The following is a 288,358-nucleotide window of genomic DNA, read 5'->3' as shown; positions in this document are numbered from 1 at the left end:
GCATGCTTTGTAGGGAGTGCAAGATGAGTGGATGAGTGTTCAGGAAGGGCTGGGTATTAAAGCAATGCCCTTCATTATGCCCAGTGACATATGCCTCCCATCTACACCTCTTCCTGCAGACTCTCTGATGCCAATGCCCAACTGGCCCTCTGAAATCTCTACTTTTGTCATTTATGCATAAGTAGCCACAGCCCCTACTGAATGCCTGTGGGATCAAGTCCAAACTTCTCAGCCCGGCCTTCAAAGACTTCTTCCCCAGCTTCCACCTCATCTTGCCAGCTTCGTCTCTCATAAACACACAATTTGAGGCTGTTGCACTTATCATCCTGGACTTTTTACTGTTATTCCCTTATGCCAATCTATTCTTGCATTTTAGAAGAAGAAAGTAATTAACACAGTAGGCACTCAATTTTCACTGGACACATGGATAATAATAATGAAAAGAATAGATAAGCTTTGTATTTGACTTTAAGAGAATATATGAATATCCCTATAAAAATATCATATGTAGTTGAAAGAATGGGTTCAATTTAACATTGACTGAGCAGCTACCTGGTGCCAGTTACTGTACTAGACAGAATATGAATCAAAAATAGGACGTCAGGTATTGTGGCAGGCTGGGCTGGAAGATGCTTCATTTTGGTGTCTCACATAATTTCCCATGCATGAAACCATCTTCTGGTCCCGTGGGTTTGGCTAGGTCTACTTGTTCATACAAAACACAGATGCCAAGACACACACCATTGCACATGGACACCTAAATGAACACAGTTAATGTAGCATAAATACTCAACAGGGGTATGCAGATTCCATGTGGCCTGTCCTACAGGCAGGATTACAACTCCTCAAAGCTTTGACTCTGTTACCCTTCACAGGTTACTGGGCAGGATGCAATGAAACACACGATTGCTGTTTGTTTGCCTCGATTCCTTGGCCGTTGGCCCCCCACTCCCTCATGGCCATCGGGCTGTGTTCCTCTCAGCTCAGACCCCTCCCTTTGTCCTCCTTCCTAATTCCTTCCCCCAGGTCTCTAACATTTTCATCCTGTCACCCCCAACAGTCCAGGTTAGGAAGGAGCTAGGGTTGGCATTCACAGCACTGGTTTCTACCGGGCAGCACTAGTTCCAGGTGAGTAGCTGTCAGGTACTGTCTGGGTACTGTGCATGGGGCAGCCCAACCTTTGGTAATTTGAGGAGGCGGCAAGAATGAACTACAGTTGGCTGGCCTTTGATGCAGCAACTCTCCACTTGCTAGGGAGCGCCAGTGTGAGGGTTTGGGGAGAGAAGGCTGCAGCTCCAGCACCCCTCCCAGGAGTGGTTCTGTGGAGTGCCACACATGGTAACCCTCCACCACTATGAAGCGAAGGGTCAAGACTGCTGCCTTAAGCAAGCTGGGGAACTGAGATGCCTGGCATGGAGCCAGACTCCAGGGTGAACTTGGGCCTATCAGTTAACCTCTCTGAGCTTCTATTGTGTCATCTGTAAAGTTAAAATAATTACTTCACAAGGCTGCTGTGAGGAAGTGCAGGTGAAAACCAGAGCTCAGCACTTGGCACCCAACTGATGCTCAAAAGTGTTTGTTTATACCTTTCATAATCCTTGCCCTGCCCACATCATGGGATTGTTGGAAGGATCAAAAAAGTGCTTTGTGAACTGCAAGATATATACAAATGCGAAGTACTGAAATGTTAGAACAGGGGTCTGCAAGTTTTTTCTATGAAAAACCAGATAGTAACTATTTTAGGCTTTGTGGGCCATATATTCTGTTGCGACTACCGAATTCTGCCAGTGTAGCAGGAAAGCAGCCATAGATAATAGGTACATAAACAGGAGTGACTGCACCAGTAAAACTTGATGTACAAACACAGGAAGCATGCCTGCATTAGTCTATGGGCCATAGTCTGCCGACCCCTGTGTTAGAAGTTGGGAGTAGGGCACCACAGTCCTTGAGGCAAAGTGATGAGACTTGCTCTTCGCCTCTCTTTTGCAGCTCCCTGTGGGATGTTTGGTGTGAATGTACTGGGAACTCCAATCCTCATGAGCCCCATGTCTCAGCAGGAAACTTGTAACTGAGAAAAGAGTATAAGAGTTGCCTCCTACCCACTTGCCAGCATCTTGTGAGTCTACAGAGCTGACCTGGAAAGGACTCGACCAGGGTCAAATAGTTCAGTCACTGGCCAAGGCAGGAACCACATGGGATGACACAGCCAAATGCCCACAGAGCAAGGCGGGTAATAAAAATGACTGACGGCTCTGGGTGCAGCCCCAGTCTATCTTTTATTTTCCCACTTTTAATTGAGGTATGTGGAAAAGTATTCCTCTGCCATAAGAAAACAGCAGTGTAAACACGATAATAAATAGCAAGTAATACTGAAAGGCAGAGAGTAATAGAGAGTGGTGAAGACTGAGGTGAATGGGACAGATGTCAAGGGCCATGGGGAGCTGCTACCCAACTCCCGCTGAATGCTGCCAGCTGGGAATTAGGGACAAATGTTAACCTACCTTCCACTTTTGAAGACAAACTGTAAACTCAGATTTTCTTGCAAAATATCTTGATGGTCTTAAATATTGGATCAATTCAAACAAACAAACATTATACAGGCCAAAGAAAACAGATCTAGAACATCTAGGGAGATCATGTTATACATCAAAGCCTCCAGACCCCTAGAAACAAAAGCTTCAAGGCCTGTTCTGGAGAATGCAGGGTTGTGCAAGTAAACATTTCTTGGGGAAAAGCCTGGGAATTTTCTATATCTAGGGTGTCTTAAACTCAGCACCGATAATTCTTTGTTGTGGGGGACTGTCCTGTGCATTGTAGGGTGTTCAGCAGTATCCCAGGCCTCTACCCACTAATGCCAGTAGCAACTCCCTCCCCAAGACAACCAAAAGTGTCTCTAGACATTGCCTAATGTCCCCTGAGGGGCAAAATCCCCTGAGTTGAGAACCACTGGGTTAACCCTTCCAGGGACAGAAGCAGGAGGCCATGAGAGGACAGCCTTGAGATGCAGCGGCCAAGTGATTGCACTTCAGCAGCCGATTAGTGGGCAAATGCTTTTAAATTAGCAAATTTTAATTTAGACCTAAATCTCCATTACTGCCCAAGGCTTGAGGAAAATTGGCGACCATTTAAAATTACTAATTGAAGCCTCTGGGGAGTCAGTGGAGGGTGAAAAGCAGAAATGATCAGGATAATGAAGCAGGCTGGAAGATCAGGGTGGAGGGGCAAGGAAGGTGGGGCAACAGCTGGCGACAGACTGACGAGGAGCTGCGGCTGGCAGGGAACCAGGAGACCTGTCAGGGATCCCGGCTGCCATGCCCTGGAAACTGCTTGGCAGCAGCAGCAACAGCAAAGGACCTGAGGGGAGGTGAGTATCCAGGGCTTTGAAGGTAATCCCAGTGGCCTGGAGCTGGAGCTCAACCCATTTCTATGGGGAACCTGCTGTGGCAGGGACAGAGGCAGGAGAACAAGCCCTCAAATAGGGAGGCCAGTGAGCATTTTCCTGAAGTATTAAAGCACTTTGGTGCTGTGCTTTACAAAACTGTTTGAGTGGATGAATCAATTCTTCTCTCATTAGACTCAGAAAACCTCAGAAAAAAATAACTGCACATTTCTCCTCAGACTGATGGCTAAAGATCTAAATGTCTTCAGAGTTCAGCTCCGTCTTCAGGCACTGGAGGCCTGAAAAACATGGAGGAAGAAATGCAGGGATTTGAGAGAGAGATTCTTCTGGTGGAGGTGGTGAGGGGCCTGAAGGCGGTGGCAGGAGCGTCTTGGAGAAGGAGGGTGGGGCTGAGGAGGCCCCTCTGGAAGAAAAAGTAAGGGCTGAGGGAAGTCAATAGTCAGTCAGGCGGGGACACTGGGGGCTCTGGATGTCAGGCAGGAGTTGGAGGAGGACATCCTGTTAGGAGGAGCTGTGGTCTCAAGCTTCCTCTTAGTTTTAAACTTAAGTGAACCCCCAGTAAATCAAGGTTTCTGTATTTTAGTTTGTTGCATGGATCTTAAAGTCAAAAGGATACAGCTGAAGCCAGAAACATCCCTGAGGTCCTGGCTGCTGGCCACCAAGGGCCTCCCGGGGAGAGGGGAAGTGGGGACTAGTCTCAGGCCTGGCCGTGTTCTGGGGCCTCTGCTGCCTGCAGTCGGGGGTAGAGGAAAGCCCACCTTCTAGCCCTCTAATCAAGCAGGGCAGTAACCAGCAGTCCCACTTTTGGATTAAAAAAATGGAGACATGGAGAAGTAGTGACTCACTCAAGGCCACCCAGCCGGGAAGTTGCAGGCCAAGGTAGGCACCCAGGGCTCTCACTCTTAGTTCAGGGTCCTTTACACATTCCACATTGCTGGTTTTAAGAAAGAAGGGCCTGTGGATGCAGAGTTAAATGAGATGAGAAAGCCTGAGTTCAGGATTACCTGTGGGGAGTGGTTTGGACTGTACTGGGGTCTCCCTGGTTTGCCTGGTACACTTTAGCAAGAGGACACAAGCACTGCTCTGAATGTGAACTGACAAGCCCTGCACCCACCACCCACCCACCTCAGCCTCCACCACACACTCACTGACCTTATTTCCCTTTGACAAGGCACGCATGGTCTTCAATAATGCAGGCCCCCACCTAACACAGAAGAGGCCTGTCACCCAAAAATAACTTGAAAAGCAGACAGAGGCAAGTAGATAAGCATTCAAAATCATTTATTTATAGCACAGAACACAAAGCCGTCAAAGAGACTTCAGGCAAGCGACAGCCACAGCACCCTTTGCAGGGCAGCTGAGGGAAAATGTGTCTCCAGATCTGGCCTGCCCAGGGTGGGTATGCTGTGAAGTGGAGGATGGAGCGAAGTATAAGGATGAGGAGGGGAGAGAAGGAGCAAACACCAAGACCTCAGCCAAGTAGTAGATTCGAGAGCCTCAGCAGGAGGTTTCTGGGAAATGCAGAGATCCCCATCACTGGGGGGTTTATGCAGAAGCTGGGACCCCATAGGCTGTGTTGGTAGAATTTCTGCATGGGTTTGGAGGTTTGGGAAGATCAGTACTTTGTAACTCTGGTTATAGCTGAGAAAGACAACTTTTTGCTGGCTCATGCTCCATTCCTTCTGGGGAAAATGGCACCTGTGGCTCTGCAACCCTCGGGTCCATGGCGCGGAAGTCAGTCTACATTCTAGATCAGACACTGCACTGACAACCTGTAAGTCCCCTTTCGACTCTGAGAATCTGCAATTCTGGAATGTTCTAGCTTAGTGCCACAGTCTTTAGAAAAGAAACATCAAAAAATTGTGTCACATAGACAATTATTTCTGAGGAACAAAAGGGACGAGAATCTAGAGAATTTCAGACTTATAGAACAGAATTATTTCTGCAGAAATTTCAATAATAAAGGTGCTTGTATAGCTCTATGTGTGTATTTTGTTATTGAAAGCCAAAAATACACACTGACCAAAACTGACAACATAAAACTTAAATGTCACTGAATCCTGAACAAAACATACATCCAGACCCAAGTCAACAAGATTCTATCTAGACCATCAAAGGAAATGGCAGCCTGGCTCCAGCCACAGATGGTCAGCAGATGCTTGCCAGGCCATGGACTGGCCAGCCACTGAGGCAGAACAGCTCTACGATTCTGCACCATTCACCACCAATTTCTCCCCTCACTTAAGATGCCACTAGTCATGTTGCTCCTGAGGGCAACTGAGGTAAAACCAATAGTGGCCTGTGAAAGGAAATTGTAATCCCTCATTGATCAATTATGTGACATGTAATTCAACCCATGAAAACTTGCAGTGGGAGAGCCAGAACTCTGCAAGGGTGAGCACTAAATTTTTGCCTTGGCCTGCCTGCAGCAAGTCTATGTCAAGGATTCTCTGTATGCCAGGAAATCAGCGGGAGTAAAACAGACTTTCTCTCAAGGAATTGAAATCTCCTTGGGGAAGAAAGATGATTAGGTTACTCCTTTTTCCCTGCATTAAAAAAATAAATTTATTTTGAAATAACTTCTAACTTACTGCAAAGTTGTAGGTATGTAGGTAGAGTGCCATATCCCATCACCCAGATTCCCTCATTGTTATTAGCTCTCTGCATTTGCTTTATGCATGTGTGTGTGTGCTGATTTATTTACCTGTGTTTATCTATACCCATTACTACCAGTCATTTTCTAAACCATTTGAAACAGCTGTAGACATGACGTCCTATCACTCCTAAATACCCCAATGTGTGTTTCCTCCAAACAAGGACCTTCTCCACATAACCACCACACAACCCCACCAATCAGAAAGTCAACACGGGTACAATACCACCACTCAATCCTCAGACTCCATTCAGCAATGGCTCTTTCCTTTTGGGTCCAGGATGCTTTCAAGGAGCATGTGTTGCATGTGGTTTTCATGTGTCTTTAGTTTCCTCTATCTGGAAGAGTTCTTTCATGTCCTCAGCTACTTTCAAGAGGACAGGTCTTACATTCTCTAGGATGTCCCCTAGCATAGGCAGTCTCATGTTTCATCTTGGCAGAGTCAGGCAGGATTTCCTGGCAGGAATATTGCAGAAGTGACACCATGCTCCTCTCAGTGTGTCACCCTGGGAGCACGCGATGTTGACCTGTGTCAACATCAGTTGACTCCCTAGTCATGTCATCAAGTTTTCCATCTTAAAGTTACCACTTTCCTTTTATAATTTGTTAGTATTACATATAATGCCAATATCCTATTCCTCATCTAACCTTTACCCACCAGCCTTCGCCTCCATCAATGACTGGTCAAATATCACTGTGGTGGTTGCCAAATGGTAATATTTGATTTCCATGATTTCATACTCATTTATTTGACATTATACTTTAAAAAGCTTTTTCTTCTCATTTATTTATTTATTCTATCAGTGTGGACTTATGGAGTCCTATTTTGTTCAATAGCGATGTTTTGATGCTTAAATTATCCCAGATTTAGCCAGTGAGAACCCCTTCAAGGTAGCTCCTGTGTCCTTTTGATGTGTCCCGATCACTCCTTCAGCATCTTCGCTTTCTGGCACAAAAGATACTCCAGAATCATCCTGTACTTATCCTGTCCCAGCCTGGAATCAATTGTTTCTCTAAGAGGTATTAGTTCCTTTCAGTGGTGGATGGTACTGAGCAACCATGATCGGAACATGTGGTATGCTCTTTGTGTTGTGATGTCATTGCTTCCAGCCCTGTGCAGCAGTCAGAGCTAGGAAACACATGTATGTGTATATGAACACACATACAAACATTTGTACTATTTGTATATTTGTGTATAGAAACCACAAGTTCATACTAAGTCCTCCAATTCCAATCCAACTCTTTAGGGTTCTTTCTAGCCTCTCCTCTTTTCATGTTTGTTAGTACCATTTCCCAAAATGGGAAATCTGGTTCTCATTATTCTTAATATACATACTTATTTGTTCAATCTATTTACTTATTAGCTAATGTAGCCCATCTCCCACACATGCAGGCCATCTCCTCTACCTGCTTCCTGCACCCACCCTACATCCTTCGATGCCAGATGGAACTGTCCATATGCCTTTTCATGGCTCCCCTCTTTTCGTTCCCCACCCATAGCACTGTGTGACAGGACTGCTGCTGGCTGTTTTGTGCTGAGAAGGGAAAGGACAATGGGGAAGGAAGGGAAGATGAGAAGGGTTGATCATGCCTTTAAACCTGCTTAGTACTTGAGCTTGAAAAGCCTTGTAAATTTTACTGTTATTATAACATCCTTTTGTATACATCACCTACCACATTTTATAGATGAGGAAGCAAAAACAAATCTCAAAGATTAAATAACTTACCCCAAATTACACAAATTGTAGGTGACTGAACCCGAACTAAAACCAGGAACTCTGATTTCTTAAAAAAAATTCAACTTTTATTTTAGATTCAGAGGGTACATGTGCAGATTGTTACATGGGTATATTGTGTGATGCTGAGGGTTGGGGTACAACCCTACGTAGTGAGCATAGTGCCCAATAGCTAGTTTTTTAACCCTTGCTCCCCACCTCTCTTCCTCCTGTAGTAGTCCTCAGTGCTCATTAAGGAACTCTGATTTCTAACGCAGAATTCATTCCACCATGTAATGGAAGAGGCGATGACACACAGCATGCTTCCTCCCAAGTCCTAGAGCATGTGGCATAAATTTGTATCTGTCACCTCTTCCACAATACAGATTGTCTATTTCATTGATTTGGCTTTTTGCCAATATGATATGGCAAAGTTGATGAGATGTCACTCCCATGATTACATAGTTTTGTTATAGAGGACTCTGTCTTAGCAGGCTGGAGAGAGAGAGTCTCCTGCTGGCCTGAGGGAAGGAAGCCACCTCGATGTGAGGGTCTGTGAGAGGCCACATGGCAGGGAGCTGCAGGCAGCCTCTAGGAACTGCGAGCAGGCCCTTAATAACAGCCAGCAAGAAAATGGGGACTTCAGTCTCATCTGCAAGGAACTGAAATCTGCCACATGAGCTTGGAAGAGGACCCCAAGCTTCCCAGAGGAGTACAGACCAGCTAGTACCTCAATTGCAGCCTTGTGAGTCCCTGAGCAGAAAACTCATGTAATCGATGCCTGATTCCACACCCACAGAAACTGAACTAATAAATATATGTTGTTTTAGGTTGCTCAGTTTGTTACACAGCAATAAAAAGTGAATATACTCACTACTTCTCACTGGATGTTAATGATAAGATACAATTATGTATTTTATGGTTTCAGTGATGAAATTATGTGGATTTATGCATACTTTGGTGTGTAAACTTGTTCCAAATGTATCTGCTAGGTGAGAATATTAATTTATTTGACTAGCTGTGTCAACATCACTGTCAGGGAAAAATCACTAGACTTTACAGTCTAATCACTCAACAGTGCTTATCATATGCACCCCATGTATTGGAAAGGTAGTATATACAGTAGTTTAGAGCACAAATTGTGGAATCAGACAGCATGGGTTCAAATCCCAGCTTAGCTACTTTTTGCTTATGTTCTGGTTATCTATTTCCATATAGAAAACCACCCTAAAACCTAATAACATCAAAGAACAGCTAGTTTATTTTCTTAAAATTGTATGGGTCAGAATTGAGTAGGGTTCAGCTTGGAGTTTATTCTGTTCTAGGAGGTGTCAGGTGGGGTCATTCAGGCAGCTCAGCTCCTCCACGTGGCATCTCTGTTTGTGTGTTGTAAGCCTGGGCTTCCTAGGGGCATGGAGGTCAGAATTCTAACATGGTAGCTGGCTTCTACCATGGAATGCTCCTAGAGGTCAGAAGTAAAAGCTACAGTTCTCTTAAAGCAGCCTGGCCTTAAAGATTACATAGCATCCCTTGCATCTCATTCTATTGATCAAAGCCAGTCACAGGATTTGAGGGAGGTTGGAGTGCAGGGGCAGATAGGCCCTACCTTTCCATAGGGTGAGTGGCAAAGAATTTGTAGCTATCTTTCACTACAGCTTGGTTAAGCAAAATTTTTTTTTACCATTTTAAAGAAATAATAATAGTAGCTATCTCATAAAGTTGTGATGATTAAATGACTTAATATATGCAATGTGCCTATTATAGTACCTGGACATAGTAACTGCTTTGTAAGTGCTTGTTATTATTACTAGATTTAAACAAAAATGTTATTTCCCATTCTGGAATGTCAGCTTCTGGAGAGCAGATGCTGTACTTCACACATCTTCATCTCTCACAACCTTGCTTGGCCTGGCACTTTGGATATGTTAGCTTAAACCATATGAAATTGGCCAATGTTTGACCATTTTTGGCATGCAAAGATGATTATTTCATATGGTTCAACCTGATAGTAATAGTACGTGCTCAATAAATGTTTATTGAATGAATGATAAGGACTTTGTATTTATTTGAAATTTTTACTTCGGCCGTTGAGTCAGCCAATTCCATCCTGAATCTTTCTCTTGGAAGCCAGCCTTATACTGCCTCCTTAAAGTTTCCTCTTGGGTGTGTCTAATAGGCATCTCAAGCTCAATGTGTCCAAAACATAACTCTTACCTCCAGTGCCCATGCCTAATCCCTTTCTAACCCAATCTTCCCCATCTCAATAAATGGCCTCACTATTAAGGTTAAAAAAAAATTGTATTTCTTGATTTTCCCCTTTTTCTCACAGCCAGTTCACAAGCAAGCCATGTTGGGCTTCTTTCAAAGGATATCTCCAATCTGCCACTATCACTTGCACGCTGTTCCAAAGCTCCATTGTCTCTCACCTCATTTTCCTATTGCTCCCCTGATTTCAATCTTCCGCCCCACATCCTAAAGTCTACTCCATACTCAGAACCCCAAGGGATTATTTAAAAATGAAAATCAAATCATGGCCCTTCTCTCCCATGACCTGGCCCTGACCACCTCTCTGGCCTCATCTGCTACACTCTGCCTGCCATGCACTCCTCTCTTACCACACCAGCTTCTGCTAGTCTCTAACCTGCCAAGCCCATTCCCTCCACAGGCTTGACTACCTGCGCTCTTCCCCCAGATATTGTCATGGCTAATCCCTTGCCTCATGCAAGTCTCTGCTCAGCTCTGAGCTTCTCCGAGAGTGCCCCTCACCCCAAAGCCTCCCTAGCTAGAGAGGAAGAGGAAGGAGACTGGTGACTGGTTCATCACCTACAGGGCAGTGGCCAGCACAGGGCCTGGCAGACAGCAGACACTCAATACATAGCTAATGAACGAATTAATAAAGTGCAAATTCAAGAGAGACATAGGAAGTGAAGGTAAAGGAAAAAGGAGAAATAGGGGAAGCATTTCAAAGGTATCAATATATGATTTCCAAAAGTGATGTATTTTTTAACAAAGAAAACATAGAACCAGTAAGTCCTGTGGCGGTACAGAGTGGGGTGCTGTTAGGAAGCTTTGTGGCTGAAATGGCATTTGAGATGGTCCCTAAAGGGTTGGGCAGGGTTTCTGTAGCCAGGAAAGGGCAGGTAAGAGATTAGCAGGTGTGAGGGCATCCCAGAGCTTTTCTGCATGGCTGGAGCACAGTGTGCCCAGTGTTAACTGGGACAGGAAGGCATCCCAGGGCACCAGCTAGGAAGAGGCAGGCTTTGCTCTTTGGTCAGTGAGACCCTCTGAAGAATTATAAAGTAAAAAGAAATTAGTATTCATTGAGGGCCTCCTGAGAAGCAGGCACCAAGCTAGGCAATCTCACATTTGATAGCCATCTCCTTGTATTATTTTGAGAAAGAAAATGACCCAGAATCACTTAAAATAGTGTTTGAGGGAAGCAGTGTGCAGGACTGATTGGGAGGGAGAGGCTTGTGGAAGGGAGGCAAGAAGTGATGCGGGTCCTACTGGGGTGGCAAAGGAAAGTAGATTGAAAGGACATTGCAAAGGAAAAGGAGGCATTTCATAGACACGATTGTTTATATTAGCACATCATATGTGCATGTGTATATGTATACATGTATAGAAAGCTCTAAAATTAAAAATAAAAATTTTTCTTCTTTCTACTAGTTCCTCTACCCACAGGTAGTGGTGGTTAACCCTTTCTTATGACTCTGTGAAGGAATGTTGATATTGCTAGATGATAACCTTTAAGTGTTGTGCTCTCTAAATCTCATGTTGAAATATAATCCCCAATGTCTGAGGTGAGGCCTGGCGGGAGGTATTTGGGCCATAAGGGTGGATCCCACATGTTTTGGTGCCGTCGTTGCTACAGTGAGTTCTCGTGAAATCTGGTTGTTTAAAATGTGTGGCATCACCCTGCCTTGCTGTCTCACTCTGGCTGTCACCATGTCATGCACCTGCTCCAACTTTGCTTTCTGCGGTGAGTAAAAGCTCCCTGAGGCCTCCCCAGAAGCTGAGCAGATGCGTGGTGCCATGCTTCCTGTATAGCCAGCAGAACTGTGAGCCAATTAAACCTATTTTCTTTATAAATTACCTAGTCTCGAGTATTTCTTTATAGCAATGCAAGAACAGCCTCACACACTAGGACTTGATGACAGAGAAGCAGGTCGGGTGAGGAAGGGTGAGAGATGCCTCTGAAGTTTCCATCTTGGGTGACTTGGAGAAGGCAATGCCAATATGTGAGAGTCAGTGAAACAATGGACTCTGCATTGCTCATCCTTCTTTCCTTTCACCTATGTAAAGCCACCCTGACCAGGAAAAGGCCAACAACCTAATCTTGCGCCACCTCCACACTCTGTGTATCCTGAATCGGGATGGCTTTGAATCTACAGATGGGACAAAGACCTTGAAGTGCACACACTGCCTTGGAGGACAAGCCCAACTCTCCTGCTTTCTGGATTCCCTGTCAGGTGGCAGCAAGACAGCTGCTGTTGAACAAAAGAATAGCAAGAATGTGAACAACTATGACTTACTTTACCAGGAACTTCTGCCTAAAGAACATCTACGATCATCTCTGCCTGCCTGCAAACATCCCCCAGCCCATCAGCCATAGCCTCACAAATTATATTTATACACAACACACATGCACACATGTATACACACATATTTTGTGTATAAATAGTGTCAGTCAGGGTTTTCCAGAGAAAAAGAACCAATATGGTGTGTGGGGGGTGTGTATGTGTATATAAAGGTTTAGTATACAAACCTTTGGCTCACGTGATTATGGAGACTGAGACGTCTGCAGTTGGCAAGCTGGAGGCCCAGGAGAGCTGATGTATAGTTCCAGGCTAAGTCCAAAGGCCTGAGAACCAGGAAAGCTGATGTAAGATCCAGTATGAAAGCCAGCAGGCTTCAGACCAAGAAGAGCCAGTATTTCAGCTTGCGTCTGAATGTGGGAAAAGACCAATATCCCAACTCAAGCTGTTAGGCAGGAGAAATTCCCTCTTACTCAGGAAAGGGTCAGCCTTTTTGTCCTATTCAGATCTTTGAGGGATTAGATGAGGGCTGCCCACATTAGGGAGGACAACCTGCTTTACTCAGTCTGCTAATCCAAATGTTCATCTCAACCCAAAACTCCCTCATGGACACACCCACAATAATGTTTGACCAAATATCTGGGCACCTCGAGGCCCTGTCAAGTTGACACATAAAATTAAATACACACACACACAGATTGTGTGTGTGTGTATATATAAACGTAAGTTGACACATAAAATTATATATAGTCACTGAATATATATATTCAAGTTGACATATAAAATTATATATATACACATATATTCTCTAATATATATTCATATACATGTGTCATTTTTTTTCACTTGGAGTCTGGCCCATAGAGAGGAAGAGGAAGAAATCAAACATTTGATTTCTTATCAATTCAGCCTGAAACTTTAGTCCTATCTTAGGAAAATACTCCCTTGTAAATGCTGGTAGAATAGCTTATGTTCAGCATGATTTCAAACCTGTATCTTTAAGTTTTGTTTTATTGAGGAATTTATCCTCATCAGGGATCTTAGCACTTTGAATGGCATTTGCTCAGTTAAGTGTTGTCTTTCAATCCCTGATAGCTATGAGAGATGCTCAGGAGAACTGGAGTCCTAGGGTGGTCTCTTTGTACAGCATTAGCAATTGCTCCACTTCGCTATCATGATCCCTTCTGTCCAGAGGGACAGCTCAGGGGTGTGGGCAGCATCATTCATTTGACATATATTTGTGGAGCACATACTATGTGTCAAACATTGTTCTAGGCACTAATGGCATAGAAATGAACAACACAAGGTCTCTGCCTTCATGAAGCTTGTATTCTAACCAGGATAGAAGTGGGGAGACAAACAATAGCCACATAAAACAATAAACATGTATGTTTCAAGTAGCAATAGACATTTTATAGAGAAGTGAAGGATTGTGTAGGGAATAGAAAACAATGGCAGGGTGAGGGGAAGCTGATTTTGATAGGGTAATCAGGCAGATTGCTCTCTGTCTCATAAAAAGACAACTGAAGGAAATGGCCAAGAAAGCCATGAACTCACCCAGGGTGAGAGATTGCCCGGCAGAAGGAACAGCAAATGCAAAGGCCTGGGGCAGGGAATGCAGGACATGTCCAAAGATCATCAAGGAGGCCCATGTGACTACAGTGAAGAAGTGAGATCAGAGAAGTGATGGAGGGTCAGATGTGTAGAACCTTGTTAGCCAGGGTTACAAACTAGGATTCTACTCTGCATAAGATGGGAAGGCACTGGAGAGTTTTGAGTATAGCCTAGTCATGATATGATTTTTGTTTTAAAAGGATTGCTATGTTGAGGGTAGACTGTATGGTGGCAAGAGTAAAAGCAGGAAGACCAGGTAGGTAAGAGGCTATTGCAATGATTCCGGTAGATAGGAGGGAGGTTTGGAGCGGGAGTAGCAGTGGAAGGGGTAAGAAGTCAGTGGAGTTCTGGTGAACCAGTTCTCTGGAAAAGAAATTAAAAATAAAAACAAAAGCCCTGATTTGTAGCACCTGCCAATTTCTGTGGTGTAAATAGTCCCACCACAGCTGACTTCGAGTACTTATAGTTTAACAGCCAGATTGCAAGTTTCATGAATATTTAGCAATCAGTGCTTAGCACACCACTGTAGGAAGTGGTTGGGTGAGGACATATTTGGATAGTAGAGAGCACAGAATTGTTCATGGATTCCATACGGATTGTGAAAGAAAGGAAGGAGTCCAGGTTGGCTCCAGGATTTTTGGTTTAAGCAGATGGAAGGATCAGGCTCTCTTGATGGAGATGGAGAAGAATACAAGACAATCAGGTTTGAGTAGAAGCACCAGGAGTTCTGTTTTGGACATGCTACGTTTGAGATGCCAGTTACATATCCAAGTGGAGATGTCTGGCAGACACAGTTGAGGGGAGAAATCTGGGTAGCATATGAAGGGAAGTATATTACCTCTTCCCAAAAGGGCTCCCCTTGCCTGGTTTCAGCAGACCGGATTTATTTCCACAGTGTCTACTGCCACAGGAAAACTTTTCGGAGTTTTGGCTTCCAGCTAGGGCTGAGGTTTCTTTAGTGAACCACCCAGGAGAAGACAATAAATGCAGTAAACACCTCAGTGCAGTGAGTGCCCAGCCAGGGCTATATGCTATATAAATAAGACTCAGGCTCTGCCATCAAGAAGTTAGTGTGCATGTGAGGAGATAAAAGAGAAGAATACGGATATTCTGTAAAAAGGTCTAGGTTTTGCTGAAACTACTCAAATCCACCCTCTGGGTCTGGGTCTAGTTACGGAGCATCTAGCCCTGGCTGGGCACTCACTGAACTGAGTCATTTACTGAATTTGCTGTCTTTCCCAGGTGGTTCACTGTAGAAAACATATCTCTAGCTGCCAAAACTCCCAATACATCTCCTGTGCAGGTAGACACTGTGGAAAGAAATCCACTTTCAATTCTTTGTACTACTAGAGGGCAAGGAGAGAGGGAAGCTGATGCATCCAGCTGGACTAAAACTAAGCCTCAAAGGAGGCATCTGCTCAGGGGAAATGGAGAGGCAGAGGACATCTCAGCCTGTCGGGTCTGCAGAAGCAAAGAACACCAGGGTTGCTGGGGAATATGCATGCCCAGGGATTATGATTATGACAATGATCATAATAACAACATGTATTAAGCATTTAAAATGTCCCAAGCATGTGACTGTCTAAATGCTTTACACTTTTTAAGCCATTTAGTCTTCATAATAACCCTAAAAGGTAGATATTGTTTTTCTGTTTTACAGATGAGAAAACCGAGGTACTCTGGTACCACAGTGAGTAAGTAATGGGGAGAGAATTCTAACCCAGGCAGCTGGACTCCATGGCCCTCACTCTTGGCCGGTAGGTAAAATGGAAACTAGAGGTGGGCCTGGCTGGGACACCAAATTTGGCTGCGCTCCACTGGGCAAGGGTTGGGGATGCGGAGAGCAGAGGAGGCTGCCCAGGGGCCCCAGAGAGTTCCCTCAAGGAGTTCCATCTTCCTGATTCTTCTAAGACAAATGAGGACACACACTGGCCATATGCTCCCTGACAGTGAGAAGGCTGCCCACACCAATGATATTGGGTCCATTCTGTGACTTTGAGCCTCTGAATAGTCATTTTTAATAACCACCCATTTTTTTAAAAGAAGAAATGAATTGCTCAGTTTTATTCTCCGTTTTTGGATAACATACAGAAGCCACTTAGAATGTAATATTAACACTGTACATCAATGTCATCCCGCTCTAAGTGGCGCATGTCACATCTCAGCCATCTGCAAGCTCTAATGTTAGACGAGCAGGGTTTCTCTTGACAGCAGAAGCTGAAAAATTCAGTGGGAAACCCTTTTCTTTTCAACTCAGCACTGCTGCAGGACGATGAGTCTCAAGGCCATCTATTTGTAGAAATATAAGAGATCTGTCCCAACCCCTGTCACCCTATGTGGCTACAAACCCTAGTCTGGCAACTTGCCAAAGACCTGTTAGGTGTCTCTGCTAATCTCCTGGACATGCCAATGCCCTCAAAATTCCCATCTTTAAAAGACAAAGGAGCCGGGCGCGGTGGCTCACGCTTGTAATCCCAGCACTTTGGGAGGCCGAGGCGGGCGGATCACGAGGTCAGGAGATCGAGACCACGGTGAAACCCCGTCTCTACTAAAAATACAAAAAATTAGCCGGGCGTGGTGGCGGGCGCCTGTAGTCCCAGCTACTCGGAGAGGCTGAGGCAGGAGAATGGCGTGAACCCGGGAGGCGGAGCTTGCAGTGAGCCGAGATTGCGCCACTGCACTCCAGCCTGGGCGACAGAGCGAGACTCCGTCTCAAAAAAAAAAAAAAATAAAATAAAATAAAATAAAATAAAAGACAAAGGAGTGGTTCAAGGGACCTTAAGGCAAACTTACGCCTCAAGCCAAGCAGCCATATTGCCCTGACCATGCCAAGCACTGGTTGTTGTTATTCTCTCTTCTCCCTTGCTCCTCTCCTTTCCTCCCCCTGTTCCTCCATCTTCTCTGTGCCTGCATCTCAGGCCCACCTCCCCTGTATGTCTAGCTCTTTCTTTGCGGCAACTCACTTCCCACTCTCCCCTCACTTTTCTTTCTGTCTCAGGCACTGCACTTCCTGGCCTGGAACCGTTTCTAATCTCTTCTGTTATTAATCTTTCCTTGACTTGTAATTTACATGCAGTAAACTACACAAATCTCAGTGGACAGCTCCACGCATTTTGATATGTACACACCCATGCAACCACCACCGGATCAAATACAGCACACCTCCAGCACATCAGAAGTCTCTCTTGGGCCCCTTTTCTCTCTGAATCGGTCATCACTGTCCTGATTTTTACCTTTCCTTGCATTTTATCTGATGGTATTATGCAGGAGATCATTACTAGCTCCCTGGCCATGGCACTGCTGAAAGGAGGAAACTTTCAGGAGAGAGGCCTGATAGGGGTCTGGCTTACCCTGCCTGGTCCCCTTCCCTGGAGGCCTTCAGTGCAGAGACATTTTGTGCCTGGGGTTACCCTGGCTCACACTGTCCTGGCTCCTGCAGTGTCTCTGGAAGGGTGAGCAGCATTCCTGAGCCTCCAGATGCCCATCCCGGTCCTCCATGGGCTGGGGCCTGCTCCAAGGGAGCTTCTGTTACATTCTTGGCAAAGCTCTCACTGATCCCTGCTCACTGGATGCCTCAGCTTCCCTTCTATGTGACCATACATGTTAGGTGTGAAAAATAATCCAAAAGATCTTCCTGTTTATTATTTAAAATCAGGAATTTAAGACCTATAGAATGGCTCAGCTGGGACTAGAATTCATGCCTGTTGACTCTATCCTGTGCTCTTTCTACCATAGCATTCTACCTCTGTGGCCTTGTCACCTTGTTTTTTAGGCAGTTCTGCTTAAGCCCCATCCCCTCTTTGGACCTTTCTGCTGATCTCCAGAGTACATTTTCCATTGGGGCCAGCATAGCTGTCGTAGGCCCTACCCTGCGGTAGACAAATATCCCTAACCAAACATTTACTTCCCCTTCCCATCACTGAAACCTGGAATTCCTTTAACTGGGATCATGCTCTTTACCCCATAGTGAGAGAGCAGGGTCTGATGCAAGCATCCCTGGAAAAGGAAACACAGGAACTTTATTTGCAAATGATGGCCTTTGATTCATTTTTTCCCTGGTAAAAAATTGTAAGGCTTACTAGTTGTTGACACCAAATCTCTACGTGGTGTAGGTCTGAACAGGGAAAGTAGAGGTAAACATCGTGAAAGGGGGAAGACCCATAGGAGCATCCACTGAGAACCCCTCCAAACTCCACGATTCTGCCCAGTGAGCCCTCTTCCTCCACCTCCTGCAGATCCAGATGGGCAGCGCTATTGTCCTAAAGACCTGTAGACACACTGTGGCGGTCAGGCATCTGGGGACTGGGAGAGAGAGCACAGAGCTGCCCTGCACTCGGTACCCTCTCCTCCCCTCTGTCCTCTGGGATCTCCTACCCCAAGGAGGAAGATGATCTCAGCCACCCAGGAGCTTCTAAGAGGGAGTGAGATCCCTCACACAAGACTGAGTAACTTCAGGCCATGTAGTCATGAGAGTTTTACATGCAGGTGCACACAGCACAGATCAGCAGCTCCAAGCACTCAGGTTAATTAGCCCACATGTGCTCAAGCATGTGCGGGAGCCACAGGATAAGAAAGGCCTGAAGGGGAGAGTTCATCTTGCCGTCATTGATACCCAAGTCAGGGGCCAAGCTGGCAAGTTGGAGGCTAATCCAGCACCTGCTCTCACAGACAGAGCCACCAGGGGAATAACTCCATCTTCAGTCCCAGTGTGGCAGCCTGGGATGAGATCGGGGTGACCCCATTCCCCTGGTCTCTGTAGTGGCCTGTCTATCCCCATCCCACCCTCCCTTCTCTGTCTGGCTCTTCCTGCCCAATGGAATCCCTGGTGGGGGCTCTGTCTACTCCAGCATGCACTCAAACACTTCATGCAGACACCTGCTGGGTCACCACTTGTCCCCACTAGCTCTTGAGACAAACTCAGTGGGAACACAGGGTGAAATTCTCCAAGTGCCTTTTGTTACCCCAGATCCTATGGCAAAAAAAAGTGGTGGAACTGAGACTCAACTCTCCACTTCTGATTGTAGTCCAAGGATGGGGCAGTGGGGGTCTTAGTGAGCCATCAGAAGTGGGTGAGGAACACTTTGAAACTAGGGTTTTGGGGGCCCTTCAAATGCCCTCCTGTGAGGCAGAATGAGTTTAGTTCCTCAAGGCCAGGAACCCAGCTAAGTACATTGTTTTCTCATTGGCTCCCTTTGGCCTCTCTGAGTTGAATATCCTAGCAGGTTTTGAGAGGCTTGTGTGGAAATCTATTTAGCTGGAGAGGGCTGTGAGGAGAGGGGTTTGAGGGACAGTGACAGCAACTTAGAGAGAGTAAGTCGCTGCTGTAGGGAGAAGAAATTTGTGGAATGAGTACAGAGATGATAAAAGGGGTGTCTGTGAAGTTTTGGCATTTGATGTGCAAGTTAATCTCTGTCTCCCCATTCAACCTTCAGGGGAAAAAGACAGTGCTCATTGATGTTTGGGATTTGTGTATGTGGAGTGTGTGTGGCCGTGTGTGGTTGTAATGCAACTCTTACTGAGTCTGGCTGCATGTGGCGGTTACCCAGGAGCTTCCATCTGATATGGATATTGGGCTATGAGTAAGCAAGGTGGTCCGGGCAGGTCCAGGGACATGAAAGTTGCCATGTGAGCCTGACAGCATAGCCTGACTTCTGCCACAGTCCTGCCCCAGGCTCAGCCTCTTCTCTCATCCTATCCAGGCTGCTGAGAAGTCACCTGCCTGTGATCTCACCCCTTGGGACATCATTTGACACACTCCTCTGGAGGTTCCAAGGTGAGGTGAGGCCTGGAGAGTAACCAGAAAGATGTTCAGAGGCACTTGCCAGTACAGATTTAAAGAGAGAGGCCAGGCATGCCACAGAGATGAGAAAGGAGGAAGGTGGCCAGGAGCTTCTGCCCCAGGCTTTTCTGATTTCTCATCAGCTTTGAAGGGGGGAGGAAGAAAAGAGGATTTTCTCCTCCCTCTTTTGCTCAATAAGCACTGCAACTACTCAGAGCTTGGGTATAATCCTTATTGCCTCCATATGCCGGGGGAGAGAGAGAGAGAGAAAGGAGAATTTCCTGGAGCTGGGGCCCTAACTCTCCCCTCGGAGCTGAGGGCCTGGGGCTTATCCCTCCCTGCTGATCTTCCCCTAAGCTATGGATAACACGCTGCAGGGCTCTGAGTTAGAGAAAGAAGCGGGAGTCAGACCAAAGGCCAGGCCTGAGGGGCAGTGAGTTGGAGGGAAGCCAGGTCCTGTTTGTCTTCTGTACCTTGGCCAGAGGCCAGAGATGAGGCTAATGGAGATGGGGACTTGAAAGAAAGCCCTGGAGCCAAGAGATTCTAACAATTACTGAAAAAGGAAACCAGGGTTTTAATTATCCCCCCAAATTGGGGGTTTCTTCGTACTTTTACATCTATTCTTTGCCTCAGAATTTTTTTAAAAAAAGTTTTGACAAAATGCAGAAGTAAGCAAAAGTTCTGTAGAAACTGGAAGGATCTCTAACACTGGGTGAAGAGAGCTGCCTTGCTCAAGGTCATGCCCCTCTGAGAGTGGCCCCATCCAATGACTGAAGGAGACAGGGTGTAAAAGCTCAGTCATTTCAAGCCAACATAGGATGTTTTATCTCGAGTTTCCTGTGGGGTCTGCCAAGGCTGCCGTCGGTGCTGCATGGAAGACTGTCCTCCCCCTGCCTATTCCCGTGTCTTCCCCCTCCCTTGGCCCGGGTGTTGACTCTAGGATCCTCTTCAACACACAACCTACCAGCTAAACTCCAGCTCAGAACTGGCTTCCCAGAGAGCCTAACTGGCCACATCACATACTCAGAATTTCTAATAAGTGCAAGGAAGGAAATTAAACAAGGCCCTGTGATAGAGAGAAACTGCAGAGGGAACAGAGTAGGGATGAGGGTCTTCTCTAAGTAGAATAGCTGTGACATTTGGGTTGATCCCAGAGAAGGAACTGGTCCTGTGACAAACTAGAGCAAAAGTTTTCCAGGCAGAGAAAACAATGAAGAGACTCCAGGATATAAAAGGGCCTGACACACTCATGGTATTCCTCTCTGTGTGAATGGAGAGGGAGGTGCATCAGAGAAGGCCCTATGGTGGAGAGGAACTTTGAGTAGAGGCTTGGATATGCATTGGTTGTTTCCAGGCATAAGAGTGGGAGTTGGGAAGAGGAAATCCTAGCCCAAGAGGACAGCAGACACAAAGACTTGGAGGTAAGAAAGGAATCCACTGTGGCTGGAAGGTGAGGTTCAACTGTGGGAATGCAAGGAAATGGAGGTGGAAAAATAAGCTGGAGCCAGAATTCATAGCTACTAACTCTGTGTGTGTATGTGCATGTGTGTGCACACATGTTAAATGTTCTGAGAAGAAAATAAAGAGAGTGTTGTGAGAAGATCGCATGGGAGCCCATTTGGAGGATCCAACAGGAGCCAATGAATGCTAGATGAGGACAATGGCATGGGGCATAAAAAGGAAACCAACTTGAAAAATATTTTACAGAACTCAAATACAAGGTGGCTGATTGGGGCAGAAGGGAGATGTAGAAAATGAGCATGGGTTTTTCTGGCTTGGGTAACATAGGTTTGGGTTTTTCTGGTTTGGGGGCCTGATGATGCCATGGTAGAAGACACAGCAAGGGGAGCAGATTTGTATGGTAGATGGAAGGAAGAGATGAGTTTTTGTTGTGGGAATGCATCCATGTGGTGTTGGTTGGAGGGGGATTCTGCACAGAAGGGAGGGCCAGAGATAAAGACCTGATGCTTGTTCATTCATTAGGGATCCTTGAGGCCATGAAGGAAGGTGCAGCATGAGCTGAAAAGGGAGAAGATTACACAGACCTAGGGCAAGAACAAGAGGCACTAGCAAAGAAGCACTGATGAAGGGCCGTCGGGAGTTAGGCGAGGGAAGTCCGGGGAGAAAAGCAGAAAAGGGAGGTATAACGAGTCACACTCAGCAGCTACAGAGAGGGAGGCAGAGTAGAAACAGGAAAGAAGCCACATTGGTGGCAGCAAATAAGAAGTCTGGTGACCTTGACTTAAGTGGCTACAAGACAGTATGCTCAGGAAAGGAGAGGTAGAGCGAGATGGCAAATGATTGAGGGTTAAACGAAAGGTAAAAAGTAGAAGTGATAAGATAAATTATTCTCTGAATAACATTCATTGAGTAGTTCTTATGTGTTAGGCTCTTTTTACCCGGATAAATTAATCCACTTAACCCTCCCAGTGAGTCTGCAAAATGGGTGGTATTTTCATCATCACCATTTTTTCCAGCTGAGGAAACAAGTTCAGAGAGGTTAGGAAACTTGTCACTAATTACGTTGTAGAGCTGAGCCCTGATTCCTGTTCTCTGACTATCAATCTTGTGCTCTTTCCACCCTCCCATGCTGCCCTCCATTTTAAAACAAAAGGAGAGGAAGAAGATGAGTTGGTGGTTTGGGAGGGAAGCAGGGTCAAAAGATGGTGCTTTGATGTTTAGGATTGAAATGTTTAACATGTTCATAGACTTTTGGAAGGAAGCCAGAGGAGTAGTGATAAGAGAAAAGGGAACTATTACCAATGGATCCAAAGGCATAAGGGAATGGAATCAAGTGTGGAAGAGGGCCAGGGCCCATCCCCTGATAAGTGGACAGGGAGAATGAGTGAGTTAGTGAGTGGACAAATATTCTTTGAGACCAAAGGATTGAAGCTGGGGTACATTTGAGTTTGATAGTCTCAGCCTCATTGGTGAGATGGAGGTGAGGTCATTTGCTGAGACTGAAGAAGCAAATGTGATTTTTTGGAACAGAAAACTTAAGCTATCTAGAGTAGCTTAAGTACAAGTGGGGATTTATTGGGAGGGAAACAAGTTCCATCTCTACTTCTCTTTGTGCACCTGCCTCTCTCTAGCTTTCTCTGCTTCTCTGCAGTTGTTTAGCTCCAGGATCCAACATGAACTATTTGGACCCTCTGTGGCACTAAATTTCCTAAATTTCAGGAGATGGAATCTCATTGGTTCTCAGCTTGAGACAGGCAACAGCTGTGGTCTAATCAGATATGGTCAGGTTTGGGGGTGTCCTAAATCCAAGAAGAATGCTGGGCTCAAGGCAGTGGAGGGTGTAAGTGGCAATAAAGGCCAAAAGCAAGAGTAGAAGGAGTGTTGAAAAGAATGTCAAGGTCTAAAGCTGCCACAATGCTCGGTGTCAGAGTACTGCCAAGCAGCCCAGAGCCAGCTGCAGTTGGAAAACTTTAATTCATAAGAAAGCTTGTCAGCATGGATGTGAGATTTTTTCCTAGCAACTTCAAAAAATTGTGAACAGAAGTGGAAAAATCTTGACCCTTCCACTGTCCCATGATTAGAGGAGATTAGGGAGGTTATGAGCGGAAAGATGAGGGCAAGGAAATTGGTGTTGGTGACAGTGTAGCTGGAGGGGCCAATCTATCCGGGCTGAATAGGGAATGCTGAGAGATGGATGGCTGGAGAAATAGAGAGTGGTCAGTGTCTGACATCAAGGGGAGGGTGAAGAACAAGTCTGGGGGAGACAGGGAGAAGAAAAGAAGTCAACTGGGTTTTGCTTTCCATAAGGATCACTAAGGAATTTTCAGGCAGTCTTCACTCTCCATAGTGACCCTTCACTCTAGACATGAGACCAATTTGCTGGGCTTTCCTTCCCTCCTTTGAGAAGCATAATTGACATACAACTTGGACCTAATAAAGGCTTCCTCCAGGCCCTGATAACTGTGTAGCACCAGGAGAGAGAAACAAGATCATTATCATTTTGTAACACCCTCAGAAGCGTGGAGATAATCCATCACCCAGAGAGATATACCATCTCCTCTGCCTTCATTGCATCAAGAGGAGTTTTGCACATTTTCTCGTTTAATGTCCCTACTGCCTTGGAGAAGACAATCTCTAAGACAAGGGCCCTGGCTTTCTCCACTTGGCTGACATTGACTTTCCAATTCTGACCCTTAGACCATGTGAGGCTAGTGCATAGAAAGTACTCTCTGTTGAGGGAAAGCCTCTTAAAGCACAGTGAGGGGAGAGGCCTGAATTGGGCTTCTCTGTCATTCCTCGCTCTCCTTTGAGAAGCCGGCCCTACCTTCAGCAGAAGTAGGACTTGGGAATTGACAGGACAGGCAGGCATGACTAGTGCTGGAACCCCATTCTCCAGGGATTTTGGAGACAGAAAAGGGTCTGGATTCTCTCGTAGTAGATTCTAAGTTCCCTGAGGGCGGGGTCTATGTCTGACACATTCACCTCTATATCCTTAGCAGCCGGCTGGCACCTTTCCAGAGCAGTGGTTAATGTGATTATTTAACAAATGAATGAAGCATGACACCCTGAGTTATGAGGCAGTTCAGACAGATCTGTCTGGATGTGGGTGAATAGACTGAAGGGCCTGTGATCTCCCCACTTGATCTCTAACTCAATCCATGAAAATGGTGAGAGCTCCTTTGTGGAGACCTAGCTCCCTCCTCCTACACTAGCAGAAAGGAAGCCTGGCACCACTTAAGTCAGGTAATGGCACTGAGGAGGAAGCCCTATCAAGGCAGGATGGGGCCTCTTCCTCCTGACTTTCAGCCTGGGGAATTATTCCATAATTAAGGGGAAAAATGATGAATGCAGAGACAGGGAAGTCCCCATACTTTATCCTTATTACCATTGAATTAACAGCATAACACATTATGTTTTATTATAACTTCATAATAATTACAGTTATTACTGAACTCATGTATATGGAAAAGACAGAACTCTCATCACTGTATTAATTCTGGAAGCCCTTCAAAGGGATTTATTGACCAATAAGTGAATTCCAACCACTTGGCATGAAACAGAAGCCTTTCCCAACACAGAACTCTATTAGCTATTACGAAACACAAATAGCTCACTTCACTTGAGACCATACTGCTTCTATTTTTCTCCTCCTCCAGGACGTCTGCCCTGATTTAAAGGGTTTATTCTCCTAGCATGTATCAAATGTCACAAATGTCAGTCCAAATGTTGAGATAAATCTTTTTCATTTGCACAGGGCTTTATAATTTTCCAAGCGTAATTAAAAATATGACCTTTCTGTTTGAAAGGTCAAACAGAAAACTATTTTGAAAACAGAGATATATGGGCATCAGGGGCATCAAGAGACTTTGTCCTTGGTGTATGTGTGTGTGAGTGTGTGTGTGTGCGTGTGTGTGTGTGTGTTTTGGGGGAGGGTCACAAACGTAATGTAAATGGCCAGACCCTTTTAAAGAAATGACAAGTGCTTGGCAATGATCACATGCAGTCAAGGGAAGCCTGCCTGTGGGTACCTGCTGGTCAGGGCTCTAGAAATGAGAGACAAAGGAGGGGCAGAGGCTGAGGCGGGGGAAAGTCTAATGTTTAGCTCAAAGGAAAGAGGACTTTGGAGAATTGAGATAACGATCAACTCTGGACTTGTGATAATTGAGATAGCCATCAACTCTGTGCCAAGTGAGATGGGTGGAAGTTGGCAGACAGAGCTGGGATCTAGGGGTAATAAATCAGTGGCAGGTTTAGTTTATCCCAAGACACAACTTTCCGGTGGGAAGACCAGTCCAGCTGCCAACAGGTCAGCCTCAGTGGTGTTGGGCTTCTTGAAGTTTGGGAGACTGGTTAATCGGTTTATTCAACCAGTACTCACCTCGTTATCATTATATGCAAGTAGTGTGGACAACACTGCCCTTGGAGAACTCACAGGCAAGTTGGGACGCTGGACAATAAAAAATTAAATGTACCATTACATTCTCCAAAGTTGTGAAATGGTCTATAGAAGAAGAAAAAAAGGAGAGCATGAGAATAAAGGGAGGAGGGATGGAAGCAAAGAGAAAAGAGGAAAAGAGAGTCTGGTGTAGATTAAGGAGGTAGGGATAAATGACTGGCATTTCTGTTTTATCAGTCTCCCCACTTGATCTCTAATTCAATCCATGAAAATAGTAGGAGCTTCTTTGCTGAGGCCTGCCCCCCTCCTCCTACCATAGCAGAATGGAAGCCTGACACCACTTAAACCAGGTAATGGCACTGAAGGGGAAGCCCTATCAAGCCCTATCACTTTATGGTGAGTGTCTGTTAGTGCTGGGAATGTTCAGATATCTCATTCTGTCCTCCAGAACTGAACAGAGGTGTTATTTCCCTCTGTTCTTATGGATGAAGAAACCAAGATTCAGTGAGGTTAGGTGGGTTATGCAAAGTCATTAAGTCAATACACATTTTTGAATGCCCACTTCATAAGTGACCACGCTGGGAACGGAGCCCATTCTGGTAAGTGGAAGCAGGTGGAGACAGTGCAGGAGGACTATGGAGGACAGTTCTCTGCTGGGTGGAGTTCAGGCCTCATGGCCATTGAAGTTCCATCAGCCCTAAGATCATGCATATCCTCCTATGCATATACCTGAGTCAGCACCATAGGTCCCAGATGCGGGATCCCAATGGGAGAGAATTTTAAGGTAAAGAACACCTATCACTTTTCCAAAGCATGGATTCCCTCTGCAACACCTTTTTGGGGGCAGTCGTGCAGCCTGCGTATGAGCATCTTCGTGTGGCCTGTGTAAGAGCATCTTCAGTGATGGGGTTCACGGTCTCCATGGGAGCTTACATTAACTGGACAGCTCTGACGGTGGGGAATGCCCTTCCTTATGTCAGACCCGACTCTGTCTCCTCTTGGAACACACCCACCTGCTGCAGCACTCTTCCACATGGGCTCCCTTTCCATAGGGCTTTAAATCCAAAGCCTTCTGGATTTAAAAGAATGCCTGGACTTTCTTGGTAAAATTTCAAGCCTCCTAAGTCCCTTTCTTGTTTACTATTCTGCTACTCAAAGGTAGAGAAAGAGGAGAACCCCTTACCTCACCCCATGTAGGCATCTACTATTCTCCAGAAAGGGATCATGGAGCTATGTCCTCTCTTCAGAACCCAGTGGGCCAGATAGTCCTAGCACCAAGCATCTCCCCCAGGAATGTCTGGTTCCCCACAAAAACTGTTCCCATTGCTACCATGTCCACTGTGGCTGCTGGGATTCATGGTTCTGTTAGAAGAACCTTCCTATCTCAGTCTTTTCATCACTGGGCTCTAAGAAATTAGCAGGCAACTCCTGCAAGGATTCTAGACCTATCCCAAGACTATGCATAGATAAGGCTGAAAGTTGATGCCTGTGTTGCAAGGCCAGAGTGTCATTCATGCATTGGGAGGTGCTCAGATGTGATGACCTCCAGGCTTCTTACAGTTCTAGAAGTCTGCGAATCATTCCCCTAAGGCACTGGGAAACAACCCGAGTGCCTGGCCCCTGGACGGAGACCTAGATCTCATTCAACTTGTCTGCAAAACCTTAATCAAATGGCACCAACTTTTATGAAAGAGCTGGTCATTGTAATGGCAGTAGATGCTCCAAAAAGCTCTTGCCACCTGGGTACTAGTGATGTTGTTTGATAGGGGCTTTGTTGTTGTGATGGTTAATTTTATGTGTGGACTTGACTGGGCTATGGGGTGCCCACGTATTTGGTTAAACACTGTTCTGGGTGTGTCTGTGAGGGTATTCCTGGATGAGATTAACCTTTGAATAGGCAGTTTGCCCTCCTCAATGTGGGTGGGCCTCATTTGATCCATTGAAGGTCTGCATAAAATAAAAAGGAGAAGTAAAGGAAAATTCCCTTTTTTGACTGTTTTAGAGCTGGGGTATTGTTCTTCTTTGGCACTCAGACTGGAACTTATGCCATCCACTCTCCTGGTACTCTAGCCTTTGGACTTGGACCAGAACTACACCACCAGCTCTCCTGGGTGTCCAGCCTGCAGATGGCAGATTGTGGGATTTCTCAGCCTCCATAATCATGTGAGCCAATTCCTGATAATAAATCTCTTTATATTTATTAAACAGACCTCTGTTGGTTCTGTTTATCTGGGGGAGCCTGACTAATGCAGTTGTGCTGCTGGTAGAATAAGGGTGTTTGGAAATGAGGGAGAGGTGACAGTAGTAATAATTACTAACTGTCTATAATATGTGTGCCAAACACCTGACTAAACATTTCGCAGAAGTTACTTTATTCACAGAGAGCCCAAGCAAGGTCTTCAGCATACTGGTCTTGTTTGTTTCTTAATCTGGATGCTGGTCAGAGAAGTGTGTTCATTTTACCAAAATTCATTCAACTGAATACTTGAGATGAGACATTTCTCTATATATTATCTCAACAACAATAAAAAATTTTGGAAAAATTATGTAACCCTCACAACCATTTACAATGCAGGTGCTGCAATCCTTATTCTGCAAATGATGACATTGAGGCATAGAAAGGTTAAGGAACTTGTCCAAAGCCACACAGCTAGGAATGGCAGTGCTAGGCCTGCCATTGAAATCTATCTGGCTTCAAAGCTGGTGCTGTCTCCATACCCTACACTGCTCCCCCAGACTGAGATGCAGGAGGGGTGATTACTCAGGCACTCCCTCATGCTCAACTCCCCCAAGCCACACTTTAACACTACACACACACAAAGTCAATCCTAAACCAGAGGGCCAGGCTAGAGAGAGTGGCAGAGGGAGGGCTGGGTGGCTACCAAGACCAATAAATACAACCCTATTCTCAAAGAAGCTTCCAGTCTGATGGGGAGGCAGGCATGGCACAATAACACAAGACTGTGCTTGCAGGGCATGGGGACAGTGCCAAGCACCAGCTAGGCATGAAATCCATCAGCCTCTGAGTTTGGGGTACGTGAAGAAGAACTGCTTTCAAAGCTCTCTGGTGGAGGGGGCCAGATCTGGGGCTCGGTCTCTTAACTCCTTTCTGCTCAGGGCTGCTGCTGAGGTGGCCAATGGGCTCTGGATCCCTGATGGCATTGCAGGGTGGTATGACTGGATTAATTAGGTTTTATTAATAGCCAAGCACTTCATGAATTATAATTAAGCAAATGTGCATCTGGTGGTAGTGGTGGCTGAGGGTGGGAAGCAGTGATTCTGGGAGGCTCTGAAGCACTATTAAGTATGAATACCGTGGCATGGGATATAGCAAGAACCCAGTCCAGGTGCCTTGTTAAACAGCCTGCCCAAGTGCTCTGATGTCTGAGATCTTGATTTATTCAATAAACATGCTTTGACCCTGCTAGGTATTGGGTGAGCACCAATACTTTCTGAGTGAGACACGATTGTGGGTGTGGGGCCAGGGGGTAGAACTGGCCAAGTGTTCAGCTCTCTCAAAAAGCAAGGAGGTGATAAGGGTGCAGTGGGGTAGGGACACAAGCCTGGGGGAGCACTCACGTATGAGTACTGCTTCTTGAAGTAATGAATCTCACCCTGCCCCAGCTCTCTCTCTCTCTCTCTCTTTCTCTCTCTTTCTCTCTCTCATTATTTGGCCTTTGGATGTCTTGGAGTCAGGGCAGCCTGATCTCTGGGGACTAAAACAGCTAAGCAAGAAGTCTTTTGTACCAAGGGGCTATAAGGGCTACACTGGCAGGCAGCCAAGGAGGCAAGAGCCCCGCACACAGTGCAGCCCAGGAGATGAAAAAGCCAGGTCGCTCGGCAGAGAGAGGGGCCTGGAACCGAGTGTTTAGACAGGAGAAGGCATGTTTAGCTTGTGGAAAAACAGAGTGCAGAATGATAAAGTGGACCATGGAAAAAGAGGTCTGAACAATGAAATCTCCCACTGTTACTTGCAGCCCTGACAGCATGACAGATGCAGAGGATAAATTTTCATCTGGCCTTTTCTAAACCCATCCTGATTTTCCATTTGGCCACAGAGAAATATCCCAGCATCACTTTTTGCCTTTTGGAATTTTAGGATGTGTTGAATTTACCTCCATTCTGCCTCAGAAATACATTTTTCTGTGTACTCTGCAACACAGCCTGCAAAATGAGGCTGATTATGGAATGCTCTAGGCATCTGCCATCCTGGGCCTCGTTAATGTTACCCCTTCATCCTGAAATGCCCTTTCACCTTTCCAGGGATTAAACCTGTTTCACTTACTAAAGTTTACTTTAGGTCCCTTGGAAAAGCTGTCTTCAAAATCACCAGTCAGGTTGAGCTACAGAGTTTCCTCTACTTTCCTGGGCTGTAAAGGGAAAAGCCCAGAGTCAGAGGCGTGGATTCAAGTCCCAATTCGGGTCTCCTTGGGCAGCAAGTCACATAATGGCTCTCAACCTTGGTTTTCTTATCTATAAAATGGGGAAGATGATAGCACCTTCCTCACAGGGTTGTGAAGATTAAATGAGATGAGGCTTGTGAAATGCTTTATAAATGGTAAAGTACATGTCCACATAAGAGCCTACATAGCACTTTGTGCTTTGTGTTAGTAGATTGCTTGACTGTCTCTTTGATTGGTGCTCATTACTTGTTAGTCAAATGGATAAAGGAATGAACAAGGCAGAAGATTAAGATGAATGCTTTTTTTTTTTTTTTTTTGAGAGACAGGGTCTTGCTGTATTGCCCAGGCTGGAGTGCAGTGGCATGATCATGACTCACTGAAGGCTCAATCTCCCAGGATCAAGCATTTCTCCCACCTCAGCCTCCCAGTACTACTGGTGCATGCCACCACACCCAGCTAATTCATTTATTTATTGTTTTATAGAGACAGGGTCTCACTAGGTTGCCTAGGCTGGTCTTAAACTCCTGGGCTCAAGCAACTCTCCCTGCTCGGCCTCCCGAAGTGCTGGGATTACAGGTCTAAGGCTCTGTGCCTGGCCATGAGTGCTTCAAGTTAGCTGGCTGTGCCTGTGGTTTGTTTCCACAGGATCTCGGGGGCCTATGTCTCAGCCAAGTAGTCAACCCAGGCAGAGAGAGAGAGTGACATGAAATATTTGGGGTGGCAGGAATTGTGTGCCAACCTCAAAGGCCCGTGTGTGTTAATTAGTATAATTAATGATGGCACCAACTGGCTCATTACCTGCGGGAATTAATGGGGATCATTTTTCTCCCTAGAGCAGCCATTCTGTGTGCTGGGGGCTGTCAGGGAGATGGGGAGATACCAAATGTTCTCTGCCCCAGGGATGGATTCCTGAGCTTCTGTCTAGATCTGCCTGCTCTCCAGAGGTTTTCCCCGTCTCCCCCTTTGGCATTCCCCTACCCAGGGCTTTTGCCACCATTCTGAAGCCCAGCTTCACTTTATATCAAAATAAACTATTGATATCTAAGCCTAAATGCATATAGGGATTTAAAAAGATAACAGCTGCGGGATTTCTATCTTTCCCCTAATCTTTTCTCCCTCCCCAGCCATCACCAGGCCACACTGACCTCATCTTCAGCCTGGGTCAGTCATATCCATACAATATTCTGGGAGCTCTTAGAGACCCATCTTAAGAGGAGCTGGTCTCTTGCCACTAAGGCCGATTTAGGGATAAGTTAGAGGCAAAGCAATCAAGTTCAGTGACGTCAGATCCCACTCTGAGACACGTGGGCTGTGTCTTCCTCTCCAGCATCCAATGCCTCTGTTCCAAGTACTTCTCCCTTTCAGCTGTTAAGAATTACCTGCTACAGCTGCGTCTGAATTATACCTTCCTTATGTGGGAGCAAAAACAGAGTGGCTGGACCCGTCTCCCTTCTAAGAAGACCAGAACACATATTCAAGGCAAAAGAAAATACCGCAGAGAATCCCTTGGCCCCTAGAGCTCACAGCTGTGTGCAGTCGTTTGTAGGAAGATACTGAAACTCTTGACCTCTTCAAGGGAATGTGATGGGCAGATAGGAGCCCATGTTGGGAGTCAGGCAGCATCCCATAAATCATCCTACAAAAGTACTCAACTGGCCCCACACATTTCTAGCAATAAATGGTCGGCCACCCAGAAAGGAATGCCTACCACAGCGTTCTACCCAAAAGTGATAATGATAAAATGATGGAACAGACTTTCAGGCACATTTCAGGTTCAGGTTCACATTTACAGCCCAAGAAGTTTGTACATATGGATGAGTCACTGTAGCTACATTTTTGAGTGTGTATGTTGGGTTTACATATAAATGTGTGTTTGTGTGATATAAATGTGTGCTTTTCCTGCTTTGGTGACTGTTTTGGTTTACGACTCTGTTGTGTACATCAGGGTATCTCTGTACAGAGGCTGATGGCCTCTAGGAATGTGTATGAACCTATGGGTATTGCATATCTTTCTGTGTTGGTGGCTGCATTTGTCTTGTTGTGGGTACATGTGTGTGGCTTTCTGTCTGCTCTCTGAGTGTGAGTGACTAATGAAAACAGTGAAGACAAAACATCTAATGAGACAAGACTAAATCCTCTATTTTCCTTTAAGTGGATCTTAGAGTTCAAGAGACTGAACACTGACTGGATTCATCCACTCTACTCCACAGGGCCATAACCCTGGAATGGTATATGCAAATAGTATTGTAATGGCGAAAGTAACCAAGGAGTACATTTGTGTGCGCCTGTGATGGGTGTGGGAAGGGTACCCCATGGTGTTTATTAGAGCAGAACTTGTCTCTGTGGACCATTTCATGCATGAGCAGCACCAACAACAGAGAGCCTGGGGCCTGCGTGGTCCAGAGCAGCTCTGGGAGAAGGCAGAGGCACAGGGTGCTTGCGTGTGTGTGTGTGTGTGTGTGCGTGCATGTGTGTGTGTGCATGATCAAGGCCAACACATTGCCCAGCTCTGGGTCCACCATTTGCTGTGTGTTCTGTGGTGTTCCAGGAGGCGTCATGCACACTGAATACAGTGTGAATGTGCCCCGTGGATTTGTGCAACACAGAGGCCTTGGGCAGCATGGTAGACACGGGGTTCCTTCTCACCATATCCCTATTCCCAGTCCTTCCATCTCAACCAGACAGGCTCCTGCCCTGAGACAGTGTTGCTACCCCCAGGCCCCTTCTCATGACAGCTCCCTGATCTGAGGCTGTACAGAAGAAAGCCCAGGGACTCATTTCCAGAGGCCCAGCTCCCCAGAGTGTGGAAGCACAGCCAGAAACCAAGTCTTCTTTCCCTGGAAGGCTGCAGTGACTTGTAAGAAGAAAGGTTCTTACTGAAAGAAATCAGATGAAAAGGATGGGGAAGAAGGCAAAAAAAAATTTTTTAACTGAGTTTTGCTTAGGAAAGGTTAGCCCCAGGAATCCACTTCCTCAGCAGCATGAGTGCTCCATGACCTTCTCCAGATCAATAGGACACTGATCGCCTCATAAAATCACATTGAGGCAGCAGGGGCCAGGGTGGGGGCTGCGGGAGGGATGCTGCCTAGCACCAGCACTGAGCCCCCTGAGGGCAGGACTCTCGGCAGAGCCCCATGCTGCCAACCTGCCCCTGCCCAAGCCCTCCTGTCACCTCTTAGGAGCCCAAAGCAACCCGGTTCTCATTTTCAGGCTCTACGGCTCCGTGGATAGCTGTCCTTGCTTATGACTGTGAGTTGGGAGCACCCTTTCTGAAGCAGCCTGGGCCCCTTGGTCAGGCCACCCACCACAGTCTTCCAAGGCTCAGGCCACTGCTGAGTAGAGTGTGAGTGACACAGGTAGTCCCCAGGAAGGACCGGAATTCCAGACAGAGAAATGTGGCATTTACCATTGGTCAGTAGAGCCACTTGCAAATTATTTTTCAGTAAATGGTATAGGTGCAGTTGAGGGAAAGAGAAGCTGAGAATCCTCTGTGCACATGCTTGGCCTGCACATGAGCATCTGCTCAATCCCTTGCACGATCAGAGGATGCACAACTTTGACATCTTTAGCCAGCCCTAGCCATAAAGTGCAGCACAAATAGTCCACAGGCTTGGGGGGTGTGGGAGCAGGAAAGGGGGACAGTGACACTTTCAAAGACTGGAAGATGCTATTAACATGTCAGTCCAATTATGGTAATGTGCTGGGGTAATTGGCCCTCCAAGGGCTCAGGGGATGCACATGAGTACAGTAATTGTGGGTTCACTTTGCTCTGCGTTCTTTACCCTGCTTTGGTGACTAATTATTAGTATTGAGCAAATGGATATTGTCATCTTCAAAGCAGGTGCAACTGTGGCTCAGGCATTGGAGCTGGGGCCAGCTAAAGGTCAGCTTCTGCTTGGGGATAATTAATTTGTCTTTTATGGATCTGAAATGCACTCCAAGCTTGTGTCTTCTTTTTTGCTCCCAAACAAACAAACCAAACGGAAGGAGAATATACCTTACAGTTTATTTCAGTGCCCTTTCCATTAAAAGGCCAGAATCGACAAATAGGGGCAAAATGACTGGAGGAGGTCATTTGTGAACCTCTGTTTTCTTTAGGAAAAGAGCCATAAATTGATTCCCTGCCAGGATCCCCATGAACAGAAAAACCAAATAGTCTGAAATGATAGTCAACGGGTAAGTATAGTCTATAAATTCTTTGACATTCTACTTATTTGCTTGTTACCACTTACAGATTGGACACTAGGACACTCTGTTCCCAAAAGCATTTTGGAATTCAAAAATGAAGGAGAATAACAATAGTGCATAGCTATTGAATAACTACTGGGTCAGATACTACGCTCATGTACATAAAATGCTTACTTTGTCTAATCCTCACCGCAGCCCTAGGAAATAGGTGCTATTATTATCCCCATTTTATAGCTGAGAATCTGAGGCTCAAAGAATGTAAAAATGTTGCTCAAAGCTGAAGTAACAGAGCTACATTTAATCCCTAGTCTGTCTGATGCCTAACAAAATCCCTTTATTTAGTGAGGTGCTATGCTTATCTCTCTGGAATGCAAAGGCAACATTCACTAACTTTCCTTTATGGAGGACCAAAAGCCCAGGCATTTTTTTTTTTTTTTTTATCAGAGCATTCTAGGGTAACTCAGGAGGCCAAAGTTTGAATTAAGCATTATTCCATGGGTGTGATGCATGATGGAATTTTATCAGAGACAAAACAGAAATCAGCATAGATGAAGAAATAGGAAAGGCAATGGTCCCATCCTGAGTCCTGCCTCTTTATTGAGTCTCCTCAACAACTCTGGCACATGAAGCCCTTTCCCTATCCCAGCTGCTTTCTACCCTGTAGGGTCCTGGCTCTTAGATTCCCACTCATTCTCATGAATTGTCTTGGAAACTCTAATCTTTTCATATTCATGTATTTCTCTAACAAGGATCCAAATGCATTTAGGTCACAGAACTGACCACATGTGCTTTTGCTGCTCCTGGGGTATCTGGCTCTGCCCTGGGGATATAGGAGGTGCCCAATAAGTCCTGATTGAATCAAATTGGGGGAGGAGGGTAGATAAGGCTCCTCCTCTGATAGTTGGGTTGACAAAGGAAGACCTTTTGTTTCATGTTGGCTTGGCAAATACAGGATAATTTAAGAGATAGGTGTGACCTTCTCACACGTATACATTTTGAATTCAGAAGAGTGTATGGAAGTTTCTTATGATCCACCTGCATTGCAAAATGGAATTCGATCATATGGTATCATTCTAAGGAGTGGCTGGCAAGGTGAAAGAAGTGAATGTATAGGAGGGAGTAGATGCTTCAGGAGTTCAGATTTGTGTCCAAGCCTTGCTGTTATGGCAGGGCAACAAAATTTTGTTCGGTGGTTTTGCTGCAGCCTACATATTGATGCAGCCAAATGAATTCTCCTCTTTGCAACCTGACCTCCTTCTTACTGTGAAATGATCTCATTTCAAGGCTAACCACAAGAGGTTTGGCTGGGCACCCGGCATGCCGTGTGCCTGGCATTTGCAAATCTTCATGCAAAGTGCAAAGTTTTTTTTAAAAGACAGTAAATAATCCTGTCCAGAGAAATCTTGGAAAGGTCTGCTCCCAGCCACGAAGTGGAAAAAAAAAAAAAAGGCAATTGCTCTCCCCACCCTCACAACCATTATCTGCCGCTCTTCTCAAATGCTAAGGCTTAAGTCGCTTTTAATTTTAGATCAGGAACAATCTGATTTGGGGCCAAGGTCTTTTTTCACTGTCCTTCAAAATGTATTAAGCTGTGGTGTTTTTCCACATCCAGCCTGCTCTGTTTCAGTTTCTTTAGTGCCGAAAGCTGAGGCTCCATGAAGAATTTGACCTATGGCCAGGATGCAGTGAGACTGCACTCTGCAAAGAGCATCACCCTCCTGCCTACAGTGGGAAGCCCAGCAACTATACGAGGAAGAGAGAGAGAAAGAGAGATGGTTCATTGTCTGCCCAGTGTTGGGGGGTACTCCTCATTTGCTTGGTAGAGTGTGGTGATGCCTACATGACTGGTCAGGCAAATGACCAGAGACTAAGAGAGTAGGCAGAGTTCCCAGAAGCTCAGGCCACTACTGCCCACTTCCTAACAGCATACTCCCTCTGTGCCCCTGTCTAACACAGAAAAGAGAAGGTCTCCTTGCAAACCAGGTTGTCCCTTGGTCAGTGCCACCTTGCTCTCAGTCTTCTGTGCCACCAGTGGACCCTGAGCATGCAGGTCATTCTTCCCAAGCAGAGGGACAGGGCATGGGATAGACGCTGATGCCTGGACTTCACATTCAGTTCTGTGGACAGAAACTCAGCTGCCCACACCGGCCTTGGTTGGTGAAGCCTTAGCTCTGTCTCCTGGGGGTGTTCTGCTCCCAGCATGAACCTCCACCCAGGATGAGATGTGCAGACATGGTGGAGGCTGAGACGCAAAAGACCCCATTTCCCTAAGCTGACTCTATCTTACTGTAGACATCAACATTGAATCTACTTGGCAGGACATCAAGCCTCTCATTTTGTTCCTTTGAAGTCTTCCACACCTCAGTAGACAGATCTGATTCTAGACCTCGGCCCATTCCAGAGTTCCTCAACTGCAGTTCCTAGAGCAGGTCCCAAGATATGACCAGGTAGTCCTGTTCAACATGGCCTAGACACCATCTTGAACTCTCAAACTGGATGGAGTCTTGTGGATAACAGAATTGACTCCTGAGCAAGATGCCAAATTTCTTTAACCCTGGTACTCCCCATTGGGATATGCTTTCTCTAGGCCTCTGACAAGAGGAATGTGTGGTGGAGGGTGGGAGAAATGTGAGGAAAGGAGAACGAGCTAACAGCGATAGGTTGAAAATGGGAAGAGTTTAACTCTAAGGCACTGCTGGGCCCTTTGGGATCCCAGGCTCTGAAGAGCCTGGGAAAGTGACAAAATATTTATATACATATATTTTTTCCTTCCTTTGGCCATAGCCTTTCTTGGGAACACTTGACAAGGTTGTTGGTGAACAAGCATATCCAGTGTGCAGCCAGACAGGCTGGTAAGGTGCTAAGGAGAACAGCAGCAGCAGCAGCTAATGGGATGGCCTCCTTCTTCAGAGGAAGCAGTACCTCTCTGGCATCTCTGCCTGGTGCCATGCTGCCTGAAGTAAGAAGAATCAGCTTCTGGAAAAGAGATGAGTGTCTCTGAGTTGCACTAATGAAATGCCCTGAATGCTCGTTGGGTGGGGATGCAGGAGTGACTCAGAACGGGATTGGTCCATGCAAAAGACTTGGTTTCCTAAAAATCTGAGCATATTTGGGCTTGATTCAATGTAACTGGGTCTTTGGAAGGACCTCAGTAACTTGCCCTGTTTCAAAGGGATGATTTAAGATTCAAACCACAGGGGACCCTTGCTCCAGTCCTCACTGCATGCCCCACAGCCCTGACACCATGGAGATATTGTTGGGAGTGACACAAGGGTGATATTCCTCAGTCCTGATCTTCATTTGAACTGACATGCCATCCCACATATGCCCCTTCCTCTTTTCCTTCATCAAATTTCATTAGAATCAACACAGAGTTGTGGAAAGGGCATGGGGACCAAAAAAAAAAAAAAAAAAGATGTGGAAAATTATCTCCACTCTATCCCCAAATAGCTGACTGCAGGTAATTTGCTCTTTTCTGCTGGATTGGATCTGTTTATGTTTTATGGTTCTGCGCTTTCAAGACTTTATGCCTAAATCTTGATACCTGGCTCAATGTTCTACTTTCCAAATATGTCTTCTCTGTCTAGAGCTTTGGTTGGGACACCTTAAATCCTAGTGTGGTTTTAGGGACCAAATCTGAAGTTTCCTGAGATTCGTCCTAAAGAGTCTTTGGGCTCTTCTCTCCTCCTAGGTTTTAACCCTCCTCTTCTTTTCTTCTTGTGTATGGGCTTCCAACGTCTCCATGATAAACTCTTTGCACTCTCTACCTTTTGGCTTTCTCCAAAGGAAAATGTTTCTTTCATTCATTCAACAAATATTTACAGGGTGCCTTTGATGCAATAGGCCCATGTAGCAGTCTGCTGTTGCTGCATCAATGCTACATAAGAAAGAACCCCCAGGCGGCTGGGCGCGGTGGCTCACGCCTGTAATCTCAGCACTTTGGGAGGCTGAGGCGGGCGGATCACGAGGTCAGGAGATCAAGACCATCCTAGCTAACACGGTGAAACCCCATCTCCACTAAAAATAGAAAAAATTAGCTGGGCGTGGTGGGAGGTGCCTGTAGTCCCAGCTACCCAGGAGGCTGAGGCAGGAGAATGGCGTGAACCTGGGAGGCGTAACTTGCAGTGAGCCGAGATTGTGCCACTGTACTCCAGCCTGGGCAACAGAGCAAGACTCTGTCTCAAAAAAAAAAAAAAAAAAAAAAAAGCAAGAAACAACCCCCAAATATCAGTGACTATCAACAACAAGTATTTGTTTTTCTTGCTCACAGAGCTACAGGTTGGCTGGGATAGCTCTTCCTCAGGACTCAGGATTGGGTTCAGGTCTGCTTCTCAGGTCTTCATTTCAGGTCACAGGAAGAAGAAACAGCTATGTAGGGAAGCTCTTCTTATGGTGGGGAGAAATATCTTCAAGAAATCAAGCCAAACCATGCGAGCATGTTTAAAGCCTTTGGTCAGATGTAGTTTACTTCTACTAACATACCATTAGACAAAGCAAGTCACAGGGCCAAGCTGAAAGTCAATGAGACAGGGAAGAATTCTCCACTTACAGTTAAGCAGTGCAAGCATAGGAAAAGAAGGAAGAATTATGTACAAATAATACGATGTAAAATATAAAAATATAAATATAAAACAGTTTCTACTTTCATAAAAGTCACAGTCTAATATAAGTGACAGATATTAAACATGCAACAAGAAAATTAATATATAATAAACTGGGATAAATTTTGTTTTGTTTTGTTTTGTTTTGAGACAGAGTCTTGCTCTGTCACCCAGGCTGGAGTGTCGCTTGGCTCACTGCAACCTCTGCCTCCCAGGTTGAAGCGATTCTCCTGCCTTAGCCTCCCAAGTAGCTGGGATTACAGGTGACTGCCACAGCGCCCAGCTAATTTTCGTATTTTTAGTAGAGACAACGTTTTGCCATGTTGGCCAGGCTGGTCTTGAACTCCTGGCCTTGTGATCCACCCATCTTGGCCTCCCAAAGTGCTAGGATTACAGGCATGAACCACCGCGCCTGGCCCAATGAATGTTAAACAAAAAACGCATAACCTGAGGGACCTACATGTAGATTGGTGGACTGAGAAGTCCTCTGTGAGGTAGCACCATTGAAGCTGAGACCTGAAGCGCAAAATGGACTCAAGTAAGCCCATAGAGGACAAAGAGTTTTCCAGCCAGTGGGAATGGCTTGTGCAATGTTCCTGGGGAAGTGATGATCTTGACGGTTGAAGAACTGGAACAAGATCCAGTGTAACTAGAGAATGTAGTTAAGGGAGGACAAAGTAGTATGAATGAGATTGAAGATGCCTGCAGGTGCCAGATCATGCAGGGTCCTGGACTGTTACTGCTCTCTCTCGGACCTACCAACTATTGCTCTTCCATTTATTCAGTGATGCTTAAAGCACGCACACACACACACACACACACACACACACACTCCTCCTTAAAGCTTCCTTAGGTTGATCAATGTGTCAAAGTCATTTTGTATTTCAACGAACAAAAGCAAAAACAAAACAAAAAACCCTTTAGTCTATGTGTTGCAGGGGGTTGTGCTGGGCCAGGATTCAGAAAGTCTGGAGAACTATAAAGTTTCACCTGGTTGAGAATCACTTGCAAAACCAGAAAGTAGCATTTCACAGCTTAGAAAGGATTAACAGTCACAGCTTAGCACGGACTATCTGTTAAGTGAATTCCTGCATCTATGGGGAGCTGGTAGAGGCTCCCGTCCTAAACAAAGGAGGATTGTAGGAGTCTCCATGCTGAGAGTCATCATTCAGGGCAAGAGAAGCAGGCCTGGTAAAGTTATGAGAAGGTAAATTTCTGGATACAGCTTTAAGTTGGCCCTCAAATCTTCCCTGGCACAAGGAGACGTTTTGGAATAATGAAAATCTTCTATATCTTTATTAATTAGGGTGGTGTTATACATACAGGTTTGTCATTTGTCAAGACTCATCAAACTATACACTTAAAATGAATACCTTTTATTGTATGCAAATTATACCTTAATAAAGTTGATTTTAAGGATAAGAAATCAAATCAAATCAAATAATAAATAGACAAGAAAACAAAGTAAAAACTTGATGCTGGCCTACCTCCATGTTTTCTGCAAAGATTACAGTAAATTTTAAAAAGGAAAAGCTTTCAATGTGCTCTTAAATATTAGAGCACAAATAGCTTTCTCTACTCTGGGACTCTTTTAACACGAAAATGAAAGGGGGAGGGAGGTGCTCTCTCCCACCTTGCCAGAGAGCACTGGGCCACCCTGAGACCCTGAGAACTCAAGGATGTTAGTGGTATAGTACCTGGGTGGGGGTCAGGAACACCACACAGGATTGGTGGCTGTGCCTGGTAGATGATATAGGACCTTCTAGGGGAACAGAGACCCCACCCGGCAGAAGTGAGAGACACCCAGCCATTTGGAGAAGATGTGGCAGCAAGGGTGGGCAGCGGTCCAGTGGAGCCCAGGAGAAATGGCAGCATGTATGGCAGGGCTGTATGCAGAAACACACAAATATGGACATACAATGCCTGCCACAAGTGCAAACCACAGATGTAACTTTAAATTTTCTAGTAGCCACATTTGAAAAGGCAAAACAAACAAAAAACTAAATTCAGTATCCAAAATATTATCAAGTCAATATGTAATCCATATGAAAAAGATAGTACTGAGACACTACTTTTTTGTACTGCCTTTGAAATCCAGTGAGCATTTTATACTATCGCATGTCTCAATGTAGATCAGCTGCATGTCAATGGCCCAGTAGCCCCACGTGATCTTCTTCTGGACAGCACAGCTCTATGGGCATAGCAGCAGCCACGTGACCAATTTTATTGTATGCAAGGGCTCTCGCCACCCCACTCCACTTAAGGAAAAGTCTACAACTCAGGGTTTCCAGCCATACCAGGAAGTAGGGAGTCCACAGGGGCCAGGGCCTTGGGTGGGCAGGCAGAGATAAGAGTCTGAGAAATAAGAGCTATTGCCATGAATGAGAGCCATAGGCTAAAAAGGCTTGGAAAGCTCAGATTACATGTGTATTTTAAAAGTCTAGCTCCAATGTAAGCTTCAGTGCTCTGTTAACAATGAGCATCACAGAAAAACATCAATTGCATCTTGTCAACCCTCTTACCCTTTGCGCTTCTATTTACCTACAGTGTTCATGCTACATTGCAGGACCCCATTTTCATTCAAGCCACCTATAATTCTTTCTTAGTTTATCTTGTTTATTCCATCCCATCCTAAACGAACTGGCAGAGTAGAATATTTTAAAGCTTAATTTCTGCAATTTGTATTACAAAAACAGTTGGCTTATTGGATAAGTGTTTCAAACTACACTTACCCTCCTTCCTCCTTTTAACTCCCTCTTCTCCTTTTAGTCCCCTCCCCCTTTACTTTGTCCTGATTGACAAGTTTCACCCGGCTGAGAATCATTTGCAAAACCAGAAAGTAGCATTTCACAGCTTAGAGGGGATTAAAACAGTCACAGCTTAGCAGTTACTATCTGTTAAGTGAGTTCATACATCTACAAAGCTTAAAACCGTGCCTGGCACAAAGTAAGTGCTCAAAAAGTGTCAACTACTACTAGGACCAAGTAATTGAACAATATCATTCAACAGGTATTTCCTGGGTACCTGCTCTGTGCCAGGCACTGTCCTAGTGTTGGGGAACAAAAGGGAACAAAATGGATCCCTACCCTCAGAGAGTTAACATCACAGCTGGGAAGATAGACAAGCAACAGTAAACATCACAAATATGTAGATTTTATTGAATGCTAGAAGGTGGTAAGTCCAGTGGAAAAAAATATAGAGCAGCTTAAGGGGATTGAGAGTACAAGGTGGAGAGGCAGTGTGACTGGAGCAAAGGCTTGAAGGAGGTGAGGGGGGTTATCAGGTGGAACAGCCAATAGAATAGTAGAATAGCTTTAGGGCTCGGGTGTCTGGTGTGCTGAAGAATCTTGTTTTTGTCCATTTGAACTGTGAGAATAAAATGCCATAGGCTGGGTGACTCATAAACAACAAAAATTTATTTCTCATGGTTCCAGAGGCTGGGAAGTCCAAGATCACAGTCCTGGCAGATCGTGTATCTGGTGAGGGCCCACCTCCTGGTTCATAGATGGCCATCTGTTTGCTGTGTCCTGACATGGTGGAAGGTGCAAAGGAGCTCTCTGGGGCCTCTTTTCTACAGGCCCTCTAATCTCATCACCACCCAGGGCCCTCATGACTAATCAACTCCCCAAAGCCCCACCCCCAAATACCACCACACTGGGGATTAGGTTTCAACATATGAATTTGGGAGTAAACATTCTGCTTGTAGCAAATAGCAAAGGGGCTGATATGGAGAGAGCACAGAGGGTGAAGACTAGGAAAGTAATGACTAATAGAAAAGGAAACCAAAGAATTAACAAAGAGAACAGAGTGGGGGTAAATGATAGTTTACGGGGGCCCTCAGGCTGGTGTAAAGACTTCAGCTTTCACTCTGAGGAATGGGGACACATTACAGGGCTTAGGGCTGAGGAGGGACAGGACCAGATTTCCATTTTAAGTAGATTGGGTTAGTTGCTTTACTGAGAATAGACTGTGGAAGGTGGAGACAAGGATGGAGCAGGAGACCAGTGAGGAGGCTATTGTGATTCAGGCAGGAGATGAGGTGGCTTGGCCCAGGAAGCCAGCACTGGAGTGGTGAGAAGTGATATCACTGACTTGTAATCAACTGGCCATGTCTGTATGTCCCTATCAGCTGGAACTGCCCATCAGGCAAGTGATGATGTTTCTTACCTCTTTATGCCATCCTCAGTAAGAAATATTGGTCACTTAGTTTTGTATCTAAACCAAGTTTGAGATGCAGCTATAAGGAAGTGTCATGGAGAAAACGTATGGGTTGTATTCAAATTACCAGCAAATTTCAAGCAAAACCAAATATATCTATAGTGGAAGTGTTAATGAAGCAGGTGGAAACTTTGGAGAAAAGGAAATCTCAGGTTCAGGAGCATTAGAAGGGAATGCAGGGAGGGAGGAAGAGAGATAGAGAGGGAGAGGGAGAGAGAGAGAGACAGAGAGGGAGGGAGAGACAGAGACACGGACCAAGATCAGAGGACGTGGCTCAGCTGTGAGAAATAATCTGTCCACACCTGAGAGAGGCTTAAGTCAGAAAGTTGTGTGGAAATGGCAATCTTGGGCCTGGTCTGGAATTGCAAAGCTGAGAAATAAGGAGTCGGGGTGAGCTAAAAGAAATCTTTTACTCAAGCCTAAGGGAAAGAAATCAGGTTAGATTGAAATCCATATTTAAGGGTTAATAATGGAAATAAATTGTACTTAGATGACATTTTTAAAGTTTACTTTTTAAGATAGTCTCTTATTTTTTAATGTTATTGTCGAGCTTTTTTTTAAAAAAAGTTTTATTTCAGGGGAAGAAGAAAAAGAAGCATGATCATCACATAGTGGAAAACACATGTGTTGGCCTCAGGGTTCCTGGATATTTAGCTTTATTCTTATTAATTATTTGGGCAAGTCATTTCAGCTCTCTGAGCCTCAGTTTTCTTTTCTGTGAAATGAAAGCACAAGGTTTAATGGTCTCTTCTGGCTCTAAAATCGTGTGGGTTTTTAACGGAGAGAAAAATGCACTCATTTCCCTCTTAGTTAATACCCCTTGTGGGCTGCCGGCCAGTGCGAAACTCAAGGTCAAGGGTAAGAGTAAAGCCTTCCTAACCTATCAATGCATCCTGACTGAAGGCAAACAGGGGGTCTCTTGAGAGCTGGATTTACAAGCTGAACCCATCACGTGACAACAGGCAGCTCACTCAGAGCGGGTGGAGGTCCAACACAGACCCTGGCTCCTCTTACAACTCTGGGGGAACCTGGCCTTGGCTCATCCCTGGAATGGTGTCTGCCTCTCCTTAGCTGTTTGTGAGGGTCTGCCCTCTGACACCTTGTCTTCAGGCTTTAACTGAACATTTAAATTCCTATATTCTCTCAACTGTCAACTGCTCCTAACTGAGCACACACACGTGCCAAGCCATGCGCTGTGTGCCAGGGACCCAGCTGTGAACAAAGATCCTCACAGCCTAAAAGGAAATACAGACATTAAACAACATCTATGAGTGATTTATTACAAAATCCTGAGCATGCAAAGTGCTATGCGAAGAAATACCCAGAACTACAGAAGCACTTACTATTGCTAATTTAGTACCCCAGGCTAAAAAAGCAATTTAAACTGACCCCTCAAGGATGAGCTGGAGTTAGATGAAGAGAGGGAAGAATATGCTGGAATGAGGAAATAGCTTTGAAGAGGTGACAGAGGACCCCTCTCTGGGACTTTCCTCCTATCGTGCCACCATGTTTACCAAGGTTCCAGATGGCAGCTAAGATTTAGAGGGATAATGGTACTCATTCATTTGTTCATTCAATCATAGCCATTATTATGTACTTACTATATGCTGGGATATAGCAGTGAAGAAGCAGAACAAACCCTCCTAAATAATTCTGCCCTAACGAAACTTATATTCTAGTGGAGAAGGCAGACAAATGTATAATAAAATATGATGATATTAATATAGAAAAAGCAGGAAATGGATAAAGAAATTGTCAGTTCTGGGGGTGGGGAAACAACATTATGTGAGGTGGTCAGGGAAGGCCTTATAGTGAAAAGCCTAAAAGAGTTGGGGTGGGTGGGGAGCCTTGTCATACCCAGGGGAAGAGCATTCCCTGCAGAGGGAACAGCAATTGCAAGGGCTGTGAGGCAGGAGTCTGTCCAGCCAATTTGAGGAAAGGCAAGGAGACCAGCACAGTCAGGAACAAAGTGAGCAGAGGGTTGGGGGGTGAGGCCAAGGGGGCTACGTGACCAAGTTTTCTGTGACTTTAGAGGGCATTTAAGGATTTGGGCTTTTCCTTGAATGAGGAGTTTGAGCAGGAGTGACATGATATGACACATAATTTCAGAGGATCACTCTGAGTGGCTGTTGAGAAAAGACTGTAGGGATTGAGGCAAGGGTGGACCAAGGAAGCCCATGTCAGAGACTGGTGATGTGGACTAGGATAGCAGGGACTGAAGTAATGAGAAGTGTTGGATTCTGGGTATATTTTAAAGGAAGAGCCAATAAGATTGGTTGATGGATTGGATATGGGATATGAAAGAAAGAGGAATCAAAGGGAACACCAAGATTTTTGGCTTGAGTATCTGGAAAAATGAAGTTGCTACTTATGACGTGGGAAAGGCTATAGGAGGAGTCGGTTTAGACGGAGAAATCAGAGCGGCTATCACTGGGACATGTTAAATCTGAGCTCTCCATTAGACATCCAATAGAGACAGGCAATAAGAGTTCAGGGAAGAGGTCTAGAAGGAGATAAAAACAACATAGGAGTTGTCAGATATTTAGAGCCGCAAGACTAGATGAGATTATCTACAGAGTGAGGGTAGATGGGAGAAGAGAGAGGTCCCTGGAGCCCTACAGCACTGAGGAAGAACTTGCAAAGGAAAACTTCAAAAGCAGCCATGATCAAAGCTACCTTGAGTGGGCCAAACTTTGTTCTTTACCAGCTCTTTCCACCCACCCCATGCTAGCCTCTTCAGCATCCGATGCCTGACACACACACACACACAAACACATAAACCCAAGTCAATTTCCTGGTTCTGAAACCGTCCCTATAAACTTATAAAATTATTCAAGGAAAAAGTGGGTATGGTGGGGGGAACAAAAATAAACCAAACTTGCAGCACATTCAGCACTGATCATTAGGTCAGCTTGCTTACTGACCTGCTTGCTCAGAGTTGTTTGCCTACTGTCCTAAAATCATGTAGACCCTGTTACAAGATTGCAGTTCCCCTTAACTGCTCTACTGACACCAGCTGGTCTGAAGGACCCCAGTGGTGCCAGATGATGTGGAAGACCCCACTGACATCAGCTGGTCTGAAGAACCCCACTGATGCCAGCTGAAGGACTCCACAAGAAGCTGGGTCATCAAAGAAAGCATTTTCCATGTTCTGATGATTTCATCCCCCCTGCTCCGATCATTCAAAAACCCCAATTTTCCAGCCCCTGACTCTTCATGATCCTCTTACAGACCCCAGCCCAGAACTCAGGGAGATGGATATGAGGGTCTCCTCCCATCTCCTTGCTCCACATCATGCAATGATTAAATCCTTTCTCTGCTTCAAACCCTGCTGTCTCAGTGCAATTGGTCTATTTCTGTGCAGTAAGCATATGAATCTGCTGGTCCTGTAACATTTCCTTTGTGTTCTATGCCCCTGCAAAGAACTGCAAGAATGTGAAGCACCATCCCCAACCATGGTGCATGAGGGGCAGGCTTGGACAGGGGCAGGAAAGCTATCTTACTGGAGATTGGCACCCTGAAATGTTATTTTCATATTCCTTTCCTATTGTTAATTCTAAGGATCACTGATCACACTGCTATGCCCATGGAAGAATTATGGAGAAGAGATCTCCTATGTACATTCATAAGAATGTGAACTTTAAAAATAGTGTTTGATTTTGAATACCAGGGATATTATGGAGCTCTCACACCAAAGAATGAGTCATCTCATCTAACCCTCTTCCTCTGGGGACATCTGAGCCAGTTTCAGGTGGCCAGGTTGCTGTATATTCTGTTCCTGGGATCTCGAAGAGGAGTTGGGCAGGAAGCCTTAGTGGCCTGACCATGTGCCATGTGCCAGCTATTGGCCATAGCCATAAACATCTTTACTCTCATGAAGTTCTTCCTCATCTTTCAACTAAAGTTCCCTTGCTGTGGGTTAAGTTCAATCTCTCTTGCGTTCTCCTCTTTGGGCCTGTTGAATGGTGATTGGCCACTCAGTCATTCTGTCTCCTGACAATCTGGTGGGGCACCATACTAGATATTACCTGCTCTCCTGTGTCCCATTGTCCTCAGGTCCCAGTAGCACATGAAGTGAACAAATTAAAGGGCTACTGGCAATTTTGTCCTCAGTGGTCTGACTTGCTGATATGGTGAGGAGCACCCAGTGTAAAAGCCAATGGAACCATTGCTTGAGAGAGCTGGCGAGAACTGGGAAGGGGAATGGGCCCGGCCCCTCTGTGAGAAACCAAAAATATATGTGCCTCTCCACCAGGGGGTGGAGAGGCCAAATTAATACAATCTACTGTTAGATGAAAGTCAGACAGAACAAAAATGAGCAGCCAGGGAACCCAGATGCCAGCAGCATCCCTTCATTCTGATGTTCCATTAGAACCCCTGTTTTATATAACCACTGTATGCCTATAAAGCAAGGGATTTGGGAAGCAAAGAACAGCTGACGGAGGTGTCAATAAGCCAATTTGTGGCTTGTTAGAGTGTTACACTTGTTTATCGGCATTTAACGAGACAAGACATTGATGTTAACACAGTGGGAGAGAAGCTGTCTGGACCAATAGTATCCCTTGCTGAAAATTAATTTAAACTCTCTTTTCTTTGTGCCAGAAATGGTAGAGCTAATTCATTATCAAAGTGTTGAAATGCCATTGAAAATGAGTTAGGGTAATAGAGAAGAGTCATCAGCAGCTGAAAAAAATCCCAATTTAGCTTTCTTTTGGTAACCTCTAGTAAATGAGACATCATGAAATAATATGCTTTATGGCAGGGAACAAAACAACAAGCGCTTATTTAATTGGGGGATGGGGAAGGCTGCAGGGCTGGGAAAGGAGTTTCATGCATGTATTTTTGGAAAACTGTGAGTTGCTGTCGCCACAGCCCCATTCGCAGCCACTCTGCATGGATGGAAACTCAGCAGTCTGTGTTTTGGACCTCTGTTGGCTTGAAGAGTCCAGGGTTGTGGCAAGGCCAAGTTCTTTTACTGAGCTTCTGTGAAATCTCTGTTCAGATCATTTACAAGATCTCGGCTCCATGTGATGGTCTGCGGTTGAAGTTGTGCACAGCATTATTCATCCCGTTGGTTCACGCTTCTCATTCAGCAATAACATGGGTCACATGACCCGAATTGGAGCAGCTTTTGTTTCTCGCTCCTTGTCGTGTACATCTTTGGCCACTTTATTTTCCTGGGGAAATTTCAGACATGAAAACTACAACTCATCAGGACCTAACCACTATGAGATTGAAGTAATCATTTGGCTCACTACAAACTCTTTGTCTTTCCATTCTGTCTGTGCCCACATTTGAACCAGCGCAGGAAAGATGGAGAGGGAGTCATGAGGCCAAGTTACTCTGGGTTGGCTGGGTCCTTCTTCTGAAGATACCCCCTCATCTCATCCATCCCAAGCAGAAGAGGTATGGAGGGGGAGACCTCTGCAAGAGCTTCAAGGGAGAAAGCAAAATTCTGACATCTTTCTGAGTTCTGCAGACTTGTCATTAGGCCAATTTCCTCACCCCCTCTATTCATGCCCCTTGCCCTGTGACTCTGCAGTTCTTCCCATAAATGAGTGGTCGCTTTCCCTCTCCTTAGCTTTGTCACTGGCCACTTACGTCGCAGTGTGACAGTTCTGAGCCTAGGTTTTAAGAGGCATTGTATGCTCTTGCTCATTTCAAGTGCTTCTGACATCCCCATTGGTCCCAGAGGGAGAATGAGAGATACACGGTACTGAGCTATATCCCAACTGTCCAGCCAAGTCTGGCTGAGACCAGCTGACTGCAGATGACCCACACCTGTGAGCTAAATAAATAATTACTCTTGTACAGTGCCAAGATCTGGGGTGCTCTGTTACACAGCAATAGCAAATCATAATGCCCCATTCAAAGCAGAAAAGAGAGTCTTATGTACATGAAGAACAATCCTTTGGAGGGAAAGACTGACCTCTACTTAGGCAATTATCTAAAATTAAGAGAGTCAGGGCATATTTCCAGCCTGAATGCCCTTCTTAGAGTGAACTGTGCCACCGCACTGTCACCAAGGCCCCCTCTCTGCCTCTGCTCCCTCTCTGGGCAAATAGGGAAACGCCATAGTTTCACCTGAAGAAGCTCCCTTTCTAGAGTTCAAGTACCTGTTTCTCTCATCCTCTCACCATCTCAAAAGGAGGGGAAAAAAACCCTGTATCTGTTAAGGACCCATTCCAAACAATTGTTTTGGAATCTTCCTTAGACTCTTTATCCCATTCATGATAGGAAGATAGGATTGATAGTTCCAGGATTCAAGGGCCAAACACATAGGAGAGTCTTTGCTCAGGGACTGCCATGTGCCCAGAGAGCCTGTCCTTCCATGCCTTCCAGCCCACTGACAGAGCCGAGAGCTCAGGACAGTATAAAAGGGTGTAATACGGTTTTGTCAAAGCCTTCATAATATGAGCACAGGTCTGGCAGCTTGAATGTGAGCTGTTTGGGGATAAAAACCTAGATTATTTATTTTTCTGCTCATGAAAGGCTAGAGATTGATACGTTTCCACTAAGCCTGGTTGGTATATAGCACAGAACCTCCTTTTTTCCTGCTGTTTATATAAATGGACTCACCTTGCCCAGGCTCTCTGCTACAAATGTGTGATTAAACGATTATAATGGTGATGGAAATAGTAATCACGTCTGTTTTCAGATAGAGCCGTCCCTCCAGGGGCCCAAAGTGGCTGTGCTCTTATTCATACCTATAAGGAAAGGGAACTTAGCAGGCACTTTCATAGATGGGCCCATAGGGCCCCACAAAGAGTAGGATCTTACTTCAGGATACGCAGCCCACTGGCTTCCAGCTTTGATGGGATGGAGGTGGAGAGTGGCTGCTGAAACAGAGTTTAGAGGCTACAGACAGCCAGACCACCAGATCACCCAGACTAGAATTGGAGCGTTATCCATCGTGGTGGGTGAGTAGCATAGGGGCAAACCTAGAAGCAATGGGAGGCGGCCAGCCCACCAAGCAAAGATATTTATTTGGATAACACAGCATGGGAGCTAGACAGACATCCTAACTGGTGGTCAGCATCAGGGAGGTCCAGTAGTTGGTGTCTAGTAATTGAAAAGGGCACAGAAAAGGGGATCTAGAAACAAGCAGTGTACAGTGGTTCCAGGTGGAGGTTCTGGAATCAGCATCAGGATAGGGTCAAGGGCAGGACGGAACTCCTACGGAGGGAGGACTCAGAACAGCAAGGCAGGACCCAGGCTCAGAGGAGCAAGGGTGTGAGGCAGATTATCATGGATGTCCAGCCCGATCACTAGAGCCAGGCAGAAATCCTACTCAGCTGACTCAGAGGCCAGAGCAGGCCCAGCAGACAGATCAATTGGTGCTGAGTCACCAAAACCACTCACTAGACTCATTCTTTGGAAATAAAAGTCTGGCTCCAGCACCCAGGGAAAGGCTTATTATGCTGCTGGGAGGACAGTGAAGGAGGTGGGAGGAGCACCACAAAAGCCATTTAAGTGTAGTCTTCTGGAGGTCATCGGGATTTTGGATTGCTCCCAAACAGAATTTTGCCTTATGGAAAAACAAAACTCCAACTAACTTCAACTAGTCACGTATCACGATAAAAGTCCAGGCTTCTAGCCCAGACTGCACCACTGCCTCACCATGGGACTTAGGCTGAGTAGCCTCCCTTGGCCCTGCCCCAGTTTCCCCACCTCCCTAACTCCCTCCTTCACATCATTGTTATGAAGAACACATGAAATAACACATGAAATCACTTTGAAAAAATATAACAGTAAGGTGTTTTCGGTATTAATATTTACGTGACATATGCATCATCTTCTCTCAAAATTGAATTTCCCAAGGCTGATTTGCCAGTTTGAGGGCTGTCTCTAGTCCTTTTACTCCTTTTCCCTGATCCCCCACTCTTGGCCATTTCCTTGTCCATTATCTCCTAGCAGAGGCTTCAGTGATTTTAGAAGAGATAGAGCCATAACATGTGAGAGAACTGCTGGGGCTGGGAAGCTAGGGAATCTGGTCAACCTTTTCATTTCTGTAGTGAGGCCTTATCACACATGAGAGACATTACCTGACAAACGTCAAACTGCTAGTTAATACAGAGCCAGAAAGCAGTGTCTGGCATACAGTGGGAACTCATAATACGGCAGCCTCTCTTATTATCATTACAACTATACCAAGCTTTCACAAAGCAATTTATTTTGCTACTTATTAATAACTTTGATAGAAGGTTGGTATTGGAAATAGAGTTGAACAAGAGGCAAGTCGTAATTAATGTTACAAAGGGCATTTTTAGATTATCCAATGTCACCTTCAATGCCTCCTCCTCCAGGAAGCCAAAGCTGATCAGGATCCTTTCCCATGTTCTCATTATATCTCCTTGTATCTCAGCCTTATCCCACCATGCTAAACTGAAATTACTTCTTTTTTTTTTGCTTCTCTCCCCTTCTAGACTTGAGATTGCTTGAGGGTAGGTACTGTGGTTTTCTCCAAGTTGAATCCACAGTGCTTAATGTTTAATATATGAAACTGTAGATTGTATTAGAGTTCAGCAATCTGTAAGATATATCTTAGATGTTCCCATTTCTTTTTTTTTTTTTTTGAGATGGAGTCTCACTCTGTCACCCAGTCTGGAGTGTAGTGGTGCGATCTCGGCTCATTGCATCCTCCCCCTCCAGGTTCACGCCATTCTCCTGCCTCAGCCTCCCAAGTAGCTGGGACTACAGGCACCTGCCACCATGCCCGGCTAATTTTTTGTATTTTTAGTAGAGACGGTGTTTCACCATGTTAGCCAGGATGGTCTCGATCTCCTGACCTTGTGATCCACCCACCTCAGCCTCCCAGAGTGCTGGGATTACAGGCACGAGCCACCGCGCCTGGCCTAGATGTTCCCATTTCTTTGAGCTCATGGGCCCAGAGAGCCCTAGAGCTCAACAAACCTTAGTTATCATCCCAGTTGCTTTATGTATAATCCATACAACTTTAATCAAGTCACTTACCCTCTTCAAGCTCCAGTTTTGTTATAACTAAAAAAAGGCAGCTATTTATGAAAGGCAATTTGTCAATAACTATCACATTTACAAATGAATAAAGTCTTTGTCCAAACAATCCCTGTTATAGAAATTTATCTTCACATACACTCCTATATATCCTACAAGTATACTTACCCACAGGTTATTCATTACAGTTTTATTTGTAAAGGTTAACAATTGGAAACAGCTTAAATTGGTTAAAGAAACTAATTTCTATAATATAATACTATGCAGCCACCAAAAAGAATGATGTAAGCCTACATATACTGATATAGAATAAGCTCCAAAGTATAATATTAAATGAAAAAAATGCAAGGTGCATGACAGTGTGTAAAGCAAGCTTTCAATTCATGGAGAGGGGAGAGAGAATATATGTGTGTATTTGCTTATATATACATAAAATATCTCTGGAAGGTTACTCAAGGAACTGGTGACATTTAGTGGAACCATGTGAATAGGAATATATTTTCAAAGAAAAGGAAAGAAAGAGAGAAAGAAAGAAAAAAGAAGAAAGAAAGAAAGAAAGAAAGAAAGAAAGAAAGAAAGAAAGAAAGAAAGAAAGAGAAAGAAAGGAAAAAAGGTCCCAAGCTACTCATTCATCTGTTGAGAACCATGTGGGATGACCCCTATGAAGGCACACTGTCCATGTCAGGATGTGATACCAGTGTGGGGACCGGCACAGCTCTCAGACCTTGGTTTACCTATTGCCTCTGAATTACATAACTTTTTTCCAGTCAAGATTCTGTCCTGATCACTCATAGAGGATTCATAGCACAACCATCCGGCAACATGTAGATAAAATATTTCCACTCTCCATTATGAGAAATCTCTTGTGAGGCGTCGAAGGAAGGAGAGCTCTCCCTAAAAGAGTACAGGGGTTGACTCTTGAAGGGGCCTTATTATGCCAGGGTCTGAGGTCAGCTGCCTGCAGCACTCTCCCTCCTTGTCTCATAGTGAACAAGCTGATGTGGGCTTTCCAGCTTCAGCACGTATACAGGTTGTGGCAACTTTCCTAGGGAGAACCTAGGAAAAGTCCCTGTAGCTAGCAGTTTCCTTTGTCTCCTTTATCCCCTTGATGGTTATCTTTCTAAGGTTTCATTGCTTTTAGAGTTACAAGGGAGATTCAACCCTAAAGGAAGAAAACTGTGAGCTACTGACCAGAAAATCAGGCCTAGTCATGTTTCTAATAACTATGTGACTCAATATGAAGGAGATTGAAAAGAACCACTGACTCAAAATCCCTTTCCCACACATGCCTGAAATCACACCATTAGCCACTTACGTGTAAAGCCTTTTCATCATAGGTCCTCTCTTTAGATTTTCCTGGGAAGGGTAATGTCTTTGAAAGAATTAGCTTAAATGAATACTCATTCATTCAATGATTACTGCATGTTTATTTATGCCACTCTACCAAGTACCTGGACATATGGGTAAATAAGATAATCATTGACTTTAATAATAAATATCATGACAATAATAATAATGACGATGATGACGACGATGATGATAGCTAACACTTTCTGAATGTTTATTATGTGACTGGCACTCTTCCAATCTCTTTACATGTGTTTGCACTGAATTCTTATAATAAATATGAGGAAGATAATGTTATCTCCATTTGTTAGATGAGGAAACTGAGGCACAGAAAAGTTAAGTAGCTTGTCTAGGGTTCCATACCAGGTAAGTAGCTAAGCTGGTATGTGAACTTTTAATCTAACAGATATTTTTCCAGGAAGGGGCCGTAGCTAGGAGTTGAAGGCCTGGGTTCTTTCTCCCTGAGTCATGGAGGGAAGGGAGGTGATCCAGAGTGAGATGACAGATGGTCCTCAAGCCCAGGTCCTGTCCTGGTGATGTTGGGAAGACCTCAAGCTGCATACAGATTTGAGGAGACCAGAGGAAGATTAATCAAGTGACAAGGAAATTGCATGGAAACCAGCCAGGATGAATGGTATGCCCAGTAAACAGAAGAAGCAAACCTAGGGAAAGAGCCTGGGCTGAGTTACGATCCTTAGGGCTGCAAAATCAAGCACATTTTACCCAAAAGCAGCATAAGGCTTGGGATCCAGGCAGCCCAGTAACCAAGCAAAATGGGAGAAATAAATCTGCCTGGCAGCAGTGTGAAAAGTTGAGCTTTAGTAAGGAAGGATATAGTGACCTAAAGGATCTGGCTACATAAGGAGTCTGCCAAATTGGGGTGAGACAGTAATGGTCTGCAATTCCTAAACCATATTTCAACGTCAAGCTCAGCCAAGTTGAAAGGAATTGAGAATCTGCTTTGGGCCTGGCTGAATGTCCCCAAGCTCATCCTAAGTGGCTTGGAGTTGGATTGACTGAGCCACTTAGGATCAGGCCAGAGACTAAGCCTGACACATTAAATTTAGGTTTGTCAGGGGGCACTTAGCTGGTCTCCCTCCCTTCTCATGAAAGTTCTGGATATGCCACTGAGAGGGGGAGATTGTTCCTTCCTAAAGTGCTCCCTGGGACATGGAATTGAGCCCTGAATAATAACTTTATTCTTTTTCTAAGTTTCCCTGCCAGTTCTCCCTGGCTGAAATGGAAGCTGTGTGCTTGCAAGCCAGTCTCCCTCTTTTTGGGCTGGATCTTCTAGGAACTAGGAGATTGAGACAATGGAGGTAGGGAGAAGCCGGTGGGGAAGGGGGTGCTAAAATGGACTCACCTGTCACAGAGTCACATTCAGAACCTGGTCTGCAGCACTCGTTTGGGGGCTGGAAATGGAGGGGGAAGAGATGAGCTTTAGCCTATTCTAGAAGAAAACGAAGCCTGTTTTTTTTCCTCCCTGATTAGCATTTTTATTGCGTCCCTCCTATTTGCTCTGCCTGCTCATAATTAAATACTGCCCATGGTGTCTCATCTATCTTGGTAATGTTCTCTTGGACACCGATGAATTGGATTTTCTTTATGGACTCGCTCCACTGAGAGAAAATAAGACTCAAGTTCTGCATCTCCCCCCTGACAGGGTGGCTCAGTCTCAAGAGGGTGTTTGGCACTGAGGTCAGGAGCCTCCTCACAGCACTCTCAAAGTGCCTGATCTGGAGTCTTGGAAAGAAAACGAAAAAAGTACCGGGTCTTCTTGTCCACAGAGCAACCCCAGTGAGAGATGACCCAGGATATGAGGCAGCTGCCTCTGTTCTGCTTGGGAAGGCCTGAGGCCCAGAGCCTGGCAATAATCCTAGAAGGTTAGAAGAGAGGGGCTGGGGAGAGGGATGAGGAATGAGGTGCTCTAGAAGGGAGACTCTAGGCTTTCATCCAGGACTCCAAACAGAACCGTGGGGCTGTTTGTAATCCTCGTACTCCCATCTGCCAGACTCACCATTGATCTCTTTACACAACCCAAAATCATAGACCCATAGTCATGGCTGCGGCAGTGCCCCTCAGGTCATCCCTCCTCTATGTCATCATGTTCCCTCAGTATCCACTCTATTTCCAAGGAACTGCCTTACACTCTCCATCTTTTTCTCCACCTCTGCTCTTAAACCAAAGCCTAGCATCTCCTCTCATCCTGTCCAACTTGGGCCACAATAAAGGGTGGATGAAGTGAAATTTGAACCTTCTCAAGTGCAGGTTTATCACTTTACAGGTTCACAAGATGCTTCCCTAGACCAGCAGCATCAACTTGCATTTGGGAACCTGTTAGAAATGTAAATTCTAGCCCAGCTGGTGGCTCATGCCTGGCCTGTAATCCCAGCACTTTAGGAGGCAGAGGTGGGGGGATTCCCTGAGTCCCGGAAGTAAAGGTTGCAGTGAGTCAGGATCCACGACTGTTCCAGTCTGGGGGACAGAGGGAGACTCTATAAAAGGAAAAAAGAATAGAAAGAAAGAAAGAGAAAGAAAGAGAAAGAAAGAGAGAGAAAAGAAAGAAGAAAGAAAAAGAAAGAAAATAAAGAAAGAAAGAGAAAGAAAAAGAAAGAGAAAGAAAGAAGAAAGAAAGAAAGGAAGAAAGAAAGAGAAAGAAAGAAAGAAAGAAAGAAAGGATGAAAGAAAGAAAGAAAGAAAGAAAGAAAGAAAGAAAGAAAGAAAGAAAGAAAGAAAGAAAGAAAGAAAGAAGGTGAATTCCTGGGTTCTACTCCAACCTAATGAATTAGAGACTCTGGGGGTGGGGCCCAGCCACCTGTGTTGTAATAAGGCCTCCAGTCATTGTGATGCATTTTCACATTTGACAGCCACTGCACTAGCCCGACTTTACACAACTCCCTCAGCAGAATCTTCCCTGAAGCCCACACCATATGTATACTACTAACTATTTCCCACCAACCACTGACTCCAGGCCACTCCCCTGCTTCCTAAAAGAAACTAATTGCCCTGCCTCTGACCACTTTCCAAGAAGCTATGCTTGCCTCCTCTCACATCCCTCCTCTGCACCTTCTTCCTGGGCAATGTCATCTTTTCTCACAACTTCAGCTGTCACCTCTAGGCTGATGATTCTCACATGTGCATTTCTAATGAGCAACTCTCTCCCAAGTTCTAGAAATACACTTCTTTCTGCCTATCGGGCACTTGACCTTGAATACACCAGCCACCTCACTCACCTGTCCCAAACAGAACTCCCCCACACCGACGTTCCAGGTTCCTCATTTTAGTTCATTCCCCACCTTGACTCTGCACAGAGATTTCTCTGACTGAGACTTGCAAACACACGATCACCTATAATCTACTATAACCTTCTTATCCCCACTCCCTTATCATCCAAGCAAAGTGGTGGTGATCAGGGAAAGGGAATGTCATTCCTACACACCCCTCAGGCAGCTCTTTGACATGGGCTTCCATCCTTGTCATTTGTCTTATGTGTCAAAACTTTTCCTGCATTAGAATAGTGGAGAAAATGAGTATTATTTGCACCTCAGGTCCCATCTAGGGATGGTCCTATTCCACTGCAGCTTAGTTTCTAGGATCTCTGATTCCTCTCCACATGCTCAGCAGCCCTGAGCTGTGTGAGGAATCTCCCTCCAGCAGAGAAAGGATGAAAGGGAGATGTCCCACAGTCCCTAATCTTCCTGTCAGGGTCTGACCCTGGCTGGCCATTCTCCTGAAATCTCAGAGTGGTAGCCACACAGATGTGCTGTCAGGGGACATTCCCTGTGGCTCTGGATCTTGAGCTGCCCCCAGAGAGACCCCTGTCCAGGCAAGCAGCCTAGAATACAGTCAGCCTTCAGTAAGTGTTTGTTGAATGAGTAACAAAAAGCTGAAGAATGGAAGAGGTTCTCAGAGTACGTTGTGTCAGTCCCTGCCTTTCCAGCCCATCTAACTCCAATGCGTCTATGCAGAAAGGAGCTAAGGCAGCGAAGAGGAAGATGGAGAGAGACTCACAAAAAACATTTCTTTGTGATTTTCTCTTCTGTTTGCCTCTGAGGACCTCTGGATCAGGAAAAACATGTAGGCTTCCCAGGGCAGCAATCCCTTATCCTTCTTGCCCTCCATCCTGGGCCTGTGCCCTTCCAGGCTATGGGCAGAAAGAAGTAGACAGAGTAGCTTGGAGACAACTTTAAGTGAATTCAATTACCATAGCAACCAAAACCACCAGAATGGAGATTAGGCTCCAAACAGCAGCAATCCTGGCACCCAGGAGAGGCAGCAATCTGAAGGCCATTGCTGCGAGGCCAAGGGGAAAGGGGCACCCAGCTCATCTGCCCAGCATTCTCCAGCTCACTTGTACTTTCTGGACTCTGCAGAGCTCTAACCTAGCAAGGAGCAGACATCCATCCCTGCCTGGAGCTGGAGAGCCTGGAGGGGTATGGGGGTCAGAGCAAGAGCAAATGCTGGCCTCTTATTTCCTAGTGTGCCCTTCTATGGAAGGTCAGGGTACTGGTTTGCCTTCTGCACCTCCCTGCAGCATAATATTTAAGAATAGCAGCTCTGGAATCACATTGTTTCGTCTCACATCCCAGCTCTGCTATCTGATCTTGAGCCAATTGCTGAACTTATCTGCACCTCTGTTTTTTCATCTGATAAATGGCAATGATAGTACCTGCTTCAGAGAAGCGTTGTAAGGATTATGAAATAAGAACCAAGAAAAAGGCTTAGAACACTGCGTGGCACATAGTAAATGTCAGGCAAGAGTTTCTGTCACGGTCATTGCTGTTATTGATTTCATAATGACGATGATTCCAGTCTCCAGCCCCTCCTGGCCCTTGTCTATTGCCCTGCTTATGAGCACCACCTTTGTCAAGTTGAGGTGCCCAGCCCGAGGCAGGCAAAGATGATTCTTGGGAGGCTAATAAATTGGTTCATAGTGGTCAGTCCCTGTCCTGCTCCTGAAGCCAATAAGAAGCCAGAGGACTGCACAGGCCACCTGACAAACAACCGAAGGTTTCGCTATCTGTGGGGCTTCATCTGGGCCCACCAACTGTGGTCAGCCTGGGGAATCTCTGTAAGAACCAAACCCCAGACAGCTGGTGTTCTCATTTACCTACCCATTTCTCTCGAAAGATGTTAAACAAGTCTTTGATCATTTTAGTCCAAAAGAGCTGTTGCCTTCCCTGAGGGTGGAACCCTTATCTGTAAAGTGGGGATAAATATAAGGGCCAATTTCAGAAAAATAATTGACCTGTTCATGTAGAACTGAGGGTGAATGTAGGCATCACCTTTACAGCCCTCGTCTCATGTGTTTTCAGGCTTTATTTCCCAATGGCATGTGAGTGTCCAGAGAGCAAAGATGCCGCCCTTCATTTAAGTGAAGAACTTGAGATCATGGCTAGGGAAGGTATATTCTAGTCCATCTTCAGGGGTTGTGCTCCTTCCTCAAACAGTTTTTGAGCACCAGTGATGGACCAGAACTTGTGCCACTGCTGGGGATGCCAAGATTGACAAGACTTCAGGAGTTTGCCTTGGCAGTGAAGAAAGACCTCAGGGAAACACAATACAAAGTGTTATTTGATGGGGGGGAGAGTGTGGAGAGGACACTTAGGGCAGGACAATTAACCTCACATGGGGTAGTGGGGCTGGGCATCAGAGAGGCCAGGCATCTGGGTTGGTGTGGAAGGAAGAAAACAATTTTGCCCAGTGGAGAATTTGGAGGAAAGACTCTGCAGGCAGAGAGAACAGCAGGTGCAAAGAGGAAGTGGGGCAGGCCTGGTGTGTCTGGGGGAAGGTGAGAAGTTTAAGGATGATAAAGCGTATGCACATGCGCATATGCATGCTTGAGTGTATCTGTGTGCACATGTGTGCTGATTGGGGGACATGAAGGGGGTGGGAAGAAGAATGATGGGGGATGAGACCCAAGAGTTAATCTCTCCTCTTATATCTCAACTGTGATCAGCAGTTCTATAATCCTTTAGCTTCTGTGGCCTGCTATCCTGGGATTTGCTCAGCCTTATTTTGAAAATTTATCCCTCTATAACCAAAGGAGTTATTGAGTTTGTTTCAGGTGAACCCAGCGTGTTTCTGAAGATCTGCATTGTTCTCAGGCTTTGAATGTCCCCAGCTGACAGGTCTCTCCAGTCCAGCATAAACAGCTCTGGCTGGAAAAGACCCTGAGAGAGAACTATGACCACCTTCCTTCCTGGAAGGACTGCATCTACACCCCCAGCAGCTCTGCTTTGCATTCCTGTGTCCCAGATTAGCACGGTCATTTGTCCAGGCAGCACAGCCTGAACTGGGACCTTCTTGTGCTGCTCCACATCCAGCCAGAGTCCTGATCATTTTTACTGCAAACATATTTCTCTCATGTTCCCTCTTGTCCATCCCCAGTACCACTGCCCTAGTTGAAGCCCTCCTTATCTCTCTCCTGGAATGCTGCAATAGCCTGCTAATTGGTCCCCCTGCTTCCCATCTGGCCCTCCTCAAATCCATCCTCCACATGGCCGGGCCAGAGTGGTTTTTTCAAACAAGATCTGACTGCCTTATGCATCTTCCTGAAGCCCTTGGGTGGCGCCTCATGGCCTGCAGAATAGGGTCCAACTCCTAAGCTTGCCACACGAGAGCTCTATGGGCTGCTTCCCCCGCTTTGGCCCTGAAGTGCCCTCCCTCTGGTTTCACACTCCAGGCACATGCTTTGATGTTTCATGCCCTGGTGTCTTTGCCCTGCCTGGTGGTCACATCATTCCCCCACTCATTTGGCAGATTCCTGCCTTCTTTCCAGGCTCAGCTCAGATGTCATCTCCTCCAGAGCATCTTCTCTGACAGCTTGGCTGGACCAAATGTCTCCTCCCTGTGCTTCCCTAGAGTCCACACACACCCCTATCACACATACTAGCTCTGCCACTACTGCAGCTGTGTGACGCATGCCTCCAGTTCTTCATCTGAAAATGGAATCATAGCTCTATCTCATGGGATCATTTTGAGAATTTGTAAATCTAGCTTCTAGTTACCCCTCAGGCTTCACTGACCCCAGATGAGGTTTTAGTAAGCCTAACCGTCAGTGCAGAATGCAGATTCACTGTCTGTCTTTCTCTTTAAACATGAGCTGTACTCCAAGAAGGCAAGGTCAGTGTCTATCTTGCTCACCACCATATGCCCGGCACAGCAATTGCATATTCAACATTTGTGTGTAAATGAATGAATTGTTTAAGAAGTGTTTATTGAACTAACATTAGTGGATAAAGACCTATCAGTTCAAATAAAATGTTTATTGAATGCCAGGTTGCCAGGTTCCCCTGTTAATATGTAGGTGGGGCAGAGGAATACAGATAAGACAAGGCACACTGACAGCAAAGCATGGCCAAAACAGCATCTTGAGTTGGGAGTTGCATTCAACTCAGTAGCACTTGCATAGAGTGAAATGAGGAGTAAAAGGAATCTTCTAGAGAAAAACAGTAAGTCACTCTCTCTCCTGACCCTCATCACCATCCCACTGATGCAAGCAGTGCTGTAATTCACTAAGAAGGCTGTTGTGTTTCCTTTTCTGTCCATGTCAGGAATCTGGAGCAAAGAAGGAACCTGCTAACGTTGAACCTGTATTTGCAAAATTGACTCAGGCATTAGTTAAGAAGTCATTAGCTTACCACTTCAGAGATTCTAGTCTGTCTCAGTGGGAACAAAGCCCCATGGAGCTATCAGGAAGGGTATTCACTCTGTCATCAACAAAGAGGTTAGAATTTTCTAACTTCTTTAAGCACGTGGCTGTTTTTTTGTTGTTTTTTTCACACCGAGGCTGGCTGTCTCCATTCTTTAAGACTCTGGGCATGATTTAACACATACACTTAAAAAATGGAAGAACAGCTTCTTAAATTTTCAGTAAATGTATTGTTCAATAGATTTGATTTACTAGTTATGAGCCATGGAAGAGCCACTATGGCGATTTATTGTCATGTTGTCTCAGGCATTGGAGTCACTGCTTCTATCTGCTCCAATCCTATAAAAGTAATCCAATGAAGTGAAGACCCACAGAGCTTCTTGGCACCAGCTTGGATTGTGACTGCCACACCCTATTCTGTATATCAGGGCCCCCTTTCAGACGATGGGATGATGGCAAGTAGGAGGGGGAGTGGGGCATGGCCCATGGATTTAGTAGCACTTGTTTCACAGTGGCTGGTTGGGGTCAAGGAGCAGAGATTTCTGGGCATTACAGCTTGTGAGAGATTTACAGGGCTCCACTTGCCTCCCTGGTGACTCTGCAGAGGAATTAAGTCGATGGGAAATATGTGTGTGTGTGTGTGTGTGTATCTGTGTTTGTGTGTGTGTCTGTGTTTGTGTGTGTGTCTGTGTTGAAAGGAGGGAGGGACTGAGACTCATGATTTAGATGGATTGAGAAGGGTCATCCTCTTGAGAAAAACCTCCACAAAATAGTCTCTGCTTTTGATACCTGAACTGAAAACATCTGCTGTTCCCTAAACATGGCTGGGAAGTGTGGTAAGTTCTATAGCGGGAAAGGGGGTGGGAGTGGGGAAGAAGTATTTCCAAGCTAAGCCCTACATGTAGGAGTTAGCTAAACAGACATGGGGAAGGATAGAGTCCTTGCAGAAGGAACAGCCTGAGCAAACACTCAGGGGTAAAAGCAAACCTGTGAGTTTGGAGAACTGCAGCACTTTCAACATGGCAGGAACACCAGGTTCAAGGGGCCCAGGAGTAGAAAGTGGAAAAGCAGAAGTAATCAATGATTCAGTAACAACAGGAGACATGTTGAGATATGTTTACTCAATTCTGAGGGCAGTGAGAATTATAGAAGGATTTCAACTAATGGGCAACATTGTTGGATATGTGTTTTGAAAAATCACTCTGGCTGCTGTGTGAAATATCCCTAATCCAGGCCAGGAAGCGCAGCCCTGTCAGACACCAGTCTCTTGGCATCTAATGCTCAGCATCTACACAGTTGCTGGGTAGGGAATGATGTGTGGACCCTCCTCTCAGGACTGTCTGGAGAACAGGGTCAGACAGAGCTCCTTCTGTTTAAGGAAGTCATATCCAAATTATGTTACCAGTGAGTATAGGAGGGCCATAAGATGATTGCCTGAGAGTTAACTAGGAAAGGCAAGAACAAAGATCCAAGGTTCAGGTCAGGGGAGAGAGAGAGACATTTATGTCTATGACAATCTGATTGCTGGCTATGGTACCCTCTGCCCTCTCGTGAGCAGCATCCCCAGCTTCTTCCAGCTTTTCTGCAGGGGTCTGGGGAGGGGTGCATTGTGAATGAAGGTCTATCTAAGACAGCATTATCCAACAGCACTTTCCATGACGACAGAAATGTTCTCTGTCTGCACATTCCAATGTGGTAGCCATTAGCTACATAAGACTACTGCACACTTGAAATGTGAGCCTGCAATTAAGAAACTGAATTTTTAACTTTATTTTAATTAATTTAAACTTTAATTTAAACAGCCCCATGTGGCTAGTGGCTATCATATTAGCACAAATCTAAGATGCGAGATCTCCTTGAAGACAGTCCTATCACATGCTGAGCATGTAGGTGATTCTTATAAGCAATTCTTATTTGTTGTGCCTGGAGGCAGTGTGGTTTAGGGGAAGACATTGAACACTGGCATAGTCAGATTGAGGGTTTAAATCCCATCTATGCCACTGTATTGGTCAGTGTAGGCTTTACTACTTGAACATACATCACCCACATTTCAGCAGTTTCACATAATAAAAATTTATTTATTTACTTATTTTGCGTATTTCACAGTTCAAAGAAGGTTGGGAGGGATCTCTACTTCACACAGTCACCCAGGGACCAAAGTTCCTTCCTTCTTGTGGCTCTGTCCTCTTCTAAGCCCTTGAAATTTTTTCCATTCAGCCAGTGGATGGAGAAAGAAAGAACACGCTAAATAGCCCTAGATGTTTTTTATGGGACTGGCCTATATTACTTAGGCTAGAACTTAGTGAGATGGCCAAACCTAACTGCAAGAGAACCTGGGAAAGTAATCTAACTATCTACAGAAAAGAGGAACTGAAGTTGATTAGCATCTAGTCTGTCTCTGCCACAAGTAACTACTAGCTGTGTGACCTTAGGTCTTAGTTTTCTTATCTGTAAAATGGAACTAACATGAGAATTGGTGAAAGCTGAATGAAGTAAAGTATGTGGAAAATGATGAATCCAGTTGGGATTCATGACCATGACTCTTTTCTCTGAGCTTGGACCTCATCACAGCTATTGAGCATCATCCCTGCTGACAAAAAAAAAAAAAAAAAAAAAAAAAAAGCTTGCACATAGTGGCACCTCTACCAGACATTTTATGGGTTCCTTTTTCTACCCAAGGAAAAGGACAAACTTTGGACAGCATTCAGTAAACCCTCAAGCTTGCCTAACCCAGAGACCACTCCTGGGCATAGATGCAGGTACTGGCCAAATGTTCTTAGCATCATGGAGGGAGGGTAGAATGACTTCCCTTCTAGAGAGATGGATTTTGTTGCCATAACAAAGGTGCAGTCACAGAAATATTTACAGATGAAATTATATTTGGAATTTGTTTCAAAATTATGGTGGGGGAGTGTGTGAGTAGGGTACAGATGAAAAATGATTGGCCATGAGTTGGTAACTTTCAAAGCTAAATGACAAGTTCATGGGTGTATATTATACAATTCTTTTATCTTTTGTATATGTTTGAAATTTTCCATGATAACAAATTTAGTTATTTCCCCTTTTTCTTTCTTTACCTCGCAGTCTCAGCGCAAAGGACACAATAAAGAATTCTGTAAGAGCCATGAGGACTCATCTTTAATGAGGATTTTGCAGAGAAGTCCAGAAGCCTCTTATGATTTCGCAACGTGGGGACAATAGCTGGACTGTCTTTCTTTACTTGTTGATTCACCAAAGCAATTAACGACTTTTCAGCTGAGTCTCCTACAAACCCAGTGAGGTGAAAACACCCAACTCTAGCCTTGAGCTCTGAAGAAAAAGATGCACTTGAGTACAAGTGTCATAGATGTGCAATGCTGGAAAGACCTTGGTGCTCATGAGCTGTGTCTGTTTACCAAGAAGAGGTTGGTACATAAAATTAGTGCCTAAATTTCCCTATTACAACACTTTTGCAAAAGCTGGAGACTTGATTTTCCAGCTGCAGAATTCAAACACGACCACCTTGTTGCTTATAATGCATCAATGGTACCAGTTTTATGAATGGGCAGGACTCTGTGGAATTGGAAAGAGTCTCCTGGGACCCCAGACTTTCCCCATTACTTTGATGAATGCTTGAAGTACCATCCACCCTATTTCACTGCCTTGGCTTAAGGCTCTGACCTACTAAAATGTGAAGACTGTATCTCTGGATGAGATGGTCACTTACATATCAGTTCAAATAATTTTATCAGTTCTTGCTAATGAGGAGGAAATGGAGAGAAATGGGCTTAAGCTCAAGGCTGCAGAAATGGGGTTGCACAGAATGGAGAGAGGAGCCAGTGGGGTGAGGGGAGTGTCTAGGGACAAACTTCTGTGATTTCGCACATTTACCAAGGTTCAGTAGAAACAATAATTACATAGAAAGAACTCAGGTGATCTGTCTAAACTACACAATACTGCTTGTAAAGCTGTACCCAGGATTTAAAAGAGCTAGTTTCAGACACATGTAGACTCAGTAACAATATTATAACAGCCAACATTTTTATTATTGTATATGAAACATATTGTATGCATTATCTAGCTCAGTCCTCATGAAACTTATGAGTTGATGCCATCATTATAACCCATTTTGCTAGGTGAGGGAACTGAGCATCAGAGAAGAAAAGTGGTTTGCCCAAATTCACACAGCTGGTGAATGACAGAGCCAAGACTTGAAGCCAGGTCTATCCAGAGCTCATGTTCTCACCACTAAGCCTCCACTGTCTGAGATCTGCGATGTGCTTTTCATGCAAGTTTATACTTAAAGTTCAGCAGCCTTTGGTCTTGGCATCTTCCTGAGCGAAGCCATAGTTTGGCTAATACATTTTTGACAGGTCCCCATTTTGGTTTTTTTGGTGAGCCGTCAGCTTCCAGCAATCAGGAACATTTTCAACGGACCATGCCCTGGCTGTGCCCAAGGAGGTGACATTCTGGATATGTGATTGACATTCTGCCAGAAAGGAAAGAAAAGAGTTCTCTGAAAACCAATCTGGTTCAAGAAAAGAACACTGGCAAGGTCTCTGCAGGCAGCATCGACTGAGGCTCACTTTGTGAGACTTTCCTTTCCTCCCCACTGGAGGAGGGGGGCTTTGGGGCTCTTTTCATGTAGGATAAGCTGAAAATCGAACACCCTCATTCTTTCTTTCTGTCCTCATGCTAGTGCTTAAGATCAATCAGATAAGACCTGGAGACCAACCAGCTGACAAATTAATCGCATATTCCCAGTTACATACAATCAAGGGAGCCATGTAAATTAAAGTTAAAATAAATTATTAATGCAAATGTATTGAACTTCTGCAATGTCCCAAGCACTGAGCTAGGATTCAGAAATGGCTGACAATGGTCCTTGCCTTAAACAGCTTGAAGTCCAGAGAGGGATACCACCATGCAGAAAACAAGGCCATACAGGTCATAAGAACCATATTTGAGGTATGCAGGAAGGACCGTGAAAATCCAAAGTGGGGAATGATTAGTTCATCCTGGGATGTGGGGGAGGACTTTACCAACACTTACGTGACTTTTGTCTTGGGTATTTAAGGTTTGAGGCTGAGTGGAAGTTTGCTAGGAAGACAAAGGAAATAGGAAGTGGTGGAAGGCATTTCTGGAAGAGGGTGCAGCATGTACAAAGGCATGAAGATATGAGATTTTGCAGGTAATGAAGAAAAGATCTACATGCTAGAATGAAAGATGTGAGTAAGTAGAAGAAGGTAAGGTTGGAAAGAAAGTAGAGGATATACCATGATAGGAACAGGGTTTTTTAGGGGAAACGATTGCAGAAAGATTAAGGCTGCTGGTGAGATGAAGCATAGAGGTGCCTATGTACAAAGATGGAGATGCACAGTGGATCATTACTGGGAACAGAAGAGTGCAGGAAGAAATCATAAGCATCTGAGTGAACTTGAAACCATGGGCTTGCATAAACTCTCCAGGGAAAAGGGCAGAGAGAGAAGCAAAGAAGGCCAAGGACGGAGACCTGGGAAACATCAGCACACAAGCAAAATAAACCACCAGCAGAAAACAAGTCATTGCACCTAAGAGTTATATCCCCAGCCTCCACTCACCCTTCTCCAGACTTTCTAGCAAGAAACTAAACAAATGATTAGGATTTTCCCAACTCCCAGTACCTGTCTCCCCTTCTCACATTTGCTTTCCTCCTTCTCTTCCCTCCTCTTCCTTCCCTAGCATCCCCCTCCAAGGGAGGTATTGATGAGCAGAAAACCCTCCACCTGGACTTTGCTCCCCCCAGGAGCTGCCTTGGTTGGAGCAGGAGTCAGGGTGGCAGAAGGTCCACTGGAAGGGCTGACTTTCGGAAGCTCCACTGGACCCCAGCAAGTTGGATGGCTTCTCATTTGCCTAACTGGTTTAAGCATATTGATCAATGAGATGACCATCTAGGCCACTACTGGCCTCCAAAATGGAGTTAGTGCTGCAGGAAGCAAGAGTTCTCCACCCTCAGAAAGGGACTAGAAGCATCTGACAGTTGTGAGCATTCAGCCATTGGGGCCACCAATGTTGGACAGTGCCTCCTGGCCTGGAAGCTGGACAACCTAGGCTGATACCCGGCAGCCAAAGCCCTGGCCTTCTGAGACTGGGGCAAAGCTCCTCAGCATTTACACCACCACCTCCTACCCCACCTTGGGAAATTAGAGAAAGCCAAGCCACCCCCAAGCTTTGGAATTTCTCAGGCAGACATCACCCTGAAGAAAAATAGGGTACATCCCCACCCTGGACATACTGAGCCTCCACCCCCGTATTAGTCCAGGTTTATTTGGCTTATGGTTTCTGCAGGCTGTACAAACATGGCACTAGCATCTGCTTCTGGTGAGGTCTCAGGAAGCTTTTATTCATGGCGGGTGGGAAGGGGAGGCAGATGTGTCACATGGCAAGAGAGAGCAAGAGAGAGAGGAGGGAGGTGCCAGACACATTCTAACAACCAGCTCTCACATGAATTAATAGAGCAGGAACTCACTCATTACCATGGGGAGGGCACCAAGACATGCATGAGGGATATGCCCCCATAACGCGAACACCTCCCACTAGGCCCACCTCCAACACTGGGGATTGCATTTTAACATGAGATTTGGAGGGGGCAAATATTCAAACTATGTCAACCCTACACCTAACTTATGGAGGCCAAACACAGGAGAGGTCAAGAGTGTCCTCTTAGGGTAGCCCTCTATCTGACTGAGGAGGACAGTCTACTTTCAGAAGCGGGGAAACCAAGGATCCTGGGATAGCTGCTAAAGGGAGAGGTCAGAGCTCCAATCTAGCTATGCAGCCTCACATCCTTCTGGAGTGTCCCTCTCCACCAGCTGCCTTCAGGTTCTCTATCAATAAAATGATGGTAATATCTACAGTGCAGGGTTATGGAAAATCTAGTAAGGAGCCCAACATATGGTGGCTCCTCAACTTACAGCTGATATGCTAAGCCGAGCATTTGCAACGTTGCTTCCATCCCTTGGACAGCCTCCTGTCCTTCACAGCTCCTCTTCCTGCCAGCAGCTTCCTGCGGGCCCATCTTCTTTCTTTACATGCTCATGAACCGAGGTGAAATAAACTCTAATAGCAACTGAATAAAAGCTCACATGCCCAGCTGTGGGAATAAGGGATGGAAGACAATGGCAGTATGAAAGTAAGAGTACCCCAAACCCAAGCGGAGCCTTGGGGAGAATGAGGTGCCACCCTCCTGAGTTTCTCGCTGGAGCTCACTTTCACAAGGCCTTGCTTTCAGTGGTTAAATAAGGGAGGCTGGGACCACATGGATAGTGAGGGTCCCGGAACTTACTCTTCAGATTAAATCGGCCCCAATAAATGTCCCATGGGCTTCTGACATGGTCAAGCCCCTTCCTCATCTCTATCCCTAGACTCTTCCTCTATTCCTTCATCAGAAATCTCCCTTTTCTGGGACTTACAGAATTAACTATCTCAGCAAGGTGAACTTGACTCCCTGTGGGCTGTGGCCTGCCATTTTTATTGTTACATGCATGGGTAGGTGAGTGGCTATATGTGTCTCTGTGTACAATCCGGCAGTTCTATCTTCCTCCTCAGACAGATTTCTTTGCACCTCCTGCCTGCACCACTCCTACCCTGAACAACAACAATCAACAATTATATTGTACTTCCCATGTTCCAGGCACGATTCTAAGCACTTTATCTGTGTTACTTCATTTAATTTTCACAACCCTATAAAGTAGATAGTATTATTTATTGCCATTTGGGAGAGGAAGAAATCATGGCACAGAGGGATTAAGTACCTTCCACATGATCACACAGCTAATTACCAGCAGAGGCACGTTCAAACCCAGGCAGTCTCACCTCAAAGTCTGTACTTTTTACTTCTAAGGTACATAGCACCCTAAATGTAGAAAGGCTGTAACCCTCAGAGGTACAGCCCACCCCCAAAATTCTTGCCCCAGCATGGGGCAGATTGCTAAAATGGGACAGCTATAAGCAGTGAGGGTGGGAGTGACCCTTAAAGACATTCTGAGGCATATGAGGCATAGCTTCAAAGAGACAGCCTGAACAGAGCAGCCCTGGGAAACAGCCACGCAGACACACTAGCCTGGCACGTCAGCAAAGAAGCAGCCGACTTTGAGGCTCCCTATTACCCTCACAGTCCACATGGTGACAAGCTTTGCAAATACTGGCCAGAGCCACGGGACTAAAGAATCCTCATGTGTGCACAGCTTGGAAAGGACACACACAGAGAGAAAGAATAGTCATCCATAGGAGCACCGTCTTTAAATAGAAAAGATAGCCTGAAATACACCCTGAGCTCGCGGGTGCTCACACACAGACACACACACGGCCAGGGCCAGAGGAGTGACTGAACAAATGCCTCAGCTGTGCTGGTGGCAACGGGAGGAAATCTAGTGCCCTGGCAGCTCCTGACTTTCAGTTCCTATTTAAAATGTCTGAATTGGGAGCATCGACAAGCTCCCAAATTAGCTTTTTAAATAGAAGCTGAGAGTTAAAGGAAAAGCGGCCGTGTCATGGGGGAAAAGCAAGTGAAAATCCCGGCCAGGCCAGGACCAGAGGCAGAGGGGGAAGGTGAGGACAGGCAGTGCTGGAAAGATGCAATAGATGACTGGGACTTGTGGGAGGGACAGCGTCTCCTGGGCAGTAGGACTACTCCAGCTGCCCGAGTCAAGGGGCCTCCTTTCTCCCCATCGCTTGCTCTCATTTTGCAGATCACCTGGTTGTAGGAAGGGCTGGTAAACAAAACCCACACTGGCCTAGACTAGAAATCCCAGTCTTTCCTATTTTCCCTAGATGGTTAAGACAGAAAGGAGAGAATAGTCTACAGCTACCACTCTTAAGCAATGAGTTACAAGCTTATGAGGAATGAGGGGGCAGGTGTCTGGACCAGTGTCTGGTCTTCAAACGGAGCTTACGAGTCTCAGGAGGCCACAACTGTCCCATTAGTTGACTTTCTGAGGAGAAATGATGTGCCCAACTGTCTCCTGAAGCCTCCAAACATTGAGGCAGACTCAACCCCTGAGCTGCCTCCAAGATGCTAAACAACAGTGAGAATGTACAGGAGTTCAAACCTGGGCAGAAATAAAATATGGGTTTCACTTTCCCGAATTGAACATGGGATGGAGGACTGAAGGAAACTGCCCCTGCCTCCTGAGTAGTGACCACCCAGGACCTGAGGCACTTTCTCCCAGGGGTCAGAGCAACTGTGGAGTGCAGTTGCCAGAAAATTAGCCCTTCCCCAGAGGGAAGGGAGGAGGGAGATGGGAGCAGCGCCAGGGCCTTCCCTGAATTCTTCCCCTGTCTGCCAGGGAGTGGCAGTGTTGTTAATCATTATTACTGTATGCAAATCCCACACAGCTCCGGGACTCCTGGCAAACGCTAATGGAGCCCACGCCCACCTGCTGAAGGGCTAATTGTGTACCTTTCAAACTGACAGACTGAAGGGGACTCCGGAAAAAGTGAGAGTGAGTGAATGAGGGACTCCAAGGTGCCAGGGGCCCACAAGGGCCCAGACCACAATTACCGACTTCCACTCCTTCATCTGGAAGAGGGCTAGGGGTTCTCACAAGCCAGAAGCCCCGTTCCGGATTCAGCAAGGTCCTTTTCCAGCCCTGGGTCTACAATTGTCCTAGCGTCTAGAACACCCTCGCAGTCTAGAACACTCCAGCGGTCACAATGCACTTTGCATTTCTCTGCCTCGGCACCCACCTCTCCACACCCAGAAATGTGATGTCTCAAGCCAAACGTTCCCCGTCCCTGCTGGGGCACGGAGCTGCCTCGCTTCTGGAGCGCCAGGCCGAGATCCAGGATTCCGGGCACCTAGGCTGGAGACACCGGGAAAGCCAGAGCCGCGGGTCCGCCCAGCGGCTGGGACTGTGCCCTTTGCGCGCCGCCGCCCTGAGGGTGGGAATCTGGGCCGGACACCTGGCCCTGTGGGCACATGCTGACCTTCCCACTCCCCATCCTGGGTCGACGAGGCACGGAGCAGTGGTGACCCACCGGCTTCAGGGAGGGACTGAGGGGCTGGGCGGGCTCCAGTTGTAAGGGGACCGGCTCGGGTGAGAGTTCACGCTCCCAAGTCCAGACTCCCGGTCTGGGTAGTGGGTAGACGTGGCGGGAGAGGAGGGCGAATCTCGACCTTCCGATGGTGCCTTCGCCCTTCGAGAGGAGAGCGGCTCATACGTGGGGTTAGAGGCAGTGTGTCCCCCGGGTACCTCTTCAGCCTCTGCCCTCAGAGCTGAGAGCCGGGGACCAGCCGCAAAGCTTGCGCGGTAGGGGGCCCCACCTTGCCAGGTTGCCGGGCTTGGTCTCAAGCAGGTGCTGCTGCCCTGTGGACAGTCAGCGAGAAATAGACACACAGCTAGGTGCACACATACCCCACGCGTGCACACGCCGGCCCTCCCTGCCACCTCTCCGTGGGTCCCCAGCCACACACGCCCCCGAACTTACGCCCACGCCGTACTCCCTGCTCCTCCCCCACCCCCAAACCCAGCTCACCTTGCCACGCTCACCCCCCGTGCCCACCCTCGCTGGCACACGCGCTCACACCCGCGTCGGTACACTCCGCCACCTCCAGGCACACCCTAGGATTCCTCCACTCGCCCGGGGAGACGCACTAGGCTCTGCCTCGTCTCCCCACCCCCCCGCTCACGCGCGCGCCCCTCTCCACACACACAGACACACACACACACGCACTCACACTCATACACACCCTCGCGCGCGGAGTCACTCCCCCTTGCACGCCCTCGCCCTGGGCACCCTCCCGCGGCGAGACTCCGGGTCCTCCTCCTCTCTCCCTCCGCTGCCTGGCGGCTCGGCGCTCTCCGGCCCGGCCTCGGGCCGCTGGGCCCGCGGGGATCGGAAGGGAGCCGAGGGCGCAGCCTTGCCGCCTCCCCCGGACTCTCCTCTCCTCCCCGCCCCGCCTGCGCCGCGCCCCCACCACCTCCCCCCTCGGGAAAGGGACCTCGGGAGAGGCAGCCCGTGGCCGGCCGGGCTCCGCTCGGCGCGGCGCCGGCAGCGGCGGGGGCAGGGAGCGAGCGAGGGAGCCCGCGAGCCCGAGAGCGGAGCGGCGAGGCGGGGAGGGGACGCGCTGCCGAGCCGGGGCTGGAGCGGCGGAGGCTGCGGCAGCGGCGGCGGCGGCAGTGGCGGCGGCAGTGGCGGCGGGGGAGGGAGGGCCCCACGGACGGACGGACGCACGAACCGACCGAGCGAGGGAGGCAGCGAGCGAGACTTCGCTGGCGAGGAGGAGCCGCGCGAGCGGCGGCTGCTGGGCGCTTCCCCGCGCTGCTGGGCGCTCGGCGCCTCCGCGGCCCCGGCTCCCGGCCGCAGCTTCCTCGCGCGCAGGGCGCCGGGCGCGGGGCCCGGGCTGGCTTCGCGGAAGGTAAGAGGGACGCGACCGAGCCTTCTGGAGCCAGGAAGTGCGAGGAGTGCTGCTCCCACGCCTGTTGCTCTGGCTGCCCACGCCGCACCCTCCCACTCCCGCGCCCGGGTGGGTGGGCGCTGGGGCGCCGGAAGGATTGGGGGTGGGGCCCGTGCCGTGGGGGAGAAGGCAGCCGGCCCGGGGGCGTCGGTTCCCTCGGGCTGTGGAGCCACCTCCGGGCAGCCAGGAGCGGGGGTTCGGGGGTGGGGTGTGAACCTCTGCCCTCTTTCCATTGGCCTGTCTTCCCTCGGCGGGTGCCAGAGACAGGTGGCGAAAGCTTGCTCCGTCCCCGCTCTTGGTGAGGGGAAAAGGAGAGAAATGGCTGAAAGTGGAAACCCGGAGCGGTTTGGGGCGCTTCGCAAAGTTCTCCAGCCTGGCGAGCCGGCGGTGTGTCTACCAGAGGCTGGGGGCCAGTCCATCTGGTCCTGCCCGACGCCCCTTCCACCCCGCGAGCTCTGGGAAAGGTCTCTACGTGACGCCAAGGGCCGTCGCGGCCCCGGGGAGAGGGATCGAAAGACTCACTCTGCGAGGTGTTTACACTGGAGGTGGGGGACGGGAAGGGACTGGGCAAAGTTACCTGGACTCAACTAAATTCCTGGGCTTGCTTAGTGTTGACATTTGAATAGGATCCAAGATGTTCTGCTTTTATCCCGGGCAGCCCTGGTATGTCAGCAACAGGCTGAGGTTCCAGACCTGAAATCGCACTGCAAGAAAAAGGGTCCGTATTTCTTAAGAGAGAGCGTCTGAACTTTCTCGGGGTCCTAGGCACAATGCGATCTTTTTGTAAGACCAGGCATGCGTTGCTGTATTTTGCATGAATGTACGTGATGGTTAAATGTATGCCTTGTTTACCTTACTTCGAGGGAGCATGTATGTTTACCGTCTGTAGAAAGGGCTCCTGGGTGTCCACGAATTCGATACAAAGCATGTGTACATTTCCCCATGTGGACCTGTTGGCACACAGGAAGGGAACTGTTGTGTTTATTTTTTCCTCGTCTCCACTTGAATGCAACAAAATGCAAGTATACAAGGGACCCCCCAGAGAAAGAGGTTAGTAGCTTGTTCCCTTTTGCTCTTGAGGAGGCTGGAGAAAAAGAGTTCAGGAAAGTGCCCTGGCTAGCCTAGGAGTGGCACTGTTGGAGAAGAGGATCTGTGCGTGTGTCCCAAGCCTGTCCCCCAAGGATCCCCAGCTTGGTTCACCTTGTCAGTTTCATGCTTTGCCTACCAAAATCCTGTGAACACAGGAGAAGCCCTCTGGGTCATGGGTACCTTCCTCTGCCCCCACACCAGCCCCATTCTGAGCTAGGGGATGTGATGTGAGATTGTGGAAAGTAAGTTTCCAGAGGCTCTCCACTGAGGTCATTGAAGGACAGACCTTGGTGACATGACTGTTTTTTGCTGCCTTATGCCTGTACTCAGCTAGGTGTCAAACCCCAGGACAAGCTGTCTGGTCACTCCACCCCCTTTTGGCCTTTTACCTCCAAAATAGAAGCTGTTTAATGAAGTAACTGACTTTTTACAGCAGGGGAAAATGTTTCCCTTTGCCAGGATTTGTCACCTTTTTCATTTCAGAGCTTACCTGTCTTGAATGTCTCTTTTCCAGCCTCCCCCCCCACCCCCTATCTTTCCCACTGTCAAACTCTTCTGCCAAAAACAAAAATAGCTTCAGATTTTTCATTTGTAAGGCGTCCACGTCCTAGTAAAACCTTGGCATTTGAGGCATGTGCAGTGCCATTGGCTGGAAATGGGGCCGCACTGTTGTGCCTGTTGCAGGAATTCATACCCAGGCCAGCTCCGGAAGGTGTTGGCTCCTGTCAGGGGGTGAACGCTGCTGTATGAGCCATGGAGAAGGCCTACTTGAGTGGGTCATTCCTGCAGGGTTGTGGGGTGGGTATGGCCAGTGTGGCCTTAGGTATAGTATCTGGTGGGACACTTGTCCTCCCCTTTCACCTCCCAACCCCCACACACAGAGAAAGTAACAATGGGGTAATTGCTCCTTTTTTGGTATGTTTTACCAGGGGGACAGGGGCTGAGCCTCTGGAGACAGCCTGGTGCTTGCTTGGCCTTCTTTAGGAAGATTGCCCTGGATTCACGCATGGGGTAAACATTTGGCCTTGGGACCAGAAGCTTTTATGGTCCCAAGATAGGGAGGGGTTAATTTTTCCTTCCCCTGAGCTCTCAATTATTCATCTGAAAGCAGTTTGTAAAGCACTGGTGGTCCTTGGAGATTGGCTTAGGGTAGAGAGGAGAAGGTGATGGGACTCAGCTTGGCAGGGGCAGGTACCTGGCATTAAAGCTTGGGAATCAGGGTAGAGCAGGACTAGGAGAATGAAAGGGGAAGGGCATCACCCTTTCAGGGGGCAGAACTGTGTGTCTGGCCACACAGGGTTCCACAGGGTGCCTCTGATTCAGTTATCTCTTACTTTTTGCCTCTTGAACCCCCTCAAGATTCTGCCTTTCTGAGCTTTATCCTGGGATAAAACAGGATGTTAATGGTCAAAGGTCCAGGGCTCAGAGTCTGGGAGCTTGGTCTCCTTTACCCTCTAGGAAGGTGGCCAGGGTTCTGTGGGTGCACTAGGCCTTGGATTGCCCCTGATTTCCAAGTGACACAGGTTGTGTGCCCTGTGCTGAACACCAGCCTCAGCAGGAATTCCCAGAACTCCCTTTGCTACCTTGAGGCTCAGGCTAACTCCATCCTCACAGCAATAAGCCCAGATGCTCTACTTCCTTCTTTGCATGGGTGATTGTCATTAAGAGGTCTCAATGAGACCTAAGCTATTGACTTGATGTCCTGGATCCAGTGGAATCAGGGATCATTTGAGCCAAAGGGTCTTTTGTCACGTTCCTGTCCAATTCTTCTCATTTTACAGAGGAGGACTCTGAGGCCCAGAGGGTGATCATGGCTTGCTTTCACAAATTGAGGATGGGATTGAAACTGGAATTGCAAGGCCTCATGAGCCCTTGCTCATTGCTGCCTGGGGAAGACAGGGAAAGGAATCTCTGCATCTTGCTGTCTTCTGTTGGGAACATCAGTATTGGGCAACACCTAGATCAGGAAAGCCATTTGGCAGTGAGGTGATCAATGGTCTATTTGAAAATTGTCAGCTACCATATACACAGAACTTAGCCACTTTGAAAGAGACTTCTGAGCTTCCTTCTCCTTACCTGTAACCTTTGGGCAGAAAAGGCTTTATCATAGGATTTTAGTGGGAATAAATTAAATGTTGTATGTAAAAGTGTCTCAGACAGTGTCCAGAGCATTGTCAGTGTTCAATAAATGTTAACCAACTCTGAATTGGAATCACCTGTGAACACAGTTGAACTTGTGGGCTTGCTTCTCAAACATCCCTAGCCCCTTAGAAATAAATCCTAGCTAAGTGCATGCTGAGGAACTACTAAGTCTCCTAATCCTAAACAAAGTATAGTTAGAAGGGTAAATTTCTCCCAGAAAGAAATACAGTGCAGGATGTGTTCCTGACTCTTCTATCAGTAGCATGTGGATTACCCACTGCCATGCATGAACGACCTCCATTCTTTCCTCAGTTCCTCAGTTCCAGTAATCAGGAGCTCATCAGGCCTATGCTGTTTTTCTGTTCTCTGAGCAGTGACACTTACGGGAAATGTCATTGTCATTCCTATTATCTTCTGCAGCATCTGACTCAACCTCCCTTTATTAGGGAGAGAAGGGACCTGTGACAATTTCCTTTAGCATGCAGATGGGGAAACTGAGGCAGAGATTGGCTTCTGTAGAAAACTCGACTGAGTGAGTCAGAGGCAGATACTTGAATTGGATTCTTCTGCTTCAGATCTGTCTTCAGATTTTACTCTGTTTGGAGAGAGAACGCTCACCCTTGGCAACCCCTGAAATATATTAGCAAGGCATAGAGTAAAGTTGATGGGAAAAAAAAAATGGCACATATAAAACCAGGGGTCCCAGCTCGAGCACTACTGATGCAGTGCACTGTGCTGCCTCCTAGGTTGTGATACAAAAGTGGAGGCATCTCGGCCTTTGCCCGAAAGAGCTTAGTGTTGGATAGGGAAAGTTGGGGAGTGGTCTGGCTGTACTCTTGAACTCCACATTGAGACTGCCTGGGTTTAATGGCGCTGCCTACTTTTTACATACTTTAGACAATTATTACAACTCCTTATGCTTCATCTTTCTTTTGTAGGCAAAACATGGCCTACAGTGGTGTCTACCCCTCAGGGTTGTTGGTGGGATCTCTTGAAATGCTCCATGTAAGCATGTGGTACTGTGCCTGGCACACCGTCAGCCCTCAGCAGATTTCCTGAGGTGGAATCCCTATTCTGCCGCTTTGGGTTTGTCAGACTGCTACATCTCAGTAAGCTTTAGCTTTCCTTATCTATGAAATGGGGGACACAGCAGACTCTTCTTCCTAGGGTTGCTGTGAGGGTTAAATGAGATAATCCATGGAAGACAGTTAGTGTAATGCCTTGCATAGCATAAGTGCTCAATTGTTGGTCATTATTGTTGATAAGATATATATAAAGTGTGTGTAATCCTAGCTGCAGGGTGATAGGTGCTAGGGAAGAGGGCAAACAACGAGTCAAGAGCCCAAAGGAAGAAGAGAATCTCATAGTGAGGAGAGGAGGAAGCATCGCAGAGAGGGTGATGAATAGGTAGGATTCTAATAGGAGGGGTCCAGGGGAAGGATATTCTCATGAGAGGGAGAAGTGGTCCAGAGGCACACCTCCCCAGGATCTGTCCATGAGCAGGTCTTGGTCTTATTGCTGGAGACTAGGACAGGTGCCTGGGCCATTGGGCTGGAGTATGAAGCTAGAATCTATTTGTGGGAATGCTGGAATGCCAGGCCAAGGAGTTTGGACTTTATTTTGCAGGTTGTGGGGTAAAGTACAATCAGAACCTTGCTTTAGGGAGATAACACTGTGCAGAATGGATTTCAGGGGAATAGGAGAAACCGGGTGGGGTGTGAGAGTGAGAGACAAGAAGGCCCGTGGGAAGGAGGCCAGAGGGAGTTTCGGCCTTCATGAGGGCAGTAAGAGCTATTGCCTATTATTTGGCAACTCTTTAGAGAAAGATGGTCAAGGCGACAGCCCTGCGGTTAGGGACGTCATGAAGAAAAGGCAAACAGTAGCTTTTTACAAGGAGGCAGGTTCTGTTTAAACCTGTCCACTTCAGAGGCATCTGAGCAGAAAAGTCCAGTGGCAGCTCAGGAGTTTGAGGGAGGTAGAGATCTGAAAAACCTCAAAGAGTTGCGAGTCAGGAGAAGGTGAAGCAGGTTTATAGGGAGAGATGAAGATCAACTCCCATTACAAGTCTTCATGTAACAGAAAAAAATTTCCAAGACTCACCTCTTCCTCGTTTATTTAAACATAGAATCACAGCAGCTGAATTCCAGAGGGCCCAAATAATTCTGAGTTAGGATTTGTTCTGTGTGATCAGTTTAGGATTAGTGGAGATGAGTGTGTCAACCCCAGACAATTTCCAATTTCTTTTACGTGTGTTTCCGTGTCACCACATGCCTTCCCACAGATGGTATACATTTGGGGACTGCAGAGTGATTTCACTATCATCTTTAAAAAACCAGATTTGGGAAGGTAAATCTGCTTCCCAAAGCCAAATATAATTCTCCATGCCATTGCTCCCTCTGTCCACACAGGTAATGGGGAAGTGCTTATGCAGTGTGGTTTAGAGAGGTGAAGGGACAGGGTGGCCTGGCTGTGGAAAAATCTCTGAGGGTGGAGTGGGGACCAGGTGAGAGAGGCTGGCATGGGAAGGAGTGTTGTTATATAACCTGAGGGAGCTATGGATGGTGGGCAGATGGAGACGGGAGGAGAGGAATCTAGGGACGGCAGTGAGCGCTGATCAGCTTCCTCTGGGGAGGGAAAGAGACGATGCATGGAAGTCAGGTGAACCAAGAAGCCAAGACACCTTTCACAGAGCAGGGAAAGAGACCCTGCCCGGCCTCACAACCTTTCCCACGTCTTTCCATCATGGCTCTGAGGGTCTGAGGGGAAAAATTTGATACTAGGTTGCTAGGGCAAGGAGTAGGGGCTGAGTGTCCCGCAGAGTAGCACTTTGCCAGGGAGAGCCTTCTCCATGGGAGTTGGGGACAGAACCTCACCAATCCTGGTGGTCACCTGCCATCTCAGAGAATTTTCTGGACTTGGGCAGCCCCAGCCTTCTCCTCACTAGGGAGGAGTAGAAAGACTTGTTTACCTGATCTCCCTCATCTACACCCCATTCCTGATTACCCCAGTGGGTGAAAGAGTGAAATAAAAATTAGCATGTTTATCCCACTTTTAAATTCATTTAATGAGAACTCATTTACCCTCTCCCAGTTTAAATCGGTAATAACGCCATAACCTTTCAGAGCTGATTATTACCCACGTCTTGCCGGATCTTCCTGCTAAAGAGGCCTTCCCTCCAAATGCTCTTGAGCCCTCTTGGAACTTGAGGATTTGTCAGGCAGTCAGCAACATCTGGCGATCCCACCCTGCCGAGCTCCAGGAGCTAGGTGTTCTCCCAGTGTCTGGATGGCAAAGAATCAAGTCCCCTCTCTGTGGTGGGGATTTCAGTTTTATGAATCTGCCCTGGAGATTTTGGCCGTTTCACTCACCAGTGATCCTTTCCTGTGTCCCATTTCTTACCTGCCAGTCAATATGGACTCACCCCTTCTCTCTCTCCCCTCCTGTCTCCCAGGGTTTGCTGAACTAACTCCAAGCTGGTGTGCCTAGCGTCCACTCGGCTGCCGGCCCAAGAGCTGGAGTCACCATGGCGGCCGGAGTTGCGGCCTGGCTGCCTTTTGCCCGGGCTGCGGCCATCGGGTGGATGCCGGTGGCCAACTGCCCCATGCCCCTGGCCCCGGCCGACAAGAACAAGCGGCAGGATGAGCTGATCGTCCTCAACGTTAGTGGGCGGAGGTTCCAGACCTGGAGGACCACGCTGGAGCGTTACCCGGACACCCTGCTGGGCAGCACGGAGAAGGAGTTCTTCTTCAACGAGGACACCAAGGAGTACTTCTTCGACCGGGACCCCGAGGTGTTCCGCTGCGTGCTCAACTTCTACCGCACGGGGAAGCTGCACTACCCGCGCTACGAGTGCATCTCTGCCTACGACGATGAGCTAGCTTTCTACGGCATCCTCCCGGAGATCATCGGGGACTGCTGCTATGAGGAGTACAAGGACCGCAAGAGGGAGAACGCCGAGCGGCTCATGGACGACAACGACTCGGAGAACAACCAGGAGTCCATGCCCTCGCTCAGCTTCCGCCAGACCATGTGGCGGGCCTTCGAGAACCCCCACACCAGCACGCTGGCCCTGGTCTTCTACTACGTGACTGGCTTCTTCATCGCCGTCTCGGTCATCACCAACGTGGTGGAGACGGTGCCATGCGGCACGGTCCCGGGCAGCAAGGAGCTGCCGTGCGGGGAGCGCTACTCGGTGGCCTTCTTCTGCCTGGACACGGCGTGCGTCATGATCTTCACCGTGGAGTACCTCCTGCGGCTCTTCGCGGCGCCCAGCCGCTACCGCTTCATCCGCAGCGTCATGAGCATCATCGATGTGGTGGCCATCATGCCCTACTACATCGGCCTGGTCATGACCAACAACGAGGACGTGTCCGGCGCCTTCGTCACGCTCCGGGTCTTCCGCGTCTTCAGGATCTTCAAGTTTTCCCGCCACTCCCAGGGCCTGCGGATCCTGGGCTACACACTGAAGAGCTGTGCCTCCGAACTGGGCTTTCTCCTCTTCTCCCTCACCATGGCCATCATCATCTTTGCCACTGTGATGTTTTATGCCGAGAAGGGCTCCTCGGCCAGCAAGTTCACAAGCATCCCTGCCTCGTTTTGGTACACCATTGTCACCATGACCACACTGGGGTAAGTCAGCGCTGGTGGATGAAACCAGGACGGAGGTTGGAGGGCAGCCGGATGGCCTCTGAAACCTTGGATGGTGTCACCATGGGGAGAGGAGGAGGGAGTCCCTTACCCAAGTGTTGGGGGCAGGGGAAGTTGCTGTATCCCAAGGGGAAAGCCCATGAGTGATCTGTTTGGGGGTGGTAGCTTGCTGGGAATTGAGTTTTCTTTTTGAGATGGGGGCATGTGTTTTATAAAGCTAAGAAAATTAAGTCACCAGTTCTTTTTTCAGCCATGCCTTGTGTGCGTGTGAAGTCTCGGGATGAGGTGATGTCTGCATTCATATATGCACCTGCCCATATAGGGGCTGCATGGGGAGAAGGTCAGGGCAGTGGTTGGGAAGGGAGGGGACCGTTGAGAAGTTCGGAGGGTTCAGATGTCCATTACCAGAAGACACCAAGAGCACTCTTTTTTGGATCCTTTCTGCGTTTTTTCTTTGTAGTATATTTTGCAGGCCATTTTCCCATCTGTTGTGCTTTTCTCCTGTGCTGCCACAGACACTCAAGGGTTCAGTAGCTCTGAGCAAACTTTCTCTAAGTGACTCTGAAGCTGGATTTTCCGCAAAGTGAGGCACCTGGTTTATTCTTTCTTTCTAAAGCAGTATCAGTCTTCCTTTCTTAGTCTGAGTCAGTGATTAAATGACCTGGGTGACTGTGAGATGGTCTGAATGGATCATGTGGTCAGACACAGAAGCAGCAATATCATCAGAAGGAGGGACAGGTGCTCGGTGAGGTCACGGTAATTCCGTCTCGCCGAGGTCCCCTCTCCAGCTGAGGTCACAGAAATGTATTCATGATGCTGGGATGTGAAGCTTCCCATCAGAGGAAGGGGGCTCAGGAAGGAGATTACAATCTTCACCCTAATAGGATTAGAGCCAATAAAGGTGGCTTTATGGAAACATAGATTTCTTAGGAGTTTCTGCCTCAGCTATTAGAAACCATGGAGCCTAATGCAAAATCTCTCCACAATTCGTATACTGGGTCATATTTGCTTAGGCTAGGAAGCATTATATTGCTGATGGAGAATTCATGAAGCTTTTTATTTTGTCTTTGACGATTCGGTTGGTGGTGTCCTGGTGATTTGATTTTTTTTTTTTCCTGGCCGAAACCCGGAGGCGGTAGTGTCGGTTTTTCCATAGTGCTGCGTATGCTTATTGGGAATGACTGAGCAGGTGACGAGACCTTTTAAAATGATTACATCTGTCATTCTGCCACACACGAGAGGGAGGGAGTAGCAAGGGGAAGAGCAAGGGTGTCACCATCCATTTGCGAAGGCCACATTTGATTGGGGCATTCCCTTTACTTCTCATCTGTCTGACAGAACCACCCTGCCCCTTCCTCCCACTCCAACCCCCGCCCCCCTCCCCCAGCAACACACACATACACACACTCTTCAAATGGCTGCTCACCCAGGGTGGATAAGAATGTTTGGTCATTTGACCTTGTTTCTCTTGTCTCAGGTGGCAGATGTGGGCTTTTTGGCACAGTGGGGTATTTTGGGGATAAAATGGGCTGGAGAGCTTATGCTGTCAAGAGGTCGTCTTTATCCCTTTTAGGCTGACTTTAGCTATCCCTTCACTTTCCTGAAGGGGACCTCACCCATGGCCGGACATCTCACTTCCACTTCTAGTCAAGCTCCTGATGTGGCTCTGACTGCCCAGTGCCCTCAGATGCCCCTTGATGGGACTCATGACACCAGAGAGATCCTTCAGGATAGCCATGTGGAGGAAAACAGGCATGCTGATAGCCACCTGCTCATTACTTTTTATTAGTAGTATAACAGCATATTATTGTCTACTATATGTCGGCAGTGTACTAAGAACTTTGCATATATTATCTATTTAAGTTTTTACAACAGCGCTGCAAGGCTGGAAAAAATTCTATACCCTATAAAGATGCAGGAGCTGAGGCTCAGAGAGATTGTATAAACTTCCATAGACATGTAGCTGATAAGGAGCAGAACTAATTTTCAAATACCAATCTGGCTGCTCCAATGCCCTTTCTCCTTTCACCCTACTACTCATTCCCATGCCATCAGGGCCCTTAGGTAGAAATCAGACCTTCACAGTTATTACTTTTTTGTTATGGCCTCAGGGTGTGATATTCTATTCTAGTCATATTGCCAGTCAAGAAAGCATCAGCCCAATGAGTACTATATGCCAGGCACTGTACCAGACACACAGAGATTTTAAAAATAAAACATTTCCTTCTGATAAGTTTAGATACTGCCTTGGAAATTAATGGTGATTAATCCATGTTTTAATGTTCTAGGGAAACTGCTGACTTCTTTTGTCATTCACCCTGTAGATGAAGGGGCAAGTCCAGCATCAAGGTGGACTATCTTGGTCTCATTTGTACTTTCTTGGGAGGGAACTGATAGATTCTGCTGGAGGGTGAAAGGAAAGGTGCCCGCATTAGGGAGAAGCATGCTTTTCCTGAATGTGGATCTGGTGAGCTCCCTCACCCCACATCTGACAATGAACAAGTTTGTTTTACCTTCCCCATGCATTTAAATGTCTAGCTTCTGGGAGGAGAACCAAATGGGCAAGAAAGAAAACCTTTAGTAGTGTCTTCCTTAAACTCAGATAAGTAATGAGAAAGCAACCTTTTTCTTTCCCTCTATCCTGGCTAGTGTAGGTCATTGCTGGGTCAGGCTACTTTGACTTTGACCTGAGTTGGCAGTTGACACCATTACCAAGCTCGTTGCTTGATTATACATAGCAAGCACTTGGCAAGATGCTTTTTAGTAGATGAGCCAGTGTGAATGGAGTGTCTCTTCCATTTGCTTGACCTGATACTATTCTCAGTCCCTTCTAGACCTACTTGTCCTCTCTAGAAGGTAGATCTAAGATTTCAGCCTGTACAGCCTGCAGCCCCCTCAGATATGTGTATTCTGCCCCAGCCTTGGACCCCCAGGAGGGAGGAGAGCAGCCTTTACTTGGTGTCTGATCTATTCCCTGGGCTGCCCTGCAGTACTGTGGAGATCTTCTTGTCTTTACTGGAGGTTCCACTGACTTGACCCTGGAAACTTTTCCCTCTTCCATGGCTAGTTTCTGTCCTGACCACATTCATGGTCAGTTGTAATCTTGTTCAACCATTCCAGAAAGCCCATCTTTTTCTTTACACTGGCATTTGAGTCCCAAGTGGCCATGGAATACCAAGGACCAATATCTTGCCATCATTCAGTTGCTTCCAACAGCTCCCAGCAGACATCTACCTCTTCCTTTCTCCAGACACTCCCTTCCCTGGTCCTTCCCTGAGTTCCTATTTCCAGTCTGGAGAGGGAATGTCTCCAGCTCTTCTGCAGAGCAGGGCCGACTGATGCACGGAGAGCTCATATGCAGAGTAAAGGCATTCACTCTTCCTGCTCTGGTTGCCCTCTCTGCCTGCTTTCCCAGCACCTCGTTGATGAGTTATTCAGGTGTCCTCCAGGGAGGGATCTCCTGGAACCAATTATTACCATTTAGTTAATATCTCAGAATACCTTAAGCACGCAAGAACAATAACAGCCCAGCTGCTGTCAGGGCTTGAGGATGGCTTTTCTATGCAGCCTCCTGCACTACTGGGGAAGACCCTTTACGCTCTGCCCACGTTTCCCTTGAGCCCCCTGACAGCTGAGTTCCCAAATGCTCCATTTGAGGTTTAATTTCCATCCTCATAATTGATGCTATAAATAAAATAAATCCTCAATTATCTCAGTTAACAGAGGGAAGGGATAACATAGAACTCCCAATATTAAATAAGACCAACCTAACTACTTTGAGAATGTATTATGTGATGTAAACTCTCTCAAAGCAGATTTCCCTTCTTAACTTCATTTGACTTTGTTTGGCATCATGATTGTCCCAGACAGTCCATGGGGGAAGCTCAGTAGGGTCTGGGAAGGAGGAGAGCATGTGGGAGGAAAGCCTTGCAAGCAAGCATCCACAAGGACCATGGGAGGCCAGCTCCCGGCCTGGTTTGGATGAGGCTGCTCTTGGCTATCCTAGGGAAGGGTCCCGAGCAGTGTCCGATCCTGACGAGATGGCTCACTGCTACTGGTTATCTCAGTTATGTAATTGAGACCGGCAGCCTATCTGTCACCCCATGCTCTGAGATGAGAGAACATTTGACAGTGTCCAAAAATCACTTTAATGAAAACAGAATTGATTTTTACTTCTTCCAAGCAGGAAGCCACCTCCAGGTGATTTGCATTTCACTTTAAAACATAATCCTGGAAGGGGCCTGCCTGAGGTTCCAAGAGGCAAGGAGACTAAGCCTGGGAGATCAATACAGGCACACCACAGAATGGGGTACTTGATAAGCCTCCCCACAGTGCCAGAAGTGGAGCTAGTCTGAGATCTGCTTTTGTTAACCCTTAAATACCTGAAATTTTATCTGCACCTTTATCTACTGCCTCCGGAGCCCATCAATGCTCCTCTCAATGCCCAAGCACCTTGGCCCCAGGACACTGGCTAATAGTGTCCACCTACTTGGGGGTGGGCCTCTGCCTAGGGGACTTGGATCTTAGGACACCTATTGGGAACAAACGACCTCAAAGCCTTTTCTTTGTTGACATTTCTCTGTTGACATTTCTTTGTTGACAGTTCTCTGGTGCTGAAATTCTTAAGAGAGGGTGCAGAACTGCATCTCAACAAGGAATCTTTCATTCGTTCAACATTTATTGAGTGCTTCCTACACTCCAGGCAGCATGGCAGGCTCTGAGAATACACAGGCACTATGATTGCACATCAGCCAATGTAAGGCTCAGGCAACATGAATTGCATGAGACCCCGTTCTCTTCCTTTGAACTTGAGCACTCTTTCTGGTGCTCCAGAGACTACCCTTCACTCTGCTTCTGTGTCTGGCTGATACACATCATCCTTCAAACTCAGCCCCATGTCACCTCCAGGAGCTGGGTACACTTCTCTTGCCTCCTCTTGTAGCCCTTTCATTACTCTGTTTTGTCATTGCCACATTTTGTTAACTTCAGCTGTTTATGTGTCTTTCTGCCAGGATGTGAGCTCTCTGTTCCAGGGATCATGCATGATTCATGCCTTACACAGAGCTTGGTATATAGTGTGTCTCAATAAGTATTTGTTCACTCAAACAGGTTCATTTGTTTACACAGCTTTAGTTTTCTCATTTGATAACCATCTTCTGGCGATATGAGAACCGATGAATGTGCTATCCAAATGTTAGCTATCTAGTCATGTCAGACATGATATTTGTGGACAGAGTGGAGATAGGGAGGCCAGGTAGGGCATTCTGTGGTTCTGATTTTAGGCTTAGCAGGGTTGGGGCTTTCTTGCAAGGTAAGTTGGCATCCAACTCTTGGCTACTTGGCTATGCTTTTTCCTGCAGACTCTGGAGCCAGGGATGAGGAGAAGGGGAGCCATAGTTAAGCCCCTCTACCCGTGATGTTTTTCTCCATTCAGTTATTTATTCAACAAATGTTTATTGAGCACCTACTAGACACTGGGAATACAGCAGAGAAGAAAATAGTCTCTGATCTTGTGGAGCTTACTTTCTAGTGGACAGCACCCAACAGCAAATAAATAAATACATTTTATCAGGTTGCAGAGGAAATTAAAGCCTGATATGACAAATATGGAGTGCTGAGTGTGGGGGGCTGGGCAGAGCAAGGGATAGTTGCTATTTCATGTTAGGAGGTCAAGAAGGGCCTCTCAGATATTTGAGCAGAGACATGAAGGAATGAGGATAGCTTGGGGAACAGCATTCCAGGCAGAGGGAATAGCAAATGCAAAGTCCAACAGGCAAAGTCCAATAGGCAGGAGGGGCCTTGGTGTGCTGTTCTTGAAAAAGTGAGAAGGTCCAAATGGTCAGGATGCAAGAGCAGGAGACAGGAGAGTACCAGGAGATGAGCCCAGAGAGGTAACAGGGGAAGCAGCTCATGTAGGGTCCTCATGACCATCACAAGGACTTTGTCTTTGCTCTGTTTGGCATGGGAAGTCACTGGAGGGTTTTGAGCCACTGATACGTTTTTAAAGGATTTCTCTGGCTGCCAGATAGTAAATACCTTGTAAGAGAGAAGCTAACACAATAATCCAGGCAAGAAATCAAGGTGGCTGGGACTGAGGGTGGTGGCAGTGGAAATGGGAGAAGTGAGCAACTCTGCATATATTTGAATGTAGAGGCACCAGGAAGCTTTCTCAGGAAGTGCTTGTTGGTCCTGCTCCCACCAAGCTTCACCAGCTCCCACAACAGGGGACTGGCTCAGAAGACACAGTCCTAAAGATCTTCTCTACCCCTGGGAGAAGCATTTCACAAGAGGAAACCTCAAGGCCTCGCAGGATGGCTCCAAGGCCAGGGGCAGCCGAGACCCCAGAATGTAGCAAACCAGCCAGAGCACCTGAGTTGTAGCATCAGCATCTCAGAGTAGGCCTGATGCTGACAGTAAGCAGGCAGCGTCTGTATCTGGGTGGAACTTTCCTTTCAACCTGGGCAACATTTACTGAGCACCTGGCAAGTGGCTGGGCACAGTGCTCCCTGCCATGAGGAAGACAGTGTTGACACAGACATGAAAACAGAGAGGCCACTCTAAAACTCAGCAGCTATGATAGCTGCAGCAGAGGAAGCCAGAGGGCTTCAGGCTGCAGAGAAGGGAAAGATTAATTCACACCAGTAGGATTTGAGCCTTTTGGGTGCTTCACACCGGGAGCATCACATTGAATTTGTCTTCTGATTCAGCAATTCAAATTGCTGCAATTTTTGGAAAGGGATTTCTAGGCTGGTGCCCATTTCACAGATCTTTTCTGGAATCCCTCAAAATCAATCCCAATCTCTCTCTGTATCTCTCTGTTTGGTTTTGTTTGGGTTTCCCTCTTTAAACACACCCATTAAACACAACCGGGATTCCTCCTGAGGAGCAGCAATTATTCTGCCTCAAGATAGTATAAATAAAAGGCAGCATTTCCATCTTCGGGAGGAGGGAAATGCCCCTCAGTAATTGCATGAGTATTTTTGTTTCCCCCACCCAGGAGGGAGCTCCTGTCCCAGGCCATTGCAGGGCTTTTGTCCATGCTCCATTGTAGCTGGGAGCTCTTTCCCATCAGGGAGAGGAGCAGAGACTTTTAGCTCTGAGTCTCCTCACCTCCCACGCGCTGTCCTCAGGCAGGTGGCTCTGCACACAACCAACCACTTCCAGGAAGCTGATACTCTACCAAATACTCATACCTTAAATGTTCATCCTCTAGTGATGTCCAAGTTTTTTTTTTTTTTTAATCTGGGAAACAGGGACCAGGCCCCCAGAAATTTCTTTGGAAGAAGTGCACAGTATTGACCTCAAACCAACTTCTAGTGACAAGCAGGAAGGAGTTCCCACAATGCTTTTGGGTATCCAAAGTTTTCTGCCAGAAGTCTCAGCTGCCACAGCCTCCAGAACAAGTTCAGACTCCAGCCTCTGTCCAGCCTGCTTTTCTCCGGCCCGAACACAGGTATCTTCTCCCCACTCCTACCTCCCTCCAACTAGCTCAATGCAAATGATGGGTGTATGGGAAGATGGGGACTGGAGAGGGAAGATAGCTGAGCCTTTGCTGACCATGACTGGATGGAGGAAGATTGCATTTAGCTCATGTAATCTTATTCTGGGTGTCAGGACTCGAATGAGTGTCATTAAACTGAATCAGAAAAATCGTTTTAATATAAGTGCCACCTCATACACAAGCTAGTTGATGGAGAGATGGATGAGGCTGGGGACGCCTCCTTTGTAATGTGATGCTGTAAAATCCCATCACCCTCATTATTTCCCACTGAGCCGATGCATCATAATACCCATGAGTGGCAGAACAGCTTGAATTTAATATACAGAAAGTCCAATCAAACAATAAATGGATGGAACTATATAAAGAAACCATTTTCTGGGAGGCTGGCTCCATTCTCTGGGATTCAGCTCCCTGACACATGAAATGTGCATCAATTTTCCCCGACTAATGCAGCTGCCGAATCTACCACATGTGATATTTGTTTGCTTCAGAAGTGGAAAAGGGGAACTTCCTCCCTACATTATCTAGCTATCATTGCAAAATTGCAAATCACATTTTCTTTGATTTGCACCCAGTGATTTCCAGTGGCACAGCCAGCAACTTCCAATCCCAACAGTACTGGAAACATAGCCCTCCCTCTATCCCAGAACCTTATAAGTCCCAGTAGAACTTTGTTATCTTCTTTATATGAAAACACCAGAGTGGGCTGTTTAGGAGACTGGGAAATCTCTACCCTTTGCAGTCATCCAAAAGAAATGGCCAAACCATGGGGCCCTGCTGACACACTCCAAGTGCCTATGATGTTCTAACTGTCCAGAGCCTTGCCTTCGAGGTTGTACAAAGTAAATGTTTCGCTCTGAACTGGATTTCTCCCAGTGGCATAGTCCTCCATCTTTCCTTCCATCCCTATTTCCCACCAGTTATTGAAAGACTGTAAATGCAAATATCAACTGATCAGCCAAACAATTAAAACGGCAAATCAGCGCTTAAAAACTAAACAATGCATGTCAAAGACTGATGGAAATAATGTTTTTATGATTCTGATGTGGGAGTTTTTCCAGTGCTATTTTTCCACTGGCGTGGATAACCGAGAGTTAACCATAATTACAGGCTTATAGCTGCTGAGGAGTATCATTAGTTTATTTTTACTTCTTTCTGGACACGCATACTTAAGCAGAAAAGAAAACTAAGAGAATTAAACTAAACGATATCAAAACCATGGACGGCACAAATCTTGATTCAATTCAACAAACATTATTCAACATCCAGTTGAATTTGCAAGGCATATTAGTAGGCATTTTGGGGGATATAGAAATAAAGAAAACACGAGGCTTGTCCCTAAGAAGTTGTCAATATAGTAGGGAATTGGAGTATGTCTATGAGAGTGTACAAGAGAGAATGGGGCATGTGCTGAAAAGATCAGGAGTACAGAATAAATGCTTAATAAGCATTTGTTGATGAATGAACAATTGGCTTCATGGTAAAGAGATTTTAGCTAGACCAACAATGGTGAATAGGATTTTGATATGTGGAAATGGGAAATACTAATAAATTGCAAAAGGGCTTGATGTTTGGGAAGCTTAACTAATATGCTGGTCTGCTAGTGTTTAAGATATACAAATAGGAAAATAGCTAGAGATAAGCAGTAACAAAAGATTTGATAGAGATGCAGAGAGCCTAAAATATTAGGCTAAAGAATTCATTTGATAGGCATTAGGGAACCACTAAAGGTAGTCCAGTGTGTATTGATTAGGAAGATTTATTTGGCAGCTGTCTTCTGGATGAATGTGGAAGGGAGCCCTTGGACACAGGAAAGTCAGCCAGAAGATTAAGCCAGGTGAGAGGTAAAGAAGGCTTGACTAAGACAGTTGCAGTGAAACAGAAGAGAAAGGACTGGAATGAAACGACACCCAGGAAGATAAGTCAAAAGAACTCTGGAATTATAAGACTGGATGAGTAGAGGTATGGAGTTGGCATGAGTAGAGGTATGGAGGTTGGAGTTCCTTAGAGAAGGAACAGGTTGTCAGGAGGTCAAGAGGGAAGACAGAGCCAGTGAGCTTGGCTTTGGACCTGTAGTGTTTGCAGTTAACCCTGTATGTCCTTGAGGTGGTTGGCAGACAGGTGGAAAGATGGGTCTGGAGCTTAGCAGGGAGAGAGAGGATAAACAGGCCATTTCCAAAATCATCAGCTGAAGCAGAAAAAATAGATGAGATTGGCCAGGGAAAGATGAAGGGAGGGAAGAGAAGAGGGCATGGGGAGCATTTCCTGCCTCGTGCCCTACTTCTCTGTCACCTGCCCCCAGTAGGAATTTTGGTGCTGTCTGTGAACAGCTTTGCTGAAGCTTGGATTCAGTCTCTCATCTTCACCTGTGGAAATTCCCTTTTATACTGTGTTTCTGCTGAAGCCAAAAGGTCACATTGGGTTTCTGCGTAAAACAAGGGTTTTCATTTGTTTGTTTTATGCTTTTTTTTTTTTGCCTCTGCAATGATTATTAAACAAACAGTACCCACCCAAGAAAGCAGAATTTATGTGCTTTGCTAAAATAATAATAATAATAAAGGGACCTTTACATTGGCATGTAGATAGCACATGATGTCTAAATGGCCACAGACCAAGGACCATTTCTCCTTGTCCAAGGGTGATGCTGCTTCAGAATGGTACTGCCTTCGTGGGTGACACTGTCCTGGTTCTTGCAGTGCCAAGCTCTTGGCAGAACTTCCAGACACTTAAGACACCACTTCTCTCATTTACTCCTTCCTTTCCCTTGGAGAAAAATTCAGATGCACCCGCTGGTATCACTGGGAGCATTCTGTGACCTGCCCCCTCTAGGAGACATCTGTCTTGGGCCCTTGGTAAGAAACTAGGGGAAGTGATGGTTCACTAATTCAGCAAACATGCATGGAGCTGACACTATGAAGATGACTCAGTCCTAGTTGATATGAGGGGCTGCAAAGAGAGAAAGGGGTGGGGACTAAATCCCTTGAGGTGGATGTTGGGTTCCCATTCTACATATGAGAAGATTATGAGAGATTAAAACATTGTGCCCAAGCTCCCACATGGTAGTAGCATTACTGGGTTCAGACTGAGGTCCTTTGACTTCATTAGAGTCCACTGGCTTCATTAGGAGCTTTAGTCCAGTAAGAGAAATGCCTGTGTTCACAGGGCTATACATTTCTGGGCTCAACAATGTCAGAGGCATGAGTCAAGGACAGGAATGTGTGAGAAGATGGAGGAGGCAAGGATCAGGGAAGGCTTCTTGGAGGAGGTGGCATTTCAGCTGGCCCTTAAAAGATCATTTTGGTGGAAAAATTAAATACATTAATTCATTTGATTGTTTATTCAACAAATGTTGTGGGTCTACCATGCAACAGGCATCATGCTGGAGGCCAAAGACGTATCTGTGAACAGAACAGGCAAATTATCTGAAGCAGACCTTTTAGTAAGAGCAGCACATGATCAACAAATGAATGTTTAAAATGAGAAGGATTGGAAGGCTGAGGTGAGTGATCACCTGAGGTCAGAAATTCGAGACCATCCTGGCTGACATGATAAAACCCTGTCTCTACTAAAAATACAAAAATTAGCTTGGAGTGGTGATGGGTGCCTGTAATCCCAGCTACTCGGCAGGCTGAGGCAGGAGAATCTCTTGAACCCAGGAGGCGGAAGTTGTAGCGAGCCGAGATCGCGCCATTGCACTCCAGCCTGGGCGACAAGAGTGAAACTCCATCTCCAAAAAAAAAAAAAGAGAGACAGAGAAGGAAAGATTGGAATAAAAGCTATGAAAAAAAAGAGAGAAAGCTGGTAAGAGGAGAGACAGTGAAGGCCATTAGCTTGCATGTGGAGTGAGCCGAGGGGTCACAGCAGGAGAGTGCACAGGGGCAGCCATCCAGCATCCCCCCAGGAAAGTGTCATCCACAGTTGGTTTCGAGATGGAGAGAGGCTGCCCCACAACAGAGATGACGATTTAATAGCTGTGTTTGAGTCTCTTTAGGGTTGTTAGCCAGAAGGTAGAGAAACAGCTGTTTGCCACTCCACTGAAGATTGAATGAGTAGAAATAGGTTCTCCCTGACATGTGAGATGACTGTCATTATCCCTAACAACAACGACAGCAATAATAACAGCTAATACTATTGAGCCTTTATAATGTTATTAATTATTTTTACATATTTTGCTCTCCCGATAACCATATGAGAGCAGTATTACTATTATCTGTGTTTTGTAGCTGAGGAAGCCTGCTCAGAACCTACCACTGAGCAGTGGAGAATCTGGGATTCAGACTGGCACTGAGCTGACCAGTGCCTGCTCTCGCCTATCATTTTCCACCAGGATTGCCACTGGAGGCATTTGGGAGCCTGAAATGCCTTCCCTGGAAGGTGGAGAAATCTCCTTCCACAGCCTCTGACTTGAGCATAGGAGAGGAAAATACATGCGCCCCCAATGTCCTACCACACCAGGACCAAAGACTCTTGGGCTCTGTTGGCACAGGTTCTGAGGGTGAAGGGTGGACACAGAATGGATGAAGAATGGACAAAGGGAAGGTCAGAGTCAAGGGAGACGAGGTCAGTAGGCACACGAGGGTGGGCATGGAGGCTTGTGTGGCCAACAGGGACATGGACACCCGCGGCAGGCAGGCAGTGGTTCACCAGCAGGGGAAGCACATACTGGCGAAAGGAAAGGAAAACAAAAAAGAAGGAAATGGGAAACTTTCATGTATTATAAACTTCATGTTTTTGCCCCTCCAAAGGAAAAAAAAAAGCCTGAGAGGGAAAACTGTAAATATGCATACTATGTAAATATCTTTTATAATAACTTTTAAAATCTCATCCCGTCTCCTGCTCTTGAGAGAGTCTGGTTCCAGGGAGCCTTGTTGCTAGTGTCCTGGACTGGGAGTTGGTGACGTCCCTACTCACTCCACAGTGGCTTTGGGTATCACTCAGCCTTTCAGCCGGTCCCCTCCTAGTCCACTAGAGAGATCACAGCCCAGCCAGCAGAGAGCTGGAAGCCAGTTCCCACATTTCTGGGGACCAGGTGGGGGAGCCTGTCAGAAGCCCGTGACAGAGAACAGGTTCCCCCATCTGCCATATGCCCCTCTGCAGTAGGTCCTGGCATTGACCTGCAGACACTTATGGTTCCAGGAGATAACGGAGATGGGGCTGGGGGTGGGGGAGGAAGATCCTCCTGGAGATGTCACCCCTGGGTGTAACAGGACAGGCATTGCCTCACAGCCTTCCTGAGGAACCCCCAGTCACCAGATATGGATCTTTCTTCATAAGTTGTGATCCTTACTTTCTCCTCTGCTGGCTCTTCTGACGTTGTAGCTGTTGGCCTCATTCTTTTTCATGCCATTTTTGCACAAGAAAGATGAAGATCAATACAGCTTATGTGACCCTAGATTTTTTTTCTTTTTTCCCTTCTTCCGTGGCCCATTTCTCTTCTGCCTGCAAAAATTGCTTTGAGTTCCTGAGATTTTTGTACCTGAGGACTCATGCCCCCTGCCTTCTGAGCCAAGTCCCCCTTCTCTCCTTTCTTTCCTCACTGCAGCAGAAGCTTGTCTCAAGCAAGCAAAATTGTGTTGTGTGGATTAATAAAAAAATTCTGCAGCCCAGCTGGCATGCTCAGAATTTGGGCAGGGCTTACAGAGAGATTATGAAGCATTATGCCCACCTCCCTCCTTCTCACCCCCACGCATTGTGTGTGTCTTTCTGAATATTTCCATGTAAGGTCAGCTTCTCATCCGAGGAGCAGAGGCTGCTGTGTCCCTGCTCTGAGTTAAGTGCTTTATGCCTGAGCTGGACCACATAGGTTGCCCGAATCCTTTGGCTAGAGTAGGGCTCTGTAGGACCCTGGCAAGACCACTGGATTGGGAGTCAGGAGATGTGGGTGTGGGGCCAGCTTTGGCAAGCCGTGTGACCTAGGGCAGGTCACTTCCTCTCTCTAGTCCTCAGTATCCTCTTCTGAATGGTGAGGGGGTTGGATTGAATGAATTCTCACCTACTAGCTAGCTACAGAAGGCTTAAATCTCTCACTTTTCCAAAGTAAACTGGTCATTAGCCCAGTAGCCTGGATAATCCTTACCCTGGAGAACCAGCCCCTAAGAAGGTAGCGCACTGGGGTCCTTCTATTCCCATTTCTTCTCCTCCAAAGAAGAAGTTAAAGGGTCCTTGACTAAAGCAGCCATCAGAAATGCAAGTCTGCAGAGAGGCCTGGGAGGCCCTGCCTGCAGACTCCCCCAGAGTGCGTGAATAGGGTACTTGACGGTGAGCTGGCAGGACGCAGATCAAGGTCAACAGCCTCGCCCACACAGGGCTGAGGTGCCGTGCTTGGAGAGAGCAGGGAACCGTGAATTCAGCTCCCTGGATGCCTCTCGTTGGGCCAGGAGAGGGAAAAGCATAAGACATTAACCCTGGGACAAAGAGGCGTTTTAAAGGATGAGCTCAGACACACACTTAAGCCCCACAAATCCTAGATTTAGGGTCTAGTTTGCCATTTCCTTTGGAGCTGGGCTGTCTTCAGCATCCTCCCCAGCAGAGGGCAACAGGTCTGCCTGAATATTTCCAGGGATGGGGAGTTTACCCCCCGGCTTTTTTTTTTTTTTTTTTTTTTGAGATGGAATCTCACTCTCATCTCCCAAGCTGAAGTGCAATGGCGCGGTCTCGGCTCACTGCAACCTCTGCCTCCCGGGCTCAAGCGATTCTCCTGCCTCAGCCTCCCAAGTAGCTGGGATAACAGGCATGCGCTACCATGGCTAAATTTTTTTGTATTTTTAGTAGGGACGGGGTTTCTCCATGTTGGCCAGCTGGTCTCAAACTCCTGATCTCAGGTGATCCGCCCGCCTTGGCCTCCCAAAGTGCTGGGATTACAGGCATGAGCAACTATGCCCCATGAGTTTACCCTTTTTGATGCAGTTCATTCCATTGGTAGAGAGAGTCAGTGATCACCAACCTCCTCTTTGTGTTGAATTCAAATCTACTTTCTCTATACCTCAGAAAGACAAGAGCTTTGAGAACCTGGAAGGTTCTGTTATGAAGTAGTTCTGGAAGACAGGTATAACTCAGATCATGGAAGTCATTAGGGGACTCTGTGTCAAGAGGATCCGTGATACATCTGTCCTGGCACAGACTTAGGGTGACCCAGGCCCAGCCCTGGAAGAGTGAAGTCCGTCGGTGAGTGGAAGCTTCCCCGGTGAGCCACCACTCAGGGACCTCACTAGGCCCTCTGGGATAAACAGCCAAGGACCTTTGCAGCGTGAATGGGTGGATTATGGGGGTAAGCAGAGCTCTCACCCCTTCTTCTGTCTCCTGCCACCCCAGCCCTACTGATACCTCCACTAGTGGCTGGTTTCCTACATTCCCACTCCCATCACCAACTTGTTTTTCTTCCCCTATTATCCTGTTGGTCTGTAAATGGCCCTTTCCTTCTCCACCCCCATTATTTTATTACGAGTTCCCTGCAAAATGCAGGGGAATCTATATATTGCTGTTAGCATCCGTGTGGGCAGCATGGCTTACATTACCTTGAGTTATTTGAATGAAACCAACCATTAAATGATCACGGAGGGCTGAGGAGAGGGTAAGTGTGTGGGCTGTCTCCAGGATGCGAGCATCTTCTTGGCTTTCCTTCCAGTGTGCAGAGGGGATAAGGACTGGGGGGCCAGCAGCAGGGTGGTGCCAAGGAAGGCCAGCTTGGTGGGGTGGGCCAGGTGAGTGAGTCTTGTAGGGAGGTCCCAGTCACCACGAACTGAAAGCCTCCTAAACAAGCCCTGCTTGCATTGGCAGCCCTTGCTCCCCAAAGCCGGGGCAATTGTCCTGGAACCCAGCTCCCAGCAGAGTGCCTGGCACACAGAGGGGCTCAGTGGACGTATACTGGTCCATTGCTGCCTTGTCATGGTCCTGCTGGCTCACTTCAGACAGGGAGAGGCACCTGCACATGTGTGGATCAAACATACTGAAGGATAAAACTTCAAAACAAGCAGGAGTCAAGTGCAAGGTTTGTGCATTTCATGAAATGACATGAGGGAGGGTGTACCCAAATTTGAAATGGCATATGTAATTTGGGGACATTTCCTATCCAGGTAGGGGCTGCAAGGGGATCAATCAGTCTGTTCCACTTAGAGAAATCACAGAAGATCTAGAACTTATAGGAGGGTATAAATCACTTGAGAAAGCTGGTTGGGAGAGCTGGAAAGGGCAAGTACTCTGGGCAAAAAGTGGAAGTTGGAGGAGAGACTCAGAGCCTGGCACCATGCTCCTGGCGTGTGTGTGTGTGTGTGTGTGTGTGTGTGTGTGTGGTTTTGCTGGCCATAAGAGGTCGGGGAGGGAGGAGGGAGTTCTCAGGGTAACCTGGGCCATTGTTGACTTAGGGAACTTTAGGATCCTGCCCTCTTCCTGCCACCCAGAGTCCCTCCATTCTTGGAAGATTACCTCTTCAGAGGTGACCCTTCTCTCACACCAGAAGCAGCATTCTGATCCAGAGCTGGATCTTCTGGTCCTTAGATGAACCTCTGACCGAACCTCCACACCCCTTTTACTCAGAAAGCAACTCTGTGCCTGGAGAATCCAGAGAGAATTGCTGGGGGATGTTTCCTGAGCCAGAGAGATTCAGCAGTCCTTGGACTTGCAGTCCTGTTTACAAAAAAAATGAGTGTTTGGGGGCGGTTTGGGGGGGTGCAGCAAAGCTTTTGACTGCAGATGCTGTTTCGAATCTGCTGTTGCCCATTTCCTTTATCTGCTCAACAAACATTCCTGGCGTGCTGACCATGTGTTCAGGCCCTTTATGGTGATGAACAGCTTGCCAGGTGTGGCCACTATGCACAGAAAATGAACCAGATGAACTGGAAGACAGGCTCATTGGCAGAGTTAAAGATTGCGCACATCGGGAAATGGGGAGAAAGGTGAGGGAAGCAGCCCTCCAGTGCCCCAGCTCACAGGATCCCTCTCTCATCATTGCTTAGTCCCTCCCTGGTGGGTAGGACAATATCCCCTCCTTTTCCCGACTTTGCAAAGGAAGTAGTTTTGTTCTCCATTCTATTCTTGTGTCTACCTCCTAGTAACACCTAGAATTTCAAAAATATAAACTTTGATTCTGCTCTGAGAGGAGCCCCTCTGAGTTAGTGCTGCCTTTCCTGCTCCAAGTGTGCTGGTGTTTTCACTTAGAGCTGTGTTTCCCATTGTGGTCACCTGGCTGTGTCTTTGACCTTGCTCCTCTGGGGCTGGCTAGGCTGCTTGAGGCAGGAGGTTACTGACCAGGGCTCTGCTGCCCCCACCCTCAGGAGCTGTGGGGGCCGGGGGTGGGAGGGAATCTGTATCAGTCTGCTGCCTGTAACCCCTTCTAACCCACCTGTGTACTGCAGCCCACAGGTTGGGAGGCTGTACTTTAGCATCCCAGGCTTCAGCCTACCCAGGAGTCACCCCTCCCCACCTACTGCTCTCAGGGTCCCAGCTGGGCCATCCTCAGTGAAAAATCTGCTTTGACCAGAGCAGTGTGTCAAGCCAGGCAAGAAATTCAAGTCCCAGAGCCCAGTATTGTGGCCCAGGAAGACTGTTGGCCCCTTTCCCCTCCCTGCCTGGCCCTGGCTGGGAGCCTGGGCAGCCATAATGGCATGTAAGTGCCTGTTTCCCTCCTTCTGCCGAATCACAATAGAGTTACAATCAGAAAGCAATTCAGAGACCCTGACTGGTGGGTAGGATTAAGGATTGGGATAAAGGATGACTTCTCTTCTTCTTTCTTGTGGAGGACTAATTCCCTCTGAATCCTGAGATGGTGCCTCAAGGAAAGCCGTAAGATGATTCTGAGAGAAGCTGAGGTTTTGCTTAGGCAGGAAGCCTTTCAAAAAAGAAGTCATTGTGTGCATGTTGGTGTGGTGATGGAGAGGCATTGCAGCCTGCCTAGGCGTTTCTGTCCCCAGAAGGCCATGTAGCTATAAGGTCCGCTATTACCTTCTTTGTGTCTAGCAATGCTCGCTGTCAGGAAGTCTCTCCTGAGGTCTGACTTTGTCCCTCATGACGGTAGGCTCAGTTCACTTCCTCACATCAGCCCTCACTGGAACTAGAGATCTGCTAGTCAGCCCCCTTCCTCCATGTAAAAACTCTTCGACAATTGGGACTTTGGCAGGACTGTCTGTTAGGGTAATAATGACAGGAAAATCCTCATACAGTGGACCAGGTCATGTTCTCAGTGTTCTGTGTTTAATCCCATTTCACAGCAGCCCTTATCAAGCAGGCATTACTATCATCCCCACTTTACAGGTGAGAAAACTGAGGAACAGAGAGATTAAGTAACTTGTCGAAGGTCACGTAAGTACTGAATGACAGAAGGGTTTCACCCTGAGGCATTCTGGCTCTAGGACCCCCTTAACCACTGCCTTCAGCTGACTCTCTCAGGTTCACAATATTCTCCTTAGGACCTATTTTCTAGTTCCTTCTTCAATTCCTTTGTGGGGCTCTCAATCAGTTAGCTTTTACTGTATAACAATCCACCCCCCAAAATCTAGTGGCTTAAATCATAAACATTTATTATATCTCATGATTCTGTGTGGTGGGGGGTTGAGTTGTCTGGGCAGTTCTCGGTCTGGTCTGGCTCAGCTGATCTCCCTGGTCATTGGAGACCCAGCTGGGGATGGGTAGTCTAGGATGGCCTCACTCACATATCTGGTGGCCCGCTCAAGATCACCTGGGGCAACAAAGAGAGGTGACGTGACTGTTGTCTCATATCATCCAGCAGGCTATCCCAGATCCTTCAAATGGTGGTGGTCACAGGGTTCCCAAGAGCTGCACGACAAGCTAAGCCCTCATACACAAGCTCTGTTCAAGCCTCTGCTTGTGTCACAGTTGTTAATGTCCCAATGGCCAAAGGAAGTTGCATGGCCAAACCCAGATTAAAAGAGTAGATAAATAGATTCTACCTTTCAATAAGAGGAGGAGCAGCAACATCACATTGCACAGTGGTATAAATACAAAGGGATGAGAAGAGTTGGTGGCCATTTTCACAACCAACCTTAGGGTCCTAACCATGAACGATGTGGACTGAATTTCATAGTGAGAAATACAAAGAAGGTCTGGACAGGCAGGGCATCCACATAGGCTTTAGCCTGATCCAAAGTCCAAGTTGTTTCTACTGAGTTAGTGAAGCCCATGCAAAGGCAGGGGCTCTAAGTCCCTAAGAGTGGGAATGTAATGGCGTGATGTCGCTGTTTTGGTTGGGGTTGGGAAAGGCAGTGAATGGACAGAGAATGGATTTTCTTCTCTGGTGCACTAACTTTCTCCTATCCCTAGGCCTTCTGCAGCTCCCCTAGGCCAAAGGGGAAGAAGCCACAGACGTGTTCATTCCTAAGATCATGATTGCAGTCTCAGCAGCACCCTGTGCTGCCCAGGCAGGTCAGACCCTCTCAAAGAAGACCCCTCCTGGAGAGTGTGGGTTAATAAGAGCATGTGTTCCAAAGGCAGGCAGATCTGGGTTCCATCTGCAGCTCTGCCGCTTACTTACAATGTGATCAAACAGAAACCCACCTGTGAACCTCACTTTCTTTTTCTGGCAAATGAGGATTGCTGTGATGATTAAAAATAATGACGTTTATAACGTACCTAGACCAGGGCCTGGCACATGTGCGTGCCCAGTCTTAGCCATCACTGGGGCTTGGATGAGCTCTCCTGCCCTCACGCTTGGGTGGCAATGGCCAGATGAACAGAGCTGTCACTGGTAAATAACTCTTGGCTCACCCAGGAATACCAGATGGCGTGCCAGCAACTCAAGCCAGAGAAACTCGGGGCAGAAGCTGCAGGGAGAACAGAAGTGGGACTGTAGCTGCCTAAAGGCTTGGTTCTGTGGGCATCACTTACTTGGGGTGGAGGGATGTAGTTGAGCCCCCTTGTCTTAGACATGAGAAAGCTGAGGCGATAGCCCCAGTATTAGCTAGGCAGCAACTGTGGTCACATCACTGGAACCCAGATCACTTTATTTCCTGGTGGATGCTCTTCCCTTCATGCCATGAAACCTTCAAATGCCCCCCTCTGGCCTCCCTTAAAATACCCAGTTCCCTAGGTCAGTGTCCTACTGGATCCCCATCCTGCTCCCATCCCACGATGCACACCCTCAGCATAGGGAAAGGGAAGAGGAGGGATTCAAACAGTAGGTGGGAAGTTCCCTAGCTTGGAACTGCCTGGAGGGAACGAGGAAACAATTATTTATCAGGGATGAGTTGGTCAGGAAATTGGACATATTCAACAAAGACCAGGAAACATTGTGCCAGCCGGGTCTGATGGGGTGACAGAGCTGCTTATAGCACAATGGCCTCACTGGCGCCGATATTTGCTTTCTGAGGAACAGCTGAGGACACACACTGCATATGTGATGAGTGCAGGTGGACAGGGCCCTCTGTGGCCAGCCAGAATCCTGGCCGCCAGCCCCTGGCTGCTAAGCCAGGGAGGAGCAAACTAGGCTGGGCTGTAGCCCAGGTCCCTGGACAGAGCTTCGCCCCTGTGCTGCACCACTCTTCTCTGGGACAAGAGCACAGAGTCGAGGCTATGCCTATCTAGGCCCTCTCCTCATGGCTCTGGCAGGGACATGGCAAGGCACCACCAAGAGAGGTCTTCCCTAGAGTGGAAAGCTGGCATTTGGATGGGGTTTCCCAGTCACTCACTCACCTCCCCAACTGCCATGGCCCCAGGCCCCCCTCAGTCTCCTGGTGAAGAATTAAAACCGTGAGGGCTGGTGGGAAGCACTCTGGAAACAGCTTGTTCTGTTCTCTCCCCTCATCCCTGAGGACTTAAGCTCATTCCTATCCTAATAGAGAAGGGGTTGGAGAGAAAGTGTTCCCCCCATCCCAGCTGACGGTTTACACTGTTTACACTTCAGTCAAGCCTCCTTCCCTGTCTCAGCCTGTATGGTTAACATGGGATTTCTCCCCCTACCCCACCTCTGGCCCAAGTTTTCCCCAGTATCTTCCAGTTTTTTTGTACCTGACCACTTTCTGGGCTAGGGGAGGGAGCTGGAGAGGTCCTCTTGCGCTCTTGGGAACTGTCCGTGCCTGACCACTGCTGTGGGGAAGGGAGAAAGGGGTACCAGCCCTGGCTGGTCTTTAGCTCATATAGTTCCCCACCCATTGGTGTGCCCTGTTTCTCTGTTTGGAGGGATGTGCTAAATGGGGCTTTATCAAGCATGCTGAGGATCAGCATCCTTCAAAAGAAAGGATCTTTGGCTTTTTGATATTTACTGGGGGCCCAGATTCCAAGCCCTAGATAGCTGGTCAGACCCTGAAGCATTTACGTGGGGTCTGCTCTGAAGTCAGCTTGGGCAGAGGAAACAGATCCCAGCATTGGGTATGGAGGGCCTTGGTCCAAGGTGGGAAAGGGCTGTGTATTAGTCCATTCTCATGCTGCTAATAAAGACATACCCAAGACAAGAAAAGAGGTTTAATGGACTCACAGTTCTGAATGGCTGGGGAGGCCTCAGGAAACTTACAATCATGGCGGAAGGGGAAGCAAACACTTTTTTTTTTTTTCCACATGGCAGCAGGAGAGAGAAGAATGAGCGCTGAGCAAAGGGGGAAGCCCCTTGTAAAACCATCATATCTAGTGAGAACTTACTCACTATCACGAGAATAGCATGGGGGAAACCACCCCCATGATTCAATTACCTTCCACCAGGTCCCTCTCACAACATATGGGGATGACGGGAACTATAATTCAAGATGAGATTTGGGTGGTGACACGGCCAAACCATATCAGGCTGTGAGACCATTTAACTGTGAACTGTTTTTTGCACCTCCAGCCTCTGAGGAAGAGGCTCGCTACTAGAGTTCTACCATTTACCTACAGTGTGTCACAGAGCATCTAGCAGGGACAAAGAAGTTGCTTCTGGTCATTGCCCACAGCTACTGGTGTCTTGGGTTTACTGCCATCCCCAGCAGGGGGCAGGAAGAGAATATAGACCTTACTGCCCTCGCTGGCCCTAGGAAGACTTCAAGAGCCAAGTTAAAGCGTCTATACTTTAGTTCACAGGAGCCCCTGGAAGCTTCCAACCCTGGTGACCTTTAGGAAGGAGAGAGACCCTCCCTGATGAGGGCAGGAAGTGGTGGATGGGGCGAGCCTCCTGGGGCAAGGGAAGTAACAGACAACCCAGAGGGGCGGGAAGGGAGGACTGTTTGCCTCAGAGTGCTTGAGGTGGAATGTTTAAATACTGGGGGATAGCCTCTGTTTACTTCTGTGTTTATAGTTGTCTTTCCATCCTGAAAACAAACCATCCTGGAGTAATTATAGCAAAGAAAGCTGAGGGTTTGTGGGGGGATTAGAGGGAGCTAGTGAACATGAGAAAGCACTTATGGAAGCATGGGCCAGGCTGTCCACCACCGACCGCATCCCTTTGATACACAGAAGCAGTAACTGTGCATGTAACACATTCTCTATTTAAGCAAGTGGACAGAGTCCAGCTCTTGGAATTTCAGAACAATTACTCTGCCTGTTATGCAGTCTGGCTGGCTCTGTGAGTGTGTGTGCGAGAGGGTGTTTCCCTTCTCCTATATGGATCTGTCATTGGGTGATAAAAAAGAACATGATGAGTGTCATTCTAAAGCAATTACAAGCAAGATGCATAATGGCAGAGCTGGAGAACATGGCATATGGCCTCCAGCAGCCTCTGTGTAAAAACTAATCGAGAGATTTTGTTCCCCCACCACCATCCTCAAAAACCAGTCCAGGCTTCACGTTGAGGAAGAGAAGACAATAAAAACCCTCCACAACCCTGCAGGTGGATGCTGGACACTGTGGGGTGGAGATCAAAGGGCTATAGTGCAGTGTTGTCTGCCAGGACAGATGCCAGACAGAGGGGGCCTGCCAGCTCCAGAGGGGTAGAATAAAGGGGAGCAACAAAAGCATCCCCAGAAATCCAAGGCTTAAGCAGCACAATCCGGGAGAAATTTGGGAAGCTATGGGGAGTACGAAGAGTGGAGGTAAAATGGCGATGTGTTTTATTTCACCAATTTCGATTCTACTTAATTTTCCTGTTTCTAGCCGCTTCCTGCTCCCTAGTTCCCTGGCAGCCCCTCTGCTCTGGTCATACATCAGAGAACTAAGTGAAGCTCACAGGGCCTCCATTCTGCTTTGTTTGTCAGTGACCAACTTTTCCTACTCTTCCCAGGGAATGACTCTGCTTCTGAGCACTGCGAATGGACCTGAGGCTCTTTTCTACCTTGGCTTCAGCTCAGGGTCCTGCAGGGTTTGGGGGAGCTTTTCTGGAGCAGATTAGCCATGGAACCCCAGCGGGGACAAGAACAGCCTGGTCAGGTTGGATGCTCTTTACACAAGTTGGATTAGGATCCTTACTATCACACACTCAGGATGAAAAGAAAATACCTCTCTGTCCTACTGCACCCCATGGTGTGTATGTATGCCAGGTGGTTTGGGGACAGCCTGTCTCCAGGCTGCTAGGTCACTGGGCAGGGTCCCTAGGGCTCAGGGTCCTTATCCATGTCTCCTGGAAAAGTACTAGTGATTCCTACTACACCCTGAGTTGCAGGACAGTGGAGAATAGAAAGTCAGCTCTGCCCAGGATCTCCCCAAGTTTCACCTCAATTGGGAGTCCTTCCCCCCTCTTTTTACCCCACCGACATGCCCTGGCAGAGTTTAACAAACTTATTTTTTAAAGGGACAGAGAGTCGATATTTTGGGTTTTGTGGGTCATATATTCTCAGCTATTCAACACTGCTGTTGTAGCACAAAAGCAGCCATAGACAGTAGGTAAATGAGGGGGCATGGCTGTGTTCCAATTTTATTGATAAAAACAAGAGATGGGACAGATCTGGCCCACAGCCATGGTTTGCCATAAAAAGTGGAGGGCAGGAGCCTGACACCAGGTCCAGCCCTTTGCAGATGCCCTCCTTTTGGAGCCCAAGTGCTTTAAGATGAAAACAGAGCCTGGGCTCTTCTATGCTCTCTTCCTGGCATATGTGTATATATCTCTCTTTTTTTTTTAACTTAAAATCATATCATTGTGGAATTTGGAACAGAAAAGAACCTTAAAGGTCATTTTGTTTCACCTACTCATTTGACAGATGAGGAAAACTAAGGAATAGAGGTTAAGCTGCATTCTCAGGACCATCCCTCATTGGTAGCAGAAGTGGGATCATATGAAGCCTGGTAACTTAAGGGCAGACCCTTCCTCTCTGCCACACTGCCTTGTTCCCAGCCAATCACGTTCCTCGGGTGGGGCCGGATGAAACAGAACCAGGTACCAAGAAATCACAGAGTGGACTGAGTAGCAGCACTCTGTGTGTGCCTAGTGGCTGTTGGGGCCTCCTTAGTGGGAGTTGGAGAGCAGTCCTGGAGAAAGAATCTTGTGGCTTTCTGGGAAGTGACTCTGAAAGGCATCTAGAGGGGAGACAGTGTTCTACCTGGTGCTTTTCCACCAGTATAAAAATGTGTTGGTCAGAGGGATCATAATTAATGTGTTTTGTTTGAGATGTTTTCCTCCCCTTATTGTGACCCTGGGTCTTGTAGGCCCCAGGCCCTTCTTCTCATTGTCTTAAACATAGCACTGAGTACAGCATAACAAGATTGGTTCCACTTTTGTTAAGGAAGAGAAAGAGGCACGGACAACCCTAGTTGTGAGTTAGTTTCTTCTCCAGAGACCTTTAAACAAGATCGTCACTTGTCCAGGCCTCAGTTTCCCTACTGGTATAATAAGGAGGTGTCCAGGTGCTGTAGGGAGGGATAGGGCTATTGTCCTCATTTGCAGAGAGAGGGAAAGACTCAAGTCCTGAAGCAGCCCAAGAGAGACAGTGTCCCAGCTTCTTGAGGTCTGTGCCTGATTTTCCCTGGGGAAGGCAAGTACCTTCTTGAGCCAACCCTAGAAGGAGCTGTGGAAGTAGGGGAGGGCTGGGAAAATGAGCTGAACTCAAGCCTGGTGTTCAGCTGCACCTGCCCTTGAAATTAGGAATGCCGCACATCAGAAAAAGAAAAGTGGGACTCGAGAGCCCAGGCCCGGCTTGGAAAGGCTCCCAGAGGGTGCTGAGCTCACAGCCCAGACCCTCCAATCAATAGGGCATGGCTATTTATAGCATCAGCCTGAGAGAAACTTAATTATGATCAAAAGGAGCTATTTAATACCATGCTTGCAGAAGACGCAACCTCTTGTCAGTGGAAATTAATCAGCTGCTGCCATGGGCTCTTGCCCCCTCAGGCTCCGGAACTGGGGAGGCGACTGGCGGGAGCACTGATGACGTTGGTGCCCTCACAAAGTCATCCAACATGCAGTGGTCTCCCCAGGGCTCCAGATGCACAGGGGTCAGGGAGGCAAAGTGAGAGTGAGGGGGATTCACGGTTCAGCTCAAGTGCAGTCTCCCCGCAAAGCAGTCCCCGAGGACTCCAGCTCACAAGCAACTCCCTCCTCTCCTAACTCCTCTAGTGTCTGCAATCTGTCCAATGCTGGTTGGGACTGGGCATGCCCCTTCCTCACTTTAAGCTTCAGTTTCCTCATCTGTAAATTAAAGATAATAAAAACACATTCCTCATAGGGTGATTACAAGGATTAAAATGAGTCAGTTATCACATGGTACCTCACTTGGAACTGTGCCTGGCATGTGGCAAGCACTCCATAAGTGCTAGTTGCTGTTACTGCCACTACAACTACTGCTTATTAGTTCCCTCTGCCTCCTCAGCCAGATCGTTTGTTTCTCAAAGGCAGAAATGGCGTTCTCATGCTTAAGGTGGCCCCACTTCGTGCCTAGTCCAGTGCTGGTCATGTAGGGTGTTGAATGCATGTTGGCTGTTTCGTCCATATGATTCAAAAACTAAAGGAATTCATTCTTCCATTGAGTCATTCATAATTTATTCTAAAAAACCTTTATTGGACCCTCATGTATCAGGCCTTATACCAGACATTGAAGATATGAAAATCATTAAGCACCAGTGAACCTTGTGTCAAGCTGTTCACTGCCTAGTGAGGGCCCAGCAAGGGAGACGCACATGTAAACAGATCATTACAATGCAGCGTGACACAAAAACAGAAATGTGGCCCCCATCCAGCAGAAGCACAGAGGAGGGGATGATTTACCCTCCCAGGGACACCATGAGAGGCTTCTTGAAGCAGATGGTTTTTGTTGTTGCTGTCGTTGTTGTTGAGACAGGGTCTTGCTCTGTTGCCCAGGCTGGAGTGCAGTGATGCAGTCATGGCTCACTGCAGCCCCAACCTCCTGGGCTCTAGCAGTCCTCTCGCCCCAGCCTCCTAAGTAGCAGGGAATACAGGCATGTGCCACCACACTTGGCTAATTTTTTAATTTTTTATTTTCTGGAGACAGGGTCTTGCTGTGTTGCCCAGGCTGCTCTCCAACTCCTAGGCTTAAGCGATTCTCGTGCCTTGGCTTCCCGAAGTGGTGAGATTACAGGCCACTGTTCCGGGCAGGTATATAGGGTTGGACATGAAACATAACTACAAGAGATGAAGGAAGTAGAGAAATAGAGGCAGAGGGAAGAGTATGTGCAAAGAAAGGCCTGGAGTTGGGAAACTCAAAAGTATTCAAATCATTTGTGAAAATCTTGGCCAGATCCTAAGGACAACAATAAGGCAGACAGCTCCATCTAGGTTGACATAAAAGGCAAAACTGAGGGCATTAGCAGTGAGCGAGGAGGGGGACCTATGTCACAAATCATATTCTATATAAGTGCATTGGTTCAAAAACACAGACCAGTTTCCTCCCTAGAGAAACCAAAGGAAATGCCCCGAATCATGGATTTAGGTTAGAGTCCCAGAGGAGAAAGATGGAAATCTGAATGAAGGCTGCTGGAGGAGAAGTCTAGGTCTCCATCTTGCAATGGACATTGGAGGTTAAAGAGGTTCTCACTCCTACGTTGACTAGTCTTGTAAGAAATTGTACAGCAGAGTGATGACAGCATGGGCCCTAGAGGCAGACACCAGCCAGAATCCCACTGGCAGTTGGGAGAATGAAACAAGCACAACTCTTTGGTATAATCAGAAAGCAACTTTACTTTCAGCTCCCACTGTTGCTGCAAGTTTATTGGGTTGAGGCAATTCTGCACCCCAGATGAAATCTGGGTCAAGTCCCATGACTTTTCAGGTCACTTTTAGATAACACAAATGGTCTCAGTTCTGTATGTTCAGTTTAATAATCATAACTTTAAACTTAAGAGTTGGGTGTCTCCTATCCCCTGGCTCTGCCTGCCACAGATGGAAATGGGGTGGGGTGGGGGGCACTTAGCTCCTCGTCCCTTTCCTCTGTGTCATTAAGGGTCCCAACAGGAAGCAGATGGCTCACAAAAACTGGACAGTTGAGGTGAGGTTCATAAAAGGACTATTTACAAAGGTGTTGGCATGGTTTGGGATAGCAGAGAATTCCACAGTCTGCAGGTGCAAGGGGAAGGAGAAGTTACTAGAACTAAGAGAAGGGAGCTCTATGGGCCATCTGAGGGGCCTTCCATCTTCGGGAGAGGGACACAGCAACCCACAGTGACCTGGCAGGGAGGGGCGGAGAGTACACTCCCCCCCACCCCCCACCCTGGCTTGTTAGCCCATGGTGCCTCCCTCTGGAGAGCAGGGAGCCTGCTGATGATGTCCATAGCAGTCGGCCTCCCAGGGTTGGGGGCTAGGAAAGGGTAGAGAGTGGATCTGCAGCAGGAGGGAAAACGCCCTCAGTGAGCCTCCTCCTCCTCCTAGATTGCTAACCAAAGCGTCCCTGGGTTGGAACTGAGGCAGGCAGGAGAGGAGAGCAGGGCATGGAAATTCTCACGAGTGACAGTGTCATGAACTGCTCCCGTGCTCTCTGGGCCCGGAATATATGTAAAGCTGGCTCCTCCTCCCTTGAGGGACACTTTCAGAGTTCTTTGGAGAACTTTGCCCCACATAATCATGAGGAAGCCTACACAGCTCCTTGGATGCATGTGACGCCCTCTCCCTGAGTGAGCACTCAACTCCCTTCTCAGTTGGGCAGGTTCTCCGCTTCAGTCTTCTAGGCAGGCCGTTTTCCAGGCGTAGTCCAAACCAGGTTCATAAGAAACACTTTGCCTGGAAATGTGCAAGTAACCTGTGAAGCCATCCAAGCTGCCTGTGCACACATCACCTTCCCTTTAGATTATGTAAGCATGAATCAACACTGGTTTTCTGTGTCTCCCAAATGCAGAGAGCCCATATAAAACTCTCTGAGAGGTTTTCTTAATGCCCCTCACTCTTGGCTCGACCTGAAAGGAGAAGCACTCACAGCACACCAGTAACTCTCTTCAGTGGTCCTCTTCCAATCTCCAACAAGCTTTTTATTGTTCTCTCCAACCTCATTGATGGACCGGATGGGTGGACAGCTGGGATCCTGTGTGGTAGCCTTGCACTTCACTGGAGAATGTGGTAGCTATTCATGTACAGCCTCATCTGAAACTGAGATTAATGAAGTCCAGCATCTAGTTATGCCAGCTTTGTGACATTTATTAGGTTGGTTCTCCTCTCTCTGCTGTGGTTCCCTCATCTGTACACTGGGGATAATGGTACCTCATCTGATTTTGTGAGGATTTAGTGAAATTGTTCATATAAAGCATTTAGAATAATGCCCAGAATATAGTAAGTGCTCAATAAAATGTTGTTTATATTATTTTCCGTTTTATCTAATTGAGAATTGGCTTGAGGGAAGGTCTTCTGCAAGAGGAAGAGCTGAGAAGAGGGAACCAGAGACACCCCCCGCCTCCATCCCGTTGTCTCTCCCTCCCCTTGCTAGCTTTTCAAGCCTAATGGGAGTGGTTGGGAAGCACTGGGCCTGTGTATGTCAAGAAAGAGGCAAGCATGGGAGTTTTGGGTTCTCTCATATTTCGCCGTAAGCATGACCTGGGGAAGTCCATCCTTCGGCATCTCCCTCTGGGAAGGAGTGAGCTTCCTCCTTGCCCTAGATGTGTGAATGGGAGAAGCCAAGAGGGATGTTCCCTCTTTTTCCAGCTACCTCGGTTGTAAGGGGAGAAGGAAGGCAGGGAAATGGCAGCCAAGCCCCAGAAACTTCTTACCCGTATTGGGCTGCCAGAAGCTGCAAGCGCTGTTGCAAGATGGTGACACATGAGCTGGGACAAAATGAATCACTCTGTCAAAGTTGCCCCGGGCCCCAAAATTCCCCCGCACCAGCTTCAGAGTTTCCTTTTCATCTTCCTAGACCCTACATGGGAGAGTGTGAGGCAGAAGGAGGGTGTGCCTGTGTGGAAGAGGCTTCCAGGTCAGCCCTGCCCTGCAAGGGTGTGGTAGGGAGTGGGGCAAAGACTCTTTTGAAAGCAAAAACTCCCAGACATGCAGCAAGCAGCCACCTCCTAAGAGGCTGCAGGAGTGGCTTTCCCTAGTCCAGGCTGAAAGCAGCTCTTGGCTAATGCGACTCCTGACCCCCTGAGGCTGACTCCCAGAGACTTTTGATAGTAGCTGTGTCCTGTTAATGGACCAAACCACATTCCCAGAAGATTCCACCATCCCAGGCTTGGATGCAGGTGTGCCCTGGCTGATTGCAGCCATAGCTTGGCAGCATTTTATCAATGACTTCAGTGAGGACGTTTATGCCTCCTGGCTTTCATGCTGTTCCTGGACCCTGAAACATTCTCTTCTCCTACCAAATCCCTGCTGTCTTTCTGTAGGGACTGCTCTTAAATGATTTTTCGTAGACCTTCTGCTGTTGCTTCTCCGTCTTTCCACACTATCACCTTGGATGTTCCTTTGGAACTTCTCCCTAGGTCTCAGTTCAAATTTCACCTCCTCAAATGACCTCTTCCCAGACTGCTCTATTTAAAATAGCCAAACTCCAACCCAGCTTCTTCTTAGCGCTTATTCCTTCCTGGCATGATTTTGTATCTTTTTGGTTATTGTCTGTCCCTCCTTACTTTAGAATGTGAACTCCACAAGGGCAGGGAACTGTTTTGTTCTCTATTGTATCTTAACATGTTGGCCAGTACTTGGCACATAGAAGGTGCTCAGTAAGTGTTTGTTGAATGAATGAATGAGTACCCTGCTCTTCATCCCTTAGTTGTTCCCACACTTAAGGTGGTCAACACAGATGCCATCTTCACTCCACCCATCCAACCCCTCTCGTACATATATCTACTCTCCTCCTGATTATAAGCAGCTCCCAATTCTAAAGAAGGTGGGGGCTTGTAGACTGTGTCATCCATAAAAACTGATGAACAGGAGGGGGCAGCCAGAACTGAGGTATGGGCAAGGTGGTGCAGGGGAAAGTGTGTGGACCATGGACTCACACTGATCTGATTTGAATCCTGTCTAGGCCACTTACCAGCTGTGATTAGATGTATGCAAATATTCTGGCATAGTACCTGTACATAGTAGGTGCTCAATAAATGCAGGCTGTTGTTACTATAGGTCTTTTTTTTTTTTTTTTTTTTGCTCTTGTTTCCCAGGCTGGAGTGCAATGGCATGATCTTGGCTCACCGCAACCTCCACCTCTCAGATTCAAGCAGTTCTCCTGCCTCAGCCTCCCGAGTAGCTGGGATTACAGGCATGCACCACCACACCCAGCTAATTTTGTATTTTTAGTAGAGACAGGGTTTCACCATGTTAGCCAGGCTAGTTTTGAACTCCTGACCTCAGGTGATCCCACCACCTTGGCCTCCCAAAGTGCTGAGATTACAGGCATAAGCCACCATGCCCAGCCTACTATTTCTTTACTAAGCTGCAATAACTGGACAAAACATCTATCACAGGGCATCCTGCCTCCAGGCCAGAAACTTGGGGTCCTCTTTGTCACTTAGTCTCTGGCAAACCCACAGCTCTCTGCCATAAAACCTTGTCACCTCTCCCTTCAAAGGCCTTAAGGAAGGGCTCTTCCTTAGCCAGTGCCCCGGCTAGGCCCTCCTACTTTCCTGCCTGGGATTTCTGCCCTCCTGCCCTCACACACTCTCTTAAGACTTCCTTCATCTGCCTGCCTTTCAAGGCCCTCTCCATTCAGTCCCACTCTTATTTCTCATTCCTGTGCTCCAGCAGGACATGCCTCCATTCAATAATTAATCTATTCAACAATTTTTAAAGCACCTGCTGGGCACCAGGCACAGTGCTGCGGGCTGGATCGAGGGGAGAGCACGGTCAGATGCCGGTCCTCAGTGAGTGAGGGGGATACAGTCTTGCACTTGATCCGATCCGGGGCAGGGCAAAAGTGCTACCACAAGGACAGGCAGAAGGTGGTGTTGTCAAACAGTGGGTTACCAGCCCATTAGTGGGTCACAAAATTAATTTAGTGGGTCACAACCAGTATTTTCAAAAAAATTAAATAGAGCAGAGTAGAAATATCACAGAATGCATCACACTCATAAGGGGAAATGTTTAAAAAACTTTTGGCCAGGCACAGTGGCTCATACCTGTAATCCCAGCACTTTGGGAGGCTGAGGCAGGTGGATCACCTGAGGTGAGGAGTTTGAGACCAGCCTGGCCAACATGGTGAAGCCCTGTCTCTACTGAAAATACAAAAATGAGCCAGGTATGGTGGCATGCGCCTGTAATCCCAGCTACTTGGGAGGCTGAGGCAGAAGAACTGCTTGAACCCGGGAGGCGAAGGTTGCAGTGAGCTGAGATCGGGCCACTGCACTCCAGCCTGAGCGACAGAGTGAGGCTCTGTCTCAAAAACAAAACAAAACAAAAACTTTTGTTTTCATTCTATATATTGAGTGTGTGTATGTGTGTTTATGTGTGTGATGTAAAATATATTTCTTATTTTGAGTCACAGTAAAAATATTTAGAAAACACCCATCCTTGGGAATCAAGAAAAGCTTCTTGGAAGGAATCACATGGTAAACCTGAAATATTAATGAAAGTTCATCAACCAGAAGGGTACAAAGATAGGAGCCTGTTCTAGGCAGGAGGAATCAACTAAAAATACGAGGGTGGGAGGGGGAAGAGGGGAGAGAGAGAAAAGCAATGAAACAAAAACAGAAAATTCATTTTCTAATTGTCCCACAAATAAAATAAGTATACTCCTGCTTCCTGGCCTTCTGTAGTGTTTGTCCTCTCCCTCTCTACCCCCTCACCTTTTCCTTACCCTTCCAAATCTGACGGTTTACCTTTCCCAGCCCAACTGGGAGGCTCTTGCCCGCAGGGCTCTTCTCTGGCTTTCCTGTTCTCTCTGGCTGTCTTCTGAGTGGCCCCAGTGCCAGCAGCCAGCCCTAGGTTGCTCTTTTTCCTGCACGTCCATGGGGTTTTAGAATTTGAAGTGCATTTTCACCTGCAGTCTCCTTTGAGTGTCCTGATAGCCACATTAGCAGGACATGCCGTATTATCTCCACTTTACAAAAGAGAAACCAAGGCACCCGGAGATCCACCAAAGGCCCAGGCTCACCTTGCTGTGAGTGACACAGTCAGAACCATCACCCTACTTTCTATTCCCAGACAAAAGCATTTTATTTCCATTTAGTTGGACCTGCACATGTGATACTCACACCAGCCCTTCAGCCCGATTGCAAGCCCCTGTGGGACGAAGGCCGCGTGTCATGCTTCTACACCTCCCACAAGCCTAGACACTCAGAGTGAGGCTCAGAAAGGCCCGTTGTGGTTTTCTGCCCATGCTGGAATATGGCATTGGCCCCTAAAGAAAGGATCTTCGTGATAGCCAGCCCTTCTATTGTTTATGTTCTTCTCCGTTTGGACTTGCCCTCTCTTCTCTGCCTGCTGCTTGCTGCTGCTCCTTCTCTCACCTTCCAGAAGCCCTTCCCTTCTCGCCTGTCCCTCCCTCATCTTCCCCACTTCCCTGTCCTTCCCTCTCCTGCTGTGCATGGTTGTCTGCTCACAGCTGTGATAAGAGGATCTTGCCCAGCCCTCCTGGTAGCGAGGAGGGCTAGACTGGGCCAGCTCCCCAGAGGGGAGCAGCGGGTCTGCTTGCAGCAGAGGGAAAAGGCCCTGGCCACAGGCTTCCAGCTAATTGGTCTGAGGGTTTTTAAGGCTCTCTGGGGAAGTGACCTGTGCAGCTGGGATAGGAACTCTCTCCAACCCAGGGGGGAAAAGTGGGAGAACACAAGAAAGAAGAAAGAGAAAGTAGAAGGCAGAACAGCCCTATGCTGTGGGGAAGGGAAGAAATAAATTCTATCCTTAAGTGTGGGCCAGAGTCCTGAGCACCTCCCTGGCACCTCCCAGGGCTGCCGCCTCCCTACGCCACCTCAGGAGGCTGGCTCTCTGCCCTGTGAATCACAGGCTCTGTGGGGAGTGATCTATTTGCTGCTAAGCACTTGTCTGTGGCTGCTTTTCCAGGAGCTGGAGTCATTTACAGATGGGAACAGCACTCATCTCTGGCAGGGGAGCCCATGGCCAGCACCAGCCCTGTGGCTTGAAATAGATCTTTCTGTAGAGGCAGAGCAGAGAGGGAGGCCACACACAGGATAGGGGCATGGTGGGGCCCATTTGCCCTGTGGGCATGATAGGGCAGCCTCCCCAAAGCACACAGATAGGACTTTCCTTGGCCATCCTTGTACCCCAGGGTACACTAGGAACTCACTAGGTGTTCATGGAAGGAATGAGTGGTGGCTGAACAGGGCTCCTCGGAGGTGAGGCCTGTACAACCTGTCCCTCCTCACTTCCCCCTGACTGCTTACCTGACCCTCCTCACATATATACACACATAGTCCCCACTGGAGAAGTGTCATCGTACCCAAGACAAGGGTTACAAAGCCAAACATAGTAATACAAACAAATAAACAAAAAACTAATCGAACAACAATTATCATCCCAGCCCAAGATTTCACAGGTCCCTCTGACAATTCTTAAACAGCTGGTCTACCAATATAGGTTATTTGTTAGCCATTATGAGAATACCTGGAGTTCTTCCAAACCTCAGCATCCCTCTTGGAAGCCCCAGACAGATGAAGAAAAGTCCCCACAATGAATATGCCTTCTTGTTTTAGCTGTTTTGATTGACCATTCGCCTGACAGAGTTATTGCTTCAAGAACACATGGTCTCATGTGTTGAAAACTGGGGTTTGAGTCCTAGTCTCACCAATTACTAGCTGTGTGATTTAGGGCAAGTAATTTAACCTCTCCAAGTCTGAATTTCTTCCTCTATGAGATGGGAATAACACAAATACAATTTTCACATCACTAAAGTGAAAATTAATTGAGATAATGTTTGAGAAAGTACATTATAAATTTTAAAGTGCTGTAGAAATGTTCTGTTTATGTATCGCCCCATTTATGTAAGCTCCATGAGGGCAAGAACCTTGTTTTTCTCACTGTTATATCCCTAGCACCTGGAATGGTGCCAGGCACATGGTAATCATTCACATGTTGAGTAAATTAATAAATGAATGACTGGTTATCCAGAACACAGGAATTGGGCAAAATTACCTAACCTAGAATATAGCCTAATTACTTTCTGTGGAGAAAGGGACTAGTCCTGCCATCAGAAACAATTAATAAAATGGTACCAGTCTATCAATGATTACTTTGAATGTAAATAGATTAAATTCTCTAATCGAATGGCATAGAGTTGCTGAATGGCTTAAAAAAAAACAAGACCCACCTCTATGCAGCCTACAAGAGACTCACTTCACCTTAAAGGATACTCAGACTGGAAGTGAAAGGATAGAAAAAGATATTCCATGCAAACAAGAACCAAAAGAGAGCAGAAAAAGGGACTAGTCCTGAGTCTGCCATTGTATCTGCAGAGCCTTAGAGTTCCTGATCCATGCAGTCCTTCCTTATGCATTTGTTATTGATTGGCTGATTCACTGGTTGAACAGCTATCTCCTTGGCCCTTGCCTACCCAGTGGGGCCCCCATATGTGGTGTGGAAACTAAGACCAGCTCTGGCAAGATATGGATAAACCCCCTGCAAACCTGAAGAGCAACACAACCTTCAGACTTCTCACTTTTCAGTATTTAATAATAATCTGCAAGTCTCTGGGGGAGTATTAAAAGGAGAATGTGGTGTTCTCAGTCCAATGAGGTTAGAAAATAAGGAAACAGGCATGCACTAAGCCACAGGGGTCTGGAGACTTGGGAGTGATCCTGGCAGGCCCTGGGGCTGGAGGCTTTGAATGGTCATCAAGAAAGGCCGGCTGCCCTTCCCAGTGCCAAGGAGGGCATGAAGGACTCAGACAACATTGCTCCCATCTTGTCTACTCAACAACTGCCACATGGAGCACTGACTATGCTCTCAGCCCTTTGCTCAGCACATGGTCTATGAAAAACAGCGGCTCAGTGTTTTCTTCCATTTCTGAATGGAATGCCTTTCCCCTTGCCCACGACTTGAACACCAACTCAGACCAGGAATTATGGAGCCTCTCCTGGCCTTCCCCAAACTCTTTCCCCTGACCCTCCCTATGCACACAGGACATTATGAGTCACCTCCTGCTTTGTGTGTCCACTGCACTCTGAGCATGGGCCCACCACAGCCTTGATGACACTTTGTTACTCTTACATAGAACAGCTGAGCTGACAATTTATTGCCAGTAACAGCTACCATTTATCAAGTACCTACTATGTGCCAAGCACTGGGTCGAGTGCGATACATTATTATGTCCACACTTAATCCTCACAACACCTAGTGATGTCGGTAGTGTTCTCCCCTTTTCTCAGATGAGGAGCTAAAGCTTGTCTGAGGTCACAGGGCTAGTAAGTGACACGGTGGAGCCAGGACTAGAGCGCAGTCCATCTGACGCCAAAGCCCATACTCCTTGCACCACTCATACAGCATGGAGAGAGGCTGCGGGGCCAGTGCACCAGGACCTCAGAGGGCCGTAATTGGTGTGGGCATCAGACACCAAAGGAAGGCAAGTTCTTAGTAAACATCACCCCGCAACACTGGTGACAGCCCAGGACCCTACTCAAGGTTCTTGTTTGGCAGAAAACCCAGCTGCTGGGGACTTTTGAGCACAGAAGCTGAGGCAAGAGCCCTGGAACTTCAGGGCTCTGAGAAGGTGATGAAGGGGCAAGGCTGAGACCTGGCCAAAGCCTGAAGCAGTCATTTCCACACAAATGGCTGTCCCGGGCCAGTGAGAGCAGCTGCCAAGCTCCTCCCTGAGCCTCAGTGCATTCATCTGTGGAATGGGCAGTGACAGTGCCTGCTTCGTGGGATTGTTGTGAGGGTTATTGGGGGTAGGCCATAGATGTAAATCTCGCAGTACAGTTTCTGAAACTGGCAGTGCTCCGTTAGTGGGAGATAGCCATAGAAGGGCCCATGGGATTTGCCCTTGACGTTGAAGGCTACACCATGCATTCCAAACTTCTATACTAATCCAGTGTGAATTTGTCTTACATGAAACCCCTCCTGTGCCTGCCGAGCCACACGAAGTTGCCACCTGGGGTTGTGCCAGTGTACCTCGAACAAGGGCACCAGAGGCAAGTGGTGGCGTTCTGCTCAACAAATCATCTGCCCTGCAGGAGGAGGGGTGCTCTGGGGCTGCCTTTGCTCCTTCTCGCTGACTTCTGCTCTCCACAGGTGTCCAGTGTGTCCGTGGGTGGGGCTGTGTGGTTCAGGACTTAGCCCCACCACCTCCCCTCTACCACTTGACTTCCTTCCTCAAATATCTGTTGAGGACCTACTATGTATTGGGCACAGCTCTGGCAGTGAGGGCCCTGCCCCATCATCATGGGGCTCATGGTTGAGTGACAGAGGCAGGCAGACAATTGGCAGCACAGCACCATGTGTGCCAAGGCTGAGTGGCGATAAAGACAGGGAGTTCATGCTCACTGCATCGCCTGGTTCAACCTGGGCCTCCGGTAATGGTAATGGCTGAAATGCCCATATTTGTTTTCATTTCCCTCCCCTTGGAGTGTAATCACCCCCAGGGAATATATTCACATGTTCAAAAAAGAACATTTACTGAGTTCCTTGTATGTGCCAGGCACTGCGGGAGACACACAAAGACCAGTGAGCCAACATCAGGGCAATAGAGGGCAGTGGGGAGATGACACGTGAGCAGATCCATTACGGGGCAGCATGCACATGCCCCCACACAGCCTGCTGGGAGGCCCCAGGGTCTAGGCAGCATGCCCAGGAGGGGCAGCTGGGGCTCACCCTGTGCCCAGGGCATGGCTGGCCGGGCTTCACCTCGAAAAGGTCTACTGGGGGAAACGACAGAGGGAGCCTTGGGCCAGACGGAGCCTCCAGAGGGAGTCTCCTTGGGAAGGGGCTCCTTGGGGGTCCTACTAAGCTGCTGTCCTACTGTTGCAATCAAGGGCACCATTTGGCTTTGTAATTGTATCTTAACCTTTCATTTATCGGAGTGGAATGACAATGGCAGGTGTGTAAGCCAGCTCTGAGCGGGCTTCTTGTGGCCTGCGCCTCACTCCTTCCTCTCCCCTCAGCTGGGCCTCCCTATGGGTCTCCACAAGGGACAGAGGGACAGAGGGGCCTGGGCTTCCCTCTGCCTCCCCTGCAATCCACCCCTTCTCACCCCCTTACAGAGGCAGCCACTTGATTGGATTTTTAATGTAGTTTTCCCCTCCTCTTTTATATTTACATAATATTAAGTCTAATAAATAGTTGTCAAGAAGATGGATGAGGGTGCTGTCTTTATGCTTTCCTGACAGATTTAGTCCTTTATAAAACTCGCCAAAGCAGAGGCTTTTCTGCAGCTGATAAAAGGTAATCACTGTGCGGCCCCGGCTGGGTTTAGCTTGGAGTAATTGGAAAGAAAATGAAACTTGAAGCAGTTTCTGGATTTGGGTCCTGGCCATGCCACTCCTGGGCTGAGTGAACTTCCTCAGCATCAGTTTCTTCCTCTGTAAAATGGGGTAAATACTGCCTGTCCTGCCTGCTTCATGGGGCAGAAGGACTGTGACAAAGCACTTTGTAAAGGCAATGCATCATCTGAGTGCAGTGAACACATCTGGATGGCCTCCTGTTCTCACTAGCCTCTTCCCGTCCAGGCTCGGGACTGTCCAGGTGATGCACAAGAGGCATGACCCAGCAACACGCTGTGCAAATAGAACCCTTCTTCTAGGAGAAAGGGCAATGGCTAGCCCAGCCCCTGAGGAAACATCAGGAGACTTAGGTTCTAGCCTCAGGTCTGCTTCTGCCTTACTGTGTGACTTTGGACAAGTCACTCACCCTCTCTGGACCACAGCCCCCTCCCCTGTAAGATGAGCGGATTCCATGAGCCAGTGTCTAAGTTTCCTCCAGCTTGAACTGCCTCTAGTCCAATGGGCAGGGGAGAGTGAAACAGTGCTCTGAGGAGATGCTGGGGCTGCAGGCTGGGTGAGTCTGGGCATGGTGCGCTCCACGGAGAAGGAGCTGAGTGGAAATAGGTGGGGGCCAGGGCCCCTCTGCCCTATTTGCAGCTGCTCTTCTTAGCCAGGATTCAGCCAGGGTCCTCTGGCTGCATCTGAACGCATACTGGGGTGTAGCTTTTATTACTTCCTTCTCCATTAAAATACCACCCCGCCCCGTCCATCCAGCCTGAGATGCAGCCTCCCCACACTTAACACTCACTTCACTCCTGGGTGTCCCCTTCTACCAGACAGCTTGCCCTTTCCTGCTCACAGCTCGCCCTTTCCTGCTCACAGCTCACCTCTGCTAGAAGTCATCCCCACCAGCGCCTCCTCCTGTCTTCTCCGCATTCCCTCCAGCACAGCATTCATGGGTTTTAGCTTCGGTTCAAAACATTTCCACTTTTGTGTCAGAAAGAAGGCCGGGAAGTCCAAGTTCTGCACTTCCTAGCTGACCTTGAGAAAGCCATTTAAATGGAGCCAGAGCCTCATTTCCTCATCTAGAAAATGGAAATGCTATAGTACTTTCCTGACTTAAAATGGAATCTCCACCCCCTTTCCTGCTTTATTTTCTCCGTAACACATCTCACCCTGTGTCTTGGTTTGGGTTCCCCTGAAAACAGAGCCAGGACCAAGACTTGGGGTGGCAATCCCAGGTGGCAGGCATGAGACAGGAAGGTGGAAAAGCCAGCGACGGGTGTAGTGAGTTGGTTATCCGAAGGGCAGGAGGGGCTTGGCCCACAGGCCTCAGAGACCTGTAGGAACTGTGGGGACAGTGCCTGGAACATTTGACTTTTGTCCCCACTGGCTGTTCCCTTGGCTCAGCAAAGCAGAGCAACCCTGAGGTGCCTGCTTGGCATGGTCTCGGGCATCCCACCACCCCTGCACTCAGTGACATGGGCAAGAGCTATGGCACAGCGCCCCAGTCAGCCACCCCATTTGATTCTCTACTAGATGTTTTTCCTATTTGTTTTACCATCTGTCTTGCTCCCCCACCACACAAAAATATAAGCCCCACAGGGATGGGGGATTGTGGCTATTCACTACTGTGCCTAGAACTGCTCCTGGTATATTGCAGATACTCCATAAGTATGTGTTTGAATGAATAGATGAGCAGATTAAAAGGAATAATGCACATACAATTTTTAGTACAGGACCTGGCTCGTAGTACATGCCCAATGAACATGTGCTATTTCCATTATTGAATTATGTGGACGTGGCTTGTGCCCACCAGGGTTCAGGTGGGCAAAAGGGCAGAGGTATTTTTCTCTTATATTCCAAGTCCCTGGAGCAGGATAAGCTGACAGATTGCAGGAGCCTGTGAAAAGCAGCAGCCCCGTGCAAGGCAAGGTGATCTGATGATTATTGGCAGCAGATCAAGGCTCTGGTTCCCTGACCCCCCACCATCCACATGGCCTCTGATGGGCTGACTGATGGGGCCTCTTGCGCCCCCCCGCCCTTGGGAACACTTGTCCTTGCTAATTGTATGTCAAAGAAAAGCTGTTTCCATGTCAAAGGCAGTTTCTGTTCTTCTGTCAGAAATTCAAAGACCATATTTCAGTTGCAAGTGGGTAGACAGTATGCCTAGAGGTTCCCCTTCCCAGGGTCAGAGCTGCAGGGTCCCCCTCTTTGGCTCACTGAGGCTTGGGGCTGAAGGAGCAGCCCTGCCTCTGGCTGCCTGTCATCTGCTGGGGATTACGATGCTATTTGTTCTAATTCTTGTTGACATTTCATTTCACACACTATTAAATGAACCTCTCCAGAAGGGATGGGAGAGAAGTTTGCTTTAGTGAGAGAGGAAAAGTAGTGTACTCGAGGGTAAAAAAAGGCCCTGATTTATTTCTGTGATAAAAACCCCAGTAGATATGGAGATAAGCCCCCCAGCCCTGGGGAGCTGGACGGAGGATTTGGGCTCTTCCAGATTATATATCCCTGAAGACCTATTCAGCCCTGCTGCTTGCAGAGAGACTGGGGCAAGACTGGGGCAGCTGGGGAGGTGGGTGGGGGGGCCTGAAAGGGGGTCCCACCAGCAGAAGGCACCAGATTACCTCCTCACAAAGAGATAGAGAGCCAACACCCTTCCATAATGTTGGCTTTTCTGGGTGCCCAGCAGTGAGAAGTAGAAAATGTGTCTGGGTTTTTTTGCTGTGAAGTTGGTCACCAGCTCTGCAGAGGCCCTGCTCTGATTTTTAACGCTGACATAGCAGCAGCTGCCACTCATCTGAGATAAGTTTGTCAGAGCAGGACAGTCTTCCTTTCTTCTTCTCCTCCTGCCTCGCTGCTTTGCTTTGAGAAGTATTTATTAAACATCTACTTTGTGCCAGGCTCTGTTTTGGGAGCAAAGAACAGCAGTAAACAAGGCAAACACAGTCCTTGCTCTCATGATACTTACACAAAGAAGAGAACCATGAGGGATTCAGTTACCACAAGTGTTCAAAACCTTGGTTGTACATTGGAAACACCAGGGTGTGTGTAGGGTGGAAGGTGGAGGGGGAGAGATTAAAGAATGTGAATGCCTGGGTCTCCACACCAGAGGCTCTGATGTCATCGGTGAGGGGTGCAGTGGACGCTTGGCACTTTTTACTTCTCCCCAGATGATTATCATGTGCAACAAGTTGGAGAACGATTGCATGACAATGTGGTAAACGGTATGAAGGAGGATTCAAAACTGCGTTGAGACAATAAATCACCTTGTGGGAGGCTACAGTAACCAAAACAGCATGGTACTGGTACCAAAACAGATACGTAGACCAATGGAACAGAGCAGAGGCCTCAGAGAGAATGCCACACATCTACAACTATCTGATCTTTGACAAACCTGACAAAAACAAGCAATTGGGAAAGAATTCCCTCTTTAATAAATGGTGTTGGGAAAACAGGCTAGCCATACGCAGAAAACTGAAACGGGACCCCTTCCTTACACCTTATACAAAAATTAACTCAACATGGATTAAAGACTTGAACGTAAGACCTAAAAGCATAAAAACCTTAGAAGAAAACCTAGGCAGTACCATTCAGGACATAGGCATGGGCAAGGACTTCATGACCAAAGCACCAAAAGCAATGGCAACAAAAGCCAGAATTGACAAATGGGATCTAATTAAACTAAAGAGCTTCGGCACAGCAAAAGAAACTATCATCAGAAAGAATAGGCAACCTACAGAATGGGAGACAATTTTGCAATCTATCCATCTGACAAAGGGCTAATATCTAGAATCTGCAAGGAACTTAAATACTTAAATTTACAAAAAAAAAAAAAAAAAAAAACAACGCCATCAAAAAGTAGGCGAAGGATATAAAGAGACGCTTCTCAAAAGAAGATATTTATTCGGCCAACAAACATATGAAAAAAAGCTCATCATCATCACTGGGCATTAGAGAAATGCAAATCAAAACCACAATGAGACACCATCTCATGCCAGTTAGAATGGCCATCACTAAAAAGTCAGGAAACAACAGATGCTGGAGAGGATGTGGGGATGTGGAGAAATAGGAACGCTTTTACACTGTTGGTGGGAGTGTAAATTAGTTCAACCATTGTGGAAGACAGTGTGGTGATTCCTCAAGGATCTAGAACCAGGAATACCATTTGACCCAGCAATTCCATTACTGGGTATATACCAAAAGGATTATAAATCATTCTACTATAAAGACACATGCACACATATGTTTATTGCGGCACTATTCACAATAGCAAACACTTGGAACCAACCCAAATGCCCATCAATAATAGACTGGGTAAAGAAAATGTGGCACATATACACCATGGAGTACTATGCAGCCATAAAAAAGGATGAGTTCATATCCTTTGCAGGGACATGGATGAAGCTGGAAACCATCATTCTCAGCAAACACAGGAACAGAAAACCAAACACAGAATGTTCTTACTCATAAGTGGGAGTTGAACAATGAGAACATATGGGCACAGGAAGGGGAACATCACACACTGGGGCCTGTTGGGGGGTGGGGGACTACAGAAGGGATAGCATTAGGAGAAATACCTAATGTAGATGACGGGTTGGTGGGTGCAGCAAACCACCATGGCACGTGTATACCTATGTAACAAACCTGCACGTTCTGCACATGTATCCCAAAACTTAAAGTATAATAAAAAAATTAAAAATAAATAAATCACCTTGTGGGGCCTGAGGGTTTGGAGGATTCCTTGAGGAAGTCATGTTTGGCCTGAGATCCAGGACAGAGCTTCTCAAATGTTAATGCGTCTACCACAGACCTTCTGAGGATCTTGCTAAGTGCAGATTCAGATTCAGACGGTCTGAGTGAGGCCTGTGATTCTTCTAATAAGTTCCCTGGTGATGCCAGTTCTGCTGGTCTGGGAACCACACATTGAGCAGCCAGAATCTAAAGAATGATTAGGAATGACCTAGGCAGTTGGGGTATAAGTACAGCATTGGAGCTGCAGGAGTCCCCTGTTTAGCCCTTCCTTCCTTCGTGTGAGGTCCTAGCTTGCCTCCCTCCTCTGCTCAGGACCCAGTGATGCCTTCTTTCACTTTAAGTAAAAGCCAGAGTCCTTGCTGTGGCTGGCACATCCCTGCTCCCTCTCTGGGATTATTGACATTACTCTCTCCCTTGCTCTGTGCAGTCCTGGTGGCCTCCCTGCTGTTCTTCTCTTTAGCCAAGCACGTTCCTGCCTCAGGGCCTTTGCAGTTGCTGCTTCCTCTCCCTGGACCCTCTTCCTCAGATAACGTTTACTTCTTTCAAGTTTCCATTCAATGTCCACTGATGGTAGAGGCATTCTTTTCACACCCTAGATAAAATTTGCATCCCCACTGCCGCTGTCTCTATCCCCTTCCCCCATGTTATTCTTCATAGCACTTATCACCATCTGACATGGTTTTTCTTATTGGTGATCTAGCTCCCCAGCTCTCCAAGAAAGCAGGGATTTCACTGCTTTATTTCTTATTATGTTCTGACACTAGCCTGGCACATAGACGGTGCTTAGTAAACATTTGTTAAGTATATGACTAAGGGTAGGTTTCATGTTCATACATGAACTAGAATAGTGTCTGGCAGGAAATAGACATTCAGTGAAGGTTGAATATGAGAATGAATTGGCAAATGAACAAACATACTCTAGACTCAGCTCAGACCTCGGCCAGAGGCAGGTCACTTCCCCTCCCTGGTCCTGGATGTCACTGTCTGTAAAATGGAAGGCTGGGTTTGATGATTTCCAGGGTTTCTTCCATCGCTAACAGTCAATGATTCTGTTTTTATGAGGGCTTAAGTCAGTGAGGACACCTGTTTGCCTGCAGTGAAATAGCCTTCTGGGGAGAAGTGAGCTGAAATGGTGAGAAGTCAGGTTGAGATCAAACTAGAGGTGGCTTTGAAGGCTGGGCTTCAGACTTCACCTTCCTTCCAAAGGCAACAAGGGGCCACTGAAGGTTGAGTGGGAGAGTGGCATGATCAATGTGGTACTTTAGAAAAGCTAACCGAGCAGGACAGACTGGGTGGAGGAGCAGGGCGATTATGCCTCTGGCCAGCATCTCCATCCAGCTCCTCGGCCCAGAATGTGCGTTCAGGCCTGCCCAGGAAATGGAGGGAGAGGCTGGTAGACCCATTTCTAGGCCAAGAATTCCAGCTAAGGGCCTGTCCCCTTCTCCTTGGCCATTCCTGGGAATGGAGACTGAGTGGCCAGGAAGTTCCTGGACTTTACACCCTGGCCTCATCCCTCTTATGGCTACACTGTTTTATGCCTGCCTGTCTTACGCTTCACTGTAATAGACTTGTTACAATGAGCCAGAAAGGTTCTGAAAGGCATGAGCCCCAGTGTGGAGCAGTCCGCTGGCTTGTCCGGGGCATCTGCTTGAATCTCATTTCTACAGCAGACATTCTTTTCATCCTGTGCTACAACCAGCAGGCTCTGTGGGCCAGGCCTCCACCCACCTTCCCCCAGGGAGTCTGATGACCCGGGGCATGGCTGGTGGAATGGAAAAGCGCCTGGGGCTGGTCAGTCTACAGCAGGGTCAGCATGAATCCTAATGCTGCCTGTGGAGGGGTTGCCTGGGGTGGCCAGAGAGGTCACTGTGTCTGTTTCCAGGAAGAGAATGCTTGGAACCTCTGGGAACTCAGACTCCAGCTCACCAAGTCCATGATGGACTCATGCTTTCCCTCTCCTCCCCTCCCCCAAAACCTGCTCCTCTCCCTTGTTCCTCATCTCAGGAAATGGCCCATTGCCTCTCTAGGATGTCAGCCCAGCTTGGGACTTACCCAGACAACTACCTCTCCCCACACCCAGATCCATCAACGTCTGCCTACTGTTTGTACCTTTTAAATGTTTATGCATTCTCTCCTGAGACCCTTATCATTGATCAGGCAAAATTATTCCACTAGCCTTGCAACTGGCCTCCCAGTCTCTAGTCTCACCGCCATCCAACCATCTCATGATGAGTTGCAAGGATCGTTCATTAGCCATTCATTCAACAAACATTGAGTGGCTCATATGTACCAGAAACTGTGCTAGGCACTGGAGATGCAGTGAACAGGAAAGCCCACAGTGTCTAGATGGAGAGACAGTGCCCCCAAATCACTTGGATAATGATAAAATTCCAATTGGATTTAGAAGCACTGTGGTAGAAAGGAAGGAGGCCTGAGAGTGCTTCGCAGAGGGAGCAGGGACTTTTCCCTGAGTAGTTAGGATAGGACTTTAGTGGCCTCTCACCCACACAGTGAAGCCAAGATCCTTGGCAGGGTGGCTATGGCCTTCTCTTCTTTTCTGACTGCTGCTTCCCACACCAGCCTCAACTCTTGCCTGTCCCGCCACATGCCTTGGTGATACCAAGCAACCCTGTCCACCCTCCATTTCCTGGTGCCCAGCACCCTTGGCTCTTACTGTTCCCTCTACCTAGAATGCCATTTCCACCTTCCTCTCTGGTTACTATGCCTTTATCCTTTAAGACTCAGACCCTCTTCCAGGAAGCCCACCTGGTCCTCTGTTTCTGCACTGTGATCAAACCTACTTTGTCATATTTTTTTATCTGTTCTAGGGTCTGCTTGCTCCACTAGGCCCTTATTGCTCCCTGGGGAGCCCTCTGCTCACCAATGCTAGCACGTTGCAGGGACTTGGTAAATATTATTAAGCTAAAAATGTCTGAGCTGGGACTGGCCTCACCAGTGGTAGATTGCAAACTCCCCACGGACACAGCCAGTCTTCAAACTTGGGCTCTCTCCATCTCTTTACTGAAATACAAGCAGTATTATTGAAATACATACAGGAGCAGTCTGTGCATGCAATGTGACTGTGTGTAATCAGCAAATTCATGGGAACTACAAAAAGCACAATTTATCAGGATGTTTCCATGTTTTCTGCATGAATTATACAGAGCAGGTTTGTGCTATGAGTTTTGCTATTTTTATAAACCAGTCTTGCAGAGTTTATTTTCCTTTAGCACATTTGTTGGGATAATTACATAGGGGGCATGTGTGTATGTGTATATAATTGAAAAGTGGATTGGGGGTGTTCTGTGCTCCCTATGAGTTGGAATGAGGTCGGGATTCCAGGAGGATGCTCTTGAACTCTCTGGATCTGCAGTCAGGGTTATAGGACCCTTGGCCCCTCGGTCCCTCTTCCACAAATGTGAACAGGGTAAGTTTGCCCCTCAATCTGCAGGAGAGACAGGCCTGTTCTGGTGCCAAAATTAGAGGAGCTAATGCAGGTAAGGACTTAGTACAGCTTCTGGAACACTTGAGTGTTCAGCAAAAGATAGAGGCCGTCACTATCTCCATCATTATCATTATTATTGTTGCCATTTTAATTATTTAATATTTCATTATTAATCATTGCCCAGTGTATCACCAAAATACTAAAGGTTTGCATCTCCCAGGGGAAAAAGGACATGTTTTTCCTCTCTGGGCAATTATAACCAAATAAGGATATTAAAAGGATTTTATTTATGTAGCTCTCTCTCCACGTAAATGAGTAAAAACAGGCAAGTCAATTTTCTGGGACTAAGGGAAGCAGGTGGTTGCACAAATAATCCACAAGCCAAGAGAGTGGGCCCTAAAATCAATTCAGAAAGCTCCCTGCCATCAAGCCAGGGAGCATGACATAGGTGGGGCTGGACCAGCTTGAAAGAGTTTGGTTGATGAGGTATCCAAAAGACTTTTTTATAAGGTTGTTGAACATATAAAAGGGTCCCAATGGCAGGGACTCTATGAATGATATTTCAATAAAATTCATCCTTGGGAATTTGAGAATCTACTGAAAACCTTAAGACTTGTGTTTATGGACATACCCCATGTTCAAGTATGCCATATAGATAGATGGATTTGGCTTTAAGTTGGTGACCTCCAGTGATTACTCAGTTTAGAGTCAAGAAGCAAAGGTGACATCCATCAGTCAACTGATCTAGATAAACAAATCAGAAGAATAGCTAATAGTTGTTGAGTGCAAACCACATGCCAGGCATTAATGTAAGTGCTCTATATGTATTAACTTGTTTAATCATCACAGCAGTCTCACATGACTTAGATACTATTAGTATCTCCATTTTATGGGTGAGGAAACTGAGGTATAGTAGTTTATAGCACTTGCCCAAATTCACCGAACTGCTAGATGACCAAACCAGGATACAGACCCAGACTCCAGAGGCTGTGCATACAACTGCCCCATTATTTGCTTCACTGCCTGCACTGTCCACACACAGATTCAGAGTATGCACACACATGCACAAACATACCAAACATGCATGCACACACTCACATGCCTACTTGGTGGCAGATTTACACTCCTTTTTCTAAGAATGATAATGGCTTTTCCAGAACACACACAAGTCTGGCGGGGCCTGGGCTGGGATTAATTTACAAATTCCCCATGGATTAATTTAGACAACCGCCTTCACCTGGGCCATGTCTGGGGCTGAGGTGCTTGCTGTGGCCAGCATCTCCTAGCTCTGGTTTCTCTGATCCTATTGGTCATCAGCTTCCCTGATTCCTTAGCAAGCAAGAGTTTTTCAGAGATGTGAAAACTGCTTGGGCTGAGCCCCACGTCTGATGAGTCTGTGCCTTTGACTCAGATGTCTTATCATGAGGCCAGAGATGGAATGGGCTGGGGGCTGGGGTGTCTGGGGTGTCTGAAGGATGGGAGGGAGTCTGCTCTCTTGGGCAGGCCTTTCAGCTGAAGCCTCCACCCCCACCCTGCCTCCCACCTCCCACTTTTACAGGTGAGGAGACAGCAACCTGGAGACTTGGAGTGACTTACCCAGAGCCACACGGGGAGAAGCTCGGCTGCCACAAACTGACCTGCTGAGCCCCCGCACCACCTTCCCCAGGGCCTTTGGGAGGGGGAGAGTAAGCACTTAGCTAGTGGGATGGGTCCAGGAGTTGTCATTTTTTCTCCTTCAATTTTCTTCTGTCAACAGATGCTTGATCTGTGCATCCTGCCTATAGCACGGTATCTAGGTTGGGGGAGGGTTGGGATTGTCTTTAAAGTCTTGGGCAGTGTAGACAGATCAAGTACTTTAATCCAGATTACTGAAGTGCTTTTGTGCCATGACTGATAAACAAGTGCAAATTGATTAAGTACAGACAGTGTAGGGAAATGTGGAGGAGATGTCTAGTGAAAGTCACTAGAATTCTGTGGGTTTAATCATGGAAAGCTTCCTGGAGGAGGAGATTTAAGATGAGGATCAGGAAAACCCATCAGCTTTGAAAGGTGAAGCTTGGCCTCCCTGCCTCCTTTCCCACATGCATGCCACTCTTGATTTGGTCCTGCTTCCTGGATGCCTCTCCAGCTCCATTTAGAGCCCCTTTAGAGGCCCCTCTTCAGAGCAGCCTCCCCTGATGTCTTATGAGACGCTGCTATAATTTCATGAATGCTCTTCTGCGAGGATTCAGACTAAGGCTTCCTGAGGCTCCTAACAGGACGCTCACGTGGAATGGTAGGGGTAAGTTTTTCTCTGGACTCTGCCCCCTACCCCGACCTCCTTTATAAGCTAACACTCACAAAGTACTTACTAAGTGACTGGGGCTGTGCTAAGCAGTTTCTGTGCTTCATATGCCTCGCACAGTGACTGGTGAGTTGTTGGTACTTGTATTAATCCAACCTCAGGCTGCTATGAAGAAATACCGGAGACTGGGTAATTTATAAAGAAAAGAGGCTTAATTGACTCACAGTTCCACATGACCGGGGAGGCCTCAGGAAACTTACAATCATGGCAGAAGTCACCTCTTGACAGGGTGGTAGGAGAGAGAATGCGTGCCAATAGGGGAAATGCCAGATGCTTATAAGACTATCAGATCTCGTGAGAACTCACTATCACGAGAGCAGCATGGGGGAAACTGCCCCCATGATCTGATTACTTCCACCTGGTCCCACCCTTGACACATGGGGATTATGGGGATTACAATTTAAGATGAGATTTTGGGTGGAGGCACAGCCAAACCATATCAGTACTTTATAAATGTTTGCTGATGAATGAAAGTCAAGCAGCTAATAAATGGCTGGGCCTGGACTGGAACCCAGTGCTCTGAGACCCCAGAGCAATGCATACCACCATATCACATCACACTCTGTTCTTTTTAAATCTCCAGGCCACCTGTTGGCAAACTTTTAGGCTAAAATGCAATTTCTAGTGGGTACTTCCTGCAGGGCCAGCTTTGGGGTAGATGGGCGGAATCAGGAGCACAGAGTTGTTGCAAAACAAGAAACCAACATGCTATAGTATGTGTGAACTTTGAGGACAGTGCTGGGTGAAATAAATGAGTCACAAAAGGACAAACTCTGTATGACTCCATTTATATGAGGTATCTAGAGTAGTCAGATTCTTAGAGTCAGAAAGTAGAATGGTGGCTTCCAGGAGCTAAGTGCAGAGGAATAGGGAGTTAATGTTTAATGGGTACAGAGTTTCAGTGGAGGAAGATGAAAAAGTTCTGAAGATGGATAGTGGTGATGGCTGCACTGCAGTGTGAATGCACTTAATGCCACTGCATTATAAGCTTAAAAAATGGTAAAAACAAACCAACAAAACCCAAGAGACCCAGCCCTGAGCACAAGTGAAGAGGGTGGAGCTGGTCAAGAGCTGGCCCTTGTGGGAGGCAGAATAAAGCCCCCAGTGGTGCCCAAACTCTCATCCCCTGCACCTGCGGATATGTTACCTTTTCTGACATAGGGGAATTAAGGCAGCAGGTGGTATTAAGGTTGCTAGTCAGCTGACCTTAAGAAAGGGAGAGTTTCCTGGGTTATCCAGGTGGGCCCAGTGTAATCACGAGGGTCTTTAAGGTGGAAGAGGGAGGCAAGAGGAGAGGTCAGAGTGATGCAATCTGAGAAGGACTCAGCCTGCTGCAGCTGGCTTTGAAGGTGGAGGACAGGGGCCACAAGCCAAGGGCTAGCCCAGGGAGGCCCATTGCAGACCTATTATCTCCAGAACTGTATACACTGGTGGTGCTGAAGACACTACGTTTACATTTGTGAGAGCTGCAATGGGAAACTAATAGTCTCGGAGCAGGGGCATTTGCCACCATGGTGAGCCCGCCACTGGAAAGTTCCATGTCAGTCTGGCCCATTCCTAATCTTAAGGGATGTCCTAGTAGGAAAAGGGAGCTATTATCTCATGGGACAGAAGACGAGTCTCTGCAACTGCCCAAAACATCAAACCCTACAATAATGATAATCATGCTAACAAGCACTTAGCAGCATTATGTGCCGATGCTGCCCTAAGCCCTCGTTTTGTGCTGACTTACAAGCTCCCCATAACGGCTATGTGAGGTAGTTACTGTCTTACTCCACTTTACAGATGAGGAAACGGGAACCCAGAGAGGTTAAGCAACTTATTCAAAATCACACGCAGCTTGTAAATGATACACTAGGATTTGAACCCAGGCTCTAGAATCTTTGCTTTCAGCGACTACACTGGGAAAGTGATGGGCTCTCCTTTCTGTGGGACCTTTTCCTTGGGGAAGACAGAGTCTGCCCTCAGGGGGAACTCTACAGGTTTTTTTAGGGGGTGGGTGGGAGACTCCTTCCACATCCTGTTGGTTTCATTTGTTTATTTTGGGTGTATGAAGGCCATGTGAAACGTTACTGAGCTTTTAAGAATCAAAACAGTACAAGAAGGTATTATCAGAAGTGTCCCACCCTCCTCATCTCTTCTCCCAGTTCCCATTCCTCCTTCCTTTTCACCTCTTTCCCACCTATCTCTTGTAGATAGCCAGTCTCTTAAGTTTCTGGTTTATCTTTCCTCCATTCTTTTGCACAGATGAGCAAGATGCCTGTGTGCTTTCATACATCCCTCTCCTTCTCATACGAGGCAGAGTATACTGTAGATACTCTTCTGTGCTTTCCTTTGTAACCTAACTTGTTCAGGAGACAATGTGCTGGATGTGCTGTGGATCAGCTTCCTTCATCACAAAGACAGGGGTGTTGTGGGATGGGGCTGGATAAAGAACCCGCCTCTCCCCAGCACACACTTTGGTTTAAAACAGAATGACCTTGTAGCATCACAACCTTTTTCACCTGCAGAACTGAGCTACCTGGGTGTGTGCCCTGCAGTGGCCTCCCTTCCTGGCATTTCCAGCAGGTCACCGTTAAGTCTCACTGTATCTTTGCCATCCTTATAATGAAGATAGAAACCAGAATCTCCATGTTGCTGGAGGAGAAACTGAGACTCAGAGGGGCTTTTAAGTCATTTACTCAATTACATGATGATTCAGCACAGAGTTAAGCCAAGATTCCTTTTTTTTTTTTTTTCTACACTTGGGTGCAGCCAGTGGTGCTTTATGGAGATGGTTACTGAGAAGGGGGGTTAGGGAGTGGAAACTAGCCAAGAATCAAGGACCAGAGGCAGGCAAGTACCCTGGGGCCAGGTGGACAGGAGCCAGAAGCCCCTTGCCCAGGTCCAGGGGCTGGCTGGCTTCTTGGTCCACTGCTCAGACACTGATTCGGTTATCCGTCCAACCAGCATTCATTGAGGAACACCTTGTGCCTTCCTGCAGAGAGAACCTGAATGAATGTTTTCCCATCCACGGATGAAGACGCCAGTTCTGGTGTCACGTTAAACGGCGAAGGCCGTCTGCCTTTGGGTGTGCTAGAGTTCAGCACTCTGTGCAGTATATGAGACCCCCTTTTGGGATTCCCTCCGGCCCCAGGATTTATCAACTACTAACACAGGGATGTCCTCCTGTTCCTTGTCACCTCAGTTTTCAAGCCAATTTTCTGTGACTTTCAACACAACTTACTGCTTAGAAAAAAAAAAAAACAAAAACCGAAACAGTGAATTGCATCAAATCACCTCGCTTTGTCCCGCATTCCAGCAGCCCTTCTAAATCTGCCTACCTAATTAGCTTCTTCTCCTAACCCAAAATATGATTAAATCTGTATTAAAAATATCTGTGCAGAGTAGGCTCAGACACACCTGAGCATTTTCTAAATTTAGCAAAGGACAATGGGCCCTGGGTTACTTTAATTGGGTGCAGGATTGCTGCAGGAATACATTTTAATTTGGATTTCCAGAGCGTTTCACTGTCTCCTGCCTTTAAATTGCGTAGCAAAGGAAGGGGGAGCATGGTGGGGCCCGTTCATAACTGCCATCCCTCCCAACTTATCTGGGAGCTGAATGAACAATGTGCGTCTGCTGGGGGAGGGGAAAGGCAGCCAAAGGGTGTTCCTGTGCACTCAGCTCTGCGGCTCCAGCAGCACTGCTTTGACAGGTAGAAAGACACAAGCAGGATGGGAGAGGCAGTCGTGGGATCCCTGCAGCGTCCTCTTCACTCAGTTTTTTCTGGGAGCCCCCAGTAGTTCCCTCCACTTTCTGGTACTATGGGAGAAGGTGCTCACTCAGAGGTGAGAAGCAACTGTGTAGTTGGGACAAGAACTTAAAAAAGGAACAGTTTCAATTAGTAGGTGCATCTCCAGGTTTTCTGTCAGTTCCTTTGCTGAAAGATGAAACAGTGCCACTCGATAGTGCCACTGATGATAATGATGTCCCCCCAGGAGATGCCAAGGCAGGCTTCTTACAAGAAGGCTTGAATGACTTCCCTGATTGTACCTACCACCCTCCATGGCTGGGGAAGCAGGAGGCTGGGAGTCCCAGCATCTGGAAACCACTTGGCTAAAGTCAGCCAGTGGTGCTCAATAGAGAATAGTTTGCTGAGCAGTGGGGGTTGTGGGGGGCACAACGCAGCAACCGAGGAGGTGACCTGGTGCCCAGGTACCAGAGGTGGGACAAGGCAGGCAAGGTCTGGGGGTGGGCTGGCTGGTGTGAGAATACCTGGTTTCTCCTTAGGGTTCTCAGTTCCCTGTTGGAATTATTACACCAGGTGCTTGCAACTGATTTCCAATTTGTGAAGCAAAACAAATTTGCAGTAATCAGAAAAATCCCCAGGAAAGACTGTTCAGGTTTTAATGCAGCTGCCAGAGCCGTTTGGATTCCAAGTTTGCAGGAGGCTCTATTAACCTTGATGCCATCACAGGCTTGTTATCTCATCTGTGAAACAGTCATGTCTGCGGAGCAGATATTTCCTCCCTGATCCCAGGCTGTGTGGCCTTTTCATCCCGAACACTGGAAGGCAGGGGCAGGAGGTGGGATTCTGTCACACCCCACAGTGACACTGCTCCCAGGAAGGGCTGTGTAGGGAGTGGCGTGAGGTCTATGTGGCAAGGTCCTGGGACCAGGACCCTGAGGTCACCTGTGAGCTAGACTGCCTCCCTTTCTGAAAACTCAGGAGTTGCCTTCACAGCAGCTTCTTCATTCCTGGCTGCCCCTGCCACTGTTCACTCAGTTTTGGGGCTCCCTGCTCGTGTGTTGTGCCCAGAGAGTGAAAGTTCATCTTAACCTCAACATGTGCAAATGCAGTCAGGGGTGAATTTGTCTCCACACCAATTGCATGGTGCCGTCTGAAGCCACTTAGGAGTGGGCTCCACAGCCAGGCCTCACCCCTGGTCTTTGCTTGAACTTCATTCCTGCTGCTTTCCACTGAGATGGAACAGCAGGCATGGGCCATGATCTGTGTTTTTTGTGCGAAGGTAGGAAGGGACTTGGAGATCTTTAAAAGCAGGTATCCCATCAGCTGAGACTCTGAGAGGCTGAGCTTCCCAGGGAGTAGGTGAGCCTCACTCCAGGGCCCGTTCACTTTCTAGTGCACCATGACCTCTATGCCACTCATTCATTTAACAAGTATTTATTGAGCTCCTATGCGACAGACACTATTCTAATCATTTGGTGGTACAGCAGTGAACAAAGTAGAATAAAATTCCTACCCTCATGAAACTTATATTCTAATGGGAGTTAATAATCTAGAGATATGTTAGCTAGAAAAAAAAAAAAATCAGTGGTAGTAAGGGCGCTATGGAGAAAACTAGAGCAGGGCTAGAGCATGGAGAGTGGCAGGGGCCTGGTAGGTCCAGGCAGTGGGTAGGCCCTGGGAGAGGTGAGCAGTGACCTCAAAGAGCTGAGGGAGTGAGCCACTCCTGTGTCTGGGAGGAGGAACATTCCAGACATGGGGAGCAGACAGGCCAGCAGGAGCAGGCCTGGGATACCTGACGAGTGCTGTGAAGAGGGAAGAGGAGTGGTCCCTGGTTTGGCCTCACTCTCCTGCTGTCATGTTTACAACACCACTGTGATTTCTGGCCCACTTTTCTGATGAGTGCTTGTCCCCTAGGGCAGGGCTGTTCTTTGTATCTCTGGTGCCTAGCACAGTGCCCAGCATGGAGTGAGGACTCAGTGAATGCTTGTTGGATGAATGGAAGAGGAAGGAGGAAAGAGGGAGGAAGAGAAGGCAAAGAGAAGAAAGAGAGAAATGGATATAAGCATTGTCACTCATATTTCGTCCTGGAAAGTCCGCCCCAGGGTTCTGTCCCTCTGCACACGTGGGAAGTAGTGACTTGCCCTTTCACCTGTAATGTGGTCAGCTACACAGGAGGACATGGGCTGTCAATCACATTCTCCATCGTGTTCTCTAACTCAGTGGCTTATAGCCAGAAAGAGGGAGGCATGCCCATTCAGGAAGGGATCTCCAAAAGTGGATGAGAAAATGATGTGCCCTCCTCCACCTATGGGTGTGAACACTGAGGCCTAGATACTAGGCCTTGGAGTGAGAACAGAGTCTGCAGGCTTCTGTGGTAAGGGGGAGCCCTGCTCCTCACAGCCTCCTCAGCCTGTGGGCACCCCATAGCCCCCACTGGAGGGCAGCCCCATCTCGTTGGTCCTAAATCTGTTGGCTCTAAATCTGTGCTCTGACATTCCCAGCTGTGTGACTCAGGGCCCATATTTAATGTCTCTGGGCCTCAGAGTCCTTAGCTAGCAAGTGGGGAGATAATGGTGGTTCCTACCTCACAGAAGTATTGTGAGGATTAAGTGGAAAAATAGACATAAAGCACTTAGCACCATAATCAGTCCCTAGTAAGTACTCAGTTAATGCTCGCAGTTGCCTTTTGAGGGAAGATAAATGAAGGAGTGAAAGGAGATGCATGTTTAGAAAAAAAAAGAAAAAAGGACAGAAGGGGAAGAGACCAGGCGTCTTCCAAAGGGAGCACTTCCTAAAGCAGGTCAGCTTTCAAGAATTAGAGCAAACTGCTGTTCTTGACCAGGCTGACGATCTAGCATGAGGTGTGTGCAGCTGCCTGCGTCAGCCCCGAGCGATGAACAAGAATTCAGAGATGCTGCCTCTGTCCCCAGTACAGCTGCCTCCTAAAGTGCTGAAGGGGAAGCCAGGCATTGAGAGAAGCAGGGCTTTATCCCGGTCTGTCCTCACCTGGCCCTGCAGGCCTGGGCAAGCCACTTCCCCACTCTAGCCTCAGTGTTCTACCCTGAGAACAAGGGGAATGGACTGGATGGCCTCCAAGCCCCTCCCTGCCACCACCAGGGCTCACCTTGCACCCTTCTACGGGACAAGGACCTGTGAGGTGATGGAGGTCAGGCTCAGGACTCAGACATACCTGGATTTGAACCCCAGGCCTGCCAGTTCCCATCTGGGTGACCTTGGATGCATTACTTAACCACTGTGCCTTGCCTCATCTTTAATAAGAGGATGGCTATGAAGTTCAAATGATATCATGTACAGAAATGCTGAAGTGTCCAGTACATAATCGCTCAATGAATTGCAGCTATTACTACTGCTGCTGCTACTCCCATAGTTGTTCTTATGTACCATCACAGTGCAGTGTGGCCTACGCTAATGTCCCCCAACTCAGTTTAAGGAGCCCTTATGCCACAGGAACCACAAACTGTGGAGTGAATCACACACAAACCATTTAATATTGAAGTTAAGTAAAATTCACTGCAAAGTTACCCTGATAACATCCTTAATGGTATGCATAATTGTTTCTGAACTGCACAATAATTAGGAATAAATGGTGAGCTAGGCATATAAATGGAAATGATTAGTATGTATAATAATTGGGCAAATAAGGCATTTTTGTGATCAGTGGGAAGGGGGAGGATACTAAGGCTGGGAAAGAGGATGGGGTGGGGGGAAGGATGCCTAGGCCCTGTGCACCGTCCCTGGAAGCCCATCCTCTAATCTCATGTTGGGGGGTTGGTCTTTTTTCCGAGTTACATCAGAGCCAGACCCATTAACCACCACACCCCAGCTTTCAATAGGAGGGCCTGATAAACCACATTGGCAGGCACTCTTCTCTTGTCACAAACACTGGACTTGTGACAAGAGAAGAAAGTACATGACTAACTGCCCATGAGAGCTTCAGTGTGCTGAGTACATTGTTCCATCTTTACCTCCTTGAAGGCAGGTGTTCTTGTTCCATTTTACAGATGAAGAAACCGAGCCCCAGAGAGATTAAGTGACCTTCCCAAAATCACACAGTTAGAACCCAGGTCTCCTTGTGTCTGACTCCAGAACCTGCTCTGTTAACCACTAAAACTGCTATTTTAAAAGAACACTGTGATGCTTCCAAAGTTAAAGGAGGAATTCAAGTGAGAATCATGCAGTAGGTAAGAACTTGGGCTTTAAAATAATATTCCTAGGGTTTAAATCCTAGCCCAGCCACTTGCTAGCTTAAGTGACCTTGAGCAAGTCCCATAACCCCTTAGTGCTCATCTGTACAACAGAAACAGTCTTGTGAAAATGAAACGAGTTAACCCACGTACAGCAAATGCTCTTGTTCAATACATCTCATAGTACCTGGCACAACATTCTGGGGTTGCTGAATGCCAGGGCAGCCTGTGCCAGCAACAAGGGCCATGGGCAGCCTAGGTGTGGGGAGTGAGGCCAGCCAGCTTCTTCTTTGTCCTGCCTGGTACCCTGGCAGTCAGCTGACCACAGAGGTCAAAGGGGCATTTGAGGTGAGGTCTGAAGCATCACCCAAACTTTTAGTGCTAGTCCCTGGATAGGTAGGGTGGCCCACGATGTGGAGAGGAGAGCAGCAAAGGCCTTCATTTGAAGACTCCTGGGCTGGCTCCACAGATCCCTGTCTCAGAAGTGTTCACTTATAGAGTGGATACACATGCAGGGTCTGGCTTCCCTCCCAGGTAGGAGACAGCAGTCAGAAAGGAGGATGCTCTTGTCCCTCTCAGGGTCATAGCCAGAAGCAATATGTTTTCCTCTCCAGGGAAATTAAAGAGTCAGATGCAAGGGAGCCAGTGTCTGGAGGGAAGACAAGCCAGTCTGTTATGTCTTAAGTGTCCTGAAATAGCCCTGAGCTATGGCAGCCCTGACCTCTGCTCCTCCTAAACTAAGACCATCCAAGGGCACCCTTGCCCTGGCCCTTCAGGCTGACAAAGTCCTGGTAGGGAGGCATTTTCTAAGTATGAGGGACCTTTGGCCATTGTGCTGGGATGGCTCTGCCCTGCTGTGCCATTGGACAACCCTTGAGCCCAAGCTTGCAGCCTGTGACTTGGTCTCCTACACGTTAACAAATAAAAACTTCACTGACCAAGGTGTGAGCTAGAAATGCTTTTGGATGACCTGTGCAGGCCTGACGAAGCTCCATCTCTGCTTCTCTCAACAGCGTTCTATAGGGCCTAATGTTCTCCAGAATCTCCTGTGGTCCCTGAGCATCATGTTTATTGCTCAGGGACCACTTTATAGCTGTATTACATCACTTAGTGCACATTATCATAATTATTTGTTCATGTGTCCATAATTTCCCCTTCCAGGCTAGAAACTCTTCAGAGGGAGGCTGCTCATGTTGTTCACCTTTGCTTCTGAGGTCTCACACTCAGTGCCTGGCACGCAGGTGCTTGGTGAATGTGGAGTGGATATGAATGGATAGTTGGAGGGCAGTAGAGTGCAATGCACAACTCTCTGTGGCCTGTGCTGCCATGAGCCATCTGCTTGTGACTGCGGGTCCTAGTTAGGGTTGTACTGGTGGTCCTGGCCCATGGGCACATTGGAGGAACAACTCCTGAATTCCTGCATGATTGAAGTCCTAAGCCATGTCATTTGCCCAGTGGTCAGACACTCCCATGCCCTCTGCCCAGCCCCCTCTGCACGGCGGTGCTTGAAGCAGCATTTCTGCCCACCCCACTGCCTTCAGGAGGAGGAGTAAGGTAAGGAGGAGTCATTTACCTACCAGCGTGGTGGCCCTAAGTCAACTGACCGTTAGCACCCTGTGCACGAAGCCCCTGTGCTGCACCTCTGCTGAGGAGCTTAGAGCTTCAGATGAGGTAGCAGGGCCCTACTGGTTTTTTCATTGAGACAGAAATATGTGCAGCTTCCTTAGCTGGCAGTACAGAAATAAATTTCCAAGATGTTGACCCAGGTGTTATAACACTGGAGATTAAAATCCTGGAGACAAAAGTGAAAAGGTCACACACACTCCCTCTCACCAGCCCAGCTGCCCAGGTTGGATGCTTCTATAAATTTTCAGGTTAGGCACAACTACCTGTCAGGGTCCTGAGCCTGGAAGCTTCAGTGGGATAGATGCCCTGAGCTTGTTGGAGAACCAGAGGAAGTCACTTTGGGAAGATGGGGCACAGGAAGAAGGGTATAGGGCAATCTTGGGGCACATCTCAGCTTTTCAGCCTCAGCCCTGTATTGAGGAATCAGATAGTAATGACTGTGCTGGCAAGGGAAGCAGGCAGGAAACCACCTCTGGGTGTGTCTGATGCTGTGCTAGGCCATCGGGTACCTAGGATGCAACCCATATCTATTCTGATAAGCCGTGTCCTCTCCACTCTCCTACACTGGTTCTCAAGACTAGGTCTGGGCAGAAGTCCAGAGGGTCTGGGAGAATATGCCTCAAGCTGTAAGGGGCCTTAGAGGCCATATATTCCAAACCCTTCATTTTGCTGGTTGGGAAACTGAGATTGAGAGGTCAGGCAATTTGCACATGGTCACACAGCTAACGAGGACAGGGTAGAACCAGGCCTCCTCACTGGTGTTCCAGTAGTCATTCAAAGCCTGCAGGGATGATCAGATCTGAATGTGTGTGCCTGGTTTATCCCCAGACATTAGCCTTAAGGCAGGGCCATTATCAAAACAGAAGAGACAGTCAATATTTATTGAATACTATACATTGCCATCTCATTGAATTCTTACAACTACCATATAAAACAGAGACTATATTCTCCTATAGATGAGGCAACTCTAGCTCAGAAAGGTCAAGTAACTTGCCTGAAATCACACAGCTGCCAACTGCTAGATGCAGAACTCAAATCCAAATCTCACTGCATAGCCAAAGTATATCTAGCGAGGTTCCACCATGCTTCCTATATGCCGGGTACTGTTCAGAGCCCTTACATGTATTAACTGAATTAATCTTCCTAACAACCTATGATATAAATGCTGTTAATATTATCACCACTTAAAAGAGAGGAAACAGGCACAGAGAGGATAAGCAAACTTTCCTGAAGTCACACAGCTGGTAAGGAGCAAGATTTGAACCTAGACTTTCTGACTCAGAAGAGCTCACTCTTAAATGCTGTACTGTACTCCGTAAACATTTGTTGAATGAATGAATAAAAGTACAGGAATAACTGCTGGTGGATCTTCCACAGTGCTCTTAGCACCTGGTGGTCTGGTGTGTGGGAAGAACCCCTCCTGTCCTGACCGCAGCCGTATCACCCTTCCTCAAACACAAATTGAAAACCACTTAGCTGTGCTGGAATGGACTAAAATCTCAGTTTTACCTTGAGTCCAAGGCAGAATCTGAAGGCAGTTCCTCTTAATGTCTCCCTTCCTTTTCTCCTGCCAATGCCGCCCTGCTCATGAATTAAAGATGCTGCCTGTGGCCATGGATTCATAATGGCATCACCTCTCTTGTGTTCATCTTGGACAAATTAGGGCTGCCTGGAAGCATTCTTAGGCTTCAAGGCAACAAATAGTTGGAGACAGAAATGTCTGCAGAGTGAGTTTTTTAGCTGCCTTGAGAAGAGAACACCGTGGCTGTTGCAGTAGCTTTAAAATTTTTTAAATCATTGCTTGCCCATAAGCATTTTCTTGTTATCCCTACCACTGGGATACCTAATATTTAGGCATCCACATTATCTCCCCAGGAGCTCAGACCCCTGGTTTATCCTGTTGATCTTCCTAACAGTTTTAGAAAAGGCAAGGCCAGGGTACCCCTTTCAGCTTTTTTTCATGCAATGAAAAAAATTAACCATGAAAATAAGTAGTGATTCCTCCTAACAAAGGCCTGGGAGAAATCAGGTGGTTGGTGACACTGAAAAGATAAAACATTACTTGGAACAGTTGGCAGACTTGTACTGCATCCCCAGTCCTCCCTTGTGCCTGGCATCCAGTTGAGTTCAGCCTGTGGGAGACCTAAAGGTGGGAAGAGAGAGGCATGAGGTATTTTCTCCCCACTTCCTCATGATTGGCGCTGCTGCTGGGCAGCCCCTCATCCCTACTTCCTCCCCTGCCCTTTCAGGCCTGGGGTAGACACAGCTTCCTGCCATTGCTAGTCCCTGGGTGCCTCAGCATCTCTTGTTGGTCCCCATAATCCTGCCTCTACCTCTGTAAATGGTCCTTCCAAAAGACTCTTGTATTCTCTGAGATAGGGTCTGTTAACCGCCTGGCCCTGACCCAAGCTCCATTGAAGAATAAGCTGCTTGAGGGAGCTGCTGTGGTTTCATGGAAGAGATTTGAGGGCCCTTATGCTGTACAGCTGTAAAAGCAAATTCCAGCTACACATTTTTCAGCTGTAGACTTGCACAAGTTACTCAACTCCTCGGAGCTGCTTTCCTCAATTGGTTTACAGAGTTAAGAAGACAATAAGAATCTCTACATCATGGGGTCACTATAGAGATTGAATGAGAAATAAATGAGACAACTTGTGAGGCTCACTTAGCAGAGTGGCTGGCTAAGTGTAGGAGTTCAACCATGTTAGTTTTCCTTACTCTTTCCAGCCACAGACCTGTCTTCTTCCTCCTGGAATTTCCACTGCTGGGTATGCTGCCCGCCACAAAGCCTGGCACATTGCACACAACCATACACAGGGTTTAGAGAATGAAGAAGCTCAGATGAAGAGGATACTTTGCAAAGACTCCCTGCTGGGGCCAGGGGAGGGATTGAGTCAAAGTAAGAGGTACCTTGGACAGTGGCCTATCCCCAGAAGAGGAGTCCTGGAGTGAGAAGGTCAAGGCAGCCCCACCTTGGTTACACAAAGGAAGAGGTTGGTTGCTTGGGAGTGTTGGGGCACACACAGAGCTGCCGGTGTCTTGACTGGCAGTGGACCTTCAGTGTGAGTGTGGAGCCACAGAGTATGTGGAGTGGATGAGGAGGGAAGTGGGAGGAGCCTGGAGTGGCTTCAGCCCAGCAGAGTGCACTAGCCCTGGGCTGGACCCCCACAGGGGCTGCAGCTGCCCCTTCGCTCACATTTGGCCTGGGGTGTTCAGCAACAAGAGACTGTTTCAGAAATGGGAGGGAAGAGGAGGAAGCACCCAGCACTGGGAGGTTTGAGTGCTGCCAAGCAAGCTGGTACTGGAATTATTTGCAGTCCATATGCCAATTTGCTTTGTCATTGCCTGGCTATTTTTAGAAGCCACTGGCGTATCTAGGAAACCAGAATCTGTTGACTGTGTTTCTTCAGTGCGGGGAGTGTGATTATTTCCCAGAGATGCTGAAGGAATGTGTGAGGTCGGGCTGTAGGAAGACGACCTCTCCTCCCCCAGGTCAGGACTCACGTGCAGATGGCGCCCACGCAGCTGCATGCCCTGCCCTCCCCAAGGGTTCGCTTCTGCCCAGTTGATTGTGAGTGCAGGGTCTGCATGACCTTCCCCAGATGGAATGTTGGCAGGAACTGGAGGCCTCCATTTTGTCTACCAGCTGGAGGGGCCGGGTAGGGTTCTCTCCCACTCCCATACGTTCCCTAGGGCATTAAGTGGTCATTGGTCCAGTGGCCTGGGGGCAAAGCTGTCCTTCATTCCCTGTTCCTAAGGAGGAGTAAGAAGTAGAGATGAGAGGGAGATGTTATAGCAGCAAGCTGAGCTCCTAATGAGAACCTTGAAACATTCCCCATCTCCCTCCGTCCAGGCTGGCCCCTTTAAGGGCAGTGTCATTCATTCAGATGCTGCTTAGAGCCTGGAGAAATGGGTGGCACCTGTTTCAAATCAGTTTGAGTCCTAACAGTCCCAAGATGCCATCTCAGGAGGGACTGGGTTCCAGCTTTAGGTGAGGTTATCCTATGGTAAGAGTGTTGCTGAGGGGACTCCAGCAGAGGTTAGACTGAAAGAACTTTGCTGTGAGATTTTTGTATTTGTTCATGTGTAAATTTGCCCGGCCTGCTGTGGGGACATCATTCAATCTGGATTAGGGACCAGTTTGGTAAGGGACAAATTGAGGTACTTAGAATAAAATCCCAGGGCCTTCCAGGCCTTATCCGATGAGACCCTGCCTCCTCTCCTAACCCATCTCATACCATGCCCCCTCGCCCTCAGGGCTTTAGCTCCTCTGGCCTTCTTTACAGTCCTTGAATTTGCCTCAGGACTGTGGCACCAGCTGTTTCTTCTGCTTCCTCCACATCATCATAGGGCTTGCTCTTATCATTCAGGTCCCAGGCAAATATCACACCCTTGGAGAGGCCTTCCCTGAACCCCACACCTAAAGTTGCCACTCACCTCAGCTGTGTGCCCACCATCAGCCTCCATTTGGTCCCATTGCCCTCTCTTACTTCATTCATAGCACCTATCGTTACCTATATTTCTCTTGTTCATTTACGTGTATGCTTGTCTACTGTCTGTCTCCCCAATCTAGAATGCCAGTATATTGAGGGCAAGGGTTCTCCCTTGTTTACTGCTCCATTCCCTGCATCTAGAACAGTGCTTGGCACATAGTAGGTACTCAAGACATTTTTGCTGAATGAATTAATGAATGAAGGTGCCCCGGGGGTGAAATGATGCCCTGAGCTCAGGCTCTGGGGTTAGCACACCTCAGCACCAGGTCCTCTCATGTGATTTTGTCATCTTTCTTCTGCCATCACTTGGACAGCTCCCCTCTTCACCCTTCCTCAGCTGCCTCCCCCCTACAGGGGCTTCTACACACAGTCATTTAAGATGTAAAAATCATCTTAACATTCATTAGGTGGCAAAATCTTGAGGGTATAACCCATGCACAGAAAAATAATCTCATGACTCAAAAGCCTGCTTCATCATCCCTAGTTGTACTTCCTGGTTCATCATTCCCTGCCTCCAGCCTGGAAACGTACTTCCTATACTTCCTTTGGGCAACAAAGGAAATTAAGTTGTTTTTGTTTTTTATTTGGGCTCCATTCAGCCCCACAGTTTCATATTAAAACTACTTTCTATCACCGCTCTTTTCTGGTCTTACTAGCAACGCCCCTCTCCCCTTCCCCAAATCCTCTGTGCCCCCAAAGCACCATGGACTTACCACCATCCCAGCACTCACTATAGCGTATGGAGGGTCTCTATGTGCCTGTCGCTCCCCACAAGGCTATGAGCTGGTTAGTGGTGGGACTGTGTCTTTTCATCTCTGTTTCTCTAGCACATAGCATGGTACTGAAAAGTCCTTAAGAGATGCTAGAGAAGCCTGCTTCTCTCCCCAAGCCCTATGCCCATCAATTCATTTACTACATGCTTTGTAAACTCTATTTTTCAAGTTTCTAGGTCTCTTCCGAGCTCTGCTCCTACACTCACCCAAACGACAGTTTGCTCAGGTCTTCCTTTTTAGATCTCATTGTCTTCTCACACAACTGCTAGCATTGACATCAGTGTTTGTACATTGTTTTACAGTTTACAAAGTGGTTTTCTTGTGCACACTTATTTCATTAAATCTAAGCCACTTGCATCTTCCCTGGGCTCCAGTCAGATTAGAGTTTCTAAGTAAACATTTACTGAGCACTTATTATGTGCCACAATTGGATTTGGGTATTTTAAGTTTTAGTCTTCTAGGAGCCTCACTGTGTGAACCTCAGCCAAATATGCAGGGTAGGACAACCTCACAAAAGCAAAGAGGCAAATCTCCAGGATCCTGGATTCCCAGTGCCTCATAGACTACCATTGTTTATCAAGGTGCACTTGTGTTCTGGACCATCCTTCTCATAAATGTGCCTATTCAATTCTGTCTGCAGAAGCAGGGAAGCACCCTGTTTTGAGACCTGTCCTGTGGAAAGGAAGAATGGTGTAGTGGAAGGTGCAGTGGTCTGGGATGGAGACCTCAGGACTAGTCCTGGTATTGCACAGGTCTATGGCTCTTTACCTCAGTTCCCCCATCCTTAGGATGTAGATAATTCTACCTGCCCTGTCCCTTTCCACGGTCATTAAAGGATTATATGAGATTTGGAGTCCTAATGGCCTTTGATGGAGAAGTACAAATTTAAGGGCTCATTTTTCCCCGTCTTCCAATGGCCCTCCCCCATTCCCACATGGGCGTGAGCATCTGGTGCTTCAGAGGCAAGTAGGCATTTTTCTCACAACCACCTCCATCAATAGATAGATCCCCATTATATGGTCTCAGTTCCGTTCTGTAATCATTTGAATTAACAATAATAGTGAGCATTTACTGAGCACTTTTGAGGTGCCAGGGACTATTCTAAGCACTCCACATACTTGCAGCTCAGTCCTTGTAATTCAGTCATTACGCCTTCCCTAGGAAGTGGGGTACTTTTACACGGATGAGCATGGAGCCTGCAGTTTTACTTATTTCCAGTTTGTATCCTTTTTAATTTTTTTCTTGCCTTATTGTACCAGCTAGGATTTTCAATACAATGTTGAATGAAATGGTAAATAGAAATGATCAAAGCAGGCATTCTTGCCTTGTTGTCAGTCCAAGGGAGAAAACATCGAGTCTTCACTGTTAAGTATGATGTTAGCTGTAGGATTTTTTCCAGTCATAAATAGGTATCATATTTTGTTAAAAGCTTTTTATACATCTTTTGAGATGATCATATGGGCTTTCTTTTTTAGTTTATTGTATGATAAATTACACTGAAGAATTTATATAGAATTAGTATTATTTCTTCCCTAAATGTTTAGTAGAATTTATCAGTGAAGCCATCTGTACCTGAAATTTTATTTGTGGAAAGATTTAACTAGAAATACAATTTATTTAATAGATACAGGGCTATTCCAGTTATCTATTTCTTCTTGAGTGAGTGTTGGTAGTTTGGTAGCTGGTGTCTTTCAAATAATTTCTCCAATTTGTCTAAATTTTCACACTTAGTGGCATGAAGTTGTTTATAATATTCTCTTTTTGATGTGTGTGAAAGCTGTAGTGATGTTGGCCGGGCGCGGTGGCTCACGCCTGTAATCCCAGCACTTTGGGAGGCCGAGGCGGGTGGATCACAAGGTCAGGAGATCGAGACCACGGTGAAACCCTGTCTCTACTAAAAATACAAAAAATTAGCTGGGAGTGGTGGCGGGCACCTGTAGTCCCAGCTACTCGGGAGGCTGAGGCAGGAGAATGACGTGAACCCGGGAGGCGGAGCTTGCAGTGAGCCGAGATCACACCACTGCACTCCAGCCTGGGGGACAAAGCGAGACTCTGTCTCAAAAAAAAAAAATAAAAAAGAAAGCTGTAGTGATGTTCAGTCTTTCATGTCTTATATTGGTGATCTTGTCTTTTCTCTTGATTAGTCTGGCCTTTTTTAAATTTTATTCATCTTTTTAAAGAAAGAGCTTTTGGTTTTATTGAATTTCTCTTTGCTTTTCTGTTCATTGACTTCTGCTCATTATTCTTTCCCTTCTGCATACTTTAGATTTAGTTTTCTTCTTTTCCTAGTTTCTTAAGGTAGAAGTAGAAGCTTAGATCATTGATTTGAGACATGTTTATTTTCCAGTATAAAATTTAATGGTATAAATTTATCTCTAAGCACTTTTAGCTACTACATACCATTGACTTTGGTATATTGTCATTTTTTTCAGTTCAAAATATTTTCTAATTTCCCTTGTGATTTTTAAATTTGACTCATGGGTTTTTAAGAAGTGCATTATTTAATCTTCTAATATTTGAGGATTTTCCAGATACCTTTTAAATTTTTATCCCTAGTTTAATTCTAGTATGGTCAAATTAAAGGCTATATGATTTCATTTTATCACAATATATTAAGACTTTATAGTCTAGAATATGGTCTTATCTTAGCCAGTGATTTATATGCACCTGAAGACAATGTGGATTGTGCTGTTGTTGGAGTATTCTAGTAATGTCAGTTAGATCGAGGAGGTTGATGTGATTATTCAAGTCTTTTACACCCCTCCTGATTTTTAATCTACTTTTTCTATCAATTACAGAGACAAGAATGCTTAAATTTCCAACTATAGGTGTGGTTTTGTCTATTTCTCCTTTCTTTATATCAACTTTTGCTTCATGTATTTTGAGGTCTGTCAACAAATACATATACATTTAGGGTTGTTGTTTGTTTGTTTGTTTGTTTGTTTTTTGAAAAATTGATCCCTTTATCATTATAAAATCCCTCTTATCCCTGGTAATATTCCTTGTTCTAAAGGCTACTTTGTCTGATATAGTCACTCCAGTTTTGTTTTTTTTTTTTTTTTTTTTTTTGAGACAGAGTCTTACTTTGTCGCCCAGGCTGGAGTGCAGTGGTGTGATCTCGGCTCACTGCAAGCTCCGCCTCCCGGGTTCACGCCATTCTCCTGCCTCAGCCTCCCGAGTAGCTGGGACTACAGGCACCCGCCACCAGGCCCAGCTAATTTTTTTGTATTTTTGGTAGAGACGGGGTTTCACCATATTAGCCTGGATGGTCTCGTGATCCACCCGCCTCGGCCTCCCAAAGTGCTGGGATTACAGGCATGAGCCACCGCGCCCAGCCTCTAGTTTTGTTTTGATGAGTCTTTTCTTGGTATATCTTTTTTTGTTCTTTTCCTTTTAACATACTTGTGTCTTCATATTTAAAGTGTGTTTCTTGCCGATAGCACATAGTTAGGTCTTGCTTTTTTAAAAAAATCCAGTGTGATTATCTCTGCTTTTTAATTGAAGTTTTTAGATTAGGTATACTTAATGTAATTATCGATATGATTGAGTTTAAGTCTACTATCTTGCTGTTTATTTTCAGATTGTCTCATATGTAATTTGTTTATGTTTTCCTCTCTGCCTTACTTTGTATTAACTGAATATTTTTATGATCTCACTTTATCTCCATTGCTGGCTTATTATCCATATGTATTTTTTTTTAGTGGTTGCTCTATGATTTAAAATATACATTTTAGCATATCAAAATCTGCCTTCTAATAATATACCACTTCATGTATACTATAAAAAAACTTATATATTCAATTTTGTACCTCTTGTCCTTTGTGATATAATTGTCATATATTTTACCTCTATATTTTATAAATCCAACAATACAGTGAAATTTTTTTGTTCTAAACAGTTAACACTTTTAAAGAGACTTCAAAGATGAGTAAAAAATTTATTTCAATTTACCCACATATCTACTATTCCCAGTGTTTTTTATTCCTTTGTGTAGATCCAGATTTATATCTAGTATCATTTTCCTTTTTCCTGGAGAACTTCCTTTAAAATTTCTTACAGGCAAATCTGCTAGTGATGACTTATCTCAGCTTTGATCTGAAAAAATATTTACTCTGCTTTCATCTCTGATTGATATTTTTGCTTGGTGTAGAATTCTGGGTTGGCAGGTTTTTTCCTTTTCAGTACTTAAGGCCATTGTTGTCTTCTGGTTTGCATAATTTATGACAAGAGTCTGCCACTTTGTCTTTCCTCTGTGTGTAATGTCCTTTTTCCACTGGCTGCTTTTAAGATTTTATCACTCGTTTTCAGCAATTTGGTTATAATGTGCCTTGGTATGGTTTGTGTTTACTGGGAATTCAATGCATTTCTTGGATCAGTGAGTTTATAGGTTGCACCAAATTCTGAAGGCTTTTGACCATCTCTTTAAAATATTTCTTCTGTGTTTCTCTTCTTTTTGGGGACCCCAGTTACATATATGTTGATGACTTGTTACTTTCCTACAGGTCACCGATGCTATGGGTTTTTTTTTTTTTTAATCTTTTTTTCCCTCTTTGCTTTATTTTGAATATTTTCTATTTCTATTCTTCAAATTCACTGATCCTTTTAGTGTGTCTGTTAATCTCATTTATTATATTTTTATTTCAGTTATTGTATTTTGTCTTTTATTTAAGTTTTATTGGGGTCCCTTTTCTATCTTCCTTTTTTAATCCTTACCATGTTCATGTTTTCCTGTAAATTCATGAGCATATAGTATATTGGCTATAGTAGTTTTACCATTCTTGTATGCTAATTCCATTATCTCTGTCATTTCTGAGTCATTTTCTAATGATTGATTTTCTCCTGCTTATTAGTTATCTTTTTTCTTTTTTGCATACCTTGTGGGGTTTGTTTTTGTTTCTTGTTGTTTTGAGGCAGGGTCTTGCTCTCTTGCCCAGGGTAGAGTGCAGTGGCACTATCATGGTTTGCTGCAGCCTTGACCTCCCAGGCTTAAACAGTCCTCTCACTTCAGCCTCCTGAGTAGCTCGGATCAGAGGTGCACACCACTACACCCAGCTTATTTTAGAGATGAGGTCCCCCTGTGTTGCCCAGGCTGGTCTCTAACTCCTGGGCTCAAGTGATCCTCCCATTTCAGCCAAAGTGCTGGGATTACAAGCATGAGTCAATACACACATCTATTAGATGCCAGACATAGTTAATTTTACTACTTTAGCCACTGATTTCTTTTCTTTTTGTATTCCTTTAAAGAGTGTTGGACTTTGTTCTGGTATACAGTTAAGTTAATTGGAATCAGTTTGATTATTTCAGGGCTTGCTTTAAGATCTCTTAGGGTAAATCTGGCACTGCCTTTTGTCTAGGGCTAATTTAGCCTCACTGTGAATGTGATGCCTTTCTGAGGACCCTACCTGTTGCTTTGTATACAATCATGCATCACTAAACAATGGGGATACAGTCTGAGGAATGGATTGTTAGGCAATTTAGTTGGACAGACATGATAGAGTGTACTTATACTAACCTAGATGGTATAATCTACTACATACCTAGGCTATATGGTATAGCCTATTGCCCCTAGGCTACAAACCTGTACAGCATATTACTATATAGAATACTGTGGGCAATTGTAACACAATGGTAATTGTGTCTCTAAACATAGAAAAGGTACAGTAAAAATACAGTATAAAAAATAAAAAATGGTATACCTATATTAGGGCACTTATCAGGTATGATGCTTGCAGAACTGGAAGTTGCTCTGGGTGAGGCTGTGTGAGTGGTAGGTGAATATGAAGGCCTGAGACATTACTATACACTAGTATGGACTTTATAAACATTGTACACTTAGGCTATACTACAAAATTGTTTTTTCTTCAATAATAAATTAACCTTAGCTGACTGTAACTGTTTTACTTTAGAAACTTTTTAATTTTTGTAACTTTTTGACTTTTCCAGTAATAGCTTAAAACACAAACACGTTGCACAGTTATAAAAAATATTTATTTATATCCTTACTCTATAAGTTTTTCTATTTTAAAAAAGGGGATTTTGGGTTTTTTTTTACTTTTTAAACTTTTTTAAAAACTAAGACACAAACACACACATTAGCCTAGGCCTACATCAGGTTAGGATTACCAATATTACTGTTTTCCACCTCTACGTCTTGTCCCACTGGAAGGTCATCTGGGGCAATAACATGCATGGAGCCATCATCCTCCATGATAACAATGCCTTCTTCATGAATACCTTCTGAAGGACCTCCTTGAGGCTGTTTTACAGTTAACTTTCTTTTTTTCTACATAGAAGTAGGACACTGTAAAATAACAGTAACTGGTAAATACATAAACCAGTAACATGGTCACTTATTATCATTATCAAGTATTATGTGCTGTACATAATTATATGTGCTATGCTTTCCTAGGACTGGCAGCACAGCGGGTTTGTTTATACCAGCATCACCACAAACATGTGAGTAACGCATTGCACTACAGTGTTAAGATGAATATGATGTCACTATGTCACTAGGTGATAGGAATTTTTCATCTCCTTTATAATCTTATGAGACCACCATCATATGTGCCATCTGGCATTGGCCAAAACATTGTTATGCAGCACACAACTGTATCATGAAATCTGTTCATTCTCACCTGGGAACATGAACTCTTCCCAGCTCTGGAAATCATTTGGCTTAGTTCTTTGCGATGGTTCTTTCTCCAGCCTTATGGAGTTTCATTCCTTGCATGTGAAAATCAGTATTTTGGCAAAGTTCTTTAAGTGGATCCCCTTTCAGATAGCCAAAGTTGTTTCTGGCATTGTGCCTGCACACTCTAGCTGTCGCAGTCGTCTTGAACTCCAAGAATTCTGGGCTCTGGGCTCCCCTTCCCTGTGCTGCAGCCTGGAAATCCGATGCAGGCAGTAGGGTAGAGAAATTGTAGGGGTCTCCTATTTGATTCACCTCTCTCAAGGATCATAGTCCTGTATCGCCTTTTGTCCAATGTTTGAAAATATTTGTTTCCTATATTTTGTATGACTTTCTAGTTGTTTAAGACAGAAAGGTAAATCCAGTCCTTTTTATCATGGCTGAAAGCAGAGGTGGCAATATGTACTTGCATTATCCTTATTTTAGAGGAAACTGGGGCACAGAGAGATTAAGCAACGTACCCAATATGACATTATTCTTGAGTGGTGGAGTCCAAATTTGAGCCCTGGTCAGCAGTCTTCATTAAGTCTGTGTTGTTCACTGCTATATAACTATATACAGCAGCTGGTACCTGGATTTGGTACTCAATAAATGTTGTTGAATGAATGAATGACCAATTTGAAGGTACTCAGCTTTTCTTATACTACACCCTGCTTGTGTTTAGGTTTATATAAGTGCACCTGAATGGTCCATTCTGATTAGCAAGTCCTAGGGTCTCCAGGCCCCAACAAATACTTTTTTACCTACTCCTCCATGTACCTTGCAGACACCCCTGTGTGTAAGCAGCAGCTGCTGCCTTCTAATACCAAATCTGCTGTCTGGCTCCCACACTGAAAGATATCATTTTAATCATGTACTTTCAAGCCAGGAAGTACATTTGCATTACAAAAGTCAAATTCCTTTCCCTGGTGGTAGCCATGCAAAAGACTTGGCCACTTTTTCACTCTTGTCCAGGAAAGAAATTCTAGAAGTAGGAGCCCATCTTAGTCAGAGTCAGGGCCACATAAAAAGAGCAAAAAAGGTCATCTGGCAAAGACCACCTCCCTGCTTCCTAACCTACATTCTTTGGGATGCTGATGGCAAGGGAGCCAGAATTATCTCTCAGCGGTCCCCTCATCCAGAACCATAGGTCTATTCATGATGATGCCAGAGCAATTGATTAAAAATTGTATGCTCATTTCCATATCTGCATAATTTTGCATATTTATTTAATGGACAAAAAAACTCATTTGGATTCTCTCATTCCCTTTCTTTCTGTTCTGCTTCTGATGTATCATCTAGGTCTGGCTCGGCCTGGGTAAATGACCAGTTCTGGTCTTCATTTTACAGGAGAAATGGGTTCTTATTAGGAGACCTCTAGAAGCTGTCCTGGTCCAATCTCCCAGAATTCACTCCTTTGCACCACAACCCAGGCAGTGTGGCCTGGGCAATGTCCTGGTTAGCTGAGGTCTGTGCCTGGCTAGGATGTGTGGAGGAAGTGAATGGGGTGGAGGTTGGGGTTGCTTCTCAGGAAGATTTCAGGTGGACAGGTTGTTGACCGCCCTGCAGATGAGTATCTCCCCAGGGACTAAGCTGCTGTCACTGTGGGTAATTGGATTCCTGCTCCCCAGCAGAACAGGCACCAGTAACCTTTAGGATTAATTACTCCAGGTGACCTCAGCTGCCCGCTCTGGCTGGTTGTCTTTCCCACTCTTGATCAGAAAGCCCCAGGGGCTCAATGTCGGGCACTGGATATTGGGACAGCAGTGTGAGCTGGAGACCTCTTGATCTGAGCCTTGAGAGGTTGTTCACGTACATTTGCAAAGGCACTTGAGAATGATGTTGTGCTTCACCTTTAAGGAAAGGCCATTCCGTGCCCTCGGGTGGGGTTAGGGAGCTCTTCTGTGGACGGCAGTGCGAAGTCAACAGCCATTCTAAAGAGAAAGCCAAGCTGTCAACCTTCTCTCCACCGGGTCCTCTGAGGGGGAGGCAATGGCTTGCTTGTACCTAGCGAGAGAGAGAGAGAGAATAAGAGAGAGAGAGAGAGAGTTTGGGAGTTTCTTATGGCAAAAGGCTATAGCTGTGGCTCCCAGGCCACTGAAAATTTATTCCTGCTGCATTTGCTCCCCAGAACGTAAAACCTAAGGTAGGGAGATAGGGAGACACTGCAGTGGCATCATCCTTGGTGGCGCTATGTGTGATCAGTTGGAATAGTAATGGCTAATGTCTATGGAGTTCTTACCATGAGGTGGGCATGCATTAGCTCATTTAATCCTCACGATGGCCCTACAAGGGATATGGTATTTTTTTTTTTTTTTTTTTTTGAGACGGAGTCTCGCTCTGTCGCCCAGGCTGGAGTGCAGTGGCGCGATCTCGGCTCACTGCAAGCTCCGCCTCCTGGGTTCACGCCATTCTCCTGCCTCAGCCTCTCCGAGTAGCTGGGACTACAAGCGCCCGCCACCACGCCCGGCTAATTTTTTTTGTATTTTTAGTAGAGACGGGGTTTCACCGTGGTCTCGATCTCCTGACCTTGTGATCCGCCCGCCTCGGCCTCCCAAAGTGCTGGGATTACAAGTGTGAGCCACCGCGCCCGGCCGGGATATGGTATTATAATCCCCATCTCATAAAAGTGAAAATAGGGCTGAGAGATGTTAATCACAGAGAGACCACACAGCTGCTAACTGGCAGATCTTCAAAGCATAATATGTTTGTTACCAGGCTTCACTGGTTCTTGTCCTTGGAGGTCTTGACAACAGGACTTTTCCTTTCCTGTTTCTGGACTGGGGGGAAGGAAGAAGCAATGACCATGGTGACACTAGGTTCTATAACCTTTGGCCCTTCTCGGCACCAAAAAGAACTAACTCCCATGTATCCTTCATATGTATCACGTGACAATTACCACCTTGAAGGGCCTTTTGCTTTCTGTGTTACCATTTGCTGTTTGGTTCTCCCGTCTCATGCTGATCAATAACCCGTCACTCAGCAAAGAGACATTCACATGGACAAAATGTCCCTCTGACTCTCGATCCCTTGGCTGAGATTAGGCGGGGCACTATCATTGTGCCCCCTCAATAGGGTCCTCACACACTCATCTTTATTGCACCCAGCTCCGGCAGTTGGCAGTGAGCAGTGTGTCATGATGAGACGTTCCTGGAAAGCCTGATTGGCCACTCATTTGTTTCCACTGCCACCTCCCCACCCCCCAGATGGCAATGGATATTGCCATGACAACATAATGGGATGCAATCACACCTATTGTGGGGCAGGAATGTTGACTGCATGAAAGAGCGTGTATGGGGCCAGGGAGAAGATGAGAGAAACATAGACCTTCTTGTGCCCAGGAAGAAAGGAAGTTAATTCAGAATTGAGGAGCCTGCCTTCTGAATTTTAAGTTCCCACCTGAAGCCTATAGAAACTGTGTATTACTTGCCAGCTCACATTATTCTCCTACTGTCACAGTCTTAAAAAAAAAAAAAAAAAAAAAAAAGGGCACGAGACCAGAGTTTTGGACTCATTTTGAAACAGAACTTAGCCTCCGAGATGAGAAATTCCTTGCTGCTTTAGTTTTATTTATTCCTTTCTTGTCTGCCCCCCTCCTTCTCCCTTTCGCACACATCTCCCCAATAGCAAGACCTCCACAGAGTTGGGGAAGGGAAATGGGTGACATTTCTATGATAGGAGAAGAGTTCTGATTTCTTCATTTTTGAGACAAAAAAAGTGTTGAATTAAGTCAAGGAAATACTCAAGAGAAGCAAATTCATCATCAAATTGGAACATCACTGGAACACAGAAGAGAAGTTGGGTGGAGGGAGGGGGCCTGGGCAGGAGGTGGGAAAGAGCATCTCTGAGCAGGGCTGACAGACTGGGGACTCCAGTCCAAAGACCTAACTCTGAATTTTAGTCCTGCTACAACCCTTAGTGTTGTTACTAATAAGAATTCTAAAGTCAGAGCCCTAGGTTTTGTTCCTGGCCCTGCCACCTACTAGCTTACAAGTGTAAACTTGGGCAAGTTACCTAACATTTATTTGCCTCAGTCTGGGCTGGAGGAGGACTAAATGAGTTTGTTCAGAACATTCCAAAACCGTTTGCTGTTATTTTTACTGTGCAACTGAAGCAAGTTATTTTGCCTCTCTGAGCTTTGATTTACTCACTAGTAAATGGGAATTATATTTGCCTCACAAGCAAGCATTTGTGAGGATTAAATAAGCTAATGTATGGAAAAGTGCCCAGCTGCTTTCCAGACATATGATAGGTGCTAAATAAATGTCAGTCAAATCTTGATCTATCCAAGGGGAGAAAGGAGGAGAGTGACTCTTAAAACCCTCAGAGTGTTTTCAGGGAAGCCAAGGGAAAAGGAACAATGCAAGTAAAGCTATTATGTCGTCAATGGGAGCTGCAGGCTCCTCTGCAGTGGGGAATAGTCCTTGGTCCCTAGGAGGCACTCTACAAGTATTAATTGAGTAAATGAATGAACAAATTTCAAGTAGAAAGACAATGAACTACTAAGACAGGCAGTGTGTTCTGGAGACACAGCAGAGAGGCAGAATCCAGTGAGTATTAGAATGGTTAAAAAGGTGGTAGAGGAGCTGGGATTTGAGCTTGTCTTCATCAGAGCTCTGCTTCCTAGCAGAGTCTCCAGACAGCTTTCCTTTCCAGTCCACTGGCCTGTTCTAGGCCCTGTTAGGTGCTATGCTCACAGCACGTGTGCACATAGGAGGAATACAAAGGACAAATATTAATCAGCTATCTATTGCTGTATAACAAAATTCCCCCAAAACTTAGCTACCTAAAAACGACAAACATTCATCATCTTACAGTTTCTGTGGGTTAAGAATCCAGACACGGCTTAGTTGGGTGCCTCTGGCTTAAGAACCCTCACGTGATTGTAGTCGGGATGTCAGCCAGAGCTGCAGTCACTTAAAGCCTTGACTCACATGGTTGTGGGTTGGTCTCCATTCCTCACCATGTGGCCTACCTCTTGTCATGACAGCTGACAGCTGATACAAGGGCAGTTGATCTGAGAGACAGAGGCCACCAAGATGAATGCCATGTCATTTCTGCCATAATAGGTAGAAGCAAGTCAACAAGTCCAGCCCACACACAAGGTCAACACACAAGATGTGAATACCAATAGGTTATGGTCTGAGAGTCTTCCCCTTTGTTATTTTGTACACACATAAAGAAAACATTGCCTTCTAACTCTTCTGCATCTGAAGACAACATCTGGGACTCCCTGGGCACACCCCAGCAACAAGTCTGTTCTCTCATGGAGATCAGTTCATCAATCTCCATTGCACACTTGTGCCCCATGAAGTGTGGCAGGTGCTGCGACAGCTGGCTGAACATGAGGGAACAGGAGCCCAGGGTTGGGGGACAGCAGGGGGGAAATGAGGACAGAGATGTCATCCCACTGAGCAAATTCTGGACCAATCCTGAAGGACAGGAAATGTTAGCCAGAAGAGGGGAGTGGGTGTTTTAATCTGCAGGGACAGTGAAAGCAAGACTTTAGAGGGAAGAAAGGTGTGGTGTGTGGGGATGAGAAAGGCTTCCGAGATGTTGGAGTATGGAAGTCAGGAGAGCATGGGAAGCTTGGGAAGCAGTGGGCAGCTTGTTCCCTAGTTTTCTTTGGATCCATCTTGATGGCTGTGGTCAGACTGCATTAAGGAGTGGATGCTTTGTGCACAGAGAGATCTGGAATAAGGAAAGAATGAATGATCAGCACAACCTGATCCCCCAACCCCAAAAGTCAGGATCGAGGGGATATCTCTGAGCCCAGTGTAGAGAGGAAAAGCAAGGTAAAAGAAGCAGTGTCCTGAGAGAGAACCAGGTCCAGCCTAGAGCAAAATTTAAAAATCAAGTTGCTTATTTGGCTTGATAAGACAGGAAAAGAGTTATATTTTGTTTTATTTAGAAAAATATATAGTGATTCTAGGTGTCACATATCACAAGTAAATGACAACTGCCAAATAATTGATGCTGACACGAAATGGCAGGAGGTCTGAAAGGATGGAAGCTCCTCTTCTGGAATGGTCTGGACAGTGGGGAACTTTACATGGACAGTGGGTCCTTACAACGTGGGCCGGATGGTTGCCAGGTAAGACGCTGTGCTGTTTCCCAGGCAGGGGAGGTGGTGCAGATGTTTGGGCATGTTCATAGTCACAAATGCTGACCCCAGAGACTGGGGGTCTCTGCACATCACATGCACTTTAAAACATCAGGCTCTATGTGTCTGTCTCTACCTTCTTTCACAGCCTGATAGCTCTTTCTCCAAACTAATGAGTCTAGGAAAGGAAAATTAGTATACTCTTCCCACCCTACACCACCCTTGAGAATGGGACTCCAGTGGCTACTCTGGGGCTCACAGCCCCCAGGACACAGAGCTTAGAAGTAGAGAGAGCTTTGAAATGAAAGTCAAAACATTGGGTTCTCCTAGTTCTCCACCCAGGTAGTTACGAGACTGCTGACAGCTCATCCAACTCACTCCCTCTCACAGAGCTGCAGGGTCCTCATCTGTAAAATACGGGGGCCGATGCTGCAGGCGCATGGTCCAGTGTTCCAGCTGCACATTAGAATCTCCCATGGAGCTTTCTAAGGTCAGGTATGCCCAGGCCCCAGCATGAAGGATTCTACTTGAAAGGGCCTGGGTGGGGCCCAGGCATTACTGTTCCTTTAAACTGCCCAGGTGATTCTGATGCCCTGCTGGGGCTAAGACTCACTGGACCATGTGCTCACCAAGGCTCCTGAAGGAGGCATTGATGGTTTTATACGTGACTCCCAGAAGGGCTGCACGCCATAGTCACCTGAAGACTGATCAACACCAGCCTCCACCTCTGGAAGCAGAATCTCCAGGTCGGAGTGAGACCCACAAATCTGCATTTAAGATTGTCCCCCAGGGAGTTCTGTTGCTGCAGACGCATGGTCCAGTGTTTGGTAAACACCAGATGTCCTTACCCGGTACCAGAGCTGGAAAACTTGAGTGCATCCACTCTGCCCCTTACCAGGGATCCTTGTGAAAGCACCGAGCCTCTCTACTTTCATATTCAGTTAGAATTCTAGCAGTTCCTCACAGGGCTGTGGTGATCAGCTGAGTGCTGGTACAGCGATATTGTTTTTATTATTTCCCTGCTGCCTGGGTGTTCTGGGTGCGTGTCTCCCATCAGTGTCTCCTGCTCTGTTGCCTCTTCGGGTACAGCACACAGTGCTGTGTGGTCACAGGTGCTTAATCAAAGGGTATGCATGGAGATAATGAAGACCTGGGCCTGCTCTGGAGTGTGCCTCAGAAATCCACTCAAAGAACAAGACCACGCAGTTTCTAAATCAGTCATTTGGGCTGGTTTAGCATGAAAGGCTCTGATGAGCCGGGACTGATTCATCCATTCTCAGTGTTCTGGGGAGGCACAGGGAAGAGCTCTCTGAGAATGCCATGGACTTCCGGCGTGAATAACACAGCCTGTCTCCCCCTCCGTCACTGACAGGGCTGCCCCCTCCGCAGGTGGCCTGGAGTGGCCAAGGCAGAGGGACACGATCCCTGCTTGGCCAGCTGGGAGCCCGCGAAGGTGGTGGCCCAAGTGCATCCTGAGTCTACCTCCACAGATTCAAGCCCCTGTCCCCTCCCCGCTCCACTGTGTGAGGTCGCCATGGTGACTTCCTGTCCGCAGTATGTCAGGGCTCTATCAGAGCCAATCAGTGGCAGGTGCAGATAAGGGTCTCTAAGCAGGGGCGGCTGTCACGCAGCCTGCCGTCGCCACCAAGCGCGTAGCATCGATTCTCGCCTGTGCCCGTGCCCACAGAGGATGAGGGAGGCTGGGGGAGGAGGGAGCCCTTTCTATATTTAGCTCCTGCACTGGGTACATCCCAGTGGACAGCTTTGAAAGACGCTGACTTCCAGCTCAGCATGGGAAGGCTTAACATTCCTCAATTAGGCACACTCACGTGGGGCTGTGTTTTGCCCATAGAGAGGGTTAAAAGAAAACAGGCAAAAAGTAAAGCAAGAGGGAAGAGAACAGCAAAGCTAAGCTGATTTATAGCAACTAGGAAAGCTGCCCCTAAAGGGTTCCTCCAGCCACCCACCAATCCCCAACCCCACCCCTAGGCCTTGGGGACAGTGGAGGGAGGTTGTCCCAGTGGGTGCTGGGAAGGGTGACAGGAGCATCAAAATAGGGGGTCCTCTGGGTTGTTTAGCAGTCAGCTCAGTCCCTTAGACCAGAGGCAGAGCCCAGGGCAACTGAGCCTTTGCCCTGAGTCCTAGAGTAATGTCTCTTTGGCGGGACTCCTCCATCTGGGAGGGGTGCAGTGGGAACTCTCAGGTTGCTGGAAATTGAGGTTAATGGACAAAAAAAAAAAAACAAACCTCCAAAGAGAGATGAAAGGGATTCAGCACACCAGGGGAGCCAGAAGGCCAACAAATTGTTTATTTGCCTGAATTCACCAGGTAATTGCTTGTCCTTCTGCTCACTTCTGCTACCCAAGCTGTGGCCCATCCAGTGGCCTGGACTGAGCTCCCTCAGTCTGCACATTGTAAGATAAGAGAGTCCAGGAAAAAGGATCAAGGTTCTGGCCTCCCAAGGCTCCTAAGCTCCCAGAACACAGGCATGAAAGAGAGACCTAAGGACAGACATGGAGAGACTCATGCAAATCAGCATTCTATGAACTGGCTGAGGGGCAGGGAGGAGCAGCCCATGTGTCTGGGGGACTGTGACTGAAGGCAGATGACCACCTGACTCTGGCCTCAGGCCCCCTCCCGGCCAGTCAGTGTGGGGAGTATGCAGCCAGCCTGGCATTCTTTCAGCGATGTCAGCAATGCCAGGTGAGGGCTTCAGTGCAAGATAATTCTCATTGTTCAAATTCTGCTCAAATATGGCAGTAGATGCAAGTCACCCTGCTGCTTAATGAGCAGATTCAGAGATCAGAAATCAATGGCTTCTCCCCTGAAAGCTTCACTCTGCAGCATCACTCTGAGCCTGAGCAGAGAAGAGGCTTCCGGAGGCTTGACCACAGTTGGCCCAGGACATACTGAGTGGGTGCTGTCTCCAGGTGGCTAGGCTGGATGCTAGCAGGGACATTTGGAAAATCTTCCCTCCCCCACTACATCCGTGTTGAATGTCACATGACCTTCCTCCGCCTCCCACCTGCTCAGCCTTTCCTGCTCTAACTTTAGCCTGGAGATAGTAAGTAGGCACCAAGGAAGGCTGGAGAAAGCAGCGAGGTACTGAAGCTGGTACTTTCCTTCTGCTCCCTCTGGTCTGATGGTCACCAGACTCTCAGGGAACAGTGAGCCAGGCTGAGTATATATCCCAGACTGGAGTCAGAGAGAAAGAGTTCCACCTCTCTCTCTGGACAGCCCGGTTCTGCCCCAAAGCATATTGAATGAAAGAGTCCCTTCTGGCCTTCAGAATCTGTTTTTGAGCTCCTACAGCCTATATGTATGTGTGTAAACACTTACACATGTATGTTGACTGTATATCCACATGTCTGTATATATGTAAATATGGATCTTTAAAAATATATATTGAGCACCTACTATGAGCAAAGCACTCTGCTACTCTCACAAGTGTTCAGAATGGGCAGGGGAATATATGAAGGTACTAATCATATTATTTACTGAGTACCTAGTATATTCCAGGCACAGTATTAGGTACTTGACACCCAGTGCATCACATTTATGCCTCACAACAACCTCAAGGTAGATATTGCTATCCCTATTTTGCAGATGAGAAAACAAAGGATCAGAAAGGTTAAATTTGCCCAGGCGCACAACACTGGAAAGTAGCTGGCAAAGTTCAGATTGGAATCCAAAGGATCTCCTGGCCACAGACCTGTGGATCACTAGTTTTTAACACTAACGAGCAGTGGGCATGAGACAGGTGCATTCACAAACCCCTCCCATTACAAAGAAGTGAGGAAGCAGGGCTAGTAGAATCAAGTTGGCTCCACACAGAAGTGTGGTGTTAGACACTGTGTCCTACCCAGGACCTGTGAGCATGGTGTTGGGGGCCTATCTTAGCCACACTCCCTGTGTCCCTCATCCGCACTCACTTTTGTCCCAGGGTGCCTTTCCTTCCACCAAATTGCTGTCTGTTGCTCCAGGCTCATTCATTTGCCACTGGGTATAGGTGTGTTGTTAAGTCATGTGCTCCTCACCTGCTCCGTCACCCCTTTAATCCCTGCACACTGGCTTCTCTGACTTGCAGTACAAAGTGTCCCACGTTATTAGCTCCCCAGAGGCCTGGACCCACTTTGGGATTGGCTGCCCCCTCGCTGGTCATTTGAGCCCCTTTCCTATCTTGGACCCACTGGCCAGGTACTGGGAGCAGGGATACACCGCTCTTCATTCACCTGCTGCACCTGAGTGAGGCCGGAGGGGCTCTGGGAGATTCTGAATCCTCAAGCATTTTTGTGCTTTAGTAAGTAGACCCCTGAGCACGTGGGATCTTACTCAGCTTCGTTGCTGCCTAATGGAGTAGTTTGGGGTCCTCAACTTCTCCTGGCCTCAGTCTCAGCTGCAAAATGAGGCTCCACTTTTCATTCAGATGATTTCTAAGTTCCCCTCTGATCAGAGCTGATGCTCCAAGATTCCTGGGAAGCTTGGGGTGGGGACCGTGGTGGGAGATGCCGCTTTCAGGGTGGGGTCAATATGAGGTGCCTGTGGACAACCTGGTTCTCCAGCCTCCAGCAGGAGAGGTCAGGCTGGGGCTTTGGGACCCACATCTCTCAGAAAAAAGAAAGCATTTTTCCTAAGCCCCTTCATCAAAAGTACTGGGAATGAGCCTCCCCACCGCCTACAGAGGTGGTGCTCTGGGTTCTGCTTCAGCATTAATTGTCCTGACCCATTTTCATGAGGTCTCATTCTTTAGTCTGGGAGCAGCTCGTTGAATTCATCGTATATCTCAGGGTCCCCAGTGCCTAGCTAGGGGCCTGCCACTGCACAGCCAGTGCACTAGGAATATTTGTTGAAGAAACAAATGAAAGTTTTGCCCCGGCCCGTAGAATGCAGGCTGAGTCTCTGGCTCCAGCTGGAAGGCTTTTATGCTAATGAGTGTTGATCTTGCCTCTCCAAGCAGAAAGTAACTCCTTTAGGAAGGTAGCCTGACTTAATTCTTTTGTAGCTTGCGTGGGATCTCACCAATTCTGGGCACATAAGGTGGGCTCAATATAAACTTGTTAAAATAAATGGAATGCAATATAACACATCACCCTTTGGACTCCAGGGGCAGCTGCTAGATTCTTTGGGGCATGTCACTATTTAGCCTTAATTACCTGCTTTTATATTAGCTCTGGGAACCAATCTGACTGAATGATAAGATTTTGCTCCTGGATAATAGCTAACAATAATAACTACCTTATACTCAATTCATAATATGTGACATTGCTGTGATAAATTCTTTACTTCCCTCAACTCACTTAATCCCAATAACAATCCTTCTGTATTCATTTATTCATTCAACCAGTTTTTGTTTGTTTCTTTTGTTTTTTTAGATGGAGTTTCGCTCTTGTCGCCCAGGCTGGAGTGCATTGGTGTGATCTCAGCTCACTGCAACCTCCGCCTCCCAGGTTCAAGCGATGCTCCTGCCTCAGCCTCCCGAGTAGCTGGGATTACAGGCGCATGCCACCACGCCCGGCTAATTTTTGTATTTTTAGAGACGGGGTTTCACCATGTTGGCCAGGCTGGTCTCGAACTCCTGACCTCAGGTGGTCTGCCCACCTTGGCCTCCCAAAATGCTGGATTACAGGCGTGAGCCACTGCGCCTGGCCTCAACCAGTAATTTTTTTTTAGCATCCACTGTTTACCAAGCACTGGGCATATGGCAGTATACAAGATAAACACAGTTTTATTTTGCTCATTTTACAGATAAGGAAATAGACTCGAGGAATCTCAGTAATTTGCCTGTAGTCACAAAGCTCCTAAGTGGCAACACCGCATTCATCTAATTGTTTTCACAGTGTCAGGGAAGTGGTGCCCCTCTGCGAACTCAAGTTTGTGGCTAGTTTGCAGAGTGGAGGCTGCTGTTTGGTTCCTTTAGAATCTAAACCAGTGCCTTATGTAAATGGATGTTTGGCAGGTAAGCACACTTGTCACTAGTACCTGAAATGCTGTCTCCTGGAGGTTTGGAAGGCAGGTCCGGGAAATGCTTGTGCACCGTAGTCTCAGATACAGCATCACTGGGGCTTTCCAGAGGCGGGTAAAGAGTCTTGAAGTGGGAAGGGTCAGAGGGAGAGAAGGGTCTCTCCCTCTGGGTGGGGGTCTCTTGGGAGAGATGTGGAGAAGGCAAGGGTGAGGTGCCCAGCAGCCCTGCATATCCGTATGCCTGTATATATGTAATGGCTAAGATAGGCCCCCAGCACCGTGCTTACAGGTCCCAGGCAAGACACAGTATCGAACACTGCACTCCTGTGTGGCACCAAATTGATTCTACTACCCCCGCCTCCTCACTGCTTTGTAATGCCCCTGATCAGTGCCAGTGATCACTCCCTGCTCTGGGTCGTGTTGCAGAGAGTCCTGGGAGGCATTGCATGGATGTGTGGTTCCCCCGGGGACTCATAAAGAGCATGTACAGGAATCTGCTTGTGAGTATCACACCCCTCCTTCTTAGTTGCTGGGGCTCACCCACACCTAAGTGCCACACACACATATACCCAGACGGCCAGACAGCTCACCTAGGAGTGTCCAGCTTTGTTCCCTGTCTTCCTTTGCAGCTGCCCTATGCTGACACACACCCACACACTCACATGTGTACCTGAGCGCTCACACACAATCTATAAGGAAATTAAAAACAACTTCCCAGGTCTGACTTTTAAGGGGTGGTCTAGAGTACAACTAATGAAATCCAGTCTCCTCACTGTGGCAGACCCCCTGTAATTGGTGGAGGGAGTGCAAAGTCACAGAAATTGCCACTGGGTTTTGATCTTAGGAGGCCTTTCTGCAGACATATCACTTCCATCACCTACAGCAAGAGGCAGAAGGCCAGGGCCACCTCGCCTCCCCGACCCCAGTGCCTGCCTCAGGCCAAGAAGCAGAACATAAAGCCATTTTCAAATTGATGCTCATTGAGCAGAAGGAAGAGAAGCAAAGATGGAAGGGAGAGGGACTGGTGTTTGCAGAGGGTTTCCCATGGACTAGACCCGGGTGCTTTACCTTCGTTGTTTTATTGAATCTTCATGGGAAGCCCCTGGGGGATCAGCGTTACTATCAGGGCTCTGTGGAGTCACCCGCTGGAACAGTGATAAGCTAGGTATTGAGCCAGAAAGCAGGGAGGAGACAGAACAGAGGTTTGATAGTGACCCTTGTAGTCACAGTGGGGCTGCACTGTGAGCAGATCTTCAGCAAGAAGCACTGTGGAGTAAGGATGGAACCCAGATCTCTAGCTCTGGGAGATTTAGAGAGTACTCCTGCCACAGCTAATAGGAGGATGGGATAGGATTATGCCACCCTGTTCCTGGCACTAGTGGGACAGCCACTATCATTGATGATGGGAAAAAGAACAGTAAGATGGTGCTGAGCCCCAGCAATGCTTGGTACCTAAATAGGAGAGGAAATGGGGGTTGCCATGTTAGGCTGGTCTGTGGTCCTGCAGCTGAGGGCCGGAGGCAGCTGTGGTCATAGGACTGTGTCCTCTACCCCCAACTCTGCCCCCTGTCCTCTGTAGCCTCAGTGGAAGCCGTCTGGACCCCACACTGTGTGGTCTCTGCTGTTTCCCCTCTTTCTGTCTCCCTTTTGCCCTTTCCCTTGGACTCAGCTTCAGGAGGGCAAGGCCTGTGCTTTGTGTACAGTTGAAGCACACACTCAGTAAATAACAGTAAACACATGACTTTACTGCCCACGGGGCTGCTATATTTGAGTTTTCATTTCACTCATTGCTTACTGAAAGTCTCCTTGTGCCAGACCCCAGGGACCAAGGGGCAACTGAACAGTTCTGGCCCTCAGGAAGCTTATAGTCTCCCAGGGAGACGGCCACGTGCACCACCAATTGTAACCTGGTGCACTCAATGTCAAGTGATGATCAGAATGATAAGGTCTTTTTGAGTACTGCACATGTGCCAGGCATGTGGAGGTACAGGTGCTGAGCCACGGGGAGCAGATGGAGGAGGTAACCCTGGTGGGCAGATTCAAGAAGACCTTCTCAAAGCAGGTGATGGGCATTTTAAAATTCACTTTTGTTTCCCACCCAGAGGTAGAATCATGGTAAAGAAAGGCTAAGGTAAGAGCTAAAATGAATAGAGTCCTTCACTCTCTAAGCATTCCAGGTGGATTGATTTATTCAATCCTCAACCCCCTGAAGAATACTGTTGTGGTCCCTGTTTTACAGATGAGGAAACCAAGCCAGAGGACAAGGACCATGCGTAGGGTCATAGGTAAAATGTTAAGCTGAGAAGCAAACCTAAGCAGTCCAGTTTTGTGGGCTGCTCTTGTAGGAATTGCCCAAGGACCAATGAGGCTGGAGAGGGAGAGAGACTGTGTTTATGGAAGAAAGGTGGTACTTGGAGGTAAGAAACCGCTGGTGTCCCAAAGTATTTGGTGGCCTAAGGCATATTTGGAAATAAGAAGTATTTTCTCCTTTATGCCTGGCCTGTGTTTGTCTATCCTTCAGGTTCTAAATAAAATACGAAGTGAATTTCTGTCTTAAGAGCTGATTCTGGGGACTCACTCCTGCCCTCTCCCCATGTGACATATGTACACATAAACCTGCAAGCCAGCTCCTGCCCCTGCACCCAAGCTCCCCTCAGCCACACGTGGATGATCTAGCTTCTTTCTGTACCCCAGACTTACAAGTGAGCCCATCTGCCTTCAACGCCTCAGTCCACTGCCCTCAGACCTGCATGCCCTGCCCTACGTGGCCCCACATAGGCAGAAACCCACATACCCAGCTAGACACACTCCGCTCCTGTGCCCCACGCACATTCACAGGGCACCACACACCGAGCTGTCCAGTATGCACAGATGAGGCCTGTGTGCCTGACTGCCCCACACAGGCACAAGTAACTCCGGAGGCAGCGAGGAGGAAGCCACAAAACCAGACGCAACGTCTGAAAGGACATCTGGGACTGAGGTCCAGGCGCCCTGCCAAGGGCTGAGTCCGTATTTTTCTGGGATGAGCAGATTGGAAAGAGGGCAAACCATAGAGGGTGGGGAAGATCCCCTTCTCTTCACTAGGCTGTGAGGACCACCAGGGTGCAGAGAGGCAGGCAGCCCTGGGACTGTTGGACTGACACAGCAATCCCAGGAAATCCTACAAATACTAAACATGGGTGAGGACTTAGGAAAGTCCTGCAGTTCATGGGCAGGGCCAGCGCTGTAGGAGGGTGGAGGCTGGTGTCCATTCCTCAACTTGCCCCATGTGGGCTGAGCACCTGCTCCTCGCCTGCCCATGTGCTAAGCCCTGGGAATACAACAGTGGACAAGACAGACCCCAGCCTGCCTTAAGGGGTTTGCAGTTTGCAGGAGTGGGGCAGTGATGGTGGTCATAATAACAGTGACTAAGCCCCTCCTCTGTGCCAGAACTCTATCACTTACACGTGTGGTATGTGTGTAACCCCTGTAACAACCCACAGGGAAGGTACTTATGATGGTGGAACTGAGGCACAGAGAGGTTAAGTAACTTGTCCAAGCTTTCACAGCTCATAAGTGAAGGAGCCAGTATTTGGACCCAGGCAGTCTGAGAGCCTATGCTGTTAACTAGGACTTGATGATGATGCCCATAAAGGGGATGCCACCTTCCAGCTTGGCCTGACACTGTAGAGTTTGTACAGCATTTTAAACACACCTCCTTTGCTCATTTGAGCCTATAGCTGTCCGCTGAGGTGGATCTCAACATTCCCATTTTACAGATGAGGAAGATACAGGTAGACATTTTAAATAATGAGCTCTCTACTAGTCAGCTAACAGGTAGCCTCCAGCCCAGTTCTGTTGGGTCCAGATAGCACTGCGCAGTTTCTGTCAGCACCACGTCCACTTGCCTCCTCTCTCTGGGCTTCAGGGTCCCCATTTGTAAAACAGGAAGAACCACACCTGCTCCCTCCTGATTTCCAGAGAACATGTTGTGTGGTATTAATCAAATGGTATTGAAAATAAAATAGCGACAGTGAGCTGAGATCTTCTGGGTGAAGAGCCAGGAGTAGGGGGTCAGTCCCCTCCTGTGTTCTCACCACCTCCAACTCAGAAGAGAAGCAGGTGCTCAACCACCACGCCATGCCATCTGTGGACAGACTCGAAGCCAGTAGGCCTGGGTTCCGGTTCTGCCCTGATGCGTATTCACCATGTTCTCGGGGAGGTCCCTCCGCTTCCGAGCCTCTGCTTTCCTCAGCACCGTGGGGCTGGTCACACCTGCCTCCCGGGGCTGTTATGAAGAGAAGTGAATGAACGCACGTGGAGCATGTTGCCCGCAGTCAGCTCTCGCATCCTGGCAGTCATTTAAAATTATCCTCATTATTTTTATCTTAGTCCTGGAAGTGCTCACGCCTGAGGGGATGGCAGAACTGCTTCCTGAACTTCTTCCTCCTGGCAGTGAACCAAGCTTTCTTCGAAGAAATCCTTTTCCACACTTGATGTGGCCCCAGATACAGGACTCGTCATACTCCTACCCTCAGGAGTTTGCAGGAGGCTAGGACGCACCAGCCGGCTAGCCTCAGGAAGAGCTGGCAGCGTTTCCGCTGAAGCTTCCTGCCCACCCACTGGGCCCGAGGCCTGTTCCCCATCCAGCCCCCTGGCCCCTCCACCCCCCTGGCCCCTCCACCCCCCACGGCAGACGCACTAGCACATTCTGAGCATATGGAGAAGGGGTTACTCCGCAGCCCCCTGACTCATCCTGCAGCTGAATAAGCCTGGAAGGTGACTGATCTAGGGAACATGCCAGTTTGCTATCAGGGCCTGATCATTGGGATGCAGCTCCCCGGGGACAAGAAAATGAAAAATATGACTAAACTGTCCTCCCACACGGGCTGTCATTAAAACAGTGCTCGCTATGTCACAGATATTTTTGCTTCGTCTCCAAATAATTTGTTCTTCCAACTTTAAAAAATTTCTTTAATTTAATTTTTATTACCCCTTCCTCCACCTCCCCATTTGGTGTGCACTTTGTTCTGTGAGGCCAAGGCAATGTAAAATGCGTGGCGTTCTTGCCCAAAGGCCTCCCCCTGACCCTCAGATTTGGTAAAGGCAGAGAAGCCCCCAGGCAGTCTGGTCTACAGCCCAGTCCCACAGCTGAGGTAGAATCATCCCTTCCTCCTCCCTCTCCGTCCTCACCCTGCCTCCTCCCCCTCCTTCCTCTTCATCTCCCTCCTTCCCCCTCCCTTCTTCTCCTTCTCCCTCCCCACTTCTCCCTCCTCCCCTTCCTCTTCCTTCCCCTCCTTTTCCTCTCACGCTGTCCTCCCTTCTTTTTCCTCCCTCATGCTTCCTCCCCCTCTCCACGTCTCCCTCTCATCCCTCATTTCCTCCTCCCCTTCCCTCCCCCTGAGTCCTCTCCCTTCCCTCTTTTTCCCTCTTTCTTCTCCTCCTCCCTCTACTTTCTTCCTCCTCTTCTCCCTTCTCCTCCTCTTTCCTCTTCCTCCTCTTCCTCTTTCTCCTCCTTCTGCTGCTGCTCTGACTTCAGCTGAGGAGGAATCTCTTTGGGTATGTGTTTAGGAGAAAGAAATCTGTAGAAAGGTCAGGCAGGCACAGGGCAGAGGGCTTCCTCGCAGGCACAGTCCCCGTAGTCAGAGCATCTCCCCTTCTCTACACACTTGGGACCGGATGGCTCCTGGCCTGATGACCCTGCCATTTGCAGCCTCTGCCAGCCCCAGCTAGGAGCTTCCCACATTGCCGTGGTGCAGCACAGCCTGCTAGTCATCACGCCTGCCATCCTTCATTCCCGGGAAGAGAGTCAAACTGTTTACTAAGTGCCAAGTACTGTGCTAGGATCTGGGGTAGAGCCAAAAATAAGACCAAGTTCCTGCTCTTACATGCTGGTGTTAGTCGGGGGGGATAAAAAACACATAAATGTACAGATGACTAAGATAACTTCAAGCAAAGTGCTATAAAGGAGATGGAACAGGGTAGGGTGGGAGAGAAAGACAACTTTAAACCAGGGTTATGGGGAAAGGCCTCTCTGAGAAAGTGACTGAGGGCCTGATGCTAAGAAGTTAGCTCCGCAAAGATCCAGGAGAAGAGCATTCTAGGGGGGAAAAGGAGCGCAGAACACAGCCAAAGCCTCATAATGGGAATGAGCTTGGCATGTTTGAGAGAAGGAGGGAGGCCATGAGGCTGGAGCAGAGTGAACAAATGGGGTAAGGCAGAGACACGTGGAGTTGAGAAGAGCCCTCAACCACACCACAGCGCCCTCGTTCATAGGCTGGGGAAGATTTAGGCTGTATTTTAGGTGCAGTGGAAAGCCACTGGAGACTGTGAGGCAGTTGGCTGATTTGATCTTGTTCATGCTTTAAAAGCTCACTCTGGCTGATGTGTGGAGATTGGATTGTGGGGAGCAGAGGGAACTGGAGAGCCCCAGGAGAAGGCCAAGTGCAGTGTCTGAGTGATGGGGGCATGGACCTTCTCTTCTGTCCTCCCCTCTCCCTCAAGCTGCAGGGAACCCAAACCCACTGTGTCCAGATGAAACTCTTGGTTTTATCTCCCCAAATCTGACCTTATCCCATGTCAGTGGTGATACCATTAACCGAGTTGCCTGGGTCAAAGACCAATGCTGGCTTTACCTTCAAGCCCATCTCAAACCTGACCCCTTCTCACCATGAATCCTGTCACTTGGGCCCTGGGTTGTTCAACTCTAATAGGTCAAGGAGTCACTTGGCTTCCTAAGAGAAGGGCTGGCCCCCAGGGAGCACCTAACAGAGGGTGAAGCACAGCATAGGGGCAGGAAAGTAGTGTTGAGTTTTCTAGCCTTGCCTGTACTATAGAAATGACCTCATTTACATGTGAATTCCTTAAAGAGTTAAGGAATTTTCAAAAATATTCCCCACCTTTTCCAGCCACACTTCCACAGCCTGTGCCCGGCACTCAATAGTCCCGAGTCTCCTACCAATGCCATCATTCTTCCATGAGTTCCTCCATATTCCGCACTCCCTGAACACCTCCTGAGGGCCTTCTCCCTGGTTCCCAGCAAACTTCTAGTCATCCTTCAGGCCCCAATTCAAATGTCACCTTCTCTGCCAGACCCCACATTCCCTCTCTCAGCTGTCTGCCCAGGCAGAGTTCACAACTTCCCACTTAGTACTCTGTACTTACCGGGCTGCCATAGCCTTCATCAGCTACATCATTGTTTATTTTAATTATTTGTTTACCTGCCTATCTCCCGCTTCTGGACTGTGAGCCTTCAGAGGGTGGGGATGGTCTTCTTTCACCATCTTCCTGTCCTCAGCCAGCTCAGCCCAGAGCATCTGCTCAATAAGCATCTATTGACACAGAGCCTTCTCTTTGGGTCATTGCTTAAGCAAAAAGCCAAGCTGTCTAATCACGTTTGCAAGTCCAAGGTGAGCAAAACTCACCTTCTCCAGGAAGTCTTCTTAGATCTTAGAGGATACTTTGGTGTGTCCTCTCAGCCCTTGGGTTCCCTGTTTGAACTCCATACCTCCTGGGAATATGGTTTTCAGAAAGTCTCCCTTCCTGTTTCCCTTTTGTTCATTAATTGGTTCAGTAGATAGTTATCATTCAGTCTCAGCTTAAATGTCAGAGACATGAATTAATTAATCAATCAATTAAATGTCAGAGACCTTTTCTGATTACCAGTCTAGGGGAGCCCCACTCCATCAGATCACATTACCTATTGTTATTCTCTGCATGGCACTATATTATCTTTCACGTATGTGTTCATTTATTTATTGCATAACCTTCCCTCATAGAATGTACTATAGTTCCAGGAAACATAGCCTGGTCTGTCTTGTTCACAGCTGCCTCCCTTGTGCCCAGAAAAGAGCCTGGCACTCAAGTTGTAGGCACTCAAGAATTATTTTGTAAACAAATGACTCTTGAGCTCTTATTACACATGAATTGTTGCTATGGGCACCAGACCCCCGTCCCTGAGAAGGAAAACCACTTGCCTGAGGTCTCAAGACTCACACATTGGAGAGTTGGCTCACTGCAATGTCCAGGGCAATGCCCAATAAATGATACAACATGAGATGTTAGGGTTGGAGCAGAGAGAGAGAGAGAGTGTGTCTAGGGGGCCAAGTGACCAGGCAGGCTTCATGCACAAGCACTGAGGCAAGCTTTGGATGCTCACTTTCCCCGCCAGGCCTCAGCCTTTGTTGCTCTGCCACCTGAAACACCTGCCTCATCCCTCATTGTCAGCTCTGGTTTTGTTCTTCAGGTTCCGGCTGCGCCTTCTCTTGGAAGCTTTTCCCTGTCCCTTATTCCCAAGTCTGCAAGACCCTGAACAGCCCTCTCTTGTAAGACTGATGACACAGTTTTGCAATTGCTTTTTATTTTTTGCTCTCCTCCAACACACACACACACACACACACACACACACATAGGCTAAATAAGGGCAAGGATGGTGTCTGATTCATCTTCAAGTCTCCAGGATCTAATACAGTTCCTGGAACATAGTAGATGGTCAGAAAGTATGTGTAGAATAAATGAAGAAGGGGACTTTTCTTCCCTGAATGGCAAGAAACTAAGTACAGATACCAATTTATTCGTTTACTCAGCAAATGTTTATTGAGCTCTGGAGATACAACTGTCAACAAGGCAGACAAAAATTCCTGCATTTAGTGAATCTACATACTAGTTGTGAGACAGACAACACAAGACACGATTAAGTTTGCTGGTAACCCATGTGATGGAGAATGGTAAAGCAGAGAGGGAGATGGGGACAGCTGAGAGCAGTGTTTAACAAATCTGTAAGGGCCAGTCTCCCTGAGAGGGTGTTGGTGGGGATGCCCTTAGGGAGCTGAGGGAGGCCACATAGTCTGTGCATTTGTGCAGTAGGTACTGTGCCTCTTGCATGACACTGCTCCAGCAAGCCTTCTGCATCCTTGAAGTCTCCTCTCCGATGGACCATTCAGGCTGGCACTCAGACATTCTGTTATTTATTCCTTCTTAAAATACCTTCCTTTTTACCCTACTTCCCTGCAAACAGACTCTCACCATTTTTTCCTTCTCTTTGCAGCAAAACCACCTCAAAAGAATGGTCTGATTCATCTCTTGCCCATTCTCTTTCTTTTCTCTTTTTAACCTGATAAGCATTTATTGTGCTGCCCATGTGCCTGACCCTTTACAAACACCAAGTGATTTTATCCTTCTAACAACCCTATGAAGTAGGTGGCCTCAGATTAGGAAATGGGGCAAAGAAAGGTTAAACAACTTGCCTACAGTCACATGGCTAGTAAGTGGAGAGCTGGTTTCTGACCCCTGGCAGACTGGTGCCCGGATCTGTGGTCTCAGTCACTCTGCCACGCAGCCTGTCAGTGCCACACCCGCTCAAACCCACCCTACTCAGGGTTTCACCTGCACCACTCTCCCGAAACACTTCTTGTCCAGATCACCGTGACCTCCATGTTGCTAAATCCCATGGTCACTTCTCACCTCTCATCTTACCTGATGCGTCTCAGGTAAGAGATGGTTTAGCCAGTTGGTTATTCTCTTCTCCATAACACCACACTCTGATTTTTTCTCCAGGCTTCTAGGACACCACACTTTCCAGGTCTACCCACCTTGCTGTTCACTCTTTATCAGTCTCTTGCTGGCTTCTCTTCTCTTTCCTGGGCAGGAGAGCCCAGGATTGGGTTCTTGGTCCTTTTCTCCATTTACACTCACTCCCTGGCCATCTCTTCTAGTCTCCCACCCTTAAAAACTCTGCATGCTAAGACTCTGGTATTTATATTTCCATTGCTGATCTCTTTCCCCAACTGCAGAGTTACATACCCATCTGAGTTCTTTGCCTCTACACTTAGGTGTCTAATAAGCATCTCAAACTCAATGGGCTCGATACTGAACTTCTGATTTTCTCTTGCCAGCTGCCTGGCCCAAACCTGCTCCACCCATATATCTTCATTGATGGAGAACTCCATCCTTCCAGGTGCTGAAGCCAAAAGCCTTAGAGTCAGCTTTGACACCTCTGTTAATCTCACACCCATATCCAACCTCTCAAGACATCTTTCTGGCTCTTCCCTGAGAGCACACTCAGAACCTGACCCCTCTCACCATCTCCATCTTCAGCTTACTGTAATGTCCTCCTAGCTGGTCTTCACTTGCATTCCTGACTCCTTATCTACTCATCCCTACTGCCAACATGACCCTTTGCAAACTTAAGGCAGAGCATGTTTTCCTCTGCCCAGGACCCTACAATTCCTCCCCATTTCACCCAGAGGCAAAGCTGAATTCTTCAGCGTCCTTCAAAGTCTTCCATGATCTGGTTTCCATGGCCACTCTGGAGTCACTGAATGAGACTCTCGCTCCTAGTCCCTCCCCACCAGCCGTTCTGTTTGCTGTCCCTCAATGTTCCAGGAATGCTTCCGCCTCAGGACATTTTCCTTGGCTGTTCCCACTGCCTGAAATTCACACATCTCAGAGATCCTCAGGGCTGTCCCCCTCAGATGTCACCCCTGAAGGAAGCTACCCTGACCTCCCCAGGCCTCCTGCTCCCCCTCTTCTGCTCTGTCGTTTTCCTCCATAAGATTTCTTACCTTCCAGCTGATTGTTCCCCTACCCCATTTTGTCTGTTATCTTATGTAAAATGCAGATTTCCTACATTTTTCCTCTGCTCCTTTTGTTTATGTGAAAACTGTGTGCTTCTCAATATCCTGCCCCTTCACCTTTACCTTTGGAGCCCTCAAAATCATAGAAACAGGCATAGACCTGTCTCCTGGGTGCCTCCTTAACTTTGGCAAACAGATCTCCTAAAATGATTAAAAAAAAAAAGATTTCTTACCTTCCCACAGATGGTGTGGTTTACCTATTTAAGTGAATCTTCCTTTACTAGAACCTTCCTTTACTAGAAGCTCAGCTTCCTGCTCTCTACAGGAACAGATATCTTTGTTTTGTGCAGTGATATTCTAAGCATCTAGGACAGAGCCAGTGCTCCATAAATGCCTATTGAGTGATTATCTGGGTGAAAGCATTGCAGGCAGTGGGACTAGCAGGTGCCAGGTTCCCATCTGGGCCTCCTCCCTGCTTTAGCAGGGTCAGGGGCCATCACTCAGTCCATGGGGCAGACCCATTGGCAAGGCTGCGGTGTCTGTCCCCTGAATTTGTGGAGCAGGCCTCTGTTCACTTATGGTGGTTATGTCTGTGGTTTATGGCTGGTCCAGGGAAGAGCAGCAGGTTGCTGAAAACAATACAGTGAACCCCAGCCCTGCAGCCACATCGCCTCCATTTACCCAAATGAACTCATTACATCAAGATAAACACAAAACCCTGATCTAAAGAAGTCCCAGTGATGAACCAACCCCTGCCCCTCCTCCTGCTTCCCTCGCACACACAACCAGAGAAAAGTCCCTCATTAGCAAAGCTGCTGCCGGTGAGTGCCAAGAGGATAAGCTCCAAGGGGACTTCAGACAGCAGGAGGAGCTTCCCTCCTCTCCTCTGCAGCCTCTCCTCACCAGAGCCCAGGGTTCTTTCTTCTCTTCCCTTTCTTAATGCATGCTTGCCTCTCTGTGCTGCTCCTTCTCCGTTGTTCCTTCTCTCCGTAGCCCCTGCAGAGGTTTCTGTCTCTCTTTGGGTTTCTCTGTACCTGGGTCTTCATGTCACTGTCTTTGTTTTCTTTCTTTCCTTTTTTTTTTTTTTTTTTGAGACGGACTGTCCTCTGTCACCCAGGCTGGAGTGCAGTGGCGTGATCTCAGCTCACTGCAACCTCTGCCTCCCGGGTTCAAGTGATTCTCCTTCCTCAGCCTCCTGAGTAGCTGGGATTGCAGGCGCCCACCACCGTGCCCAGCTAATTTTTGTGTTTTTAGTAGAGACTGGGCTTCTCCATGTTGGCCAGGCTGGGAACTCCTGACCTCAGGTGATCCACCCGCCTTGGCCTCCCAAAGTGCTGGGATTACAGGCGTGAGCCACCATACCCGGCCTCACTGTCCTTGTTTTCTTCTGCCTCCCTCTGTGTGTCATCTGCCTCTATCTTTCTGTAATCTTTGCCCTCATCCCCCTTTCCAGCTCTTTTTCACAGCCTCTTGCCATCTTCCTTTCCCTCCTATTTCTCTCCCTCTCTTGTGATTACCATGATCCCCACCACCTCCAGCTTCTTCTCTTGGCCTCTGGCCCTTGGAGGGCAATGCTCTGCCGCCCCTGCCAGGCATCCACTGCCTCAGTCCCATCCCTCTTCCCTCCCACCCCACAGTTAGGGCTCCAGCTGGTCTGAGCAGAGCCTGCCTCCAATCCCTGCCCTCCCAGCTCCTCTGCCCTCTCTGGACCTTGCTCTGCCCATCACTCTGGTATACCCAGCCAGGGGTACCTTGTGCTAGGTCCACTGTGTTGGCTTGTGCCAGGGGTACCTTGTGCTAGGTCCACTGTGTTGGCTTGTGGGCTGGCTCACAGCCTTTGCCAGGACCTGGGACTTTTCTCCTTTTCCAGGGCTGTCCCTGTAGTTGGGTCTAAGGCATAAGATTATTGTTCAAGATATCATGTTAATTTTCTGAGTCTCCTGTGTACATGGGTTCCCTGGGAGAGCCCTCTCCAAATTACAAGTCCTTCTCCCAGGCCCTTCCCACTGAGCGTGAGTTTCCCATTCCTGGATGCTTTGAAGTGATTCCTTCTCACATTTAAGTGCCACCGGTCTTTCTCTTTTCCAGCCAGCACATCAGATAACTTGATAAAGCTACATGCCGGCCCCTTGGTTTATCTGCTCTGATTCAGCCTGCTTTAAAGCTGGCTTATCTGCTGGCTCTTCCTTTCTCCACCCGGTAAATGTTTACCCCTGCTACTGTGCGATAGAGGAACCGGGCAGTGACCGGGGGTCATTTGCCTTTTGGAGCTTGTTTAGTTTGGAAATATGGTTAAGTCTTTGAGGCACCTGAGCTGGCCCAGCTGGGCCCCAGAGGAGGTTGAGAAGCCTTAGGTATTTTTTCTCTCCTCTCTCACCTTCCCCTCTTTGTGCTTCTCTGGTATGACCACCACCAAATTGTTCTCTTACTTTTGTGATTCTTCCCCTTCTGTCTCTGGAGAAACTTCTCCCCATCCCTCTCCACCCGCACCCTGCCAGAGTTATATTTTCTCACAAGGTATGATTACTTAAATGAGATATGTCTTTGAAGGGGCTTTGTGAGTCAGGAAGCATAATACCCAATGACTTGTAAGTGCTGCCACAAGCCTCCATGGACAGGACAGACAGCTCTTCAGCGCTGGGGCAGCACTTCTCCTCGGCACTCACCTCTTTGACTTCTTTAAAGACCAAAACCAAAACTCCTCCACCAAAAACTCCACTTTAGCCCCTAGACAGCTGTGAGCAGGAGCCTGCTTGCCTCTCTCTCTCCGTATGCCTCACTCCTTTCCCTGGCAGAGTCACACACACAGGGCTTATTTTCTTAGAGGACTACAGTGTGGTAAGCATGAAACAGGCTTCTCCCACCTGCTCCAAGAATTTCCTCAGAGTGTGGTGGCCAGGCAGTGTTTACCCCTCCGTTAATTCCTGCCACGATACAGTGCTCACTGCCTTCAGGAAGGAGGCTTAGTGGTCAAGCATATATGTGTTGGGGTCACACGAATCCACTGTCTACTGGTCATGTCACCGCAGGCATGTTTGCTTAATCTCTGTAAGCCTCCTTTCTCCTTTTGGTTAAAATGACAATGAAGTAAGTGCCTTGGCCAGGATGTTGTGAAAAGTCAGGGAAATAATGCAGAGAAAGTGCTTATCACAGGGCCTGATGCTTTGTAAGTGCTCAGTAAGTGTTGCTATTTTATTATTATCTCACAAGGCAGCCTTTGCATGGTTCTAAACTGAAATTGGCCTCCCAATAAATTGAAGAGGGCCTGGTTCTGCAGTCTAGAGCTATACAAAAAGCCCCTAACCCTCCTTGCACAGGACAAGCTTTCAAATGTTTGAAGACAGGTTTCACATCCTTCTAAATCTTTTCCAATTTAAATGTCCCGAGTTTCATCACCTCTTCCCCATATTTTTCATGGTTTCCAGGCCTTTGCCATCTAGGTCACTGTTCTTTGTACACATTTGTCAATGCCTTTCTAAAAATATAGCGGACAGAAGTGAAGATAAGACTGAATTTGGTCTGACCTGCCCAGAGTACAATGGGCCATTTCCCTTGATCTGGATCCCATAAACAGTCCAGGCTTTCAGTGTGTATGTTGGTGGGTCTGCTTGTTGTTTGACTTCATGGCCTGTGACCATCTAAAACCTCCTACCTGATTTTCACATGAACCTCTCAAACCTGATATTATACTCATCATCATTGCCAAATTAACTTTTTAAACTAATACAGGATTTATTTGCATCTGTTCAATTGCATTGCATTTGATTTCAGCCACACTATAGGTTGAGTTCTGTTTTTAATTACATTACTTGAGTAGATAATGCACTATCATGTTTAGCGATCAAAACATGCGGCTGGGTGCGGTGTCTCACGCCTGTAATCCCAGCACCTTGGGAGGCCGAGGCAGGTGGATCATGAGGTCAAGAGTTCGAGACCAGCTTGGCCAACATGGTGAAACCCCATCTCTACTAAAAATACAAAAATTAGCTGGGCGTGGTGGCAGGTGCCTGTAATCCCAGCTACTCAGGAGGCTGAGGCAGGAGAATTGCTTGAAACCAGAAGGCGGAGGTTGCAGTGAGCCGAAATCACACCACTCTACTCCAGCCTGGGTGACAAGAGTGAAACTCCGTCTGGAAAAAAAAAAAAAAATCACAAAATGTAACAGGGTAAATGGAAACGTTCCCATACCACACTTGTTCCGCATCTGCCCAGTTGGCCTTCCCTCCACATGAGTAATGACCATGTTGTTCTTAGTTTCCCATGCACCCTTCTGGGGCTCCCTTATGCAGCTCTAAGCAAGTATCAAAATTCATTTTTATATTTGACTCACTTTTTACACAAATGGGAATGTGCAGTGCACACTGCCCTGAAGCTTGTTGTTTTCACTAACAAAGTCTGGAATCCTTGTGAATCCTCAGCATTTCGCCTGACATAGTTTCATGTCTACCAGTCTTATGACATTTGTACCTATGATAAGCATGCCATCATTGTCTTTATTCGAGTTGTTGATAAGAGTTGTGTTAGTAGAGCCTGGAGGTTTGTGAACGTGGATGTGCCCAGGCTGATGCCCATCATAAATCAGCATGCGGTACACAGTGTCCTGCTGGTTACTGGGACAACTAACTAGGCTCATTCTCAGCCCACCTTCCTCCTCCTTAGTCACAAAGATAATGTCAAATCCAAATCTATCAAATATCTCACTACAGAACTAGGTGTATAGAAGCTTCCTGATTTATCAGACTAGAACAATGGTTCTCAACTAGGGAAGATTTTTACCATAGGGGACATTCAGCCATGTCTGGAGACATTTTTGGTTGTCACATTTGACTGGGTGGTGAGATGCTACTGGCATCTAGTGGGTAGAGGCCAGGGTGCTGCTGAACATTTCACAATGCACAGGACCGCCCCCATCGCCACCCTCACCCCCAACAAAGAATTATCAGGCCCAATGTCAATAGTGCCAAGATGGAGAAACCCTGCTTTAGAACCTTACCAACATTTTTTTTTTAAGTTAAAAGATGAATTTGGTGTCACCTAGTCTTAATGAATCCATGCTGGTTCTAAAAAATACCACTTTTCAAAAGTTACATTAACATGCAATTCTTTTTTGGCGAGGGAAAATTCTCTGATTGAATGAAAACATCTTCTGATTGAATTAAAACTCTCCAGTCTCGTGGGGAGAGTCCCCAGATTTGGGGGACTGCTCCTCTCATGGGAATCAGTTTGTCCAGGGGTGCCCTGCTCCATGGAGATCTCTCAGCGTGGTCTCCTCTGTAGTGCTTTATCTCCTGTTTCCTAGAATTGCTCACATCCCTGGCGACGACTTCGGGTCTGGCTCCTCTCCCTCCGTTGTCCCCCACCCCAGTCAGGAATGGCACAGAACCCACAGAAAGTTAGGAAGTCCTGGGGAAATGTCAGTAGCAAGGGAACAGGCACAGCAGGGCAGCTCTCCTTCCCTCTTTCAATGTGGCCATTTCCCACTTAGGCAGGTATCGGTGTCCCTAGTGTAACATCTGAAAAACCTTGACAAATGGAGGGAAAAACACTCCCACCAATACCTGTTTAGAAGACTGAGTCTGAGAGAATTGAGTTGAAACTTTAAAGAAGGAGTTGTTGGCGTTTGCAGAGCCCAGAGCCCCACAATCCCCCAGGAGACTATAGTGGCCGACCAGTCCTCCTGGCCAAAAATGACCCATCTCCGTATTCTCTACCCTACCCAAGATGCTACTAGGGTCTTATTCATTCCGGAACAAATAAGTCATGGACCCACCTGTTGAAGAGCCTATACGAGGCAGCCTGTGTAATGGGAAAAACATGAACTTGAGACAGATCTGCATCGGAATCCCACAGAGACGGTGAGGCAGCATTAACCACATCATACCTAATGCCTCAAAGAATCAATTTCTCATCTTTAAGAATGGAGAAAGCAATACCCACCTCATAGTTGGGGGAAAAAATCAGCATCTGCAATGCCTTGCACATGTAGTAAGTCAATATTGCGGCTGTTATTGAGTACTCTCATATCCTAGCACCAATATCAGACATGCAGAATCTGATAAGCACTCAATAAAGGCTCAAACAAAGGACTGTGGATGCATAAAGGGAGAGTCATTGACATGGTTGAAAGTATTTTGAAGAATGCTGAATTTGGGGCCATCAGGAGACCTGGCCTTGAATCCCTCCTCCGTCACTCAGTATCTGTGTAAACAGAGATACTTAGCTTTGTTTCTCTAAGCCTCTGTTTTCTTATCTATAAAATGGAGATAATAGGACCTATCTAAATGGCAGTGAATATTAAATGCTTATCGAGTCCATGGTTGAATTCCAACCAGGGAGACTTCTTTAAATAGGTGGCGTTTGAGCTGAGCCCTGAACAATGAGGAGGATGTTCATAAGGGCAAAAAGGAAAGAGAAGACGGGTGAGACAAGAGCTGAGCAAAGCAGGGAATGATGAATGTTTGTGTAATTCTCCAGGAAGTTAAGAATGTAAGCTTGTGTATCAGACAGATCTTGGTTAAGTTATCTAACGCCTCTAAGCCTCCATTTCTTCATTTGTAGAAAGTAACCTACAAGGTGGATATGAGTATTCAGTGAAGTCACGGATGAAAGCATTGGCTCAGTGCCTGGCACGTGGCAAGTGCTTAGAGGACAATCACTGTTACGCCCACGGGAGTTGGGGCTGGAAGGGTCAGATGGACCAGTTGTCAGGCCAAGGAGGTGGCCAGTTGTTTGGGCAGTGGGAAGCCATTATTACTATCTTTTGAGAAACATGACTTGATCCAAACTGTTTTAGGCTAACTCTTGCCAACAGTGGAGGGTAGGCTCTCAAGGAAGGTGCCTGGAAGTAGAAAGACAAGTTGGCCCAGAAAACGGGGCCACAGTTTAGTTTTTACCATTTATTTGCTCTGGACTCTGAGCAAGCCACAGAGATTCAGCAAGGCCCCAGGCTCACAGCTGGGCTGGGCCGAGGTCCTGGGGTGGAAAGGAAGAGTTTCAGCCCCTCCCTGCTGGACTGTCTTCCACCACCCTCACCCAGCCTCTCTATGACAGCTGCGGCTCCCACCCCCAGTCCCTGTTTGGAGCAGTGATTAATACAGGTTTAAAATAATCTTTGTCTTCTCCCTTTGTCCGCCCCCAGCACAGCCGCTGCTCTCCTCCCATCCCCCACGCCCTCGCCCCCTGCACTGAGCCGGCCACACCTCAGAAGCCAGCCTCAGTGCACCTCAGGGCCTGGGCCCCAGCCTTCACTCACACCCTGAGACTCTGTCGCACACTGTCACCTTCACACACACCCCCAAAGCAGGAGTAGACCACAAAACTTCCCCTCTAGGCCACTTCTTGGCCTTGGAGTCTGCACAATGTTCTCTTCCTCAGAGGTTCTGGGCTTGGGGCAGGGAAGACCAGCAGCAGGTCATCTTTCTCTAACACCGATGTCAAGAAGTGCCACTGGGCCCTGCTGGGCATCCAAACCGGACGCCAGAGGCCCTGCCCCACTCAAGCATAGTTGTAGTCGGTAATTCTAGACTATGAGGAGTGCCCCATGCCTCGGTTTCCCCATTGGACCTCTGGCTTCTTTTCCTTCCCAAAGAAAAATATTTTCACTTTCTTATTGATCCTCCTAAGTTGGGGCATGGGAAATCACCTCATTAAACAGACAGAGAAAACCAGAGTTCAGAGAGGTTAAGTGGCTTCCCCAAGGGTCAGAGCTAGAAACTGGGTACAGGCACTCATTCCAAGAGCCAGCAGCCAGTCTGTCCTGGAGAGGCCACCCACCTGCCTCCCTCCACAGCTGCTGGGTCTCCATTCCTATTTCTTCAGTTCACCGGGGTCCCAATGGTGTTCGGTTCCCAGGAATAAACCTGATCATTAACAGGGGCCCCCTCAGAACCACGTGACTCTGAGCCAAGCACGGTGCTTTTGTCTGGCTCCAGCCCTGTAGACCTATTCTCAGGGAAGGACATATGGGAATGGATAAGGCAAAACAGCAGATAATGGATCAAAATGGGTATCACTGAAATGTACAGTTGTGGGATACTATAGTTTAAAGGGATGCAAAGACATCTAGTCTGCCTTATTTTACAGAGAGGGGAACTGAGGCCCAGAGAGGGGAAGGGAGTTCTCAGAGCCACACAGCTGCAGAATGAACTGACTTCCATGGCCCTGCCCTTTGTCCTGCCCCAGGGGCTGCCCCGGACTCCCATGATGTCACGAGAGGTGGCTGCTGAGTGACTTCTCCCTCCTAGAGACATTGGAGGTGACATAGCACAAAGAGGATTCATTTTTCCGCACGCAGTAGCCAGAAGCAACAGGGGTTAGGAAAGAAACAAATGTGTCCGGTGACAGGAGAAGCTGGCCCAGAGTTAAACCTGAGAGACCAGATGAGAGAGTAAAGCCCTGTGCGGGCAGCTGCTGAGACTTGTTCCCGCCCGGCCTTGGGCAGGTGCGCACTTGGCTGCCAAGCTCAAGTGTGCATCTGAAAGCACAAAAGGTACTTTTTCTCTGCTCTGTCTGGTGGGAGAAAGCCGAGGAGCTCACGCCTGTGCTCAGACAGAGCTGACAAATGCCGAGTTAATCCCGAATTGCTTGCTTGGGATTAACAAAAGATGGAGGTGGGCAAATGCATCTCTCTGGGTAGGAAGGGGAGACAGGAGTGTGTTTGATAGCCTGGATGGAGTCAAGCCAAATATTTAATGTCCTCAACAGAGACCTGGAGGGGGGCCGCCGCTTTCTCTAAACAGTGACACGCAAGGCTTCCAGGCTGGGAGACAGAGCCAGCAGCTGAGATGGGAGAGCTGCTTCCAGCTGCGTCTCAGAGCAAAGGCAGGAAGCAGAGGAGGTCGTGTTGGGAAGTGTGACAGAGGATGTGGAAGCCAAGGGCCAAGGCAGACCGAGGCTAGCGAGTGGAGGGGGCTGGGACGGACCGAGAGCTTCCTTTATTAAAAAAAAGGTTCATTCTTTACATTTGGAATAAAAACCTGTTGTAATTACCTAGCAGTGGGAAAGCAATTTCCAAGCAGCTTTATTATTCTGCTCCCCAACCAAATGTGCAACGAAACATTCACCAGGGAATAGCAGGAGCGAAGGCATGCTGCAGTAACTATGATATTTAAATGTTTCCACGGTAGAAATTTCAATAAGGTTTAAATGAGCCATAAGTTGATTTCTCTCTGGATTATTTTTTCCTCCTTCTCCTTTATTACTTAAGACATTGTGCTCCTAAACCGTATTTATATGGTACTGCTGAAGAAGTCCCAGTAGGAAACCTCAAACTTTATTTGTTGCCATTTGGAATGCCTCTCTCCTGGTCAATGTCCTGGAGGAGATGGGCATCTTCCATCCACCTGAGACATCAGCTGAGTTAGCCTGAGGCCACAGGGGTCTCACCTCACATCCCAAAGGTGCTGTGGGTAGATTCCACCCTGGCTGGCTAAACTCTCCACGGCCCCCCACCCTGTTCTCAGTTGTACCTCCTCCAGCAGCAGTTGTCAGTTTATAACCCAGTGAGAGTAGACAGGGCTTCATAAGATAATTTCTAAGTCCTTGAGGACCAAGACCATGTCTCAGGAATCCACTGCTGTTCCGGGCAATGGGTCAGGTCTGAAATCAGAACGTTTAGGATCTCCCTATATTATTATTAGGTATGTAATTCTTAGAATACCAGGCAGGTTCTAGCCTTAGTGGGAAATACAAAGAAGGGTAAACTATTCCACTAACTTAAAAACATCTACTAATGGCTAAAATGTATATAGCGCTACTATAGGTCAACCATTCACTGTATATACATATATAATTTCATTCAATCCTCACAGCAACCCTAGGAGGGTAGTTACCACTATAATCATCCCATTTTTTCAAATGAGGAAATGAAGGTACAAGGAGCTTAAGTAACTCTCCCAAGCTCTCATAGGTGGTAAGTGTTAGAGCTGGGATTGAACCCAGACACCATCACTGAGCACCCCACCACCACCACACTGCCGCACCAGCCTGTCCTGAATGCACCTACTCAAGTCTGCGTTACAGAAACATTGACTTTCCTTGGAATTCAAGGATTTGAAATTTTTTGGATGAGCCAACACTGGAATAGATAAGTGAGACGCTCATAGTGGTACCCTCCTTGGAAACCTTGAGGAACTACAGAGACTACATGTCACGAGGGAAGCTCCTCCTTCTTGGAGGCAGAAAACTGGCAGAGACAGCCCCCTTGAATTCAGCCATTGTTTTTCCCCAGACTCTCTTGCATGTAGACACTCAAGTAAGCTGCTCTCTGCTCTTTTCAGCTCCATACCACATGCAGAGCTGGGAAAGAATGAAGAGCTCTGAGCATGGACTTTCATTTCAAGCTTTGAAAAACAGGCCATATCTAGAAATATTTGGCCAGAGAAGTGCCTTCATGCTGAGTTTCCTGGTCAACACTGTATTTCAGGGGCCATTTGAGTCATCCCTGGAAGCTGAGAGGCAAGAATGTAAACACTTTGACTCAGAACCACCGGTTACATGCAAAAACCCAACCTACCAACCTCCAAGCCAGGTCCCTACCAATGAATATTTATGGTACTTATATTAGTCAGGGTTATCCAGGGAAACAGAACCAATAGGATGTAGAGAGAAAGAGTTATTATGCAGAGCTGGCTCACGTGATGATGGAGGCAGAGGAGTCCCAAGATCTGCAGTGGCAAGCTGGAGACCCTGGAGAGTTGGTGTGTAGTTCCAGTACAGAAGGTCTTGAGCCCTAAGGAGAGTTGATGTTTCTGTTAGAGTCCGAAGGCCAGAGAAGACCAATATCCCAGCTCAAAGCAGTCAGGCAGGAAGAATTTTCTCTTCTTTGCAGGAGGGTCAGCCTTTTTTGTCCTATTCAGGCCTTTAACAGAATGGATGAGGCCTGCCCACATTAGGGAGGCCATCTGCTTTACTCAGCCTGCCGAATCAAATGTTGATCTCATCAGGAAACCCCCCTCACAGACACACCCAGAGTCATGCTTGACCAAATACCTGGGCACCCTGTGGCCTTGACCTAGCCAAGTCAACACATAAAATTAATCATCACAGTGCCCTTGCCTGGCACAGCTAACTCTGCGTTCTCTACCCCTTACCCCTCAACTGCTGTTCCAGGAGGCAGGAGTATAGGGAGAGTGCTTACAGCATCCTCTTAGCTCCACTAATGAGGTCGCCCTTTCCCTTGGCCTCCCACATCTGTGGGCTTCAGCAGCCAGCTGTGCGGGTTAAAGCACCAATACTTGACAACGAGGGTGCCTCTCTTCACTCCTTACCCCTTCTTTTCCTCCCCAGACCCCATCCCACCAGGGGGAATGGAGCAGAGGAGCCAGGGATGGGGAGAAGGGCCTGCACATGGGCCCTGTGTCATCTGTGGCCTCAGGCCCCACAGCAGGTGCCCTGGACAGGAGGAGGCTGGGGTGGAAGCAGAGTCCCCATGTCTCCCCTGTACTCAGCAGCTGAGCTCGTGCTGACTAGAAGCCCATGTCTTATTAGGCATAATCAGGCCATATTGTGGCTGGCAGGAGGGAAGCGCATTTCACACTCTGGGAAATAGGATTCGGCAAAGAGACAGGAAGAGGTTTCACGTACATGCTTCTCTGCCTGTTAGTCTGAAAGTTGGCAGTGGCATCGAGCCAGAGGAAATAAGTACAGACTTCCCATTCCACTAACCCAGAGGCAAGACAGCACTAGGGCTCTGATGGGGGCTTTTGTCCCAGGCACACATCATCCCCCACCTATTAGCTGTGTGACCTTGGGCAAGTTGCCTAACCCTTCAGTGCCACAACTTCCTCATTTGGAAAAATGAGAATAATAACACACCAACTCCATGGGGTGGTTCTTGTGATGATTAGATGAGTTAATATATATGAATTGCACATAGTAGGGCCCCAGTAAATGTTGGCCATTATTCTTGCCCATCAGCCTCCTCCTTTTGCTTCTTGAGATGTGATGATTTGGTTTTCTACTAGTTGAGTATCCACCACAAATGTACAGTCCAAGGCTGGCTCCCATTAGCAGCCAAACTTACTTCAAGAGGGGATGAACTTACTTCAAGAGGAAGGTCAAGGACTCTATCCCTCTGCCCCTGCTACATATCAGGAGGCTGGCAACCAACCACCAGCAGCCGGGTGGGTGTGGGAATAATATATGAGATCCTCCATCATGACGCCTCTCTCCCAGCATGGAAAATAGGAGCAATGGCTGTTGACCCTTGTGGCACAAGATAGAACCCTTTCAGTTCCATCCTCATGATTCCCCTTTCTCTCCACACTCCTCTCTTCCCTGACCTCATAGTCTCTCCTGGGCCTTCCTCACTGGCATGGCCATGTAGGAAGTGAGTGGTCCCTCTAGTCCCCTCCTACAGGCAACTCAAGGTGCCCTGCCCTTGCCTCCCCATCCCCAGGGCACCCCCCACCACCTTCTAGCGTGCACATAGGTACACATGAACTGAAAGTGCTGAGGAAACCAGTGTGGTGGAGCTTCAATCATTTCTGGATAGAGGCAAATTTAAGACAGATTAACCTCATCCCAATTCCACTGTAGATCATTGACGCTTCAGACAAGGACAACCCGTAAGCCCCTAGCACAGTGCCTGGCACTTCACGGGAGTGCTCAGTATGAATTCACTTAAATAAATGAGCTTTTTTTGCTAAAATTGACCAGGAAACCTCTTTCTCTAGGATAGATGGTATCTCTGAGACATCCGTTTCTTGAGGACAGAATTCTAATACTTCTTTGCATCTCCCAGAGCATTTAGCACAGAGCCTGGCACATACTAGGCACTTTTCTAAATGTGTTTGGATGGCTAAGTGAGTCAATGATGGGGCTCTGGGGCAGGATCCCAATCAGTCCATCCAGATGTGGAGCCATCCTACCCGGAGACAGAAGGATGCCGAAGATCCCTGGGAGCCAGGCTCGATGCAGGAGGAAGCACCAGGGAACTGGTTGCATCATCATTAAGGGGCTTGTGATGATCTGCCACTTCTGGGCAGGAGCCGAAGCTCCAGCCCCTCCTTCTCCCTTAAGCCTATAAATTTCCCTTTGTTCCTCTTCCTCCCCTCTTCTTGCCTTCTCTGCCTTGGGGAGAGGCTGGGCAGAAGACAGAGAACAAAATCTGTCTCTTTCCCTACCCCTATGTTGTCTGAAAATAGTAACTAATTCAAAAGTCACTTTTCTTTGGCCTCAGAATAGGTCCCATGAGTGTTTGGGAGCAGACTGAACTTGGCTGGTTTTATCTTGCTTGGGCTGAAGTTAAAATCCAGTCACAATTCCTGGCCGCCCACTGGCTGAAGTCAGGGTAGGCAGCCTGGAAGCAGAGGTGTCAGATGGGGTGGGGATGCATTGTGGGAATTAAAATTGATCCGAAGAGAGCCTCGGAGGTGAATTAGCCACTCACTGGGCGGGGCCAGAACAGCCACCTCGAGTGCTGAGTGCTTCATAGGCACTCGGCAAATGCACGCCACTGAGTCGCACTGGGCCTCCCATTGCAGGGTTTGTCTTGTATCAATTCCAGACAGTATTTGGAATTATAGAATGTAGAATTCTAAACAGAAAAGAATCATTTTGCAGGTGTGGAAACTGAGGCAGACAGGTGAAGGGACTTGCCCAAATTCACAGACTAAGTTGGGAGAAGGGGAATAGGCAACTGGTTCACTCCAAAGTTTCAGCAGAGTGGATTTAGCCCGTGAGCCATTATATAAATGTGACCTAAGGAGGAAGTGGACATTTGGGGGCTAGTTTCCCTGCGAGTTGAATAGTGGATTTCCTAAGCCTGTGTGTTTCTGATCTTTGCCGCCTCTCTGGTACCTACACTCTGACCAGAGAAGGCAAACAGCAGACAAGCTCATTGGCCCTGTTTCTCTGCTGCCTCCATGACCATCCATCAGCCACAATTTCATGTTGAATGGGCTGTGAGGAACTTCAAAGCTGAGATTATTACATTTTGTACATTACACTTCTGCCAGAGAGCTAAAAATACCATCCTGGTGGTTGCTAAGTGCAGGTCTAATGGTTTTCCTTAGAGGAAAGAATGGAATTCTAGTTTCTCCGAATCTGGAGGCCCCAAGTCCAGGGAAATGAAGACAAAATTATTGGAGCTGGTTGTAGAGTGTCCCAGGGGGAGGAGAAGCTAAGAGAGGCAACACAAGAATTAATTCGCCCCTGTGCCAGGGAAAGTCTCCAGGGACTGATGTCCTCAGAGGTGCTGATCCGGGGAAGGAACACAGAGGGGCTGTAGCTTTCCTAGAGAATTCTCCCTGATCCTCAGGGTCCCCTTGGGGACCCAGCTTTCTGAACTTTCATTCTTGGAAACCTCACTCTTTGGTTTGTATAGAAATGGCCAGTCCCCAAAGCAGCAGCTACAACCTAGTTATTTTAAGGGAAAAATATTGATTTAGGGAAATTAAGGAGGGTCTTGGGGACAGCTCACTGCCTTCATCAAGACCTGGAAATGGATCTAGGCTGTCTCCTAGTTGGTAAGTCCCAGAATTACCAAGGATATAGTCATCCCAACACTGCCTGCTTCCTCTCACCTGACACAGCCCTCTAACTACAAACAAAAACATTTGATTTATTATTTAACCAATACATCAAAAAAAGTCCTAGATCCAACTAGGAGGCTTGATCTCCCCTGAGAGGTCCTCTTGGAGGATTCATGCATTCCAGTCACTGCCATCTCCTAGAACAGCTTCAACCCTCCTCCTTTGAAAAAGCATCCAGCCCCAGGTCCCTGGAGCCAACATGGCCCCTCTGGAACCAAAGTGTCTCCTCGGGACATTTGATTCATTAGCTGGAGACTGTTGCCATGGTTTCATCCTCCTGACTACCTAGAGCATTGAATTCATGTGAATTTGCCTTCCCTGGTGCAGGCTGATCAGTGGCCCTGGAGGTAGGTGAGGAGTTAGTTGGGTTGCAGGGGAAGCTAGCCTGGAGCGAGATGTTTGAAGCGGTGTTTTAGCAGCTCCACAAAGGAAAGGCCCTGGGGTCTAGTGAGACGTTGTTTGTACCCATGTGGCAGTCAGTGGGTGCCAGGCTGAGAGCTGTGTACTCAGCAGAAGAAAAGGTGTGTGTGTCATTGTTGGGGGTAGGGGGTTGGTTTTATCTTGCTTGTTTTGTGCAGGGAAGCATTGACGATTTCACCTCGTTGCTCAGGCAATGATCACAAATGCAGAGTTCATCTTAGACGACTTCCTTGGGAAGAAAAAATAGTAGGAAAATAAATCTTTATGAGTAAGAAGTATAAGATTGCACTTGACTCACTACGCTTGGCTCCACAGTTCTTTCTTCTGTCACCAAAAATCAATCCTGCTCTCCCGAGATGGAGATCTGCCCTCTTGGTAGACCACAGGCCCTTCAAAGAGCAAACAAAAGGCTCCAAAGGCAATTCCAAACAACAAAGAAAAGAACTTCTGGAAGTTCTCAAGCAAGGCAGCAACTCAGTCCCAAGGTTTCTATTTTGAAAGAACAATGTATTTGAATGTGTATGTTCTCAGATGTTTGTTAAAACAGCCCCATGGGTTGCAACTCCTCAGCGGTCCATGCAAGAGGGGGAGCAGGGGGGTGATTTGTTTAAAACAGTGGAAAATCACAAAGCTCACTGTTGTTTGACTTCCAATGTGTAGTGGGATACATAGATACTGTACATACCTGACAGTATGTTTGCCTTACCAATTATGTTTTGCCTCAACCAGTATGGAAATGAGCTGCCCGTCGGTGAGTGCACAGCAATTAATGGCTGGGTCAGGCTGCTTGGAAGCTTTCTGAGTATGTGGAGCAATGGATAAAACCTCACAGGATTTAACATTTCTACAGATGACTCGCCCAGTGTGTAATCCACCTGGGTATAATCGAGTGTTGGCTGCAATCAGATTCATTAGTAGCCCAAGAATTAAACCTACCCCCATCCCCAACCCTGTACAATCATTCTCCGTTCTCCCCTGCTTGTACCAGATATTTTATGAATCTTGAGTACCACAGGCTGCCAAGCAGGCAGCTCTGCATCAGTGGCAAGGGGGCTAATCTATATTTGCATATTAACCATACTTCCCAGTGAATTTCAATAACTTGGAAATGGGCATTTAGCAGCTGGGAGGGAGAAGTCATGTTAAATGCTCAGAACAAGTCTATAATAAGCATCTGCTTGTGAGAGAGACCCTCTCTAGCCAAATGCCCAGTGCCTGATCGGGGCCCTGGGCTAGGTCTGCAGCTGCACATAACAGACACTTAGCCTGTCTTCCCAGGTGGAGTGAGCAGCATTTCTGGCCCAAAACATCACTCTCTTATTCATAAAGTAGAGTTCCTAAGCCAGACTTCTGCCCACAATGCTTCTCACCCCAAGTAGGGCTACTAGTGTAAGACTCTCTCCTTCAGAAGATTTCACCCAGTAATTCCCACCACCTGTCATGACACAGGTGCCTCCATACCACATGCCACACCATTACATGCCTTGTTAATATGCTGCTAGGCAAGCAGTCCTAAGAAGGGCCAGTGCCACCTTTGTCCTGGCTAGATTTCTGTCTCCTTGAGGGCAGGGTCTGTTCTTGTCTGAGTGCTTCATCCTTTGTACCACCACCCTCCACACACAATGCACACAGCTCCTGGAAGAGGGCACAGACATTTCGAGGCAGGACAGGCAGGGATACTGCACAAGGGAACAATGTCGGGTAGGTGGCCCAGGCCAGGACTGGATCAGCATTCTCACCTGAAGCTTCTTCGGACACTGGGAGCAAAAGAGGCATTAGCCAGATGCCACTGGAGAAACTGATCTTCAGACTCTGGGAAGCCCAGACATAGCTTCAAGTCAAAGGATCAGAGGCAAAAATTAAATCCAGATTGTAAAACCAAGAGCTGAAGTTAAGAAGAGACAGCATCAGAGTGAGAGCAATGCCTAACATTGTACCTGGCCCACAGTGAGTGTCCAGCCTGGATTTGTTGAATGAATGAGGAATGCTCCCTAAAGCCACGGAGACATCTGCTTTTGTAAAACTGATGAGTGTTCTCACTGGGTACATGGGAGTGGACAGGCCAACTTAAAGGGCCTGAAGTGGAATTGATCATAATTTTCTCTCTCACGGCCTCTTTTTCAGGAATGCCAGCTCCAACCTCTACAAATGTGTTGTTCATTTATTGTCTGGCACTAAGATTCCTTGTTTCCCATTTTCTCTGTCACTTTCTTTAGCCCACCCTAAAATTTTGCTCTCCTTCCATAAAAAAACAGTCTTTCTCCCCAAAAAAGAAGCAGCAGTATCCCTTCGGCCTCCTCATGTATCTGATCCTAATGCTTCTGTCCATGACTTTATGAGAGTCTTCTATACCAGCATTTCCCAAAGTGTGCCTTGTAGAATGCTGTTCCATAGAATGTTAATGATAAAAAGGTTCACAGGTCAAATAAATTTAGAAAACATTGGATTTAACAAAATTAAACAAGGTTCTTCAGTGTAGGGCTTCTCTGTCTTTAAAGATACTAATAATGTGCATTCCTAGAAGGGAAATGCCAAATTTACTTAACCTCAGAGCCCTTTTCTGTGGTGCTTCTGCTTCTTGCAGGACTAAGGGTCTGCCGAGCACACTTTGGAAATCTACGGTCTTGTCTTTTCTTTGGTGCCCCGTCCTCTGTCCTCTTACCTGTAAAGTGGGGATAATAATAGTGCCAACCTTAAAGGGTTATTGTGAAGATCAAATGAATTAGTACATGTGAAGTGTTTACAATGTGCCTTGCACTTAGTAAGCATCCCGTATAAGGTTTTATTTTTAGTATCTTTGTTATTATTATTTCTGGCTCTTTTTAATCTACCTTTGGCCTTCGCTGCACCACAGAACTTGCTCTTGACAGTACTGACCATTTCTCAGGCCCCAAATCCAGTGGCCTTTCCTTGCTCCTGATCTCCTTGGCCCCTGCAGCATTTGATGCTTAGTTGTCCCCACTTCCTAACACTTTACCCTTGTTTCCTTGGACCTCTCTTCACCTGCTCTCTCCTGCTGTCTTCCTGCCATTCTGGTCATTACTCCTTTTGTTCCTCCTTTCCTCCACCTTATAAATTTAGGTTTTATCCAAGGATCATCCTTGCCTCTTTTTTGCTCTTTCTCAACACTCTCTCCTTTGGAAACCATATCCAATTTCAAAGCTTCATCTGCTAACCTTGATGAAGGCAGGTGGTACCTAAATTAACTTCCTATCCCTAACTTCTCTCCTTAACTCCATACTGTCCTTCTTTTCTATCTTTGTGTCTCCACCTTCATTCCTTACAATTTGTTAAACTCAATGTGTCCAGTGGGTTTATAGCTTTACCCCTTTAACTTTGTTCTTTCTTTCATGCTCCCTATTTCTCTTAGTGACACCGTTGTCCTTCCTGTCACACAAGCTGACTCCTCCTTGCCTCTCGCTAGGTCCTACCAATTGTGTTACCATCTGGCTCTGAACTCCATTTCCTTGTCTGTGTTTTCTCTGCCTCATCCATGATTCACTCCTTCATCATTCCTTCATAGCCTTGATAATCATAACGGCTTCTTAACCTGACGTTCCTATCACAGTTCATTTCCCACTGTGCTTCTAGAATACTCTAAAAAAAATCATTATTTCATATCCTGCTTGAAAACATTCAATTACTCTCTACTTACAGAACCAAGTTGCAACTCAAGGCCATTCACAGTATAGTCTCAGCTATCTTTCTTATCTCACCTCCCATTCCTTCTCTTCACAAACCCTTCACTACAACCCTCTGATATCTCAGTGTGCCCCACATATGCCCCCATTCCTCCACATTTCAATTGCTGCTTTCTCCATGCAGTCACAGGGTTGATCCAGCTAGAGCCTGCCCTTTCCTCTTCAGATCTCCCACTGCACATGCAGATAAGTATGTCTCTTTGTGACATCCCCCTATGTGTGGATGTTATATTCCCATTATATCCCTACTGTTATATCCCTACTTGGGGGATGTTATATTCCTTCAGGACAGGATCTATGTCTGACTCTGTCTATCTTCCATCCCACATACGCTTTGCACAGGATAGTACCTCAATAGATGTTTGTTAGATTGAATGAATGGATAGGTGATTGGATGGAGGTACCTCTTTCTTCTTTTTGTGTCTTTTTTTCTTTCACTGAGTGCAATCCCATGTACCATCTTCAACAAGAGACCCTGTAGCATCCTATTCTTTGGCTTAGGTGGCTGCTACTCCAGATCTTGGACTTGATGCTCCCTCTGTACAGATCAAAGCTCTCTTAACAAGGCACCCTAGCTGATAGCTCTCCAAGCAGTGCCCTCCTTGGATCCCTGATGCTCTTATCTTCAAAATGGCACTGGCATCAGCTGACCCTCTAATTAAAGCCATAAGCCTTTGTTATTCCCAGTAATTTCCTTCAGTGTCAAAGTGATCATCTGTCCTCTTAGTTCAAGCTAAGTCTCCCTCTGTGACAGAGTGACTCTGGTGTCCAGCATCAGAATGAGAAGTCCCCACCTCCCTTCCTTCTGCACTGCAATTGCCCCCTAATGCCTGCTATTAGCAAAGCCTGATAGAAAGCCAGTTATCAAGGGAATCCACAGAGTTCCAGCTCAGAAGAGAGAATTTAGTTGGAGCTGTGGCAGTAGGCAAGTAACTGGCACCATCATTTACTGGGTCTGTAAGCTTGGGCAAGTTGCTTATCTTCTCTGTGCTTCAGTTTTTTCATCTTTAAAATAGGAGTAACAATTATGCTTACTTCATAGGGTCATTTTGAGGCTTAAATGAGCTAATGCATGGAAAATACTTAGAACAGGGCTTGATACAAGCAAGTGCTTGATATATTTTACCTATTATTAGTCTGCCAGTATGTATCTCAATTAATCTCTTTGCTTCCCATTCCACTCCCTCAAAAAACACACATACTACAGTTGTGCTTGATATTTATTTGATGCAAACACTTTATTTCAGCATGTGACGTGTGTATGTACGTGTGTGTGTGTGTGTGTTCATTCTTTTGGAAAACAGCTTCACACACACAGAGTACAGACTTCACCAGATATGAATCCCAAACCTGGATCCACCACTTACTGGCTGCATGTTAATCTTTACAGTAAAGACCCATGGTCTGCTGGGAAATTGTAAATGTTTATTTGTGAGAAGTTAATTTAGTGTCTTTACAAATCCCTTCCTCATCTGTGAAAGCAGGCTAATAATACTCCTTGCAGTGTTATTAAATGAGGTGATACACATGGAACTGACTAGCACAGGGTCTGGCAATGAGAGAATATAGTGCATGTTCTCTGTGTTGGTCTCACCTCTCTCTTCCTTCCCGACTAAGTACATTGGGCAGTGGGTGGCTTGGAGCTTTGAATACTCTGTGACTGTCCCTATTTATTGTCCAGTTAGGCCAATCCCTGGAAGAATATGTGGGCCAGTATATGCAATGTGGCCACAACCCCAACTCATTCAAGATCACATAGTGGCACTGGGGATGGAAGAAGGTGAAGTGATGCTGTGACAAAAAAAAGCTCAGGCTGATGAACAAATTTGGATGAAGTGAGGAGGAAGCTCATATCTAGGATTCCTGGGGGGTCCTAGAGGTGGCAGGAGGAGCCTCTAGGAGCTCTGTTTCTGTCTGATAATTCTAACAGCTTGTATAGCCCTGTCTCATGAGCTCATTTTTTAAAATGTCTGAAATCGATAAAGCAGACTTTTTGAGAGGAAACATTATAATAAGGAGAAGGAAAGGGAGAAAGAAGTGTTCTGATTTTAGCCAAGTACTGCTGGTACTTGACTTCCTGCAGTGAGAGGGCCCGTGGGCAGGATGGGCAGCGTGTGGAACGAAGTATGGCGTGGAGCTTAAGGGGACAGGCCTTGAAGTCCCAGGCTCAAATCCTGACTCATCACTTACTATTTGTATGACTCTGGGATAAAACCAGTTAAGTTAGCCTAGGCAACATAGTGAGACCCCATCTCTACCAAAAATAAAAAGTTAACTGTATGTGGTGGCACATGCCTGTAATCCCAGCTACTCGGGAAACGGAGAGGGCTAAGATGGGAGGATCATGTGAGCCCAGGAATTCAAGGTTGCAGTGAGCCATGATTGTGCCACTGCACTCCAGCCTGGGTGACAAAGCAAGGCCCTGTCTCAAAAAAAAGAAACAGTTAAATTCCCAGGCCTCGGTCTCTTCAATTATAAAATAGAAACGATAATTCAAAGTGTTATTGTGGAGTTTAGATAAAATATATGCATGAAGCAGTATAGCAAAATGTTGGCATATAGTAAATGCTTAATAAATGGTAGCTATTATTGTAGTCACCTGCTTACAAAAATATGGTAGTCCCCCCCATGCCCATGGGGGATACATTCCAAGACCCCCAGAGGCCACCTGAGACCGCGGATAGTACTGAGCTCTACATATACTATGATTTTCCTATGCATACATACCTATGATAAATTTCAATTTATAAACTAGGCACTGTACTCTTGTGTTTTGGGTGTTTTGGGGCCTCTATTAAGTAAAATAAGAGTTACTTGAACACGAGCACTGGGAAATGCAGCAGTTATCTGATAACCAGATGGCTGCTAAATGACTAACTGGCAGGTAGCATGGACAGCGGATGTGCTGGAGTAAGGTTCTCATCCCGGGCAGGTTGGAGCCAGACAGCATGAGCAGGACAGCATGAGGTTTCATCACACCACTCAGAGCAGCCTATGACTTAAAACTTACTAATTGCTTATTTCTGGATTTTTTTCATTTAATATTTTCAGACCATGGTTGACCACAAGTAACTGAAACCACAGATAAGTGGGGACTACTGTAATAGCAACCGCTTATTATGTTGAGTTTGCCAGGCACTCTACTAAGTGCTTTATGGGCCTCTTTCATTGAAATCTTCTAACAGCCCAATGAGGTAGATGTTAGGATTATTCCCATCTGACCAATGAGGCTCTGTGGCTTAGAGCGACTTCCTCCATGTCACCTAGTTTGTGTATGTAAGACCAGAATTGGAAGCCAGGTCTGTCTGCCCCCATAGCGTGTGCTCTTACCTAAGAAGACACTATGTCTTATACATTGCTAGGATTTTCACTGTGCTCAGAAGGGTTTCTTCTAAGTTCCTTCCAAATAATCAAAAATTCTCCTCTTCAACTCTATCCAGGTGCCTGCCATGCTTTCCTTGGAAAATCTGTAGAGTTTTTAAAGCTTCTCCCTCTTAGATGTGCATACTACCCTAGGAGAGAGGGAAGAAGACTCATAAATCAACACTTTAGCAAGAACTGCTCCCCAGTGTGACCAAAAGAGCTCCTGTTGAGAGCACAGACTCCAGCCTTCCAACACGCCACTGCCTGGAAATACAAGTGTTCCCATAGGGAAAGGGATGCTCTAAAAGGATCCTAAGGCAGGTTTCCCTTCCAAAGTCAGCCTCACCCTGGTTATAACCCAGGATTGGGGTGCTCTGCATATTCAGAAAATATCTAAAACATGTTGATTATAGAAATCAATCCAAGAGAGATTCCTGTTTTCAGTAAATCCTGATGCAAGCCCTTCAGCTTCTAAAGGGGCTATGTTTAGTTGTATTTGCATCAACAAACACACATTGAGCACCTACCTGATGCCAGGCATCAGGCACGCCAAGGTACCTAATAGGCCTCAACTCACTGGGTTTTCTACCCTAAGATGTGCCTAGAAAATGATGGGCAAGAGCTGATGTGGTGCGACCATCAATTAAGGGCTTACTGTGAGCTGGGCATTGTTCTAAGCACATTTTACTGGTATCAACTCATTAGCGACTATTGCTATCTCCTTTCTACAGATGAAGGAACAGAGGCCCAGGGAAGTTAGATAACTTATCCAAGATCACACAGGTGACTAACTGGCAGAGCTAGGACTTAAAAGCAATAAAAAATATTTTTATTAGCCTACCTAGGAATTTTTCATGATGCGCATTTAAAAGATCACAGTGCCCTTCAAATGGCTTCCTTGGGAAGTTGCATATTTAATCCAATGTTGCTGGCACTGCTGATTAGTTGTAGAATATCCCTCTAGAAATTGCCATTAGACCTGATTTAGAAATCAAAGAGGAAAGTCAGCTTTAATACATTAGAGTCATACTTTGTTTTGTTTTGTTTTGTTTTGTTTTTCTCAGAGTTGGGGGGTCTCACTATGTTGCCCAGGTTGGTCTCAAATTCCTGACCTCAAGCGATCCTACTGCCTCAGCCTCCTGAGTAACCAGGACTACAGGTCACACCTCATTTGCGACCCAAAATAACACTACTCAGCTTCTCAGCCGTGTGTGTGTGTGTGTGTGTGTGTGTGTGTGTGTGTGTGTTTAAAGAAACAAACAGGTCAGTCACAGTGGCTTATGCCTATAATCCCAGCAATTTGGGAGGCCAAGGCAGGTAGATTGCTTGGGCTCAGGTGTTCAAGACCAGCATGGGCAACATGGCAAAACTCTGTCTCTACAAAAAATACAAAAATTGACTGGGCATGGTGGTGCACGCCTATGGTCCCAGCTACTCAGAAGGCTGAGGTGGGAGGTTGGCTTGAGCCTGGGAGGTCGAGGTTGGAGTGAACGTAGATTGCCCCACTGTGCTCCATCTAACCTGTGCAACAGAGCCAGACCTTGTCAAAAAAGAAAGAAAGAAAGAAAGAAAGAAAGAAAGAAAGAAAGAAAGAAAGAAAGAAAGAAAGAAGAAAGAAAGAAAGAAAGAAAGAAAGAAAGAAAGAAAGAAAGAAAGAAAGAAAATCAGCAAAACAAACCTAGAAAAATAAAAGGGTATTCATTCAATTTTGCTACAAACCTAAAACTGCTCTTAAAAAATAATCTACTAAAAAAATTAAAACTAAAAAAATAAAATAGTGAAAAATATTTTATTTAAAAATTAATCTGCGCCCCCAAAAAGAAAAATTTTTTCAATTGAAAACATAAATGTGTTTGGCCAGACATGGTGGCTCACACCTGTAATCCCAGCACATTGGGAAGCCAAGGTGGGCAGATCGCTTGAGCCCAGGAGTTTAAGACCAGCCTAGGCAAAATGGTGAAACCCTGTCTCTACAAAAAAATACAAAAATTAGCTGGACATGATGGTGCATACCGGTAGTCTCAGCTACTCAGAAGGCTGAGGCAGGTGGATCAGTTGAATCCAGGAGGTAGAGGCTGCAGGGCGCCATGATCACACCACTGCACTCCAGCCTGGGCAACGGAGTAAGACCTTGTCACAAAAATTAATAAATAAAACATAAATGTGTTTAAGGAAACCCCAAAAAAGGATTCCAAAGCTGTTTTGAACAATAGCAATATAACTGGAATGGGTTGGAGTTGCTAGAATCTCTACTATGAAGGATCCTCTTTCAGAGAAAGTATTTCTATGTCTTTTGAAGATAATAATTTATAGAAACACAAAAAACTTCCCAGGATCCTGACCCCTGTTAGCACATACGGGCCATATTCTGGTGGGACATGTCCCTGACAAGATCCACTGTGATGAGTGCTGGCTCACTCCCTGTGTAGTCCTGACCTCTTTGGGAATCATTTAAATGTAACCAGCAACCAGCTCTCTCCTCTTATCCTTGCCTTTCTGTAAAGGTCCTCAAAAAGTAAAATACTGTATCAGTACCTACGCCCTACTGTAGTTTGCCTTCAATAACTGAAGGCAAGACTTGTGGCCATTCTGTGAATTATTGTGTTAGGAAGTTATTGTGTGATTAAATAAGACTATGTGTGAAAGCAAATAGCAGTATATCTGGCATACAGTGGCTACTCAATAACTGTTAATAATAAGGAACTAGGTGAATATAACAGCTTAAAGTCACAGCATGGTTCACCCACCTCTACCTGATAGTGGGGCCTTAGCATTCAGCACCATGGCTAAGGACACTTTCAGACCAAGATGAAGATTGGGTTGTGGAATGTCTGGCTGTTCCTAGAACATGCTTGCTGCACACCCCCACCACCCTGTATCTGTTTCCTGTTTCCTGTGTCTTGCTTGTGCCTCTCTTGTATGTGAACATTCTCTCTGTTGCTCTCTGACCATATTTGTCTCCTTCTGTGCCTTTCTGTCCCTTCCCTTCCCCACAACCCTAACATACACACACAAACATGCACACTATTCTCTTACTCCTTGGGAAATCTTTGTTCTTTCCTTCTTCTCTGCCCATCTATGAGGCCAAGGCTGGGGACTGAAGTGAGGCCATCTGAAGGGCATAGTTTGGGAAGCTGCTTGACCTTGCTGAGTCAGGAGTTCCTCCTAAGATGCCTTCTATGGTCCCAAGAACTGTCGTTTAGTGGAGCAAAAGTGCAGCAGCAGCAAGGGATGATTGGGGTCTGGAGCAGATGGGGACAGCTAGGCAAATATTTTCAAGCTACATGAAAGCAAGCCTGCATGCAAGGACATCCTTTGTTTGCTCATCTGTGTTAATGGCACTACAGACCTTAAGAAGCCAGATAACTAGAACTCAGCATAATTATCAAGAATTACATTTTACTGAAATACAAAAAAAGAGAGAGTGAGAGAGAAATGAATGAATTTGCAAGTTGTTCACAGCAAAGTAGGTTCTTACAGAAGAGAAATTCTTACTTGAGGTTTTCCCTGGGACCCTCCCCTAGAGCTGAATGTTGAGGCTGCCCTGCCAACAGCAATCTTGGGACTACCCTCCACTGTTCCCACAAAGTTGGTTCTTGGGGCCTGATGAATGTGCTATTTCCCAGCTCTTATCAGTGAGTGCCATGTGGGACTGAGAGAAGAATGTGTGTCCTTCTTCTCTTCTTCCCCATCATGCCTTCCACACGCCCACCCCTCCACCACATCTAGCCCCACACCAGCCACCCTCAACATGACCAAAATGGAAATTGTGATCATCATGTAAACCCTGCTCCTCCTCCTCTGCTCCCCATATCAAAGCTGCCCCCATTTATCTCATCACCCAAGGCAGGCTCCAAGTCAGCCCAGACTCCATTCTTTCCTTCCCACCTCACTCCTCATTTCAATCATCATCAAGTCTAGCCTCCCCACTTCCTCAGTATCTCTTAGACCAGTCTCCCACTTTTTATTCCCACTGCTACTTTTTAGTTAACCCCCCTCATCATTTCTCCCCTGGATTACTCAGTTGTCTTTCAGCTGGTCTCCCTGCGTCCTGCCTCATTCACCTTCTAGTCCAACCTCATTTTTTAAATTTCTAAAACAATTTAATTATGTTGCTATCCTGCTTAAAATCTTTTAGGTGCCTCCCCATTGTATGCAGGATCAAGTTCAAACTCTTCATCATGAGCCACCAGAGCCTCCCTAAGTCCCCTGTGACCTCTGCATCTCCAACTTCATTGCCCTCTGATTGCCCTTGCAACTCTGCCAGAGCAAATCAGTGACTGTTTTCAAAAGCACAATGTTATTGAATGCCTCTGTGTGTTTGCATGAGATGTTACTTTTTGGAATACCTTTTCTCCATTGTCCTCCCAGGAGACTCCCATTCATTCTTCAAGATTCAGATTAAGTGTCTCTTCCTTGGTGAGGGCTTCCTGCTTCTCATAACTTTCCTTTGCAGCCCCACCTTAAAGATTGATTTAAATTTTCATCTCTATCATAGAGAACATAAGCTGTTTTTTTTTTTTTACTGTTTCCTAGACAAATAGGTTAGTCAATGTCTGGCACATAGTTGGTGAAAAAGAAATATTTGATGAAAGAATGAACTTGTAATTAGGCAGTCTGGGTGACCCTGAACATGTCACACAACCTTTCTGAGACTTAATTTCTTTGTGTAAAAATGAGGATAGTAATGCCTGCCTTGCAGGTTTGTTGCATAGATTTAATGAAACAAAATATGTAAGGCACCTAGCCCTGCCCAGCCCATTGTAACAATTCAATAAATGTATTTTCCTTGTCTTTTCTCTTTCTTCTTCTTGTTGCTATCATTAGTCCACTTTCTATTCTAATCAAAATGGGCAGAGGCAAAAAGAGAAACCTCAAATGTCCAGTGCCAAGGTGCCTAGATGGGAACGGTCATGTATTGCCCATCTGGTAGGAACAAAGTGTCCTCACACCTCCATCTCTTACATCACTGAAGATCAACCAGCCCCTGGTCAGGATTTAGTGAAGGTTAACTAAGGTCTGGCAACAGTGAGGTGTGCAGACTGATCACATGCCAGACACTGTTCCAAATGCTTTACCTATAATAGCTGATTCAGTTTCACAACAACCCTGTGAGAGTAAATTGTTATTGTCCCTACTCTATAGAGAAGGGAACTGAGGTAAGGGAGGTTAAGGTGATCCAACTAGTAAGTGGTAGAGTAAGGACTAAATCCAAATAATGTTGCATCAGAGCCTATACTTTGAACTCCTACACAGTTCTTTCCTACACTGATTAATGGGTATTGTGAGAACTAATGGCCACAGATCCACAAGAGAGCAGATCCCTTGCTTTCTTAGACTTGATGATATAATTTACAGACTCACCATATTAGAATTAAGGGTATACTCCAGTGGCCCCATTGCATAGTTTACAGTTTTTCATTGCAAAACTTATTTTTTAGTGAAAGGGTTGGGGGCATTAGCATTCGGCCCATGGCCATTCACTTTGTTTTTGTAAAGTTCTATTGAAACATGGCTATGCCCATTTATTTTTGAATTGTCTGTGGTTGCCCTTGCACTACAGTGGCAGAGCTAAGTAGTTGTGACAGAGGCCTATGGCCTGCAAGCCTGAAATATTTACTATTTGGTCCTTTTTGGAAAAAGTTTACCAATCCCTTCAGCTAATACTGTACTTTCAGCCAATGCCCTCTTGTCAAAGCAGGCTAAGAAAATCTCAATGACCCCAGATATCTGTCTGGGCAGAGTCTCTAGGGGTTGCTTCCTCCCTAGCCAGCGCCCTGCACTATAAAAGTCCTCATTCCTACAGGCCATAAGGAAATGCATCATCTCTTTTGGGGAGTCTGTTTAGCCCAGGGTAGGAGCAGGCAGCTGCAGTTTGTGAGGCAGTAGCTCTGTGGATGATGTGGGGTTGGATTCCTTCTACTTGTTTGGGGGTCCCTCGCATAACTCAAACCACAGGAGCCCAAATAAAGTGGCTGAGCAGTGCAGTCAAGACAAATTTCCTGACCCCACAGAGGCTGCTGGAGGCGGTCCACTGATAGATGGCATGAGGAAGAATTTCTCAGTTGCCGTCTAATCTGTGCCTGGGAAATAAATTGCCCTTGTCACTGGTGTCTGCCCTGGCCCTGCAGGCCCCTCTTCCCTGCAGAGCCCTCCCTGCACCTCCACCCCTGCTCTGCCAGGCTGGGAATGCTGCCTCAGGGAGTGGGGAAGGAGAGGAATAAAGAGATAGGAAAGGGTGACATGTTCTGTTCCACTGCCAGTGGGCCCCCTCCTGCCACCCGCTTCCCTCCATAAACACAGGAACAAGGTCCTGCAGTGGGCCTGGGACAAGTCTTATGACCCCAGTTTTCTTATCTACAAAATGAAAAGCCTTTTAAAGTGATTTCAAAAACCTTGCCATTCTAAGTTCCTGAGACTGGGCTGGGGGAGGGAAAGGAAAGGGATTTGCACAGTTGAAGTTTAGAAGGATCCCTAAATCTACACATAAAGTACCTCCATGTGCCTAAATCTCTCAGCCTGAAGTTAGAGCACATCTTGGCTGGAACCCAGGGTGTAAACTCAGGTTATTATGGGTCATCGAGGGACCCTTGCCTGGACAGAGCCTCTCCTGGGAAACTTTCCCTTTCTTTAAAGGAAGCCCCTACCCCATTGTTATCTACACCATCTACCTCTTTTCCCCCGCCCCGCCCCCTTCCTCCTTTCTGCCCTTTTGCTTTTCAAAAGGCAACCTCAACTAGTCACCACCTATGAGCTGGTGAGTTGACTCCATGAAGCCCTTTGGAAATGGGAGATGGTGAGAGGGGCTCTCCCAGACAGCTCCTGTTTGAAAGGGGACTTCCCTTGGGACACACAGGAGGACTTCCTTGCTGGGAGCTAAATTTTTAGTGAGGTGTCCTATCAATAATCCAATAAGACAGGGACAGATGCTGGCTGAGACTTGGGTTCAAAGCTTTTTCTGTCCGGATGGAAGAACCCACATTAGCTGACATCCAACATCTGGTCAACCCAGGAGAACTAAATGGAGGAGGCAGTATTTTAGTAGCCACCTGAATGAGAGAGGAGAGCTCACTTGTCATGGGCAAGGACAGAACAGGGGTCACCTCCCTGCTGAGGCAGACATAATCGCAGGCTCATCCTGGGAACTAAACTGGAACTGTCACTATGATTTCACAGTTGCAGCTGAAGGATAGATAGGGCTGAGAGGGAGCTTGGAAGTGTGGGTCATGCATTAGCAGCATGGATAGAACTAAATCCCAAGTTGGGGGGGTGGGGGACTGAGAAGCTGTAACCATGCTCCAAATTCCTCTCCCCCTCCTGAACACCTCTTCCCCAGGGGCCTGGATACACAATGTTGGTCTTCTATCCTAGACAGAGCTGTCAGCAACCCAGTTTTTGTTAGCCACCTAACAAGTATTAATCAAGCACCTAAGCTGTTAGAAGCAAGTCAAATAGATCTGAGGACAAATCCCAGCTTCTGCGTTTATTAGTTGTGTGGCCTTGGTTAAACTACTTATTCTCTCTGAGCCGTATTTCCTTATCTGCTAAATGAGATTAACAATAGCTACTTCTTAGAGGTTTTGTGTGGCTTAAATGAGATAACGTGTGCAACTTACCTTTTAGAGCACTGGCACTAAGTACATGCTTAGTAAACTAATTTATCCACTAAATATTTTGAAGTGTCTGCCGTAACTATTGTTGGTAGTATCTAAGATGGTGAAACTTGTGTCAACTTCAGCTGTAGCTATATCAGAATAGCACCAATGAAGTTAGGTCCTCAGGATCGTTCCTGATTGTTTTTAGGGCCATTTCCTGCAGCATGCAGAAGATTCCTTCCCAAAAAGCGTTAAGGGTCAGGGAAAGGCTCTCTCACACCTCCTGCCACCCTGGCATCATCAGTAGTGTGCAGGAGACAGGGTCTCCAAACCCTCGTCTCATCAAATAGTACCCACCTCCTTGGGCTATTGTGAGGAATAAATGACTTTATGCATGTAAAGCACTTAGGACAGTGGTTGCCACATGATACAAGCTTGATCGATATTCATTTTTGTTGTTTTAATAGGGCCCAGCTTTCATGGAAACAAATGGCATGTGGAGGGAGGATCATCCATCTCTCCATTTCCACTGAGGAGTGAAGTTGTAGCATGCAAGATGTAGGGTAGGCACAAGGAAGTACTTCCTGGCTGTATCCTATACATTCTGCTTACTGTGGCTTCTGTAAAGTACTGTCCAGACTCAAACAATGCCTAGAGTTGAAAGAAGGCAAACATGTCCAAGCAAATTCCTGCCAGTAGTGACTCCTTTTGCCTTCTGGGCCCCGGTATCCTTCAGGGTCTCTTCAGTAGTTCTAGCTGGGTTCAGGGAGAGAGTAAAGTACCAAACTTGCAGGGCCTTGTGAAGTCATCCCATCCAACCTCTCCTTTCCCTTGATGCCAGTCCCAGCCCTTCCCTGGCTCACTGAGGTCTCTTCTCTTCTCAGAGGAGGTAATGCTGAGACCAAGATGACCCAAAGAGCTTCTCTGTGCAATCGGAGGACCTTGGGAGAAGAAGAACTTCAAAAGGGTCAGCATTGCAACTCCCAGCCAGTGGCCTCCCAGCAGGAGCCTGACACATAGCATCAGCTCATCAGGGCCTTGTAGGTCATGCTAGGGAGTTTCAGTCTTCTAAAAACAGTGGGAACCAAGAAACATTTTAAATAGGAGACAGACACGATCATATTTGCTTTTTAGAAAGGTCACTCTGGCTACTGTTGGAGAAAAAAACTGGACATGAGTGGGAGGGAGAAATGGAGACCAGTGAGAGAGCTATTGTGCTGCTGGTCCCAGAAGGTCCCAAATGACAAGGTGACATTTGACCGAAGATCTGAATAAAGTTAGCCAAGCGTTTATGCCAGGCAGAGGGGAGGATAAGTGCAAAGGCCCTGAGGCAGGAGTGTCCTCATTTGATCCAGGACCAGCCTGGGGGCAGGGGAGTGTCTAGAGCAGAACTGGCCAAGGGAAAAGAGTAGGCATTGAGGTTAGAGAGGCGGTGGGGAGCCAGATCATGGAAGGCCTTGTAGGAGAGTGACCAACCACTCCATTTTGCCTGGGACTGAGGGTTGTCCTGGGATGGGGGACTTTCAGCACTAAAACTGACCTGTGGATAACAGAACTGACCCATCCATCAGGCACAGGAGAGACTGTGCTTAGGGCCCACAACACTTTTAGGGGCCCATGACAATGTTTTAATTTTTTTTTAATCAGAAGAAAAAATCAACATGATAATAATGAATTTAGCCTGGATTATATTTGTCTTCATTCCTATGCTATTTAAAAGTCTAATTTTTCATAAGTTTTTATGGAGAAATGGGACCATGAAAGCAAAGGATCCACAAAAATCATAATGCAGCCCCCAAAACCGTGATGTCAAGTCACCCTATCTCACAGGCCTTTGGAGGGACTTTGGCTCAGGGTTGGTTGAACTTATTCACCTTTTACAGAGGAGAGAACTGGAGACTTTGAAGCGTCAAAGTAAGGCAGTCCCTAAGAGATGCTGGTGGGTTTGCCCAGGGAAATGGCAAGAGAGAAGGGATTTGAAGGAGTTAAGAAAAACTCTAATAGTGGGGTTGACAAGACTGGATGATTGTTTCCATGTGTGCCTTGGGTGGGCATGGGTGAGAAGGAGGCCTGCGTGACTCTCAGTTCACTAACTTGGGCAGCCACATGTTTGAAGGTGCCTTTTGCTGAGATGTGGAACTGGCAGCCGACAACCTCCGGCAAGTCACGTCACTCTTCTGAGTGTCAGTTTCCTGCCCCAATGGGGGCACTGCAGACCATCTCACAGCATTATTGCGAGAATCAGAAAGATTTTTTAATAACCCAAGTAAAATGTGCCTGGTACACAGTAGGTGCTCATAAACATGAGTTGAAGCCTTCTTAAGGTCTAGTATCATTCATTCATTCATTCTAGATTGCAAAAAAAAGTGAAATTCATATATTACTAAGGTTAAATGTACTATTAAGAAAAATTCTATAAGAAGATGGAGAGTCAAGGAGGGGGCTCTTTAGATAGGGGGATCAGAGGAAGCCTCCCAGAGGCAGCACCTGTGGACCAGCGAGTTCACCTGGCGCTGGGGAGGACCTTCCACTGAGAAAGGGGTTGAGCCTAGGAGTACTCTGGGTACCCCTAACAGGAACAGAGAGGAGAAGACAGCTGGAGTCCCCTGGAGGGCTGGGCCAAGCGGTTGTCAGAGGCATAGATTTGCTGAGGATGCAACAATCACCACACTGTTCTTCCAACTGAGGGTTGCCAACACCCCCCATAAGCGACGGGTATTTACTTCTCCTGGCTGTACTGCATATGCTGGCAAAAGAAGCCTTCGGAGCTCAGCCAGGAGAGGAGGAGGACAACACTCACTCCATCAGCCCACAGGAACACTTCGTCCCTCTCCCCGCTACCTGGGTCAGCAAAAGCAGCCCCATGCCCTCTGCGCAGAAGCAGAATGGTGCAGACATCTCTGTCCTCCTCAGCACGCGCTGTGACCCCACGCCCAGGGCTGCACCTTCTCTCAGGGTAGGTGGAGCCCAAAGCATCTGTAACACCGAGATGATGATCCTAGAAACCGTACAGGGCTGCTGTGAGGCTTACCCAAAGTAACGAATATGAAAAGTGCTTTGTAAACTGCAAGGCGTTTTACGGATGTTCACTTACGATTTGTAAACGAATCAATGAGAAGGTGCATGATGAGTGTCCAGGAACTGGGTGGAGGCAGAGAAGGTTAGAGGAGGAGGAGTGGCCACAAAGCACCCACAGGGACTGTGACCGACACAGAAAGACTGTGTCAAAGATACATGAATAAACATGAGACGTCCTCAACTCCTAACTGCTTTAATTGTGCTCCAGTTAACAAGGTAGACAGGCAGCTGCTGGTTTCTCTCAGGCAGAAGAGGCCCTCCCCCTCCTCCTGCCCTGCTTAGCTGCTTGCCCAGAGGACAGAGGACAGGATCTCACAAGGTAGGTCCCTCTCCCTGGGTCCCCCTCCCTCCTCCATCCAGTCTGGCCCCCAGATCCTTTGCACGCCTTGACACCTAGCAATGCAGTCACTTGGGGCTTGGAACCGGTGCTCATAAGTAAACTCTGCCAGATGCTGGGACAGGTCAGTGCTGGCCAGCAGTCACCCTTGGCAGGTGGGGCTGGCAGCTGGCTTCCTGGCGCTGACCCCAAGCCAGGCAGAGGCTCAGGATCCACCATGTGCAAGGGGGGTCTGGCCTGAGGAAGGCTGACAGAGACAGCAGGCAGGAAGCCTGGGATTGGAGGGGGGCCGAGGCTACCAGGTGACCATCAGCTGCCATTCTAGATTCAGGCTGTGCTTATTGCACATCTACTAAGTGCCCTGTGCACAGCACGCTGAGAGTTTCCACTCGTGTTATCCTCTGTAATGCTCACAGTTGCCCTGTGTGGAATTAGCAATGCTGCTATAGGGAGAAGAGCAGGGACCAAAGAGGGCAAGCAACTTGACCAGGGCCACACACAGTGCGAGGTCTCAAGGCTTCCGAGACCAAATTGTGTGTTCTGGAACTTCTGAAAACATCTCCCCACCCCACATCCGTGCCCTCACCAAACTTACTGTGGACAGCGAAAACACCCCTGCTATCCTACCTCTTCTCTCCCCTGCAAGGCAGGTGCAGAGTGCGGAGGCAGTCCCTTGGGTATTCGTCAGGGAGGGTCTCCGTCCAGGTCTGCTCGCCATCCTTCTCCATCCTGGCTTCTGGCTGGGTTTGGCCAGTGGGGGTCCTGGCAAGAGCCTGGAGGGAGAAAAGAGGGTGAGGTTGGGGTACTCCCTTGGCTGCCTCCCTGCAGGTCATCTGATCTGGGACTGGCTCTACCCCATAGCTGAAGGCCGTAGCTCCTCTCGAGGGGGCTGTTTCTGTGATTCTCTTCTCCTAGGCTTTGGTCCCACTCCCTCCCCTCATCAAGTTAACCTAGATGGCGACAGTGCCACTTTACTTTCCTGTGAGTGGAGCCATCTCTCGTGGTTTCTGAAGACCCTGCCCACATCTCTGTAGGCAACCCCTTTATAAACCTCCCACACCCTGATTTGAGTATGCCACCTGCCTGGGGTGGAGGTGTGCAGCAGGGGGTTATGGAAAAGTCTAAGGTGAGAGATATGGTCTTCCTAGACCCATATAGAGAACAGGATGCTGACTCTGACCTATGCCCCAAGGATATGTACCCCAAAGCTTCCCAAATTTCAGCAGTTTGGCAGAAGATCCAGCAGCTTCCTTGCTATTGGACGATCCCCTCCACAGCCTTCACAGGCCAGGCTGGTATGTGGTCATTAGCATCAGACAAAGACTCAGCTCAGGGACCATCATGATGTAACCAAGGTGTGAAAAGTAATTACAAGCTGGTGATCAGAGTCACCCCGGGTTGCACTTGCTGGAACATGCCTCCCTGACCTTGGAAGATGAGGGGGATGAGTTAGCTTTCAGATAACGGACACTGGGAACTCATACTCAGGAGGGAGTCTGGCAGGCTTGTCCCCATGAGGGGAATATATGGGACTGGGGAGGAGAATATATGGGACTGGAGGCTGCCCAACTGGACATTCTGGGGCACTGCAGGATTGAGAAGCAGCCCAGGCCTTGGAGCTCCAGAACACAAAAGGGGAGCTCTGGTTGTGAGGTTTCAGTCTGGGTTTGACCTCAGCTTAACCTCCCCCATGGGCCTAAGGATCTCAGTTTCATGCAGTGGACCCCAGGGGTGGTGAGAGCAGCTGGCCAGACCAGGTTGGACACAGGGCACAGTCAGGTAAGCCTTTAGGTGGCAGGACTGACGAAGCTGCAGAGTGGCAGGTACCTTACTCTGTGACAGGAGGCCAGGGATGTAGAAGGTTCCCAAGAAATGGGAATGAGATTCTCCAGGTGCTTTGAAGTTCCCTAATGGCACTGACTAGACAGTGAGGCCTTGTTTCACCCCTTTTCAAAGAGTAGTTCGGCACCAGGAGGCCAGGAGGCTCCAGCTCAGCAGCTAACCAGCGGGGTAACACAGGCAGTGCTTTTGGTAACTCGAGGCCTTAGTCCCCTCATCTCTCAAACAGAGGAGACATCCACCCTGAGACTGATGGATGAAGCAATTTGCAAATGTGGGAGATATTTTAGTAGCAGTAACTAAGAGCAGGATGTGTGTGTGTCACAAAGAAGCACTTTGTACTGCCGCCCTTTTACAGCCACTCTTCAGATAACCAGCCTCTGCCCAGTGGCAAGGGTGAGTGTCTCACCAACGCCTGCCTTTCCTTGCCCTCTGACCCCTCCACTGGACAACCGACTCACCTCCCACAGGTCTTGGTTTCTGCCTTTCTGCCTCTGAGCTCCCCAAAGTCCCTATCTAGGCTAAGCCCCTCTATCCACAGCAGAGGAGAAGAGATGGTTGTAGCCCAGGGGGTCTTCCCGATGCCTCCATCTTCTCCGAGTGCCTTGAAAATACCTCCCCCAGCTTAGGTGCCAGATTTCAGAAATTAAAACACAGGACAATGAAAGTTTTTAGTCTAAGTATGTCCCAAATATTACATTATCTGAAGTTCATATTTAACTGGACATACTATATTTTATCTGGCATCACTACCCCCTGATCAAGAAGGTTTCCAACTGGAGTCAGCTGCCAGGTGCCTGCTTTGGTGAGCGGCCATGCTCTGAGCAGTACAACATTCTCAGCTAGGACCCTCTGTGGGCCACAGGCCGTTTTTTAGAGCAAGAACATCAGGGGCTCCATGTTCTGACAGGCCTTCTGTACTTTTTCAGGCTCAAAAAAACCTTCAAACAATAATCCACTCAGCAGATACTTAGCAAACATCTACCTTATATGAACCACTCTCCTGAGCACTGGAGCTACACTGGTGAACAGCGAATAAACAGTCTCATCTGTCATAACTATTGTGTTTGCAGCAAGTACCAAATGCCAAGCACTGTATTATGCATTTTAGAAGCCATCTCATGCAATCCTCACAAAAACTCAAAAAGATGGTGTTTTACAGATGATGAAACTGAGGTTAATCATTTATTCATTCAATAAACCGTTATTGAGCACCTACCAGGTGCTGGGCATTATCCTTGGTGCTGGGAAGACAGCAGTGAACAAAGCAGATGAACCTCACTGCCCGCATGGAGCTTACACTCTAGTAGGGAACAGGGGTGGGGACACAGGAATGAGGAAAGAAAGCATCATGGACCATGTGTGAAAAGGTAATGAGTATTATGAACAACACAAAGCAAAGAATGAGGCTATGGAGTGCCAGGATGGGCTTTGTAATTCAAATTAGGGTGATCAGGGGAGGTTGCCTGACAAGGTGACATTTGGGCAAAAATGTGAAGGAAGTGAGGGGAGGTTGGGAGAAGCAGAGGAGATTCCCCCCAGATAGTTCTGGTTCTAGAGCCGGGTTCCCAATCACTATGCATTGCAGCTCACCAGACCTCAATTGAAAGTCTGCTGCCTGCTTGCCACTTTCACATACAAGATTTCATTTAATCCTCACACCAGAACAACCCTGAAGGTTAGTTTTATTATCACACTTTCCCAGAGAGGGGAGATAAAAATGACTCAAAAAAGATAAAATGACTTGCCTGAAGTTCTGATGCTGGAAATTCCAGCCCAGTTGTTCCATTTCCAAGTCCACCAAGCACAATGGGCTCACCCTGTCTGCACAGCCTTGCACAACCCACTACATTTTCTAAGCCTCGATTTCTCCACCTGGAAAGTGGGGTTAGTGTCATTACCTATCTCATAGCATTGCCGTGAGGATCAGTGGATAATTCATGTAAAGTGCCAGGCTCCCTGCATGCATGCTGTTACTATGACTCTAAGAATCATGCTCTACTTATCACATCACCCTGGAGGACCAGGGTTAAACAATGTGGTGCTCAGGACTTGGGGAGGGAAAGGATGCTGTGGAAGAGCAGGGGTCGGGGAAGTGGAGGAAGCACAGGCAGAGCAGAGCTGAAGAAAACCACCAGTAGGCAAGCCCACCTGCATGAGAGCGGATGAGTAAATGTTGCTTAAACCTAAGTGGCACGACTCAGTGATTGTAATTACACTGGATTGAGGTTATGACTTCAGCAATTTTATTTTTCTTTTGGAGGTGCTGGCTCATTTTTTATGCATGCACAGGAACTAATTGCCTCCCAGAGAATGCTCTCCGCCTGTTGGTCTGGAGGTGCACTGCCATATGCTTGGTGTGTGCCTAATTAACCCAGTGCAGCTGCACTCCCCTCTGTCTGGATTATGGATTCGATTTCAGTTTCACTCTCAGGCAAGAGGCCCACAGTCCCTATTTATCAAAATGATTACCCCTTAAAAGAAGGTGCCGGAGACAGAACAGAGCCCAGCACCAGGCTGGAAGCTGTCTGGGCCAGGCTTATGTAGATGACGCCTGTTGCCAGCATGCACAGCTCAGGCTCAATCCCTGCCGGCCCACAAAAAGGACTCCCCGCCTGCTAGGCACGTTGCTGAGCAGACTCCACAGAGGGCAGAGGGCCGCAGGCTGCCTTGAAGGCATTCGTAATTTCTTGTTCCTGGACTTGCTTTGCTTTTCCAGCCCCCACTCCGTCTTCTCCCTGCCAATCTTCCTCCAAGTCCTGACAACCACTGACCACTCAGACTTTCCAGAAAAGTGCTTTCAGCACCTGGAATAGGGACTTAGACATAGTAGGCACCTGATTAATATTGGGCAAGGCAGGTGACTAGGATGAGAAGAGGACCACGAAAAGCTCCATCCATCCTCCAGGGGAGAAACCTGAGCCTGTGACCCACGTATTTTGTGACCTCCACAAATAGCTGATTATCCAGACAGTGGCAGCTGTAGAGATTGATGGGTCAGGTACTCCTGGGAGCTTAGAGGCAGGGACAAGAGGAGGCTATAAGGAGCCAAACCAAGTTGCTGACTGTCGTGGTAAACATCCCTCACACCTTACTGCCCTCAGCAAGTGGGCAGTGGCTCTGACAAGTCTCTCCTGGAGAATCCGGGGTCCCTGTCGAGCTGTGAGCCACTCTTTGTTCCATAGCCATGGCCTCCTCATGGTGGTGATTCACCCCATACACAGGCACTGAGCGTTCGCACTGTGCCAGATTCCCTGCTAGGTGCTGCGTTGGGGAATACAAGAAGAATGAGGAACAGACTTGGTCCCTGAGGAGCTCGTGTCTAGTGAGGAAGACAGATAAGTAAACAAATGGTTGCAATACAATGGGATAAATGTAATGCAGGCATGTTTACGGAGGTTTGAACACAGAGAAGGGAGTGACTACATTTGCCAGGAGGAGTTGTGATGAGATTATTGAGATTTTCATTGAGTACAGATGAGTTTTGGGGCAGAAGGGAGGCAATGACATTTCATTTATTCCACAGAGGTATGTGAGCTGGGTTAAGCACTATGCTGGCTTTTAGAAGAAGAACAGTCCTTAAGGACTCAAGGAAACTGCATTCTAGAGGGGAAGACTCACACTGCACTCATTGACTCAGCAAGCATTTATCAAGCACCTATCACATGTGTTAGATGATATGAAGGTGCTTAGACACAGTTACTGCCCTGATCTAGGGGAAAGACGGACAAACAAAATCATTATAAGTCAGTGGAATATGTCCATCACAAGAAGAGCCTTTTAAAGGTACAGAGAGAAAGAAACAATTACTTATGTGGAGTGAATAAAATAGCAGCTCAAGGAAGACTTCCTAGGAATGGTTATGTCCAAGATGGGTTTTGAAGGATGATTAGGAGTTGTCAGATAAAAAGTAGCAGGGTGGGGGTTATTAGGTCAGTGGGAATGACTCTAAGGACATTATGGGGACCTAAACAGCTGCACAGTACAGGAGCTCAACAATAACATGGATGAGAGATACACAAGGCATCCAACATTGAGGAGAAACATAAGTGCCAGAGTCCTGTTACAGAGAATAAACCCCACACAGCGTTTCTCATGTGAGAGACATGCTCAGTTCCATCTTCGTAGTTGTGGTTTGTGCCCTAAGTGTCTGTGTCATGTGGGTGTTTGAACATGGGGCCAGCCTTTTTCTGCCACCAACAATGTCACTGGTCACTCGCCCAGTCCCTGGCTGAGAATGCTCAAGGGCCACTCCCTTGGCTTCTTGTGAGTTGAAGACAAACACAAGAAAGTCCTGGTGCAGTGGTCCCCGGTGGCCAGTGGCCAGACCAGCCATGTCAGAATCCCCTGCGGGCTGTCTTCACACACAGCTCCATGCCTCTGTCCTGGAGGTTCCGGTTCAGTGCGCCCAGGCTATGACCCAGGGTCTGTACATGTTAGGCTCCCAGAGTGATTGTGATGAGACCCCTTCATCAAATATCCCTATATTGTTCACAAGGAAAGGAGGGTCCACTGTGGGGACATTTCAAGGGGAAGGAGGCCTATGGGTCAGCTGTGAGGGGTCCCCAGGTGGCACTGCGGCCTCCAAGGATTCCCGAGGGGGTAGAGGCTCAGGAGCTGTGTCCCTAAGCACACTGGGGTGGGGGTGCTGTCTGTCGGGTTGTTTAGTCACTGCTGATGATGCTATTCTTAGCACTCAGGCAATTTGGGCTTCTCTAATCAAGGAGCAGGGAACAGGCCAACTGAGGGTGCAGGAGATTTGAAATTCTATGTAGGGCCTGTTAGGACTAGACCAGGAAAAATGACATTCTTGGGCAGGGATTGGTTAGAGGAGAATCAGATATTCTCCAGCTCTGCAGAGAAAAGGACAGAGTTAAAGGTGGTAAGATGCAGCAGGAAGGAGCGCAGTGAGATGTCTGATGAGTTATGGGCTCTCTGGTGGGTTACCTAGGCAAGAAGGTAGGCTCTCTCCTCTGCTCTCAGAAAGTCGAGAGCTGAATCAGGCAGGGAGATCCGATGGAAGATACGGAGGGCCCACAGGGAGGAGGCTGGGTCTCAGATCCAGAATCTTGTAACAGGAGGGCTGGAGCAGCATACAGGAAGTCACGTCCCAGAAAGAATGCATAAAGGGATCAGAGAAGGAGCCAAGCCACAGAGGAAATCAGTGCCAGCAGGGGACAGGGCCGTGGAGTTTTGAGGAGAACAGATAAGCAAAAAGACACTAGGTTGAGCCAGGCCTGGACAAGCTAAATGGCATCTTTGTGCAAATTAGAAAAGGTGCTTTCCTCCACCCTGACAGATACAGCCATGCAGATTTCAGCCCCTTCTCAGCCAGGACCTGTGCAGTTGTACACAGTGGCCTTGAAGCCGAGCTGCTACCTGGACTCCTGCGCATCCCCCTGTCCAGAAATAGGATTGTACCCAGAGCTTGGTCTGGGACTGCTCCTACAATACCCACAGGGGTAGAGGGACTCAGGGGCACTGGGCCAGGCCTGAAGCCACAGGTGTTCCTTTCACAGAGGTGGGATTCCTTGAGTCCTTGGGAGCAAGAGACCCACCCCAGGGGGCAGAGAGGAAGATGGGGTAGGCTGGGCAGGGACCCTGAGCCAGATCCCCTGGGCTTAGCCCCTCCTTGCTGCTTCCCAGAGGCTGAGTGCTGTTTCTGGGTGTCGCGGCACAGCCGGTGGCTGGCCAGGTCACAGCCTCTGTCTTCTGCTTACCAGGGAAAGGGGAAATTAAGAGTCGAGAGTCACTGAGGAGTTTTTGGTGGTATTGTAGCAGCACCTACTTTGGGTGGTTTGCCGTGTCTAGACAGTGTTCAGGCTCAATCAATACACCACCAGTCTCTGAGGGCCACCTGCACCTGGCCGGGAATAGACAACAAGCAGAGCACAAGCGAGCTGCCCAAACCTCCCACGCCTGTGCCTCGAGGAGGAGGGAGCTACGGGGAGCGGCTGGGGAGAAGGAGAGGAATCAGAGAGGAGGAAAGGAGAAGGAGGGGCAGGAGAGAACTGGGGGAAGGATGAAGATCAGCCTGGAGACTGGAAGACAGGGGAAAAGGGAAGAGCAGGGAGGAGAGGTGCTCCCAGCCCCTGTGGATGAGGCAGCTGGCGCTCCCTGTGGACAGCACATCCCGCGTCCCTGGCATCCTTCTACTCTGGCCTGTGCCCACCTCACGTCATCTCCACGCCCTACAATGTCAGGTCTTACTACATTGTCCTACAGGCAAGAATGGAAGCTTGGAGAGGTGAAATAATTCTCCCAAGGTCTCAGAGCCAAGAGAAGGCAAAGTCAGGACTTCTGCTGGGTGGGCCAGCCCCAGGGGCCATGCACCATGCCGCCTGTAACCAAGCCTGTGTGGCTGTGTGAGTGCAGCCCTCCTGGGCTTGTGCGGTGCCTAGGGAATGGAGTCCACGGTTTCTGAGGCCTTCAGGTTTGGCTTGAGTATCTGTGAGCCTATTTGTTTGCAGCTATATAGACAGATACCTGAGAGTCACTTCAGGGTGGAGATCAGCACCTAGTGAAGGGGGACACGAAAGGAGTTAGTCATCAGGAAAGGAGCGGTTAGTCCCAAAGCCCTGGCTGTGTAACATTTCCATTGGACTTTCTGGAATGCAGAAAATGGTCTGCAGGTGCCCACCCACAACCATACCCCTCTGGGGGCCCTGGGTCAGGAACTCAGCTCTCTGTAGAGCAGACTACACAGACATGAGTTCTGATCTCAGGTGCTGAGTCTCAGACAGCCTTTGTCATGCCCAAGATCCAGCTCCCTTCCCCGTGACTGCACTCCCTTAGTATCAGGGACTTCCAGGAGATGGAGTGGCTGAGGAGTGGGCCGTGAGCGAGCTGCTCGAGACAAGGCATATGCCCCGGTCTGTCAGCTCCCTCAGTGCCTAGGACACACAGGTCCTCACGAAACACAAGAGATGTCTCAAGAAGGTGAGGTGGCAGCGGAGGAGCTGCTTAGCCCTGCCTTGACTGCACAGCGGCCTGAGGGGAGGCCGTGGGAGAGGGGAGGCCTGGGCGGGTGCTGTCATGGGAGCTCAGGGAGGGGCTGTGTGATTCCACCAACAGCTCCGTCGACCTGGGGCAAATGATGTGACCTTCTCCCTGTTGAGCTTTTCCTCTGACTTTCCCCTTCACCATCCTGGGATCCTGCCTGCAGTTCCAGGACTCCCTGCCCTGCCAGAGGGAAGCTGGAGCACTCTGTTCCCACCATCCTCCCTCTCCAGCTGCTGTGAACAATTAAGCCCAGGACAGCCATTACCTTGTGCTGAAGGGCCTGTATTGATTAAGGATAATTATATTTACTATTTGGCAGTGTGAGGCCTGGTAGGAATATTTTTTGTTCATTTGCTGCTGCTTGCCCTCAGGAATGGGGACTGATACACCAGCCCCACGTAGATCACGCCTGCACACATGCACGCGGACACGCACGGCTTCACTGTTGTTGAATTACTGTAAATGCTCATCTAAGGCCCATGGCATTCTGGGCTGCCCTGCCTGATGTATTTATTCCAGAAAATAACATGGAAATGGTTGAAAGAAGTTTATTTTCTTTTGGCCATTTTTATCTTGGATAAGAGGCATAGGCGAGCCCACATTGCAGAAAAACACACATACACACACACACACACACTCACATGCTTTTCCTCCCTCCCTCCTCCTCAATCAATATACTTTTGTAACCTAAGTTCTAGGAGGAAAGGTGATACAGAGCTGTCTCTTTGGCCTGTCTCTGTGATATGAAAACCCCAACACTATGGGAAGGAAGATGGCCCTGCTGCCCCTCCTTCGCCTGCTTGAGAGCATCTTCCCGCTTCTCGGTTCCTCTGGCCAGTTTGCCCTGCCTCCCTGACAGCACTCCTCATCGTGGGGTTTTATTTTGGTCAGGCATGAGCATGCCTTCCCCTGTTTGTAGGTTATAAGTGCCTGTAGACATTTACCAAGACTGGGCCAGGCACTGGGCTTGAGCTGAGAATATGGAAGCAAAAGGTGCCGTCTCTGCCCTCAGGTGGCTCACAGTCCAGTGAGGGAGACCCAGTAGGAGAACACAGGTACTAACGTGCTGTGAGGTAGAGGCCCGAGTTCAAACCTGAATCCAGCACTGCCCAGGACTGCTTCATTACCTAGGGCAATAGCTTCTCTGAGACTCAGTTTCCCCCCATTGTCAAATGAAGATGACAACCCCTGCTTCACAAAACTGTTGTGACAAGCAGTACATGAGGTCATGTATGTGAGGTGCTGACAATGCCTGGCACACAGCAAGTGCTCGGTAAAAGGTCATTGTGAATGTCTGTAAATGCTGACTATGTCCCAGGCAGATGTCCTGTAGACTGTCCTGTAGAATCCTCATGAGAACCTTATGAGGAAGGGGAAGCATGAAGAGGCCAAGTGACTTAACCTGGGTACGTAGGAAGCTGAGATTCAGCCCCAGGCTGTCTGGCTCCGTTGTCCATAGGCTCAACTACTGTGCTGTTCTGTCCTGCACCCCACCCCCAGGTAACACTGGCTGCCATTCTTTTATCAGCAGCAGCAGCAGAGAGTGTCATGGGTGTACAGAGGAAAGGTATCTTACATAACCCGGGAAAAGTAACATCAGGGAAGAGCTCCCGAAAGAGGATAAATGGGCTTTTTCTGGCAGAGGGAACTGTGTGTTCAGTGGCCCAGAAGTGAAAGAACACGGAGTGTTTGGAGAACAGCAAATATTTCAGTATAAGTGGATGATAGTTAGGGTGGCCATATATCCTAGTTTGCGTGGGACTGTCCTGGTTTACACTTGTTGACCAAACTTAATTATAAATAGTCCCTCATTCACTCACAGACAATCCCAGTTAGGATGATAAATTATATGGTCACCACAATGCTAGTGTGCTGGTAGGTAACAGGGAAAGGCAAGGAGCAGGGCCAGAGAAGTAGAAAAACAGAGCTTTGCAAACCCGCTGAGGCCTCTGATTGTATCTGGAAGGATATGGGGACTTACTGAGGAATGGATTCTAGAGAGACAAGGCTGAAGCCAACCAGACCTTTAGGATATGGTGGTGCAGGGGGACAGCAATGTTGAAGGCATTATTCAGGAAGGAGAATCCACAGGTTTTTGTTACCAAGAGGCGGTGGGGTTAGTGGGTAAGAAAGAGCATGAAGTCTAGCACCAGGCTCACTAGGTTCAAATCCCAGGCTGGCCACTTACTAGTTCTGTGCCCTTGAGTAAGTTATTTAATCTCTCTGTGTCTCACTCTCTTTGTCTGTGAATAAGATATAATAATAGAAGCACCTCACAGGGCTGTTGTGAGTTAATATAAGACAATTGGAACCACACGTGGCTCACAGCAACAAGTCAGGGATGACTCCTTGGTCTCTGGCTTAAATAACTGGAACGAAATCTTGAGAACAGAAGGAGACCCTGGGGTATTGGGGGCGTGAGAGTGATGGGGAGAGACAGTAAAGCTCCATTTGGGATATGCTGCATTTGAGGTGTCAGAAGTGAGTGGAGGTACTGGATAGGTAGCTGGACACGCCAAGTCTGGCATCCAAGGAAGATCCAGGTTAAGATTCCATTCTTGACATCATCTGCATGTAGCTGGGAGTGGATGGAGTAGGAGAAGAGAGCACTGTGAGGAGCCTTTAAATTGGAGGTGGAGGAGCCTATGAGAAATCTGAGGTGTGCTCAGAAAGGCAGGAGAAAAACCAGGACAGAATTGTTTCCCAGAAGCCAGGAGAATTGAATTGCAACAGGAGGGGCAGTTTTCAATTGTTAGATGCTGCAGAGAGGCTGCCAAAAACTTTGCTCTTCAGAGTGAAGAGCGCCCACTGGATTTAACATCAGAGGCCAACAGTGACCTTGGTGAGCACATTTCACTGTAGATGGCAGGGCTTACAGTGTGAATGGAAAGTAAGGAACCCGAGAGAATGCACGTGGACTGTGCTGAAGAACCTGGGCTACGAAGGAAAGGGGAGCAATAACAGCAGGATGCAGGGTCAAGAGAGGTGTGTTTGTCTTGAAGGAGCACAAGCGTTGAGCTTGGGAGAGAATAGTAGAGATGGAGAGGTTGAAGAAGATGTCTGATGAAGGCACAATTGATGGAACAAAGTCCTTGAGGAGCCAGAAGGGACCAAGATGCTGGGTGTACCAGCAGGATTAGCTCTGACAGGAGGAAGGCTGCCTTCTACAGTGACATGGAGGGAGAGAGAGAAGAATGAGAGGGGACACAGGTAACTGTGTGCTGTGTGTATGCCAAACGTGGAGAGGTGGGTGGCCACCATTTTCTCTGGAACATCAGAGGCAAGATCTTCTGTCTCAAGTGAAGGAATGGGAGTGAGGAGGCTTGAGGAAAGGGATGAACATTTGTAAAAGCTGTGTGGAGAATGAAAAAAGTGTTTCCAGAGGATAGTCAGGGACATGGGCAGACAGCTGTTGTTAGAGTGGTCCACGTGGATCCTGGGGCCAGCTGGGATGATGGCAGGGCTCAGAGTAGGATGAGAGCAGATGCCAAGGTTCTCAGTGACCAGAAAGCTGATAAAATGATGCAGATCAAAAAGAGGATAGACGTGTGTATCTTCTTTGTATATCCATCAAAGAAGCTGGATCCTTTAAAAAATGGAAATATGAATAATAAAAGGAATAATTCTGAAGTGGCATTGCTTATCAAAGAGGGGGCCTCCCTACCTCCTGGAAAAGTGAGCTTCTGTCCTGGAGATGTCTGCAGGGACATGATGAACTTGAAGGCAGAGCTGGTGTCCAATTTGCTTTCATCTCATGTTCTTCCCCCACTGGCATTCCACGTGTCACAGGTTGTTTTAAAATGTCGAGTGGTTGAGTGAGTGAGAGAGTGCCTTGCTCCCATCCTGAGAGACACATCCACCTGAACCTGCGTTTCCTGCCGTGCCCTCACCTCTTCTTCTCTCCGAGAGGTGTTCATCAAGCCTCTGCTCTGCTATGTGCAGGCCACTTCTCTTCTGGGGCCATATGGGGAATTGGAAGGTGGAGAAAGGGGAAGAAGCCATGTTTACTGTCACTCTCAGTGTGAGCCAAAGTCCCACAGAATGTAAAACCTGCCCACCCACCAAGCTCCATTCCCAGACCCCATTTTACGCCGACATAAAATGATTGCTACATCATCTGCCAGCACTTGGGTTTTCAGTATCTCTAAATAACATTGCAAAATGTCGCCAAAGGAGCAGCAGTAACACCGTGTAAGGGGAAACACAAGGTTCAAATTTGAGGAGGCTATGTTTTTGCAACCCTAGTTCTATTCTCTCAATGGGCTTATTTTGTCCTTATCACTATCTTCTTTCCAGCCTGGCACCAATGCCTGCATCAGAGAACCCTGAAATGCAGGGCAGGAGGGGCTTCACTGGCTCCTGGAGTCAAAACAAAGCAAGATGTCCAGCCAGGCAAGGAGGACCCCCGCTCACCCATTCCCAGAGGCCACCCGGACACCCTCCAAAGGAGCAGAAACAGTCAGGCTTTGTTTTTAGCTCTCCCTGTGGGCCCCTGAGGCCTGCCCCACTTTCTAGAAACAGGGAGCTTGGGGCCCATACCATCTGGAGGGACTGGGCAGCCTTTGCCTTCTCTTGCCACTCATGGGGAAAAGCCAAGGGAATGCAGCCCTCTCCATGTACACAGCTTCCAGGAAATCCACGTGGTAGGGCCTCTGGTGGGACTGGAGTCTATCAGAACCACACTGGTCAGTCTGTGCACAGGGCTGTGTCCCTTGAAAGAGCTCCGAGAGCCTTGCTATGGAAACCCCAAACTCTGGGGACTGTTCTGATTCTCTCATCCCCTCCACAGACCCCAGCTAGCATTTTTCTGAGCTCAACTTGAGCTCAGGTCTAGGAAAAAATCTGTAACTCAGAGAGCGAAAGACAATGAAAGCAATGCAGAAGCTCCCAGTTGAGCTCAATCCAGACAATGTAATAACAAGCATCATTTATTCATTCATTCAGCAAAGGGTGGAACTCATGCCTGTAAAGATGCTAACCATGCCAAAAATAAAATAGCATAATCTTTGCCCTCAAGATGCTGTTTATACTCTTGTTCTCTGTCTCATAACTGATCACAAAGACTGCTGTGATCCAAGGACCCAAAGCAGAAGAGGTGGGGAGAGCTGGGGTTTCTCCTTTCTGAAAAGAATCCCTGGGTTTGTGGTACCCGCCTCCCTAACTTTTTCTGTTCTCTGACAGTGCCTCTTGGTTCATTCTATCTGCCACATGTTCTCAGATCATATACACAACTGAGTTGGAAAGGCACCTGCCATACAGAGACAGTCCTACAGATGGAGGTGGGGGCCACTCACGCTGGCAGAGCCACAGCATTAATTAGCTACTCTGTGGAGCTCCCGTTGGTCACTGCCCAGAGTGAAAGCCTCCTTGGCATCATTTTCCACCCCTGCTCACTAGTCATCCAGGCCTCAGCTGAGATGGTTTTTCCAGCCCTCCCAGCCCCCGCTGCATCTTTCCCAGCCTGGACCTCTCTCAGTGCATTTCCTCTCCAGTCAGAGCCTCACTGGACCTCTCCAGGGAGAGTGGCACTGCTTTCTCACTCTAGGACCCTGACATTTTAGGGGGTCCCAGCTTCCCTCATGACTGCTCCCCACAGGGATGCTAAAATGGAACGACTGAGTTAAAGGGCAGGCAGGCGTCTGGGCAGCATGGCCCACTCAGGGTGGGTGGGGGGCCTGGACAGCTGGGGCCTATGTGGAGCCCAGCACCGACCCACCCTCGCCATCAGCCCTTCTGCCTGGAGTTCTGTTAGTCCCTGTCCCCTGCGAATGCGCTGTTTGTCAAGATTCAGAGTCCTGAATCCAAGACACCTGGGCCCCTTTCTGGCTGACACTTGGGGACCCACAGTGATGCCCATATTGCCTCACAGGTGCCCTGCTTCCCAGCTGCCTTCCCTCTCTCAAGGACATGTTTTTATGCTACAAAGTCCCAATGTGCCCTGGCCTAGAGGCAGGGTCTGAGAAGCAGAAATGGTTGGAAATGGCATATCTCGGTGAAGAGCCATCCCCTGACCCCCCAGGCCTGTACTCCCAGGGCCGCTTGGGCATAGCCTTCTGCCAACCTGACCATCCTTCTAAATTCTTTCTTCTCTCCTAAACAGCCTCAAACAAGCAGACACTGAAATGAGACATTAAAGAGAATGTAAGCAGAGGAGACGGAAATGCCTAGAAAAGGCCAAACACTAAAGGAAGACAGGCCTGGCAGAGGAGCCAGGGAACTGACATGGCCTGTGCCCTTTATGTGGTGGCCTCATTTTCTGCAACAGGCAATTTAGCTGCTTACAATTGTCTCATTTACTCTTCACATCAACCCCAAAAGATAAGTAGTATTATCCTTGTTATATAAATGAAGACACCTCAGAGAATTTAACTTGCTCTAAGTTGCATAGTGACTAAATTGAGCATGCTGATTCTAGAGAAAGAAGAAATTTTCCAGAAGAGTTGCCCAGCAAGCCTCAGGAACTAGTGGGTGAAGAGTCAGGAACAATTCCGTTTTCTGATATTTACCTACTGAGAAAGAGAGAGTGGTAAAACAAGTTAACATAAGCTCATGGGTCCTCCTGTCTGTTGGATGGAACTCAGGCCTGAAATGTACAGCGAGGGAAGTTCTAACTGCACAGAGAAAGAGAAACACTACGTGCCTGAAAGTTGCATGCTTGTCTGAATCTGTGAGCCAGAGGAAGCCGCCCATGTGAGAGGATTGGAAGGGTATGCCACACACTGCCTCCCAGATGACGATGTCCCAACAGCACAGGATGGAAAGGAATTGTGATAGGGCCTCTGACTAATTAGATGACTGCAAGTATTCTGCTAAAAGCAGAAGAGCTGATAAATGTTTTACTTGACCCACTAATAATTTTATCCCTTAAAAGGTGGAAAAGACAAATAGGGGAACTGAGTCTAGACTTCATTGTGATCCACAGAAAAGAATGAATCATTGATATGAAGACTGCTGGTCTCCAAAGGATGAGGACTTGACTGTTTTCTTCACTGTGATGTCCTCTCTGCCTAGAACAGTGCCTGGTCATTGTAGTTGCTGCATTATTTGTGCAGTGACCAAAAAGAGCAGGGATGGGAAGCTGGAGGAACAGCCACGTCATCCGAGCATGACTGATAGCCTGGGGAGGGGACACTGGGCATCTTCAGACATAAGCCTGAGGCTTTATACAGGTAGAGTCTACAGAGCACAATGGAGCAGGAAGTTCAGTTCCACAGCCAGAAGAGCCAAAAGGGAATACAGCTTAGGTGGGGCAGGGAGATTATAAAGGTGAAATGTCTATATTACAGTCACAAACCGTGCCCACCTAAGAAAAGATACATCAAAAACAATGACTTACAAATTTCTGAATGGGGCAGTGGAGGGGAGCAGAAAATAAATCACTTTGAGAATCTAATGAAAACTCTAAACACTTCCCCCATTAAAAAAAAGAAAAACAAGACACACCTATACAATGTTTTGTGTATAATTTTAGAGGTGTTTGGAGACCTATTGTTAAAATGATCTAACATAGAGGAACCAATGAAGATGCAAAGAATGCTTGCAGGGATTTCCCACCTGGAAAAGGTGCAGGGCCCATCAGAAGATGAGAGGGCTCCATACCAGAGGAGCGGTACCAGAGGGCACAGTACTGTGCAAGAACTGTGTCTGGAGGTCTGAGGCCAGTGTTGTGTCCCCCAAAAATTCATATGTTGGAACCGAATTTCCAATGCTACAGTTATTAAGAGGTGTGGCCTCCAGGAAGTGATTAGGTCATAACTGCAGAGGCCTCATGAATGGGATTAGTTTCCCTCCTTCCAAAAAAAAGGCCCCGGGGAGCTTGTTCACCGTCTTCCACCATGTGAGGATGCAGCAAGGACGGCCATCTCTGACGATCAGGCCCTCGCTGGACACCAAATCTGCTGGCACCTTAAACTTGGACTTTCCAGGCCACAGAACTGTGAGAAAGAAATGTTTGTTGTTTATAATCAACCCAGTTTATGGTATTTTGTTATAGCAGCTCAAATGGACTAAGGCACCCAGAATAAGCCATTTTTTAAACAAAGAATTCCAGCCAAAAAAGGGCACTTTGGTATTTCTGTGGTTGTTACTGTTAACAGTAAGAATTCAGAATCAGACTCACCTGGTTGAATCTCAGCTTTGTGACTTTGGGCAAGTTCTTTAACCTCGCCAAGCCTCTGTCTCCTTATCTGTAAAATGGAGATGATATCCATTCTCAAAGGGTTATTGTAAAAAATAAATGAGATAATGTATGGTAAGTGCTTGGCCTAGTGCTGGCACATTTGGTTCAATACATATTAGCCATCATTAGTATCATTATTCCCTGCGTGTAATGCTCTTCCTCTCCTTTTCTGACTATCAAACCCTTAAATAAAGGTTAGCTTTTAGTGGTTTTGTTATTTTTAAGTAATGCCTGAAGCAGGAAAATGAACAAGGTAAAGGACTGCTCCTTGGGGAAATGACGTAATGTTAGCTTTGTCCAAAAGAAAGATCTAACAAAAGGGAATTAGGATAATGCTGAAGGGCAGGAAGGAATACCACATACATACCTGTGTGGAGAACTGGGCCTCTGGAGAAGAGTGAGGAAAATAAAAGCACCTGCCTCTTGTTTGCTTCCATCTTTTTCACCAAAGGGAACAAATTTTGATTTTATGCAGCAGTAAGTGCACATCTATCATCCATGAATGAAGTCAAGACTCCAGACCCAGGTACTTGGTGTCTCAGGACTGAAAGAACGGGCAGGTACAATAGCTGAAATGTTGCTGGAAATTGTCGAGAAAGCACGTGGAACAAAGGACATGCTCAGAGACTGGAAACAGCTTTTTCAAAAAGCAAGATTCTCGTTCTGCGTTGATCAGTCTGATGTCAAACCGATGAAACTCTAAAAAGATAGAGCAGTAAATAGATTGTTTGTGTGCACTTGGGAAAGAGATAGATACCCAGGAGCCAGCAAGGGCTCACTAAAAACAAATCATGCAAAATTTAAATGATTTCCTTTTCCTGGTAGGGTGTTTTTTGTTTTTAGAACCCCAGGGGAATAGAATTGACATATAGCTTGATTTCAGGAAAACATTTAATGAAGTTATTCCCTATCACATTGTGAGTAAAATACAGAGATGTGATCTGGACAATAGTACAACCATGTAACTTCAAAACTGTCCTCCAAAAGTGCCAAGCCCTTTTTCCCAAGTGTCAAGATAACATCTTGAAAGGTGATTTGTGAATAGGTCTCTGTCTTTGGCCTCGTCTGTTGTGTGTGTTTTTTCTTGGGCGGGGGAGGTTTGCTTTTGTTTTTGTTTTTTTGAGACGGAATCTCACTCTGTCGCCCAGGCTGGAGTGCAGTGGCATGATCTTGGCTCACTGCAACCTCTGCCTCCCAGGTTCAAACCATTCTCCTGCCTCAGCCTCCCGAGTAGCTGGGATTACAGGCGCCTGCCACCAAGCCTGGCTAATTTTTTGTATTTGTAGTAGAGATGGGGTTTCACTATGTTGACCAGGCTGGTCTCGAACTCCTGACCTCGTGATCCGCCCGCCTTGGCCTCCCAAAGCGCTGGGATGTCTGCTGTGTTTTTTATAAGTGACAGTAAAAGATAGAAGCCATGTTAATGGAGGCATCAATAGCACATACCTGGGAAAATTAAATTAAATTACCAGTTGCATACAACAGTAGGATTCAAGCCGACCTCCACCACCTGGAGTGATGGGTTTACACTGAATAAAGTGTAATTAGAGACATCTAGAAGAATTCCAAGTATTTTATATAGATGTCCCACCCTCAAGGAGCTGGAGTACAACTCCCTATTCCGTAGTGTGGGCTGCAAGTAGTGACTTCCTTCCAAACAGTACATCACAGAAAGGAGGGGTGTAACTTCAAGTTGACTTGACCGTGGAGAAGCCTGGCAAAACGACCTCAGCCCAGGTGAGCAAGGTTGACCTCGACAGTGACGCGTCATGTTGATCATATGTGCCCTCGGTATGACATGATGAGAACGGCACCTCTGTGGTCTCCCCCCAGAACACCCAGTCTCATTATGAAAAAAATATCAGACAAATTCCAATTGGGGAACATTCTACAAAATACCTGATCAGTACTCTTCAACACTCTCAGTGTCATCAAAATCAAAGAAAGTCTGAGAAACTGACAATCTAGAGGGGCCGAGGGAGACATGGCAACTAAATGTAACATGGTGGCCTGGATGGGAATCCTAGATAGAAACCAAGGACATCTGAATATAGTATGGACGTAGATAATAATATATCAGTATTGGTTCATTAATTGTGAAAAATGTGCCAGACTATAATGTAAGATGTTAATAATAGGGGAAACTGAGAGTAGGTTTTAGGGGAACTCTCTGTACTATCTTGACAATTTTTCTGTAAATATAAAACTTCCAAAATGAAAAGATGCTTTATAAAACAAAATGGGTGCAAGTGTAAACTTCTGCATGTAGCATAAAAATGACTTAGTACATTAGTGTTTTTCGGAGGGGTATCTAAATTAGACATAGCTTATGGGAAAGACATCTAGGGCTTTTAGTTGACCACAGTCTCGATCCACAGTGCTGGGCAACATGGCTGTGAATATGCCCATGTGATCCTATGCTGCATCGACGGCCCTTGGGAGTCTAAATCAGGCAACTAAGTGGGACTTTGTACTGCCTAGACCACGTGGGAGTCTCAACTCTGAGCCAAAACTTCCTGGTCCAAATCCAGGCTCTGTCACATACTAGCTTTACGAGCCCAGTCAAGTCAGTAAACCATTCTCATGCTTAGTTTCCTCATTTATAAATTGGGCTAATAATGATAGCTACCTCATAGAGCCATGGGACAGAGCAGGGCCCCTGGCACATAATAACTCTCAAAAACTGGATCTCTTTGAGCAGCAGAGCTCTGCTTGTTTTTCAGAGTAGGCCTCATATCAGAAGGATGTCTGGTATCTCAGAGAGTAGCATCAGGTGTGGGAATGTTGAGGGGCTCATGATGACACTGCAGAGAAAAGACTGGGCCTGGGAGCTGTTACATCAGAGGGCAGAGTGAGGGCTAGCACGGAAGTGACAGTCTTGGTCATTAATTCACTGAGACCCTAAGTACGTCCCTAAGCCTGTCTGGATCTTTGCTCCTTTATCTTCAAAATACAGATAAGGACACTTTTTGGTCAGTTTTGTAGGGTGACTGAGAGGATAAAATGACTTAATACATATGGAAATGCACTGAATGAAAGACATTGTGGTTAATAAACATATGTTGGTATTAAAACTAACTTAAATGTTGATTTCCTTTTGTGCCAATTCACAGGGGGAAGGGAAAAGTACAAGACACTCTTACTAGAAATGCTTACTTTGTTTAAACTGGAAAGCCACCAGGGACAAGTGAAGGGCACGGGGGATGGAGTTTGGGACCCTGAACTCATAGAGAAGTCAAGGCCAGACTGGAGAGAATCCACAGGCCTTAGACTCAGAGGTGGGATCTTGGGAAATTTACCCAACATCTGTCAACCTCAGTTTCCAAGCCATAAAATGGATAACATCAACTTCCCAGGGTTGCTGGGGGTCTATGTGCATGAACAGGCCAGCACTCAGCAAGCTCCTTATAATCTGCCCCTCTGGAAGCTATGAGGAAATGGTAGTGATCCTAATACCCCTACCTACAGGGCCTGTCAGGTGAGATGGTCACTGCCCTTGGAGGCTTCTGGAGGTCGGAAGAGAAAAAGCCCACCCTCACAGGAAACAAACCTAGAAGGTGCAGGGAAGCAACTAAGAGAGCAACTAACAGAGTCCAACAGAGTACAGACTGAGAATCATAACCCATCCCAGACTCTTTAACAAACACTTTCTATCAAGCTCTTGCCAGTTGAGAAGATTCTTTGTAAAGTCAGAGCCCAGAGAAAATCAGATTACTGGGAGGGAGTGCGATCGGGCTGGCGCGAGAGATGGGGAGTCATTGCCAAGCTGCCCGCTGGGACTGTGGCTTACAAGGAAACATGGGGAGCCCCAAGAAAGCAGGCGACCCAAACTGGCAGTGCCCAGTTCCAGACAGGGACGTGGCAGAGAGAGTACCCATGACTTGGTCCTTCAGGATTCATGTTGACTTGTCACAAACCTCAGATGACCAAAAGTCTCTTGCCCAGGATCCACCCATGTGAACTTCAACATCCTTCAGGACATAAGGCCATGCATGATGCCCAAATTTTCATTCCCTAGAGATTTCTGAAGATGTTACCACATGCCTTTGGAGAAAAAAGCAACAGCAAGGTAATCAAAAAATTTTACAGAGCCTGCAGGTACACTAGATGATCACAGATGTGTTACCAGAAAGGGGTTCTGATCCAGAAAGGGGTTCTGATCCAGACCCCAAGAGAGGGTTCTTAGACCTCACGCGAGAAAGAATTCAAGGTGAGTCTATAAAGTGAAAGCAAGTTTATTAAGAAAGTAAAGGAATAAAAGAATGGCTCCTCCATAGGCAGAACAGCAGCATGGACTGCTCGATTGAATATGCTTATAGTTATATCTTGATTATATGCTAAACAAGGGGTGGATTATTCATAAGTTTTCTGGGAAAAGGGCAGAGATATCCCAGAACTAAGGGTTCCTACCCTTCTTAGACTATATAAGGTAACTTCCGGATGTTGCCATAACATTTCTTAACTGTCATGGCATTGGTGGGAGTGTCTTTTAGTATGCTAATGATTATAATTAGAGTATAATGAGCAGTGAGGATGACCAGAGGTCACTTTCATTGCCATCTTAGTTTTGGCCAGCTTCTTTACCGCATCCTGTTTTATCAGCAGGGTCTTTGTGACCTGTTTCTTGTGCCAACCTCCTATCTTATTCTGTGACTTAGAATGCCTAACCCCCTGGGAATACAGTCCAGTAGGTCTCAGCCTTATTTTATGCAACCCCTATTAAAGATGGAGTTGCTCTTGTTCAAACACCTCTGACAGATGGATCTGGATTTACATAAAATGACACAAATACTGATTTTCTGAATATCTGTTGGTAAAATCAACAACTAAAAATGATCCTTTCCCTGCCCTCCAACCGCCTATCCACCCATTGTCAAGCCACAGAGGCTCCCCGCATGGGCCAGCACAAAGATCTGAATGCAGAGCTTCCAAAGGTCAGGAATTAGACCCTCAGCTAGGTGTGGCTGACTCCCTCCCAGATCCCTGGCCACCAGCGCTGCCTCAATGTCTGTAGGTTGCTTTGGAGGATGATCTGCCTGGGGTTTCTCTGAGAAACAGCTCTCAGCTTAACTCTTAGAGGCACTGAGCACCCTCCAAGCCCCAGGGATCCAGTTTGCCTCCTGTTCTTCCAAGTTGGTCTGAACCCATTGGATGCAATGAGTTGGCTTCTCTGTACTCATAACAGGGCCCACATTTTAAGAAGGATATTGACAGACTGAAGCATGTCTACAGCTGGGTACCCTGGCTGGTGGAGGGCCTGGCCCATGTCCTACTGGGAAAGTTGAAGAGGGGCTTGCTGGTTGTCTTCAACTATCTGCAGGATCATCACTTATAAAAAGATGTAATACATTTCTGTGTTTCTTCAGAAGGCAAAATGAGGACCCAGGTATGGGAGTTAAAGATTTGGGCTTAATTCTGAGGCAGACTTTTTCACAGTTGGGGTCTCTGATAGGCTGATTGCATGGAAAAGTAATTAGTTCTTCATTATTGCAAAGGTTCAAAGCCTGGGTGACCTCTTGTCAAAACTGGTGTTGAGGAGTTCCACTTTGAATGAAAGATTGAATTAGAAGATCTCTAAACTCCTTTCCAAGTTTCAGATTATATATGTTTCTGTGTTCTCAGTAAGTACAGAGAGCAGACACTAAGGATTGGAGCTTACCCAGAAGGAACTGAGACAAATATGGAGAATGGGGAGAAAATCCTTAAGTTTAGCAAATCTTGGGGTTGGTTTTTCAAGCTCTTGTGTTTTGTTTTTCAAGCTCTTCTCAGCAGAAAGGGCAGTAAATATGAGTCTAAGTCCCAGGATCAGATTTGGCTTCTGCTTTGGTGTTTAAAGACATCTCCCCCTTACAAGAAAATTCTTTCCAAATCCTAGTGGGCATCTATAGCTACTTTTATTCCCTGGACTTTACCCTCTTTTCCAACTTCAGGGTGGTGACAGTAACAGGGAGAGAGCTAGATGCAGATCTGTAACCCCCTTCATTGGTCAAATCCTTGATCTGATCCCACGTAAAATGACAGAGTAGATAAATGGCATTAGGCCTCTTCAAGTGGCCATCTCAAGTGACTCAGAGTTTTACATCTCAGCTTGTCAAGGATGCATTCATACCTGATTGGATAATTGATCTTCCATCTACTCCTGGCCTGTGTGCCCTGGGCCTTGAATCCAGGCCCTGGACAGTCCTTCTCCCTCCTGAAATAAGTCCCCTTCAGGCCCACTTCTTGTTGGGTTTTCCTTATTCTTTCTTTTTCAGTTTCTTTAGTCAAATAAGTTTGTTCTTTTTAAAGGTTTTTAACCACCACTGCCCACCACCATCTTCCTTGAATATCTATCTACACACTATTTCTCAGCTATCTATATGAGGAGATACCCCCTGTAGATTAAGAAATTGATTAATTAGGTGATATTGAGAGAGTCTGTTTTAGACTTCTGGCCTTCGTGTATGGGCAGCAGAAGGCAGAGTAATTATGCCAGAAATCAGCACCACCAACATTTGGACAGCGTTCTCTTTAATTTGTTCTCTTTTCCTCATCCAGCAAATTCTGCCTGGCTTGCTGCTCTTGCCCTGACCTGCCTGAATTTCTTATTTTGAGCATGACTCCTAAGAAACTGAGGACTTGTTACCAGCTTGAAGTATAATTTCAAGCAAGTTACCTTTCTTTCTGGGCCTCAGGCTCCTTGTCATTGAGCCTTTGACTGCCCCTATGGGCTTCATTGGGAAAGGCCATTCAATAAGGTTATATTGGATGCCAATAAAACGAGTGCAAGGTTCCAGGCTGCTTGCAAGCAAGGGAAGGTCTGCACTAATCATCCCAGATTCTAAAAGGTTTCCAGCATCTGTCAAGATCCAAGTATAAACTGGGCACCATAATTGGGCCCTTAGTATCTCTAGCAAGTTTGCTTGACACCTCTGCAGAGCAGTGGATGGATCAGACATAGTGTCAAGTGGTGAGCCTGTTAATGTGCAAAGCAGAGAGATGTCAAAACTGGCAAAAAGAAAAGCCTCCAGTTCTTCTCAATCTCTGTAAAAACAAGTGAATGCAGATGCTCAGCTGTCACCAGGAACCAGGGACCAAGGCCAGTTTGGCAACACTGCCGGTGTATGGTCCTGCTGCTTTCTTGGCTCTCGCCCCTCTTGCTTCCCACCTGCCCCTGAAACTTTAATTACCTCATGGACCCAGTATGATGTCTGTTTGCTGGTGGTGAGCTGGAGGAGGGAGGAGAGATGGCTCCTGGAGAAATACAGAAGCCCATCAGTCTTTGCAGCAACCATAGGGAACAGAGCGGCTGCTTTTAGTTATAAAGACATCTTGGTGGGAAGATTTACCAAAGAGGTATTTATTCCATTAGAACTATACCTCCCTTCAGCCTCGTTATCTTCAGCATCACATTTGTGACTCTGCCATTGCATTCTGGGTGGGACAGGGAGGGGGGGACACACAGAGACTCTGTCTGAATCAAAACTGAGTTTTCAGTTGGAGCAGTTCTGAGTCTAGGTAACCAGCAGGACCAGGGGCTCAGCTTTCCCTGCACTGTCTTGGAAATCGTTCTGACTGCTACATGCTTTAGGGAAGGGGCATCAGAGAGATGTTTTCAGAAAAAAGGAAATGGAGTGAGAGAATGGGGAAATATATGGGTAAAAATGATAAAAGAGATTATTGGAGAATTATAGTAATGTTTATTACAGATGGCTTTGGTTGACAAAATCCTCCTTGGAAACCTGTCTGGAACTTAGAAAATCTCCAGAAAAAGAATGAAAGAACTGCCAGATCTGGTCCACACTGTCACCCAACGTCCCAGGCTTCTCTCGGAGTTACAAACCATGGGTTCTTCCCCATTGTGTCTAGGCACTTTTACGTGCACATGCTTGGGACCACATGCACCCCACCTTTTAAGGAGGCCTTGTCATTGGCTTCTTGATCCTTAGCCTGGGAAGGTGTAGACCCAATGGGAGTGAATGTACAGAGTGCTGAGTCTGTGCCTTTGATTTCCTAGATACTTCCTGAGTAAGGGGAGACCTGTGGTGTGGGTAATGGGGTGGGAGGGAAGTAGAGAGGCTATTCCAGCTAGAGTTATGATTAAAGCAGTATATTCCCCGCATTGAGGATCCCAGTTCAGTGGGCTTCCATAACCATGCCTGGAGCCCTATGCCCGTTGTTCTGGAGATATGAAAGAAGGAGGCATTCTAATCCCTGTGCTCTGGGAGATTATAGTCTGTCAAAGGAAAAACTTACAGACTCAGCAGTTCCCATTCCTGGCCTCAAGGATCTCCTAGGGAGTTTTTAAAAATATGTATCTCTGGGGCCGGGCGCGGTGGCTCACGCTTGTAATCCCAGCACTTTGGGAGGCCGAGACGGGCGGATCATGAGGTCAGGAGATCGAGACCACGGTGAAACCCCATCTCTACTAAAAATACAAAAAAAAGTTAGCCGGGCGTAGTGGCGGGCACCTGTAGTCCCAGCTACTCGGAGAGGCTGAGGCAGGAGAATGGCGTGAACCCGGGAGGCGGAGCTTGCAGTGAGCCAAGATTGCACCACTGCACTCCAGCCTGGGCTACAGAGCAAGACTCCGTCTCAAAAAAAAAAAAAAAAAAAAAAAAAAAAATATATATATATATATATATATATATATCTGAATCCTGTAAATCAGTATATCTCTGAAGATGTGTTGGACTTGGAGAGGCTGGGTATTTTATGGACTCTCCAGGTGATTCTCATGGGGACAGCCCAGTATAGATCTGTGGATCCACATTTGAGAACATTTAAACTGGGCAGTTAGTGAAGACTTCCTGGAGTAGGTGAGACCTGAGTTGTTACCTTGAAGGGAAAAATAGAATGGGAAGGTAGAACGTATTAGACCCTTCTCACTCTGCTATAAAGAAATACCTGAGACTGGGTAATGTATAAAGAAAAGAGGCTTAATTGGCTCATGGTTCTGCGGCTGTCCAGGGAGCATGGCTGAGGAGGCCTCAGGAGATGTACAGCCAGGGGAAGCAGGCTCTTCTTACATGGTGGGAGCAGGAGGAAGAGGTTGAGGGAGGTGCTACACACTTTTAAACAACCAGATCTCCTGAGAACTCACTCACTATCATGAGAAATCTGCCCTCAGGATCCAATCACCTCCCACCAGGTCCCTCCTCCGACATTGGGGGTTACAATTCGACATGAGATTTGGGTGAAGACACAAATCCAAACCATTATCACAGGAAAAGTACAGGAAGAGCAAAAATGACAAAAAGTAAAGGCATTCAGGACAAGAGTTTTGAGCCTGTGAAAGGAAGAATCTTATCTTCATCAATTTTCTCTTTCCCTGTGGATGAAAGGGGGAGTCAGCACAGCCGGTGTCAAAGGAAAGCAAGTGTGGAAAACCTTCCAGGCCAGGAGGGTGCCGCCTGAAGGCATCCACCGTAACTTCTCTGAAGTCCTGTTTAGTCACAAAATTCATGCAACCAGTGCTTATTATAAGCAATGTTTTCCACATTGTCTAGTTTAACAAAGCAGTTCTTAAACTTTCTGGTTTCAGAAAAATTACCAAGAATCCCAATGACCTTTTATTTCTGTGGAATATGTAGTGTTAGAAATTTAGCATGTGGATTTTTAAATGTTTTTAAATACTTGTTTATTAATTCATTTTAAAATAACAAATCCCATTACATGTTAAAACACATTTTATGGAAAATATATTTCCAAAATTTAAAAAACCTAGAAGGGTGGCATTGTTTTATATTGTTGAAAATCTCTTTAATGAATTAGAAGACAGCTGGATTCTCGCATCTGCATCTGCATTTGATCTGTTGCTATCTGTGGCTTTGTTTGTAGTATATAAAGAAAACCAGCCTTACGCAGCAGGGCCCAGACTCAGGGCTCAAAACTTAAGGAGCCACCCACTCTTGAGGTCCGGCAAGGGTAGGGTTGTCCCTGAGAGTGAGTGCCTCCTTAAATTTTGCACTCAAGGGCCCTGCCTTATCTCACTTGGGTCCTAGCCTGGTCAGCTGGGAAAAGCCACTGGCTTAAGATATGCTCCAGAGATTGCAAGGAGGATCTCCTACCTGGAATATAGGCCAAGATACAAAGTCATGAATGAGTCCAAGGTCTGAGGAACCGCCCTGGGGCCAGACCTGAGCAAGCCTTTTATGCTGCATGAAGAAACAGGCCTTTATCTGGAAGACTATGAGGAGCCACAGAAGAGTCAAGCAGGGAGTGATGGGATCAGATTTGCATTTTTAGATTCATTCATTTGTTTGTTAATTGGTATTTATTGAGCTCCTATTGTGTGCTGGGCACTGGAAATAACAGTGAACAGAGGTTTCTGTTCTCATAGAGCTCATATTGTGGGGAAGCAGATAATAAACGAATATAGATCTATAGATCCACCCTGCTGACATAGAAAGATGGACTGGAGGATAATTAGATGGAGGGGAGAAGAGTTCAGGCAGTTGGAACAATAGCCGAGGAAGAGGTGATGGTGAACAGGAGAATGGCAGTAGAAATGGAGTAGGCGAGAACATGAGACAGTCAATGCAACACTAAGGATGCAGCCACCAGTGCTACATGGGAGAAATCAAAGGTGACGCCCAGCTTCCACCTCAGGCAGTCGAGTCTACTGTGATTTGGGCACCCAAAAGGAGAAGCATTTGGGGGGATAATCCATTTTGTTAGCAACAACACGTTGAGTTTGAAGAGCCTGAGAGGATGGGGTCATTTGGGTGGAGATGTCCAGTGAGGTGCTGGGTTATATAGGTCTGACCTTCAGAATGGAGGGCGGGACAAGGGATTGGAGTGTGAGAGTTGTCAACCATTCGGGAGGTGAGTGGATAATGGCATTCAGGAACAGTGCTCAGAGTGAGACCAGGGTCACTTATTCCTGCCACTCTTCCTCAAAGTCAGCGTATCTGAAATCAGATTTGTAGTCTTTCCCCCATCCCTGAAGACCATTCTCCAACTTAATTAATGACACCAGCAACCTTGCATCTATTAGAGCTAGAAACCTGAGGTTCAGCCTGGATGCTGCCTCCTGCTCAGCTCCCACCTACCATGGCCTCATGATCTGCCAGCTCTCTCCCCTTGTCTGCCACACCCCCAAACTGCTGCTTCACTCTTCCAGCCCATTTCTTCTGTCTGGAAGGCCCATTTGCATTATCCCTACCATTCTCATCAGAAACATCCACCTGAGAAATTCCTACTCGTTCTTCAAGACCTGCTCAAGCATCCCCTTTCATTTTAGGTCCCCCCATCCCCCTGCAACCGCACAACCACACAGCATGAGACATAATTGTTCGTCTTCTTTAGTTTCCAATTTCGTGACCATGACTCTGTTTAACACTCATAACACTGCAGCGCAACCATTTGCTCACATGACTTTCTCTCTTACTACAGTGAAACTCACATGACAGAAGAAAATAGACTGAATTGTCTTTGTAGCCTTTGTTTCTCGGGTGGCTCCTGAATGAATGCTAAGACCTCAACCAGATGGGTTTAGTAAGAAAGGCAGAAAGCCAGGACCAGAACTAGGAAAGTGGCTCTACCCAGCTAGTCTACCCAGCATCTAGGTCAATGGGAATCCAGTCTGGGGTATAAGCAAGACCACAGTGGGCTGTGAGCATGGTAAAACTCAGGCAAATAGGAAGCAGTACCTTGGTTCCAGGGGCCTCATGCAGCAGTGGCTGGGGTGGCTAATGGGCGGTGGCAACAGCAAAGAGCAAAGCAGTGGATCTAAGTGAAAGGACAGAGAGCTGAGCAGAGCTGGTGGCAGGATGGGGGGTCTCTCCATACCCCAGCACACCAGGCATATGGTGCATAGCAGATCCCAGAGCTCACCTGGGGTAACAGTGAAGATAGGTCCTACTCAGAATGGGCCTGGGGCTGGGGATTACTGAGCCTTCTTGAGTGAAATGCCTCTAAGCCTTCCAGCCAGAAGGGTTTGTCCAGGTAGCAGCTGATAACACCTGTTGTTTGGGGAGAGAGTGAGGAATCTGGCCTAACTAGGGCCATTGGTGACTAATGGGAGATGCAGTTAAATAGTATAAACATACTCTTTTTTATCTATTCAATCAAGAGAAGTAACAGCTACAAACCCAGACAGAAACCCGTAAAATGAGACAATTATTTTGAGATGGCCACAGGTAGATGGAAGTAAAGGTTAGATCCTATCCTTGTTCACAAAGCCACGAGTAAATTGTGTGAATGCCAAGCTCTGTGAGGAAAGGCAAAAGCCTTTTTAAGACTTGCTGCCCACACCAAACACAGCCCTGAGCCCAGTGAACATAGATGGAGCTGTCATCACGGGGAGTTGCTTCCCACTCCAGATATGCCCCATCAGTGCTGCTGCTCGGGGCAGAGGGGCAAGCCTTGGGCTCAGAAATGCTGCTTCCAGAAGCCCATAAACAAAAGGCAGCTGTCTGCCCTCCCTCTTCCAAGAATTCTTAGCAAGTACCAGTTTTCATTAGTAGGAAGCAAACCCACTAATGGCATTCAGGAACAGTGCTCAGAGTGAGACCAGGGGCCTCACTCTTTTTCTCTTGTTCTCTATCCCAGGGCTCTAGAAAAAAGATAGCGGGGCCCCCTGCTGCAACCCTTGGAGCTCCATTTCTTCTTCCTCTGCTCAGCCCTCGCTGGTCATCAGGGTGTCCTGGAGCAGGAGGGAGAGAAGAGCTCCATCATATCAACATTCCTCATCCAGGAGGGCAGAGAGCAAAGTGAAGATAATATACAGACTTTGGAGTTGCACAGGCTCGCCAGTTAGAGATGTGTAACCTCTCTAAGACTCAGTTTCCTCATATATAACATGGTTATAATAACAGTACCAGTCTCATAGGATTGTCACAAGATCTTTACATGTGAAGTTCTTGGTCCAGCGCTTGGCATGTACTTACTGCTCACTATAAGTTAGCTGCTGCCACTGTGATTATTATCTGCTCCTGGCCCTCATTGGAATTCCAATGCTTAACTTGCAATGGAGGCAGGTATCAAAATTCTGTCTGCTCAGTGTCCTGGGACCCCTGGCAATATCTCTGATTCCTGTGCAAAATGTGTTCCTGCATCGTGAACCCACTGAAAGTCAAGGGACCAAGTGCTGGGGGTCACAGGACATGGGTGTACTCACTTGGGCTCCACCCCTAGGCTGCACCAGCTGCCTTCCCTCTCCTCTTGGCACTTGTATTTCCTGTCTCTGCTTTCACTCATGGGCAATTCCAACTGTCATCTGCATATACATCTGTTCTCATAGCAACATATACTACATATGCATGTCTTCCAGCTTTGCTGTGCACCTTGGCAAACTACTTAACCACTCTGTGCCTTAGTTTTCCCATCCGAAAACTGGAAATAATCATACAGGCTAAGTATTCCTAATCCCAAAATTCCAAATCTGAAACACTTCAAAATCTGAAACTTTTTGATTGCTGACATGATGCACAAAGAAAATGCTCAGTGGAGTATTGGATTTGGGATTAGGGATGCTCAACCATAAGTATAATGTGAATATTCCAAAATCTAAAGAAGTCCAAAATCCAAAACACTTCTGGTCCCAAGCCTTTTGGATAAGGGATACTCAACCTATAGTACCAGCCTCATAGGGTTGTTGGAGATTAAACCAAGTAATTAATGTGAAGTACTTAGAACAAAGATCAGCATATTTCAGGTGATCATTAAACATTAGCTGTTATTATCATGACTATTATTATTATTATAATAGAAACTTCACATCTCCCATTAGTAGGGATTTTGCTCTGAGGTGCCACTGTCCTATTGAAACTCTGAATGAACTCTTCAGCCTTAGGAAACATTCAGAAACCATGAACTCATTGACACAATAAACCACCTGTGAGTGACCTCTTGACCCAAATAAGCATTAAACATAGAAAGATTACGAGCCCTGAGCCAAACCTGAGGGCCTGAGACCTGCATGTCTTTGTATGTTCATGGCAGGTGATGGTGAGTGTGTACACATGCAAAGGAAGAGCACGTGGCATGAGAGCAGACACGTGTCCTAGACCTCAAAGTTGAAAGTCAAGGTTTTGTGGTCCGTGGCTGCACACTCTAAAAGAAAACATCTCACAAGGAGTGAGAGACTCTAAAAATGAAATTAGAACAATAAAAATCACATATACTTCCAACAAGGAAGAAAAATGAGACATCTAAAGAAATCAATGTGGCTACCTGGGAAACCTCTAATGAACCTAAATTTTAAAAGCCAAAAACTATATTTACAGCAAATATTGGATAAATTGTTAATATCTTTAATATATAAAGAGCTCGTGCAAATCAGTAATGAAACTCCTAAGGCAAAATAGAAAAGTGAGTCAAAGATGTAATAAACAATTCGCTAAAGAAGAAATAAAGCTAGCTTTCCAACAGATGGAAAATCTTCAATATTACTAGTAATCGCAATGAAAATTCAAACAACTAGATAGCTATTTTTGGCTTGTAAATTAGCAAAGATTTTGATTTTGATTTTTAGTGAGTACCCTACCCAATGATGGTGAGGGTGCAGCAAAATAGTCCCATTCAAACACTGCAGGTGGGATATGACACTCAGGAGAGTCACTTCTTGGATCTCTCCTGAGGAAATAGTGCTAGTTTAGAAATACTGTTATTAATAATATTTGTATATGCAAAAATTAGAAAGAATCAGAATGCATACATGTAGAATAATTGTTTATTATTATTTCAGATGGTAGTGTGGGAAAAAGCAGGAAACAAAATTATACACATAATATGTAACTATGATTTAAAAGAAAAACAAGACTAGAAGAAAACAAAATACAATGATGGTATCTTTGGGTGGTGGAAGGCATGGATGATTTGTTTAATTCTTTCTGCATTTTTGCTTGGTGATCAGATTTCTTGCAATGATTGTGCATTACTTTTATTATGGAAAAAATAAACTATTGTAATACTGGAGATGTAGAAAGAATAGGAAGAGAGCTCACACCACCGAAGACAAATCCAACAGACGAGTGGGTTCCTGTGGTCCAATGTCAGGGATCCTTAAAGCTTCAAGTGGATCTGGCTTATGGGCAGAGCTACAATCAACATGAGGAACTTGTACTGTGTGAACATGGCAGAGATTAGTGTGCCGCCTGGGAAGTATGTGTAGCATTTAAGAACAACCTGAGCATGATGGGCCATTGTGCCACAAAATAGGAAGAATCCTGGACCTCAGACATATGGGTCAAAAAATACTAACAGTGTCATAGACATCACTGATATCGGTGATCACCAGCCTAGTCCACCGCTTCCCAAAGTGTGGACCCTGGACCACTGGTGGGCTCAGAATGACTCCAAATAATGCTGAAGCAGTTTAGGTGGTGTATGGACATGGAATTATTATTTTTGAGTTTTTCTTCTTGAATTTTCTTTCAATCTTTCTAGTGATACCAAAGAGAAGTCTTAATTTGATGCTAGGATATCTTTAACACTGTTACTGAAATGTCAGGGGTTTGTTCTGGGTCCTGCTGCTTGCCAAACTGAAAGCCAATCACTGAGACAACAAGTGCTGCCAGGGAAGAAGGCTTTAGTCGGGGCTGCAGCCAAGGAGAATGGGAGATCAGTCTCAAATCCATCTCCTCAACCAACTGAAGTTAGGGATTTGTATATAACAGCAGGAAAGAAATGTAACTATGTGTGGAAAAACAGGATTTAAGGAGGGGTAAGGAAGAGGGGTTGGAAAACAGGAATCGCCATGGATGAGGGGTCTGGCATCTCATGTCTGGATGCAGTGATCTGGTGAGTTTCAGTTCCTTGGTACTCTCTGGGAGGCCTGAGGGTCGGTTTTCTGAGGATGGAACTCAAATAAGATAAACGTAAGTTTCAAGCTTTAAGATCAGGAGGGTCCATTTCTATGTTTATCCAAAAAACAGTAAACATCAGTTTGATGGAACAGTTGGGCCGGTTTCAACATCTCTTTAACCCTTGCTCATCTCCCTTTCTAACCAAGTAGGAGCAGGCTTCAGGCTCAGTTCCTTAGGCAGACAACAGCATCTGGCTAGAATTCAGTGATGCAAGTGGTGTGTGGGTGTGGCAGAATCACTAGGGTAGATGAAGAATTAATGTAGTTTGGTAAACACTGAACTAGTCCAGAACTTTGGGCATCTGGGACATAAAGGGTCAGGGAGGGAGGGTGATTTGCTGTAAGTCAACCAACTGGCCAACACCAGACCAAGCCTGGTCTCCCTGCTTCAAATATGGGCTCTTTCCCCAAGCTCTTCTGCTCTCCATGTGGAGCTGTCAGTATTTCTCCACTTTCCTTCAAAAAGCAGACCTAGTACTATCTTGTTCTTTGCTGTCTTTGTTATTGTTTGAGCTTTTTTTTTTTTTTTTGGAGTTGGAGAGGGCATGGGATCATGCTATTAGCATAACTAAAAATGTTTTTAGTTTGCCTCTGCACTTTGCCCAAGCCTCAGCTTTTGCTAAAAATTCAGCATCTTCTGCATCCTTCCCTGGGGACCACACTACTCCTCAGTGCTGGGCATTGTCTGTTTACAACTAAAGCAGATTTTTTCTTTTGCTTTTGTCTTCAAATGTGAACTTTTCAGAGTCTCTAGTGCAGCTATATTAGACTCTTTAGATGCTTCCTGATTATAGTTATTTGTGCTTATGTAGTCAGAATTTCCCCCAAAGTGTCTTCTGGGCATGGATTTACACCTCAGTTCTGCCTGGGCTGCTAACTATCTGAGGGACCTTGTGCAAGTCATTCACCCTCACTGAACAGGTAATAGCACTGCCCTACTTAGCTCTGAGGGTTGCCATGAGGATCAAAAGAGCGGTAGTCACAAAGATGCTTTGCAGGGCATAATGGACCCCACATAATGCACCCCACAATGAAACGTGTTATTCAGCTCCTATTTTTCTTTTGCTTTTCCCATCAAGAAGAATGCTCTTCAGATTGGACAGTGTAAAACCAGCATCATTAAAAAAAGAACTAAAGCTCAAAATAGGAGCAAAGATAGAGAGCAGCTCAGTCTTTAAAGGAGCTCAATCCCTGAATGTCTCAGAACCATCAGGCCTGATCTGCAGAGCTGTGATGGATGTGTCAGGCTATGTTATGTCAGGGACCAGAGTAGGTGCCATGGAGGGAGAACAGGAGGGCCCGTGAGGGCTTTGGCCACTGTCACTGTGAGAAACCGTTGAAAAAAAAACTATGAAATTTAGCTAAGAAAAGACTCAAAAGATGGCACAGACATGCCACTGCCTGCTTAGAATTAGAGATTCCTCCAAGAACCTCACGATTTGTGGAATACCTCTCCCCACCCCACACCTTGCCCAGCCCCCCAGGACATTCCTCAGAATCTCACCATCTTCCCAGCAGGCCCCTCAGCAGTAATGGGGAAGAAGTAGAGAGCCAAGGAAGAGTAGGATCCCTGCTTCCGTGATTCGGCCCATAGCCACCCTGCGGGTCCCCCGCCATCTGTCTGGGTTCAGCTCATGCCTCCACACTTATAAACCATGTGACCTTGGGCAGGGGCTGTGTCTTGAATTTCCCATCATATGGAAATGATATCTTGTTCATAGTCTTGTTACAGAGTTTAGACAAGATGACATAAAGTTCTTAGCACAAGTTCTTCTCAAAAGATGCTAGGTTGTTTTTGTTTGTTTGTTTGTTTTTTCTTCTCCATTTCCTGTAGCCGTATCTATTTCTGATTATAAAAAGAGGACTGTTTCAAAATATTAAATATAAACTTACCATATGATCCAGCAATTCCACTTCTGGTGGTATACATACCCAAAAGAATTGAAAGAATTGAAGGCAGGACTCCAACAGGCATTTGTATGCCCATATTCATAGCAGCATTATTCACAGTAGCCAAAAGGTGGGAACAACCCAGTGTTCATCCATGGATGAATGGACAAGCAAACTGTGGTCTATCCTTACAGTGGAATATTATTCAGCCTAAAAAGGAAGGAAATTCTGACACGTGCTACAACATAGATGAACCTTGAAGACATTATGGTAAGAAAAATAAGCCAGACACAAAGGACAAATACTGTACGCGTCCACTTATAAGAAGCATTTAGAGTAGTCAAATCCATAGAGACGGAAATTGGAATTATGGTTACTGGTGGGGCAAGAAGAGAGGGTATGGAGTTTCAGTTTGGGAAGATGAAAAGAGCTCTGGAGATGGATGGTGGCGATGGTTACACAACAGTTTAAACAATGTCACCAAACAGTACGCCTAAAAATCACACATAGATAAAATATACATTTTATGTTATATATATCTTACTACAGTTAAAAACTTGCTTACACGACAAACACATTTTAATTTCAGTTATGACATAATTTTAGAAATATTAAAATGTGAAAATCACATAAATCTTTAGAATAAAAAGAATATGGTTTTTAACACTCAAAAAGAAAGACTGCTTGAGCCCCCACATACAGAGGAGGATAGAAGTATAATCCATGGCTCATTGTCAAGGGCATGGAGAGACCAATCCTTTAAGGGGAAATCCCAGTCAGAGTATTGCTTATAATTGCCTGAAAAGAACCCCCATTACTCACAGTTCTGGGGGACAGGGTAGACACTGCAGGAGATGAACCCCACATCTTCTGTAACATCAGCACACACACACCCTCAGAGCCAGCCATCCCCACCACCCACTTCCAAACAGCAGAGGGGCTGCAGGATGCTCAGGGTCCCAGGGACTGTCCCCCTGGCCCCTGCAGGAGGCCATGCCTGCTGGCAGAGATGACAAGAGCCCAGGGTGAGACACATCTGGCTGTTGGTACTGGAGGAGGAGAAGACACTAACTGGGCCTCCAGTTGGGGGTGGTGAGGAGAAGCTCACCACTGGGTGTTTCCAGAATGTGTCCTGAGCCCCACAGCCTTCAGCTCACCTCTTAGAAAACCCAAATCCCAGAGCAACCCTGTGACCCAGGACCAGAGCTGGCCACCCAGGGCTTACTGAGCAGGCGGGAAACCAGGCATCTTTGAGTCCTCTGTCCAGCACCACCACAGACCCAGCACATTTCTAATGGTTTCAGTAAATGGTGCCAAAGATACCCCCTGTGCACTCAAGGCCTCTGAGCTGGGCTGACTCACATCAGAAGACAAAATCACACCAGCTGCATTTCCAGGTGCCACGCTGTCTAGCTGTTGAGACCCAGGACTCCTGTCCTGGAACCAGCTCCGCTGCCAGCTAACTGTAAGGTAACTGACCTCGCTGGCCTTTAACAACCATCCATAAAATATTTATTACATTCCTTGCCCCTAGGACCTCTGCAGATGGGGTGTGAAAATCTCTGGTGCATTCCACAGGCATTTACTGAGCATCTATCATCTGAAGACAGCATGCAGGTCTCTTAGAAGGATAATGAGAAGGGTAAAAACAGATCCTGTCCTTGAAGAGCATACGTGTGCCTTAGGGCTGCCATAACAATGTATCACAAACTAGCTGGCTTAGAACAACAGAAATTTATTATCTCACAGTTCTGGAGGCTGGAAGTCCAAGGTTAAGGTGTAGGCAGGGTTGGTTGGTCTTGGAAGGTTCTCAGGGAGAATCTGCCCCTGCCTCTCTCCTGGTCATCGCTGGCATTCCTCCCCATTCCTTGACTTGTAGATGCCTCACTCCAGCCTCTGCCTCTGTCTTCACGTGGCCATCCCACCCTGTGTCTGTGTCCAGTTTTTTCTTTTCTTATAAAGACATCAGTAATTGGGTTAGGGCCAACCCTCATTCAGTATCTCCTCCTCTTAACTTAATTACATCCCCAAAGACCCTATTTCAAATGAGGTCACCTTCTTAGCTTCTAGGGGTTAGGATTTACATACATCTTTTTGGAAGACACGATTCAATCCGGGGAGCTTCCAAAAGTAAGAATGAAAACAATCCTGGAGAAGGAGAAGCAGCAAAAACTTTAGAGCCGAATAGAGTTGGGCTTTTTAACCTCTGAGAACCTCAGTGCAGTCCACTGGAATAGCAATATCTACATTGCAAGGTATAGTATATACAAGGCAACAAGCACATGTTGGCATTAAGTACTAATATTTTTACAACTATTATTATTATTATTAACTGAATGACAAGGCACAAAAAGATGAGGTAGCATAGAAGAGGTTCAAGCAAAACACCCTAGAGCAAGGCTCCATCAGACTGTAAGGAACAAGATTAGCTTAATGGAATAGACATTTGAAATGACACTTGAACTTGGAAAGATGGACAGGATTTTGACAGGTAGAACCAGCAGAAGGGAATTCCAGCAAGTGAGGGCTACATAAACAAGCCTTGGAGGCAGGAGAGTTTAGAGCATGTTTGGAGAAGAGCTGGAGTTCCATTTGGCTGGAACATTGGGAAATGAATAACAAGTAATGGTAATTAGGGTTGTAAAGGAGCATTTGGACCACAGAGCATGAGGAGTTGGCATTTAATTCATAGGCAGTGGGGGAGCCTATGAATGTTTTTTGGAAGGAGTGACGCAATTAAGCCTGCATTTCAGAATATTAATCTGGCTGCAGTGTGCAGGATCAGGGAATTCTGCAACCTCCGGGGCAGGGAGCGATCAGGGCCTGAAACCCGAGGAAAGCTTTCTTGGTCCTGGTTAAAGACGGAAGGTGGGTGGTGGAAAGTGTCCTTGGACTCGGTCATGGCTTGTCTGGTCACCTTGGACAAGTCATATACCCTCTGTGATTACAGATACAATGTTGCCTCATTGTAAGATGGGGCGAGCCAGTGACAGGCGCTGGGAGACCTTCAAGACCCTCGCATGGCTAACACTTCCCAGTCTGAGGAGACACCAGCAGGCCTGTGAGCTGCTTTCACAGGGCTCTTGCGGGTGCAGAGGGGGATCTTCTGCTCAAACCTCTGTCCCAACCCCTGCTCCTCTTCTGCCCCTCTGGAAGACCAAGGGCCTCCCAGATCTCTGGGCTTTGGGGAGGCCAGAGTCCAGTCAGGCTGCTGGCGAGCTGTGAGCAGTCTTAATTGTTCCGCATTAAGTTAACTTTCACCTCGATCTTACTTTAGAATTCTGTGAATATTTATGAGCGAGCTCTTGCTTAATGAAGAGGGGAACAGAGACATTAATGAGCTTTCTTTCCCGGTTGGGTTTGGGGAATTTTTTTTTTTTTTTTTTGGCTTCACATCTCTAATCTGAATTCCAGTGATGCTGTACTTTTCTTCTCCCTGGTTCTTCAGAGGGAAAAAGACCCGCTGTAACTTTTTACTTCTACTATCCAGGTGGAATCCAAGCGCACAAATGCAAAAGCTGAAGCAGTCCCACACTCCCAGGCTGGGGAGAGGCCTCTTCCCCCTGCAGTAGAGTATTTGTGTGTGTACACATGTGAGTGTGTGAGTGAGAGGCTGTGTGCACACTTGTGGTCACACATGGGGAAGTGTGAGCTCTCCTAAAAGCAAGAAGGGGCTGGCTGGGTTCAAATCCAAATGACTCTGATGGTGCCACTGCACTCCAGCCTGGGCAACAGAGCAAGACCCTATCTCTAAATAAATTAATAAATTAATAATAAAATAAAACAAATGCCTACAAAAGCTACTTCTCTCTTCAGGGATGAGAGAAAAGATAAGACAGGGCCTCTTTCTTTTCTTGGGTCTCTTCTTTGCAGGACAAAAGTGTAATGTTTAGGGCCTCTCTGGACCCTATGCCTCAGGGACTAGCCCCAGGATCTCCCCAGAATGGGACAGCACCTGTGGCTTGCACTCCTGTCAGCCAGCTTGAGCCAGGGCAAGACTGAGAGGGGAGGCCCGAGCGGCCCTTCTAACACAGAGGAGAAAGTGAGGAGTCTCCTTGGTCTAGCCACCCAGGGCATGGAGCAAAGAAGGGAAACTCAGGGGACAATGGATGGGTGTCACCCCCACTCAGGAAGTTTGGAAAATATCAACAGTTCCCGCACTCCATCTGCTCCCCTGGGATTCACTGCCCGGTCTCTAAGAGACTGCAGAAAAGCCTGGCAGTTGCATCGTGGATGGATCAATAAAGAAGAAACAGAGAAGGCTCGCAGACAGGTGAAAACCCCTCCCTGGCACAATGTGAGGTTGTTTCGCCCTGGCCTCCCCTTGGCCTTTCAGGCAAGGGGCACTCTCCAGCTCGCTCCATCTGACCCCCATCTGCCTTTGGCCTCTGATGTGATGTTAGTCACTTTGTACTTCACTGTACATTTGGCCAAAGCCGGTGGGAATCTGTTCTCAAGAACTCCTGCTGGGGCAGAAGCCTCGGGCCCCGGCGCAGGCAGATCCTCTTCAGTCCTCCCAGCCCTGGTCCTCCTTCCCTCCTGCCCAGAGGCCATCCTTGCTCCAAATCCCCTCCCCACGCCAACTGCATCTTTTGTAGCAGCTTCACTGCCTAGAACCACCAGCCCAGGTGGGAGGTTCATATGCCCAGCCCTGAAGCCTGGCTGGCAAGACAGCTGCCTTATAATTTTGTGTGTGTGTGCGTGTGCGCGTGTGCGCGCGCATGTGTGTGCGTGCGTGTGTGCGTGCGTGTGCGTGCGTGCATGTGTGTGCGTGCGTGCGTGCGCGTGTGTGTGTGTGTGCGTGTGCCTATGGGAACAGCTCACCCCTGGTATTAGGCTAACCTGTCAGCCCTGATGCGGGTGACAGATGCTGAAGAACAACAAAGAGAGAAACTAAACACTGATTTTGTGGTATAAAAGGCAAACTAATTACAGCTTCTTATGAGCATGCTCTTCACTATTTAAGTCCAATCACATATGCACAGTGGCTGCTTTGCACACATTGACGCAATAGATCATTTCTGTTGTGGGTTTCGCTTGATTACAACACTAAATTCTGTATCCATATACTCAGCTTTCTATCACTCGTGCAGTGTTGTGATCTGCTCCCAACTTTTTCTATAAAGTTTAGCTTTGTTAGAAATGTGAGGCATGATCTTTTTCAAGAAAAATGCAGAAAACCGAAGAAAGAAGATGGGTAGGGTGCTAGGAACAAATTAACCATAGTCTGATCACTCAAACCCAACCACTGTTAATATTGTCATGTTACTGTTTGTCTTTTTTCAGTCATTTTTCCTTGACAGAATTTAATTAGCTAACCCCCTAGTGTAAGTCATTTGGGTCAGTGTCAGGTCTGTGCTATAATAAACAATGCTGTGTTAAACATTTTTATGCATTTACTACTGGGTGACACTTAGGTGAAATTATTGGGTCACTTTCGGTCTTGGACATTTTTAAACCTCTTGATGAATATTGCCAAGTCACTTTCCCAAAGAGTTGTACCAATCAGCAGTGTACAAAAGTGCTCATCTCAATGCATCCCCACCAGGACTATTTTCTCATTTATTTTCTCCCTAATTTTTGGTATTTTGATGAGCTAAAATGACAGTACTTTCTTGCTACCCCACTTCACTTTGTTTTTTTTAGTAACTAGTGAAATTAGATATTTTTCCATGTGTTCACAACATTCAAAAGTTAAGGGAAAAAACATCGAGACTGCATATTGGGTACAGTGTACACTGCTTGGGTGACTAAAGTCTCAGAATTCACCACTAAACTACTCATCCATGTAAACAAAAACCACCTGTACCCCCAAAATACTGAATTTTTTAAAACATTGATGTGTGCATGTATGTGCACATCCAGGTGTGTAGGCAGATGCACCCTGTGCTTGTGGACTGCGCCAGACACAGGCGCGTCTCAGAGCTCAGATGCTTCCGAGTGTGTGTCAGTAGGTGTGAGCGCATGTAGTTGGGATGTGGCATGTAGTTATTTCGCTTTCTTGTGGGAGCAAGGGAGGTGAAAAGAGAAAAAAATAAGCTCCTTAATCATTCAGACTCAAGTCCAGGGTTACCAAGTTAATAGTTGTATGAGTTGAGACAAGTGACTTCCCTTTCTCTTTAGGTTTTTGTTTCTCCACCTGTAAAACAGTTGACAATAATACCTATGATCTAGAATTGTGGAGAACATTACATGAGGAATGAAGACACAGTAGAAGCGCCCACCCCCGGTAGGAATTCCCCCTGTCTTTCCCAGTTTGGGGTGTGAAGGCAGATGTGTTTGGGCATCAGTGAAGACTCACTGGACGGCCACTCCTTGAGAGCCACACAATCTTCTACTGTGTTCTCTAGTCACTAGGAAAGAACCAGGTTTATTCTTCAGGTTCTGCAGATGTTTGTGGAGTGAATGAAGGAAGCTCCGTGTGAATGCACGCGAAGCTTTCCTGGAGGAAACAAGGGAGTCTGAGTCAGTTCGCTCCACTCAGGCTTCTCTTCTCTGTGGACTTGACAGCCTGCCAGGTCTGGGGTGACCCTTTGAAGTCTGACATTTCCAGCTCCTGGAGAGATGTGGCCAGGCCTCCTTAGGGAGTGAGAGGCTCCAGTGCTCGGACCCCACCCCTTCCCAGAGAGGCCATGTGGTAAGGGTTTGCCTCCTGGCCACACCCGGCCGAGCTGTGGGCCTGGGCCTAGTCACTGAAGTGCCCCATGCCTTTGTTTCTTCATCTGTAACACAGAAGTTTCAATAGCACCTACCTCGTTGACTGTTGCAAGGATTAAACGAGATGATTCATATGAAGCTCTTGCTGCCTGGCACAGCATTAGCGCTCAGGGTGGCCCCAGCCTGCCTCCCTCTTCCCCTCGTTTCCTTCCCCGGGGTCCTAGGAGTCACTGCTGGCGGTGGAGGTAGGGGCTGGGCAGCTTTCCAAGGAGGAATTTCTGTGTTGGGGGGAACATCCAGGAAGGCCCAGAAATTCCTGCCTACCTTCTATCTTAGCCTCTCTGAGGAGCAGTGCTTATGGACTGCGGGTATGATATGTCAAAGAAAACCACAACTAGATAATATTAAAGCAGTAAAAATATATTTTATTCGGGACTATTGCAACAGGGGAAAAGAGACCTCAATATAGAACTGGGCTCAATTCTCAATGTAACAAGAAGTGCGAATTTATAGCCAAGGAGCAGGGTCAGAGGTGTTGGTGGATGGAAAATTACTAAGAGAAAACATCACAGGTAAGGGGGATTCTGGCTAAACCAACCTAACAGGAGTCTTGCTGAAGTCAGGCCAGGGCGACTAGATATCAACTGGGGGATGGCAGGGGATAAGAAAGCCAGCAGATACCAAGGCTGATCAGATACCCATTTAGCAGGATTCTTACTAAAATAAGGCAACCCTAAGACAGACATGGAAGTCCAACCATGGAGTCCTAGTTGGGAAGAGGATTCAGAGAAGCCTGACCAGAGTTTGGTCAAGGAGAGACTCTGTCACATGAAGGGAAATGACCGATCAAGAGGGAGAAGAGGAAAGAAGGAGGGAAAGGAAGAGAAGAGAGGGGAACATCACTGTGCTAATTGCAATGAAACTTACAAAGAGGCAAAGGGATTGGTCTCAGCCCTCCGAGAGCTGAGAGGGCACACAGAAGGCAGGACTCAGTTTGCCTGGATGCCCCATAGATTCTAGTCCAGGTTCTACCACCAAGGCTCTGAGGATTCAGACAGACCACCTTGTTTCCCTGGGCCTCATCGGCCTCCTCTGCCAAAGAGAGAGAGCTGGTTGTTCCTCTCTGAGGCAGGAGCAGGCTAAACAGAGCAAGGGCCCATTGCTTTGTGTTCTTTGTAACAAAGGTACCACATGAGTCAAGGTACAAATATAGCCAGGTATTCTGCCATTTGATAAAAATATTAGGGCACTGGGTGGGCCTCCTTAATATGGCTGAGCAGACGCATCCTAGGGACTCTGGTGGAGAAGATAGATAAGCATGTGCCTAGAACAGCAGAGCTGTGGGCTGTGGAGATAGCCGTCAGGGATGGCTTCTGGGCAGCTGGGCAGCTGGGCCTGTGTCCCCTGCACAAGCCGGACATCTGAAGAAACAGGGAACTTATGTCAGTATCAATTTTCTGGCAATAACTTTCAGGCTCCTAAAGCAGATCTTTACACCAGCAATAGGGGTTTCTTTGGTAATAAGATCTCTGCTTTAAGCATTTGTTAAAACCAGATTAATCTGAATAAGAAAATAAGATGACAGAGGCACATCAGTTACTTATCACTCAGTTAATTCCTGGCAGTGCATATATCTACCGAGCACCCACCAAGGTATACGCAGAGCTCATGCTAGGTTATGTCGACACAGTTCAGGCCTCAGGATACACCCAGGTCTTGTTCATAGATGTGTTACTTATAGTGGATTCTCAATATATGCTGTTTCCTCTTCTCACGGCATAGAATCCACAGTGCTTTCGCAGATGTCCCCAAGCTTGGCTGCCGCCTCCTCTAGGCCCCATGCTAGGTTGCCGTGTGTGTTATGGAGCTTCCTGTGCTGCTTTGTGATTTCTCTGTTTATTTGCTGGGCTCCTCCACGAGCCTACCCTTTCCTAGGATAAGCACCACGCTCAGTGTTTCACCTTTCTGGACCTGGTATCTGACGCAATGCCTGGCACGTAGTATATGTGAATAAACATCTACTCATGTCAGACAGTCACAGATCTGTCTTGGATTGTGGGCTTCCTGCTGGCAAGACCATTTCTGTTATTTATATTTGCACCTGAAGACCTTTCCTGTGGCCCAGCACATCATAACTGCTCTTCATTTGATCAGTGACTGATGCGTTCAGCAAATTGTGTAAAAAGCTCGGGGAGACTGCCAGCACGTTGGTGGGGCAGGGCCCCCAACAGAGGGAGATGTTGTGTATAAAGCACTTAGCACAGTGCCTGACAATGAATAGGAGCGCATTGAATACTATGATTGTTGCCTTGGGCAAATCACTGAATGCCTTTGAAGCTCCGTTTCCTCATCTATACAATAGGAAAGGAATCCCAGCTGCCACGGGATTGTTGTAGGAATTAAGGGCAACCACAAATGAGGCCTGCTTGGCTCCTAGCAGGTTCTAGTCAGTGCCAGCTGAACCTGTCCAGCACCCTTTGACCTACCTAGGGAGCCAGCACCTGGCTAGGGAAGATTCCCAGAGCAGAGCCTCCGCACCTGGTACAGGTGTGTGGGGCACAGACCCCTTGGCCCGGCTGTGGCTAGGCGAGCCTAAGACAGCTAGAGCCTTGAGCTGCTCACCCTCTCACTACAGATGGCAGCCTCTGTTGACTCCAATGTCCTAGGCAAATATTATCATCTTCCACATGTGCTATGATGTGAAGAGGATCAGGAGGCTCTGACCTAGAAGACCAGACAGGCCCCTGCTGAGGGAGAAGAGGCTTGGCTTCAGCTCTGATGCTCAGCCTCCTCGTTGCCATGACTCTTTTCTGACTCTTCATGTATTTTTTAAAAATATGTAATTTTCTAAAGGGAAATTAAATTGGATCGTGCATTAATTTGAGGGACTGGAGTCTGATCAGGCTGGCATCAGAAGTTGCTGGCTTCTGATCCTTCCTAGGGTTCCAAGACTGATCTGGGGGCCCCTGTGACTTCACTATGACCCCTTCCCATACCCCCACTCCCACATGGAGGGCACTTGTGTCCACTGGCCTCCAGGCAAGCTCTTCACCTGCTCGTCTCACCTGGGGAGATAGGGGCGATAGTTGGATTCCCAGGAGCCTGTGGTCACCTCACTCTCATGGGAGCACCCCACTCCTGCCCACTACTTGACTTTGGAGCCTGAACTGGCTGCTCCTGCCTCTAGCAGTTCTAGATGGCAGACTCTACCTTGGTGGGAGTGAGGGGCACAGGATGCTTGGAGAACATCTTCCTGGATGCTGCCAGAACCAAGCAAGAAAAATCCGAGGGATGGGACGGCAGTGGTGTGTGCAGCAGGGACTGGCCTCGGGCTTCTCCTGCCAGCCTGTGCCCGGCTCCCTGTGCCCTGTAACCACAATGAATGCAGCAAGGGCTTTAGCTGAGATACTCATGTGAAGCAGGACTGGGTTTGAGGCCCACTTCTACTGTTTATGAGCTGAGTGATTCCAGAGAGGTTCTTAAGTAAATGAGGCCTAGTTTCATCATCTGTAAAATGGGGGTGATAAGAGAACCTACTACACTGGGCCCTCGTACAGATTAAAAATGTAAAAGGTCCACCTGAAGAAAGTTCTTAGCACGGTGCTTGGCATGCAGTAAGCACTTGTGACATGCACACTGCCCTTATTTTTTATGATTGTCTACTTTGTGCAAAGAACTCTGCCCCTGCTTCCCCTGGAGGAAAGCCACATTGCAATCTCATGGCTCCTTCACACTGTGGCCCTCAGCCTTAAGCCCTACCACTGGTCTATGTTTGGTAGTGGTGGGTGCCCAGGGACCCCCACCATCATTTCTGCATTTCCCCTAATTCCCCATGCAGGGTGTGGCACACAGAGGCCACAGGCAAAATCAGCTGAGCAGCTGGCCCCGAGGGTGTGAAAACCAGCTCCTCCAGACCCACCAGTGGAGCCAGGAGTTGGCCTTGACCTTCATCTTCCCTCTTTGTCATCACTGTTGGTGAAGATCAGCTGTCCAGGCCTTTCCTTTCACAGAAATGGCTGCTGCTCACTGAGCATTTACCAGGCACCGTGCCCAGCACCCCACAAGCATCACCCCACCAGCCCTCACTATAGTCCTGTGATGCAGGATTAACATCATCCCCCATTTCCAGATGAGAACACTGACCCTCCGGAAGGCTGACGTGCCCGACGTGGCACGGCAAGGAATGCTCTCACTGGTCCTTCATCACCACTCTGCACTGTCCCTAACTCTCGAAGTCATTTCTGACCCGGGCCAAGGAAACAGGCAGGTGGGGAAAAAGAAATAGAAATGTCTGAGCCTAAATTCTCCAGGCCCCAAACTCTCAAAGAAAAATGCTAATGATACTTACCTATTCCCAGTAAGTAACACCTCTCCAGGGAAAGTTGAAAATAGAATTTTAGTCATACCATAATGGAGCCAATTGATTTTTTAAAAATAATGAAGGCTTAATCTTAGGTAGCTAAGTCTGACTATGGGTGCTACGGGAAGAGAGGAGAGGCATGGCCTAGGGGTGGACGATCCGAAGAGCGCATTTGCCTTGGGAATTCAGTAAGTGGCATTCACCCAAGGATTCAGAAATACCCAAACCTTAAAGATTGACTCACCCTGTCCTTTCATCGCCCACCCCTTAGCCAGTCCTCACAGCTGAGCCCACACCCAGGTAAGGGAGGAACAGACCCCTCACAGCTATTCTGCGTATTTCTTAAGCCAAACATTGTCAGGATTTCGTGAGTGTGGGTAGCAAGCAGTAAAAATACATCAACTTTCATCTTGGTGTAGTATTTCCTGGTTTTGTATAAATTCCTTGACCTCTCTTTTTCCATCTGATTTTCACCATAACACAGGACACAGAGACAATGTATACAAAACACCTAGTCCAGGACCGGCCACACTGTTGCCCCACTCAGTAAGCACTGATCCTCTCTTCTTCCTCTGTCTGAGCAGATGAGGAAAGTAAAGCACAGAGAGGAAGATGACCTGCCAAGACTCACACATCAGGATAGTGATAGAACCAGGACCTTCCCCCATTACACTGTTCAGACCCCTCTCCCCTGATCATCAGTTTTATACAGATAAGATCTAATGAAATGGAACATTAACCGTGGTGTCAGGAAGATGCCACAGCAGCCGGGTGTGTGTGTCAGGCTTCCTGAGGCTCCGAAGCTGGAGGGGTGACAGGCAGAGGCCAGAGGGAGTGCACATCCTGAGACCAATTATTTTAGCCCAATTATGGGCTTGGCTCCTTTTACAGCTGCCACAGCCCCTCACAGCAAAGACCCAATTTGTTGGACCCCAGGGAGAGTTCCTGCTCTTTGCACACACCCGCATAAAAAACCTAGACAGACTCTGGAAAAAAAATATGGCCAAGTTTTGCACTTATTTTATGCTACTTAGTGGAGTGTACCTTTGCCTTTTGTGTTATTAAAGCCTTGAGCTGACAGCCTCAAACCAGCTCCTTGGAATCCTGGAGGTTACTCCATTCTCGCCCTTCACAGAGACGTCTACAAGAAACAGTGGATTCGCTGTTAGCTCCAGGGCTGGAGAGAGACGTTTTCCACCTCTCTGGGCTCAACTAATTGGCTATAGATTCTCACTGAGAAGAGAATAGTTCTCAGGCACCTGCTGTCTCTCCAGCCAGGATGGGAGCTTGGAGAGAAAGTCAGAAGGTGCCAGCCTGTGCCCAGCATGGGCCTTTGGGTGCAACCTTTGGGAAAACTGGAGTGATGGAGCACCAGAATGGGGCTTCTTCCTCTGTGCCCTGTCCTGGGTCACAGGGCAACCAGGAGCCTCTCCTCTCAAGGTATTCGGTCCCAGCATGAGAGCTGCCCTCTTCCAGGTAGGGAAAGGCCCATTCTGTAGGATCAAGGACTGGAAGAGACCAGTCACTGGACCAGGGCACCTAACCTAGCCCCAAATCAGAAGAAGGGACATAAAAGCCAGAAGTGAGAAGAGCCACAATCGCTCACCCAGTTTATTCAAGATAGAGCCACAAATAGATTCAGGAGGACCCTCACGTGCTGACCCCTTGGTGATCTTCTGTTCCATGATCCTGAGCAGAAATGGCAGACAAGAGCCAGAGCTGGTCATGCATCTTTTATCTCAGTAATATCCTGTCCACATTGGGTGATGCTGGACCAGGAAGCAGCTTCTTGCTTGAAATTTCCGGTGCTGCCTTTAGAGCCCAGGAGGGGGCTAGGAAAAACCATTTGGTTGGTCCAGATACCAATCAGTGAATGAAGAGGCTTCTAGAGCAGGATGGGCACAGAGAGGAGCCATCAAGAGAAATTTCATCTCCCTGGAGCTGATGAACATCCCCAGAGCAGGTTGGGGACCCTGTCTTGGTCATTTTTGAATCCCCAGCACTCAGCCCATTGTCTGACATGTAAAGGCTATCATTTAATATTGTTTTAACCTTTGATCAAATGAGTGGGTTGGTGCATGCATGCAAGCATTTGCAGGCGCGCGCGCGCGCGCACACACACACACACACACGAAATGTGACAATTTTTCCAAGTCTAGAAAAATAATCTTCTGACTGGGCATGGTGGCTCATGCCTGTAATCCCAGCACTTTGGGAGGCTGAGGCGGGCGGATCACGAGGTCAGGAGATCGAGACCATCCTGGCTAACACGGTGAAACCCCGTCTCTACTAAAAATACAAAAAATTAGCCAGGTGTGGTGGCAGGTGCCTGTAGTCCCAGGCACTTGGGAGGCTGAGGCAGGAGAATGGCGTGGACCTGGGAGGCGGAGCTTGCAGTGAGCCAAGATCGCGCCACTGCACTCCAGCCTGGGGGACAGAGCGAGACTTCGTCTCAAAAAAAAAAAAGAAAAGAAAAGAAAAAAAGAAAAATAATCTTCCACTGTTGAAACAGAACCGGTAAGGCCAGGACATTGGGTTCTGTAATCCCCTTGGGCTCTTACTAATCAAAACAACTACCACAGCTTCTGCTTTCTGCCTGCACAAAGCTACTTCCCTGGTTTCCACCCCTACCTTCAACAGCAGCCCAGGCCCCACCCATAGCTCCTCCATTTCAACACAGCCCAGCAGCCAGGCTTCCAAAACTTCTCTCTTCTTTCTCTCCCAGAGCCAATTCCAATCCTTCTCCCTTACACTTCAGGCCTATTTAAAGGGAGACAGGCCACTGGCCCTGGTCTGGCCAGGGGTCTGAGATGATCCAGATTAGGGGTGGAGGATGGGGTCGTTCAGGGCGTCCCCTCCCTCTCGCTCCATGGTGCTTGAGAATGAAGGGCAGACACTTAAAGTCAACATACAAGAGGCCTCTTTGGCAAGGCACATCTTGGTTCTCCAAGTCCTTAAACAGGCGCTGCAGAGCAGAAGTATTTAATACTTTTTGCAGAGTTGGCAGTCTCCTCTTGGAGCTGGGGATTTTGTTGGTCCCGTTGATGTCCATCTCTAGCCACTTCCCCTCACCAACTTTGTGCATCAGAATTTCCAGAATGAGCTGAGATGAGAAGCTCTAATAACAGAGGAGAGCAAGGCCTGAGAGGGCTTATGCATGCTCCCTGTTTACCATGAACACTGAGGTATTTATTGTGGCCTTTAGTCCACAGTTGTCTTGACACAGCATTGACCAAGGAACAGGGTCAGGAAGCAGACCATATTTTGGAATTCAACTAACACCTTTTCCTCGGAGCAATACCTCTAATAAGCAAGCCCTTGCATTCGTACATCATCATGGCACAGAGGAGGAATGAGTTTGTGGACCAGGAAAACTTTGACCAATGGCATTAGTTTTGGGGGAGGCTTTAACTCTTGCATTCATTGATCTCAGGAAATAAGTGAGTACCTGTCAGTATGAACAAACCGATTACAAAGATGCTGAAAAAATTCAGAGAAATGGAGTGGCAGACGTCAGGCCAAGTGAATCAGAAAAGGTTTTCTGAAAGAGCAGTGTTTTTTTAAGACTTGAAAGAGGAAAAGGATGAAAGTAACATTTATTGAGTTCCTACTTCTCTATCCCAGGCGTTATACAAGGTGCATGGACTTTCCTGTTTGTTTCTGTGTGCTACATTCTGGATAGTTCCTTCTAACTTACAGTGCACTAATTTTCTCTTCAGCTGTGTTTATTTAGCATTTAATAAACCCATTCATTGCATACTTAATTTTAGTTGTTGTGCTTTTTAGTTCTTGAATTTGTATTTGGGTATTTTCAACATTTCTAGGTCACTTTTTAGTTCCCATTTCTTAAGAAAATGTTCAAGCTTGCCTTTATTATATTGTCTTGAATTGTTAACATGGTGGTCTGTGTCTGATACTTCCAATACAGCCATGCATCACTTAACAATGGACATACGTTCTGAGAAATGCATTGTTAGGCAATTTTATCCTTATGCAAACATCATACAGTGTACTTACACAAGCCTGGATGATATAGCCTGCTACACTCCAGACTATGTGGTTTAGCCTATTGCTCCTAAGCTACAAACCTGTATAGCATGTTATCTTACTTTATTTTATTTTTTTGGGACGGAGTCTTGCTCTGTTGCCCAGGTTGGAATGCAATGGTGCAGTCTAGGCTCACTGCAACCTCTGCTTCCCAGGTTCAAGTGATTCTCCTGCCTCTGGCTCCCGAGTAGCTGGGATTACAGGCACCTGCCATCACACACAGCTATTTTTGTATTTTTTGTAGAGACGGGGTTTCACCATGTTGGCCAGGCTGGTCTCAAACCCCTGACCTCATGATCCACCCGCCTCAGCCTCCCAAAGTGCTGGGATTACAGGCGTGAGCCACCACGCCTGGCCATAGCATGTTATTGTACTGAATACTGCAGACAACTGTAACACAATGATAAGTATTTGTGTATCTCAACCTATCTAAACATAGAAAAGGTACAGTAAAAATACGATACCACAATTTTATAGGACTGCCATCATATATGCAGTTCATCACTGACCAAAATGTCATTATGACATGCATGACTATATGTCACTTCTTTGGGGGTCTCTTTTTATCATCATTTTTTTCTGGTTCTTACTCATGGTGTCTTCTTCCCTTATATGCTTTATCTTTGACTCTGTCCTGGTCAGTGTATTTGAAAATTATTTGAAGGATAATCTATGGTTTAGAATCAGTATTCTCCCTCCAGAGAGGATTTTAATTTACTGTGCTAGTCACCTGGGAATGTTACCAGTCCAGGACCTCCTTAACCCAAATTCCTTAATCTAAATTCAAGGCTGCAAGTCCACAGAGGAGATATTTACTCTCAGTTCGTCTTTACCCTGAAGGTAAAGCACTTCAGGACCCCAACTTTGAGTGAAGTGTAAGGTATTTATTTAGGCTTCCTATCTTAGAGCTGGGTGGGGAAGCTGCAAAAACCACAGCTCATTGTTGTCACTGTTACTTCTGGATTAATTTTTTTTAAAGGCAAGGGTGGGGTTGAATACTGGGCTTACCTCTTTGAGTTCTCACTTCCTCAGAGATTATGGCCCATGATTCCTTATTACTTTGTTATGTCTTTGATGTTTTTAAGAAAATGTTTGTTATATTTCATCCAGCATTTTAAATTATCCTCAGCAGAAGGGTTTATTCAAACTGCTTAGTTTTACATAACTGGAAGTGGATATCCCTTCTCTTATTTTCCTCACAATAACCATGTGAGATGAGTAAATATAAATATTCCCATTTACAGATGAGAAAACAATGGTTAAAAATCTTAACCCAATCAAGTGATCCCCAGGTTGAGGACCACGATTGTTCTGAGCCCAAAGCCCATAGTGTTCCCATTATGCCGTTCTTGGGAATGGAAAAGAGGAGCATAAAAGCCATTTAAAGTACATGGGCGAGAGTTCAGAGGAGAATGGGAGGGCTGGGCCGTGAGAGCCATGAGCATGTCCACGATAAGCAGGGCTTCCACATCAACAGGAGTGTCCCCCGGAGAAACAGCAGGCCAGGCTGTGCAGACACTCCCCACTAGTGTAGAAGGTCTCTGTTGAAAAAGATGTGCCCCCCCCCTTTGAGTGGCCCCATTCTATGGGAGACAGATGTCCCCTGGAGCTGCAGCACACAGGAGGCAGGTGAGGACCCAGCAGCTGGGAGCCAGTGTCATAGCAGGGGTGCTCCTCAGAGCAGAGGGTGCTTGGTGAAAAATCCCCTCGGGAAGGCCAGACAGGATTTCGGATTTGGCCTGAGGGGAACCACAGTGTTCCCCTGGCTCACCTCATGTTCTTTTCTCTCCTCTTCCTGCCCTCCTGTCCCCCTCCTGCCACCAGGAAGTAACCCAGCAGCTGCTCCAGGATACCTTGGTCCCAGACCTCTGAGCCTCTGTTTTCATTCTGTCCTTCTGTAATTACTTGTCCCCCACATGCAGGTTGCTGCCCTGCTCTGCAGCCGCGGGGAATTTTCACACCGTCCACACAGGAGGCTCACTGAATTCTCCTTATGCGCTCCCTCAGCCACGTGGGCCAGCGGCAGACTCCAGCTCTCCACGTCCCCCCACTCTTCGCTTGACTCTTGTTCTCAAGGAGTTTGGTTTTTCCCTAAAGTTTAAGGTCTCTGCTTAGCCATGCTCTTTAAAAGAGGTTGACTTACATTCCCCTAGGAATTTCCTTTTGGACTTGATAACATTTCTAAGATTAATTTTCATACTGTCCAAACAGGAGGCTTATTGAAACGCACAGGGTATGTGTCAGTCTGACTGTGAGGGGCTCAGAAAGGAACCTACCAACTGGGAGACAGAGAGGGCAGACTGGAAAGTGCAGCCAGACTGAGGCAAGGGTGAGGGGACAAGGCTGGCCCAGGTGCCCGCCCAGGTTGTGGCATCCAGGTTGTGGCGGTGGATCTCTGGCCAGCCTGGAAGAGTTCCTCCCAACAGTGTCCTGTCTGCCTCCCACGTGCCCTGTCTGGTGGACTAGGCTGAGATGTATGCGTTCTCTTCTTGAGGATTTTCTTACTTTTTTTTTCCCCCTGTTGGGGTTGATATTCCATTGAGATTAATAGTCTGTTGAGTCATTTTGAAGGGGCCCTGTGACAAAGAGAAAGGAAATAAATAAACCCTGCCTGTCAGCTTAGGCCACCCTTTCCTCCACGCCACCTGGCTCTGCTTTGTAGCCAAGAAGTCCCCTGCCCTTTGTTTGATCCACCCACCACCCTGCAGCTGGGAGGATCTCCCTGTGCTTCGCCCGTGCTGTCAGCCACGCCCTCAGGCGCCAGCACGCCCTCAGCCAGGCCCTTAGGGGAGTGTGGGACAGGGAGGCGGGGAAGGCGGTGGTGCCTCCTGTGCTGTCTGTCCTGCGTGCAGCATCCGCCCTCACTGAAGGGCAGCAGTCAAGGGCCTAGGCGCCTGAGGCAGACCGCCCGGGCACCAACTTCAGCTGTACTGTTAATTAATGCTATGATTTGGCAATTATTATTTAACCTCTCCAAGCCTTAGTCTCCTAATATGCAAAATGGGGATAATTATAGAACCCATCTCCCTATCTGGGGTTGTTTGGAGAATTAAATAAACTAACAGTCACAAAATACTTGGACCAGTGCCTGGCACATAGTAAGCATTCATCCATTATGACTTCTCATACTCTCCCCAGCAGTGGAGCAGGGCACCTTCACTCCAGCCTCGTCCCTGGGGGTCAGCTAGATTTCCCGCAGAGGCTACAGGCAGGGCTGCTGAGGAAGCCTTGTGGAGCCCTGCAAGTGACCCCAGCATGTTCCCTTCCCCGCACACTGCAGCTAGGTCAGACCCAGAACACAGAAGGTTAATTGAAGGGCAGAGAGCAGAAATGTTTTAAAAGGAGGGTTCAGAGCAAACATAAAATGCGTGCAGTCGCAACAGGGTGTGGGGGAGGCTGACAGATGGGTCCCTGCTAGCCCTGTAGCAACCCCTAAGCCACCTGCCTCTTTCCTGCCTGATTAGAACCTAAATTAAACTAAATATTGACCAACAAGGAGAGCATGCTGCCAGGGCTAAAGAAAGGCTCTGATTGCCAAGGAAACAGGAGAGTCCCTGGCCATAGCATTACCCTGTCACCTTGGCAGAAGCCAGGGAGGAGCTGGGCAGCAGCAGGGGTTGGGGGACAGAAACGGAGTCAATGCCAAGGACATGAGGCATGTGAAAGAAGGCCTCGGTCCAAGGGGAAGGGCTGGGCAGCTCGGTCTAGTGGACATTGATGCCTGCTCTTCTATAAGCGCTATTATAAAGACGATGTAAAGTAGCGTAAGACACAGCCCTGCCCTCAAGAAGCAAGAATCTAGTTGGGAAGATGAGCCCCACATAAAGAAAAGTTAAAGAAGGCACGTGGGATTTTGCAGGACTGTTTGTCACATGCGCAAAATGAGTAGTGGCCTCAGAAGGGAGTTGGAGTTGATGGTTCTTCTTTTAATGAAGTTTTTTTTTCTAACTTTTTAATTATGGAAAATTTCAAGTGTATACAAAACCAGAGAGGGTGGTGAATGAAAGCCCATGCACCCACCCACCTGGCTTCAGCACACTGCACATCCTATTTCTCACTTGCCTTTCATTTTTTCCTGGAGTATTTTAAAGAAAAGTCCACATACATGTCCTTTCACCCATAAATACTTCAGTATGCATGGAGCAGATGATTTTTAAGGTTTTTCCATCTCCGACCTTGTGTGAGTGTATGTGTGATGGTGAATATCAGAGGGTTTTTCTGACAGGGTGAGGAGAAAGTGACGTGTCCATTTGGGGGCTTGGTGTCTACGAGGAATTTTACACAAACACACACACACAACCAGCATCCCTAAGGACCACCTCTAATCACCCCAAAACTGATCCTAGCATATCTCAGCACAGACAAGGCTGGCTGGAGCAGCTAAGACATGGGGATCTAAGAGAGGCAGAGACTGAAAGAGAATCAGAGAAGCATCCATGTACTTATAAAACATGTAATGGAACCCTACAGCATGGCAGGTGCTGTGCGAGGCTGTGGAGAGGCAGAGGTGTCCCAGGCAAACGAGGCCTCCACTGTCACCAGCTCACATGGGGTGGGGGCGGGTAAGGCTAGGGTGCTAGGGTGTCACACCAGAGGGCATCTCACCTGGAACTAGAGGGGAGGAAACAGAGAGAAAAAAGGCAAAGGCTCAAAGAACCAGAGACTTAAAGATAGAGGCCGAAGGGGCCCTGGCTCCTGTCCTTTGCAGGCAGGTGTCCAGACCAGGCCCCTGCTGAGGACTGCAGGAGGAGCCTCCTCACCCCACACAGCCTCAGGGAGTCAGGTGAGCCAGTGTACAGCACACAGCTCCATTTCAGCCTTCCAAAGCAGAAGAAATACTTCAGGAGAATGTTTGATGCTCAGTCAAATTTACTGAGCTGGGTCAAACCAAACCCAGAAGCACGGAGCCCAGAGCTGGAAGCTTGCAAGATGTGAAAGGGCTCTTCTGGGTCTTCCATGGCTAAGTTGAAACATTCAATTGGCTCTAGGCCCTGAGCAGGATTTTAAGTACCCAACATGAGGTTAGAGGCCATAGTTAAGTTGGGGATCCATTTAGTCCTGCTACAGGCTCGATGTGACGTTCCTACTATGTGCCTAGTACTGCACCGGGCCTGCTCTCATGTAGCTTACCATCTGGTGGGTAGAGAGACATGAAACAAGCATCTTGTCAGTGCTGCACTGTGGGGTCTGTGAGTGCATATTAACCATTCCCTGTAGGGAGACATTATTCTCAATTTCACAGCTGAAGGATCTAAAGCTTAGAGATCTAAGTCGCTGCCCCGAAGTCACACAACTAGAGAGAGGAAGATGCAGACTTGCAGGCCAGAGACTTCTGACTCCAAGGCCTACGTTCTTTGCATGACATTGTCTTGTACCCAGCTTAGGGCCTGCCAGAGCGGGGGCAGGCAAGTGTGAAACAGCCACTGGCAGTGCAGCCAAATGAGATGAGGAGCAGGCGGTGCTTTCAGAGCTTGGAGGAAGACTGTGGTATTGACAGAGGGGCAGATGTACTCTGGAGTTACCAATGGCAGAAGTGGCACTCACAGGTGCAAGTTACAGGAAAGCTGATGATGTGAGCAACCCAACCATGGCCCAAGTTGTTTCATGCAGAAGAACTAAGCACTGTCTGCCGCTGCACAGATCATGAAATGCTTTTACAGACTTGATTTTTATAACAACCCTGCGAGGTAGTTTATTGCTATTCCATTGTTCAGATGAGTCAACTGAGGCCCAGGAAGTTGTGCCTGCTTGAGGTCTCTCAGCTGGGTAGTGGGAGAGCAAGGACTTCTGCACAGGTCTGTCTGGCTCCAAAGCCTGTGCCTGGCAAGTTCACTAGTAGGCTGAAAGGCCGCCGTGGAGAGGATCCCTGTGCCACGTGGGTGTAGGTCCTGCCACCCTGTACAACCCTTCAAGACCTGTAAGAGTCTGAGACTTAATGGAAGAGGGATAACTTCTGGTTCTCAGAGGACGAGGATGGGTGAAAAAGGGAAGAGAGGATGCCCAAGATGGAGGGCAGCACAGCTTGGGGAATGCCAGATCAGATTTGCAAAGGACAGTTGGAGCAACCTGGATTTACCCTATGAGCAGTGGAGAGCAGAGTGCTCTGAAGAGTGGGGACACCTGGTGGCCATATATTGGGTCAATTGGCCAAACCGCTAAGCACGCAATCTGGCCTGGCCTGGGGCTAAGACTCCTCTAGTCACTACTGCTACCGTTTTGCCTCTTGCCCGCTTCTACCTCCCGCCTGTCACTACCTCAACCACATCCCACCTGGAGCCACAGAAGGCAGAATCAGGGGTGTGCGAGGAGAGGCAGGACTGAACCTCAGGGAAGACTCTGGCCATAAGAGTTTGTCTGGTTGACCAGGCCAGCTTCTGTGTCCTAGCTCCCTGTCACCTCTGTGGACTTCCACTTTGACGCTTCACCACCTCTAGCAGTGCTATTTTTGGGAGATACGTGAGGGCATAAAGGTGTCTGACTCTGGCCAATCCTGCTTCTGCTGCACAGACTGCATGGAGCCCTTCCCACCTTCCCACATTCTCCCGGCATCCAGCCCTCCCTTCTGCCTTACATGCCCACTTTGGCACTAACCAGGGCTAGTCATGGCAGTTGCTCTACTGTGCAGTTGAGGCAGCTCCTCCCTTTCTGAGGAATGTGTGCTAGCCTAGGGTAGCAGAAGGCTGAGAAGCAGCCCCAGGGAAAAGGCTTTTGTGTGAACATACGGAGAAAGAGAAACAGATGGTACAGGCCTGAGGGACAAGGGCTCCACCGCTTGACCAAACACATGTGCTGCTCCTCATGTCTCTTTCTTGTGAATCCCGACTCCCAAGAGCCTGGAGAGATAAATGAGAAGTTTCCTGGGATCTGGGATTGGGAAGAATGGACTGAGCAAGGCCCAGTCTCTGTAAAAGCATGCCTCTCATAATTGGGCTTGGGCTTTTGCCCTGCCAGCATGGCTCCCAGCCCCACCCAGGGATGCCCCAGGTCAGGGCGTGTGCTCTCTCCAGAGCTGAGGGGCTGGCTCATCACTAGGCAGGGGGCAAGTGGCTTCACAGCCTCTTGAGCTTCAGCGCTTCTACTTTTCCCCTCCAAAGTACAAATGTCCTTGTAGACCACACTCTGAGCCAATGCATCCATAGGGCAGGGAACAACTGACTGGACATTTAGGAAGCATCACCACAAATAACCGAATCCCAATTTTCATTTTAGTATCTTCCTATTGACAGGAGACCAGTAGTGAAGTTGATGACATTTCCTTTCCTGGTTTTTATCCCACAGGTGGCTGGCTAGCATTTGCTCTTCCATCTCTGTCTCGTTTTAACACTGGTTTGCAGTCTGCTCACACTCTCTGTATTCATCCATATCAGTGTGTTTTTCCTAGGAGCTGGGCAGGCTGAAGGAATTATGTCTCTACAAGAACCAGACTTCATTGTGCTCTGCGATGGGCTACAGTGATCACCTCTTTTGGTGACAGGGCTGGTGCAGGCAGCTCTCTCGTCTTTATTGCCCTCCTTCTTGTCATAATAGGAATAGACTCAGGTACAAGAACTTCTTGAGCCAAGTGACAACAGGAAGGTTCCCAAGAATTAGGTTGGGAAGAGGACATCCACTTTAGAAGATGCCCAATAAGAATAACCAGTTGGTTTAAGGCATTATACTCAGTAATAATTTTAACATTTAACTTTTTCACTTCTAGAAACTCCATTTGTTTCTTTTTCACATCTGCATTGTGATTCGTGATAGTGTTCTATTGCTTGCTAATCTTTGTAATTTTATGCTTTATTTTTAGAAAACATTTCATACATAACTGTTCTGTATCTATCAATTCTAGTATCTGAAGTTCTTGGGGAGGGTCTAAATCTATTGCTTGTTTGTTTGGTTGACTCACTGTTGGTTGCTTGCTTTCTTACGATTTATTTTACTTGATCTTAATCTATGGGAATCCTGAAGCCCTAGGTTAAGAATGTTTACCTCTGGACAGGATTTAAATATGGTTTGCTCATAAGTCAGGTAGTACTACCATCTTGGGATGACTTCAGCCCATTTCGAGGCCCAACTTAAAGTTCTCTCTGTTTGCTTTTAGCCCAAGGTTCCATCTCCCAGTGACAAATCAGGGATCACCTGGTTACTGTTCGTGTATCCCTCAAAGCAAATATTCCTCCCTCTGCTTACTGCTGACTCCTCCCAGCTGTGATGTGGCCTTAGATTTGTTCCTTTTTATTGGAGGTGAGATAGATTCCCCTTCTTCAAGTGAATCATACAGTGCATTAAAAAGTATACTTTAGGATAGAAGTGTTTTGCAGCAGAAAGGCCCTCTGATGATCCAGTATGCCGAGTCAGCAGTTCTACTGATAATCTTTTCATAATTCATTCACTCATTCAACAGATGTCTTGAGTGCCCTTCCTGTGCCAGGCATGGTTGTAGGTACCAAGGATACAGCCTCTCTTCTCCTGGAGCTTGCAGTTTGATTCAAGAAGTCAGTCCCAGGAGCCAATCCAGTCCATGGAACACACACCAGGGGGATTGCTTTCCTTCTCATTCACTCATGAACAATTGAGTCCCTACTCGGCATTGTGCAGCATGTCAGGCACCAGGGATCCAGAGATAGAAAGCCCTGTCCTCAGATTGCCCTTATTTCAATAGGGGAAATAGACATTTTGGGGAGGTATGTCAGGGCATAAAGGAGTAAGTGCTCCAACCAAGGTGGAAAGACAAGAATAGGTAATACTCTGCCTGGGGAAGTCAGGGAAAGCCAAGGGAGGTGACATTTGAACAGCATCTGGAAAGATGAGTCTGAGTTACCTAGCAAAGAGAGAGAGAGAAGGCCATTCTCAGCTGAGAGAAAGGCCTGGATAGAAGCTTGGAGTCATGGAGGAGCCCAGTGCATATGGGAGCACAGATGCATACAGTGTGGCAGGAGCATGTGACAATAGAAGGAAGGGAAGGGTGGGAGCTTGGCTAGAGATGGAAGGGGCTGCCCCATTTCCCAAGCCTGAGCCTCACCCCAAGATTCTCCCCTCCACCCTCACAGTGAGTCAGTTACTAAGCCCAACAGAAAAGGACAGATAGGTATAATAAGTACCTATCTGTCCTCTCTTTCCCATCCCCACTGTGTCATTGCCTTGGCTCAGGCCTTTCCTGCCTGGACTGATGCAGTAGCCTGCTAACTGGTTTCCCTGTCTCTACCTTCATCCCCATCCAATCCATCCACCACACTGCTTTCAAGGTGATCTTTCAAAGATGAATATTTTTTCATATCATTTAAAATCCTTCACCAGAAACCTGCTGATTTCAGGAAGAAGTTCAAATTCCTGGATTAACCCAGAAGGATCTTCAAGTGACTACCCCTCCAGCCTCATCTCCCACCTACCCTTTACTCCAGCCAGTAATTTCTCATAGTTCTTCCTTCACAGCTCAGAAGTCAGCCTGTGCTGCTGCCTCCAAGAGATCCTCTGACCACCCTCCAGTTTGATTTAGAGGCCCCTCCTTTGTGCTCACACAGGACCCTGCATACATCCTTCTTGTAGTGTTGTGACATTGGACCATCATCAGGATTTATTTGTCTGTCTTCCCTATAAACATCATAAGCTCCTTGAGGGCAGAGGACATACCTGTCTATTTAGCTTTGTATTCCCAGTCCTAACAAACACCCAGCAGATGTTTGATGAGTTCATCAATCCAGGAGGATGGGGGGAAAAGTATTGGCCAGTGCAAGGGCCTATGGGTAAGTGGAGTAGACAGTGTGCAGAGAATCCCTCTGGATGAACAGGCAGGATCTCCCACCCGATGTCTGACTTTGTCTGTTTCCTCATGTACGCATGACTGGTCTGAAGCTGGTTGCTATGACCCCTTTCTGCTGACATGCTATGAGTCTACAGATCTGTGACCTATGGAGAGAGGATGATTTAAAGCAGTGGTCCCCAGATCACCAACATCAGTGATGCCTAGGAACTTAGAATGCAGATTCTCACATCTCACTCCAGAGCTACAGGATCAGAAATCTGAGACTGGGGCCCAGCAATTTATGTTTTATCAAGCCTTCCAGGCAATTCTGATGCACACTAAAGTTTGAGAACCACCGGTTTAGAAGAACAGCTCTGTCACCCAGCACAGCCATTGAGGTGGCAAGACAAGATTATTGCCACAGGCCAACAGTGGTAAAGTGATCTTGGCCAGGAGCCTGCTGCTGTGACTGGCTGTGACTCTGCAAGCCAGAGCAAACCACAGCAATGATCTGGAAGGGTCGCCCACCCCTTTTCCCAGGACTCTCTACTGGCAGAGCTCAGGAAACATCTCCCAGAGAACCTCCCAGCAGGGTTTCTGGGTTCATGCCACTTTGAAAGTTTCTCCATTGTCTCAAGGCTGTTCTTTCTTTTTTTATTTAACTTTAAGTTCAGGGGTACAAGTGCAGGTTTGTTATGTAGGTAAACTTGTGTCACCCAGGTATTAAGCCTAGTACTCATTAGTTATTTTTCCTGATCCTCTCCCTCCTCCACCCTCCAATAGGTCCCAGTGTGTGCTGTTCCCCTCTATGTGTCCATGTGTTCTCATCACTTAGTTCCCACTTAAAAGTGAGAACAGGCAGTATTTGGTTTTCTCTTCCTGACTTAGTTTGCTAAGGAAAATGGCCTCCAGCTCCATCCATGTTCCTGCAAAGGACATGCTCTCATTCTTTTTTATGGCCGTATAGTATTCCATGGTGTATATGTGCCACATTTTTTTTTATCTAGTCTACCATTGATAGGCATTTAAGTTGATTCCATGTCTTTGCTATTGTGAATAGTGCTGCAATGAACATTCACATGCATGTGTCTTTATGATATGGAAGACAACCTAGGCAATATCACTCTGGACATAGGAACGAGCAAAGATTTCATGACAAAGATGCCAAAAGTAATTGCAACAAAAGCAAAAATTGACAAATGGGATCTAATTAAACTAAAGAGCTTCTACACAGCAAAAGAAACTACCAACAGAGTGAACAGACAACCTACAGAATGGGAAAAAAAATGTTTGCAAACTATGCAATCCCACAAAGGTCGAATATCTACCATCTATAAGGAACTTAAACAAGTCAACAAGCAAAAAAGCAAATAACCCCATTAAAAAGTGGGCAAAGGACATGAACAGACATTTTTCAAAAGAAATACATGCGGCCAACAATCATAGGAAAAAAAGTTCAACATCACTGATCATTAGAGAAATATAAATCAAAATCTCAGTGAGATACCAGCTTACACCAGTCAGAATGGCTATTATTAAAAAGTCAGAAAATAACAGATGCTGGTGAGGTTGCAGAGAAAAAGGAACACTTATACACTGTTGGTGGGAGTGTAAATTAGTTCAACCGTTGTGGAAGACAGTGTGGCAATTCCTCAAAGACCTAAAAACAGAAATACCATTCGACCCAGTAATCCCATTACTGGGTAAATACCCAAAGGATTATAAATCGTTCTGTCACAAAGAGGCTGTTCTTTCTCATGTGGATTAGCCAGGTCTTCAGCTCATTCCTCTCCTCCTCCAGTGAGAAAGCGGAATGCTCTGAAGTCAGACAAGCCTGGTGTGGAGCACTGGCTTGGATAAGCTGATGATCTTGAGCACATTACTTAACTTCTCTGAGCTTCAGTTTCCTCATCTCAAAAATGGGGCTAATAGTACCTTGTAAGGTGATGATAATTAAATGGCCCATACTTATGCTAAACAAAAATAAATTATTACTGAATTGCCACTGTGATTATTATTAGATTACCTTGCTCTGAGCCTCATCTGTCCCGTCTGGGTCCACCCCCAGGTGGTGTCTTCAGAGGAACTTCAAGATTCCTAAAAGCCATCCTATCTTTTTGGTTCCTGGCTCACTGCTAGGGCTCACTTTGCAGGTGAGCCCAGGAGAGTGCCCAGCTGCAGAGACATGAGCAGAGGTGTGTGTTGGGGGTAGGGGGTACATGTGGTAGAAAGGAGAGGTGATATGGGGTTTCATTTCATTTCCCAAGTCTCCCACCTTGAGACTTGACAGCATAGGGCTAAAGTGTTTTTGTAGAATTGTGGCTAGGCTGATGCCCTAGATCTGGTAGCCTCTGAAGTGTTCTCCTCCCTTGCTCTCTACCAGGACTGCTGCCTGCCATGTTGGCTCCCCAGGAACCATAGCCTTGGGCCAGATAACTAGTGGCTATGCATAGACTTTGGAATCAAAGGGACCTGGTCTGTGCCCCAGTTCTGCAGCTGGCTAGCCAAGTGACCTTGGGCATATTACTTACCACTCTGTGCCTCAGTTTCCTCATCTGTAAAACGGGGATAATAATAGTATCTACTCATGGAAGGGGATTTGGACATGAAAAGAGGCACACAGGTGTTTGTCACGGGATGAACTCAGCCCTGGCTGGTATTTTTGGTGTCTTCCATGATGGTTTACTGTTGTCTTTTGCCCCTGGACAAGGAGGAAGCCACAGAGGTCTGAATCCCTGGAACTCTCTATGGTGGCCCAGTCTGCTCTAAGAACTCTCCTCACCCTGGTCCCACCCAACAGGACAGCTTCTGTGCCCCACCCCCATCCCCAACACTAAGGCTCCAGGAAGCCAAGTTCAGGGGCATCCCAGTGGAGAAGATAGGTGCAGCAGTGGGTGTGGCAGTGAGGCTGAGACATCATCCATGCAGAAACTCATTGAAGATGTGCCTCCCTGGTTGAGCTCGCAGCAGCTGGGCCCTAACTGGGCAGTGCCCTGGTCTCCAGTAAAGAATGGACCCCCCACCACATAGGCAGCCGTGCCCCCACCTGAGAGACAGGCAAAACTGGATGGGGGAGCTTGGCTTGCACTTATCTCTCAGCACCTGGAGGAAGAAATGAAGGGAGCAATTAATTGTACAAGTCAGGTGGTTTGTGCAGCTTAAGTTCAGATAAAAAGTTTAATTATCCCTAAGCCCTAATACAAATTAATTAGCCTTCCATATTAGGAGGGTAAGCTTCCTTGCTTTTGCCTCAGTCCAGACATTACTGTGGATTACTGAGGATGTGCTGGGAAAGAAAGAGCAACCGAAGCAGAGTCCCTGAGCCTCCACCTGCTCAGGGCAGACAGCTGCCTCCACACTGGCCCCAGATAGGGTTTGAGTGTGAGTCCTAACTCTGGGTGGGGCGCCACAGCTCACCTGTACCTGGGATGTCACCTCCAGAAAGGGCTTTCTCATCCCTTACTATCCCTACCCACAAAGCTAGGGTAGACAGAAGAGGAGAGTCCTTATTTGCATGAGCAGAGGAAGACAAAAAGGAAATAAGGCTTTGGGTTTAAACTTTGGGCTTAAATTTTTTTTTTCTAAGCCAAGACTGTTTCTGTTTTTTTCTTTTCTTACCCCTTCTTTCTTCAAAATTCCACAGAGAAAATAGGCCATAAATGCCATTAGGACTTAGAGAATCACCATTAGCTCCCCTACTTCAGTCTTCTGCCCAGGTGGGCCCCAGGAGGGACCATGGGATAAAGGGCCCTGCACACCACGGTCATTACACTCATAATTAGCTGCCATTTAATGAGTGTTTACTGTGTAATAGCTATGTAGTCTTTGCAACAACGTTGAGTTAATTTACTCATTAACCCATACATTCAACAAACATTTATTGAAGTGCTTTGAGCAGCAGAAATGACATGCTTTGATTTGCATTTTAAGAATATGCTTCTAGCCTGGCGCGGTGGCTCACGCCTGTAATCCCAGCACTTTGGGAGGCTGAGGCGGGCAGATCACGAGGTCAGGAGATCGAGACCATCCTGGCTAACACAGTGAAACCCCATCTCTACTAAAAAAATACAAAAAATCAGCCACGCATGGTGATGGGCACCTGTAGTCCCAGCTACTTCGGAGGCTGAGGCAGGAGAATGGCATGAACCTGGGAGGCAGAGGTTGCAGTAAGCCGAGATCGCACCACTGCACTCCAGCCTGGACGACAGAGCGAGACTCTGTCTTAAAAAAAAAAAAAAAAAAAAAAAAAGAATATGCTTCTGGCTGGGTGTGATTGCTCACACCTGCAATACAAGTGCTTTGAGAGGCCAAGATGGAAGGATCACTTGAGGGCAGGAGTTCTAGACCAGCCTGGGAAACATTCTGAAACCCACATCTACAAAAATAAAAAATCAGCTGGGCATGGTGACAACCACCTGCAGTCCTTGCTACTCAGGAGGCTGAGGTGGGAGGATCACTTGAGCTAAAAAATTGTTATTATTTTATATATATAAAATAATATATATTATAATTACATATCTATAATTATAATATATTTTTATATATATAAAGGGAACAAAAGTAGAAGTGAGAATTAATTCTGGTTAAGAGACTTTTGCAGAAGTCCAGTTTAGAAAGTATGATGGTCTGGGCCCAGGGTTTATTTAATAAACACTTATAAATAAAGCTCTTCCTATATGCCAGGTTGAGCTTTCACAAAAAGTAACTCATGCAATCCCTCACAACAACCCTGTGACGTAGGTACTATTAATTGATCAATGCCAGGAAACTGAAGACAGAGGATTTAAGTATCATGGCCGAAGTCACCCAGCTAACAAGTGGCAGAGCCAGGATTTGCCCTGGGTAGTCTGGCACTCAGAGACCACACTTTTAACCACTGTGCTGTGCTGCCGCTACTGAGGGGAGGTGAAAAGAAGGGGCTAAGTTCCCGCTGACTCCTCACAGCCCTCTTCCACAGCCATCCTCTCCCTAGCCCCACCCTCACTTCCCCTTCCATCCTTCTCTGACCCTGGGAGGAGCAGGATGTGATGGAAAGAGCAGGGGCAGTGAAAACAAGCTGCGCTCTAACCCCAGTAGTTCTGCCTCTTACTACTTGAGTGACCTTGAACAAGTTCCTGTCCTCTCTGGACTTTCGCTCCTCATCCCTAACGTGGGTTAACCCTACCTGATAGGGTGGGTTACTGTGAGACCCACTAATGCAGATAAGTTCCTAGCACAGGCCCTGGTACATTGTTCCTTTCCATTCTTCCATTCCCTAACTCCTCTTCTTCAGGCCAAACGTTCCCGTTCCTTTGATTATTTCCCTTGAGAGGAATTCCAGACAGTTCACCATCCCAGCCTCCCTTCTCTAGACATGATCCAGTTAATCAGTGTCCTATAGACTATACAGTGCCCGGAACTCGACACAGCAGCCTAGAAATGGTCTGCATCTAGGAGCAGAGTACAACACCCACTCCCTTTTTCCAGACACTGCACTCCCATCAATCCAGCCAAGGATGGCATTAGGTTTTTAACAGCCTGTTTATACTGGTGGACGATGTTGAAGTTAAATTCCCTGGTGATTTTTAACAGAGACTCTTTTGAAGCCAGGTCTTTCCCATCAGCTATACGTCATTGATTATTTGAATAAAAATGCTGGTGTTCTCATTTATCTTTGTTAAAATTAATCTGGTTGGTTTCACCCATGATTACAACCTGTTAAAATCCTTTTTGACTCCTAAAGACCTCAATTCATAGTAGCTCTGTCATTTAGAAACGTGAGGAACTTACTTTCAAACAATCACCAGTTAGCAGCCTCATCACCATCATTACCACAGGATCTAAATGAAAAAAGGTTAAACAGAAACAGTAATTTGTTAGTGAGCAGAGTCCAAGGAAAGATGGAACAGCTAAGCGACAGGAAACTCAGGGGTACAGCTGGTCCTCGGTAAGAATTAGAACAGGAACTCCAGCTCCATCACTGCCCTTTCCATCATGCATCTCCTGCTAGTGCCAGCCTTCTTCCTCCCCGACTGCAATCCCGCTTTTCCCCATGGCAGACAGCATGGCTGCCAACAGCTCCAGAGCTTTGCTTGTTGCAGCATCAGCTTCTTTGAAAGAGACTGATCTGGTCCCTAACGTAAAAGTCCAAGGAAGGGGAAAAGATGTTCAACATCATCAGCCATCAGGAAAATCCAAATCAAAACCACAATGAGATAACACCCACCAGGATAGCTATAAAAAGATGGACAATAACAAGTGTTGTCTCAGATAAGGAGAAATTAGACCCCTCATTCATTGCTGGTGGGAATGTAAAATGGCACCGCCACTTTGGAAAACATTTTGGCAGCTCCTCAAACTATTCAACATAGTTACCGTATGACTCCTAGAGAAATGAAAACGTGTCCACACAAAAACTTGTACACAAATGTTCATAGCAGCATTATTCAGAATAACTCAAAGGTGGGAACAATCCAACTGTCATCAACTGATGAGTGAATTAACAAAATGTGGTCTATCCAGACAGTGGAATGTTATTCAGCCATAAAAAGGAATGGAGTTCTGATACATGCTACAACATGGGTGAACCTTGAAAACACATTCAGTGAAAGAAGTCAGACACGAAAATCCACATATATGGTTCCGTTCACATGAATTGTCCAAAACAGGGACATCTATAGAGACAGAAAGTAGATTCATGATTGCCTAAGTCTGAGAGGTGGGGTGTGGAATGGTCACTGACTGCTAATGGGTACACATTTCTTTTAGGGGTTATGAAGTGCTCTAAAATTAAACTGCGGTGATGTGAGTGCAACTCTCTAAATACATTAAAAACCATTGAAATGTACAATTTAAATGGTTGGATTTTATGGTATGTAAATTGTGTCTCAGTAAAGCTTTTAAAACATCCAGGAAAGGAAGTCATTGGTTCAGCTTGGGTGAGATGCCCTATTTTGAGCTCACCAGCTGGGTCAAGTGGGCATCGGGGCATGGGAAATATGGCAGCTTATCTGGACAGTTTACAAGTTTACATCATCATGGGAATGAGGGACACAGTTCCTATTAGGGTGTCAGCAGACAAAACAATAGGTACCCACTACACTGGCTAATTCTAGACAATTTACAGTTATTCAAACACTGAATTAAGTGTTTCTTTTGAATTATCTCATTAATTATCGCAACAACCCTGGGGATATAAACCCATTTTATAAGTGATAGAGGCTCAGGTTAAATAAACGCCCCAGGGTCACTTAACTAGTTGGTAACTAATGTAAACTAGGGTTCAAACCCAGGTTGGACTCCAGTGTCCTCTCTTAATTATTAGGCCATGCTGCCTCCCTCTGGCTTTTACAAGTTGTTGAAAAATTCTGGAACATACCACTGAACATACTCATAACTTGAGATCCATTCTTTATTTCATTTACTTATTTCCTTTTTCATTAAAGGAGACATTTTAACATGAAAACCATGAACTTCCTTTGCTGGCATAGGACCACAGTTGGTAATCTTTGAGAAGTGCCAGAAGACTGGAGATGGTTGTGCAAACCCTGCTAACCACACTGCTATCCACACCACACTCCTCCAGCTTGTCAAGGGTATAAAGAACTGGGACAAGAACACATCTTGTTAAAATCATGACGCAGTAGGTCTGGAGCAGTCTCCTGATCTACCAACCAGCTAACCTCACTGTCAAAACAAGAAATAAGGTTAATTTGGCAAGATGTGTGCCTAGTGAACCAATACAGCTTATTTTCCAAGTATTCACAAGCTGTCTACTTAATAATCTGCTCTCGAATTCTGCCAGCAATTTGATGGCACACTTTATGGATACCAAGCCTATTGGTCTGTGGTTTCTCAGACCTCCTTTTGCCTTCTTTAAAAATTCAATACTGCCATTTTCCATCTCTAGTCTCTTGGTAATTTTCTGCTGCACCATGATTTCTCAAGGATCCAGGGCAGTGTTCTGCAACCCCATCTGCACATTCATCCTGTCTCCCGGGTGGGATTCATGTGGGCCTGTGATGTAAATTTACTGAATTCAGCTGGACACTTGCCTGCTCTCCTGTCTCCTACTTTAAGCTCTGGATCCTTCTTTTTGGCATTTGTTCCAGCCTCTCCAAGATGCAGCTCCTTATTCCCGGTGGAGAAGGCAGAGGATGCCTGGGAGTGGATTGTTCGGCTTTCTCCTTGTCATCTGTCACTAGCAGACCATCTGCCCCAGCAGGAGGCATGGCTTCCCTTCTGCCACTTTCTTCATATGGATGAAGCAATCTTTCTGTTGTCCTTAGCATTCCTCACCAGCCTTGGTCACTCTGAAATGCAGCCTTTCTGGCATTGTTCTTCTGCACTCCTGCCATGCTTTATTTTCATCCACAGCCCTGTGCCCGCAGGCCCCCTTTCAGTTGTGTCATCTGAAAATCCCAGCTAAGGTGATATATCTCAGAGGCAGCCCCCTTTTCTTCATCAATGGGGCTATTTGAACTTGGGACAACCAACTGTGTTTTTAGAGTTTCCCATCAACAGAGACTGTGGTTTTCAGAATGCCTAGCTAAAAGTAATAGTATCTATTGTTTGTGGAGCTGTATATGTCACAATAGGATTATGATCTAGGTTACTGTTATTATCTTCATTTTACAGACAAGGAAACTAAGGCCCAGAGTAACATCCCCCCAAGATCATACAGTTATTTTATGGAGCGGGGTGAGTCTTGAACCCACGTTATCTAAATTCAGAATCCATGTTCTCAACCACTTCCCTGGAGGCCTCTCCTGAGTACCATGGCAGAGGAGACAATCCTAGCTGCAAAGATCTAGAAGGCTCTAGCACAGGCCTTAATGCTAGTGCACGTCCAGGAAATCTTGAGCCAGGGCAAAGGGCATGAACACTGAAGGAGAAGGAAGACAGTCTCAAAACAGGAGCCTACTTCACAGGGAATTGAGAGGCTTAAGTGAGATCATTCATTCATTCATTCACCAAATACCCGTCTACCTCTGCCATGTCCTCCACCAAGTTCTTGGGTGTTCATACTTCTGAAATAGCTTGCCCCATCCCCTTCCACATCCTCTCTGGAAACCCAAGCCCCGTGGTTTCCTCAGGACAGATGACTTTGAGCCTATTTTAGCAGAAAAAATTCCTGGTCATCCTAAGCTTGTTTCTGCTCCAGACACCCAGAGGGCACAGAGGCAGGGGAGATGGTGTTTCTGGCTTTAGTCGAAGGAGTAATCACAGCTCTTTGCTTAATAAGGCCTTTCAATTATCTCAATAAAGAGGAGACTAAACACTTAACCACTGTGGAGAGTATCTTATTGATTGGGGGGACAGAGGCTCTGGCCTGCATGCCCAGAACTGAGTAGGATCCAGGCCAACCTGGTCCCAGAGGGCAGCTGAGCTGCTAGGCTGTGAAGTACTTAAAAGAGTTTCTCCAAGCTCTGAGAGGAGCCAGCACAGTGCCAAAGTGGCTTCACAGCTTTAAGGGGCTGAGGTTCAGAGCTCATGGTCCCCCTCTGAGATGCTATGGCTACTGGAAAATAGACAAAAGCAAGAAGAGTGGCTTTTAATCCCAGCTGAGCAAATGAGAGCAGTCCATGTAATTATCTCAGCCTCAGTTCCTGCATCTGTACAATGGGGATAAGAATACAAAGTTCACAGGGTTCATGGGGCTTATGTGAGCTAAATATGTAGAAGTGCTTTGTAAATTACAAATCCACATGAATACGTGAGTTTGTTATTTGTTGTTATCATCATAAATGAGATTCTGTTACTCTTCTGCTTAAAACTCCTCATGGCGCCTCACTGAATGGGATAAACCCGTATCCCTCCCCATGGCCCATCAGACGCTGCGTGATCTGGCCCCTGCCTGCCTTACCCTCCTCTCGTGGTGTCCAGTCATGCTGACCCTTTGACAATTCCTAGATCAGGCCAAACTCCTTCCTGCTACTTCAAGGCCTCTGTACGTGCTGTTTCCCCTACCACACACACTTGTCCCCAGCTGTTTTACATGGCTGGATCCTTTACATTCAGCTCTCAGCTTAAATGTTAGCTCCTCAGAGAGGCCTTTCCTGACCACACTCCCACCACCTGATGCAGCACCTCTCTCTAGTCTCTTCATAGAACCAACCAAGACACGATATTTTTATGTATTCACTTAATTGTTTATGGTCTTGTTAGAATGTTGGCTCCCTGCACATAAGGATCTTGTCTCTCTTGTTCACCCCCAGGTCCATGTCACAGTACCTGGCACACAGTAGGTACTCTAAACAATTGCTGAATGAATGAATGAATGAATGGGTGAATGATTGGCAGGGAAGCCTGCCTTGTTTCCCAAATGACCCTCTCTCCCTTACACCCTGTTTCTCTCCGTCTCTCAGGTACGGAGACATGGTGCCTAAGACGATTGCCGGGAAGATCTTCGGCTCCATCTGCTCCTTGAGTGGCGTCCTGGTCATTGCCCTGCCAGTCCCTGTGATTGTTTCCAACTTTAGCCGGATTTACCACCAGAATCAGAGAGCTGATAAACGCAGGGCACAAAAGGTAAGCCTCAGACTCAGGGAAGCGGGGGCAGTGTAAAGGATGCGGGGGAGCACCAGTCAGGGAGCCAGGCCTAGAGCTCCTCAGAGGATCACTGCACAGACGGCCTCTGGCTTTGCAAGGTAAGGTAGCTTCGGTCCCTTCCTGCTCACCAGTCTCCTGAATTCCACCCCCGGTCAGTTCCAAAAGGCATTGAACCCTCAATTATCTGTAAGCTGATTATCCCTCTTTGGACATTTTTTGGCAATTTCCTTGGCCCCTGGCTCCACCTCCACTCCCTCAGCCACTGCCACTCAGCCATCCCCGCACTCCTCCCTCTCCCAGCCAAGAGCTTACTAGGAAACATAATCTCTTTTTAATATCCTATAAAAGCCTATACAAAACCCAGTGGCAAAAATAAATTTGTTGAAAAGAAAAATAAATACTGTGAAAGGAGAGCGTCCTGAGGCCGTTGAGTTCAGGGACAAATGGCACAACAGGCTTTAGGAATTTCCAAGATATCATAGGGCAAAGGCACTGAAGTCAACTGCAGTTGGTGATCAGGAGACTAACCATCAGTCCTGGGGAAAGTTTTAGATTATGTTCAATACACACTGCTGAAAATGGCAGGAGAGAGTAAAATACGGTCATTTGCCCATGCAATGAGGAAAAATGTCTGAAGGCTTTGGTGCTCGGAAAGAAGCCTCTTTTTCCAGCTAGCCCTCAACCTTGTTTCCAGAACAACTTATCAACTCAGCCAACTCTTGTTCACTTGCATTTTTAAGGCATCTAGCCAGTGAAGTTCCTGAGTAGTGACTTTCCCCAGGTTTCCTCTCAGAAGAGGGATATCTGGGTTGGGGAAGTGGGAAAGCGGTGTTTTTCATTGTCTTCAGATCTGGGCTGAACTGTGGTGCCCCTTCAGCAGCATCTCAGCCCCCAGGGGTTATGGCCAGAGCCTTTCTGAGGACAATGGACAGGAGGAGAACTGTTGAAAGACTGGCTTTTGGAGGCTTGGGGGTTTGTCTCCTTACTTTATTCTTTTATCCATTATTCCGCAAACATTTACTGAGCACATACTATGTGGTCGGCCCTATGCATTGCAGCCAGATTCTTTCCTTGCTACAGAATCCCTGCTACTGGCCTTCTGCTTGCAGGGATAACCTCCAGGTAGCAGGGCTTGCCTTGGGTGTAAAGGCTCAAAGGGATGTTAATGTCGTTATGCAGGAAGAAATCCAGAATTTCAGAACAGATCTGTGTATGCCTACCATCACAAAGCTATAAAGGTTATGAAAGCTAGCTCCAAAATGTATAATAAATATAATTGTATAGTGAATCCAGTTGGTTCTCACCTCCAGCCTATCGCCTTCTGTGTGCTTTTATGGTTGGCTCCTTGCCCTCTTGTCCCCTCTGCCTCTGCTTTTATTTATCCTGACCTGGTCTGTTAAGTTGCCACCTTAAGATTTATCTTCTGGCTCTGTCCGTCATCCTTTCTGTCCCATACATGCCTATCTCCTACCTCTTCACCCAAGGTCAGGGTTTCCCTACCTCCTGTTCCCTGCCAGTCATCCCAGAAATGGAAATCTTACCTCTTTCCCTGTTCAAGTCAGGCAGCAAATTTGAATAGGGTCTAAATTTGTTACGCAGAAACTGTGATCTCCTTCCCACATTCAGGAACCAGAGACCCTGAAGGGCCAGGGATCCTCTAGTGGCCCCGCCCCCAAGGGGCTAGGGCTGACACAGGTTTCTGGCAGAGCAGGTGAGGTTCACAGGAATCCTCAGCTCACACACTAGCCCACGGCTGTGCACACACCAGTGACAGCCCATTCCAGCTGTGTTCTCAGTGGCTCCTACAGCTACCTTCCCTTCACCTGGGAATTGATTTATTATTATTATTATTTTAGAGATGGGATCTCACTATGTTGCCCAGGATGGAGTCAAACTCCTGGGGTCCAGGAATCCTCCCACCTCAGCCTCCAGAGTAACTGGGATTACGGGCGTGTTCCCAGCTCTCCCCTAGGACATTATAAAGCTCATCCTGTGTGATTAAAATCTAGGAGCAACTTAGGCTTCTTCCATCCTCTGGCTGCTAAAGATGGGTCTCCCTCCCGCCCTGCCCCTTTCCCTCTCCCTCTTCTGTATCCCCTTGAAATCAGAGTAAATATTTACAGTGTTTTCACCTTGCCTGGATACTGTTTCTCCTCAAGGCTGCTCAGCTCTGTCTCTGTCACCTTGGGCTTCCTATAAGAGGGAAAAAAAATACTGGCTGTTCCAGCATTGAGTCTGTCACCATGGGTCAAGGCAAGTAGGTCCAGAGGATTTGGTGGAAAGTGGAAATATGGGATGGGAAGGAAACTAATGATAGTTCTCAGCCCAGACCACATACTTGGGAGTTATAGTAGCTATATCGTCATCCTCTTCCCATGACTGGTTTGCTTGGGATTATTACTAAGATTAGTCTATTACTATTTGCCTTAGATACTGTGTCCTCTGAGCCAAGTGAACTGGAGATAGGGGGAGGTCTGGCAGTAGACAGAGAGAGAGGAACATCTGGATTGGGGCATTTCATCCCCATCTCCAGTTCTGGTGCATACCCATATTCTTTTTTTAATGAAATGTTTTATTGAGATAATTATAGATGCTCACATAGTTGTAAGAAATAACACAGAGCAATCTCTTGTAAAGTTTGTCCGCCAGTTTCCCCTAGTGGTAACATTTTACAAAACAGTAGTACTATATATCACCACCAGGATATGGGCATTGTACAACCTACCAATCTTATTCAGATATCTCCAGTTTTACTTGGACAGGTGTGGGTGTGTGTGTGTGTGTGTGTGTGTGTGTGTGTGAGTGATAAGTTAATGCATCCACTGCCACGGTCAAGAGACTGAACAGTTCCAACATCACAAGGATCCCATGGGTTGCCCTTTCATAACCCCACCTTCTGCCCTAGCCCTGCCCTGTCCCTAACCCCTGGCAACCATTTATTTTTCCATCATTTACAAATGTTTTAATTCCAAAAATGTTATATAAAGGAATTCATGCAATAGGTAACCTTTGGGTATTGGCTTTTTCCATTCTATATGATTCCTGGATTTTCATCCAAGTTGCTGTATAGGTAATCCATTCATTATTGCTGAGTAGTATCCATGGTACAGATGTACCAGTTTGTTTATTTGCCTGATGAGAAACACCAGAGATGATTTCAGTTTTGGGCTATTACAAATAAAGCTACTGTGCACAATCATGTAGAGGTTTTTATGTGAGCATAAGTTTTAATTTCTCTGAAATAAATGTCCCAGAATGCAATTGCCCATGTTTTGGCCTTTCCATTTCTTTCTCTTTCTCCTCCTTCTGCCGCTCCAAGAACAAGAGATAGAAATACTCATGGTTAAAAGGCACCCATCAGCCAGATAGGAAGAAAGTGCTTAATTGTGAGAGGCCTCCCAAGGATTGATAGAAGTTTATTGGCTTGAACATAGATGGTACCTGCAACTGTACCTAGGGTAGCAGCATTCTCCTTCCAGATCCCCTCTCCCCCAACCTGGAGTCTCCACATTTGTGGAAAATGCAATCTCCTGGGCTTTGCTTGAATTTTGAAACTTGTCTGATGGTGAAAATTCAGGAAAGGAGAGGAATGTTCTGGAAGCAGCATTCAGTCTGAAAGTTGGAGGTCCTGAGCTGAAGCCTTGATCGTCCACTGCCTTTGCCTGGATAAGTCACTTCCCTCACATCCTCCTTTTTTTTTTTTTTTTTTTTTTTGTCTTTGAATTTGTCTGGATGATCTCTAAGCTCTCTTTTAACTCTCACATTGTTCTTAAGGCCATAGAAGAGGGTGAAGCTGACCAATCCACTCAAGGATTAAGCCCATTACAGTGGCAGTATAAGCATGGCCTTCCAGCCAACTACATAGGATCTTCTTCCTTCCTCGGCCATCATAAACTTTGCTTGAGCACCTGTTCAGTGTGAAACCCTGTGTTGGATGTTACAGATAAAAATATGCATAAGCCACATGCCCCAGCCCCCAAGAGCTCAAAACCAAGCCATAGAGCCCCACCAAATTTCATATGCTGGGTATGGTTCTGTAAATCCATTGCAAACCTCTTTGTCCTGTGTGGGAAGAGATTAAATGATCTAGTACATTTGATATGACAATCTGTTGCTTTAATAGAGCCCAGGGTAAGATATGATTAAAAGAAGTGCCACAAAGAAGAACAGGAGAATCTTTCATCTCTAGAAACTAATGAAGACGGACCCCAGATACAAGAACGGTCTGGCTCCAAGTGGTGCAATCAAATTATATAAGACTATAATAAGCTTGACACAATTGGATTTCCATATGAAACTCTCAACACCCAGCACTCACCTAAAGCAATTGCAGCCACATCCTCAAATATGAGGAACTTGCTTGAATGTAAACATCTAGCCAAGGGGAGGGCTGGAGCAGGATTCCCACAGAGTAGAACTGTCCTGGCCCCCTAATCAATGTTCTCTGCTTGTAGAGAGGAGGAATGATAGGGCTGATTTGCCATCATCCTTTCTCTCCCAGGTTCCCCTTTTTATTCTCTCCTTCATCAAGAGGAGCAGTCTTCCTCAGACTTAAAGGAAGATCTTTCAGGCTCAAGTCCTGGCCCCTTCCCCACATTTGGAAGCCTGGGAAGGGAGTTGAATTGTTTCTGCAAGGAGATAGTTCCCAGGAAGCAAGAGATATACGTCCTTTGTGTTTCTGTTGACCACCTGAACCCCTGAGACCGTGGTCTCCTTTTAGCAGATGAACCAGCCCAGCAGGACACTTGGGGAGAGGGTGACAAGAAGTGGAAATTGCCACAATTTCCCTAGGACCCTTTTCCTGCTTAGAGTCCGTGTTGAAGTCACATGTGGACTTGCTCAGAGCCAGGAGGGACCTTCTACTCCAGGATGGGTCTGCTATCCTTGTGGGCTGTTCTGCTTCCAGTAGCAAGCACCTGGAGCTGTAAATAGATCTACAGAGCCCAAACCTCAAGCTGCATTTTTTTAAACTAGCAAGAAACCTCTACCCAGTCCCTTCTCCCTCTCTCAGTCTCATTCCTTAGTCCTTTCTCTTTGGCTGTGCTACTGTCATAGTGACAATGATTACAGTCATTAGGAAGGAGAAGGGCAGCCAGCATGTGTAATGTGTTCAGCTTCTCCCTGTGCAAGCAGGAGAGATGAGCTTGATACCATGCAGCCCTCCTGCAGTGGACCTTCTCTGCTGAAGGTTTCCCAGGTTGGAGCTGGGGAGAGTTTCAGTTGTCCTACTTAAAGCCAAGTAGTGTATAGAAATGTGTCCTATCCTCCCTTCTTATGCACACCCGGTCAACTCTCACATGTACCTATACTCATTCCCACCGTCATGCGCAGCAAAATAAATATATATTAACATATATACATGCGGTCAGGCACGGTGGCTCACGCCGGTAATCCGAGCACTTTGGGAGGCCAAGGCAGGCAGATCACCTGAGGTCAGGAGTTTGAGACCAGCCTGGCCAACATGGTGAAACCCCATCTCTGCTAAAAATACAAAAATTAGCTGAGCGTGTTGGTGGGTGCCTGTAATCCCAGCTACTCAGGAGGCTGAGGCAGGAGAATTGCTTGAACCCAGGAGGCAGAGGTTGCAGTGAGCCGAGATCACGCCACTGCATACTAGCCTGGGTGACAGCGAGACTCCGTCTCAAAAAAAAACAAAAAAACAAAAAACAAACAAAAAAAACCACCATATACATGCATGAATCCACTCCCAAAGACAGAAATACAATTGTAAATGTGTTTTATTAACTTAAAAAATCGAGAACCTACTGTTTACTGGGGGTACATCAGTAAACAAGGCAAAAACTCCTGCCCTCAAGGAATTTACATTTTAGTGGAAGAGAAAGAGAAAGTATCAAGATAAATATATAAAACATATATTTCCTTAGTAATAAGTGCTAAGAAAAAAATTGCAGAGGAGTTCAGAAGCATTGAAGAGCACATAGGCACACTCCTTGCTTTTCTCATACTTAACTAATATTTGGGGACCTACTATATGCAGAAAATTGTACTGGACCCTAGAGGAGAATCAGGGCAGCTAGCACATACACTCCTCTAAGGAGTTTGCAGTTTAGTTAGAGATAAGAAAACTGAGTAGCGCAACTGAATAGCACATGGCATTTTGCAATACTGAGTAGATAAAGGTCATGAAACCTTTGGGAGAAGAGAGCTTGGATGAGTGATATTTCTCCTGCCAGGATTATACCCGGGCTGGAGAGATGAGTGGAGACTCCTGGGAATTCTGACCCAACCAAACTATACAAAGTGGGTACACAACCTCTCAGACCCAGTCCCTGGGTCTGTAACTGGAGATGCATGAGGTTGGAGAGAAACAGCCTCATCCCCTTCATCAGGTGTCACCTGGGAAGCCAGCCTCACAGCTTCACCAGGCTTGCTGTCTTTTTGTACCATGGTCTCCCTCATTCTTTTATTATCTCTGCCAATCACAGAAGGCCCGCCTTGCCAGGATCCGTGTGGCCAAAACAGGCAGTTCGAATGCATACCTGCACAGCAAGCGCAACGGACTCCTCAACGAGGCGCTGGAGCTGACGGTAGGTGCCTAGAGGACCTGGGCTGGGGAACATAAAGGGGCAGATGGGCTTGCTTCCTCTTTCCCGGGACACCAGCCCTCCCACCCCAGAGCCCCAGTATGAACCCCACGGAGGACATGTTTCCAAACTTTCCCCAGGTAGCAGCCCCCCATTCACACACCACTTCCATAGGATTATCACCACTACCCCTAAACCAGATTTAGACCAAGGGCCCCTGAGCCCAAAGCCTAGCATATTCAATGCTGACCCTGAAATTTGGTCAAATAAAAAAAATTTGATTATTCTATTGCCCTTTGACCTTTAGTGGAGAAATGAAGGAGCTGGAGAGGGGAAGAGCCACCAACTTTTTACTCAATCTCTCTTCCTTTTTTACTAGGGCACCCCAGAAGAGGAGCACATGGGCAAGACCACCTCACTCATCGAGAGCCAGCATCATCATCTGCTGCACTGCCTGGAAAAAACCACTGTGAGTCCCAGCCCATTGCCACCTCCTTTTCATCGCTGACCCTGACCCTTTTCTAAGGCTGTACTCACATCTTCACTCTGGGCCAGAAGTCAAAGTCTGTCCCCTTCAGATCGAAAAGGTAGTGATGGGATCTACTGGCCCTCAGGTGGAAGACCCTGAGGAGTGGGGCAAGGTCACCAGGGTGGGAGACCAGCTCTGTCCTGCAGGAGCATTGAGGAGGCCACTCCCCCGGCCTCCCACACACTCCTACACTCATCTCCACGGCCCATTTCTTGATTACTGAGGACTTAGGCGTCTGCCTATCAGTTTCTCAGTTCTGACGGGCATCACCCTTCAAAGCTTGAGCTGAATTTGTACAGAACGGCAGAGAAGAGTGTTGATTTCTGTCCCACCTCTGGGGCTGGGTTGATGCAGCCTGTGGGCCCCTTGGCTCCCTACATCCTCCTGCAGACAGCGTGTGAAGGAGGCAGTGCATGTATTTCTCCAACTAGGATTCAGAAGTACCACCCCCGCCCCCACCCCTGCCCAGTCACCCGGTGGTTCTCAGGGAGTCCAGATGCTAACAGGCTGATTGTTAAAACAGAGCCATGGTTTAGGGTGCCACAGCTGGAGTGTGGAATGATGCTTGTGCCTAACCATCAAACTGAAAGGAAGGGCAGTGGGGCCAACCCTGGACCCTTGGCAGAAACTGCTAGGAATAGTAGGCAGGGAAGAGAGGTCAGGGTAGAAAAGCCAAGGAGAAACAAAATGAAAGCCTTCCTCCTCCTTTCTAGAACCTCCTCCCCAAAGAGTCTACAGTCAGGGCTGAGTACCCTAAGGAAGGAACTTCCTAATTCTAGATGTTCCATATCCTGGCCTCCCAGATGTAGAGAGAATAAATGTTAGATGACTCCTTTTTTTTTTGGTGGGGAGGGGGGTGCGGGGCTGCAGGGACAGGATCTTGCTATGTTGCCCAGGCTGGTTTTAAAACTCCTGGCCTCAAGTGATCCTCCCACCTCAGCCTCCCAAGTAGCTGGAACTACAGGTACAGACCACCATGCCTGGCTTCGATGACTCTATCTGAGCCAAATGTGGACACTGTGGATGGCAGTTGAACCCAATAAGGACTTCCAAAATGGGAAGGTGCTCTGCAAACCCTAGTTACAAGATTTATAATCAAGAACGTATATTCATATCTAGACTTTCTCTCAAAGACTCTGAGCTTGCCAAAGGGATAGGCCCGGACCCAACTGCCCTTTCCAAGTTGCATGTGCTGGGTGGAATGTGTAAATTGAAAGGATATGGGTGAAAATATTTGGGTTTGAAGGGCTGGAATGTTGGCATTAAAGAAATGAGATTTTAGACTTGAGGGATGGAATGCTGGCATTGAAGGGATGGAATGCTGAATTTGAGGGAAAGAATGTTGGATTGTGGGGGTGAGATATTGGGATTAAAGCTCTGGAATGCTGGATTTTAGGGGAGGAATGTTGGACTCAAGGGGTGGAATGTTGGGGCAGGAGAGGCAGAATGTTGGGATAGAAGGAGTGAATGTTGGGGTTGAGCAGGGTCCTGTTGGGGCTAAAGGGTGGAATGTTGGGAGGAAGGAGGCAGAATGCTGGGAATGAGGGGTGGAATGTTTGACTCAAAGGGTGGAATGCCGGGATCAAGAGACTGAATGTCAAAACTGGCTTGGGAATGCTGGAATGTACAATCAATGGTGTTTTTATCTTCTGTTGGCATGTTGTCCTGTAGGGGTTGTCCTATCTTGTGGATGATCCCCTGTTATCTGTACGAACCTCCACCATCAAGGTATAACTTTTTAAAAATTCAATTGATGTTTTTCTCTCTGATAATTCTGAGTCTGTGGATTCTCCCCTTTTTACCCCCCGGCCTGGTTCTGTGCATGTGCTGCTGATTCTTCTGGGGTTCCTCCTACCTCTGCTGTCACACCCAGCACCAGCTCAGGCTTCCAGTTTCTTGTGCTGAACCACCCAACTGTCTTTCTAGTTCCCTCTTTGGACCTCCCCAGGGGCGTGGAAGGGGTGGTGGAACATGGCACCAGTGCTGGTATCCTGTGAGTCTCCATGTGCCACATCTCTCTGTGCCACATCCCAGCTCCGTGGGGACTCCTGGTATTTGCCACCAGGCTGGTCTTTCCCTGAACTCTGTTTTCATGCCATTTCTCTTCAGACTTTCTCCTCACTCTGGCAGCCTTAGCCAGACCATCAATGCCATAGATTTGTAGTCATCTTGGCCAAACAGCCATTTTTTAGTTATCCTGGGTTCAGCTATACCCCATCCCAATGGCCTCCAGTCAGGAGATAGTTAGCAATCCCTTCCCGTGCTTACACTTGACCTAGGGAATCCTGTGCCTCCAGGTATATTAAGGACTCATATCCCATAATCAGGTGGGGAAAAATAATTAAAAGAAACCCTATCCCTGACAGTTTGCCCCAGTGGCCTTCAGGATCAATGCTCTCCCAATTCTGTGAATGACCCCCATGTTTAAAAGTTTTTGTCACACCCTTACCTGTTAAATCCAGGAAAGACAACCTAGCATACCCACTTCCCACAGTCAGTGACTCCTTATCTGCCACCTCTGGCAGATCTTGTACAAAGCCTGGAAAGTAAAGTCTTTGCTTCTAGCTGTGATGATGCCATTGAATTCCTCTGTGTCCTGTATGTCCCTTCAGCTCAAAGCTGTAGGTGAAGTATATGTCACATCATGATTTCACAACTGCAGTCCCTACCCTTTGAGCTGATGGCCAGGGCTGCCAATATGATTCTCTTTCTGTCCTCATTGGATGCCCATGGGACATCACCCCTCCTGAATGCTTATCTGTCATCCGGGCAGCTGGGAGCCCTTCCTTTAAGGTCCAGAACAGAGACAGGCAGCCATACAGAGTATAGGGGCTTACCTCTCTCCTCCCTACCTCCTTTTCCTACTTCTTCTCCTTCTGCCTCCCGCAGAACCACGAGTTTATTGATGAGCAGATGTTTGAGCAGAACTGCATGGAGAGTTCAATGCAGAACTACCCATCCACAAGAAGTCCCTCACTGTCCAGCCACCCAGGCCTCACTACCACCTGCTGCTCCCGTCGTAGTAAGAAGACCACACACCTGCCCAATTCTAACCTGCCAGCTACTCGCCTGCGCAGCATGCAAGAGCTCAGCACGATCCACATCCAGGGCAGTGAGCAGCCCTCCCTCACAACCAGGTGGGTGGCTTCCATCCCATCAGCCACAAAGGCTCGAATCATCCCATTCACAGAATTAGACAATCGCAGCATTAGGAGAACCTTGAGAATCCTCTAGCCACTCCCCTTATCTAATGCATGAGCCCCTCTACCTTCCTCCTTTCCTTGCAAGGAAACCCAAAGGCCCTTCATATGCTGTTGGAGTAGGTACTATAGCAGCTTAGGCTGAAAATAGATAACAGGGAAAAAAAAACAACTTTAAAAAGAATTATATATATACATATAAAATAATGTGTCTCTAGATACACAAAAATGACCTGATCTGGTACAAGGAATGAACCAACCATTTTCTCGAGAAACAGTTTTCATATCTGTGTTACTCATGGCTTATCCTAGGTTGATTTGAATCCCAGAGACTGACTTTTCCCTCCCTGTCTGCTTATATTTAGGCCACTTCCCACTACCTCCAAATGGGTTGCAGAGAATTCAGGGAATGCAAATGCCAAATGCCACAAATGATAGGTAAACAATCACTGGTGGGGGTGATGGACACTCTGCAGTTCAAAGCCTACTATACACAACTTGATAATTGCTAGTAGTTTGGGAATAATAATTAGAACGGATAATTACAAGTTGATTACAAAAGGCAGAGATAGAGGCACAACAAAATATCCTCCTAGTTACCATGAGCAAGAAATGTAGGGGGTCAAGGGAGCTTTGGGATGCTGGCCAGCAGGAACCATCATCAACTCACTCTTTTCTATCCCAGTCGCTCCAGCCTTAATTTGAAAGCAGACGACGGACTGAGACCAAACTGCAAAACATCCCAGATCACCACAGCCATCATCAGCATCCCCACTCCCCCAGCGCTAACCCCAGAGGGGGAAAGTCGGCCACCCCCTGCCAGCCCAGGCCCCAACACGAACATTCCTTCCATAGCCAGCAATGTTGTCAAGGTCTCCGCCTTGTAAAACCACTGGACAGAGGGCCAGAGGGGGTAGTGGGGAATGAAGGGGACTGGCATGTTGGTGGGTGGCCACTGGGACCACTCCCTCCCCCCTTTCCCCACTATTTCTGCCTGCCCCATTGTACCCCTAGCACTGAGACTTGTGCCTGGAAGGAAAAACAGGTAGCAAAGGGGCACCTGAGGTTCACGCTGCTAGCGTGGACATAGCCCTGTGATACTGCATCTCACTGGGGCCAGAGGAAGGGAGGGAGGGTGGGGGGGTCGGGGATGGGCCGGGAGATATAGGCTATGTGCCAGGACATGGCCTGGATGGAGGAGCCTCAGACTCAGACCAAATAACAATCGTTTCTGGAGACCCCAGTGAGGAAAATACAAGACCAAGAGCAGCAAAGAGGCCAAGTTGTCACAAGCAAAACAGAAAGAAAATATAACACTGTGTATTTAAGCACCTTTTTCAAGGCTCTTAATGGATAATATTTATTCATGGGAAAAGGTGGAAAGCAAAAACACCAACGGATTTTTGTGAAATGTTTTTCTCCATGGACCCAACACCTTTGAACCAAAACAATGCATTTTGTGAGGGATTTTTTTTTCTCCTTTTATAGCAAAAGCTTTTAGGCTAAGAAGTCAGTTATTGCTGAGTTCTCTCTCCATTCCCCCAGGTGGGTGAGGTCAACTGAGCCTGGGCCCCCACTGCCCAGCTGACCTGCGCAGAGCTGCCAAGTGACCACACGGCAATCCTTACCCTTTGTCCGTCCCTGTCTCCCTTGTCTCTGTACCTCTCTGCTTACCCCTGGCTGTTTCTATGTCCAGCCATCTGTCTCTACCTGGATCCCAATGATCCTGAAACACATCAGTAAAGCCTTCTTCATCACTGCCACGCACAACAGACTTGTGCCTGGGAGTTCTATCTGTGTGAATGCAACTACAGAGGAGGAAAGAGTGAAGCAAAAATTGGGAGAGTTTAGGGGTAAGGGAAGTCTACCTCACAGAACAGAGGTTCTGCTTCCCTTGGGGTTGGAACCACTGGTGTTTGCAGTTTCAGTTTCTGGGAAAGAAAGGGAACGAACAGATTTATCACACTGGAATCTTGAAAAGGCAAATCGCCAACACCTGAGACGCGGTCAAATCTGGTATGTGCCAGTGAGGGGAGAACGGAAGGACCCAGGGCTCGCAGCCTCAGCCGGTCATTATGGCACCTTGCTATAGACCCTCCCTCCAAGACCCACCATAAAGCCCATCCAGAGCCCTTCCAAAAGGCCCCGGGAGTAGTTTCCTCCAGAGAGGGCAGTGGTACGGGGACCAAGATTCTCCTGACTTGTATCACACCAGAGGCAACTCCCACACAGAGGCTGTGGAAGGGTAAGCCTGTGTGCCTCAAGAAAAATGCTTCAAAGCAAAAGCAAGTAAGAGATTCTAGATGATTCTTACCTGCTATGAAAGATGACTTGATGTCTGAAGAGGCTTCGGCCTGATCTCCCTGAAGATGCTGAAATGGGGGAGAAGCCTGATCACCTCTGTGCAAGCAAAGGAGTGAAGATTATTTCTTGAACACCTGGACAACATATCTGTTCAACTAGCTTGCACCCTGGTGGAGCTGGGGGCAGCATTTCTGGAATCCTCCTAACCATTGTTCACTGCTTATAGCAGAGTAGGTGGGCCTCAGGGTTAGTGACAAGTCCTTTCCTGCCCTTCCCAACACCCAGCCACCTTGCTGCAGTCTCTGTAGCCTGGGCTCTGAAATACGTGAGCTCCTCGGGAGCTGCCTATCCATCCTACAGCTTAGTGGTTAGCTGTTTAATTGTAGGCCAAGAATTTCTCTCCCCACCACAGCCATCTAAATGAGTTTCACTAGCCAGGAACCTAAAAACACCCTTCGTGGGCTTCCCTGTGATCCCAGCTCGATTGACCCTGTAGGCTCAAAAGGTTTCGAGGTGGCACCTAACCAGAATGTGGGCAGAAGGCAGAGGAGAGGGAGCCTTCTTTCTATCTTTATTTCCTTATGCTTATCCTCATTGACCACGGGCTGAGTTCTTTCTCTGGGTCTGGCCTCAAGGATTTCCCCTAATGTGGGAATGGAGTGGTTCTTGCCCTCTGAGCTTACAGACTAAAGGCAGAAAAGCTTTACAACTACAGAGTACATGTGTATACACACAACCAACCTAATCACATCAGAGAATACATA

The 288,358-nt window shown here is 47.0% G+C and overlaps 1 protein-coding gene and 1 long non-coding RNA gene across 5 annotated transcripts; one reads left to right on the top strand and one right to left on the bottom strand.

The window, feature by feature from the left end:
• The first annotated feature begins 72,184 nt into the window (after window positions 1-72,184).
• On the top strand, window positions 72,185-286,627 carry KCND3 (potassium voltage-gated channel subfamily D member 3). Of its 4 annotated transcripts, none has more exons than XM_063625686.1 (8): window positions 72,185-72,317; window positions 79,039-80,216; window positions 274,833-274,995; window positions 281,463-281,564; window positions 281,941-282,030; window positions 283,762-283,818; window positions 284,980-285,227; window positions 285,976-286,627. In XM_063625686.1, exons 2-8 carry the CDS (start codon window positions 79,111-79,113, stop codon window positions 286,175-286,177), a joined length of 1,968 nt encoding a protein of 655 aa, XP_063481756.1. In that variant the 5' UTR covers window positions 72,185-72,317; window positions 79,039-79,110; the 3' UTR covers window positions 286,178-286,627. The 4 variants fall into 4 exon arrangements, with proteins under 4 accessions (XP_063481756.1, XP_063481757.1, XP_063481758.1 ...); XM_063625687.1 differs by lacking the exon at window positions 72,185-72,317 and adding an exon at window positions 72,805-72,886; XM_063625688.1 differs by lacking the exons at window positions 72,185-72,317; window positions 283,762-283,818 and having other exon boundaries at window positions 79,047-80,216.
• On the bottom strand, window positions 265,658-287,684 carry LOC134734155 (uncharacterized). Its single transcript, XR_010117500.1, has 3 exons — window positions 287,605-287,684; window positions 270,256-270,305; window positions 265,658-267,588 (listed from the first exon to the last, which is right to left on the bottom strand). It is a non-coding gene; the product is annotated as an uncharacterized lncRNA (long non-coding RNA).
• Between the last annotated feature and the right edge of the window lie 674 nt (window positions 287,685-288,358).

The sequence above is a fragment of the Symphalangus syndactylus genome, chromosome 12, assembly GCF_028878055.3.
Source record: "Symphalangus syndactylus isolate Jambi chromosome 12, NHGRI_mSymSyn1-v2.1_pri, whole genome shotgun sequence".
Taxonomy (NCBI): domain Eukaryota; kingdom Metazoa; phylum Chordata; class Mammalia; order Primates; family Hylobatidae; genus Symphalangus; species Symphalangus syndactylus.
The sequence above is the reverse complement of the archived record's forward strand: the minus strand, read 5'-3'. Positions and strand labels throughout refer to the sequence as shown.

Coding starts and splice junctions, on each gene's coding strand:
- KCND3 (XM_063625686.1), top strand. CDS start 79,111: ATGGCGGCCGGAGTTGCGGCCTGGCTGCCTTTTGCCCGGGCTGCGGCC. Junction 274,996..281,462: donor ATAAACGCAGGGCACAAAAG/GTAAGCCTCAGA, acceptor TGCCAATCACAG/AAGGCCCGCCTTGCCAGGAT. Junction 285,228..285,975: donor CAGCCCTCCCTCACAACCAG/GTGGGTGGCTTC, acceptor TTTCTATCCCAG/TCGCTCCAGCCTTAATTTGA.